The sequence below is a fragment of the Rhamphochromis sp. 'chilingali' genome, assembly GCF_963969265.1.
Source record: "Rhamphochromis sp. 'chilingali' genome assembly, chromosome: 20".
In the NCBI taxonomy this organism is placed as follows: Eukaryota; Metazoa; Chordata; class Actinopteri; order Cichliformes; family Cichlidae; genus Rhamphochromis; species Rhamphochromis sp. 'chilingali'.
This window is the reverse complement of record NC_137947.1, coordinates 25,592,400-25,836,192: the sequence shown is the minus strand read 5'-3', so window position 1 is coordinate 25,836,192 and position 243,793 is coordinate 25,592,400. Positions and strand designations below refer to the sequence as shown.

Here is a 243,793-nt window from a genome sequence, read left to right as displayed (position 1 = left end):
GAGCAGAGAGGATGTGATTCAACCTGGCAGCACAAACCTTCATAACATTGTTTATATGAACTGCAATACTCCAACTACAAAAAGACTAAACTCTGAATAAGACTTGGCTGCTTCTAATCATGCTATCAAGGTGAACTGAAGAAAACTTTCAGACTTATATTCACTGAAAAAAATTGTTTAAAATTTCTTAACAACATAAAATATTTTTGATAAGATCATCAGCGATTACATTTGCTTGGGTGTTCGACACTCATAGTTCAGCTAATCTGCTTTCTGAGGGCATTACGGGTGTTTGGTCAGATCTGGCTGATGGTGGCTTGGCAACACAGACAAACAACACAACAAATGTAGTGATTTGACTGCAAAAAACTCAATTGCAACACGTACGATTTGCGCAACCACTTCTTGTCGTTCCCTCAAAATGAAAAAAAAAAAGAGATAAACTGGCTTATCGAGATTAACTGAGAAAACACATTTTCAGAATAGGGAAATCGGACATTTCAAGGACACAAGCAGCCGTTACTCTCCGCAGGGTACACCACAAAGCTGCGCAGGCTGCAGTAAGGCATAGCAGTAGTTCAGCTAAATGCTGAAATTAATAACAAAGCAATGAAAAATGCAGATCTCTTGGTGGCGCAGAACTAAAGGTCAGTGAATGTTGTGCTGCATCCATCTTGTCTAAAATACTTAACCTTTTCATGCATGAATTATGACAACCTCAATCAGGATTATATCTTTTAGCATTTTTAGTAATCTTTAGGCATGAAAGGATGAATAAAAATACTTGAGAAAAAATTCTGATTGAGGTTGTCATAATTCATGCATGACAGGGTTTAATAACAATAATTACAATGAAACACGTCATACATCTATAGTAACATTGAACAACCAGTGGGTGGCAGGGTATGGAGTGACACATCAGTGTCCAATGCAGAGGTTTATGTGCAAGTATACCACCAACATGACACAAATACAAGAAAACAGCCTTTGAATAGCTGTCCACTGTAGTGACCACTATGCGTGAAAGGGTTAATTTGATATGCTTGTTCTTGTGGTGTCGTTAGTATTATAGAACCAATACAGGAGAATCCCCATAGCTCATTTAAATCAGAATCTTTAGTTGGATCATTGCAGTTCATGTAAATCATAAGATGCAAAGACATGCAGGCTTTTGCTCAGATGTTTGCGTTTACATATTATTTAGCTGTAGGTACTGGAGTGTGGGAAAGTAAATGTAAGTAGTGAACACAAGATTATGACTCAGTAATCGATTCAAAGCACTTTTGAACAAAAATCAGAAATTTTACACAGATCAAACTGAGTTTTTGGCAACAATATATCAGCTTTCCAAGAACAAACAAAACAAAACAAAAGCATTTTCACAGAATCAGCAACAGTTTTACACGAGCTGTACCAATTTTACCACCACTTTAACATGATTTTATATAGAGACACATTATCGTGTGATGAAAGTCAACTGAGGCACAGAGGTAAGAATATGAACAGAGCTACAGTATATCCTCACAGTCCATTTAGAAATCCTCTGAACATAATAGAAAGCTGTTTAATTAAGATGAATACGTCAACGCTCCCCTATTTCTACCAATCAAGAACACAATGTCCCATAAAATGTGCGACAGGAACACTGATGAATGCACAGCAGAGCAGCAAGAGCAGATTTACAGTGCAAGAAAATCTCAGTACACAGCATGGTGTATGCACATCATCATTAAGCCATAATGTAAGCCAACACAAAGCAAGCAGAGGGACTTACAATCATTTAGATTCATTATTTATCTTGTTAAAGGACATATTAATGATATAACTGCCATTACCAGCACTGTTGCATCATGGGTAAAAAACCAACCAACATTATGCATCAGTATGTGTTTTTAGATCAACAGGATGGAAACAAAAACTGGGTAAAAAGTAAAATCTGATTTATTAAACATTAATGAATGTAAACATTTCGAAATCTTAGACTGGCACGACATGTAATGCTGGTTTGGTGCTTTTGCAGCACTGTGGGTCTCTCAAAGGTTTTTACATTTAAAGAAACACGTTGATATTTTGAGAAAATAGATAAAATGATTTTTACCAATGTCACTTCTTAAAAAGCTCTTGAACAGCAAAAAAATACTTGTGGTTGAATAGGTCCTTATTTTTATTTTAGTTCAGTCATTTAGTTATATTTTTTTGATGAACCAAAACATGTATTAACCTTTAAATATTTTTGTGTTTTTTTTAAATTGGGCAGGTTGTTTTACCCTTTCCTGTATTAGCGTTAAGCTAAGCCAACGGTTTACATCTTCCCCTATTATTAGGCCACCAGAAAGTCAAACTATTCCTCTGAAGACATGATGCTATGGGTAAAGGCAGACAGCTCACTGGTTTACACTTAAGTTATTCTTCTGCAGTGAATCTATGCAGACACTACGATGTAGCGTACACAAGTGGCCCACATGGTTTTCCAGCATTTACACTTGCCCTTGCATTAGTGTGACATATAATTACATTGTTGGGGAGGTGCACATCAGGTTATTGTGCATGGTTTCTGGTTATGATGCACCTATGATGTAGATTTAAGACAGAAAAATAAACAACCTGTGAGATATAGGCATGTCTTGTTTTAAAATTGTTTTTCTCATTGTTTATTCTAACCTCTAATTGGAAACACACCCTCCAAAACAAAGAGTGGTATCTGTTGTAGGATGTCAAAGCACCCCCAAAGTCAAAATTAAAATTTCTTCATTACAGTTTACTCCTACATAAAAAAGGAAGGAAAACCAAGCTTTCTGACTATAAACACCTTATTTCTGCATTTTCATTTGATTTTTCTTCCCTTTTTTTTCCTCCCTAATTTCCATAGCATGTTTAATTCAAAGCAGAATTACTCCTGTGTGCTTTTAATCTGTATTATTCTTAAAGAAAGATTAATAAAAAGTCTGAGCAAATAAAAAGTCTGTGTAAAAAATAGAGTTGTATGGATTAGGACAGCTATATACCAGCGAAAGGGAATCTGTCCAAGAACCTCCACTCTGTCCAGCAAAGTAGAGAGAAATAATAATTAAAAAACAGATACAGTACCAATACTTTCCCCATCACCAATCTCCTCCTAAAAGAGAAGCAGGCACACAAAAAAAGAGGAAACCTTCAGGCTGAATAATGCACCTCTACGTGACGATTTTTCAGCACCTGGTAACACGGTGAGATGAAACCACTTCCTGTCAAGTCATAACCAGACAGGACAAAAAGCTGAACGCAAACATCAAAAGCGAGCAAATAGAGAAGATGGTGTTTCTGTGGGTGAGAACCTTCTGAGCAACATGATGCAATCAGCACTTTAAAACTAGTCCCACGACATTATGCAACAATCCTCCACTCAGGTTCTCTGCTTGAAAAACATTTTCACATTTTCTTGTGGACAAAAAGCTTCTGTTGTGCTAAGATTCTTCTTTTTTATATAAACTTGAACAGATTTGTCTGTTTAATGCAAATATACACAGGATAGACAGTATATACTGCAAGGACAAAAAACAGTTACATTCACTCCCCCCCCCCCCAAAAAATGGGCTGCTCCACTTGATGTAATATAAAGTGTATTACAGAAAAATCTTTAGTAGCATTAAAGACTAAGGCCAAACAAAAATAATAACACGTGACCCTGAGCTGGTGCATGGCCGTTCAGATGGTGTTGAGTTAAAGAAGCTACGGATAGAATTGAAACAAACTAAAGGACCACACACGATACTTAAATAACATATTGTGCATGTAGATTTTCTACCTTGTGTATTTCTGTGTGCAGCATCCTAAATTCACACTTGCGTTTAAACAGGCCAAAGGCAACTGCTGCAGGTTCAGGCAGCTGGATAAGGGACCCCAGGAGTCTATGTTTGTAAGTGTGTGTGAGAGAGACATAATTTGGAGGAGAGCGACTGATGCATTCAACCCATCAAACTATTAAACCACAGTGAACCCCTCTCCTCCCTTTTCCCTCTTGCTGTTGCCCCAGTCCATCCACATGCAGGAGGCCCTGGTGAGTCGTTGACTTCAGGACTTCCCCTGACAGCTCCACCCCCCCATTCTGAGGGAGGCTCTGTGGGGTGAGGCTGTCACGTCCGCAGCTTCAGGATGACTGTCGCCAGGATGAGGAAGAAAGTGTTCCAGCCCAGGGTAACAGCGAAGCCTCGCCACACCATCATCCGAGACAAACCCCAGCCTGATGGGAAGATTTATATCTACAATTACTACATAGATTAAGAAAACAAAAGACAAAACAAGCAAAGAGTGGACACAGAAAAAGACAAGGTCGACGATTTCAGCACCAGATTTATGCAAACTGTGATCAAAAAGTTCTGAGACTGCACCTACAAGAAAGCAGAAACTCTACCCCCTCACTTCAAGGTTGTCTCTATATGCACTTATGTGTATTTCCCTGAGCTCGTGCCAATTTAAGATTTCTTTCTAACCACCCTTTTATTTGTGATTTGTGCAGAGAGCAAGCATCAGCTTCTGTACCCATTTGACTCTTCATGTTGAGGACCATCAATGGGAGCTGGGCTGCAACTCAGAGACGTGTCAGGCATGTCAGATCAATTGTGCAAAAAAGGAGCATGCTTTTACATTTTTTGTTAGATATATTTACAGTGTTGTGCACTGTGACACTGTCCAATGGGTCAGACTGCCAGTGGGAAGCTCTAATGTAACCTGTGTGTGACCTTTGATGAAATTCCCCCAAACTGTGGTATGCATCACCCACCCGGCTTAACAGATTGATCCCTGCAACTTCTTCCGACAAAATAAATACAAGTTGAAGGTTGTTGTTTTGCAAACGCACACCTGCAAGTGGTCAGAGTGGGCACGGAGAGATCAAAGACAGGGCAAGGCTGCTGAAAATCAGGGACAATTTTTGCTTTTTTTTTTTAATAGCCGACAGTCTTTGAAGAATTTTATAGTTTTCCAAGACTTTAGTAAACTAACCCTTTATATCAATAAGAATAAGAAAGGGTTTACAAAAAGTGGACACAACGTGATGTGATTTAGAAATTTGTAACTTGTGTCTCTTTTTTTTCTGTCTATTAAAAAATTATCAATCAAAAAAAAAGAACTAAAGTGACTCACAGATGTAGCTTCAACTCATTTAAAGCTGACCTACTGTTAAATTTTCATGTCTGCTGGACTCTGTTAGAGTTGCTATGCATGTTTTAAAATAGACCTCAGAGCGCCCCTTAGTTTATCCTCGATTTGAAATAAGCTGTTGTAGCTCATTTTGCTTCATGCCAGTTTTCTTATAATGGGCTCCCCTTTGAAGGTGGGGGAAACCAAGTGTTTCGAGCAGACTCAAATTTTATCTCACAGGGATCTCTCATATATAAGCTGACCTCAGTATCTCAAAAAGGTTTTAGTACAAGCTTCGACCCCTGGAAAAAAAATAAAATAAAACAAAGCATAATAGATTGATCTTAAATCTGGGTCTGCATTTATAGACAGGAACATCTTGTATGAGATTAAACAGTCATCAAGTCCAGTTAGCAAATGTGGCAGGATGAAGCTGCATTTTCCATGGTAAAAGAAAAGAAAGGTGGCAGTTCATTTCCTAAATTGAACTCTGACATTGTGGACTTGTCCCTGTGAGATTTTTTCCACCACATCTATACGATAAGGCCTTCAAACAGGAAATGGCTCCTCCGACTTCCTCTGTATCAAATAGCACAAGGGGAGCTTGTGCTGTCATCAAGTCTTATTGTTCAGAGGTCAACAGGAGGAGAAAAGATTGGAAGACAGATGAAACCACTACACCTCCTGAGAGATGAGTTACACTGGACCCAGAGCTGATTAATGATTTAGTCAACTGGCTCCGTTGTTCATAACGTAATCATCTGAGCCGTGCACACGCTGCTAACTCTTACACGCTACCAATATGCCATATGGTGCGCAGCAACAACACATGACGTTAAACTGTTGTTGTGTGTGATGTGTTCTGTGCATGAGCGTTACCTCTGTACATGATACAGCGAAGGGCTTCTGAGGCGTAGGTCTGAGGAAGGACCAGGCTAAGGTAGCGGAGAGGATACGGGATACATTCCACGGGCCAGATGATACCTACATGACAGGACAGAGAGGACAATGTGTCAGATGTGGGTAAGATATCATTTACACCTCCAGCAGGAATGCTTTGTGTCTAGATTCTGATAACAAGCAGGCTGTGAAGCATTAAAATAATCTGCCCTTTCTCTTGTTTTTTTTCCAGTTTTTTTTCACATTCCAAATCAGGTTCAAAGTTCAGTCTGAGCAGCTGAAAAACTAATCTCACTTCACGGTGCATTTAGCAGCTCTTCTGCAGCAATCACTTCATAAGCACACAAATTTTGCTTTGAATTGCAGATGTTCAGAATTCCATCTTTTTCTAAGGAAGTCTGGACTCGGAGTTCAAAGATGGAAATATTGTGATATGGCTGGAAGATCCAGAGCAGAACAGCAACAGGATGAACACTGCAGTGGAGAGATTTTATTCACTGCTGTTTCCGTCCTTTTAGGCCACAGCATCAAAATAAGAAAAAGCCTTTAAAGAATTTCTTATTATTCTGTGTGGTCTGACATCACAGATGTATGCAGAGTAACTATTACATCCTCCAAAAATATCTTCAAAAATATCAGTTTCTTTACTCATGAATCATTAACTGGGACTTAATCAAAGGAATAACAAGCATGTCAAAATTATATCACAAATCTGATATGCCTCACACTGATATAAGAGCATTTTACACTTCATTGTATATTTCAGGCATGTTTTTCTTGTCTGCATGTTTTTTCACTGGATTTTGTTGTTGTTGTTTTACGTGGCCCTTGGGAAGACTAGCAACCAGTTTGTGCAACTGCAGGGCTGCTAACAAGAAGTCTGATATGATATGAAAACACTGGATGACTTAGTGTGCATAAGAAAAACCAAAATTAAAGAAAATCTGCTACAAATGATTAAACATCAGTGAGTTAGGCAGTGGGCTTTAGTCTTTGTAAGCTTATTTGCACATCAGTGTCAGCAAAGGATAAACACATTTCCCATAATGTATATATACAAAATATTACACATCCTCCTACAGCTTCTAAAGTTTTGAGCTTTTAATCCAAATAAAACCACCATTTATTTGCACTACCTACACAAATGCTTACACCCAGTTCACAACATCAAAGATGATTTAATCAGATTCTAATTCCCTGATTCAGTGATGCTCAGACTCACACCTACTGTGCTTTTTAAGGCTTTTTACACTCACAACAGTAAATCTCACTGCTTACCACTAAGGATGAGATTGGGGTAGAAGATACCCAGAGCGGCCTGGTTGGCGCTCTGCTCGTCGTCGATTGCAGATGAGATTACGAGGCCAAATGAGATGCCTGTGACACCCTGCAGGACTATCAGAATTATGACGAGCACCAAGGACCCTTCGTTAGGGTTCTGCAAAGACAGAGAGAGAGAGAAAGAGATGAAGAGCAGGGGTAAGAAAAAGATAAGCTTGATTAAGTTGTGGGCATTTTAAATGCAAAGCTGCAGCAGACCTAACAGTTAAGAAAAATAGAGGGGAAGCTAGAACAAAGCAGTACTTCCAGCATCATAAACATGGGTAAGGGCCTTCCATCGAATTATTACTAAGACAGTGATGGAATTACTAAAAATCATATGGTTGGAAAAGAAAAATCTTCAACGACTAAGTGAGATAATTTTCTGCACAGTGTGAAGAAAACCTCTTTGCTAGGGTGCATAAAGATTGAACTCTGGATCAATGGGAAAAGGGAATAATCTCATATTTACGCTGTTCCGGACTGACTGGTGTATCAGCGTAAAAACAGAGGTGGATAAAGTGATGCACCTATTACGTCTACTTCCTGTGAGCCTCTCGGGGGCTGTGCTATGATCTGGGGTTGCTTCATTTTGTCAGGTCTAATTCAGCAACATTATGTACCCCAAAAATGAGGTGAGCTGACTGTCTGCATCTCATCATCAGTTCTGCTCTGCTTGGAAATAAATGTTGTAACATTGCATAAGGTCATCAAAATGATGCCACAGCTAATGTGCTGTGATTAAAGCTAAAGATGGTCAAGTATTCAATATTGTTTTAGCGAGCACAGTATTTCTTATCACAAGTAGAAAAAGCTGAATAAACACAGAGAAACTGCAGCATTACAACCAGATTTTTAAAACTTAGAAACAATGTAAGCTTTTCTTGTAAAATATATTACAATTGTCTGTCTGCTGGGAGTTTCTAAAACTATTTGAAGATGATAGTAGTTTTTTTTTAAAATGTTTGTGATGGTTTATGTTTGTGTCACAGAATTATTGATGAAGCTAAAGCCATGGAAAACCATGATATGATACATTTTAAAAAAGGAGCTGTGAAAGACGTTTGATGGACATGAAATTACACCAGCGCTTGCTGCATGCTCACTCCCGACATGATGTACAATCATCTTGTGTGGCTGTTAAAGGGGAATTCCACTATTTTATCATATCTGCATGGTCTGTGGGGAAAGAGAAGTCTGAAGATGAATAAATAAATAGAGGTGAGGAGTTAGAAAGAAATGAGATTGCAGGGCTGATCCTAATCTCTGTCTTAATCAGTTGAAAACTCTTTCCTAATGTGTAATAATTACGTTTTTAAGTTATGGTTGTTTTTTCCATCCCTGGACATTCAAGGCCATTTTAAGGAGTTTTAACATTTAGTTTCACCACAGATAACAAGGACAAATAGTTCTTACCCTGACTATACACCAGTGAAATGGTCCTGTGATGTTAATATGGGAAGTTATCATGCATTAAAGAGTGGTGTACAAAATCAGACACTGCAGAGAGGAGTTTAAGTGTCCACCACATGTAACATATCAGAGTGCAATACTAAATCACCTGGGGCAACTTTGAATCAGTGGAATTTTTTTTAAATAACACAGGAAAAGACAAGAAGATGAGATGAAAAGAAAGCGGGGAAAAGATAAAAAAACAAAACAAAAAAAAACGTAGAAGCACTTTGATTTTCTGGACTTATCTTCAGCCAAAAATACCACAAGAAATGGAAAGAAATATCACTGATACTGAACTTTGGTCTGTGATGTAAATGAGATATGAAACTTTTCAAAGTCACATAAAAGCAGTAAAACAGAGACTGGAAGTCTCGCCTCACAAGATTCCAGGTGATAAGCTCCCTCGCTAAACTGTGTGTGTGTGTGTGTCTGTGCCCTCCTTGGAGTGTTAAGACACTTCCCGTCTCCCCTGACAACGTGCAAAAATAAACCTGCACCAAGAGACCACATGACCACTCGGTTGCCACAGCAATCAAGGCCTGTTGTTGTGGTGATCCTGCAGTGATCCTTGGATACGGCCGGAGCGGGAAGTGATTTATGGAGCGGTGGGTTCTGTGGACTTGAGCACCTTAATTAAAACACACACACACACACACACACACACACACACACACACACACACACACACACACACACACACACACACACACACACACACACACACACACTAACATAGAGGAGCGTACGCATAAAAGCAGGTCCCTGCATGAACTAAACGCACACTCACATTTATACTCTGTTCTTTCTTCTCTCTATTGATTTCATATGGATGTCTATCAATAATCAGTAGTGAAGGAAATCCCGATGTTCCCACTGGTTTGGTCATTAAAGCCAAGGATATTAAAGTTAATCGAACTTGGGACATTTAAGTTAATGGTAATAAAAATTAAAAGTAGACTTTAAAAAAAGTACAACAAAAATAAATAAAATACCAAAAATGTCTTTAGCAGCAACAACATAACAACAGCATAAACTAATGAAAAACAGAAAACCATAAAACTCTGGGTTTAACAGTTCAGATACTTTTCTCACTGGATGTCAGAAGGATTCATATTCTTTAAATAAAGAAGAAGCTACTTTCCCTTATATATTCTTCCTGGCCCAATTCCAAAGGGATTTGTATCTCCTTTTAGGATTTTTTTTGCTTGTTAGTCAGTTAGTGTAAACCAATACACAACTGAGCCACTGTTTAAAGTCTTTAAATGTGAAGACAAGTTTTCATGTCCTCATAGTCAAGTCATAAAACAGCAAATAGCCAATGAAAACTGGCAAGATTTGTCACATGTTTCATGACATCAGCGATTCTACATTAAATCTCGAGTCATAATATAGTGAAAAGCAGCACTGTTTGATAAGTCCATGTGTATATAGAGTAGCTGAACTTTGTCTTGCCACATAAGTGATGTTATGAAACTGTTTTGGACCAATAGAAGAAAGTGGAAAGTGGCCTTTATGTGATATATTTCCTCTTGACTGCACTGTACCTAAATTTTTATGAGGGAAAAAAGGTATATGCTTGAAAAAAAATAGAGGTTAATAAAATTATCATAAAATTATGACTTGAATCCACTGCAGGTAAAGTCTGATTTTGATGATGTAGGAAAAATGCAAATGAAGATGGTAAAAGGTCGGCGAGGGATTAACCTTCAGTATGTCAGAGCTGTTCCCTGCATGTTGAACGAAACCATATCAGAGGCCGTTTTAAAAAGCAAAGAAAATCTCCCTCACACAATGAGTTTGCAAAGAGCACAGGAAATACCACGTTTCAACCTAAAGTGTTTAACATTAAGTGACCGTGTTGTGGTCTCAGCAAAGGTTAAACAGGACTGACCCTGTGGTCTGGCTTTGCAAACACTTATTGGCATTACACTGACTGAAAGCAAACACAGAAAATCAATTAAAGAAGCAAACAGTGAGGTGACATCTGTTATACTGTGAGGTAAAAATAACAGTCAGCCTTGTTTATATAACCAAACCGTTCTTAAGGCTTCTATTTTTATCATTCATTTCCCCTGCTGACACTTTCTTCTCTGTGGACTTCATTTTTTACTGCTGCAAAGGTTCATCTGACTACGTCTGTATTTTGAGTTTCTGTGTTATTTTTCGGTTTTATTACTTCTACCTTGAAGACGAGCAGCATCATAAGAAGCAGCAGGATGATCTGAACGCTGATGACGAACAGCTGAGAGAAGAGGTGAGCCAGCATCGTCTCCAGAGAGCTCACACCTGATAGAAACACAGAGAGACAAAATTCAATAAACTCACTAAAAGATCTTTACACATTTTACATTCACATCAATTATTTAATCAATTACGTAATGTTGCAGTCAATTTATGGGTTCCCAGTATCTATCAAATCATAATCATAACAGAGGATAAACATAAACTGCTTCATAAACATAAACTTTTTAACTGCTCAGCTATATTATACTTTTTTTTATTACAAACTAAGTCACATGTGATACCTGCAACTATAACACATTTTTGATATAATTACAAATACTCAATAAGAGATTACTATTAACTCATAATCCAGTTCAATGCTAAAAACAGCAGTTTATAAGAAGATCAAAACAAAAGGTTCTCAGTGTGTCTGCTTGCTCAAGGACATCTGCTGAACCCTACTGTGATCTTCTTACTCCCTCTAGTGGTCAAGTCATGAATTACACTTGAAACAATCCATTGATTGGATTCTTATCACCACTATATGGTTAATACTGAACACAGACTCAGTTTATTTGATGGTTTTTCCCATTTATGTGATTCACACCAGTTCTGCAAACAATCCAAAATTGGACTTTTAGATCAGACTGTCAAATCTTGACAAGAGAAATTAAAAACATGCTTCTTATAGGTACAGCTAACATTCAGATTTAGTTGAAGCTGTTTGGCAATAAGCCACAGTTATATATATATATATATATATATTTTTATCAGGGTGAATAATTTCTTTTCCTTTTCCCACTTGAGTGTAGGAGTGTTTTAAAACTAGAAACCATACAGAAAGATTTGTCATTCTTCATCGTGGAAATGCACTTGCACACTCAAAACCTGCATAGCATTAATATGTACAGGTGCAACATGTGTACCACTACAGTGGTTTCTGTATTCGCGTGTGAGTGTGGGAGCAATGTTAGCTTTGACGGCTCACCTGCGACCCAGCATCTATCCAAAAGCCCCTCTTTCCTCTCCAGGACAAAGGAGAGTGCTGTCAGACCCACGGCCAGGTAGAAGGTGATACTGGAGGGATCAACGGAAGAAGAGAAGGTAGAAGTGAAATGATAAGGTGGTATGTTGTTATTATGAGCTGATGCCAAAAATTTCACAAAAGTAACCAAAAGGAAATAAACACAGATGGTAAAAGGCCTGTATTTGTATTTACTAGTCCCTTCACGCACACATTCACACACTGGTGATGGCAAGCTACATTGTAGCCACAGCCACCCTGGGGCGCACTGACAGAGGCGAGGCTGCCGGACACTGGCGCCACCGGGCCCTCTGACCACCACCAGTAGGGAACGAGTGAAGTGTCTTGCCCAAGGACACAACGGCCGAGACTGTCCAAGCCGGGGCTCAAATCGGCAACCTTCCGATTACAAGGCGAACTCCCAACTCTTGAGCCACAATCACCCCGACACAGGTATAGTAAGGTGTCTACTACCCTATACTTTAACCAGCACACAGTGTACTGACCTGAGCACAGCTCCAGGGGTCACAAATGTAGTAAAGTCTGTGTTTTGGCTGCCGTAGATTGGCTCCTCAAACTAGCAGAAGAAATCAAGAGTGTTTATTTTACTTTATTATGCAGCATGTATAAATTCATATACATTTAAGTATTTACAGTATTTAATTACATTCAGTTGCTTTTTTCCATAAACTCTCTTACCTTTATTGGTAAGGCAACCATATATGCCATGCCACCCAGCTTATAATCCACAAATGCCTGCAGACAGAGGGCAAAACATAAGTGATGCATCTGTTTTTTTAAGAAAAAATCAGGGCTACTCTTTATCATCTTTAAGTATTTTCATTAAATATTCAAATCAGTTTAATGTTGTTTACATAATTCTAGTTCACAACGGCTCTCGTCCACAGACCGCTTAAAAAAGATGGGAGGTGTTTGAAAAGTTGGGTTATTTTCCAATGGCCAGCAGTAAACGCTGTCCTGATAACTTTATGGGCTCAATCAACAACCAGGCTTCTTAAGCTGTGGCTAAAAGCTCAGTGATGGCTCTTGTTCACTGAAACATGGATATTTTATGTATACAGCATAGACTTCACATCATATTTGTACCTGGAAGGCCTGGTGTAGTTTCTTCTGCACCATGAGGGCAATTTGCCGATCTAAGAATGAAAAAAAGGGAAAACATGAGCATCTTCGTCTTGTCAGAGTGATTTTTTAATGTTCACCATTCAAAATTTAAAGGGAGCATGTAAATCACACATCAGATCTTGATGAATGAAATATTCAGGTTGAAAATCTTTGCTGACATAGAGTAGAAACCAAACTCTACACATCCGACTGCTCCCCTACCCATCTCTCAAACACCATCATAAAGTTCGCGGATGACACCACAGTGGTTGGACTCATCTCAAGGGGGGATGAGTCGGACTACAGAGATGAGGTCAACAGACTGACTGAGTGGTGTTCAGTTAACAACCTCCAACTGAACACCACGAAAACTAAAGAACTTATCTTGGACTTCAGGAAGGGCAGAGCAGACCCGGCCCCACTTTACATTCACGGGAGCTGTGTGGAGAGGGTACACTCCATGAGGTTTCTGGGCGTGCAGATATCTGATGACCTCTCCTGGACTGCAAATACTACAGCGGTGGTTAAAAAGGCCCAGCAGCGTCTCCACTTTCTGAGAGTGCTCAGGAGGAACAACCTGGAGGAGAGGCTGCTGGTGACATTTTACAGAGCCACCATAGAGAGCATCCTAACGTACGGCATAACAACATGGTATGCAGGGTGCTCAGCTGCAGACAGGAAAGTACTGCAGAGGGTCATCAACACAGCCCAGAAGATCACTGGCTGCTCTCTGCCCAGCCTGGAGGTCACTGCAAACTCTCGGTACCTCAGCAGAGCTGGCAATATCATCAAGGACCACTCTCACCCCAGCAACCAACTGTTTGAACTATTACCGTCAGGCCGACGGTACAGGTCACATAAAACCAGGACAAACAGATTCAGGGACAGCTTCTTTCCCAGAGCTATCACCGTAGTAAATAAGCACAAAAACAATTGAACCTATTCCATACCGTCACTGTCATTATATTATGCTGCTATTCATACTGTCATTATATTAATGCTGCTATCCTGTATATATTGTACATACTATTGTTTGAGTACTTACGATTGTTTTTTTTGTACTTTTTATATTTTACATTTATATTTATTATTGAAACTTGCACCAAGGGAGTGGCACTCCAATTTCGTTGTACTCTGTACAATGACAATAAAGGCTATTCTATTCTATTCTATTCTATTCTAAACTTATTGACCTTTTAAGGGCTGGATTTAAAATTATACCAGAAATCAGAAATTGAAATCACAGATTGAGGCCAGCTTGTGTTATCTGTCTTAGAAGTATACATGGCCCCCACATGACATCTGGGCATACTCCTGATTAGAAGGTCTACGGTGTCCTATGACGATCTCCTCTCTGACCTGGAGTATCAGTGAGCTCCTGGACAGTCTATGGCTGCACTGGAATGCACCAATATGTGAGGTCGCATTTAGGAATTACTTGTACACTTTGGCCACATGTGTCACGGTTTGTGGAGACAGACCGTGCGGAGATGTGTGTGGTGGACCCAGGTGCGAACACAAGTGAGGATAAGGGAGTGAACTTAAACAAAAACGAGCCTTTTATTGTGGCTGATGATCACGAAAGAAACAAACGAGAATGAGGGCAGCAGAAGAGCATTAACTAAACAGAAACCTAAACTGGGAACAAACTATGAAAGCTAACTATGGCTGTGACTCTGGCTATGGCGAGAAAAACAGACGACCTGATGACAAACAAAGGAAGAGTGAGGACTTAAATACACACATGAGGTGATCAGGGGAAGTGGAGACACATGAGAACACAGCTGACTAGAATGAAACATAATGACAATACAGGGGAGAGTAACACTAACTACAATGAACAAAGAACACCAGACTCTTCCAAAACAAAACAGGAAACATGTGAAGAAGACATGACAATACAAACTTGATAACATAAGACATGCAGTCAAAACAGCCTCACAGACAAAGGGTGAGGGAAACGTAAATGAGCTTAGGTAATCTAATGAACTTGAAAATAAACCATAAACATCAAACATTACCTAAAACTTAAAACGCTGGGTCAAAGACCCAGGATCATGACAATATGAGGCTCAGCATTGTCCTCCACCAGGATGAACCTACTGCACCAGTTTATGGTCTGACAGTAAACTACCTAACAGCAGACATGGTACTAATATCTAATACAAAGAGGTCTACTTGTGCAGGCCGAATGATCTGCAGGTACCATTTCATACTACCACCAGTGACAAGCAGTAGTTTGATGTAATGCCGGAATTTGATGTATGTGAGAATCCTATATGTACAATATACATTAGTATAACATAAATAAAGCACACAGTATGTTTCATTCAACAACAATTATCCAAAAATGGTTTGTATCTTACTTGTCTGGTCCAGCCAGACGTGTATTGATCCTCCATCGATTATCTCCTGAGAGACCTGCCGCTGGAGCATCCTGTGCAATAAGGAACCAGAATTATGATCAGAAAAAAGTAGAACCTCAGTCTATCTAACAAAACACTAGAATGTAAATATCGCAATGACAAGCTGAAAAGTGAGTGATAATCTGCTGAATCTGCAGGTTTTCTAAATTTGTCTGGCAGGACAAGTTTAAATGATAGACAGCATACGAGAGAGACAGATAGAGACAGATAAAGCACTACTGAACTATGTGATAGTGAAATCTAATCTCAGTGACCCAGGTTGAAGAATTTGGCCATTAGGACACTACAAACCCGGTGAACCTGAGGAAGGTGCATAGGAACATAAATATTCATTTTTTTCCTAAGGAATCTGGTTATTGATATGGAACCTTATGAAAGGAGTGTATGACCTTATAAACTAAGCAGCCAAGTGAATTAATAAACAGAGTCATGCATGCATGTGACTGCAGGCTGGTAGCACTATTTAAAACTCAGAAGGTCAGCAGGCTAATTATTATTTCTCTGACACAATTAAAGCAATGCCTCAAGTCTAGCTGAGCCACTGAGAGCATTGAACCACGTGTAATTTACTATTACTAAATTGTAACTTTGTTCTTGAATACCAGTGAACTGAATAATGCGTGTCAGATATGTGTAGCCTGGAATTCCTTAAAGTATTTATTTCAGATGGTCTCACTTGGACAAACTTACTGTCTGCGTAAGTGCATAGATTAAAATTTTGATTAAGGGTGTTGCACTTTAACATAGTTCCATTACAAAGTATGAAACTGGTGTGCTGCACAGAGAGTTTGTAGCTACAGGAAATTTTCTGCCTTGTCCCTAGTTAGGCTTTTACAAAAATCTACTGGTAGTTGTTGTATTTAATCCTTTCAGGAGATGATGATGCCAATACATGGCTGAACATCTAAAAGCTTCAAATTGAGGGTATTTTATCATTTTAGATTTTTTATTATGTTATATGTTAGATATATGTATATGTAGTAATATATATGTTTTATTTTTACAACAGTGATCCCCAAAGCGGGCTATGAAGATACTGCACGGGTGCTAAGAAGAGATTTTGTTAAGAAAAAATTTTGTATTAAGGTTTAAATCCCAATAAAATGAAAATGACAGAATACAATTTATTTTATATTTTAAAAAAGCAAAGCAAACTATTAAAAAAAAGCATGGAAAGTATGCGTTCATTTTTTTGTTAAGACTTACTGACATGCATTTTTCTGACATAATGTTAACGTTCATGACAGCACAATCACAAAATGACTGAATAAGAATGGCTTGTTTGGAAAGGTTGCCAAGAGAGCCTCTTCCCTCTAAATGAACGTAAGAGCAGAGCTTAGGTTTGTAAAGTTGGATCTGAACAAACCAGGAGGTTGTGGAAGAATGTGAGTGCATGTGAGTCCATCTGTGCCACAAAGCTTGGTTGAAATGAAACACAACAATGATCCCGAGAACACCAGCAGGTGTTCCAGTGGTCCAGTCAAAGTCCAGATCAGACCTCAGCCTGTGCTGTTGAGGGTTCATAAAAGAGCTGTGCATAAATGACTGTGTGCGAACCTCGATGAGCTGAAGTGATAACTGGGCCAAAATCCCTTCACAACAACGTCAAAGACTGATAAAGTCTGATAAAGGTTATTGTGATTGTTGTAAAAATCTATTTATCAGTCTTTGTAATGTATCACAAGTTGTTCATCTGAGGTTATATCTAAATTATCGTAGATCCTGATAAAGGCCTGGTGAATTTTTTTTTATTATTTCCTGGCACGGTGATTAGCACTGTTGCCTCACAGCAAGAAGGTCCTGAGTTCAACTCCACCATCTGGCTGCGGCCTTTCAGTGCGGACTTTACGTGTTTGCGTGGGTTCTCCGACTTCCTCCCACAGTCCAAAGACATGCAATTATTTGGGTTAGGGTAATTAATGATTCAAAATTGCCCATAGGTGTGAATGTGAGTGTGATTCTCTGTTAGTCCTGTGATAAACAGGCCACCTGTACCCTGCCTCTCGCCCCATGTCATGTCCAGCTCCTCACAACTGAAAGAGGATGTACTTTCAATTTCAAATGACTGTATCTTAGATTTTTCATCTATATATGTGCCACCATATTAAGGCAGTGGAAAGGTAGGAGTTAAAATATAGCCACCAACTGCCATAAACAAAAGCTGTTTTTGAAGGATAAACCTCAGTAGGGAATTTATCACAGCTTTGAAATGAATCCAGAAAAAAGATGAAAAAAACGTCATAATGGTGGGTCAGATTGTGATAGGTGTGAATATCTTCATTCTCATAAGATATTAAAACGTGCATACCAAAAATACATTTGCATGAACTCCTTATCCATCCTGCCTTATCCATATGATTCCTAACAGGAAACAAAAATCTGCTTCATGCTTATGTGATAACATTAAGATCTGCTTGAGAATCAGCCAGAGTACCACTCTGCCAGAAGACATGGGAGAAGAAGCTTTTTGTTTTTCTTAGGCAGGTCTGTCACATAAGAAGCACATGATTCGGTAAGAATAAGCATCTTATTGGTCGGTGCTAAGATTTTGGATTTGATTTGATTTTATTGATTAGCATTCAAATTCAAATCTCAGTGAAAACAGTGAGAAAAAAAAAACAAAAAACAGTGAAAACAGAACAAAAATCTACCATAAAGAAAGAAAGCATGAGACAAGGCTAATCAAAAGGTATTGGCTGAAGCATTTGCTTATTATGCCAACCCTTTTCACAAAATATCTTTTTGTATGCAGCTCCTGTACACAGGGCTTGAAGAAAATAATAAAACAAAGCAAAAACCAAACAAAACAAACAAACAAACAAACAAAACAAAGAAAAAAAAAACTTTCCACCTTAGATAAGTAACTACATCAAAGTAAAGAATCAAGAGGTTGTTGTTTTTTTTCTCCTTTTTGTTCTTTTCATTCTTGATTTATATATTTTTCTAATACTCTATTTTTAAACATGTTTTTAAACAAGGAAAATGAACTACACCTTTTTAAATCACTGTCATAACTATTCCACAGGTTAACTCCTCTAACAGAAACACATCTCTGCTTTATATTTGTCCTCATCTTGTTTTTCTTAAAGAAATCTGTTCCCCTTAAGTCATATTGACTCTCTCTGACTTTGAACAGCTTCTGAGTACTGGGGCAAAGCAAGTTATTTTGTGCTTTATACATTATCTGTGCCATTTTATATTCAACTAAATCATAAAATTTCAGGGTATTCAGATTAATAAACAAAATGTTAGTTGGTTCTATATAGTTTGATTGGTTTATAATTCTTATAGCTCTTTTTTGTAACTTGAAAATATGAAGAGTGTTCGTTTTATATGCATTACCCCATATCTCCAGACAGTAAGTCATATATGGAAGCAACAGAGTACAATAAAGTGTGTATAATGATTTTTTGTTCAGGACATGCTTTGTTTTATAGAGAATAGCAATTGTTTTTGACATTTTTGTTTTCACGTGGTTTATATGAGACTTCCAACTCAGCTTATCATCAATTATCACTCCAAGAAATTTATTTTCGTACACTCTTTCAATTTCAATTCCATTAACCCTTATTTTAGATACATTTTTCACTTGTCTAGTGCCAAAAATAATCAATTTTGTTTTCTTTATATTTAATGATAACTTATTTACATCAAACCAGTTTTTTAATATATTTAACTCCTTTTCCGCTGTAGTCAGAAGCTGTTCTAAGTTTTTACCTGAGCAGTACAGAGTCGTATCATCAGCAAACAATACACATTTTAACAGTTTGGAAACACTACATATGTCATTTATATATAATATAAATAATTTAGGGCCCAGCACAGAGCCCTGAGGAACACCACAAGTTACCTTCAACTGCTTAGATTTTACATTATTGAATTCGACATATTGATATCTTTCATCCAGGTAACTTTTCATCCACTTGTATGCTATCCCTCTTATGCCATATCTCTCTAGTTTATTTATTAATATAGAATGATCAATTGTATCAAACGCCTTTTTTAAGTCTATAAAAACACCAACAGTATATTCCTTATTATCTATTGCATTAGATATCCCTTCAACAAGTTCCATCACTGCCATTGAAGTGGACCTTTTCACTCTAAAGCCATATTGGTTATCACTTAGGAGATTATGCTTCTCAATATATTTATCAAGTCTATTAACAAATAACTTTTCTAAAATTTTTGAGAACTGTGGTAGTAGTGATATTGGCCTATAATTGGTAAACTGACATCTCTCTCCGTTTTTATGGATTGGAATAACTTTTGCTATTTTCATTTGTGAGGGAAACACACCAGTTTGAAAGGACAGATTACAAATGTATGCGAAAGGTTGCACTATATATTCTATAATACTTTTAACTAATATCATGTCAATACCAAAACAGTCAGTGGACTTTTTATTTTTAAATGTCTTCACAATGTTAATTATTTCTCTATGAGTTACAGCACCAATAAACATGGAGGACACATTCTGAGTAATATGTTTATTTAGGTCGTTATTATTTCTTGACTCTGGAATTTCTTTTGCTAAATTAAAGCCAACATTTACAAAGAAATCATTAAATTCATTTGCAATGTCTTTAGTTTTATCAAGCACAATATCTTTATCTTTTTTAAAATAATCTGGATAATTCTTATTTTTTGAGCCCTTTTTGATTAGACTGTTTAATATCCTCCATGTTTCTTGTGTGTTACTTCTACTTTGCTCCAATAATTTGTGGTAATATTCTTTCTTACTTGTTCTTATAATATTTACTAATCTATTTTTATATAACTTGTACTTTATTTCAGCATCTTTTGTCCTCTGTTTTATGAATCTCTTATATAGATTATTTTTATTTTTACATGCATCTTCTATCCCCTTTGTGATCCATGGCTTATTTGATCTGTGATGCTTTCTAGTGATTTTCATTAAAGGACAATGTTTTTCATATAGTGAAATTACAGTTGATAAGAATGCATCATATGCACTATTTGAATCTTCATTTGCAAAAACCTCATTCCAATTGTGTTCCTTTAAGTCCACCTGGAGGGCAGCAATGGCTCTTGTTGTTCTATGTCGTATCATATCAAATATTTGATTCTTTTGTTTAGTTTTAATCCCAAAATAATTTTGAAAAATTGCAAAAACAGGAAGATGATCGCTTATATCAGTTATAAGAAGTCCACCTACTATTTCATGGTCAATTTTATTTGTGAATATATTATCTATCAATGTAGCTGTATCAATTGTTATTCTACTTGGTTTTATAATTACAGGGAAAAGGGAGTTACTATACATTGTATTTATGAAATCTGTTGTTTTCTGATGTCCATTTGGGTTTAGCAAATCTATATTAAAATCACCACAAATTATTTGCACTTTTTTATCATTTAGGTTGCTAAACATAGCAGCAAGTTTTTCATTGAATATCTCAAGGCATGATCCTGGTGTCCTATAGATGCAACTTATAATTATATTGTTAGCTTTTTCAACATGAATTTCAATAGTGACACATTCCAATATGTTATCTATGGTGCTTGACATGCATTCAATCAGACTACATTTCAAAACTTTATCTACATATAAAGCAACACCACCTCCTTTTTTATTCACCCTGTTCATTGTAAATAATTCGTATCCTTCCAGTCCCATTTCACTAACTTTCTCATTATCGAGCCATGTTTCTGATATTGCAATTATATTAAACTTTTTTAACTTACTTAAACATTCTGTAATTTTAGAAAAATTTTTATACAGGCTTCTACTATTGAAATGTATGACCGACAATGCATTTGCCATTTTAATATTCACATTGAATTGGTCATCTGTATAGTACTCACAAGTATTATTGGTGTTATTGTAGAAGTGGGTATCTGGGTCAATGCTACTTTCAGGGTCATTCATGTTGTGCTCTGCATAGTTAAACGTTTTGAAGTTCGTTTTCTCAGCGTGTGTGGCAAAATAACCACCTTGACAGTCCTTTTCATAATCAAAGTCTTCCTCTTCAATATCTCCGAATGGAAACCTATAATCTGTGTCCAAACTTGTCATTTATGTGTTTTTGTTGTTGTTGTTTCCATTGTTTTTGAGCCATAAGGCCAGAAATACTTTCCATACCCATTGTTCATTATCCAATCGTCACTTTTCCAATAGATTCCATAGCAGATTCCTGATTATTTATATTGCTCTAAGTCTTTGAGTTCTCTTATCATCACAACTTTCGCTTCTTCGGGATTGCCATTTAGTCTTATCATTACTTTGCAGTTCCTCGTCCATGTCGCTTGTATCTTATTTTGTTTTCTCAGGATGCGTGCCTGTCTTGCAATTTCAGCAGTCTTTTTCATTAAATGTTCATTTAAATACACACCAGTCCCTTTTAGCTTCTTACCCTGTTTCAGTAACTCAATCTTTGTTTTGCGACTCACAAACCGAAGAATGATTGCTGGCTTTGTTTTACTGTCTTTTCTGGGGAGCGTGTGGCATGCTGCAATATGATGGCTCTGAATACTTACATTCTTCGTTTGAAGGAATTTTATCACTTGCTGTTCAAGCGTTTGCTGCTCCTCTACCGGGGCATCTTCACCGTCTTTACCTCCGCCAGCTGTTACTCTGGCGTAGGTTCGGTGTTGCGTCTCCAGACCACTTATGATTAAATCATCCATTCTTGTGTATTGTTCAAGGTCCTCGATTCGCCGTTCCAAGTCGTCTATTTTCTTGTCCTTGTCCTTTATGAGGTTTTTTAGTTGTTTTATTTCATCCATTAGGTCATGTAGCATACCTTGTTGTTTAGCCACTTTGCTCAGTTCATCAGACATGAAATTAAGCGATTTCCTAATCTCCTCCAACTCCTCTTCAACTCCTGGGTTTGCTTTTTTAGGTGGCATTTTGAAAATGATGAGATTGGTATTTCCTTGTGATGGCCCGTTGAAGTCACTGTTGATTTATTTGTTGGTGCCTTGCTAGAGGAGCCTGGGCCTGGTGGCTGCTGGAAGATCCTGGGCCTGGTGGCTGCTGCAGGATCCTGGGCCTGGTGGCTGCTGGAGGATCCTGGGCCTGGTGGCTGCTGGAAGAGCCTGGGCCTGTGGCTGCTGGAGGATCCTGGGCCTGGTGGCTGCTGGAAGAGCCTGGGCAAGATGCAACCTGCTCAGGTGTGTTACGGACAGGAAGGACCAGACTGTCCACCCTGCAGTCTCACGCTGTGACTGACGACTGAACAACAACCCTGCTGCAATGACTCACCTTCACATGATTTTGAGGTGTGAGTTGGTGTGGTGTGGCCTCTGTGAGCTTTTATGTGTATCAAAACAACAGAGAGTGCATGTGGAAAAAAATTTACTTTCAGATTAATTCACCATCAGAAGAACATATTAAACATTTTAATAAAAACAGTTTTAAAGCCACTTAGAAAAGCAAGATATTAAGCTGATTTATGTGGTCCTTTTAAGTAGAAGCAGATAAGTAAATGATATATTATTTGCTGTAATGCTCATTAAAACAAATATAAAAACATTTATTGGGATATTTTTGGGAAGCTGTGTACTGGGACTGAAAACATTTTAATTCAGTATTTCAGATCCATAAGAATCTGGTACTTTCCTCCGGATGATTGCACAAATACCTTTATGCATAATACATCAGGGCTGATGTGTTTGATCACGTCAGTCATGCTGTTTGTTTTCACTGGCAACAAGAAAGCTGCACTGATTTACCTGAGGTCATAATTTCTCTTAATGCAAACCACACGCTGGATTTTCTGGATTTTATGCACTATCACCAGGGGAAATATTAGTTGGATATATTGTGAAGATTTTTATAATTATAATGGAGGCTGGTGCAAATCTTCCAGTCAAAGTTTCCAAAGAGTCTACAACCATCCTCCAATCCGAATTTCTAAGTAAGTAAATCACCAACTTGTGAAATTATTGTTAAGGTATATAATAGGTGCATGGTGTTCCCTGAGGTGTGGACTGTTCGTGTCGGTGTTTAGCGTGTTTGTGATATGCAGCTGGAATGCTGCCATGCATTACAAAGACTCGTCTTCAAAATCTGTCTGCTTTGCCTGACTACTGAGAATCCCCACTGACAAACACAAACGTCTGTACACAGCCTGTTCTGCCCACGTGTAGGTGCATGACATCAGCATGTGCTGCTTGAAAGGGAACTATCAAAAGTAGGGCAATGAGGAAGAAAAAGGCAGCAAGTTGTTTGTTTGCAAAGGTACATGAAAACAAGCAACATCCTCAAGCTGACACTTGTCATAAACAGGTCAAATATAACATGTACATGAAATGTTGGCTAATCTAACCAAGAAAAATGTCAAACATTTAGGTCACACAATGCAGTTTTATTCAACTCATCTGCTCTGACGCCTCCAATGCCAGTGCGGCTATTTATCCCACGTCTTTGTATTTCAAAGGTATGTCAATCATTTTTTTCTAAAGTAACATGAGGGCAATGAACATTGAGTGCAGACATGTTTTGCAGTCATAACATCAGTTACAGATGCTGATCCAGCACATCAGCTCGGCCCATGACGCTCTGTCCCTTACCGTTTAGTCAGGTAGCTGGTGAAGTTCTTGCCAAAGCCGATTACACTCCAGTACTCTCCATTATAGATTCCCTCAAAAGCTTCTTTGTGGGACAAGTTCACCTGCAGATAAAAAAAAAAGAAGCAGGTTCAATTCATTCTATGTCCTAAGTTTCATTTTCAAATGCAGATGGACCATATGCTACACCATGTTTCCTCAACCAGTCTGAACTTCACCATCTGCCGCACAAGGTCAGACTAAATCAATTAAAGTTTCTGCACATTATGTATGTTACAGTTTGTTGAACAGCTATGGTTCTGTTACAGAGAGAAACAATCTTTCCTCTTCAATGATTTCCCAGAAATGGGAAGTCCTGGTGTTTGTTCCTTTGTGAAACTCATTTGCTTAGAGTGAAAATAGATTTTAACAGCTGAGAAAGAAGTCTGCTACTTTGAAAATTGTACTTACTCACTTTCTCATGTGCAACCTACCAGCAGATTTACAGTAACAAAGGAAAAGTCAACAAATTCAGAATCCAAAGGTCATCACAGCTGATAAGGATTCATATCTCTTAGGGCCAAAACAAATACCTGCTGCACACTCGAGTTGTCCAGGAAGGAGAGGAATGATTGGCTGAAAGCAGAGGGGGAGGTCTCATTGTTCACTATAGCAACCTGGATGCCCTTTGGATCTCCTCCGACACACAGACAGATGAGGGAGACCTGGATGACGGGCAGCAGGAACTGGAAACACAAAGAGCTGCCAACACAGAGTAGAAAATAAAGTGTAATGAACTGGTTACTTATAGACAGTGACAAATAACCTCTGTTAACTGCATCATACCCCGGCATTCTCTTCATCCGCACCAATGTTTTGATCATCAGGGCTGCGATGTTCCTCCACTTTGGCAGCACATGTCTGGCTCGCACCTTCCAGTCCACTGAACACAAAAATGCAATATAAGTGACTGCAACTTATATTTTTTAAAACAGCAGCGGTTAAAATGTTTACCTTAATCTGTGCCTCCTCTTTAAAAAGCTTTAGTGAGTTTCAACTCATTGTTTATCAACCTGACCTGCAATTATATTATTATTATCATCCACTCCTCGTACCTTTACTTTTTGATGTCAGAAGCAGCTGATTTTAAAGAAGCGCTATAAAACTCCTGGCCCATTGTTAAATGATATGCACAGGTAGAAAAAGAAAAAATGCTAGATGTCGGTACCTGAACATTTGAGGCTTTCCTCTGCAGGTGGAGATCTGACTCCAAGAATTGGCTGACTCTCATCCTTCCCATTCTCAAATGACTGGCTTTTGTCTAACGTTCCATCTGGAGAACTGGAATCGCGTTTAGAGTCGACCTGGTCTGACGTCTCACACAGCTGCAGGAAGGCATGCTCCAGGGTCTGAAGGACGGATAATATGGGCTAAAATTCACAAGCCTTTTTTAGCCTCCTGTGTATTTGGAGGGTTTACTACGAAAGCGTGCCACAGCCATAGTTTTAATTGCAAGAGGAAAAAAAGTTCACTGTTAACTTTTATTCATATCAACATAAGATGTAAAGCAAAAAGCAAACTAAACAACCTCCATGCCTTGACTATCACCACCCCTGGGCACCCACACAGTCTGTACTGGGATTTGAGAGTACTCACTGTTGCACAGTGCTGCTTCATGACGGCATCTGGGGGACCTTCAGCCAGCAACCGGCCATGTCGCATGAGACCGACCTATACAACGGGAAAAAGAAAGAAGAGAGAGGTTCTCTTTTTAAAACGAGTGACTTAATTTTTTTTCTTGGCAATTATTTATTTAGTTATAAAGTAAAAGGGTACTAATAAATAATCATATATTTATAATTAGATGATTTATTTTGTTATAGACACACACACACACACACACACTGAATGTTGCTGAATGAATGTTAAATGTATGTTTTTTTATCTTCTGCAAAAGAAATGCTAATTCTTATCTTAATAGAAATCCAAAGTGTATCGCATATAGCTGTTGTCAGGGAGCCAAAACACACAGTTGTCTGAATAAGCTTCTAAAGTTGTATAAGAGCGGTAAATCAGGATAAGCCAAACAGTGGATTTGTTAGCCATCTACAAAATAGCAAACTACTTCTTATTCTGTTGTGTGTGAATGGTACTCTTATCCTATTAGTCTTTTTTAGTGGGTCAAACATGGATAAACAAAGGCTGCAGCTGCTATGTGATCAGAGTTTATTTATTATACCAGAAAGCAAAAGATTTGCGCATGCAAGAAGCATGTTGACATGGTAAAAGCTCATTCCTCAGCTGTGGAGTGATGCATTGCTCCACTGGGTGCTCCGTCAGTTGACATACGTCTGTCAAAGTATCACGAAGACAGGAACAAATAAGCCCATTTGTCTCAGTCCTTCACACAGATATCGTTTTAAGTGAAAATGGAGACATGCCTGATAGGACTGAGTGGGCAGACTGGTTTTAGTGGAGACGTTCTGGATCCAGGTTATAATGATTGTGACACAGATAAAGTGCTTGAACTTTGTGAGTCCTGTGTGAAGCCACCATCACCACTTCTGACTGTGGAATTTCTGTGGAATTCCTACCATCACAAAACTTTTACCTGACCTTTCAATGCCCTTGCCTCGGTGGTGAATTTGCAGTCATGTGAAAATGAAAGACAGTAAACTTTGGAAAAACAAAGGAATTAAGAGAGTAAGTAGCAGCCAAGTGCAGACATAAACTTGATTAACTGATTAGTAAATGTGACCACTTCTATGACAGGTGACACCTCAGCACTGCATTAACAAATGGCCACAAAATAAGCGCCTTGAGGCGACTGTTGTTGTGATTTGGTGCTATACAAATAAAATTGAAGTGAAATTGAAATTGAATATTCTTGAGTGGGTATCCCAGCAATTCTGCCCAAAGGTAAGACAGTGATCAAAGAAACGCAAGAAGTACATCTCATACTCTACAAGCTCAGCGCGTTAAATGTTAGTCCATGACAGTCCAGTTACAAAAAGACTTAACAAGTATGGCTTGTTTGGAAGGGTTGCCTGGAGAAATTCTCTCCAAGAATAACATGGCAGCACAACTTTTCAACGGTTTTCAATGTTGCATCTGAACAAACCACAAAACCTCTGGAACAATGACCTTTGCACAGATGAGACCAAAGTGGAGATGTTCAGCTATAATGCACAACACCACATTCAACACACGAGCACAAATACAGCATACATACTGTCAATGCAGTGGTGGAGGGGCAATGATTTAGGCTTGTTTTGTAGCCAAAAGTCCTGTGAACCCTGCAGTCACTGAGTATACCATGAACTCCTCTGCATAAGTATTCTAGAGTCAAACATGAGGCCGTTTGTCTGCTAGCTAAAATTCGCTGATACCATGGGACAGTGATCCCAAGAACACCAGCCAATCTATGACAGAATGGCTGAAAAAGAAAAGAAGAAAGATGTTGCAATGGCCCAGTCAAACTCCAGACCTCAACCCGACTGTGGCAGGACATAAAGAGAGCTATGCATAAATGAATTCCCGCAAAACCTCAAAAAACTGTAAATGATGCCATAAAGAAGACTGTGCCAATGTTGCGAGAGACTGATAGAGTTATTCTAAAATCTTATAAAAAGTAAGATTTCTACATGTTTACCTGATACTTAGAGAAGAGACCTTACATGTTACGTTCAACTAATAGAAAACCAATCAATAAATCAATCGGTTGTTTTGTACTGTTGTCTAGAGCTATTAGCAGTGCAATAGTGGTACAAGTGTAGGTTTAAGTATGAGCCATTGTCTAATGTTTGACTCTTCATTTGACACTTGTGGTTACACGAGCTACTGTGTAAATCTCTTCAGCTCTTCAGCAATTTATTGATTAGCTCATTATAACACTAAGGTAGAGACAGTGAAAACAGCACATATTCTCAAAACTGCTCTTTGTGTTGCACATTTCCTTGCCAGCAGCTTCAGCTTTAGAAAACTGTCCCTATACAGTTTGTCCCCAATCTGCTTCCAGTCTTCAAGTTAAATTTAAACTAAATGGCATCAATATTTTTCATTGCACAAATTTATGCATTTGCAAACAAAATTTCATAGGCTATGCACAAGCAAATATGATGCTTCTGCCAAAATTGAGAGTATAAACATGCTGAGAAAATGTGGTTTTACAGACTATATATTCAAAGGAGATTACTGGTGAAACAATGAATGAACTCAGTGAATGAATGGATTTGTGCTGAGCCAAGCATTAGTTTCACCATGAGTGAAATATGTTGTAAATATGAGGAGCTAAAGTCTGGAAAGCTCTGCTGACCTTTAGAGCGACTCTATTCTATAAGGTTTACAAAGAGATGATGACTGTGTGTGCCTGCCTGGCTTTCAGTTCTCTGTGTTTTCTTTATAGCACCTGGATTTGTTTGTTGACAGGGTGGAGTTCAGAGTATGCAAAGTCTTAAGCACACATTTCATTCTTCTGTTGCAAAGGTTCAACTTCAAGGCCAACCAGCCATTTAATCTTAACTTTAAAATAAAATGTTTTTCCTACAGACAGGAGAACCTACAAGTGAACCTTTACTGAGCTTTGGATTCAAGAAAATCCAAAAAGTACAAACGATTTATAGAGTAAAAACAAAACAGGAATCAACACACACATTCATAGACACAACTGATTTTCTATTGAATAAGTCCCATTTCCCCTTAATTTATGTGTTTAACATATTCACATTTATTCAGCAACCTTTTAACTCACCACATTGGCTTGCCTGGCCTCTTCTATGTAGTGTGTGGTGATAATAACAGAGACTTTTCCCGTCTTCACAATCTCTACCAGGTGATGCCAGATCCTAGAAAGAAGACAGAAAAAAATCCTTGAAACACTTGACCCACTCAGTAATGGAGTTTGCTTCAAAATCGCAGCTGTGCCAGCAACAGCTTTGCTGCCAGCCGTCTGATCTTAAGAGGCTTTGTGATTACACAATGACACTGGAGTAACACATTTGGGGGGTACAGTATGCTTTCACCAGTGTTTGCTTATCGATGCATGAATATGGGTGTAGCCTTTATCACATTTTTATCAAAACTTTATTAAATATTAGCCATCTTGTTGAGTAAATAAGAGAGAGAATGATAAATCCATGCAGAGATCTTAGTGGAAATGTAATTTTACTGTAGTGTTAACTTTTGTCTATATAGAAAAATATAAAGATGCCAGTGGGCTCTCAAAAGAGAGGAAACTGGATAAAAAAGATATTTAATTATGCCGTAATATAGGAAAACACAACTGTCCATTTAAGTAATCTTCATCTGATGGGCTGCCCCTTGAAAACAAAAGTTAGGAACTTCTTCATCTTCTTGCGTTCTATTGGCTTCTCTTTCCCAGGGTGGGTGTGTGTCTGGTCAAGCGGCTTCCTTTTGGCCCTTTTGGCCCTGCATCTTTGCAACAGGTGCAAATGCAGCATTTGCACCTGTTGCAAATGAGCTCAGGCTTGTCCTCTCACTTGTTGCCTGACTGCTCTGTCTACTGGTATGTTAGTATTGCTCAGGCTTCCCGTTCTCTTGTTAGGTTCATGTTTTTCACTAGTCTTACCTTGGTTTGTCGCCCTGTGCAAAAGATTGCACATCACCTCAGCTTCTCGGATTCTCTGCCTGTCTACTCACCGCCACTCACAGACATGCCCCGTGCTCCCTGGACTTGCCCACCAGCTCACTTGCCAAGCCTCTAGCACCACTGCATCTGCGCCTTCCACCTCAGGATTCCCCATTTCCTTCCTTGCAATATTCTCTGACTTTTGTAGTGAAATCTGCAAACCTTTACTGAGTGGTGTCCTGCATTAGAGTCCTCAGCTTGGTTAAAGATAACATTTATAGTTTTATTTATTGTACAAATGTTAAAAAAAAATCACAAATACGTTTTTGTAAGGACTTTTGAAGGGATTGGAACTGGTGCACATGCCATAGACTTAAAAATGATTTTTAAAATGATACATTCTTATAAATCTCTTAATTTGATGTCTTTTTTTAGTTTATGATTTTTTGCTAGCTGTGCTTGACAGCAGGGTTTCTATTTTGCCCTTTAGGATCAACTACTTTTTCTTTTATTTCTCATTATGTGTGAATGAAAAGATCTATTATACATGAATTATGAAAATCTCTCATTAACAAAAGTGGCAAAAATAACTATATTACACTGGTAGTAATCTTCCTTCAGTTCTGGCGCCTCAAAAACATTTCTCTATGCAGGAAAATATTTGGTGACATCACCTGGAAAACAACGGTGCACGTGTGCTGCATGATACAGGAGAAGACAGACGGTATACATACTTGGATCTGAGCACAGGGTCTACTCCCACTGTTGGTTCATCCAGGATGAGCAGCTCTGGATTCTGGAGCAGAGCCGCCCCGAGAGACACCCTTCGCCGCTGACCTCCACTGTAACACAAAAGCAATCAAAGGGCAACAGAGTGAATCTTCTCCCACGATGGGGGAAGAACAAGCTGAGGCATCAGCCTGTTGCAAAATCTTTACCAACTTTACCATGAATATTAAATGAGCCTCTAATGAAAACTGGTGTTAGGGCCTCCTGGACAACAGAAGGCTCTTTGTATTGAACCAGGGTTGTGAATCCGGAGATGGTGATTACTCTTATAAAAGGGCCATAAAGTAATCTGCCACTTGCATTGATCTGCTGGAGCTTTAGCAATTATATCTCTTATAGTTAGAATAATTAGTAACATTTCTAAAAATAATAATAATAATAGATTGGATTTATATAGCGCTTTTCAAGGCACCCAAAGCGCTTTACAATGCCACTATTCATTCACACACTGGTGGAGGCAAGCTACGGTTGTAGCCACAGCTGCCCTGGGGCAGACTGACAGAAGCGAGGCTGCCATATCGCGCCATCGGCCCCTCTGGCCAACACCAGTAGGCAAGTAGGGTAAAGTGTCTTGCCCAAGGACACAACGACCAGGACAGAGAGCCCCGGGATCGAACCGGCGACCTTCCGGTTACAGATACGCTTCCCAACCCCCTGAGCCACGGTCGCCCCTAAAATAAATTAAATCAAAGAGTTCGCTCAATAATTTCCAGAGGTTTTACAGCTTATGCAGACTAAGCTTCTGAGCGTAAAAAGGAGGATACTATTCTTTTATTTTTTGGTTGAAAAAGCATAAAAAAACAAGAACAGGCCTCAAGGAGTTATTACCATAGATTGGAAAACAGGAACTCAGAAAGGCAAATGTCATCTCAAGAATGAGGCTTTTTGCTCTCACTTTTTTGATGTGCAAAGGATGACACTGTGATTAGATAACAACAAGCAAACAGAGCTGCAGCTGGCTTCATACTAGTCATAAAGACTCTGCAGATATGATCAGTTGTTCACAAAAAAATATCATGCTGCATGTTTCAAAGTGAGCTGCCAATGTAGTGGTGCTCAAACTTTTGGTCTGGATGGTGACGCAAGTGGGAGTGATGTTGAATGCAGAGCGACAACTTCTGAATAATCAGAAATTCTTTCTTGCTTATGAGAAGCTCTTTACTTTGGGGCACATATTGTATATTAAGCACATAAGATTGAAAAAGACAAACTTTGATGTCTGTACAGTGAAAATAGGGACTTTGCTGCAGCCTATGAACAGCAGGGGAGACTGGAATATGCAGGCAATTTCACATAATATCCCTAGGACTCTAGGGACCTTTGCTTTGATGGCTACACAAAAAGCATGCAAACCAGTGTTGCCAGATTGTCTACTTTTGGTTTGAATTTGTGAGTAAAAATAGTTTGGGAGGCTTGTGGAACTTTCCCTTGATGAAAAACACAGTAGAAAAATGCTAATGTTTATACAATAGCTGCAAAATGCTCCAAAGTACATTACTAAACTAAATTCTCATTGCTTTAACTGTGGTTCTGAATTTGAGTAATCTATCAAGTCTACTTCATTATATACTTAAACTAGAAAATTGTTGACAGATTTGATTTGACCTTTATTAAAAAGAACCATCTGGAAAGTCATCTGTGCATACTATTTTGAAGTATACGGCACATTTAAAAAACCTTGGCATGTGATTGAATGACCCATTTCTCTATCAGTGTCTATCTACTATCGGTTACGCAACCAATCCTATCAGCAAAACACTACAGAAAGCACAAATTAGGGAAAACAAGCAGCAGTCTGACAGACTTTAAAAACTAACAAGCAGTCAGTGTAGCTAGCTATATAGTTAGCATGTCAGTAGACAGTTCTTTATGTTGTTGTGAGAAAATCTCTGCATAAAAGACTTCCAAACCAGGGCCACCTTTCAAAACAGGAATTTGGAGCTGCTTGAAAAATATTAAAAAATAGCAGTCAGGATAGCTTGCTAGTATAGTTAGCACGTTGACAGATGATCCATTTATCTTCGATTACATTGAAGATTAAGCCATAGCTGTGGAGCAACCGGCCAACAGTTCCTCAAACAACACAAACTGAATGTTTTTAAGGCCTACTTCAAAAAATTATTGGATTTGGACAAATATATCTAACTATTGAGGTTTTGTAGACACTTTACAAGTAATCAGGCAACATTAACTTTTACACCATTTTGGATGTGTGGCAATCATGGTGTCAATGTAGGGTGAAGTGAATAAGGCCCTGGCCACGCATGAGACTGATCTGTGACCAGTTGGCAATGACATTTGTATGGGGGAAATATGAGTATTTCAACTGGTTGCTGAATGTTGATGATAGTTGCTTGGAAAATGATTGCTAAAGCCCAGTCACAAAGGCCGACAGACTGGTCAGTGACCCACTGACAACAATGAGTATTTCCTGACCAGTTGGCAAAAGATTCCATGTCATTGCTTATAACTGGTTGTATTTTAGGTGAAAGTGATGAATTTATCTACAAACACTGTCCAGCAACTCTCACACTGTAGTGAAACTGAAAAGTGTGATACATTTTTTACTTTTTTCCTTCAAAGTAAAAGTTGCACCTTGAAACATGTTGGCAATGGCATGGAGGCGCTACTTTTACTTTGAAGACAAATCTTCTCCATTTCCTGTTTGCGTTGTACATTTTCAAGTTTTATTAATACTTGGCTAGATGATAGTGAGTATATCCGGACAAACTTAAAAATTACAGGCAACGAGGCAATCTGCTAGCAACCAAAGCAATTTTGTACAGCACCTTCTTTGCAACCGATTTCATCCAGTGACAGCCAGCAACCTCCAGGAACCACTGCCAACCAGTCAGGGATAAACATTTTTCCCTATCAACCAGTATGCCAAATTACTTTTGAGCAATGTGAGCATTATGTCATGGAGATACTGCAATATGCTAACTGCATCCAGTAAAATCAATAGCACAAGGAGGATAGAAAGTGCCTAAGAAGAAAAACAAGCTGCAATCTATGGCACTTAAAAACCTAGCAGTTCCTTAGTCTACCAAACCATCTAGTTGGTGTCAGTGGCTGATTATTGCTCCATCTGTCCAACTGTCTTCTGTCACAGCTAAACTGTGTCTATGGCTGCTACCTTACTGGCCAGGAGCTCCTTAAACAACTACAGTTACATTTGTGGATCTGGTATAAGAGTACAGCGTTAAACATGGCAAGATAAGATTATCGCATGACTGTGATCAAGAACCCAGCTGCCTTGCAAGGTAAGATTTGATTGGGTATCTTGGCATCAGTCAAACCTCACACCACTAATGGAAAGTGATAATCAAGGGAATATAATGTACTGTACAACTGCCCCTGAGTTTCACCTGGTGCTTTATCAGAAAAGTCATAATGTTTTACTGAGCCTGGGTTTACAGCCTGTGGTATAAATACAGATTTTAGATTAAGGGTTTAAAGTCTTCACACAGACATCTGCAAAAGCACAGTGCTACCCTTCATAAATTGGCTGTATCTAGGGAAATAATGCATGAGTTCACATCTCCGTGCATCAAATCTAACATCCATGAACCACATCACTGTTTGCAGAAAAAACACTTTCAATATTAGTATACGCTTTTATGATGATCACTCTTACAACTTTAACCTTACAGGGTAAGATCAGCTTTTACTCATTGGATTTTGAAATCGTTCTATCTGTAAGGTCAACTGCTGCATCATATGTGGTTTTTACCTAAGATTTCGGACCAGACTGGTCTTCTGAGGTAGATCCAGGAAGTCAATGAGAAAGTTCATGCGTGCCTGGGTTTCCTTAGATGTCAGGCCGTGAATTCGGCCAAAGAAGGTCAGGGTGTCGCTAATGGTGAACTCATTGTACAACGCCAATTCCTGTGCAGCACAAAAGCAGAAAATGAAACTCATATCTGATGCTCTGATTGAGTCACAAACACCAACATTTCCAGCACACCTCAGGACAAATACAACTGCACCAGTGGATGTAAATCTATTACATGTACAAAGTTAGCATCTGTTTTACTCTTACTGCTTTTACTTTATTTTCTTGCTTCCTGGGAAGGATTAAAGCTGGTACTTTTTGTTGAAGGATTAAAGTCTTACATAACAGCAGATATACATTTTTTATGCAACAGCAATTTCAAGAAAGCAGTATATATCGCTAGTTTAAAGATGCATCTGTCCGCATTGCTGTAACAGAAAACATTCAAGGTGTCACATTCCTCCCACTCTGGGTTGCAGATTACTTCCTGCATGGATGAATGCAATGGTCAGGGTTACACACAAGACGACAAATACTATGCTGTGTTATCTACTTCATCAGATACCTAATGACAGTAATGGGGCTCACTCAGGTACAGGTGGCTCATTGCAGCAAAGGCCAAATTACAGAAGCCCCAGAGCAAGGCTTCATACAATCTTTATGGCTTTAAAGCAGCTGATGTGGATGTTGGGGTGATAATTTTCTGGACAGAACACACTTGCTTAAACCTTCTGTGGACAAATGGCTGCAAGGACTTTGATTGTAAGTTCACAGGCTTTTTAAGAACAACCAAATAATAGAGAATAAATAAAACCAGGTAGGGCTGCCTTTGTGTCACTTCAACAAATTTGCTGCTTTATTCAAATATGTTAAGGATCTTTGGGCACATGAGTATTTCAAAAAAATTAAAACAAGAGCAAAGGTACGCATTTTAATGTGAATATATACTATGTGGTGTTTACCTGTGGCATGTATCCGACTTTCTTCCCCGGAATATCGTGGCCAGGAAACGCAGGCGGCTTCCCTAGCACAGTGATGTGACCTCGTGAGATTTTCAAAGTTCCCACAATGCATTTGAGAAGTGTGGTCTTCCCACATCCACTGGGCCCCAAAAGGCCATAACTGAAAAACACAATCACAAAAATTTCAGATAGAACTTAAAGCGTGATCCTGCAGAGGGAAACACTGGGACAGTACAAAAGTATGTGACTAGGGAATGCTGCTCTTTCTGGTTATTGAGTTAACTGAAAGGAAACTAGTTCACCATTCTAGAAAAAAGGTGTTCCTGGAATCTAATCTGAGACAGATATTTCCTTTTAGACGTTTCAGTCTAATACCAGCCTCTGAAGACGCTGAGATGCTAATGCTGCTAAGTGTTAAAAAAATCAAATTGCAATGGCTTTGTGACTATTTTCATACATAATGTCAACTTACAACTAACGTCTGCTGAATGTAAAGTGGTTTTCATGTAGAGCCATTTTTGGATACATCAAAAATTGTATTTTTTCATATCTAGGCTACAAACGGTCTCAGATACATCACACAGAGTTTGCACTGCACTCTGTTATCACATGCACTTTTATCAGGTATGTCTAGAAATACTGATGGCTTAAATAGCTGGACGGGAGACAGGCCAATGACAGTTCAACACATTTTTAAGTTTAAGTTTGAAAAACTTGATAAAAGACTATATTATTTATATTATTTTGAAAGTTAAAGTGCCTATACTTATTCTACAATCAATGAGATAATTATCCTCAGGTTTAAAACAATGAACAATAACATAATGGAACAATATAAGTTATATTCCAAGAGCACAGTGGGGTTTTGTAACACTCGTTCTGTCTGCATGTTTTACTGGTTTTTCACATTCATGTTTTACATATTTCCAGCTAGCAAGAAACATGAGAAACCTTCAAGAATTTGCCAGGTTGTTCATTTGACTTTATTTTCTCTTACATACTTTGTGTGCACATGAAAGCATTGTTACATGCTTTCATGTGCACACAAAGTATAGGTCAACGTTTTTGGTGGCCCCATTCTTTGTTGTCATACTTGTCACTTCAAGAATGCAGATTCATATTAGAGAAAAATGAATGTAGATCATCTATAAGAAACTGACAACGGAACAAACTAAGAGACAGCGACACCAGAAGCAAAATGTGTGCACTTAGAGCTGAACTGTCACCGACACATCAGGTTGAAAATTTCTTTGCAGTGTCATGCTAAGCTCTCCTTCCCCTGTGGGATAGTGGAATTTTCCCATTAAGGCCTTATTGAGAAACAATGTAGATGTTTATAAAGATAACCCTGAATATCCTGCAGGAAATTAAGCTTTCAACAGCTAATCAGTCAATAGATGCTTGACAAAAGTGAAGGCAAGATGAGCAGCTTGAATTGGGTCCCGACACCTAACCCAGAAATGTCAGCATTGTTTGCAGGTTAAGCATTTATCTGCTCACCAAGAAGAAAAGAAAGAGTCAAATATTTGTTGCTGTTAGTGATACAGGAAGTAAAACACCTTCAGCTTTTCACTATTTCACTCAGTATTTACATTTTGATTTTTACACTTGACTTTTGTTATGAACATTTATAATCTTGTCCAGTTAAAACGCTCTAAATTAACAGGCTGTGTTGGTATTATCTACTCACATTTGTCCCTGTGGCACAGCCAGGTTCAGGTTGTTGAGGACCTTCAGTTTGCCATACGATCGGCACACATCTCGACACCGGATCGCAAAGTCTTCCTGTCCAGCCGGCAGAGGCGCCTCCAGATCAGCCTTCATTTTTTCCTCCTTCAGCTGGAAGAGAGAACATTTTGTTAAACACCAACATTCCTGATGCAAGTCTAAAAGCATGCTCAGTATTGGCAGACTTAACGTTACAACAATGATTTCTCGTGCTGTAGTCTATATAGATATTGTCACCTGCATAAACCTTCCAAATATCTTTAAATAATATTTTCTTTAGTGGAGAATATGTACCTCGCTGCTTTTGTATTCCTCCAATAAGGAAGGATTTATAGCAGGAAATATGACAGTGAAATAATGTCAAATATGCTGCAGATAATCTGTAGTTATAGTCAACCTTTCGCAACGTTTATGCAATGACACACAAAGTCTTGTATTGTGTTAAACACAGAGCATCCATGTACTGAACCTAAAGTAAATGTTTTAACTTTGTGCATTTCGTTTCTGTACATGAAGTGAAGGTTTTGTTGTGGTGAAGGCTTTTACTGAAATACAAAGAGGAAGTAGGATAACTGTCTAGTCTTCCTCTTTCTACAAATAATTGATTAGAAGATGCCGCAAAAAAAAGTTTCCTACAACAAATTTCTGTGGCCACATTTTAATTTCTAACATGTTTTCCTATTTGTTGATTAAGTGCTTGAAATGAAGTGCATCCATCATTAAATATTCCCACCAGGAAGAGCCGACCACTTAATTTGCCACAATTTTTACATGTGCTTCACTTAAACACGTTTGCCTGTCACAGCGGTTAGGCTCAATCACAAGTTTGAAAAATATTTAAGTGGCCACTTACAGAGACGAATCTTCCCACTGAACTGGCCAGTTATGTTTACAAATGCAAGGAATTTGAAAGTAGGAAGTTTCCATTCCTTATAGTTACAAAATACCTGTTAGTTTATATGGGGAACCCACCCTTGACATAAGTGTGTCTTTTTTATAGCCATAACATGTTGATGTAATTCTCTCCAGAACCTCAGTTAACCAATGCTTACACATATTTAACACTTATAGACCCACAAATAAATTGAGTTTAGATGATGTTCCCATACTGTACCGTGCTATTTTCTGCTTTTCAAAAATGGAAATTTCAACTTGTTAAAAATAAAAGCATAATTTTGTGTAGCCTAGCCATCTCTACAAATAAAATATCCATCATTACTGTTTAAGTAACAACATTTGACTCCTGAATGAGTTTTAGTCCCCTGGAGAAGGTTGCAGCTCCTTCAGCAGGAGAAACAAGGCTGGATTTGAAAGACTTCAGTGCAAGAAGCTGAAAATACAAACTGTTATTTTTCATAAGCCAATCACCAAACAATTGAACAGGCAGAAAGAGAAAGTTGTTTGCCCTTTCATCCAAAAGCCAAATACAAATCTCACTTCTGACCAAACAACACACAGAAACAGCCAAGCATACTCTCATGTTCCTGTTAATTTCTCTGCATCACTACAAAGCTGCATCAGACAAAGTATGTGGGTCGTAAAACAATCCTGAGTCCAGTAATCTCTAATAACGGCGTTCTTTCACGGGTTTCCACCAAACTCCCTCCTTTAATCCAGAATCTCTCATTTTCCAGCAAGGAGATTAGGGAGACTGCAGTGAATAATCTGCTGCATTTGGTTAGCCTCACCTTTGGCACTTTAGCCTACATTTGCAGACATGTCACCCTGATTCTGTGTGGCAACTGTAACCACTTCAGATGACACATTGATTTAAAATGCAAACAAACGCTGACTATCCATCACTGAATATGAGAAAGGCCTGGAAAAAAGACAAGGCTAACCTCATCTAGAGGAGACCAAACCGATTGAAGGAGCACAAACTCACCATTGGACACGATGTAAAGAAAAAGGGAGATGTGGAAGGGATGAAGAGCACTTGAGAAGTGAGGCCAAAGACTGAAGTCAACAGGTAAAGAGCATTTGAACATTAGCTGACACAAACATCTCGTCCGCATGAATGCAAAGTGGAAGAACAGGTTGAGTTTGAGAGCCAGCAACTGAAGAAGGCATGAAGAACAGACGCCAATAGCACGCACGCACACACACACACACACACACACACACACACACACACACACACACACACACACACACACACACACACACACTTTAACAGGTGCTATAACCTCAGTAGCGCTCCATAATCATCAATATGTTTTCTGATGTCCCCAAAATAATACTTGGGAATAAAATTTTAAAAAACTAATGACATATTTTAAGAGCGTGATTTTTTTTCTCCTAACACATTTTTTTTTGTAGCAATCCCACCCTTCCACCCATCTGACCAGATGGACAGACCTATACTTGATGAAAACACCACATTGCCTCTTTTGCTTGTACACTGCGATAATGACCTCGATCAGCCCAGCAGAGGCTCGCTTTTCATTCATAACAGGCTCTGCTCTGTTGATCAGGAAGAATTTCCTACCTTGCCTGCCAAGTTGTTGCCAATTTGCGTCACTACCAAGTGGAAGAAAACAGGCTTGACGGCCGTATTTAAATCTCTCCGAATTCAGGAAGACACATTTGCCGAATAAAAATTGTGAAAGAGAAGTCAACGAAGGGCTATTTATAAGCCGAGCCCTCTGCAGCCGACCAGCTGCTGCGCTTTCACTTCTCCCTTTCACGCAGGACGTGAGCGCTGCAGCAGCGCTGCGATGCTCAGCGGTCGCTCTCTGCCCCCCCTCTGAAAGATAACCCTCATCCACCCTCCCTGCTTTACGGGAAAAAATGGAGCTCTGGCCTGAAATGTGACACAAAATGAAAAAATAAATCCCAACTCCATCTCTGCAGCGGCGCACAAAGGCCTGCTGTCGAGGGACCACCTCGATCCTGGAGGCTTCCCGCGAAAAGACAGCGACCCAAACTACCTGAAAAGCATCTTACCCGCACCTCCATCTCTGTGCTGTTTGCAGGTCCACGCGTGGCATCATTCCTACCGGCAGCCTCCGCGGCCATGGCAGCAGGGAGGACAGCCGGACCGGCTGGGTCTCTGTAGGAGAGAGAGAATGAGGGAGAGAGGGGGAGAAGGAGAGAGTTAGATAGATGATGAGCTCTGGGAATTTTTAGGTTTAAGTCAGGCGAGCTGTTTGATCTGCTTTCAGCGATTCCACAGATGCACAGAAATGCAGTTTGCAATTTTCTGATCTATTTGGCCAGAATTTGGTGCCAGCTTTAGCTGATGCGGAGCTGCACTAGCCTGTAAGCAGCTGCAGCGGCTCGATTAATAATATATTTTTTAAGAAATAAAAGAATTCACCAGGTTGCTAATATCATTTCATTTGGCATTTCTAACATTAACTGCTGCTGCAAAAGCAACGGAAGTGAAACTAACCGATGGATTCTTGTAATGATGTCGTTCCAAAAATAACCGCTAGGTGGAAGCACAAAAACAAGAGACTTTTAGATGAAACGAGGTCAAGCAGGCGTTTGATCACTGATTGATGAAACTGAATGTGACACAGACACATAAATGACTGTTACGGAATGAAAGAAGGGAAATTTCCCCTGGCTCCTATGTTTGTGTTTCTGGTAGTAGCACAAACTTTGTGTTTTATACAGTTTAGTTTATAATTCCAGTTTTTATTTTCATTATTTTTCACATGTATCTATGATATAGTGACAGACAACCTTAAACACTTTATAAGTTATGGGTGGACACACAGAAGCCCACAAACGGTGCTTTGAACATTAATATCATCAATCAGGATTTTGGACCAGAAGCGTTTATCCCGTATTCTACAGAGAACTGCACAAATTATCAAGGAGGAGGATAACCACTGCACATTCAGACTCATATGAAATGCTTGTGATCATGGTTATGATTTTTCTTCACTGCATCTTCATTAAAATACATGCAAAAATCGAATGTAAATAAAAACCCGTTTGAAACACAAAATTTTCTCACTGATTGCACATTAGAGAAGGAATCAATGACCATGCAATGTCATCGCCCACATAGCTGTTTCCACAAATAATGATTTTTTTTAAAACACTTCAGTTTTTTCCTACATTTCAAGGAACCATGAACAAAATGCTTCTCAGCGCTGACAGCACTGCAAGGCTGGATGTTGGCGCAGCGGGCCCCTTTGTGCAGAAAATTACATGTTCTTCTTTCACTATGTCTTTGACTGAGGCACTGGTTTATATTTGGAGTTGATCACTGGGTGCTACACAGTGGCTGCCTGCTACTCCTAATACATATGATGGGTTTAATGCAATGGAGACAACTTTATCCTTCTCTAAAGAAAGACCTCAGCATTGAAATCATTAAAAATGAGATTTAGATTCAGCTCCTCCTCCATATTAGTGTCTAATATAAAGAAATGCTTAATGACAGCTAAGAAAAAATGTTGTGGCTTATTTAAAAAGAGTGTGTGTGTGTGTGGGGGGGGGGGGGGGGGGGCAACTACGAGTTCAGGACATGAAACCAGACGGCTGATACTATGTACAGATTGTGAAGCGTGCTGTTCTACACTTCGACACCACTGGTTTAAATACACTGCTAAAAAAGGGAACACTTGATCATCGCAGTGTAACACAAAGTCAGTTAAACTTCTATGCTATCACCAGTGTTCTCTTCACACTGAGCCTCTGTGAGTCTGGACAGTTTACGGAGGCTGTGCCAAATGTTAAGATGCCTGTAACTTCATCTGTCATGAGAACAGGGCAAAAGTGGCAGACCTACCAGTTCTGTTTTTTCTCTGGCAAATGCCAGTCAAGCTGGAAGGCACTGGTCTTTGAGCACAGGTCCCACTAAAGGGCATTCAGCCCTCACATGGCCCTCCTGGATTCTGTTTGGCCAGACACGTGTACATTAATAGCCTAGGTCATAGGTCATTTTGCAGGATTCTGGCAGTGCTCTTCTTGTTCTTCTTTGCTGGGTAGACACTGTCCATCTCTTCATGTAACAGCCCACCTCCTGGTTTATTCTCCACACTCTTGTACTGTGCTGGGAGACACAGCAAATCTTTTTTGTGATGGCAGGCCTGGATGTGTTTAATTTAGGAAAAACTGAATAAGCTGCTGACATTTGTCTTGTTTTTGCCTCTCCAGTGTATGCATTGTCATTTTCTTTTGCACCAAAGCAGGTGTAAAGGATTCAAAATGGTATGTGCTTCCTAACTGGACAGACTATGTAAACACATCCTGATTTAAATGTGAATAAATGGGATTCTTGAGTTATGTTTTTATGTAATGTAAAATTTTCAGCATAACTTGAAACCATGTTTTGTTTCATATGTCACCATGCAAGTGTCATCAATGTGTGACGTTTCATAAGGCAGGAAGGCCCTCTGGAAAACATGTTGCCCAACCCTGGACTAGAGGCACGAGTAATGCATTGAATAGAGATATATGTAGGATATTTGAGTGTTATTACTGCAGCAATAATAAGAACTAATAACTTGTTAAGGGGTGTTTCAATAGTGCAGGGGTTTATGTACTTGGCTAACAAACAAAAAGTCTCCAGTTTGATCCTGGGAGGAGACACAAATCCTTTGGAAGATATGATGGGACCTGATTATTCAAGACTTTGTATGTAAGGAGAAGGACTTTAAATTCAATGATAGATTCAACAGTGAACCACTAAAGATAAACTAATCTTCGTCTTTCGGATGCTTCCGCTAGGGGTCGTCAAAGCTCCATCTCTACCTAAGCCTAGCATCCTCTTCTGTCGCGCAAGACCTTCTGGAGGCCCTGCTTCCCTACATCCATGAATCTTCTCTGTGATCTTTTTCATTTCTTCGTGCCTTCTGGGTCCATCTTCAAAATCCCTTTTTCAAAATATCCACCATTGCTCCTGTACACATGTCCAAGCTATCTCAGCCTTGCCTATCTAACTTTGTCTCCAAAATGCTCAACCTGAACTGTTCCTCTGATATACTCATTTCTAATTTTGTCTCTCTGTCAAGAAATAAGAAAATCTAGTATAGAAGAAACATGATCTATCTTTCTTAACCCTGTCAGTACTCTCGCTGCAGCGTTTTGGATTAAGGGGAACATCAGTGCATCACTGAAGTCACAGTGCATTGATTTGCTTAGCGTGTAATGCCTTTAAATATCCACAAAGGGGCAGAGTGGACCAGTTTAACTAAACAACAGCCGGGCTAACGATTAGAGATGGGGGTTGAATATATAGAGAGCATACAGAAAGGACGGAGAGGGTTGCAAAAGTCAATGAAGAGACAGTGGGATTGTCCACTTCATTCGGTGAAAAGCAATTATGTCCCAGGCTCACAAGTGAGCAGAAACAGGTCCATTTGTAGCTATTTTTAACTCCCTGACGCCTCTGAGCCCTACAGTATTGTTTAATCATTCCAAAGTATTGAGTGTGCCCACTTTGGCCAATTAGGCCAAAACCCCCCAGTCTGTGTCACAGTCAAACTGGATAAATGACACGCGAGCGCAGTCTCATAAAGTAACCGCTTATTTAAACCAGCTAAAAGTCGTGTCCTGGATTGTTATCCCAACCTAGAAACCCCCTAAAGAATCCAAACAATGCGTTGTCTAATTGGGTGAAGGGTTGAGGGAAATCTGTCTGATTAGCCTTCTCCAACAGACGGGGATTAAGCTTTTGGTCTGTAATTATTATAAAGCATACGTCAGCAGACATCCACCCATTTCAGTGCAGCAGAGGGATCCTGCGAGGTGACTGTGCTCTCTCTCAGGCCAAGTCAGACGCGAGGACCCAAGAATAGGAGCAGTACTGGAGCAGGAACAGGAATATCCTCCTGAGTCAGTGCCACGACGCTGACAAACCACGCTCCCCGGCAGAGCTGCCTCTGCTCCGATAATCAGCATCCTATGCTATTCTGCTCAAGATGGCGGTGCAGGCAGCGGAGAAGGACGGAGTAGTGAGTATTTTGAAGGTTTTCGGGGAACCGATCCGGGGTTACGTGTGTTGGTATTTATTTTCTGTGCATGGGGGGCCTGTTAGTTGCGATTTAAGCGCACCGTTAGGTCGATTATCCGGCGCTTATTGTAAATGCGGAGCGCCGGGCGCAGCGCATTCAGAGCGTAGGGCGACTCCTCTTTCATCTGTGGCCGGGGAGGAAATTGGGAAATCCAATACGCTGTGGTGAAATGCACCGGCGGTGTGTGCTCTTCTAGGCCACCCAGCCGGTGCGCATTTCCATCGTAGTGCAAGATGGTGCCAAATGTGGGGCTCATTTATAATAACTCATGGCTCCCGGCAGGAACGCTGATAACAACATGACAGGTCTGCTGCCACCTCGTCATTGTTGTTGCACGCCGCGTACGAGGCCACACTCTTGTGCATATATTGAATGATAGGCCTGTAGCCTCTTGTTGTGCCTTTAACCTCAGCCATGCAAGTTGTATATCCTACCTGACAGAGCGATAAATGATACTTTGCATCCTGTGTCTTTTGTCACTGGTGTTGAAGAATGTGGAAGAAGACCACCTGAATGACTCGCTGGGGAACCCCGGCCTCATCTCACCTGACAAGGAGGATTTATCACGCCTCCTGGTATGAAATATTTAAACGATTTCCCGAGTGTCCTTGTTTGATGCTCGCTCCTGGCTGTGCGTAATAAATTCAATGTGTGCAATGCGTAGACGGTGCCATTCAGCGGGCGCATCCGGGGGGGCATGCGGCCGGGGAAGAAGATAATAGTGATGGGCATCGTGGACCTGGAGCCAGACAGGTAACATAACACCTCACAAAGGCATGCATGCACACACTCTTTATCTGGAGCCATGTTTTTATCTCTGCATATTTAAAACATTCTGATTTACGTCTGCACAGTACACATTCTTTGCTAAAGGATGTTAGAGATGGGATGTGTTTTTTTTTTTTTTTGGTTTTTTTTTTGGTTTTTTTTTTTGTTTTTGTTCTTAGGCTAGTCAGACTTGCACGGCCACTCGAGGACACACTGAGTAATGCGTAGGCAGCCAGAAAGAACAGTGGCTCCTTAAGTATGCAGAGACAGGGCGTTCCCTCACCAGCAGGGAGAAAAAGGGGGGGGGATTTTCTTTTTTTTTTAAATTTTTTAAAAAAAGAGAGAGATCCAGTGAAGCAGATTTGTTTGGGTGTGTCCTTACCCTACATGGAAACTTGTGTCAAACTTGGAAGAAACCTCTCGATGACCTCATCTTGTTTAGTGCCTGCTGCTGGGAGGGTTTTCCATGCCAAAGTTCATGTGAATGTCCCAACAGACAGAACAGCTCCAAGGCCTAAACACACAGTCTTTCTTTGTTGCGTCTCATTACTTAGAAACTTGATGCCTGTAACTGTGACCATAAACTTACACCAAGACGCATAACTGTGCAGCAGCAGCAGGGGAGGGTGGATAAACAGAACTAGCAGCAGGGATTATGCATAATTAACTCACAATTGGTGAGAATTGTTCTTACGCAGCAGAATTATGCATCTCATTTATCCCAGATTATCTGATGTGTGCTTTACCACTGCATCCTGCCTGAATACCCGATACCCCGGTTTTGGTTTTTTTTTTTTTTTTTCATACCCTCAGCTTTGATGTCAGCCTGACCTGCGGACGTGATTCAGAGAAAGGGGAGCCTCCATTTGATGTGGCCCTGAAACTCACGGCTCGTTTCACTGACCGTCAGTTCCTTCGCAGCGCTCGGGTTTCTGGGAAATGGACAGAGGAGGAGGCGTCCACTGTGTATTTTCCCTTCATCCCTGATCAGCCTTTTAGGGTAAAAAAATCCCTTTTCTCACATCAAATAATTCTGGGTAATCCCCAGCAGTCGACTGTAGCAGAGATATTTTCAGAATTAGTTATGTGAGATTATCTGCGCAGCATGATAATGGAACACAAACAGGAAATGTTGTCCATGCTTCATCATATTGTAATGTAAATACAGCCTGTACCCCATATAGTGGCCTGTTTACTGCGTTAGGACCACATCAGCTGTTGTGGTGTGCTGAATGAGTTGGAGTTGGAGGGTGGAGGGGGTTGAGCAGCAGGGCATATGCATGATGAGTAATCTCATAACACCCGAGGACTTGTTAGCTCTTTAATGTCATATTCTGCTCCAATAAGTCTGCACATGAATAACACACATGGTGTACAGCTAAAAATATACAATAGTGGCAATGGAGCGAAGAACAAAGCATGAAGTTTCTCGAGATGTTTTCAGGACACTGAATGAAGTTGTTCTTTCTCCAGTGTAGCCGAAGGTCTGTTTAAAGTGCCAAGTTCACGACACCCACACGTTATGGTGCATTTCACGGTGACATTTGCTGCAGTGTTGGCAGCTCTGTGAAATCCATATAGAGGTTATACTTGAGGAGCTGGAGGCTAAAAGAAGGCAAATGCCCAAAGCAACTGGGTCGGTAATTTGTGTACTTGTAACCATCTCTATTGCGTAATGTCTCGAAATGTTCAGGACTCTAGTGCATGTGTACAAATTTAGTAAAAATTTATTTTGGCACTGATTGCTGGAGCTATTTTTATTTATCTTGCATAGTGATTGTGACGTGATCTGCTTGAGAAGGAGGTCCAAAGTCTCTTACAGGTGCGCACTGCAGCTGAGTTTGGTTCACTGTCAAAACCAGTGCATATGATTAATCTCCTTTGCAAACTTAAACAATTCAGTAACCCCTTGCTATCCTTTTGATGGGGTACATTATAGTCCTGGAAGAGACCACTCCACCATAAGTTTATGGATTTACAGTGATCCTTACTTCTAAGGAGACACACACAATGTGAGCAAAACTATTCCAACATCATAACAGAGCCACTGGATCCCCTAATTGCTGGGGTCAAAGTAAAGTAAAGTGTGCGTGTTAGTCCCCATAGGGAAATAGTTCCTCTGCATTTAACCCATTCACCCAGTGAAGCAGTGGGCAGCCGCCAGTGCAGCGCCCGGGGAGCAGTGTGTAGGGACGGTACCTTGCTCAGGGGTACCTCAGGGTAGCCGTTCAGTGGAGTCGAACCCCCGACCTTCCGATCATGGGGCTACCACTCTACCTACTGAGCTATCCCTGCCCCAGTCAAGGGTTTTTGCTTAGTGTGTTTTCCAGTCTGATATCTTTAAAACTCAGCTGTGGATGCATGAGAATTTTTACAAAGAGAAACTCTTTCTGTTTTTTAAGAATGCGAAATATGCAGACACAACAACTTAAGTTATTTTTAGAGGTGAACCCTGCATCTGGTTGTTGAATGTCAGCTCTCTGATAAAGTGTCATTGTTTGTGGTTGCAGCGTGACTGAGCAGGTCGGCACAGTCATGACTCTGTCGAAAGCTGGAGGCTGGAGATTAAGTCTGCCATGCAGAATGTTTAAAACAAACTCCCTCCTGAATCCAGGGGCATGTGGAGAGACACATGATGTGCTGTGGTCTCAGAGCAGGATGGTTTGTTTCTGCTGCTTCATCTAAAACATTCTGCCTTGAGTTGTTTGACGGTTTCTTTTTTTTTTTTAAATTCCCCCCCACTGGCATAAACCACGCGGAGGTGTTTATGCAGTTACATTTTTGTTGTCGGTTTGTTAGGATTCAGTGTGTACACGTACAAACAAGAGAAGAAAATGAGAGCGAGGCTTAGCTCTAGCCTACTTATTCAATAACGTTTTGGGAGCTTTAAATGTTTTAACATCAACTAAAATAGCTGATAGTCATCCTCAGTGTAAGGGGTCATTTGGTCTTTCTCTTTACAAGCGGTTGTCTTTATCATGCACCCTAACCAAGGAAGAAAAAATGACAGATTAGCTTGGGTAAAAGACCGAAAGTTGAGGCACACAACGATGTGTGCCGCTGGTAAAGTTTCTGAGCTGCCTTTCCTCATAACAAGCATCCGTCAACGTTTTCTCCATTTAAAGCAATGCAATATCAGGGATTGTAACATCTAGTCCTTTACTGAATCTATTTTGTAATTGTTTACTCAAATTGAAACTGCACAAATAATATTTTTATATTAACGAGCAGAGAAAGAAATGGTTGTATAAAGTGAGATGCGTCCCTTCAGCTCATGAGGTGATTGTGTGTAACTCTGACACAGCTTTTTCCACCCACCCAATTTCTTCTGCTTATTGTGACTGTATGGAATGAGTGTGTTCAGTCTCTACTTGTCATGAAGTCAAAAGCGGTTAAAGTGCGGTATTTTCTTTCCACCTTTTGCCTAACTGTCTTTTTCTCCATGTCTTTCTTCCTTCTGCAGATTGAGATCCACTGCGAGCACCAGAGGTTCCGGATATTCGTGGATGGACACCAGCTCTTTGACTTTTATCACAAAGTAAAATCTTTGCCCTCTATCGACACAGTACGAATACAAGGAGACCTACAGATTACCAAGCTTGGTTAACTTGCCCTCTGACCAATTCCCGCTCCGCAAGTCGTGTGTGAAGCAAGGACTTGATCACACATGACCACACACACATGTGCGCCTGTTACATCATCATCCATAGCCCATCGTACAGCACTGCATCAGCATAGTAACTGGATCAAAGTTTTTCTGCTTTGCTGTTTCTTCTTCTTCCTCTTCTTTATGTTGAACCGGGATCTGATGTGATGGTGCTTTGTGGGTGAATGTGTTTGATCCATTTTTCAGGTATTTTTCCCTTGTAGCCCCAGTTTTTAGATCAGCGAACTTGTAGCTTATTTATAGGACATTCCACTTTTATGTCGAATCCTTTAGGGAATTTGAGATGGAGGCAGGTGTGGAGGTTTGGAAAAAACCAGTTAGATAAAAATATCTGACAATTAGCAGCTAAAGTGAAAGTTAAGTGTTGCTCATGGATAGAACAAAATCAAAAACTTAAACTCAATTCAACTCACTTTGTTTAAACATACAAGCGTCCTCTTAAATCTTTTGCTGACCAAGCAACGTGAACAAATGTGCAGTAAAACTCACAGGCCAGAGCAGTGTTCCCAAATCAGGCGGATACATGATGTTATGCGAGATGCAACTGGTTTCAATTCAAATATACCTGGACATATATGTATATTTGATATGCTTTAGTTAGATTGAGCTCAGCACAGCTGGATGTGTAACTATTTCAAAAACTCATCTGAGCACAACACAAGACAGCATAGCGGCCTGTTTTCTCTCTGCTGATGTATATCCAACTCTGCTGGCACTCCTCTGCATCCCTTGGGTTTATTCCAGTTGTCATGGTAACACGTTGCAGCCTCATTGACCTAAATACTCAAAAATGAGGATTATATCATGACAAGATGTAGCATCCCATGCTTAACACAGCGTGTCTGGGTAGTTTGCACTTTTCTTTTTTTTTTCTTCTTTTTTTTAACTACAGCCACTCTCCTGTCAGTAGATTGCGCTATAGAGGCAGTAGAGCTGCAGAGAAATGTTATTTAAAATTTGACTTCTGCTCCTTTTTTCTTTTGCAAGCCTCATCAGAGTTGAACACTAAAATAAGATAGAAGTTTTACTCCTTATATGAAGAAGAAACCGTGCTGTCATCGAGGTCACAGGTTCAGCCGGGTGCAGGTTCAGTCACACATTTTGGAGTCAGGGGTCAGATCCTGGGGGTACTTTGAATGTATAGGGTTGATGTTTTTTTTTTTTGTTTCTTTTTTTTTTTTTTCTTTAATAGTAGCATAGAAGATATAGTGATGCACAGATTAATTTCTCAATGTCACAGTTTTTGGTGGTATGGCTGGTGCTGTTTTAGTCCATTATAGGTCTTGTGTGTCTCATGGCTTTTTAAAAAAAGAAAAAGGTTTTCCTGAATCATTCCTCATCGGCATCTTGCCCACACTGATGCAGTCTCATCCTTTCCTAGCGCTGCAGGCTGTGTTTTAGAAGTGTAACTAACACAAATGTCTGGTCTCTTATGCGTTGTTTTCTTTATGACAGTTTCCTTCACTGGGGCAGGGAGCAAGTTCTAAAAAATATAGAGAAGAGATCTTCAAGTTAAACCCACAAGTATTGTGTGTATGAAATCTTAAGGTGCTCTGTTTACACTCTTCCAGTATCAACGTTGATTATGCGTTATCAGGTTTTTGGGTTTTTTTTTTTCCATACTCTAGAAAGATGTAAAAACTCACTGCAGACATTAAAAGGTACTTTTTTTTTTCTGTTTATGCATTTGTGTTTTTTGGCACAACTTCACCTACTTCTAATATGCAGGTAGGAGAAGGAAAAGTCTGAGGAAGACAAAGCTCTTGCAAAAAGCTGGCCAGATTTGTTCTAGACAAATGGCTTAGGGCAGCAATAAAGTTTCTTTGTTGCTGAAGCCTTGACCTCTTTAAAGGGTTTTATAAGAAAAATGATTTAAGTTTAAGTTATGTTCATGGGTCAGTTATTAGCCTGAATATATTTGCCAAGTTGTGAAAAATCCCTTTTGTGTGTAATTAAAATTGTATTTATTAAAAGTTGGTAAACGGTTATTACCAGTCCCACTTTTAGAAATGTTAATAAATCATTAAAGTTTCCTGGGTTTCTAAAGATGCATTAAAGCTGAAATTATAAACGTTGATAAGCTGTTCATGAATAATAGATACACTCTGGTGCAGATGCCCTGCAGCTGTTTCCCAGACACTTAAAAGAACAAGGCACATGTCATTTCACATGAAGGGTTAGCCAAGGGGGTTTTTCACAACTGAAACGTTTCCTGAAACTGCTCATAAATGTGATTTGTTACACATTTATAACACGTTAGGGGGTGTAACAGAAACCAAAGTCATGATACAAATAGTACATTTTGAAGGTCATTCAGGTACAGAAGTATCATGCATCACAATAATGGAAAAATGGAATGGCGTACGCTGTTTTTCTAGAATTATTACATTGTTAGAAATCATTAAACTATTCAATAGAAATTCACAGAATAAATGATCGCAACTTGTAAATGTTGGAAAGCGGCGCTGCTGGTTCTGTTTATGACAGTAAAACCTAAACCAGGTTTCATGAGCCTGTTTGATCCCTTTTGAGGACTTTTTTTTAGCAGTTTGACACTGAAGAAGTGAACAGCAGTTGCCTGCACAAAACTGCTCAGACATTTTGACATTTTCACCCTCACATATTCTGTGTTTATCATAAGCCAATGATGGTTTTTGGATCGAATTTTTGCTGCTGTAAAATTGGAGTAAGCCATGAATGAGGCTTCCTTTGTGGGCAAACTCTAAGGAAACTTCTTCATTACCTGTGGGCAGCGTTTGTCAAAATGCAGAAAGGCTGCTTTCTATACATGCATGAGTATTTGCTAGTTCCTTTGATATAGCAATAACATCGCTGCTCCTAGAGCTGACTCTAAGCTTCTTTTTGCCTGGTTGGTCAGACAGCGTCTTCCTGAGTTCCTCGTTTTACCCAAATTTATTCTGGACACAAACGAGCGTGGTACTGAGAATTGCAGTGTAACGGATAGGTGTGTGTGAATCATTCTTACTTTAGTATTACAAGGGCAAATGTGTCCAAATAACATGTAATTATGCTGATTGGGCATGTTGTTGGATGCTATTGGTATTCTGGTGACCATATTTAGTAACAGTTTACTGTAATAATGTTGATATAGTCCATGGAAGTATGTTTGAGTGATGTAAAAACAAGATGTGTGTTGAAGGGTGATGCAGGTTCATGTTTTGGGTCTTCAGTTTACTGTGTTGACAGCAGCAGGAGGTACGGGGGAGGGAGAGGAACAATTCAAGGCTTCCTGTGCTCATTCCAGGGAGCTCTTTATATGTGTGCAGAGCTGAGCTGGGAGTCTGTTTGGCTCAGCATAGTGTACACTTGAACTCTGCCATTAGCAAATTGTTTCTGGAACTGCTGTGTTTTTTTCCAGCTGAGCGCAGTTTGTTTTCCTCTAGGTTTTTAGATGTGGTGCAGGTACAGGATAAGCTTGTGGGGTACTTACCTATTTTGTACTGTTGCACTTTAAAAAAATTGCAAAACTCACAGCGAGAAGAAAACAGTTAAAGCATTTTTACTGTTAAATATGCAGGCCTCTTTTTCTGATCTCCTAATGATCCCACATCTTTTGAAGAACAACCTTGGGAAATCATAATTTATTGCTCTTTGTAACTCTTATTTTATTTTCTCTGCAACACTTTAAAAATGTAACTGAAAAGCTGAATGTCATTTTCTGGCTGATTGTAATCTAATGGTAACCCAGGTGAAATTACTGTCCACAATCACCCCAGTTATTTAGGACCTGCCCTTTTATACCCATTCAGTGAAGTAAATCTTTACACTCTTCCTACCCTTAAAATCCAGCAAGTCTGATGTAAGAGAAGGAGTGTTTGTTTTTGTTTTTTACCCATGTCTGTCTGTTTGTTACCCTCCTTTCGGACTTTGGATGTACGTGGACTCAGGGTTTTTATTTTTGAAGAAAACACATGAAAGCATTTGTTGTGCATGTAAGCTAGTACCTGGCAATTTGGAAAGACGACAGATTGACGTACCAACTATGTATTGCCAGTTTCTGTTTCAGTCAAGCATGCGGTTTTATTTCTTTTTGCCATCTATCCACTGTCTGTTCTTTTGGGCTGTATTTTTTTATGGCCTAATGTGGACTCGAGCATTGAATTAAAATCATTTCCCCATGAGTTTCACCAGGTTAAAGAGCGGTTTTCTAAAAGGTGCTAAAATGACTTCATGGTGTTCATTGAGTAGAAGTAGGCTGATGTGTTGCTGATGTGTTTGTGCGGTTGATCATGTTATCATTTGTATTTATTACACCATAACCAGCAGCTTTGTGTGTGGTAAAGATATCCTGACTGTATAGCTAACGTTTTGCTGTTTATATGAAGGCGCGTTGAAAAGCTGAGTCTTTTATAATAATGAAAGTGTTTTCTTTGGCTCTGGGTTCTGATGTGTACAAATATTACAAATGATATGGAAAAAGAGTATTGTCTTAAACTGCAACCTTTCCCATTTCCAGATGCTTTTCTTTTAACTGCACAACAGTTTCCTGTCATTGTTTTCAAGGATGTACTGAGTCGGAGGATCACTCGTGTGCCGGCTGCAGTAACTTTGATCTCCCTGATACTCTTTCATCTCACGCATCATGTTGGCTGTTTGATCTGCTGAAAACAGGAGCACTTGTAATTACCACATGATGTCACATTCCCGAAATAAATAGAGTTGACTGTAAACTTTGTGAGAATGTGCACACGGCCAGTGTTTAGATGAACACAATACATGCTCCAAATGTTTTCCCCCCTCTATGCTTTTGTAAAAACAGCTCCTTTGCAAACCAATAAACTTCTTACGTTGAGTTTTTTCTTCTGATCACTTTTTGTGTTAAATAATTTTGAAGGTTATAGATGCATATCGATGAGGAGATTGATGATATATATTAGTCTCCTGTGTTTGTGTTTAGACCTGTCTTTCTCTTTCCCCTCACTCCAAAACCTGTTATGGCAGATAGATGTCTTCCTCTGGTTTTGCTTGAGGTATCTTTCTGTTAAAAGGGAATTCTTCCTCCCTGCTCCTCCTCTAAAACATTCTGAGTTTGGTGATTTCAAGGAGAACGGTACTTGTCTGACTGCATTGTGCCTAGTGTAAAGTTTGGTGGAGGGGGGATTATGGTGTGGGGTTGTTTCTCAGGCGATGGGCCCCTTCGATCCAGTGAAAGGAACTCTTAATGCTTCAGCATACCAAATCATTTTGGACAATTTCATGATCCCAACTTTGTGGGAACAGTTGGGTGAAGACCCCTTCCTGTTTCAATATGACTGCGTACCAGTCATGGATGAGCAAGTTTGGTGTGGAAAAATCTGACCGGCCGGCACGGAGTCCTGACCTCAATCTGACCGAATGCTTTTGGGATGAATCAGAGTGGAGACTGTGAGCCAGGCCTTATCATCCAACATCAGTGTCTGACCTCACAAATTCTGATACACTTGTAAACTTTGTGGAAAGCCTTCCCATAAGAGTTGAAGCTGTTATAGCTACAGTTCATATATGTGTGAAGTGAATACGTGGTCATCTTGGCCACGTCTACATGTCAAGATGCATCCACTGCAGTTTCACTTCATATTTCTCACATCGTATATTTTAAATTTCCACTAGGATATGTATGTTCATAATGGAATTCTCCCAATGAGTCAGAAATGCAAGGACAAAAACAGACAATCAACAGATAATTTGGTATATTTCTATTCCTGATCCCTAATAAATAAAAAAAAAGAGGTTCTTTCATGTTTAAGAGAAGCACCTGAATTCTCAGAAGAAATGATTCTTCCTCTTTCATCTTTCAGCTCACAGCCGGAGAAGAGTCCCAACTCAGAGGCTCAGCAGAGGCAAGATCAGTTATTTCTGCACATGAAAGAGGGAGAAGAGGAGCTCACATTAATGCTGGGTCCTTTCCCTCCAGCACAAAATCTTTATACTGAAACAGAAGGACTTACCATCTGTCAGGCCCCTTCATCAGACTGCTCTGCTTCTGCACATGTAAATAAAGAATAAGAAGATGAAGGCATGCCATGGAGCCTCCAGTCAGGTCGCTGCTGTCTCTGAAGAGTACTTGGCAGCATGTGCAACATCCATGAAAAATATCTAATCATTTACAATCTCACACTGAGATAAACTTCTGCTGTGTTTGCTGTGCTTGTTTTAAAGAGGATGTTGACCTCATAATACATGCGAACATGACAAATCATTCAGGCAGACATAACAAGTGTTTGATCCGAGTGTGCCCCTGTGTGTTCATCAAAGAATCCATACAGGAGAGAAACTGCACTGTTGCCTCACTTGATGCAGAACAGCAGCAATTCAAGATATTACCTGAGATATTGTAGAGATAAAAAAGTAAACAGCTCATTTACGGTCCACTGTGCAAAGGTCAAAGAGAGATCATGTCTTCAGCTCGGTGTGCCAGGGAGCCAAGAGTGCCTGCTTCTTCTGACAACCGACCTTATTGTGCTCAGTTTTTTAATTAATGCTAATGGAGAATATTTCTTCCTAGCTACTGCATGTTTTTCAGTTATGATAAAACAGCTCAACAGTTCAGATTATTTCCTTTGCGACTATCTACAGTGACCAGCAGAGGTTTAGCAGTCTTTCAGTCACTAAGTCCCCAGGGCTGAGGGCACAAATTAAAAAAGGTCTGGACCACCACCATGGTTCAGCGCCTCAGTAATGTATGGAGGGGAAAAGAGCTCCACCTAGAAAGAACCATTTGTGGTTGTTCACTCAGAATCTATTCCTGAAGCCTGCAGAGCTCAGCATTTTTCTGAATCCTGTTTTCTGCCTCACACATCCATCGCCTCCCTCCTTTTCTGCACCTTGCACATTTTTTTAGCAGTTTTGCTCAGAGCTGAGGGTGAAGTTGCACTGTGATGATAACTGCCCCAAGTTAGAGGAAGAGACAACAGTGTTTCTAGATTGCAGCACCCTTAGCTAGCAGACTTTGTGATATTCATATCACTGATGCACAACTGGTGCATTTTTTCCATTAATGATTAAAAACTTTTCACCCACTTTTCAGTGAAGCACTTTTGATGTAGTTGGATATTTTTAGGCTGCTTTGCAGAAGATGCAGCATTTTTAATATCCACCTGCAGAGTTTTCAAGTCAGGTCACTCCAAAATATCCTGCTTGTGTTCCTTAAAGTAGATCATGGTGCTTTTTTTTTAAATTTGCAAAATCATACACAACGTACTCAATTGAAAACTGATACAGTTTTGTGTTTCGTTTAAATCACAGATGCTACATTAGACATGGTTATTTTGTCTCTTAACCATTTAAAAAATTATGGGACATATTTTTCCAACAGAATTGAGAAGATGGCATTGTGAATTTTGATTCCTTTGCATGTAGCAGCTGTCTTTGGAGAAACTGTTAATTCACTTCACTGGATTGTGTTGATATGGTTTTAAGGAAATGCTTGAGACTTGAGATAAAAATGGATGCATATATTTAAGAGATGCTGTTCATGTTTTTAAGACCTAAAGTGCACTGGTTAAACTATTTTTTCATGTTACTTCATGACACAACTATGTCAAAAGGACATCTACTCATCCATCTATCCATATCTTGCTACTTATCTGGGTTTGGGTTGCAGGGACAGAAGGTCCAAGCAGAAACATAAAGACCTTACTCGCATCTCCTTCTTCCAGCTGTGTGTAAATGAAGTGGAAAATATAATTACCCAGAGGAGATGGAGAGATTCACCCACAGGTTACAGAGAAGCAGGTGGATCAAAACATCTGTCCATACATGGGAGCCTGTACTTTAAACAGTGTTGAAAGGAAAAATCTCAAATTACATCACTGACAACACGGCTGATGTATTGAAGTGATGCTTCTTTTTCTTCATTATAACACTGAAGCCTTTGTGAAGCTGAAACAGTAACCGGAGTGAGAAAAGTCTCGTTTGTGTAAAAATTTAAAAATGAACTCTTTACAAAAGCTCAAACAAGTTATTTCATTACATGTGCCTTAGCATGTCTGACACTCAGCACTGCATAACTGAACTGTATTGAAAGTGAACATTCCCACAAGATTTAACATGTTTTGCATAAAATACAAGCTGCATCAGAAAAACAATGCAATTTTAAATGTATCCAGTTTAAATTTCAATAATTTTCCGCTTCATTGCCAGGACATAAAATATCCCAAATGACCTCACCTAATGACATTACTCACCCACTCCATCCTCCCCTCTTTTTTCTCTCAATTACCTCCTATAAGGTCTGTGTGTAAGGAAAATAAGTAATACTGTCGCAGTGAAGTTGTAATATGCACTCATGCCAGTAGCAGTTTATGAAGAAATAAAATTAATACTGATTAGAACTGAGTTCAGCTTAGTAGTTTGAGCCTCCACACCAGTCTCAGTTTTTCATGTGACCCACTGGGAAAATGAATAGTCCACCCTGGTATGGTTTGCAGACAGTGAATATTTGTTATTAATCTCGTACACCGTATAAATGCCTCACATTTTAATCAGGCTTCTTGTAGAAACAAGATGCTGCTGCGTCTCTGCTCACATTGAGAGGCAGAGGTTGAGGTTGTGTGTGAGAAATATATTACTATGAATTACTAGGCTAACAATTACACCAAACTGCATTGCCTCTGTGCTGACCGATGGTGCTCAGTGGCTTTTGCTCCTTGCTTTTAAATCAGATGTCACTCTCAAGATAAACACAAGCTACAGCAGCAAGCAGTCTTAGCTGAGGAAACAAAGATACATTTCCTCATTTAATATAAAATATTGTGGTGATGTTATGTTATATTAGGCAGGCAGCTGCCCAAATTACACTGTGACAATCAAAAGTATATCTATTTTGAACGCCTCAGCTGGAAAAAATTCAAAATGGTTTATAAAGTTGGCCACAGGTCTGTATGTAAATGGGAGTTAAAACATTACTTCATATTTGGATATGTATGATGTTAGTGTTTCTAAAATACTTAAAAATGTCTTTATTAATAAAGTAAACTAAAAAATAGACATTATTAAATTTTATACTTTTAACTACTGACTTGAACATAATATGAAATAATGTGTTTCCACTGTGGGAATGATGGATCCAATGACAAATAACTTCCAGATTAGTAAAGTTATATTTTTATTTTTTCTAGTTTTCCATTTCTATTTAGATGATTTATATTCATATTTAAAATGAACAGGATCATAAAAAATAAACCCACTGCAAGTGTAACAAAAATATGTTGAAATCAAATGGTATGTTATGTGAAATCAATATGAAACAATGACACATGCATTTTATCCAATTTTTTTATTTTATTTAATTTTTCCCAATTGTCCAAATTAGTCTTTGATTGACTTATCAGCGGTTGGTTTTAAAAAAATAAAAGCCCCAAAAATCCCCTATGAGCAAGCACTTGGCGACGGTGGGGAGGAAAAACTCCCTTTTAACGGGGAGAAACCTCCGACAGAACCAGGCTCAGGAAGGGGTGGCCATCTGTCGCTGCCGAGTGGGCTTAAAATGTTCACTGTCCATCTTCCTTCTGACAGGAACTTCCTACAGACCAGGTATGAATGATGCCTGAGTGGACATACAAAACTCACAAGTTCCTGGTTCTCACGGCTCCTATGCAGAGGGTTAGTCGAAGAAGGAGGGGCATCGCGAGGGGCGTCGGGGGACGGGGGACTGTGCCTCACTGCCCTCCCCCTCTCCAAGAAACCCGTCTTCAACCGAGTCGAGAGAGCCGGGAACTTGTGAGGTGTGCATGTCCTGGTGAGCCTCCACCTGTTGTAGGTGGGTGCAGCCTCGACTGTACAGAGACAGACCAGACCAGCTGCACCACACAGACACTTCAAACCTCATCTGAGGACAAAAAACACACACATACATACATACATACATACATACATACATACATCTTACTTTTAAAAAAATAATAAAGTTAGGGTTCCTTTACAATGTCAGAAGGAGGGAGGCACTAAGGCACCGCCTTCCGCCCCTCGACGCCCTCGCGGTGCCCCCTCCTTCTGACAGGAACTTAGGAACTTCCTACAGACAAGGTATGAATGATGCCTGAGTGGACATACAAAACTCACAAGTTCCTGGCTCTCACGGCTCCTATGCAGAGGGTTAGTCGAAGAAGGAGGGGCATCGCGAGGGGCGTCGGGGGACGGGGGACTGTGCCTCACTGCCCTCCCCCTCTCCAAGAAACCCGTCTTCAACCGAGTCAGAGAGCCGGGAACTTGTGAGGTGTGCATGTTCTGGTGAGCCTCCACCTGTTGTAGGTGGGTGCAGCCTCGACTGTACAGAGACAGACCAGACCAGCTGCACCACACAGACACTTCAAACCTCATCTGAGGACAAAAAACACATACATACATACATACATACATACATACATACATACATCTTACTTTTAAAAGAATAATAAAGTTAGGGTTCCTTTACAATGTCAGAAGGAGGGAGGCACTAAGGCACCGCCTTCCGCCCCTCGACGCCCTCGCGGTGCCCCCTCCTTCTGACAGGAACTTCCTACAGACCAGGTATGAATGATGCCTGAGTGGACATACAAAACTCACAAGTTCCTGGCTCTCACGGCTCCTATGCAGAGGGTTAGTCGAAGAAGGAGGGGCATCGCGAGGGGCGTCGGGGGACGGGGGACTGTGCCTCACTGCCCTCCCCCTCTCCAAGAAACCCGTCTTCAACCGAGTCGAGAGAGCCGGGAACTTGTGAGGTGTGCATGTCCTGGTGAGCCTCCACCTGTTGTAGGTGGGTGCAGCCTCGACTGTACAGAGACAGACCAGACCAGCTGCACCACACAGACACTTCAAACCTCATCTGAGGACAAAAAACACATACATACATACATACATCTTACTTTTAAAAAAATAATAAAGTTAGGGTTCCTTTACAATGTCAGAAGGAGGGAGGCACTAAGGCACCGCCTTCCGCCCCTCGACGCCCTCGCGGTGCCCCCTCCTTCTGACAGGAACTTCCTACAGACAAGGTATGAATGATGCCTGAGTGGACATACAAAACTCACAAGTTCCTGGCTCTCACGGCTCCTATGCAGAGGGTTAGTCGAAGAAGGAGGGGCATCGCGAGGGGCGTCGGGGGACGGGGGACTGTGCCTTAATGCCCTCCCCCTCTCCAAGAAACCCGTCTTCAACCGAGTCGAGAGAGCCGGGAACTTGTGAGGTGTGCATGTCCTGGTGAGCCTCCACCTGTTGTAGGTGGGTGCAGCCTCGACTGTACAGAGACAGACCAGACCAGCTGCACCACACAGACACTTCAAACCTCATCTGAGGACAAAAAACACACACATACATACATACATACATACATACATACATACATACATACATACATCCATCTTACTTTTAAAAAAATAATAAAGTTAGGGTTCCTTTACAATGTCAGAAGGAGGGAGGCACTAAGGCACCGCCTTCCGCCCCTCGACGCCCTCGCGGTGCCCCTTCCTTCTGACAGGAACTTAGGAACTTCCTACAGACCAGGTATGAATGATGCCTGAGTGGACATACAAAACTCACAAGTTCCTGGCTCTCACGGCTCCTATGTAGAGGGTTAGTCGAAGAAGGAGGGGCATCGCGAGGGGCGTTGGGGGACGGGGGACTGTGCCTCACTGCCCTCCCCCTCTCCAAGAAACCCGTCTTCAACCGAGTTGAGAGAGCCGGGAACTTGTGAGGTGTGCATGTCCTGGTGAGCCTCCACCTGTTGTAGGTGGGTGCAGCCTCGACTGTACAGAGACAGACCAGACCAGCTGCACCACACAGACACTTCAAACCTCATCTGAGGACAAAAAACACATACATACATACATCTCACTTTTAAAAAAATAATAAAGTTAGGGTTCCTTTACAATGTCAGAAGGAGGGAGGCACTAAGGCACCGCCTTCCGCCCCTCGACGCCCTCGCGGTGCCCCCTCCTTCTGACAGGAACTTCCTACAGACCAGGTATGAATGATGCCTGAGTGGACATACAAAACTCACAAGTTCCTGGCTCTCACGGCTCCTATGCAGAGGGTTAGTCGAAGAAGGAGGGGCATCGCGAGGGGCGTCGGGGGACGGGGGACTGTGCCTTAATGCCCTCCCCCTCTCCAAGAAACCCGTCTTCAACCGAGTCGAGAGAGCCGGGAACTTGTGAGGTGTGCATGTCCTGGTGAGCCTCCACCTGTTGTAGGTGGGTGCAGCCTCGACTGTACAGAGACAGACCAGACCAGCTGCACCACACAGACACTTCAAACCTCATCTGAGGACAAAAAACACATACATACATACATACATACATACATACATCTTACTTTTAAAAAAATAATAAAGTTAGGGTTCCTTTACAATGTCAGAAGGAGGGAGGCACTAAGGCACCGCCTTCCGCCCCTCGACGCCCTCGCGGTGCCCCCTCCTTCTGACAGGAACTTCCTACAGACCAGGTATGAATGATGCCTGAGTGGACATACAAAACTCACAAGTTCCTGGCTCTCACGGCTCCTATGCAGAGGGTTAGTCGAAGAAGGAGGGGCATCGCGAGGGGCGTCGGGGGACGGGGGACTGTGCCTTAATGCCCTCCCCCTCTCCAAGAAACCCGTCTTCAACCGAGTCGAGAGAGCCGGGAACTTGTGAGGTGTGCATGTCCTGGTGAGCCTCCACCTGTTGTAGGTGGGTGCAGCCTCAACTGTACAGAGACAGACCAGACCAGCTGCACCACACAGACACTTCAAACCTCATCTGAGGACAAAAAACACATACATACATACATACATACATACATACATCTTACTTTTAAAAGAATAATAAAGTTAGGGTTCCTTTACAATGTCAGAAGGAGGGAGGCACTAAGGCACCGCCTTCCGCCCCTCGACGCCCTCGCGGTGCCCCCTCCTTCTGACAGGAACTTAGGAACTTCCTACAGACCAGGTATGAATGATGCCTGAGTGGACATACAAAACTCACAAGTTCCTGGCTCTCACGGCTCCTATGCAGAGGGTTAGTCGAAGAAGGAGGGGCATCGCGAGGGGCGTCGGGGGACGGGGGACTGTGCCTTAATGCCCTCCCCCTCTCCAAGAAACCCGTCTTCAACCGAGTCGAGAGAGCCGGGAACTTGTGAGGTGCGCATGTCCTGGTGAGCCTCCACCTGTTGTAGGTGGGTGCAGCCTCGACTGTACAGAGACAGACCAGACCAGCTGCACCACACAGACACTTCAAACCTCATCTGAGGACAAAAAACACATACATACATACATCTCACTTTTAAAAAAATAATAAAGTTAGGGTTCCTTTACAATGTCAGAAGGAGGGAGGCACTAAGGCACCGCCTTCCGCCCCTCGACGCCCTCGCGGTGCCCCCTCCTTCTGACAGGAACTTCCTACAGACCAGGTATGAATGATGCCTGAGTGGACATACAAAACTCACAAGTTCCTGGCTCTCACGGCTCCTATGCAGAGGGTTAGTCGAAGAAGGAGGGGCATCGCGAGGGGCGTCGGGGGACGGGGGACTGTGCCTCACTGCCCTCCCCCTCTCCAAGAAACCCGTCTTCAACCGAGTCGAGAGAGCCGGGAACTTGTGAGGTGTGCATGTCCTGGTGAGCCTCCACCTGTTGTAGGTGGGTGCAGCCTCGACTGTACAGAGACAGACCAGACCAGCTGCACCACACAGACACTTCAAACCTCATCTGAGGACAAAAAACACATACATACATACATACATCTTACTTTTAAAAAAATAATAAAGTTAGGGTTCCTTTACAATGTCAGAAGGAGGGAGGCACTAAGGCACCGCCTTCCGCCCCTCGACGCCCTCGCGGTGCCCCCTCCTTCTGACAGGAACTTCCTACAGACAAGGTATGAATGATGCCTGAGTGGACATACAAAACTCACAAGTTCCTGGCTCTCACGGCTCCTATGCAGAGGGTTAGTCGAAGAAGGAGGGGCATCGCGAGGGGCGTCGGGGGACGGGGGACTGTGCCTTAATGCCCTCCCCCTCTCCAAGAAACCCGTCTTCAACCGAGTCGAGAGAGCCGGGAACTTGTGAGGTGTGCATGTCCTGGTGAGCCTCCACCTGTTGTAGGTGGGTGCAGCCTCGACTGTACAGAGACAGACCAGACCAGCTGCACCACACAGACACTTCAAACCTCATCTGAGGACAAAAAACACACACATACATACATACATACATACATACATCTTACTTTTAAAAAAATAATAAAGTTAGGGTTCCTTTACAATGTCAGAAGGAGGGAGGCACTAAGGCACCGCCTTCCGCCCCTCGACGCCCTCGCGGTGCCCCCTCCTTCTGACAGGAACTTCCTACAGACCAGGTATGAATGATCCCTGAGTGGACATACAAAACTCACAAGTTCCTGGCTCTCACGGCTCCTATGCAGAGGGTTAGTCGAAGAAGGAGGGGCATCGCGAGGGGCGTCGGGGGACGGGGGACTGTGCCTCACTGCCCTCCCCCTCTCCAAGAAACCCGTCTTCAACCGAGTCGAGAGAGCCGGGAACTTGTGAGGTGTGCATGTCCTGGTGAGCCTCCACCTGTTGTAGGTGGGTGCAGCCTCGACTGTACAGAGACAGACCAGACCAGCTGCACCACACAGACACTTCAAACCTCATCTGAGGACAAAAAACACATACATACATACATACATACATACATACATACATACATACATACATACATCTTACTTTTAAAAAAATAATAAAGTTAGGGTTCCTTTACAATGTCAGAAGGAGGGAGGCACTAAGGCACCGCCTTCCGCCCCTCGACGCCCTCGCGGTGCCCCCTCCTTCTGACAGGAACTTAGGAACTTCCTACAGACAAGGTATGAATGATGCCTGAGTGGACATACAAAACTCACAAGTTCCTGGCTCTCACGGCTCCTATGCAGAGGGTTAGTCGAAGAAGGAGGGGCATCGCGAGGGGCGTCGGGGGACGGGGGACTGTGCCTCACTGCCCTCCCCCTCTCCAAGAAACCCGTCTTCAACCGAGTCAGAGAGCCGGGAACTTGTGAGGTGTGCATGTCCTGGTGAGCCTCCACCTGTTGTAGGTGGGTGCAGCCTCGACTGTACAGAGACAGACCAGACCAGCTGCACCACACAGACACTTCAAACCTCATCTGAGGACAAAAAACACATACATACATACATACATACATACATACATACATACATCTTACTTTTAAAAGAATAATAAAGTTAGGGTTCCTTTACAATGTCAGAAGGAGGGAGGCACTAAGGCACCGCCTTCCGCCCCTCGACGCCCTCGCGGTGACCCCTCCTTCTGACAGGAACTTCCTACAGACCAGGTATGAATGATGCCTGAGTGGACATACAAAACTCACAAGTTCCTGGCTCTCACGGCTCCTATGCAGAGGGTTAGTCGAAGAAGGAGGGGCATCGCGAGGGGCGTCGGGGGACGGGGGACTGTGCCTCACTGCCCTCCCCCTCTCCAAGAAACCCGTCTTCAACCGAGTCGAGAGAGCCGGGAACTTGTGAGGTGTGCATGTCCTGGTGAGCCTCCACCTGTTGTAGGTGGGTGCAGCCTCGACTGTACAGAGACAGACCAGACCAGCTGCACCACACAGACACTTCAAACCTCATCTGAGGACAAAAAACACATACATACATACATACATCTTACTTTTAAAAAAATAATAAAGTTAGGGTTCCTTTACAATGTCAGAAGGAGGGAGGCACTAAGGCACCGCCTTCCGCCCCTCGACGCCCTCGCGGTGCCCCCTCCTTCTGACAGGAACTTCCTACAGACCAGGTATGAATGATGCCTGAGTGGACATACAAAACTCACAAGTTCCTGGCTCTCACGGCTCCTATGCAGAGGGTTAGTCGAAGAAGGAGGGGCATCGCGAGGGGCGTCGGGGGACGGGGGACTGTGCCTTAATGCCCTCCCCCTCTCCAAGAAACCCGTCTTCAACCGAGTCGAGAGAGCCGGGAACTTGTGAGGTGTGCATGTCCTGGTGAGCCTCCACCTGTTGTAGGTGGGTGCAGCCTCGACTGTACAGAGACAGACCAGACCAGCTGCACCACACAGACACTTCAAACCTCATCTGAGGACAAAAAACACACACATACATACATACATACATACATACATACATACATCTTACTTTTAAAAAAATAATAAAGTTAGGGTTCCTTTACAATGTCAGAAGGAGGGAGGCACTAAGGCACCGCCTTCCGCCCCTCGACGCCCTCGCGGTGCCCCCTCCTTCTGACAGGAACTTCCTACAGACCAGGTATGAATGATCCCTGAGTGGACATACAAAACTCACAAGTTCCTGGCTCTCACGGCTCCTATGCAGAGGGTTAGTCGAAGAAGGAGGGGCATCGCGAGGGGCGTCGGGGGACGGGGGACTGTGCCTCACTGCCCTCCCCCTCTCCAAGAAACCCGTCTTCAACCGAGTCGAGAGAGCCGGGAACTTGTGAGGTGTGCATGTCCTGGTGAGCCTCCACCTGTTGTAGGTGGGTGCAGCCTCGACTGTACAGAGACAGACCAGACCAGCTGCACCACACAGACACTTCAAACCTCATCTGAGGACAAAAAACACATACATACATACATACATACATACATACATCTTACTTTTAAAAAAATAATAAAGTTAGGGTTCCTTTACAATGTCAGAAGGAGGGAGGCACTAAGGCACCGCCTTCCGCCCCTCGACGCCCTCGCGGTGCCCCCTCCTTCTGACAGGAACTTAGGAACTTCCTACAGACAAGGTATGAATGATGCCTGAGTGGACATACAAAACTCACAAGTTCCTGGCTCTCACGGCTCCTATGCAGAGGGTTAGTCGAAGAAGGAGGGGCATCGCGAGGGGCATCGGGGGACGGGGGACTGTGCCTCACTGCCCTCCCCCTCTCCAAGAAACCCGTCTTCAACCGAGTCAGAGAGCCGGGAACTTGTGAGGTGTGCATGTCCTGGTGAGCCTCCACCTGTTGTAGGTGGGTGCAGCCTCGACTGTACAGAGACAGACCAGACCAGCTGCACCACACAGACACTTCAAACCTCATCTGAGGACAAAAAACACATACATACATACATACATACATACATACATACATACATCTTACTTTTAAAAAAATAATAAAGTTAGGGTTCCTTTACAATGTCAGAAGGAGGGAGGCACTAAGGCACCGCCTTCCGCCCCTCGACGCCCTCGCGGTGCCCCCTCCTTCTGACAGGAACTTCCTACAGACCAGGTATGAATGATTCCTGAGTGGACATACAAAACTCACAAGTTCCTGGCTCTCACGGCTCCTATGTAGAGGGTTAGTCGAAGAAGGAGGGGCATCGCGAGGGGCGTCGGGGGACGGGGGACTGTGCCTCACTGCCCTCCCCCTCTCCAAGAAACCCGTCTTCAACCGAGTCGAGAGAGCCGGGAACTTGTGAGGCGTGCATGTCCTGGTGAGCCTCCACCTTTTATAGGTGGGTGGCAGACCAGGCTGCACCACACAGACATTTCACACCTCATCTGAGGACAAAAACTACAAGAATATCGTAAAAAGCAAACCTTGGAAACGTGCAGGGTTACAAGAGACGGCAGCGCTGCAGACGTGAACCAGTTCAGGCTGTGCGAATGTCAGTTTCACTCCTATATATGACCTCCTATCGCAGAATGCGTTACTGTGACAACACAGGCTTTGTGCTTTGAAGTGTGGTGTTTGGTGACGGCATTGGAACGGCCTGTGATCTGACGTCACACGAGCCCGGATAAATTTGAAAAAGGCGTTTTCATCTGTAAACGCTCCGTGTCCAGACTACCGTTTTCACAGAGTTGTGCGTCCACATTGAAACGGCCGAAACCGCTTACCTTCCATTACTGCGCATGCGTGAAACGCAAGGTGATTCGACCTGCCTCATTTCCGTCTGCCGTTAATCCGGTTGTTCAGTGATTACGCGACGAATCGTACTTCTGGGTCTAAAGTAGTCTGCGTTTAATATGGCTTTTGTGTTGTTAACATGTTTAATGTTATGTATTTTCTTCTATTTGATCTCAAAAAGCTCCTAAAACAGTCAGTGATCACTGTTGACCTCCCTCGGCTTTTATTACCGCTAATCATTTATTTAAGCTCAGTTTTTACCTTAGGCTGTAACTACAGCCCAGCCCATACAGCAGTATATGAATGACTAACCTCGTATTGTGGATGGATTATCTCAGTTGTTCTCCTGGCTGAAGTTTGGTCCTTTTACAGCATCCTGCCGTGCGATTACATTTGTTCCTGACCACCGAGAACACTCACGGTAACTTTTATCGAGTGGGAAAAAAGTTAGCTTGTTTATATTATGCTAACATGCTGTGTTGCTAGCGATCACGTAGCACATCATTATATACCAGCTAGCCCAACTTCAGTAACCCTACAAACGTCACTGCTGTTTAGTTTTCTGTCTTCATTTATGCTGGAAGTGATAAGAGTTGTACGTTTTAATTTGTTTCCAAAACCCCGCAGTCAGGACATGCTATATTGTATTTAGATAGAAGCTAGCGAGCTAACTCCCTGCTAACTTCTAATTCTGTTAAATGTCATAAATTCTGTTTTCATGGATGCCTGGATGTTAAACTCAATTGTTACACCTGGTAGAGCAGAACGCTGATCATTTTATTAAAGATGAAAGACTTTAGACAGTTTTTCAACTCTCAGTAATGCCATAGTGATCGTTTGATATATGGACCTGCAGCGGAGTTTAGACCCAGACACGGCTAGTGACGTCAGACTGAACAACCGGATTTACTTTCTGGCTCTTGTCTCTGCAAAATGTCGAGCAAAAGCAACGAGTTTTTTTTTTTTTTTAAATGGACTAACAATTAGGTGGAGTTGTTGCTGCAAGTAATACAAAAGTACAAAGTTGGAAAAGCGATTGAGAATTGAAGAAAAGCTATCTGGACCATGTACAAACTGATATTAATCTTTAACGGTGCTGTCTCAATTTGTCACATGATTGCATCACTTGACTAGGCTATGTTCACATGTATGGGTATTTTTGAAAACGTAGATTTTTCTATGCGTTTGTACCTTTGGTCCACACGTAAATGGCGTTTCCGGCCACTGAAAACGGAGAGTTTTAAAAATTCCTGCCTGGGTGGAGATTTTCAAGAACTCAGTTTTTGCGTTTACTATGGACAAGAAAAACGGAGAAAACGCAGGGTCATAGGTGCGCCAAGTTATTGTTTCGGTGAAATCAATTTCTACAATGGCGGACTTAAACAAAATACTGTTAATTTTACTCTCTGTAGTGTTTAAATGCTTACATACACAGACAGTAACTGTCCCTCCACGCATAGGACTCAGGTCTGCTTCTTTGCGCCATCTTTGTTTACTCGTTCCCGCCCAGGCGTCTAGACATCTGATTGGCCAACATTTCTACACGGTTAGGAATATAGCGCCACCTGTTGCTTTGGCATGCTCCTTTCAGCATTTTCCTTCGTTTTTGTTGTTGAGGCGTGGATGGGATTTTTAAAAAAAACGAAAAATCTGTTTTCAGAAATACCCGTGTACGTGTGGACGTAGTCTACAATGTATCATTGTTCTCAAAAAGGCTCCAGTTCGCTTTCCACAATGCTACTCGAAAACGTCGTTTTTCAAATGTATACGCTTTGGAGAGCGTTTTCAAAACGCTGCGCTTTCCTTGACCGAAAACACCGTCTCAGTGTGGACGGAAGGCCAAAACGGAGAGAAAAAGTGATGAGTCATGATAGCATTACAGGCTGTTCATTTTTAAGTGTGGTAATTAGAAATATTGCAAAATAAAATATCCACAAGAAAAGGCTTTTTAGTATATGCTGAATTATCAGTTTCAAAGCTACTCTACCAGAGTTTCACTAAAAAATGAAACAAAGGATAAGTTTTAACCCTTTCATGCATGAATTATGACAACCTCAATTGGGATTTTTTTGCTTAAGTATTTTTATTAAGCTTTGGGCATGAAAAAAACTTTTTTGAACCTTTTAAACATCTACCTTTCAAAGAGTTTTTTTTGCATGTCCACTTGCCTCAGAATTTGAAATTGTTATTAAATTTGTAAGGTGTCCTTGAGTGTTTTCAAAGGTGCCTATAAAAATCTGTATTAGTGATGAATGTTTGCATTTTTTCAAAATACACATCTTTTATGAATGATGTGTACAGATACACCCTTAGTTAGGGGAAAAATGATGTGAAAATCATCAGTGGAACCGCTGTGTAATAATATTCAGATCATACACAGATCAGATGTAACATTACTGCAGTTACATGTGTTAGCACATGCTGCACCCAACAATGGGAGGCAGAGGCAAGTTAAATAAACAAGAGCTAAGCCTTTAATGCAAAAGCCTTTAATCCAAAAAGAACTAATGTTACACTAAGTCCAGTAGGCAAAACAAATAGAAACTCCCACTCAAAAACAAGCGAGAAGGAACTCAGGGAAGAAGAGGTGGGGAAACAGATGAGCTTACTTGGGGAGAATCAAGACACTTCCACACATGACAGATTGAAGAGAGTTGGAATCAAATAGAGGTAATACTCACGATGGCAGACTAACTGCAAAGAGGAAAAGAAATACTGAAACATGAAGGCAAAGGGAGGGGGAAATGGAGAAACGAGATAAACAGGAAGGCACAACAAAACAAACAGGAAGAAAAGACCGTAACAACATCCAACTAAAAATCTCAAACCAATCACTTAAAGAAAATCCTGAAACTATGTGGCCTGTAAAGCCTGACACTTTCTTTTATTCTGCCATACAAACAGCTATGCTGAAGCAGAAAAAGTCAGCCCAGTCTTCACACAGTTCGACCCAGTTTTATTTTTTATTTTCTGATATTTTATGTGTTTGCTTTGAATGTTTGCACAGTAAAAAAGAATAATTATAGACAGTGATAAAGCACACATTTCCATAAATGATCTAAGCCTTTGTACTGTAGGATATGAGATAAGGGCAACTCCTATGGACAGATAACCTGATACAGGTGAAAAAACATGATAAACACCAGGAAGAATATATTTCCCACAGTTGCAAACCTGAGGATGCTAACTTAGATCCATGAAACATAGTTTGTTCATTCGTTTGTTTACAGTGACAGTAACAAAGTGGAGGTTAAAAAAAGGCAATTTAGGAATAAATTTCCTCCAGTAGGAGGCGATATTCTTCAACGAAGATCGTCTATTTGAAGAGGCATCCCTTTCCCCATCTGTGACGCTGACCTTGAGTTACTCCCTTCACTGTGGATGGAGCAGAGTGTGACATCTTAGTACTTTTAGCATCCCAGGTGACGCCTACGGAGACCGCGAGAGGATGGAGAAGGGCTGCACCGTTGACAGACAGGCGAAGTGAACGAGAGGTGATAAATAAAGAGCTGGGATTGCTCGTTAAACGGCCTGTCACTGTCTGGCTGATTCTGACGGACAGCTAGCATCAGACAGCGGCTACATGAGCTAGCCGCTGGCCATGTCAGCTAATCAGCTTCTGTGTCGGTAACAGGACAGCGGAATGCCGTTTGGGAACTACCTTATTTTAACCCCATTATTTATTGGTGAGTAAGCTCTCTTTGCATCAGTGCTACCTAATTAGCGAGTTTCGTGAACAGTTTGCGTTTACATGACTCTACATTCAGCTGTTCACGTCATGCCACGATGACACCTGTCTGTCTGTCCAGGATGAAGAGGCTGGAGAAAATGGCAGGACGGCGGTGCTTGTTTTCGCCCACAAAAGGCGTGCGTTAACTTGTTCAATACAGAAACACGCACAGAGTTCACATGATCACATTTGTTAAATAGAATGAACCAGAATAGACTCCAGTTCATTTGTTTTTTGCGTTAAGAGCTTATCTGTGACCCTGTAGGGCTAAGACTTCGGGTTTGTGCTGTTCATCTAAGTAGCACAAAGCTGCGGATATTGTTTCCCGTATCGGCTTACTGTCCGGGGCAGCGCTGGCCTCTCTTGCGTCTTAGGATCAGAACCAGGTGGAGAGTCATGCAGGTGGTTTTATAGATCAAATGAAAGAAGGTGATATTTGAAATGAGGAAATCAGATTGCTCATTGTGTACATTATGTGCAAGTTCCTCATTATTTAACTCTGCAGAATGCCAGCAGTCCCATGTACACAAGTGTGGAAATCAACGATCACAGGGCTGTGCCAAATTTATTTCAGTTGGTCTTTTGTTCCACCTGCCTGCTATTTTGATCTCAGGTGAGCCAGGCTAATAAAATAAAAATAAAACTTTTTTTTTAAAAGGTAAAAAAAAATTCATATTTAAAGGGGACGTGGCCTGCTTATTTCCAGCACATTTTTATTATTGGAATATTTAATCGGTGAGAGACACTACAGTATTACAAAGAAAAGCCCAACAATCGGAAAACCCCCTATGAGCAAGTACTTGGTGACTGTGGGAATGAAAAAGTCCCTCTTAACAGGAAAAAACCTCTGGTAGAAAAAGGCACAGGGAGGAAGAGCGATCTGCCGTGACCAGCAAAGGAAGAGAGCAGAGATGGGAGAAAAGAGAGTATGGTAGAAGGAGCCAGAGTTTAATAACTACTAGTGATTGAATGCAGTAAAGAGTGAAAAGAAATGATTAAGGAAGAAATGCTCAGTGCATCATGGAAAGGCCCCCCCCCCCCCCCTCCCCCCAACAAGGGTTCAGGGTCATTTGATCCAGACGAAAATATAAGCTTTATCCAAAAAGAACCTTTAAGTATAAATTATTAAGCAAATAACTTTAACACTGAAATTATTCCCAGAAGCTGTTGTTTTGTTTTTTTTATCCTTCTTTTCTGATTGTGTGCACTTTCTTCTACCAGGTGCATGAGTCCTTTGGGTCCTGCAAGGAGAACCCATGGAACCCAACATCATACCCTTGCACTCCTCTTCCTTGCCTCTGATGGATGATGATGGTGATGGGGAGGTGGCATCAGAGGAGGATGAGTTTAAGGACTTTTCTGTCGGGATGTCCTGCTCCTCTCTTAATTTTGCTGATGCAACTGAGTCACCTTCTAGTTTCAGACCTCCTTCTCCAACCTCAGAACCAGCCACCCATCAACCCAGTTGCAGCTCTAATTGCGCAGGTGAACAATCCCAGCCTACATCCGAAGTGAAGCTGGAGTCTGGTAAGGCTCAGATGGATGTAGGACAGGAGGATTATAATGCTGAACCTTCTTTGCACCTCACAAATGGATTTGCTGAAAGTGAACATAACTCTGGGGCCCATACTTCTTCTGTAGGTGGTCGGTCTCCTGTGGAGGAAACGGGGTTTGCTGATTTCACTGTGTTTACAAAGCAGACGGGACACCCCTGGTGTTGTGGCTTCTCTCCACTGGCTAACACAGAGCAGGAGGATGCGAGAGTAAAAGGGACAAACAGCACCTTTAGTGAACAAATACATGAATCAGGAGAGGATTTTATTATGGAATCTGAGCCCAGATATCACTGTGCACACAAAGAAAAACAAAACATCTGCACTGAGATCAGGGAGAAAAGAGATGCAGCACTTGTGCAACCATCTCAGGTCCATCATCAGCCTCAGGAAGCTACAGGAAATTGGAGTTTTCCTTCTGAAGAGGAGGAGCTAGATAAGCCTTGGGATAGTCAGAGGGAAAGGAGGAATAGCTTTAATTCTCTTCAAACCTCTGAGGTACAGGACGATGGAGATGCAGAAGAAATCTTTCAAACATGTAGTATGCATGAGCCTATGTCAGAGGACTTGGCATCCTTCAGTGATGATTTGTCATTTGAGGTTGCTTCTGCAGATTTGGAACCAAATGTTTCATCCCTTGCTTCTCAAGATGATCAAACTGATTGGGACCAGTTTGATGAAGATGAAGACCTGGGAAACTGCAGACATTCTGACTCTTTTGGAAACAGTAATGTGACAAACCTCAACCAGACTGAGTCAGACAGGGACATTCATCACTACGAATATCCGACTCAGGAAAATTCTGCTACCTCCAAACAGTCACAATCTGGAACAAATTTGCAAGACAGATTTGCTGACTTTACTGACAGCAGTTTTGAGCATCACAGACCTCAAGAAGATCTTCAAACAGCTGATGCAGGGGTGCAGATTCTGGGAAATCTCCCACTGAGTGACAGCTTTGCAGATTTCTGCTCGGCGCCCACGCAGGAGGATGAAGAGGGGTCGTGGGCGGAATTCAATGACCAGAGTGCAGAGGATGGAAGAAGTTGGAGACAGTTCAGAGCACCAGTCAGCAGCCTGCAGACTGATGTAGACGATGAGGAAAAGAATAAGCAGGACAGAGTGGAAGGAACAAGAAGAAACAGCTCTCAGGTAGAAGTTAATTTTATTTAAAAACCTAAACTTCTGCTTACATTATCGGTTGTCTGTTTTTATTATTAAATGTTACCAATTTTTAAAAAGAATTTAAGCTATTTAAAGGCATATTAATGTTTTAAAAAGATAAATAGATATTTCTGAAATTCTAGTTTAAAAATGAACCATCTTATATTCCTATCTGACCAGGATTCACTGCCCTGTCGTGTCCAGGAAATCCTTCAAGCCAGTTTCCCAAAGGTAGTGGTTCCAGCTGTGGAAGATGAGAAGGAGCTGGTTGGCCTCAGTGCTTTGCTTCAAGCTGAGCATCTCTCTGAGAGTGGGGAGGAGGTACCAGTCCCCAGCAGTGCTCAGCGGTGAGGAGAAACTCCTGAATTATGGCTTAACCAATCTGGAAAGCCATCAGCTAGTCTGTCAACTTCCCCTCAGGCTTAGGATTGGTTAATTTTCTGTGATTTCTTGGTTTTTTTTTTATGTGCACATAAACCACTACATTGGACACTGATGTGTCACTCCATACCCTGCCACCCACTCCAAAGGTGATGTTTGTGGACATGTCAAAAACTATTTGAAAAATAGTTTAAAAATAAAGTTCAAAAATCTTTTTTGCCTAAAGATGAATAAAAATATTTAAGAAAAAAATCCTGATTGAGGTTGTCATAATTCATGCATGAATGGGTTAATAGAAATCTGGTCTGAAGATGTACCCTATACGATTAGTTTGCACTAATCACATTAGTGCATAAATTTTTCAATTTGTAGTGGTATCCTTAACATTTTAGAATTTCATTCCTTGATATAGCAGATAAAGTAATAACTTCTCAAAATCTTAGCTGCTTTTAAATTTTCTTCTGACCTTCCAGGATTCAGCAGGAGATATTGAGGCCACATCAGGATGTCCACAATGCAGTTGGGCTCCAGTTTCAATGGGGGGGCTCCCATACTAACAGGACTCTGCTCAGTTGTCTTGGCGTGGACACAAGAAACGTTGTGAGTTAGGCATCAGTAGCATTTTCCATTACATGGCTTAAACTGCTGCTAAAATGGACCAAAAATTCTCTTGGTATCTTCCAATGCTATAGTGTTCCTAACACTTGCTCATTCCCAATTCCAAGGTGTTCACTGGGAGGAATAAGCAGTCTGTGACTGTGCCTGCTTTTGCATCCAGTCTGGTGAGTCTTGCTGCAGTAAATGTGATTAAACTTCACTGGTGTGTGTGGTAGGAGATCAGACAAACTGTGTCTTGTCTGATTGTCTGTGAATTGAGGACAGATTCAGTAGTACTAAAGCATACTGGGCTTTGTCGCTTCCCTGTGGGACCGGTTGCTCTTTATGTATCTTTATTCAGTGTTTCCCAGCTGGAATATCAGTTTCTGTCACTTTCAGGGAATGCTTGAGCCAACCAAAGATGCCGTGCCAGCTGCCTGCTCTTCAGGAAGCACAGCTGTTACAGCACAAGCACCTCCAGGGCCCCGGGATATACCGGGCCCCTCAACACATTCAGCGCAGGTAAACTTGTCTGTTTGATTTGACTCATTAAACAAAATCACAAAGCATTACACTTGAATGGAATAACTTAAAATGCCACTAAAGAAGGTCAATTTTGTGTCGTGGCAGGAGGAGCTCCCTTCCAGCCAGCTGGACTGGAGCGGTCGTGGCCTTAGCAGCTCTCAGGACGGTACGTCCCCTCGCCGAGCCCCACATTTCTGGGGTCGGAAGTAGACTACCAGTCATGGCTTCTATTATCAAACCAAACCTTTTGTTAAGATTTAACTCTGGGCTTCTCACTATCTTCACAGCATGTGCTTTTTCTCTTTGAATTTACTGTGTTTCCCCTTAAGGCACTTTGCAGTAATACGGGATCACAACATGTCATCAAAATATAATATTTTCCTTTAATAATAATTTCCTCTCAAGAATAACAATCATCCAGTATTTTGAAATCATGACCAAAAACAGGGGAAACACTGTGCTGATCTCCCTTTTTGCTCTTTTTCTTCACCTGTTGTATTTACCTGTTGTCCTGTTGAGGAAAAAAATGATCTTAGTCTAATTTATTTATGGAAAATTTCTAATGAACTCACACCTGATGTGTAAGAAGCCTATTGAAGACATGATGTGCATACTAACCTGTTTCATTTCTGTTTTGTGGTTTACTCACTGAGCATGAAAATAACGTGCACTCTGAATAATCAACAGATTTGTTCTTCTAAAGGATCTTTTTTTTTTTTTTTTTTTTTGGGTCTCTTTTAATTTTTGGCTATTGTGGGGGTCAAACTCCCAGGTCCTTAGTACTAATATCGTCAACCTGTTGCCAGAATTACTGTAAGTCAGCCATTAGACATTTCTAGTAAAGACAAATTAAAAAAGAATAATCTATACCAGTATACTTATTTATTTATTTTTTTGCTCAGGAATGTTTTATCAAGTCAATGAGAATCATAACTTATTGTACTGTTCAGTTTTATGTTTTTGCAGTTTTCAAATGAACGTTTGTATTCATCCTAAATTCCAAAAATCGTGAGTTATAAATTAAAAATTATTAAATATTCTCTTTGATCAAAAAGTATGATTTAAAAAAAAAAAGGTTCCAAGAGTCCACAGAAAAACGCAAATTAGATTAAAATATGGCCAATCTCCCCTTCAGTGTAATCTCCCTGTGCACATCTGGATCACTTCAAGCATGACTGCCTAATTTCATAATGAACATCAAACTTTTTGAAAGCAAAGATTAAGGAGATGATCTTGAAGGGGACTTCAGCCAAGTATTGCTGGGGTGCAGTTTTTTGGGTTTTTTTGTTGTTGTATTTTTTTGTTTGTTTGTTTGTTTTTAGTTCTTTGTTTTTTGTTAATTTGAATTTGTCAATTGAATTGCAGAACTTTTTGATGAGACCACAAACAAAAAAAACAAAAGGGCAGGTAGGAAAATCCCATCTGGTTCTTTCATAACTTAATGCGACATGGATTCAAACCAACACACTAAAAAAGATATAGCTCTGTCATTGCTGTAAAACAGCTGTGAACAGTCATACACAAACTTTGCCATGCAAATCATTTTGCTGCTGCAAATGTTTAAGAGGGTAAAGGTAAAATAAAGTGTGCTAAATAATTCTAACAAAGAGTTTGTTTTCCATGTATGACATGCAGCGTGGCTGAAAGCATAGCTTACTAACCTAAAAATGTGAATTGTGACTACTAACTAAAATATAAAATCCATTTCTAATTTGTAGCATGAAACATAGCATCTTTTTTGATGGTTTTTATTGATATATACATGTATATAACTAAGGATGGCACTGAGCAGCTACTACATCCATTTCCTGGACTTGAGCAGTAATGTTCTTGCTCAAATCTGGATGATTTCAGTCTGCAGGTCCTCAGGCAACTGTACGAAAAGAGATTTTACGTCTCCCGATCATCTGAGTTCAGTTTTGTTTGTTTTCATTTATTTGTAATTTTTTATTTTATTTTATTTTTAGATCGGCAACACATAGAAGACTAAACATAGGGCAGAACAAAGATTAAAGTTGTAATAATGAAGCTTGCACAGCAGAGGGCAGTGTGCAGGGTGTAAGTGGTGCTGAGTGCAGAAAGAAAGTCAAAACACATTACTAGTTTGCAAGAACAAATCTATTAATACAAGAAGATGCAGGATGCAATCTTATTATTGTACATCATTTTATGTAACTGTGTGTCGTCTGTTCTGTAATTTATTATTTATTTATTTCTGTTAGATATGAAGCCAATTTTGGGATAAATTTAATTTGTGGGATTACTGTCCTAATAGAAAGCAGGCTTTCATAATTAAAATTGCAAAGGAGGAGTCACAGTTAAAGCTTGCAGGTGTGATTTTTATGTCGTCAGTTAATACTTAATTCTTTGTTTTTCTTTTAGTTTTTTTGCACTTGATTCTAGATCTGATCGTTCTGTGTGGCAGTGTTTGATTCCAATTTGCTTTATTTTGAGAAAACGGGTTTTGAGTGCTTTTCAGTGTTTCATTATCAATCAAACATGTTTCTGCACTATTCCTGTAAACACGCACTTTTTTTTTCTTTTCTTTTTTTAAAATAATGAGTTGTGCCTTTTGCTAAGCATTTTCTAATGAGTGCTTTTTTTTCTCCCAAATAGTGAAATAATGTTTGGACCTACAGTGACAAAAAACTTTTTTTCCTCTTAATTTATTCAGATTTACTGCTCAAATTGAGAATTAATGCACTGCTATCAGAGTAGAGGGAAATAGTTGTAAATACTGAAATAAATCGGTTGATCCTTTCTGCTTGGTTTGTCTTCTCTTCTCTTCATGTTTTCACTCTTTTATCACTTTGTGATAAAACCACTCTTCTCAGTGGTTGACTAGAGTTACATTACTCAAAGCTTAACCATTTGCATGGCTTTTCTATTTATTTATTGATTTTTTTTTTTTTGCAAGACAAATGTAAAAGTCCAAAAAGCAGAGACTTTTTTTAACCTCAATCTAATTTACATTTTGTCATTTTTGTGTTCCAAACTGTCAGATAGTCAAACAAGATTTTACATAAAAACATTCAGTTAGCACTAAATGATTGTGTTGAGCCTTTTGAGGAATGATTCTGTAATTCTGTAATGTGATTCAGAGACGCGATTACTTTATAAGTAATAAGAAATCGCGTCTCTGAATTTAATAGCCAATTGTGCCACCTTTAGAACACGTACAACCAAATGCTTTGTGCTTTGGTGCAGCCACATTTAGGGGGCTGGTTTTGAGGCCTAATGGTTCTTTTCAGATCTTCCCACAGCATCTCAGTGGGGTTCAAGTCCAACCTCAAACTAGCTCACACTAAAATGGAATTTTATTCAATTCATGAGCCATTTAGAAGTGAACTTCTTGGAAGTGTTTTGTTTACTGTTATGTTTAGATCATTGTCTCACCAGGGTTGCCCTTGCACTCGAAACTGAGTTCTGGGATTTTTGGCAAGAGCCCCCAGACATGCTAGCGTAATCATCGATCTGGTTTCAAGCCCAGATAAATGGGAGGGGTGCGTTAGGAGAATCCAAGCTGTTACACCCCGGCCTAGGCAACCGGGGTGCAACGTAGAAAAACAGAAATAAGGAAAATAAAACCACGAAGGCTCTCCACCAAAATCCCAAAACGAAAATATCCCATAACGAAAGCATTGACAAACCCATTCACAACTATTTATAACAAACTATTTATTTACAACACGGGGGGGAGATCGCAACCATGACATCCTGAAACACAAGGCTTAAATACATAGAAGGAGCAATCAGGGAATGGACCACAGGAGGGAAACACAGCTGGGGCAAATTAGACCTGACGAGACAAGGAAAAGTAAACTGAACACACTAAGATAACACAGACTTTCAAAGTAAAACAGGAAATACATGACAGTCACGCAAAAAACAAAACACTGACAACACCGAAACGTAACAAAGCAGATCCACCTGTTGTGGTGACCCTTCAGGAGCAGCCGCAACTACTTTTTGCTCTACAAGATTTTTGGTCAATATCAAGTTTCTCTCTGCCAACTGGCACCAACAGCATTCACAACACTAACACTTCCACGCTTGACTCTTTGTAAAGCATCCAATTTGTTGAATTCTGAGTCTGGTTTATACCAGGTGTGACACTTTTTCTCTTACAAAAAGTTCATCCTAATCATTCTTTAAAACATTGACCCAAAATGTCTGAGTCCAGTAGAGTATGTCTTAGCAGAGTCTGTATAAGCCTTAGTTTTCTTCAAAAGATGCTATAACGTCTACACTCTTCCATGGGTCTCATTTTTGCCCACTGTGCACAGTTTCTTACATCTTTCTCTTTAGATGTGTTTCTGCTGACTTCTATTTTTTTTTATTTTTATGACTTCCCGGATGAGCCGTCCTGGAAAGTCTTTATTTATTGATAATGTGTCGTTGTGGATCTGGAGGCCATGTGTCTGCAAGGGTTTACATGAACTGGCCTCAAAAATAGCTTTGTAACCCATCCCAGACTGATGTATTTATCACTTTCTTCTTAAGTTCTTCAGAATTTCTTTGGATTTAGGATTATTGTGTTGCTGAAAGGTCATTTAACTGACTCTGCGCTTCTGAAAATCTCTAAGTTATTTTTAGTTAGGACTGGTAGTAATCAGGTGTGGTTGTCTAGTCAGACTGTGTGTGTGTGTTTGTGTGTGTTTACACAAGGTTAGTTGGTATTAATTGACCTTTAAGACTACTTCAGTTGCACACAAAAATGGAAAAAAATCAGAACTTGGGGTCATTTTTTAACTACAAATGACAAGGTTTTATTTCATGACCTTATAAGGACAAATCCACCAGTCTGCAGGAGGAGGCAATCCTCATCAATTAGTACAAAAGACTACTAATTTGATTCGATTATTCTATTTCATCTTTAAGCTAGAACCTTTTAGCATTACCATTCACTAGTATTACACACAATAATCACATATAAAACTTAAAAGGGAAACGGACTAAAATAAACCCAACTTTAGCGGTGTGTTTCTGCTGACCTCTACTGTTTTACCTTCTTCATTGCAGTGAAGTGGCAGCCTCCTGGTTGTGACTGGTTTTGTCAGTACAGTTTTACTTTAACATTAACAGGCATTACAAATGACAACATGACTGAACAACAATGCCTCAATTTGAGTCTAAAGTCAAATTTTCACTGCTGGTTATATTTATTCTTCATCTGGTAACATGGCTCTAACATATAACTTAGTGTGCCCAAAAAAACCTCTGCTCTTTATTTACACAAAAAATATCATGGACACATTAAGTATAAAGTATAAAGTTAGAGGATTTCTTGTGGCACATGATTTGATGTGACTTATGGTAACTAAGCCCTTGTTACATTCCTGTTGTGACAAGTCACAGTATGTCTTCTGTGAAAAAGGTTTCACTACAGTACACAACACCACTGGGTGTTCTCAGTGAAACACACTTAAAGACTTCCACCACAGCAGGCTCCAAAACACTGATTTAAACTTAAACTAACATACCAATATACATATACTTGCCTTCCAAGTGTACACTCCAAGTCATGGAGAGTACATGTAGATAACTTCTAACAAACAAAACTGCTGACACCACATGCCATTGAGGTTCTTTTATTTACCTTAATGATTGTACCCATTTCCTTTGACTGTCCTGATAAAAAGACAAAGCTTCAGACCTCTTCTTCTTTCTCCCTTATGCTAGCACAGACTGTTCTGCTCTCAGTCTGGATTACTTTGGTCCTGAGGATGAGAGCAGGTCCAGCAGTAGCACCCAAAGCCAGAGTCCCCCTCCAGGTAAATAACTACACCTTTCAATTGTGATACTTAGAGCAATACAGAAATGAGCCTAGATCAGGGGTGGACAAATACTTTTCTCAAGAGGCCACATTAGAAACTGGGACTGTTGTGGAAGGCCAGACCATTAAGCTGAACTCAATTCTGCTCAATATTAATCTTATGTATTTAATTCAATGTTATTTATATAATGCCAAATCACAACAACAGTCTTCTCAATGTTATAAGGTAAAGATCCTACAATAATACAGAGAAACCCCAACAATTAGACACCCTATCAGCAAGCACTTTACTGACAGTGGGAAGGAAAAACTTAATTTTAACAGGAAGAAACCTTCAGCAGAACCAGACACAAAGAGGGGCAGCCATCTGCCACGACTGGTTGGGAGTGGGCTCATCTCTTTATAAGCTTTTTAATGCATCCACCCACAACAATCCCAATTTCATTTGGGAACTTGGGAAAATTATTTGCCCACCCCTGCCTTCAATGCTGCTTGTGGTGTATGTCTTGTTATAACGAAACACTTTTGTGTAAAGGAATTGATCCAGAGCTGTATGAGTTGACCATCAGCAAGCTGGAAATCAACACTAACAGCAGCCACCTAGAGGACACTTTGAATCGCCTGATGTCCTCCGCAGAGAAGACGAGCATTTCAGTGAGGTCAGTGAATCTGATATATGATCTGTTTTTTGTTTTAAATTGAAATAATTCAAAGCCAGTTTAACTGTTACTGTTTGGTTGCGTGTGCTCTCTGACAGAAAATTCCTGCCGAGTGAAGAGCTGAGTGAAGAGGCTTCCAGGGTGATCGCTGTGCTTCCTAACTTGTCTTTCATGCAGGCCAAGGTCCTCATGTTCCCAAGCGTGCTCCTACCCAAAGCATGCACTTCTCCAAAATGACAACACATTATTTATATTTACAACAAACTGGATTGTGAAAATTTGAGATATTTTTGTTAAACACACACAGATAGAAGAGTTCAGAACATTTGATAACACAACTGATCATTTTAAACACATTGTGATATGGTTGCTTGTGTGCAGAGTTCTCTTTCCACTGTTTATTCCAGCTGTCTGCAAAACTCTTTTATACACTGCAAGTGAAACACTTCAGTGCATAAAAGAGGACAAAGGACATACCTGTGCATCCTCGATTGTAGCTTCTTGTAGCAAGACCTGCAGATGCATTTTAGGAACTGAGACAGGAGGAAGAACAGGGGACATGAGAAGGCATAAATTAGAGAAATGAGAAAACCCTTTAATCTTTCACTTGGCCTTGGCCTGCTTTCCCATGTATGTAGCTGATTCAACACGGGCTGTTTGAAGAGGTATAGAATAGGTATACTACTACATGTGAGGTCACATGAAATCATAGAGACTTATTGGGAAACGAGAGGTTGATTTTCCTGCTTTAGTAAAAATACTCCACCTGCTGGCTATCCTCTGCTTTTAGGGTGAAAGTTGTGAGTAAAAAAATATCCTCACATATGAGGATATTCAAATTTCAAAGCATACTAAACTGCAAACTGCAAACTGCACTGCGGAAGATCAGCAGCAACAGTACAGTGTGTGAAAGTATTATTCTCCTCAATGTGCAGTGTTGTGATTTAGTTTGGTTTAACGTCCCTTTTACCCAGATTTATTTAGTCTGTTACAGGAAACATGTCAGTCGAAATGGATATTTTTATATGTATGTTGTTATTTTTACCTAAAAACGACTCACGGTTATTTTAATGTAAGGCTATAACAGACAAATCATATAAAAGACAGAAAGAATGTGATTATGTAATGTGGCCTTTTTAAAGAAATATACATTTCAAACAATTTTTTTGTTTCTTTAATTTCAGCTTTAGCAAGGTCACTTTTGTTTTCACTTTTTCATTTTTCTTCCTCTATTACAAAGTTTTGCTTCATGCCAGTTACAGTATTCTGTTATGTCTGTTTTAGTATTAGGATGCCATACATGTGTTTCCATATTCAAGTCACGAAAGTATTTGAGATTTCTTTGATGAGGCGATCGTGGCTCAAGAGTTGGGAGGTCGCCTTGTAATCGGAAGGTTGCCGGTTCGAGCCCCGGCTTGGACAGTCTCGGTCGTTGTATCCTTGGGCAAGACACTTCACCCGTTGCCTACTGGTGGTGGTCAGAGGGCCCGGTGGCGCCAGTGTCAGGCAGCCTCGCCTCTGTCAGTGCGCCCCAGGGTGGCTGTGGCTACAATGTAGCTTGCCATCACCAGTGTGTGAATGTGTGTGTGAATGGGTGGATGACTGGATATGTAAAGCGCTTTGGGGTCCTTAGGGACTAGTAAAGCGCTATATAAATACAGGCCATTTACCATGATGATAATATTTTTTTTCCTGTTTCCTGCTCCTGGCTGATTTTTTGTTTTTATGTTTTATGATGTCCACAAACTAATAGGCTACATGTTCCTGACTATTTTAGAAAATATTTAGCATTATTGTTGTTCATTTGTTTGTTTCCAGTGATTTTATGTTACTGAGGTGCTTTGGAGTATAAAAACATTGTCCTGAAATACTGCCGTGACAAGCTTGTTGTCCACTTGCGCACATTCCTGTGAAACAAACAGCTGCTTCCTATAGTCATTTTACAATAAAACGAAGGGTTTATGTACAGTCATGACAGTCAAAGTAAGAACACCTTCTTTGAATCTGAAATGGGCCTGCCTGATCTCACAAGCAGCCTTCTGTCAAACAGGAAGTCACTAATCCCAGTGTAGGTGGGAGCAGGTGCATTCAGCCTGGAGAGACGTAGAGCTGGGATGATGGTGTTGAAAGCATAACTTTAGTGCAAGGGATCCAGGAGGGGGTCAATGATGGGTTTGAAATGTGACAACACAACATCCTCAAACATTTTCATTACTAATGAGGTCAAAGCAACAGGACTGTAGTCATCAAGGCGAATTTTAATTGTTTTTGGGAAACAGAAAAATGGTGGAGGCCTTAAAGCAGGCTGGCACATTTCTCCAGCGAGGTATTGAAGATATCAGCTGAAGTACTCAGTACTTCGGAAGTCTGCACAAGCTGTTTTGCAAAGGTTCTGTCTAATGAAGAGTCTATTTACATCTCTTTCAGAAGCAGTTTATGAAAAATTAAGTACACCCCATAAATTAATAGTTTATGGAGCCTCCTTTAGCAACAACAACTTAAAGTAATCGTTTTCTGTATGACTTGTCTCTTGCAGAGGAATTTTACCCTACTCTCTGTTACAGTGTTGCTTCAGCCCATTGAGGTTCAGGTTATATTAAGGTCCTGTCCTGTTGTATGAACCAGTTTTGACCAAGCTTTATCTATGAGACAGATGGCCTTACATTTGATTCTTGAATAATTTGGTATGCAGAGGAGTTCATGGTCGAGTCAGTAACCGCAAGAAGCCCAGGGCCCGTGGCTGCAAAGCAAATCCAAATCTTAACACCTACACACACTGCACATTGTAATATGTGTCATTTAGCAAAATGTGTCATATCTGTCATTTAGTTGATTGTCAGAGGTTTAATTTTCCTAATTTTGAGGCCTGCTAAGGATCAGATTATTTTTATTATGTCCTGATTTGTAAAACCTGTGAATTGAAAGATGGTGTACTTTCTTTTTGCCATGATTATAATGTGAAAAGAGGGATTGTAAGTGTTATCAGAAACTAATCAAATAAGCTAAAAGGAATTTGTTCTCTCCTTTTTCCTATACTAAATAAAAATATGTCTGGAAGCGTGGGAGGGTAATTCTAAATTAATACATTTGTATACGATACATGGATTGTGTGCAGCCATTTATAAATATAGTTGTGGTCAGAAGTGGAACGCTCATCATGGGCCTGAATTTCTTAGTAATTTTGAACTGTTCATTTCCCAGGATGGAACGATTGTAAATGGTAAATGGCCTGTATTTGTATAGCGCTTTTCTAGTCCCTAAGGACCCCAAAGCGCTTTACACAACCTGTCATCCACCCATTCACACACTGGTGATGGCAAGCTACATTGTAGCCACAGCCACCCTGGGGCGCACTGACAGAGGCGAGGCTGCCGGACACTGGCGCCACCGGGCCCTCTGACCACCACCAGTAGGCAACGGGTGAAGTGTCTTGCCCAAGGATACAACGACCAAGACTGTCCAAGCCGGGGCTCGAACCGGCAACCTTCCGATTACAAGGCGAACTCCCAACTCTTGAGCCACGATCGCCCACAGATTGTACAGCATACATCTTTCTTTGTTCAAAAAACACTAATCTGAATTTATTTTGGATTTTCTCTAATCCACACAAGATCACAAGTGCACATGCAGGCTCAAATATATATATACACTCAAATATTTTAAAAGTTAAGGTTCTGCAGTTTCATTTCATTACTAACTTCGCATTGGTGATTATGATTGACTATAACTGTAGTTTGTCTTTGGCAGCATAAAAAGAATTTGTTTGACAGCACTCACTGGCCAACACTCAGAACAATGAGAAATTCCAAGGAACTGGAAACTGCTGGAAGACCAGTGTCAGAAACTGAGCTACTTGGTCACAATAACAGAGGGTATGTGTGGAGGGGCAAAGATGATGCTTTCAAATCTAAGAACACTGTACCAGCTCTTAAGCATGGTGATGCTAGCATCATTCTCTGGCGCTATTTTGCTGTCAGTAATTGTGGTACATTGCAGAAAGTGGATGGAATAATAAAGGAGTAGGACCACCTCCACATTCTTGCAAAGATAGTAGTAGTTAGACAGAAGCTAGATAGTTAAAGCCAGAACACAGCTGGGTACTCCAGGTTAGGTTCATGACAATGACCTAAAACACACATCAAAACTGGACCGAATAAATAACTGCATCTAATTATTGTTTTTTTTTTAAAGTCATTAAAGAAGTATGCTATGCAGTACGTAAACTTCTAACCACAACTTCATGCGTGCACAATATGTAGATGGTTTGTGACACAGTAATTATTTGTGTGATTGTGTTTTTCCTTCCTTCTTTAACTGTATGTAGGTTGATGATATGAAATTAAAAAAAATAAAATAAAAGTTGAAATAAATAAATAAAACGGGTTTTATGGGACGAATTCAAAGATGAAGAAGAGAATGTATGTCATTTGAACACACCGGATGAGCACCCTTCCCTTCCTCCTTTCGGCCGGGTTGGTGTGTCTTCCTTCCGGCTTTGCCGAAGAAAGTTGAGGGAGGTTCAGCAGCAACTGGGCTTTTACATAATGGACAGCCAGGGAAGGAAAGTGGTGGTCTGCGACAATGGGACCGGGGTAAGCTTACCGTTTTAGCTCGGCGTGTTACCAGCTCGAGTCTTGCTCTAAAAGGAGCCGTTATGTCGACTGATTTGCTGAAACAGGAAGTGGGTCTGTCACCGTCCAAGCTAGCTAGCGTTAACTGGGTGTGTAGCTAGCCAGTTAGCCTGCTAATTTTCATTCATCCAGTCCTGATGCGGAAACGGCCCGCGGACTGGATGGAAATGCACGGATAAAATTTAATTAAAATCTCTAGTTGTATTGCTCCCTCCTGCATAACTCCCTTAATTAATAGTTAACGTCCTAGGTGCAACCACCGGTTAGTAAGCTAACCGAGCTAGCCTTTCTAGTTAGCTTTTAACAGCTGGCTGTCTGGTTTCTGCTGTCTGGCAGCTACGTCAGTCATTTCAGCGATTTGTTCGGCAAACCACACGGAATTTGCAGATTCATTCTTTCCATGCTGTAGTCGGGGTTTGCTTTCCAAGGACCGGAGCTACATGTTTTTTCACTCAGTGTCGGCTAGGTGTAATGCTAGCTAGGCCGTGTCAGGTGAATTGAGGAACCACCTTTACGTTTTCTCATTCCGCAGCTTACACTAACTTCGCTCATTAAAAATTTAACCCAAGCATCCATTAGTAAGGAGTCCGGAAAGACCTCAGCAGGTGTATTTCTGCACGTATCTTTGGATCTGCACGTCGGCTGTGTGTTTACATGTACTTATTGATTAAAATTGGGGGCTAAACACTCGGAAGTTATGGGTGTGTAAAATGAAACATTGCGAAAGAGCCCCCACCACAAAGGAAAGTAACCACCATCCAAAAAGCTGCTCATATTTGCACTACATCAGATACATTTTTGTGGTCTTTTCGTCCCCAATAGTAATTATCAACATGAATGATATACTGCTGTATTTCCTTATAGCTGTACTCGCTCTTAATAAAATACTCAGCTTGTGCGCCATCAAGCATTTAATATAAACTTTACTGAGCTTTGTTTATGCTTCTAAATTGCTTCTTGCACACACACAGGTAGCACTGTTTCTTTTGGGGTGTGCAGGCTTCCTTGTCTAAACGTCAGCAGTCAAAGAGGATGTTGGCTCAGCATGTTACTGACTAATAAGGCTCTTTTGAGTTGTGAGTCTTTCAAGAGCTTTCTGTGAAACAGAGGGAAAAAACAGCCCTGTGTCAGAGTTGAACTGAGAAGTCAAGAGGAAGTGAGACGAGTCTGAACCACAGCCGTATATGTCACGAGCAGATTTGTTAAGAGCGTTGTTGCATGCTTTTTCACAGTCCAATGCAAATGCGTTTTCTTTTCTTTTCTTTTTCCCATGCAGAAAAAAGTTTAGACTGTTTATTGTTTAGTTTACTCTTGATAGTCTTTCAATGAATTTTACCATAACGGTTTCCAAATTGCATGTTTGCAGTCTGCATCCCTTGTTACTTGGTTACATTTTGTGCTGTGTATTGATGCAAAAAATGTTTTTATACTTGGTTCAAAGCAAATTAAACTGGTGCAAAAAAGGGTGTGTAGAATCAGAAAACAGCCAAATATTTTAATTAGAGCTAAAACAACTTCCTGTAACGGTATTTGCGGCTGATATTTTAGAGGTAATCGTACACCAGTGCACCCCTGATGCTATCTTTTCCTGGTCTTTGGTTATCTGAGCTCGTGCAACTATTCTAGCTGAGCGCAAAGAACAGCAAATTGTCTATATCTCCATTTGGTGTAAATGATAGTCTTTGTAGCTCTCACAAAATTGATTTTTACAAATGGTTCTAATAATATTTTATTTGTTGGTAATAACACAGAGGGGTTTTCATTGTATAAATGTGAAAATCACAGATGCAGAATATTAATGTTAAATATCTTTGTTTGTTTTTTGCATTAAAAAGGAAATTAGTTTTAGTTAAATTAGTTTTTTTTTTTAGTTAATTAATGCAGGAACTGACCACATTTAGACATGCAGTACATGAAACGTGCATCGTCATCAAACATGCTCATTCTGAATGGTAATTGGGGTCTTTGTTATCAATAGGATGATAGTAATGTTTTCAAGCTCTGTTCTAGAATTGATCTTATCAGTATTTTCTAATCACTTCCTCTGTGCTCTGGTTTTCTTTCCTTTTTGTCTCTCTATTGTAGTTTGTCAAGTGCGGCTATGCAGGCTCCAACTTCCCAGAGCACATCTTCCCTGCACTTGTTGGGAGACCCATCATTCGCTCTACAGCCAAAGTGGGAAACATTGAGATCAAGGTACAGACTGTTCCTGCTTATGCATTTTTTCCCCCTCAAGGAAATGGGTCATCGGACAAAAATATAAGTTGAAAACGGGAGAGAAAAAAAATCAAGATGTGAAATATACATTACAGAATAAAGTCAGTCTCTTATATAAGCACAGTGTCAAAGTAATAGACAGTCAAGATAGACTGTTGTAAGAGTTGGCACCCTAATGAATCTCTGAAAAATGCTTTGAACACCAGCCCACATCAAAACTAGCAGGTCCTTTTATTTTAGCAGGCAAGACAGCAGCGGTGTAAATGTCTTGACAGCTTCACATTATTTTGGCATGGTGCCTATCTCTACCTTTCTCCTTGTCCTTTCCACTTTTGTTTGTTCATTTTTTTTATATATATCTGCCTCCTCTTCCTCCATGTTTTGTTCCTCTCCTGGTGAAGTAGAATGTCCAGAAAATGGTAAGTTTAGGTTGGTGTGTGCTTCTGATTCTTGCTTGCTATAGAGAGCTGAGTCATATAATGAAATTAAAAATTAAGCCTCTTGTTTGATTGAGTTTTTCTTTTGTTTTGTCCAGTGTGTTTCATGAATTTTTTTTCATCACTCATTCTGATCCCATTTTTGTACATCCTCATTACCTTTTGATTTTGGGTCCTAAGCTGGGTATTGCTGGCTGGTAAGGCCAATCCACAGCAGTTTTTTTTTTCTCCAGGCTGAGCGTGTTAGCAGAAATAGCTGCAGTGAATCATAGGCCGGCTGTTATCGATGGAGTGCTAAAAGAGATTTTGGACCGGTTCCACTGTCAAAGTCTCTGATCTCCTGCTGCATCCTGACAGCTACCCTCCCACCAATCCTGAAGCACTTTTCAGTTGAAAACAACTTAAAATGTCACCCAGAGCAATGTGTGCCAAAGATCAGATTTTTCTGTATCTGTATGTATCATATGTATCTATTTTCCCAGCCATTTTGAAGCAGTCAGCATATTTTAATTGATTAATGTCCAATATGAAAAATAATTATTCTTTATTCTAAGTATAGAGGAAGTGCCCATACTTGAGGATGCATGGCAGACAGCTGTGGTGGAGATGGAAACACATCTGTTTTTCTTTCCTTTTTTCCCCCCTTCTTTCTTTCTTTTTTCTTTAATGACACCACATGGAGGCGATGCCTGTGACTGGTACTCATTAATGCCAAAGAGCACAGGATGAACCCATAAAATGGCTGCCTTCAGTAGGCTTTTGATGTCTCCAAGTGGAACGTGAGATGCTTGACTGTGTGGCTAACACTGAGCTCTAACCCAACAGTTGTTTACATTTTGCCGGGGTGCCTTGCATGCAGATAGTTGAATGTGGCTTAAACGAGTGGTGTACTGTAGCTAAAGGAAAGTGTTTCCAGGTGTATATGCATGGAAAATGATGCCTTGTTGTGCATGGTGGGTAATTGCGTTTTAAGTCAAAGTGCTACATGAATGCTTTTGTTGTCACATGACAGAAGTTTTCAGGTGGCAAGTAGGCAAATGAGATGACTGAGTTTAATTTCCAGACCGAGGCTATATACTCATCCTTTTGCTCAGTGACTCTGATTGTTCCACAGTGGGCTCCACAATCCTGAGGGCTCTGCTGCACTATTTTTAAATATTTATCTCTGTTAAATTTCCTGCAGGACCTGATGGTGGGGGATGAGGCTAGTGAGCTGCGCTCCATGCTCGAGGTCAATTATCCAATGGAGAACGGCATTGTCAGGAACTGGGATGACATGAAGCACTTGTGGGACTACACCTTTGGCCCAGAGAAGCTCAACATCGACTCCCGCAACTGCAAGATTCTGCTGACCGAGCCCCCCATGAACCCCACTAAGAACCGTGAGAAAATCATCGAGGTAACATTAAAATTGTCATTATCAGAGGCAGCATCTTGCAGTCTTTCGGGGGGAAATTGATTTTTAAAGCATAGCAGAAGTTGCAGTTTGGTTAATCCTCCGTGAAATGACTTCATTGTGTGCTACTTCTGCATTACGCTACAGAAATAATTTTGCACCCACGTTGCCTGCTGTAGTGTGTCAAGTTTCTCAACAGTTGTACTTCCTGTCCTCTACCACAGGTGATGTTTGAGACCTACCAGTTTGCAGGAGTCTACATTGCTATTCAGGCTGTGCTGACACTGTATGCCCAAGGTAGAGGCCTTTACATACATGTTTAGTCAAAACGGACACTAACCTTTTTCTGTTGCATAACACAGCTTTCATGTCACAGACATTTTAGACTTGTTCTTCTGCTTCCTTAAACTGCCTCATCTAGAAATTAATTTTAGCCCTAAAGTGCAATTATAGGCCCTTCAAGCGGACAGTTATAAAACGTATTGTACTATTTTCTTGATTACTATTTACGTCATTAAACTTAGAAACAAGACCGCTGTTAAAGTTAGTTGTGGAAGTTTTTGTGTAGCAGTATTTAGCTACCACACAAACACTTCTTGGTCAAAATGTTTGTTCTTACAGACTAACACAATCATATTTGTGCCAAAACATTTATCAGTACTTCTGACATCAGCTGATATGTTGTGCAAACACAGCTTTGCGTGAGGTCTGTCTAGTATTCTACTATTTTTATCAGATTTTTTTTTTTAAAAATAAGCAATTACCTACTTATAACTGCTCAGTAGCAGTTATAAGTAGGTAACTGTTACATTAGCTGTGTTATTGCAGCAGTTTTTGTGTGTGTGTGTTTACCCAGCCAGCAGTAATCAGCAGCTGCAAGCACACTCTGGATAAAATTCTCCTTGCTTGATAGAATTGCAGGTTATTAACTGTAGAGTGTGTTTGTGTTTCAGGCCTTCTCACTGGTGTGGTGGTGGACTCAGGTGATGGTGTCACGCACATTTGTCCTGTGTATGAGGGCTTCAGTCTGCCCCACCTGACAAGACGTCTGGACATCGCAGGCAGGGACATCACCCGCTACCTCATCAAGGTATCCAGTTTGAATAATGTCATCAAAGTGTTTCTACGTGAGGTGGAGATTTGGCAAAATATTCTTAGATTAATCTTTAAATAGCAGGTTCTGTGAGAACTCCATTCTAACATCCGACTTCCAAAATGTGCTGCTGAATGCACAAGTTTGAATATGTTTTGCAGCGTATAAAAATATGTCACAGTTTAGTCTTTTTTGTGTGTGAAGTCTTGCATATGTCATCAGATTCTTTGTTTGCAACTTAATGGGAAGATCTTAATTTAGAAAAGCTCCTCCAGTGCAACTTGATATATTAGGAGATTACATTAAGTGAGCCAAAGAGTCTCATTTTATTCTGCTTTTCCTTCCCTATTCCCTGACCTCTTTCTCATTCTCCATGTGCAGTTGTTACTGTTGAGGGGTTATGCCTTCAACCACTCTGCAGACTTTGAGACGGTGCGCATGATGAAGGAGAAGCTGTGCTATGTAGGCTACAACATCGAACAGGAGCAGAAGTTGGCGCTCGAGACCACCGTGCTGGTGGAATCATACACGGTAGACACTCGCATGTTTATTCTTAACAGTAATAAGTCACTGACAAATGCAGTTACATTTGGTGTGACATTGTGAGAGAACTGATCCACATGTTTGATGTTAATCCCAAGCTGGTCGGTACAGTTGCCTTATGAACGCCAATAAAAGATTTTAGGGTGTGCCGTTTTGGAAAGTGTTATCAAAACACTGCAGCTTGCATAAAAAGGGCGTTAAAAATGATTGGTGCCCTCACATGGGCATTGTGTGCATTAGTCACTCAAGAAGCCGAGCTTTATATAACAAAAATGCAGTAAAATAACAATAACAAAAATCTACATACATTAATAGTCATTAACTCAAGTATACGAGTCAGCAGCTCTGTGCATTGAATCTTTTTAAATTTTTATTCCAATTTTGGCTCTCAGTGAGTCATATCACTTTCATTTATCCAGCAAATTTAAACAACAAGACTTCGACTCCACTCCCAAAAACACACAACCCGTGAAAACAAACACTAAAATTACAAATTGCAATGATGATAATAAACAAATGAATAAAATCTGGTTCTGTTTTGTAGTGGTTAACACATTTGTCTAACGCACAAAAGGTCTCCAGTTCAAGACTCAGAAGAGGCAAAAATTGCTGGGAGAGTGTCCGGGGTAAAAGTCTGTGCCAAATCAAATATGCAGATATATCCTGTCATGACACCTTGTGAATAAGGGAGCAGTCAAAAGAAGCTTTAAATAAAAACTAAATATTAAAAAAATTTGTAATTTTTTTTTTTCATCAAAAAACAAGTTTAAATCCATAATTTTTCCAAACCTTGAGTATTATATTTATTAAATAATTGTCACGGTAACCAAGCAGCCCTACCCATCACAGGTACCAATGTGCAAAAACCGACTGAAATTCTGAAATGTATATTTTTGGCATATTAAACATCTATTTTATTTAGGTTGAATGTTTTTACAAGTCAGCAAATTTCCAGCCCTGAGGGGTTGCACGTTTTTTTTGTTTTGTTTGTTTTGTTTCCTTTTTTCCTTTAAAATGAGTTCTTTTTACGCACTCCACATGTGCACAAGTTTCATATTTCTGCCTAAAATAGCACCGGTGCAGACAGAATCCCTCCCAAAGGATTTGTTATTCAAAAGTGGCAGTATTTTGAAATAATCAAAACTAATGGGGTAACTAAATCTGTTTCAGCACTGAGCTAAGTAGACTACCACATGCCCACTGTTGGTGCAGTTGGCAGCTTTGGTACAGGACCATGCTACTGACTAACAGTTTTCTCTGAGACTCAGACATATGGGGGTGCAGTGCTCCTCCGTCAGGCTTGCTTTTCTTTCCGAGGTCCATTTCCCTGCAGAGAGAACCACAGAATCCAAACGTTAGTCCTGGTGTCTGTGTTACTGCACGCCTTTCCGAGCACATGTTGTGTCTCAGTGCGCTCTGACCATGTGTGTTTGGGTTAGTGTAGGCGACTGTGTGCGTGTAGGTGAATAGGTGCGTGAACATGTATGTGTAAGTATGGTTTTGTGTGCCGAAACAAGGAGGGCAATGTACCTGTGGCCGAAAGGTCCTGAATTGCGCGTTACATCATTTCCTGTGCAGCCACTTTGCGGCAGTGGCTAGGCTCTGTTTCCTCCCACTGCCCTTGGCTGAATGAAGCCTTTTTATAGTCACATGCATTCACTATAGTCAGTTTGAGGCCAGCACTCTCCGTGCTCTAACTTGCTGTACAGTGTCACCAGTCTGGTAGGATTTTCTTTTCTTTTGAGAAGTTAAACCTTCCTTTCAGTTTAAATCATGATTCTCACTGTAGAGTTTCACACCCTTGGGCACTCTTGTACATTAAATCTTACCTCTTCATTAGTGTCATGTTTTGTTTTGTTTTTCTCCCCCTCTTTGCTTTTTTTTTTTTTCTCATCCTCCCACACAACTCCAGCTGCCAGATGGCCGTGTGATCAAGGTGGGAGGAGAGCGGTTTGAGGCCCCTGAGGCTCTGTTCCAGCCCCACCTCATCAACGTGGAGGGCGTTGGAGTGGCCGAGCTACTCTTCAACACCATCCAAGCAGCTGACATAGACACCAGGTGAGGCCAACAAAAGGGCACATGTATACTCCACTATCAATAAAAAGCTTTCCTGAGGGTGACTCAGTGTTTCCACAGCATTAGGAAGTTTCAGCAGAGGCAGACGTTTTGGCAAGCAATAGATAGATGGATGTCAAATGGCAATGTCAGCTGATCACAGCTTTCGCTTAAGCAATGGAGGCTTTTAGACTTAAAACTAAATATTTTGTGAAGTCTAGAGTTCAGTATGGAAAGTTTGAAAATTGATCATGAGTCTTTAAAAGAATGGAACAAGGGGAAAAAATGTAAACACTTGCAAGTCAACTAAGTATGACTGATCCTTTGCTGCTTAAGTTCAATAATTTATTTTTACTCTCTTGAAGTCACTGAAGATCTGTTTGGAAAGTACATTTTCCAGCATTTGCTGACTTAAAATGAGAAAATGTGCCTTTTCCTGCTTTCACCCTTTTCTGTCTTCCTGTCATCAGGCCTGAGTTCTACAAACACATCGTTCTCTCAGGCGGATCTACCATGTACCCCGGCCTGCCATCTCGGCTGGAGAGGGAGCTCAAGCAGCTGTACCTGGAGCGTGTGCTCAAGGGAGATGTGGACAAGCTTTCGGTGAGAAACCAGCCCTCTCCTATAAAGTGACATGTAGTACTGACTGTGAGCAAAAACTGCTCAAATATGATTCACAGTATGATTGTCACTTTGAAAAACTGGGACATTGATTTTAGCTCATTAGATCTATCCAGTGTGATTTTTAAAGAGTGCTCTAGTTATAGAAAGGAACATAGAAGTCTGCATCTGGCCTCTGGTTTGAAGTAAAACATTTCCCCTGATTCTCACATTTTGTTAAAGATCTTCAGTACGGCTTTTCCCACATGTTAGAGAGCATTGAAGTGCCAGAATGAAGCACAGGGAACATGTTTCTCAAGGATGTAAATGACATCTCGCTGTGTTTTCACACACCTTGAACTTAAACCGCATGCAGCTATCATGTCTGAACCTTGCCCGTTTCAAGCACAAGACTGGCTTTATGAATTTTTTAGTGCAGTGTAGACAAACTACCACAAGGTAGTGCCAGAGGCCAGACACTCCTTTAATTTAAACAAGCGTGCAGTTAACTTCATAGTGACAAATATTTGTTTTGGTAAAATATTTCTACCTTTTCATGTCGGTATCCCAAAGACACAGATGATTTTAAACAGAAGTATTTTATAAACAAAGCTCAGCAGATGACTCATAGGTTTAAAGAACACATCATTATGTGCTTTACTTTTCTGCCTGCAACTGCAATCGACCCCAATTTTCCCAGATTGTCTCATTTTTTTTTTTTTTTTTTTGGAATTGAAGTCTGCAAAGTTAGTGTGGGAATCCAATGATAGGTTTTTTTTCCCTTTATGAAAACTCTTCAGAACTAAAAAGATGCTGATGAGTTTTTGCTAGAAAGAAACTGCTTTGTTGAATGTCAGTTTTAACTCTAGCGTTAACTAAACCACAGTCAGTCTTGCTAGCACTTGTTTTCCTGCTAGAATATGGCAAATACACCACCTCCTTGTGTAGCTTGCACCTTTACAAGTTTGTTAGTACGTTTAGACAGCCAGTCACGTGAGCAACAAACAGAAGCAGCATCCTTTGCCCTATTTGGTGAAAATATGAGTGTTTAAACATGCCACACAGAAGTAGATTGTGCTGAAGGAGATGTTTGTGTTATCATTTTTCTGTGCTGAAAACACAAATTGGACTGCCTGTGAATCTGACCACAGCTGTCATGAGGTCGCTTTAAAGCAGCATTGGTCTGTGTTTTTGATTATCAATTGATCAGATGACTCTGTAATTTGCAAGGTCTCAGTTGTCGTGATAAAACCACAGAGTTATCAGCTCACGCTGTGATTCCTGCTGGGTCTTAAAGCAGCATTTTACTGCCTGTCACCTGATTGTTTTGGTCTTATGATAGAAAGTTTATTCTTTTCGCGTCTGTCTCTGAGCTCTCAGTCGCATCGATTCCATGCAGGCAGCTTTCTTCCTATATTTCCCTCAGGAGCTGGAAAACTCCTGAGACAAATGCAGATTCTCACACAATCGTGATCATAACAGGATCCATTTTATTAGACTAAAAGCTTAGCATTTGTTGGTCGGACCAGTCAGCTTCTTGTGGCAGCTGTGTGTTTTAGCTGCAGTAAAAGTCTACGTGTTGTAGTGGTGTACAGTCTCCAGGTTATTCTTTGTTTGTGCTCTCTCTGTAGCCATGTAGCCTTGTTTTGAATTCTTTAATCCATATACCAAATAAGAAATGTAAAAACACGAACAAGGTAGTAAAATGTTTCTATAATTAATAATGGTGTTGTTTAATGTCTTTCTACAGTTTCACACTAACATTTCCATGACAACAGTGACCTCCTTCAGTCATAGATGTTGCCGTTTCAGTTATTCACTACTTCTTTATTTTTGTTAAAACAAGGTTGATATGTTGTAGATTTGTGGTTGGTGCAGGAGTAGAAACCATCATTTCACAGTGTAGCTCATAGTAAATCTACTTTAGATGATTATAACATTATGGCTCATAATCAAATCCCTATGGAGAATATAAATGGGATTTTCAGTTCCTGAACCTCACTGTCGTGTTCTGTTAATACCCACATTAGCCTGTGATAGACAGAGGCCTCATCCAGTCACCTGTCAAGAGCCTTTAAATGAAGAGCCTCCCAGTTACAGGCACTGTAAATTTGACTGGTCACATACTGGCTCCAAATGTTTCCTAATGTCTCATAGGTCATAACAGTTTTTGCTCATTTAAAAAAAAAAATCGACCTCAGTTATTAATCACATGTATGTATGTGATGGACTACAGAGGTGCCCTGCAAGCTAGCGCTTCAAATTCACGTTACTGTTATTTGTTAACAGTAAACTTGCGAGTGAACACGGGTTGATTTTCCAATTTTCAATTTATTCTTGTGGTTTTTTGCAAGCGGAAGCTCCTCGGAAGGTTTAAACACACTTAAATGTGTTTTATATTTTAAATGTCACAAAAAAAACATGTTAGTTACACCTGGCTAAACCAAGCTGTCCAATCCTACTATGGCGCAGTTCTCAAGTTTGCTGTTGGTTTAGACTGTAAAAAATTGAATTCAGCATGTTTTCGATAGAAGCTCCTTCAAACATTTGGTGTTTGTTTTGTTTTTGTTTTGTTTTTTTTAATTTATTTGAAAAAATCCCGCTAGGTCTTGAGGAAAGTCTTGGCCTGTTTAACACTTTTCTGGCCGAGGTGCATGTGAGAGTGCAGTTATCCACCACCATGCTGGTCATGTATTAGCTGGTCCTTATCCTGCCAGTTGTCCAGTACAGAGGCCCTGTCAGATATCAGATCACGCCAGTGTGCAAAAAGCTCAACTAATATTTAAGTGCATTTAATGCTAGCAAGAGGACATCGTGTGTCCTGCCTCCTGTAGTCTCTAACTTAAGCAGCTCCTGTTGTCTGAACCACATGAAATATTTTCAGTAGCTCAACTCCAGTTGTTCTTTCTCAATGTTAAAAAGTGGACAACTGTGGAAATCAGCAAAAAATGCTTGTATTTCTTTTCTTTTCTTTTCTTTTCGTTCTTTCTTTTTTTTTTTTTTTTTTTTTTTGCTTGCTTGCCTTGCCGGCTGTCTGGAGGCGGTGTATGTGTATAAACTTAACATGAGGCTGCTTCGACAGCGGACTGTGGTTAAACTATTTTTATTAAGAGAGCTCACGCCATCTGAAGCCAAGGAGCTCATTGTGTCAAGAGTTGGGTAGCCATGAATTCATAGGAAGAACTGATAGTTAAGTAAAAAGTATTATCATAATTATACCTAATTATCTTCTGATCTTAAGCTTGTATCAAGTTAGTTTCTATCTGATTTAGACCACTCGAATTTTGATATAAATCTCCTTGACATTGATTAGAAAAACATGTAGACTTTTGGGAACTTTGAGCAGTATTGGCAACTCATCATTCTCCTCTGTGTTTCTTTTCCTGTAGAAATTTAAGATCCGGATTGAGGATCCTCCCAGGCGAAAGCACATGGTGTTCCTGGGTGGAGCCGTGCTGGCCGACATCATGAAGGACAAGGACAACTTCTGGCTGACCCGGGAGGAGTACCAGGAGAAAGGAGTCCGTGTGCTGGAAAAACTTGGAGTGACCGTCAGATAAAGCACTGGACGGACAGAACACCCACACGACACACACACACACACACATGAATATACACACAAACACACACATACACGACATGCACACACATTTCCACCCCTTGCCCACATCGCAGAGTATATATCTATTTATCCCTGTTCCTCTCTGTTTCGGCCGTTGATTCCCTTCAAACACCGCAGGGAATCCAGCCATCACCTTCCCGCTCTCTCCTCTCTCTCTCCACTCTGCCTCTCTGCCTCTCTCTCTTCTCTCCTGGTTTGGGATTGGTTCACACTTTTCCTCGCAAGCCCCAAGAAACCAATTCCATCTTTGCAGATTTCCACTGATTCTTGCTGAGTGCTGGTGGGAGAAGGTTAAGAGCTGTCAATGCAGCATATTTACCTGCAGATTAGGCTTGTTGTGAATTAACACTTGTCGGGTAAACCGACCAGCCTCAGCAGAAAGCTTAGTTTCCTCCCTTGTTAAACCTGTAGAGGAGATAAAATGATGCAAAGTTTCTAAGCAACTCGTAAGCGTCTGTAACGTCACAATCAGGGTCCACCACAAACAGCCACGGGCCGCTTTGAGCATCTTTTCCGGGTGAGCAAGAACTGATCACATTTTTATGTCGGTTTTTATAAATGATATCATGACTTTTCTTTTCTGGGAGAGGGATTACTTTTGTTTTTGCTTTTTTTCCTTTTTTGTTGGATGTATGAGTTTGATTTCCATCTTTAAATTTGACTCTTTTCTTTTTCATTGACTTTTGTTGCTGTGCACTGCTACCATTGTAAATGGAGTGTATTGTAGTAACAGAAGGTCCTCCATGTGTTTTGTTTTCTTATTTTATGAAGAATTAATGGTTGATTTATAAAGGGACAAATACACAAACTAAAAGCCCCTGAGCTTGACATCGAGTGTGTGACGGTACTTTAGGGGTTCGTTGGTGGTGACACAGTGATGGGGTGTGGGGAGGGTTAGTATTTTTTTTTTTTTCCTCGTCAGACAGCTTGGCCTCTGCCTCCTCTCTGGTTATAAATCAGAAGTTGAACGAATGGGTGTGAGCAGTTATAGCAATATTTCAAACTGTATCGACGCTATAGTACCTCACTCATCGTGTTCCTCCAGATCCACCAAAGCACGGAGGCAGTGGCAGGTTTTAGGATGAGATCTGTTTAAATTTGGACACCTGGAGCATCGCAAAGCTGGGAAATTAAAACAGTATATTATACGGCTTATTTAAGTTCTCCAGACTTTCATTCCCAACGGTCGACTTAATGATTACTGGAGGCACTTCTATTTTGATTACGATAAATGTGTATATTTTTTTTCTCCTCTTTCCATGAACGTCTATCCAGTGCCAAGTGCAGTTAATGTTAACTGGATCTCATGTTTTAATGTCTTTCTTTTTGTCACAGTTTTTTGTTTTTACTTTCCTGTGTTGTTCATAGCATAACTGCCTAACGCTGATTTAAATAAAGAAAAGTGATTTATAAGGATGTTTGTGTGACAGGTTCCTTCTTTTTTTTTCTTTTTTTGGCACATGAAGCTTCTGTTTCACAAATTTATGGCTCGGAATAAGAAATCCTGACCATTGATTTGTAAATATTTATCTTTTGAAGTCTATATTTGCGAGTAGGGGGCAGATTAAATGGGTTGATTAAGTACAATGACAGGAGAAGGGTGTAGGTGGCCGAGGCTCATCCACAGAAGAGGACGAGACCTCTGCTCACAGACCCGAAGGAGGAAGAGGAAATGGAACAGCGGCAGAGGACTGGCGCCACCAGAGGAAGAGGCTCTCTTTCCGTGCCTGAAATAAAGATCGCACCCAGACTCTTCCGGCCTTGTTCCATTTTAATCCCTCGACTCTTGCCACTTCCCTCTTAACCCTGAACTATTACCTCAGGAGCGCCGTTTGAAATTTCCTCCCCATCAGAGCACAAAGGGCATCACGTAAGGATGTTTGCAAAAGTAGTGGAGCATTTCATTGTGGTTTTTTTTTTTTTTTTTTTTTTTTAATTTATTTTCTGTCACTTCAGAATATGTATTCGCTATGAAATGAGTTAAAAATCCGCCACATGAAAACATGAACTTTACACATTTTAAATGGTGCACTCAAGTTCCCCCAAACAGCTTCTGAATAAACTTTGTTTAGCAGTTATAAAATAATTCTTCTTTAATACTTGTTTTCCTATAGTTTTGCTGCCCAAACATTCTCTCTAAACTCTCTCTTCAAAGCATTATCCACAGGGTGGGAGTAGAGAGACATTTCCTCTCAGCAGCCTTTATCTCATGTTCAGGCAATCAAAAAAGTATGCTGAAGCAACTATCTCTTCGAACTTTACATCTGTAACGTCTCTGTTCAGTTTGAGTGAATCAAGCAGTTTTCGACCTGATGCAAAAACAGAACAGGTTAAAATGCTACAAAGGTAATACTCCCCGAGTTAACTGTTGAACGAAATCTTTGTGGTAAGGAAGGAAAAACGTTAAATCCTGCCTATTTTTGGGCATGGGACCACGGCCACCCATTCCTGTAAACTGCACTGGGAAGTGAGCGCCGGTGCTCATGCACCCAGAGAGGGGCCATGCTGACCCCATTACACGAGCAGATATCTTAAATGCTTGCACATGTGGACGGCGATGCTGTTTGCAGCCGTTGAGCTGCTTAGCAGGCCCCCAAAAGCCCTCAGGGACCTTCTTTCTCTTCTCTTTTCTCTTTCCCTCCCCCTCCCCTCACTTGCTCCATCATTATCGCCCACATGCTTTTCCAGAGACATCCTGAGTGAAACAGCTCGACGTCCTCGATGGCTATCACATGTTCCTCCTGTGGAGGGAGGCAGCTCCCCTGGAAGACATGTTGAGGAGAATAAGACAGGCTGTACTAGCCTCAGTTTTTCTTTGTGCTTTCTTTCATCAAATATGTTGCAAAACTTTTTAGAAGTTTCAAAGTCATAGGGAAAAACTTGTGGCTTTGACATTTTTTTGAATCCTCTGGGTCTCCTCGTGAAATCACCCTTTCTCTTTTCATGAAAAGTGATTTATAACGATGTTTGTGTGTTAGGTTCCTTACATCAAACTTCTTCTGTTAGCTATTACCTCACTAAGTTCTACCACGATTTAAAACTGTTTAGGGACTTCATATAACCCTATATTGAATTTTTCAGTATATTTGATCTACATTTAAGCAATTTCTTTCAGATGCTGGAAGATGGACCTAATAATATAAATCATTGTTCTCTAAATCTTTATCTTCTTGGACTTGCACTGCAGCAGGAATTGAGGCCAGTTTTTTTACACAAACCCCACCCACCTCAAAAAAGAAACAGAAATACAGGTCTTATTTTTGAAGGGTTCACCAGAGGATAAATCCTACTGACTTTGGAGATTTCTTGTATTATTATTGGAATTGGTGGCTGTGGTCCCATGCCCAAAGATAGGCAGGATTTAACTTTTTTCTCCTTACCACAAATATTTTGTTCAACAGTTACCTTTGCAGCATGTTAACACGTCCTGTTTCTGCATCAGGTCTAAAACTGAACAGAGATGTTACGGATTTAAAAGTTGAAGATACAGTTGCTTCAGCATACTTTTTTGATTGCCTGAAGTAGGGTCATTGTAGTGTCACTGTTGTTTTGGAGCACACTGGGGAGACCACGGCCATTGGGGAGGGCTGTTGCAATGAGGGGCTGTGCTTCATGTGCAATGATTCCTAGGTGGGTGGTACATGTCAAAGTAAAAACCACATGGATAAACTTTTAAGCATACCACTGAATTCTAAACCTCCAGGTGATTTTAACACTGCTGATTTCTGTATGAACAAATGAAAAAAATATATAACTTAATTTTATTTCAGCTTTACAAACTTATCAGTAATGGCATAACTGATGTGTGCTTACAGTTACAATAACGTATCTCCTACTTTTACTGATGGGTTGAGTATAACAGTTTGTATAGTCAGTATATTGTAATTAGCTAACTGTTTCAGTTGTTCATAGCTAATCGTTTCATGAGTAAAAACAGGACGTCAACCACCTTGCCACTAGGAAAAAATCAATGGCTGCCCAGTGACTGAATTATTTTGCTGTCTGAGACTGTTTTAGAAGTAGTTTCCATGAAGATCTGGTTGCTCAGAGGTTGACTGTGCAACATCCTTATCCTTTGGGGGACCACTTCTGATTGCGAGTGCAGTTGCTTGCTTGCCTGTCTCGAAACAACTGGAGTCTGTCCCAGAGTTAGCACTCTCAGACAGATCGGTCAATGATCGATCTTTTTTTTATAAATGTAGACAGACTGCCAGCATATTGCAATCGGTGAGTTAGTCTGCACTGCAATAGGACACTTGACTCAACTGGTTATGAGCTGGTTACATTCCAATATCAACAGAAGATTGTTGTGGGATCGTCAAGGAAAGACTAAAATAAAGCTGTAGACTTCTTTTTTAAAAATCGTTTTCTCTCATTTTATTGGAGGCGGAAGGTAAGACACACATTTCACTTTTCTCACAAACCTGGCCACCCTTCAGTATCTACAAAGTACTTCCTGTTCCTTCTTGAAAAGCAAGAACTACATCCATTGTACATGTTAGAAACAGTTATTTAAAAAAAATAGAAATAAAAATGTACAACATACACTTGATATATATAATATAATTTTTTGCTCTTTTTTACAGAGGTAAAAATACTAAGCATAAAAAATGGGTCTAATTCAATACAGGGAGTTGTTTCTTAAATTTTTCAATTTAAATACACAAGGAGATAATGAGGATGCGTTCAGGCACTTGTAAATGGCTCTGCATGTGAGAACACCAAACAAGATGGAGGTAAAAGATGACACACATACGCACACTCTTTCCAATCTGATTGGCCCCTGCCCCTGATCGATCAATTACAGCATCTGAATCTACTCAGAAGGTGTCCATATGTCATAGCATATTCAGCTGATCCCAGTAGCTTTGGATCAAGGAGCAGAAAAGGATGAGCAGATCTGGAATATACGCCAACACGCAAACACACACACCAACAACATACAAACTGGTACACAGGACAGGATGTATGACAAAGATACCACTGGGGAAGGAAAAAGGACATCCTCAGGCATTCTGTAGTTCGACTACAGTAAGTGACATTTCCTTGGCAAAACAATCAGGGATGGATGTTTGTTTCCAGAATTTCACGTTTTTCAGACTCCTGATCTTTTCCGATGGGATCCTGCTGATGTCCTGCGTCTCTTTATTTTTAAAAATCTCATTGTGTTTGCGTTCTGATCCTCAATGCTGCCATCACCCAGGCTTAGATGAATCATCTAGCACCGGAGTGGTTGTACTTTTAGTGTTGCACTCTTATTGTGAGGGCGTGATGGGCCAGCTGCAGCATCACAAACCACGACAACTGAACTGACTATAACGTTTTTTGTTCTTTTTGAAATGTAGTCATGCCATATTCAAGCATGACTTTACTCTCTTTGTGCTTAGGATGATACAACAGATCTGGGATTGAAGGGAACGAGTGCTGCTGTAGGACTGAGAAGAACAGCACATACATGTGTCACATGTGGTTTCAGCAAGTTAATCTCTGGATTAAAACACCACATTCTGCGCTTAAGGGAATAGTTTGACATTATGGATTCAACTTAGACCCTCTGATGGATGGTTTCTGGTGCCTTCTAAGACAGCCAGACAGGCCATTTCTACTGCTTCCAGTGTTTACGCAAAGCTAAGCTAACCACATCCCGCATCTAGGTTACATTTTTATTTATCACACAGACGCTATTGCACGTCTTATCTGTGTGTGCTTCCTAAAATGTCAAACTTTTCTTTACAATTTTATAAATCAGACTCGTCACATTGCTGAACTGACATACATAGTGGAAAAAACACAAACCCAAAAACCCACAAGTCCCATGTTTTAAAAAGTCAGCATTAATGTTTTACCTTTATTCATTTTTTTTTGGGAGTGATTTTGGATGTTTTCAATAGAGTTGTACGAGTTTTGGCATTTGCTTTTGCACATAAATGACAGGCGGGGGAGAGGTGATTGTACTTCGCTGGCAAACTAAAATCCATAGTTTACATGCTCTTTTTTTAAAAGAGTTTCTTTTTTATTACAAAAATAGATTAAATGGAGTTTCAAAGAACATGTGGTGAGACTTGATTGAGCCATAACCAAGCTCACACTTTTCGCTATAGCAGACATCTTAAAAGAGACGAGTGAGACTCCACATTTTAAGGCATATGGGCACCAATTTAAACGGTATCGGATTGATTTTTCAGTCCTTGATGTAACACAGACCGCTGGCTAAGGTTCTGCAAAGAACAAGGAAAAAAAAAAAAAAAAAAATCACACTACTCCAAGTGCACTGTAAGTAAAAATGAGCCAAAATCTGACTGGAATAAGACTCAGTGGGTTCCCGGTTCAGGCGATTTTAGGCACTGTTTGAAATAATGTTTGAAAGGAGCAGGGGCGGATGCTAGCGTGACTTGAGGCACCGTCTCATTCAGTGAATGAATCATAGCCCAGCACCCTTTTGATGGTGGATCAATTTAAGAGAGAAAAATAAATAGGATGAAAGCTTGAATCTTTGGGATATTAGACGAAGATTAAGATGAGTACCACGTTTGCCTCGGTGAACAAAGAAGACGTTGATGGTGGAGAGCTATGTAGACTATATACATGAGCTTTACTATAAGCTGCAGTACAGACAACAAAAGGCCTAGGCGCACAAGCATGCACATATACCATCAACGCACACACACGCGCACACTAACACACATGCGCAAAGAGATGTAGTGTTTGATGTCTCGTGTTGCTGGAGTTGAGCTGAGCGGGCCTGATATTGGAATAGAGTATAAACAAAATGGCCACGCGTACATCAAAGGAGAGAATGAAAAACAGGACAAAGAAACAATTCAAGTTCTTTGACGCCGAGTCAGTGTACAAATATAACAATATAAAGTACCTGCATATGTGATACATGACATATAGGTCAGCTATAAAAAAAAAAAAAAAAAGGCCCCCTGAAAAAGAGTGCTCTCTCACTAGAAACAGAGCAAATGGCCACGTGGAGAGCTGAGAGAACTGTCTGCCGTAAGGGGGAGCTTATCTTCCCAGGCCGTTCAGAAAATGCACCAGCAGTTTTTTTCTTTTTTGGCTTATTTCAGTGTCTGGAATTTGTAGAGAAACCCAGAGAAAACAAGGCAAGAGAGTAAGCAGCCATGACCACTTGTCCCTTCTGTTCGTTTCCCCATCCTTCCCTTTCCCTGTCCTTGCATTGGGTTTAGGTTTGAGTCGTGTCCCTCTGAGGTTTCAAAGCACGGCCGCTCAGCTCAGGGCCTTGTGTCGACCTCCGCAGCAGCCGCATGCAAGCCCTACCTGGTGGCAAGCGTGGAGAGGTGGGTAGAGGCAGAGGCAGGGCGCCACCAAAGACAAACCAAACAGGGCTAACCAGCGCGTGCCCAGACAGCCTCCCCCGCTACCCTCGCCCCCGTCACAGGAGCAGGCGTCTGAGTAGTCCCCCTCTGGGTCAGACATGCAGTGGTAGAGCATGGTGTCTGCCAGCCACATGCAGCTGACCCGTCGGATGCACATGCGCACCGGGTCTGGAGCATCCTGGCACCTACCTCTCCGGTTGCTGGAGAGGTAAAAAGCCTCACCGCAGTGCTCACACTGAGCACGCTCCATTCTGTCATCCTTCTGCCCCTTCCCACCATTGGTGGATGAAGAGGAGCTCGGGAGTAGGGAGCGAGGCTGACTGGACACCACAGACGGGAACTGCTGGCGATACGAGACGTTTTGGCCCTTACTGTTTAAGGGTCCAAGGGAGGGATCAGAGTCTGAGGGCGACAGGGCCGGTGCCAGCGGGTACGTGTAGTCGTGCTTCTGCGCCTCTGTCTTGTCAAAGTGGACATTGGGCTCAGGGTCGTCCATGTTGATGAATTTGTCACGCACTGTTGTGTGGCGGTAGTCCTCGTAGCCGGTGAGCCAGGAGCGATCTGAGTGGCGTCCACGATGACGCTCGGCGGGCCGCTCCCAGCTGCGCTCCCGAGGGTTGATGCGGACGATTTCCTCGTCCTCGAAGGTGACATGGCGGGGAATCCGAGACAATGGCTAAACAACAGAGAGAGTATATAACATAAACAACACTGGCAGTAATTCACTCATAAAATATATGTATAAAATATGTATGGATACAGCTTAGCCGTGTTTGTCTTACCTGGTCCAAGTAGTAGTGGTCTGAGAGCCGATAGGGATCGTGGCGAAATCCCAGCGGGCACTTGTGTCTCTGGGGAAGGGGCGAGGACTCGAGCGGCTGCAGAGAGGTCTCCAGTTTCTGGGAGGAGTTGGATGAGCTGTCTGTGGTATTCTGAGGTGACAAACAAACACAGGATGCAGGCTGAAAAGCTGATTTCTGATTGCACACGTCAAACAAATAGTGAGAGAGGACACCCTGATTGGACAAACAAAAACAGGAAGCCTCCATGCAGCACTGATTGGAAAAACAGGAAGTGTGAGCTCTGTTTTCCAATCCACTTTTGGACTGCTATATGCGAGTTAAGCTTTTACTAACAACACCTGCCACAAAGAATCACTTACGAAAACATTGCAGGAACCATCACACCTAAAATCACAATTAAATTAACCACTTTGATTTAATTTATTTTTTTAACATATTTTCACAGCAAAAACTCTTATCTGACTCAGTATGAATATATTGTCTTGTATATTCATATGAACTGGGTATTTGACAATAAAAGTAAAAGGGAATCAATTAAATTAACATTTTTTTAAAATGACTGAAAACAAGAAACCTAAGCATTCATGAAGATCAAGTGACTGATACAAAATATTCCTAAATCCAAAAAAGTGGAAACAGAAGCATCCTTTAAAATGTTTTTTTAAAGTCTGCAGAAAAACTGTACACACACCATATCCACAGGCTCACCTTTTAAGCCTCTACACATCATCTCCTTCTCCCCAGTCAACCTGTCCTCCTTTCCTCAATCGCACTTTCTCCACATTCCACCTTTCCTTCTCCCTTTTCCACCTCTCCACGCATGTGTGTGCACATGTGAACAGTATCCCGTCTCCTTTCCGCTAAAGTCTATCAGGGCTCCAGTCCAACTCAAACACTGGCCAGACACAAGACAGTCAGACCGCTGCCGATTTCAGACATGCACAATGGGGGTCAGCCTCTGTTAGCCACCAGCTGATAGGCAAGGACTCCTTTTGTCTAATCATATCAGCATTGTAATATGAGTGCATGTATTGTAGATGTGTTTAGCCGCGGGGCAAAGGGTGCAGGTGTTTCTGTTTGAGAAGCTGTGCTTGAAATGTATCCTCTGCATTTTGTCTTGCTTTGGGGAAGACTGGTCACAAGAAGTCAATGGCAAGAACGATTTTTTGCATGTCTTACTTTTTCTTGACCATCTTCTCTTAGCTATCTGCAACAGCTGTGAGATTTCCAACATGTTTTCCCAGAAATGTTATTTCACAAATTAGATTCGATTTTTTTTTTTTTAATTCAAACTATCCAACTTCTCTTCAACTATTACTGGACAGATATACAAAAAGCTAGATCTGCCTTAGAGAGGGGTGGCTGTAGATGCAAGGAATTTTCTATTAATGGCAACTACTTTTGTCATTTTGGAGATATAATAAAGTGTCCTTGAGCAAAGCAATGAACCCAGAATTGCTACCGTTGGAGGCGACATTATGTGTATAGGCAATGGTCATGCCTTTGAGCTTACATGCTTACACTAACATGCCAACATGCTAATGATAATATTTCTAACATGTAAAACTCTATGCTTACCACTCCAGCTGTTAGCATGCTGTCCTTACATAATACAGCTAATTGTGCAATTCAATATATTAAAATTTCTGAATTGCTTACAAACAAATCACAGAAAACAAACACAAAAAGAAACCACACGAACAAACACCAATCAAGGCATGATTGGTGAATGAACTTCTAGAAGGCAAGATAAAGAGAAGTTCACACCTCATTCAATAACAGAAGTTATGCATTTAATCATCATTAACACTGAATATCAGAGAAATCTCTGAATGAAAGAAACAAGGTCAAGACCAAAAATAATCGGCTGTGATCTTTGAGTCTAAAGTGGAAATCACTTCACAGGCTCAGGAACACTTCAGGTAACATCAGGGAGGTGATTTAAAACCGTCCTGTGCAAAGACATTTTGCACATACTGGGATTTTGGAGGATGCAGAGTAGGAGTAGCTCATTTGGACACCATATCCTCCGGGCTAAGAGGGGGCAGCCTGTTCAGCTTGTTATCAGATCTCAGGACCTGTGATATTGTGACATTATAAAACTGAGCAACTGAAATTCTGTGGTGACCAAGAATGTGAAAACATTATGCTTTCAAAACTACAGCAAGTAATCCGGGAAAGATGTCTCATCCTGTACTTTGGGAAATATCTTAATGGATTTCTGTACCAACACCTGATAGTTTGTTTTTAAATGAAATGCGAAGTTTTAAGGATTTGCAAATTCCACTTTTATTTGGAAGCTACTGACATCATTTAGAATTTCTAAAACTATTCCTAAACTATTCTCCCCCCCCCCCACCACCAAAAAAATATAAATATTTGGCACTCCAATAAGCCTAAATCCAATGCTGCAAACTATTCTGCAGAACTATATGACCCAGATCTGATATTTGTGTATGTGTGTGTGTGTGTCTGTCTTGCTGAAGCTATCCCCATTATATCCTACTCCCCACATGGATACTGCCATGCTGAGAATTTCCCCTTAGCTTTCTTACAAAGCCCTCAGAGCAGCCTGCCAAAAATAACATAACATGCTGCCTCAGCTTTGGGCTCCGCCCCCTGGCGAAGCCATTATTGGGGGAGGAGTTGGTATGGTTGAAACCAGTCTGACTCTGGCCTCCATGGCTGCATCTAATTCAAAACACAGACCAGACTTTCAGCTGCAAGCTCAGACTGCACAAGAGGACAGGGAGACAAAGGGAGGAGTTGAGGGGGAGAGTTTGTATTTCTGGACATCCTCTCTCTCTATATATTCTGGTCCAAGGCTGGACAGAGGGCATTTCAAGTTATTTTCTGACACAAAACATGCCCCGACTCAAAGCTCGGGAGGATTCATCCTTCAACAGGCCTGTCTCGCTCTCCTGGGATGAGCCCAGAATTGCATCTATAGCTTTCACTCCCCCTGTTGTGAATGAGCCAAAATAGAGACAGAGAGGGGAGATGTGCTGAAGGGAGGGACAGAGGAAGGGTTAGGTTGAGTTTAGGTTTGGCGAACGAGGAATCATTTAGGGAAGTATGTCCATCCTATCCCCCAAGCCCATCCAACCATCCTCCCCCATCCCTCCAAAGGCTGTAAATTTGCTCCAGCATTTCCCTCTGTCTACGACCGCCTGCCTCACTAACTGCCACCGCCGCCGCTGCTAACTTTAGGAAAGGTCATTAGCACAGAAGAACACAAGCAGCACTAAACCCCTCATGTTCCACCTGTGATTTTACAGTCATGACACTTTGCAACGTTTCATTAGAAGAGGAGTAACTTTTTGACATGTTCTATAAGGCTGTTGTTGTTATATTCATGTTTAGGGGTTTTATATTCCAATATGCTATGCAGCAGTCGTCAGGTAGAAAAATACAGAGATGTTGAGAGAGAAACCCTAAAAATGGGCAGGGAAGACACAAATCGAGGCAGTAATTGTTTCCCCCTGGTTTCATTCATGAGTCCAGTTGGATCCTGACAATACTCGAGTGTCTTTCTGAATGTCTGTGGGGAAATATTCCCCGTAACTTTTATTTTTTTAATATCTGGCACAAGCATAAGATTCAGAATCAGACCCAACATGTAGCCTATTTTTGTTTTTAATTCCACTATGTTTTTTAGATCACAAATACAGACTGTGTCCTAGTATTTCCTCTTATGCAGTCGCATGCTATGTGTAGGTCTGCTGGCTGTTTGCTGTAATCTTGTGGCATTTTTCAGCACAAGTTTTAAAAGCAGACGTGAGGCAATGCATAATATTTCCTCAGGCAGGCTTTGTTGGTTGCTAGCACGACTCATGCACCAAACAGGGTGAGCCTTGTGCTAAAAAATAGTTTATATTAGGCCACAAGGGAAATGGAAAAATCGAGGCTATCACACTGTTTTGTTTTATAAGTCAGTGGGGATTTAACTGAAATGGATGTGGGCTTTCTGGGTCTTCATTTGTGGAGAAAAAAAGGTCAATTTTATGGAACAATACCCATGAATTGCCGTGGATTTGTTGCACTTTTAGCCTCTCTGTTAGCGAAAACCTGCTGCTCCATTTCAGGGGATTGCTCCGCCCTCCGACAGTGCTGTAGTCCCCCCACTCCTCAAGTGTTTGTATGCATCTCTGTGGTGGCTGTGTGCTCCCAGCACAGCACCTATTAGTCTTGGCCCGTACAGACAGCTCGAGTCAAAGATGAACCACGAGGCACTTCCTCTCGTAAATCACCGGCCCTGCGCTAAGCTGGGAAACAGCTGCTAACTGCTAGTTTGGTAGTGTTTCTCTGTTTCAAATGGGAGAGGGATGGCGCGGGTGGGGGAGGGGGGTGGGGTCACCAGGAGAGTGGGAGCTTTTGGGACACAGGAAGTGACCTTGTGACCCTGCCTGCTGGCCCTTGTGTCAGATTACGGGAGGGTGTGTGTGTGTATGTGTGCATACATTTCCTGTACTGTGGCAGGTATAGATGACCGGCAGCGAATACTCTGTGAACTCCTGAGCAGACCTAATTTTTGAACGATGGATGAAATAAATTTGATCAGTGTGCGCTCCAGACCAGATCCTAATTTTGCTGCCTCCTTCTCCAGTTATGAAGAGTGGAACTTCTAAGATAGGACTAGTGCAGTCAAGGTAACACACATGGAGGTCTACACCTAAAAAGCCATTCAGACTAACATCCGACCTGCATTAAAACAAGGCTTGTAGCGGTGCTGGAAAAGGCGTGTTGTTTAAAGTACTGGATAGACATGAAATGTGATCCAGGAAGTCCAGTTTCAGCGTTTTAACCCCTAATGAACGGCACAGCACTGTGCAACAGCTTATAATGTTCACAACAGCGTTTTATAACTCTAGAAAGTTATCACAGCAGCAATTATTTTCTGTTTTGTTGCACTGATAGTTAGGTAAACACAGTGTGTACAAAGTAATCCAGGAATGTGTTCCTTTCCAGATGACATTGTGAGAAATGATGCTGTGTTGACAAAAACCTGGCTCAGCTTTTGCCTTTGAGTAATACCACACAGACCACTGAGGCACACTACTTCTGTTTACCTCATGATGGTAGTGAGAGATTAATTTTCAGAGCAGTGAAGTTCTCACACACAACATTAAAAAGGTTTTGCAGTGGTTTGATGTCTGAAAAGCTCCAACTCTGTCTAATCTGTAGTACAGAGCAGCTGGCTGAGTCTACGGCCAGTTGTTTTTATTTAGAGCCTTTTACTGCATGATTTCTATCACTGCCAGGGTGTTGGTTTAGTTTGTTTGTGTTAGCAGGATGACTCAAACGGATACGAGATTTGCATGAACATTTTACCAGAGATCGGGCCTTAAGCATTTGATTTGGATCTTTCCATTCAGAGTTGATGTGTACTTTGCCAGCAGAGAGCCTACAGAGCACATGGATGACGCCGTGAACTGGGATGAATAATTTTGATGATCTTTTGGATCTAGCAGTTCAATTGTAGTGGTGACTAGAGCCACTAGGTGTTGGCTTCTTCTTTTCTGTGGTGGAGACTAAAGCTGAGAGTTGTATACAGACATCACAGAGACTTTTATTATGTATGACCAGCGATTATGGTGCTGTGAAGACCTGACATTGTATAGATGATATTATCCGTGTGATCCTGAAGCCCATTTTAGGTAAGCTAGCCGTATTTTGTTGCAAAATCTTTACGCACACAACCACACATTCAATCTACTGTGTCCACAACAAACTGAAACTTAGTAATGCCGCCTGCTGTGAGTCAAAAGTTGTGACCATCATAGTTATTAATGCAAAATAAAGTGCTTACAGTAAAGACGTCATCGTCACCCAGCTCCCCCTCATTCTGGAGTGCCGTAGAGGAGGTCGTGGAGCCTACAGACAGGAGAAGGGAATAAACTTTATTTCAGGTTGTTTAATTTTTACATACAACAAAGAATCTTTTGACGTCCTTTGATAACGTCATGGCAATCAAATAGCTCCTGACTTCCTCATCCTGTCCCTTACCAAAATTTTTTAACTTGACAAAAAACAAACTTTACTTTCTGGTACACGTTCCTCCACATACTTAACCTTCATTCATGTCCTTGCCAAGACTAACTGGTTATACCGGTGGATTGTGTTATGCTTTAAAACTTCAAACCTTGAACCAGCTAGTGAGTGACTTATTCATTAAGTAGTGTGGTTTCCTTTTCTTTATGTAGTCGGAAAGACGCAAACAATGGTTTAGTCATAACTAGAACGTGGAATTCCTGGAGAAATAGTAGCAAGCTGCTGCAGCTTTTAAAGTTCAGGAGGAGCATGGGATTGAAACAAGAAGTCTGCCTTTAGTGGACTATGGTGGGCACACATACAGCTGTGGTCAGAAGGCTACATACACCAATTATGTACATAAATGTGACGGTAATTTTCGGCTTTGATGATTTCTTTGAACTGTCCTTTTTCCAATGATTAGCATACATCTTTAATGACTTTAAAGCAGATATGATAAGTGTATCTAAACTTCTGACCACAGCTGTAGACTGTATATAAAAGATGGACTTAGCCACCCATCACCCATGACCTAGTAAGGTTTGTTGTAAAGACTTGAGACGAGCATTTGCTGTCTTACGTTTCTGAAACCAGACCTCGAGAAAACAAAGCAGTGAAGTCTACAAAGACCGTATGCCCACTAAGCATATCTTGCTTTATCTTTCCCAGATAAGTACCATCATCTATAAAACAAATGTCCTGTTTTATACAGTAAGACTTGAAACTAACAAATGAGCCCATTAACCCAACAGGAGACTGTTTACTGACGTCGATTGACAATAAAGCTTTTCAGCTTCGGTTTGGGTGTGTTTAATTAGAGACTGGGCATATTTTAGCTCTGGAAGCTTTATAGGTGCTAGGACAGGTCTCTCTCTGTCTTGTCAAAACATTTGAATAGTTATATTGCAGCACAGTTTACCTTCAGCCAGGTCATCAATTGCCTTTCGAACTCCCCTGTCGAAAGCTCTGGCATCAGCTGGACTCTGGAAGGATAGGCCGCACCTTCTGTCTTCCACCTTCCAATGGTGAAACGTGGGCGTCGCTATGGTGTACACTAGATCCTTCCTCAGCGGGCAATCCAGGATCACCTGTTGATACGACACGCACCAACCATTTACAACATGGATCCATTTCTGATCTTTAACAGACACGTTGTTGCTCACATTCATGTATGCGTGTGTGTATTTTACCTGGTTGTCCCGCATTCGTTCACCACGGATGAAGAACTGGGAGCTGGTGGAGCCCAACACAGGTGCCAACTCTGTCGGCAGCAGGCGGCACACCCCTACCCTGCTCAGAGCTCCCCCGTCCTGATTCAGCCACCCACCGCTCGAGTCGTCCCGCGTCATCACCACCGCTTTTACACGTACGATGTAGCTGTCACTGCACAGAAAGGAAGAGAGAAGATATTAGCACAAAGATGACTGCAACGTAAATGTGTTTATATTATACCAGACAGTAGAGTGGTGATTCCAATAGATGATAAGCTCAGGATCTAATCATTTTTAACCCTTGTATTATGCTCATTAAACTTAAAACATGCTTTAAAATAAAAGCATCATCCATTATGTGAGTAGTGTGATTTTGGAGAATGTTGAGGCAGAAAAAAAATTCTCCGCAGCTATAAAGTTACACAACTTAATGCTTTAGGTTACTGGGAAACCCCCTCAAAACCTTCACTGCTGTTTATAGACTTTTTGTAGCTGCAGTCATAGAGGAACCTTAATCATATCAAAGCCGAAGCCGGCAAACTATTCTGTATTTAACAATACAAGCCTAAAATTAGTTTGTCCACAGTCAAACTGAGCTAAGCAAATTAGTGTGTACGCTAATATACTGTGAAGCGTAACTGTTTCTAAAATAGCATCAGTAAAATTTATAGCCGTATCTATCTAATCTCTTCATCAGATTCTGGTTTTGCTGCAGTGCAGTCCAGTTTGCTTGAAATGTGGCAACATGTCGAATGACAATCATTTCCTTCCACAGGAAAACCAAAGAAATGTATGAATACAAGATAACGCAAGGTCAAAGCAAAATTCACATGATTGCAAACCGAAAAATAACAGTAATATTTTCCACGCGACACAATAACTCTTTGGATAAGAAAATAACATCTTATTCCATCTTGTGAAAATTGACAATGCTTTTCTTAATGTGCATTAAGAGTTTATTCTAGAGCAGGAATCACACCCTGGCAGACTGTTTGAGGGCGTTGCAAGTCACGACTTTGCCTGGTCCTCGCTGTGCTCAAGTAGGAGGTGTTGTACCAGGACAAGTCAGTTGAATGCACACACACAAACAACCCCAAAGTTTAATGTAAATTTAATATGGTGCTATGTTGTTTTAAAACTTGTTTAAAAGTTAAACTGCTGCCATTTTAACATAAAACAGTCCACGTATTTAATAAAATGCTGTTTCAGCCCATCATCTCCTCACTAACCTCATCATATAGCTCATCACTTCTGCTCCATATTTTCCTGGAGTAACCCTCTGATTATTAGTGAAAACATCCCTTATCTTGTCGCTTTAGTGGTTGTAAACAATAAGAACTTCCCTATTTTCATATTACATGTCATATCACTTTATTTCTCTACCATCACTATAAATTAAAATAAAATTGCCTACAACAGTGGGGAGATTTGAGTGGATGTGAAGTTTTTGCAAGTCATCAAACAACAGAAAATTTAGGTTCATTATTTGATGTTCATTCACAAATTGCCTTTCCTCTTCCGTGAAGGTTAGATCCACTCATAAAATGTACATATTCCTCTTTTGTTTTTGAGAAATACTTCTGGACACATGTGAATACAAAGAAAATGATGCAAAGTGCTGTGAAAAGCATGCTAAAGCAACAGGTGGTAATAGAACCCTAACCCTGTAGAAATGTTGTGTATTTAGAAGCCTACAAACAGTAATGCAGCCCACAGTCTGACCTGAAAAAAGGGAATGAACGTGCACATTTCTGACGTTGGAGACATCTGGAAAGTCTTAACTCTGGAAGGAATTTTTCAAACGTTCAGTTTTCAGTGACTTAAAATGCATAGAAGTAAGACTAAAATACTTAGAAAAAAACAGTATGTTTTCTAAAATACCCATGTACATGTGGCAGGGCGTTAGTATGACTGTAAACTGAATTCCTTTTTTAACAAAGGGAAATTTTAGAAATAGTGTATACTTAAAAATTGCTCTCAACTGCCTGACTGATAAATCCACTAGGCACATATATTGTGTGCTCACTTAAAATACAGGACTTTTTTTTAAATCGTACTGTTGGCGAGTTTTTGCAGACACGTCAGCATCTTGCATGCAAACTGCAGCAATTAGTGGTAATAAAATAAGTCTTGAAATCGCATTTTCTGCAATTTTTTTTAAAAATTCTTGTTAATAAACGGGAATAAAAAAAAAAACAATTTACTAATTACTCGTACAAAATGGCTGCAGCCTAGTTAGAAGTCCCACGTTATCCATGTTATGTCTTTTTGTTCTTTGTGCCTAAATCGGAAATGGAGTCGTCTGCACCATTTAGATGAGACAACATTGGATTGGAGCCACAAGTTATACAAGCTGACAGATAATACAGTTTATTCTATAAGAAGTACAAAGCAGATGACAAAAACTGAAACCGGAGACAATACACCGGAGGCTGATAGTAAAATACATGGTATTCTTATGTGTAAGCATGACAGTCACCACTATACGTGTACACAATGGACATGGTTGCAATCCACATGCATGTACCCATGTATGAACTATTGATGCTGTGCTGCGTGTGCGTTCATGTGTGTTTGTGTACGCGTGTGGGGGAGAAGCATGAAGAGATAACGACAAACATAAAAAGAGAGTGATGAAGTGAGGGAGGGAGGATGAGTGGGAGTGAATGAGAAAAGCGTTGTTATATAATTAGCTAACAGTACTAAGGACTCAATGCACACACACACACACACAGGTGGCAAAACTGGTTCACCAGCTCCCACCCACACACATTCATAAAATTGAGTGAATGACAGACTGACTAGGTGACAGCAGTCAAACTGCACAAACAGAAAGGCAACCAGAGATTCACCCACAACTCCTGAGCTTTTGTTTCCATTCAGAAATTTAAAGTTACTTGAATTAGAAACTCAAAGACACTACCCAAAATCTACTTGGCAAGAAATATTACTCAGTGTGAAGCATTAAAGATTTAGTGTTGTTATTGGCCGTGTGATGGACTGGCGATCTGTCCAGTATGTATGGCCTCTTTCTGTCAGCTGGGATATGATCCAGCCCCACTGCAATACTAATTAGGTATGTGGTTAGAAAGTAGACAGATGCACATGTGTTGTTTCTGGCTATAGCAATACACTCTGTAGGCAGATATTATTCATCTGCTATGTCAAGCCACAACAGGCGTAGGTAAAAATTATTATATGAGCTCTACTTTACCGTGTGGAAAAATTAAGTAGCAACAAAGGAAATAAAAATGAAATCTAAAAATAGAAATGGTGGTGTACTAATTTAAGAAAAGAAGCTTACTATTAATCATGGACAAAAAACAAGACAAGATTAATTTCAAAAGGTCAGACAGGCGGTAATATAGTTTTACATCTATATGGTTGACGATACAATACAGTTAACAAGCAGATTATGGTATGTTTGTAGTGTCAAATGTGTCTGCAAAAGGGAAACAACTAAGGATACAGAGCAGAACCACCTGACAACCACTGCTCATAAGACAAAAATATATATGTATGTATTTTCTTCCAATTAAATTGCTTTTCAATTGCTTATCTGTTTTAAACATTTATCTATAATTATCTGAGTACAAAGTATCTACTGCTTACCCATTATTTTTAGTTAATATTTCTAACCTATTCAGGTGCACTCAATCTTATAATTACATCATAATATCTGTTTTTTTCACCACCGGCACTTGAGGTCATTTTTACCCATTTAACCACTGGCTACTACAGAAGTAACCCTGGAGCATTTGCACCCCTGTTTAGGAACGACTAAGCTATTTCGGTTCATTGACATAATTTCTGCTCTTAAACTGAAAAATGTTTTTAAAAAAAATCCACGCTCTGCTTTTATATGAAAGTACCACAGTGGTTCAACATGACTCAAACACATGTATGACATATTTCCATACAGAACCACACATCCAGGCCACCCACATACAGAAATAACACTAAATTCTGTGCTATATAAGCACATGTGCTTTAAGACACACGATACCAGCTATCAGCTCTCTGAGATGAACTTGTCACATTTTGGGCTGTCTTGTGACCCATGTTTAGAGCCCCGTCTGCCGACAGGCCCTATAATCTGTGGCGGGGACACACAGACAACCACAACCAGCAGCTACACACTAATTTAATACACTTGGAATGGTCACACATTCTTACAGACACATACATTTGGGAACTGTGAATCTAATTCTGTCCACACGAATGTTGCAAGAGGTACTGATGCTGAAAAAGGACTGCAACGCCCATTTTGAGAAAAGGTACAGTACCGTGCAAAAGTCTTGTGCCATCCTTCATTTCTTTAGGAGCCTGAGGTCCATGTATTTTTTTAAAGTGGTCTTAAGCAATAGTTCCCCAGGCTTCCTGAAAGTCAAAGGCTTTCTTTGGACATTCACTACTTTTTCTCTTATTTTCACTGCAGTACTCATACCTGACCATTTTCAAAGGAATATTCTTTTGTTAATCATTCAAGCACCTAACTCTAGGAATGAATGTTGAATAATTTAGTTTCTACACATATAGAAAGCTTAGCAAGGCACCAAGTTTTAAAATGTACATTTAAGCTTTTTGTTACTAGCAGCCTGCACAAAAATACATTATTTGCTCCTGTTTTTTTTGTTAGCTGAATCTATGAAAATTGCCCAGTATAACACAGTTTGACAGGCATAAAGTAATACTTTTGCACCAACAATGTGCTGCAGAAAAACCTTTTGGATGACATATCTGGACATGGTGCGTCGTGTGTCCCTAAAAAACAAATTTGAACTTTTTTTGTTCAAATTACCAGGAGAGTGGAATAACAGCGAGTGTCTACAGACATCTGTAAAATACGGCTGAGGCTGTGACTCTTGAGAACTTTGTACAGTACTATAGTTTGTAGACTATTTATAATCACCAATTAAAGAGGAATTCACATACGGTACACAGCATCTCTAACTGTACATGGACCATTCTAAAATATGATTGTCTAATATTTGGTGGGTTTGTGATCTCAAGCTTTAAGTTGAGACTGCAAACACTTTTCAAAGTCTCTTTGGGCGGGATAAGGGTACAGTTTGTTGCATCAGAAAATGACTTGGTTAAGAAGAAAGACTTGCTGAGCTTACCTACCTGCTGATAAGGAAATCATGCATCACATCCATTTCTAATTTAATATGAGACTTCAGGTCAAAGGTTCAAGGTGTGTCTGGCTTCCATTTCTTAAGAAAAACAGCACTGCAGTTGCCAGCCAATTGCTTTTGTTTGCTTTGCAGTACAGCCTGACAATACCTCACAGCACCAGATTCAGCAGCTTGGCATGCAATCATACCAACAAGTTCATTGAGCTCATGGTAGCCATTACCTTAATAGAAATAAAAAAAAATCTAGGCTGGAGCACAGTTCTGTTTCAAAAAAGCTGGGATGTTGTGTAAAATATAAATAAAACATTTAATGTAATATAATCAAATTGTTAAAAGTGAAGATTTTTAGATAGTTTTTAGTAAAATGTGAGAGATTTATATAATCTGAAGAGAAACAAGATTGTGTTTCCCAATTCTTTACCAAAATGTTACATCACCTCTTCATTTACGAACACTTAACTAACATTCTCGCCTGTTAAAAGCTCAAGAGTTTTGGGTCTTTGTCATTTTTTAAGTGTATAATAAAATCCACTAAATGTTTTAAATGGCTTATAAATTTGGAGTCCAGACAGGCCAGTACTTTGCACTCTATCTATGGAGCCATGCTGTTGTTAGATGTGCAGAATGTAGTTTGGCATTAATGGACTTCCTGGGCAAAGTCGACTTTCAGCATGAATGGTGCTCTCACGTGTGCTCATTACCAACGCAGTGCACCCTAATGCAAGCTCCACACCAATATCTTGGAATTTGTAATCTGTGCTGATAACATGCAGCATGGTCTCTCACCTCTTTACCCTGGAGGTAAAGATTTTACGCCTAATATTTTCATAAAGAAATTAACACTTAACATTTTGACTGTACCAGACCACAGGACAGTTTTGGCCTCACCCAAGCTGCTATCAGAAGGCACAACTACTTGCATATTTTTCTGCTTCAAAAGGGACTCCCTACTGGTGTTAGTAGAATTTATTATTGTACATTATTAACTGTAAATTCTGTACTTGTTAAATTTACATCAGCTCATCTTTTTCCACTTGAAGGCAAGTGAAGCAAGCTGTAAACACAAAACTGACTCGTTCAGATTCACTTTCAGTTTAGCTACGTTTTTGGTCTCCACCTTCTGTGATGACAACTAAAACAAGTGTCAAGTTGCTACTGGAAACCAAAGCAATCAGCTGGCATAAGGCTCCGTAACAGTTAGTAGTGTAAATATAAAGATATGAAAATGCAAATGTCTCCCTATCCAATGGCACTGTGTACACGTGGTTCAGATATTACTGCCAAATCTTTAGAAACGATGTAAACAAACAAACAAACAGAAAACCAGAATCCTTACAGAAACATCTTTTCATTTAAATTAACACGCATTTGTTGCATTAGCTAGAACTCCATGTCCACTCTAAAAGTCTAAACAATTCAGTGTAACATGAACTTGTAAGAACAGTCTCTCCGGTTCAAGTGGTTCATTGCAGTAATCATTCTGTTCTTTTTATTTTTATGCCTGCTCCACACCTTATAAGAGAGTCATCCTAATAAGGAAATGTGATGTGGGTGGAGTACACACCTGTTGAGTGAAAACTATTTATTGCACTGTCATTGTTATTTGCCTTTATGTCTCAACTGTTTTAAATTCCCCATTTTGCTTACACTTGCTGTTGAACCACAAAAACACTGAATACACTCTTTTAGATTATACACTGTTAAAAGTGCTCCACAGATAGCCAAACCCCGACAATACTTGATGTCGTCTGTGTGTAACAATATTGCAATAAAACAGTGAAAGGGGGTCGGAAGTGCACTGGTTATCAGGCCTGGAATCCAACTCATCTTTGACAGATAAAAAAAAAAGGCCAGTGAGGGCAGCCCAACCATGTGTGATAACAGTGGCTATACTTCCTCTGATAAGGAATAGCTGGCCGCGCCTCTGCCTGATCAACAGAACACATACACACACCCACGTCTCTATGTACATCTGAACACAACACACATGCTCCCTGTGTCAGGAAGTGACAAAAAGGTCCATCAGAATAAGGGTTGTTTTATTGTACTGAATGCTTACAGTGTTTCACACTTCCGCCTCAGTAACTGCTGTGAGTAAGGCCACATGTAGAGCAGAGCTGATTAAATATTTCTTAAATGTTTCGACTTGATGTTTTTTGTTTCACATCACTGTAACTTTGAAATTTGTGAGTTCCTTCACTCATGTTCAGACCAAACATGTGTGAATATGTGTTAGTTTACTTCAGAGTGACCAGAAATGAAGTTGTAAGAGTGGTTAGAGATCAGCTTTAGAGATCAGTAAAATGTTATTAAGTCATATAGTTGTTCCTATATGTACAAAAATGACTGAACTGAACAAAGGTGAACATTGTGTCATTTAGATGCATTATTTAAGCTAACCGTTCTGGTTCACAAGAACGTAGAGCTTAGGGCACAAGGGTTGTGGTGGCAACCCTGAACTCCCCTATCTTCAACTCACAAGCCTCACGTCCACTGTGCACTCTTTCACCAACAAAAATTCACGCAATGAAACAAAAAGACAAAAGTAGACCCTCTAAGTTCTAAGCAAAAAAAAAATTAAAAATCTAACCAGAAAACAGCAATGCCCCTCTGTCTGCTTTCTCTCATTTTGTGATAAGGTTGCAGGCTATCAGTGTAGCTAGTCTTCATGTGCATGATAATTTCTGTGCAAAGGTGCAAGCATGGACGTCATGTGTGTGGCAATTAGACCTGGAAATGCTGACATGAAGCTATAGCAAAAAAAAGTAATATGTGGAGCATGAGGTGGACTGTTAGATTGGCAGGGCGTCAGTGGTAATGTGAGCTTTGTACCAGACTGTTGTAGTGAGGACAGAGCACACCCACAGTCTTGAGATTTGAGTAATGACTGAAAGAGAAGGTTGGAAATACAAGTAGTCAACATGCTGGGCCTTACAGACGGGGTAAGGAGCTCAGAGCTAACCAGGATGTGTGACAAACAGCTTCTGTGGAGTGGTGTGTATTTCTGATCAAATGTGTGGGCAAAAATGTGTGCTGCTATCAAAGTCTTGGTAAGACAACTCCTCGTGTCTTACAAGGCAGCTTGCTACAATTGGTGAGTAGCGTGTACATTAATTAGAGGCACGCTATAAAGCACACTGCGTAAAAACAATATGAAAATAGATTTATGAATCTCAGTAGTATGGGGAATTATCTTACAATGTTGTTCTTTCCTGTTCTGGCTTTCATTCAGAGGGCAATAGAGTGGGGGTTGGGTGAAGAGAGTTCATTCACAATTATTGACACCGGAGGCTCCTCGGGGGAAGTTTGATCAGCTTTCTGTCAATCAGCTGTTGTTATATGGAACGGTCACATGTTTGGGCAGCACAAGCTGCCAGTGTGAATGAGTGCGAATGGGTCAACTGACATCAGAGAGGTCAACAATATTCAGAGAAGTGTTAAAGGAAAACATCCCATTTCCAAATGACCAGTTAGAACATGAGCGCTGAGCTATTCAGTGTTTCCGGCATTGTGTTTGTACACCAAGAGAAAGCCATCGGTGCGAAGGTGACTCTGCAGCAGCACCTCCATCTAAACATGAACTTTACTGAAATAAAGCTGATTCTAAACCTCTTAAAGGCGACTAAACCAACTTAAGACTCTTTACCAGATATCCGCTTAGGTTCCGTTAAAACCTGACACTTTGGCCACCCGTTAAGTGATCGGTGAAAGGAGGGGGGGAAACTATTTTAATCGTCTTTACATCTGTAATCTACATCTGTGCCAACTTTGGTCTTTTAATCAGGTAGATGCTCACATCTAAACTGTCAGATGTCAATGGTTTATCTTGTGATTGGTCTACCCGTGTTGCTACTCCAGGGTATTAAAGAAACGGAAAGTTATTTGCATAATAAACAGCAGGACATCTGTTCTATTTAGGCTTCGTTTAAATATACTTATTTTTACCGCTACACATGAGCGGCTGAAATCTTTCAAGATGCTGTTTGGGATTAACCAACCTCAGCTTTTCTCTTTTCATGGGTGTGGGAATACTTTTCATTTTATCCTGAAACATCTGGTTTGAAACTATGTGAAATGAAAGTGAATCTCACAAAGTGTGGTGGAACTTATTTCACAATTAAAAATCAGTTTGCTCAGCTAAGGTTAGCAAAGGTGAATAAACAAGAGATTGTTTTGTACATGACGTGAATAATAGGATCTATTGTTCTGATTTTGAATTAAATGTTTTTATTTGATTGTAACTCTACTACTAGAGTAACACTTCAATACAATCCTTATTCAGTCAGAAAACTCATGTTTGAAATGGTTTATTGCAGCAGAATAACAAAGTCCGAACTTGGGCTCCAGGCTTCTCATTCCCTGCACACACACGGAAATTAGTGAGCGATGAGTAAACATCCCCCTGGATCCCACAGGTGGATGCTGGGGTGGTGGAGGGGTTGAAAAAGCAGGCAGAAATGCACCGACATGTCTGCAGGAGAAGTGGGAAATACTTCAACTCAAATAGACCACCACATTGGGGTAGTTGTGTTTGGTGCATGATGTAAGGAGAGAGAGGTGGGTTGCACTGCCTCATGCACACTCGAACTGCGTGCATGAGGCAGTACAGCTCAAGTTTCCTGTCTGAACTAGCTCCCAGGCTTCGCTTCATTTATCGTATACCGGGCTTTGGCACAGCCCCTCAGTCCATCTATTGAAACTACCTGTTTTAGCCAACTTTATTTTAACTGGGTGCTGCTCGCAAACAAAAGATTTCAAGAGTGAGTGGGTGGCGCTCGTGCTCACAGCCTCATATGACTAACTTGACATAATACGTAGCCAAGGGCAGAAAAAACTGTCTGAAACCTAGAGTTTCACAATTACTTGTACATACGATGATCTCATTATTTGAAAAACTGAGTATGTTTAATTTGCATGGGCAACATTAAGGAAAAGTAGAGTAGGTTCCCTTTAAACTTGCAAAATAAAGTCTTAGGTCGTGTTATCAGCAAGTGTAAAAAAGTAATCAAAGTACACTCTCATTTTATCTAACACACTTGTATTATTTTAGCCATCATACAAGAAGAAAATATGGCACTGGTAGACGAAAAGCTAAATTATAAATGCCAACAGGTTTGAGATTAATAATCAGCCAGGATAACAGAAAACCCACAGTACAGTTTTATTTATCTACAAAATAACCGACTGCATGCATGCAAACTGCACTGTTTGTGTTGATTTAAGTAAATTATTAGGGTAATGAAATACCAAACCAAACTAAGCACGAACGTAAAGTGGTTATTGACGAAATGGGAGTTCACAGGGTTCACACACTGAGAAGAAGTGTTTTCAGTAACCAGCCCAATGGATTGTTCTACATGTGGTGTGACAAGCGAAAAACACAGAGTGGAGTGAATGAAAACTTGAGCTATTATAATCTTGGTCATCTAGTCAGCTGATGAGCAGAGATTAGTAAAAAAACAGACAAACAATCCGGCTCCATTGTTTAGTCTCTCGATATAAACAGCTCGGGCCATTATATAAAGGCTCCGGATAGCAACCAGTGATGAGCTGCCCTGTAAAACACAGGAAACACTGTGAAAAGGGATCTGTTCCACATGATGTGTGCATATGTGTGTGCGTGCAGAGGGAGTACAGACTGAAAGAAGAAATGCAAAAGGTCTGTAAAGGAAGTTATTATGTTAATTATGTGTATCCACATATGTGGACTTGATATTTACCCAGATATGAACCTAAATAAACTGCCGCTGTACTAACAATGATACTCAAAGTACTGCATCTGTCTTGCAGGTTGGTTAATACAAAGAGTATTTCTTATTTTAGGATATTATCGTGTTTCTGCTGTTCTAACATAGCATTAAAGAGAAGCTGCTAATCAAGCCCATCTGAGTTTCTTTCCCACCACTGAGTTGGTCGGTCTATGCATGCTTCCCAGACTGTTTTGTTATATTTATGTACTCTTGTTACAGTATATGAAAACACTGTATACATGAAAGACCAGTTAGCCATCTACAATGCAAGTTTGACAGTAGAATGCGTCCAAGCATGCTAAAATACCAACAGAAAAATTTCCAAATGAAACAAACAAACAAACAAACAAACAAACAAAGCCTTGCTAGGCAATGCAAAGTGACTCCCAACACATGGAGGCAAAGTCTCCTGTTTGAGTTTTGCCCTCGCTGCAATAAATCCTGCAACACATTCGGAGAACTTTTTGATGTTTAGTGATCTTACTGGTAAATGACGGATACAGTGTGAAACAACCCTTGCAAGCATTCCTAAAGCGACATACATGAGCTTTTCCACTTAAAAGAGCAGAAAAAGTTCATATTAGGTGGCAGGTAGGGTGAATGGCACAAACACATTAAAGTTAAGTCTGAACTAGGAGCATTTTATGGTTGAAATTACAAAAAGATCCTACTTTGTGTAAAATATACCCTTTCACTGTGTTCATCATGTTAGAATTCATTGGCAACCTCTGAGGGTAAAAATATGAAAGTCTGTTTCCAATACTAAAAAAAGAAAAGAAATAAAAAGTCTAAATTTTCAGTTATGTCTCAAAATTTCAACTTATTTTTTACTTTTTTTTAGTGGCAGAAACAACTTTCCATGAATAATAACAATCATATAGCATCCTTAGAGAAACCCAAGGTCAATTTACACACAAAAGACAAAGGCCTCAATAAATACATTACATTTCAACTTCCATAAAAAACAAACAAACAGCCCAAATAAACATGCCAAAACAGCCCTGTAGTTCCCTGAAAGGCCACAGGGCAAACTAACTAAAAATGCGAGTCAATCGAGGTGTTAAAATGTTGAACTTTACAGCAGGACTTTAAAGCTAGAGCTTTCTTAAAAAGCTTGCACTAACTACCTATCTGAGAGTGTTCTCGTTTATTGAATTACAAAACAAGAGACAAGGCCAGCTGAGGTAACATGTACAGCCAACAAAATAGGTTTCATAACAGTGTAAGCAGTATTTCTTTAACATAACGTGCACTTGTTACAAAAGTGCAGCTCCAACATGACTAATTACGGTTCATGCACTAATGAAACGTGCTAGTGGGGACACCTCTTATGGTTTATCTTAACCTTAGCTCTACTCTGTTTTTGGCGATGAGCTTTGCCCTAAAACTCCTGTCAGGTTAATTATACTCTGTTATGTCGAATGCTGCTAATGGAGAAAAGCATTATGTGCGAGGAACAGAACAATCCTGCTGGGGGAACGTGCAGGCCTGCTAACGCCTGGGTTGGTCAATTGATGAGTGCTTTTATTCAGGGATTATATTTCGATGCTACGTTGACCTTCTCTGAATGTCACTGGACATCTCCTGTCTAATACTGACTGTGCACATGCTGACCCTGCAGCAGCTCACATTAGATCAATACGTCCTCGGCTCGTGTTGTGACTCTCGGTGCAGGGGAGAGCTTCTACTTCTATAAAAGGTAATAAATGTCCCCAGAAGGACGGTGCAAAAGAGGGACATCCTCCAAAGAGGATAGTGACATTATAGTTTAAGGTATGCAGTCAACAAAAGATCCTCTCAAAAACTATGTGTGTGCGCTACTAAACACAATGCCTGCTGATAGTAGGCTGACACATGGGCATGTGACCATGTCCATAGCATGGATCAACAAAGACAAGCTAAAGACGCACAATAAAACTGAAGCTGTAAAAGAAGCAGTGACAATGCTGCACAACATGACATAAAAAGGTGTGTCTTACTTCCTGACACACCTGTAATCCCACAAAAGGTGTAATTTCTGATAAGAAAGCCACAACACGCAAAGTTGCAGATAACAACAGCCGATCACTTCCTTCCAGTAACTGGACAATAAAAACCTTTATGAGGCCACATAGCCGAGTGGTTCACATTAAAAAAAACAATACAAAAAAGGAGATTTTGTACCGTGCAGAATAAAGTTATTACTGCAACAAAAAGCCAATTAGAGAAAGATGTGGATTAAAAAACCTTGGCCTGTTACTGGTGATTTTATTTGACTATATTCCTATTTAGATACAAACATATGGACTGCGATGGCAAATCTGCAGCTGTCAGACGTTTTGAGACAGTCTAATTCAGTCCAAAAGAAAAAATAAAATAAAACCAAAAGATAAATTAAAATCTGGCAGCCAAAGGTTCATACATTAAAACCACCTGATGTTTATTGTGAAATACTGTGGCTCTTTGAGTGTTCCCCTAACCGATCCTGAGCAGTTTTTTTGCCATGCGGTGGCGTCTATTTTCACTTTTGTAAAGTCTTTGCCACTAAAAAAAATCTACTGTTATTGCATTTAGAAGCTTATATAGGCCGGTTTTAATGACTGCAAGAACTTTAACTGATCTTTTTGCCCATTTTAGTGTAAAATAATGAATCATAAAAACATAAAAAGGCCTCTTTTGCCAATTGATGGTCAATCAGCCACGGTTCTTTTGAGTGCTTTTTCCCATCACACCATGAGAACGCTGTTTATCAGAAACACATGACTCAGAACAAGGCCATAAAGATACAGTTAGCACAGATGTTAATACAGGAAATGCAGAGTTTCAGAAGACAGGCAAGACAGCAAAGCGTGGTTTGATTTCTTGGTTGCATCTAACACCCCACCACCACCCCAAATGTGTGTCTGGCAACATATGACAAGCAGAGACAAAGGCTTGGTCGCAGTCCCTGCTTCTTTCAAACCCTGGGACCGGGAACAGACACACATACGCTGGCTTCGTAGAGCAGAGTACGGCCGGCAGGCATGAATGGGGACGCGCTGAAGGTTGGAAGGCTTTTATGAATGAGCCGGCGTCACGCCACCGCAGCGCAAACATCCCCTCCGGTGCCCTTCGCCCTTCCACCCCCCTCAACAGATTTGCAAGGCAGGCATTCCCATCGAGCACAGCCCCGTGTAGACTGACAGAGACAGACGCTGACGATACAGCTAGGCTAACAGAGCTGTAAAAATGCAAACAGGAGCCAGTAAATTAAATAGTTTGGCAGGCCTGCTCGTATGTCTGTACATATGTTTTTTTTCCTGACAAGGCTGCAGGATTGAAAAAGGAACAGGCTATATAATCTATATTTGTTTTGGCGCTCTGCAGCCTACACAGTGTAAAGGTAGCACAATGCATATTAATCTGCTGTTAAGCAAATTCTAAGCGTTAACCGCTTGAGTACAGGCCCATCGGTTCGCACACGAACGTATCTGTGGGCCTAGGCAGTGAACAGCTTTGTAGAAGCTATAGTTCGCAGAAGAAAAAGCACGATCCCCGCGTGTGCATGTCAAACACAACTTCGCCAGTTTCCAGTTTAGGAAAAACGGACCAGTCTCTCTTCTTTCTTTTTCTTTTTTTAAGGCTGAGTCGACGTTTACGATCGCTATTTTTTATGAATGGAGCGTGGTAGGCTATGCAAATGAGGGCGATTGAGAAAGAGATGGCGGATGAGGCATATCGGATATCTCACATCCTGTGAGACTTCCCCTTCGGTTAGAGACAAACACACAGATGTGACTAAAAACAAAGCGAAAATGTCCTTGCAATCGCCGCTCAGTGTTTTTTTTTTTTTTTGCTTGTTTGTTTCTTCTGAGCTACGCACAAACAAAGGATTCGCGAGCTGGCCGCCGAGCGTGTATTTATAAAAGGTGTAACTTCTGGGCGTGCTGGAGTTTCTAAGTTACGCTGCAACAGGGGCCTGCTCTCTCGCTTCAGATCCTTTCAGAAAATGTTTCCGACCCACCCACGCTTATTCCCCTCCTCCTCCTCCCACTCCCCTCTCCTTTCTCTCTTGCCTTCCCAAGCCTGGAGTCTACACCGAGGTGGGGGCCCTAAAAACCCTCTTCGACAGCACTGTCAATGCATTACTTCACAGCACCATCAAACAGCAAATCCAACCAATTGAGCGTAATAATAATAATAATAATAATAATAATAATAAGAATATTAATAAAAAGCATACACCATGAACTGATCTGCACAGAATGCACATTCCATCAAGTTGCTCCAATCACCTCTAACTTGTAGTCACGGAGGGAAGCAAGGGGGAAAAGACAGAAAAGAGAGAGCAGTAAACATATAGAGAAATCTTCTGAGTCCCAGTACTTACTCGTTTGGGTGTGTTTCTTCTATCATTTTCTCGTTTCACCTCAGGTAATGTACCACGGCGGTTGCATACTTTTCGCTTGTCATTCTTTCACCGTGGCTCCTCCGATTCTGTCTCCAATTCCGCATAAATCCCCCTGCGCCTTTGTGCGAGTGTCGGCTCTTTGCTTGCCTTCGACTGGCTGCGCCTCCGTCTTCTTTACCCCTAAAATTTTCCTCTTTTACCCCCGGAGCCACCCTCTTTCTTCTGGATCGCGAATGCCCGCTTTACTATAACTTTAACACACCATCACCTAGCATGAACGGACAATTTTGTAGCTTAATCCAGCTCCGGTCTTCTATTACACCCCCCTCCCTGCCCAAACACACTCACTCACTCACTCACTCACACTCGCACGCACTCTCTCTCTCACACACACACGGGCGCACAGGGCACACACTCCGTTTTTAAGTCCTAAGGCGCATGTTTTCACCGACGACTCCGGTTCCAGTTGTGCGTAAAAAGCGCGTCGTCGCTGCTGTTACCGAGGGGTGGCCCCGCTAGAGCCCCATCTCTCTCTACTCCATGTTGGATTGCAGGCGGCCGAGAAGCTCCAACGACGCCGGGGCAGGGAGGCGGGAGAGGAGAGGGGGAGGGATAGCAGGAGGAGGGGGCGGAAGCGGTGACGTAGTTTACATTTTAACGGAGGGCCCACGACGGCTGCAAGCCAAAGGGTCTCTTGACAAACGCACTCTCTCGTCTTTATTTCTCGAAAATCCTTCATTTTAAACCTCAATTGTCACCTTTGTGCGCATATGAAATCCTTCACTGGGCACAGTGCAGATAGTTCACAGAAAGGAACCCCCCCCCAACTACATTCCAGTGTTAACACCCTTCAACGCAATAAATCAGCCTTTATTATCATCATGATATTACTTATTTAATATTTATTCATAAGATCTAAAAGTATAGATCTCGTTATTAAGCAATATAATAGCACCGAGTTGCTCACAAAAACCCCCAATTTTCGGGGGGGGGGGGGGGGGGGGGGGGGGGGAAGAGGCAAAGTTCAGACTTCAGAAACTAACATAATGCCTGATGAATCAAAAAAGATTAAAAGCGATTGCTGGCTAATCGTGTTAACTTTTTAGCACCATATCAGCGAGAGACTATCTGCTAATCTCTTATTGCCTTTGTGCCGTGAACTACTCTGGGGATTGAGGTCTTTAATACCTATTGATTTGCTAAGGTGTGTGTAAGTTAGATGATTAGCCTGTTTTGTTTGCTCTGAGTGCTGCCAGATTTGTGTTCCTGCCCCCAAACAGTTGCCAGTATTGTTTTCAGGTTCATGCCTAGACAAAAAAAAAAAAACAAGAAAAAAACAAGAAAAAAACAGAGAGACAGAAAAGAAAAAAAAGTCTTGTTTATTACTGTGGTCGAGTAGCGCCCTCAACTGGTATTTCCTACAGCTTACACATTTGGACTTACTGGTTTTGACCAGTAATAATAATAATGTCATTCTGAGAGTTCACAGGGGACAATGTCAGACCTTGAAGTAAAGCCAAGACATTCCCTCTAAGTTTTCACAGTCTGTGTTCATGCAGTTGATGAAAATATATGTTTCCAAGGATACATTAAGACAAATTTTTCATAATATTTATTTATTAATTTATTTGTTTATGTTTACAGAGGGTAACTCAGTGAGCATTTGCCCTCATATCAGTAATCACGACATACTTTTACAGTAGGTTGCACATGTACTTAGTGTTGTCTTTAGAAACATACTTCTTGATGATGTATTCACGAGGGGTTGTGGGGATATGTGGACTTTTCTCTTAAAAAAAATAAAAGAAGCACAGAAATACTATAATAGCTATACCAGTATTCTCCAACACAGTGACGTCTCTGCCAGGGCCAATTTAGCAGAAGCAAGTTTTATTGTATGTAGTAAAACTATGACATGTGCAGCAAGCGTACTGACATTTGTGCAAAACAAAGAATGTATGAATGGTTGCATGCGCCAAATATAAACAGTCCATGTGTTCAACACTGACACGGTGTGGTTTGAACGTGTAACTTCAGAATGTAGTCATCCTCCACAGCCCACTGGATGGCTTTGGAAAATGTGAAGGATATACATTTTCAACATTTAACTGTATTTTCACAACTTTTACAACATTTTCTGTTGACAAAGACCTCCCCATTGGCATTCACGCAACACCAAAGTAATTAAATGGTAGATTTCTGTCATTTCAAACATTTACTTCTTGCAATTTAAGCCCATAGAGTCACGCTGACAGATATTTTTAATTTATTACAGCAGCATTTTATTATCATGTAGAAAAACGGAGACATACTTTTGAAATTGGGCTTCTTTTTCTGATATTAGATGTTTAATTGATTATAAGTGTAGTTACATTTCTGTACACTGTGGCCCGCAATATAAAATAAGTTTGACATCCCTAGCTATACAGCTAATAACATTTAACGGGACCCAAAAAGATTAATATGCATATTTGTCAAATTGTCAGTTGCTGTAATGAAATATTATTTACTGTATTAAAAAAAGTCAAGATTTTCCTATAATAGAATGTAAAATGTTATTGAATTATCCAAGACCATGTCCCCATGTTGCAGTTGTAATTAAGAATTGTCTTTGATCCCCTTAAAAGTACAGCCAGTGGGTATAGTGTTTTATACTATGTCTGGTTTCTGTCAGAAGTTATGTTGTTTTTGTGTGCTTGTGCTGTCCTAATATTTGCTTTATATTCCGTATGTACTTCATGCAACAGAAATTTCCCCTTAGGGTGTTAAGGGGTCATTCATCAACAGCTCTCCAGTGTATATAAACAGTAAATGAGTTCTCTCACTCACTCACACACACACACACACACACACACACACACACACACACACACACACACACACACACACACACACACACACACACACACACAGCATACCATTTATTTCAGTGGAGTAAACACTATGATTTTAGTCTCAGCTTTCCATTTCTCAGCTCTGGGAAATGTATTATAGTATCATTTTACAATAATTAACATACTTTTGAATGGCTGCATTCAACAGTTACTCCATTTAATAAAACTAGTCACATTTAATGAATCAGGTTGTATAGTCTTGTAGTTTGTAAGGTGCTATTTGATCAACTGGGACCTCCTAATGTGTAATTTCACTCATTGTATTAATCCCAGTAGTGATACAATGTAGCCACACATTTTTATTTTTTAATTTTTTTTGTGCACTAAAAGTCTGTTTTTTCACAGATGATCTGTGCCTGAGTTTGGCACTTGTCCATCTGATCACGATTTGTGTGACATGTGATTGAGTCATGAGTTATTTGGAAACCACTTGTGGTCTCAAATCAAACTTACACAAGTATGTTGTGAAAACTTGAAAACTTTCCAGTTCAATAAAATACTTTTCACACATAATTTTACTTCTTACTTCAGTTTAATTAACTATTATGACTTTACCGCAAAGTATCCAGGTATACAGTAAAAGATGTAAAAGCAAGGATTAGAAAAAAATCTACAGTATCAGCATCAGAAAACTTGTACTTGTAGTACTCATTATTCATATTAGTGGTTAATGTAAATGAGAAAGGGTGATTTTGATTGAGTCACAAGATGTCTGGAAACCATTTGTGGTTCCATTTCCAACTTTCACAAGTATTGTGTAAAAACTCCAAAAAAAAGGTCCATATACACAAAAACAGTCACTTTAGAAAAGGAGGAGACATGCTGTGTATTACACTTAAATCAGTTTCTTTCATTTGAACAGTATTATACTGTGACACCTACAGTAAGAGAATGTAATAAGTCTATACAGTCTATTACTCTTAATCGCAGATGAAGATGGAAAAAACATTAGGTAATTATGATAATTCTTCACCACTGTTCACAACAGACAACCTACTGAGGAAAAACTGACCAACTTAATGGACTTTACAATCGTGGAGGTGTCTTATATCCTTTTGGGGTGGTTGACATTTTAAAATTTAAACAAAATGAACTGGTGAGCGTAAATGCAGGAGTTACATTGGTTTTATTTATAAATATCTAAAGTCCAGTCCAGTTTACTGTGCCTGTGTGGTGAATGGTAAATGGACTGCGTCTTATATAGCACTTTTGTACTCTAGCTGAGCATTGAAATGTGCTTAGATAGAGCACTACTGTGATAGAGATCTACTGCATGCTGCTGTTTGATGCTCCAGGTGTGTAATAAATTCACAAGACAACCTTGTAGGAAGAGCAGGAAGCGGCAAACCAATAGCAGCTGTGTGAAACTATAGTGAGAGGTGTAAAATTTGTCATACATGAGAGGAATGCAGGTCTCTATCGAAGTTGGCATCAGTCCAGCTGATGGGGTTTCTGTATTGTAAAACAAAAAATTGTCTATAATTGATATTAATAATCGTTTAATTTGAGTTATGATTATTGACCAATTTTTCTAATTTTAATTCTTTATTGTTGCGTGTTATCCTGTGAAGTACTTTGCAACTGTGATGGCATGCCACACATGGTAAGCTCCACACCTCACCACCCGTTGATTCATCCATCCATCCATCCATTCGCTTCCGCTTATCCCTTTCAGGGTCGCGGGACCCGTTGATTCACTTTAGTTTAATTTACAGTCACTACTTTAATATATTCTACTTATTGTTCAATATTGTTTCTTTATTAAATGTATGTATTTTTCGATCACGCCTTCCAATGTTTATATGGCGTGCACACATATTAACCTTGCAAGGTCAAAGTTCTGTTTTATGTTATATTAATGCATCTTTCTTTGTTTGACTTACCTGGGGTTTGGCTTCTCCTCCTGTCTGGCAAAAGGTGTTTATCACTGACAGCCTAATTGGATAGAACCACATGCTTCATTGCCTGGGGGGTGGAGGGGGGGTGGGGTTTCATGTTTGTTTAATTGTTTTGTATTAGTTGGTTATATGGCAGCCAGTTTGTTTTCCCCCGTGTGTGTCATTTGGTTTAGCTAAACCAGCAGGTTAGTTTATCTTATGTTTGTTTGAGGTTTTGTTAATTATTATCTTGAGTTTAGTCTATTGAGTTGACCTCTTTTATTGCTCTGCCTGTTTAAGTTTTGGCTTTGTTAAATATATCTTCATGTTTTTGGGTCAATAAAACCCCCTTTTTGAATTAAAACACCTGTGTCCTTTATGCTTTACTGCTTGGTCCCTGACAGTAACATTGTTTTGAAAGGTGCTATATATATATATAAAATTATTATAGTACTTAAACTCTAATATAAATGGGAACACATACCGAAATATATTAGTTTAGTAGGAACAAGGGAAACATGCAAACTCTATAAACTGTTATAAAAATGTTACTTTGCCACAAAAAAAAAAAAAAAAACACCAAGCAAAACCACTTGTGATCATAATTACATGCAACTGTTTTGGTTCTTCCTTGGGTTCATATGGATGGGTCCTCTTGTGTCTGTGGTGCAGAAAGGATGGCAAAGGGATACTGAACTCATAATGTTGTTTCCTCTTTATTTTGGTACAAAAATCATCATCATCTACAGTGTTTAATGCAACTGCAACATTCAGGACTCCAGCTTAGGATTAGTTAATGAAAGACTAATGTAACATAGGTTCTTACATCACAATGTTTTCAAACTCTTCCTTTATAAATTCTACTTCAAACCAATTGTGTGATCATATAGTGGCAGTAATATTTCATACAATACCTGACAAATAAGAGATGCTGCTTTTACTTTCTTTGACTAGCAACAACAAACCAATGTCTTTAATTTTGCTCGTATACAACACATGTATTGCCATTCTTTGTTATATGTAATGCAAATATTATTGCTGTTCTACAAAAACCTCATATCAGCATTTCGAGAACTAAGACCATTATTTTCACTTTATACTTGTGACCATACACTTCAAAATGGTTATCAGGCTGTAAATAGCGGTCCATAAGAACCAACATAGCCTTCTTTCCATGCAAATCCTTTTGTAAGAGCTAGAGCAAGTTTTTGTACAACATCAAATACAGCTTTTATTTAACAATGCCCACTTACTATACAAATCACATTACACAGCTGTCATCAGTAACGTGTTACGCAACGGCAACTTTCAGGTCTGTAAACAAGCATACAAGAAACCTTTAGTTTCTCCAGCTCCAGAATCCAAAATTAACCCTGTCAGGGCAATGGCTGCCCTCCATGGGGTTTTTTGTTTCCACAATTCATTGTATAAATGAAAACATATGGAAAGATAGCTGTAAATAACTCCATCCATTTTCTGCAACTCATCATGATTCGGGTTGTGTTTGCAGCAGTCTGAGCTGAGAAGCCCAGCCACCTCCTCCAGCTCATCCAGGGACACCAAGATGTGGGGAGATCTGGGTCTACCCCTGGGGTTCCGCTGAATAGGACTGCAATACCTGACTTAGCTGACTCAGCAGCATACTGTAAATAACAAATATGTGAAATCTTTACATCCAGTACAATACTGTGTATTGAGACTTTTTTAATTTACTTTTTTATTTTTTTATTTGTTTACAGCGCAGAAAATTATCAGAACATTTGTGGCAAAAATTCTTGGTTAATAAAATCAGCACTGATAGGCAGAAGGAGAACATGCAAATGCCATAAATTTATATAAAGATGTTGTTGTTCAACAAAAAGCAAGAAAAACTATGTGTGATTTAAGCAGCTATTGCAGAATTATATGCAACTGTTACAGTCCTTCTGAGGGTTTATGGTACATTATGGTGCCGAAAGGATGGTACAGTGACACTGGACTTTCTCTTACTTCCTTTTTATTCTTCTTCCTTCTTTATTATTCTAGCTATTTCTTCCTTTGTAGAAAGCAGAAATGAAATCCACACATGCAAAAAATGTTGTTGTTTTATAAAACGCAAGCAAAAGCAATTGTGATCATAGTCATAAGTATCTGTTTTTATTAGATCAGTGTATTACAGCGTATAATGGAAAAAATGTATCCCCTTGTTTTTAAATGTTCTTGGGGACTAGGGATCACAGTGTTGAAGCCTTGGTTACGGCCCTGCTGAAGTAGGCTACTTAGTTGGAAGTGGCTACAAGAAACGCGTTTACGTTTCTCCCCTTATTGTTGCCATGGAATCAAAGATAGAGTTCTCTGACATCAGAGCTTTTGGTTGTCATATGATCTGATTCAGTTCCACTTTCTGCTTTGATGTCTCACCAGCAGGGTTAGTTGTCTCACAGCCTCATACAAATTTACGCAAAACACAACAAAACAAAAAACTTTTAGTAGCCTAACTAGAAAGAAACGTTTTAGAACCTAACATTAACATTAAGAGAGAATATAATAATAGGAGACACAGCGTTGGAAAACACAGAGAAGTTTAACAACCTGAAAAAGCTCAAGGACTCAAGCATTATGGAACTGCCACAGTCATCGGCAGCTAACACGTCTAAATCCTGCTGTGAAGCCATAGCCTGGGCAGACGGGAACCAGCACCCACAGGAAAATAAATTGTCGGGAGCTACCTCGTTGGAAGATGCAGCAGAGTTGATCATCACGGAGAGGCACAAGGACTCTGCTGTTATGGAGCCACTGCAGGCACTTGATGCTGATGAGCCAAAGCCCAACTGTGAAGCTGCACCCGGGGCAGGCGGGGACCAGCAGCTGTCAGAGACCATAACACGTCCCGAAGGTTTGTTACAAGAAAAAGTAGGTCCGAAAAACAGAGCAGAGTCTGAAGTTCATGAATCGGTTACAGACGCACCTGCTGTGGAACTGACATCATAATCAGCTGCGGCTGATAAATGTGCCTCCACCACATCAGACCAGAGCAAGCAGCACCTGGCGTTTGTCTGCGATGTGACCTTCATGGTGCTCAAAGACTGTGGAGCTATAGGTCCCCACACCGATACCAAGCAGGAGTGGGAAGCTCCCGTTGGATGCCTGGCGGCCCAGACGATGAACGGACTCCGCATCTCGTCGAAATTCTGTCCTGACAAGAAACTCGTTAAAAAAGTCTCCAAAGCGGTTTTAAAAGACCTAAAGAAGACATTCAGTCGTGAACAGCTTGAGTCTGTGCTAGTAATGCAGGATCCAGCCATGGAAATCGCAATCGTCAAGTCAATAAAATCCCACATGATAGAGATAGCTCCTCGCCATCAGAAAAGGAAAAAGTACCTGGGGATGCTTAAAAGCACACTGAAAGTCTTCATCTTCTTGTCATCCTTCTCGGTGGCTCTTGTCGTAATCGCGATCGTTTTTTTCTGATGTCCATCTGCAGGAGAAGAAGGCCAACAGCAAGAGTCTATAAAAGGTCCGCATACTTATGGGCTACCTTTAAGGGTCTGGTTTGGAGTGTCACCCTCCTCATGCCAATCATTAAATATAAAAACTATTCCAGATGAGTTTTCAAATTTGCCAGTTATATATTTTTCATAAATCATGCCTGTTCATTATTTTATATTTTTATACTTCTGTTGAATATTGTAATATTGTATTAACATGGTATTCATCTATTATATTAATTATAGTTGTATCTATAGTAGAAGTCCCTGCTTGATCAGTTAAAAAAACAAAACAGAGAATTCTAAAAAGCTTGAAAGTTTGGTATGACCACCTTTATTCTTCAACACAGTCTGGAGAGCATTCTGGAATTATCTTAAGTAGTCATCAGGAATAATCCTTCAGTTTCCCAAAAGACATTTAAAGATCTTCTTTGGATGTGGGCTGCCTTTAGTAAGATTCTTTGTCTGCATGATCTCACACTGCTTCAGTATTGCGGGGTCTGGGCTCTGGGGAGGCCAGTCCATAACTAATGGTGCTCTGTTGTGTGTTTTTGCATCCAGGTATGTTTTTACTGTGTTTGGGATCATTGTCATCTAGAAAAATTAAGCTGTCGTGTATTATATGACTTCCAGATGGTATTGCTTGGTGGATAAAATTTTGATGATACTTTTCAGTGTTCATAATTTCATGAAATGCAGCCCCAAACCATGACAGAGCCTCCACTGTGCTTTAAGGTTGGCTGTACAACACTCACTGCTGTATCTCTCACTTGACTTTCTTTGTACATAGCCCTCACAAGTTGACCAAAAATTTTAAATTTGCTTTGATCACTTCATCAGACCTGGATTTTCAGCCCAGTTCCTGTGTAATTTGGCATACATTAGCTTTTTCTCACTGTTTTGCTCCCTAAGAACTGTCTCTTGACAGGCACCCTGCCACTAAGAGCATTTCTGTGAGGCTTCAGTTAACAGTACCTAGATCAACTCAAAGGCCAGATGTGTATTTCAGGTCTTTTTTCTGGCCTTTATAAATATTTTTTTTCCTATTTCTTAAGTACATACGTTTAGATACTGTTCATCTGCTGTAGACAGTTTTTAGAGGCCTGACATTCCAGTTTTCTTAATTCTTTACTGCACACCTTGCTGAGATATGCCTTTTTTGGCCAATATCTTTTTGTGAATTCCTTTTTGTTAGTTCAAAGATACTATTTTATGCCTGTGAGACCGGTTATCTTTGGAAGATTCAACTAAACAAATGGGAACAAACTGCCTAAATATAACACTTAAAATAGATTCTTTGCTAAGTTTCCTGTTACATAACATAACACTGATTGATCCCTTAGGTTTGGAGCTGTTTTTTTTTTTTTTATCCTTGAGTGATTCATTGGTCAGTGATTAGTCAGTAAACAAAAAAGTTCCTCTGAAAATAGTCAGACACAAGTACTGGACTGAGAATGATTGCAAAAGCAGCCAATGTTCAAAGAAAATTGAAAAATCTTCAGAAAGCCTCAAGAACTGTTGCTCAAGACCACCAGAACAAAACAATATCTGGCTTTTCATAAATATAATAATATCTGCTTCTGCACAGTACTGCATGTCCTTTACTTTATGGGGTGTCCATTGTGAATTGAAACAACTAAATGATGGGGTATCAAATCTTTAACTAAAAGCAAATTTAAACTTCCGGTCAGTGGAAGTATCAAAATAAAAGCTTCCTGCAATGCTCGGCTCCTATGCAAAGTGTCAGTCAGGAACGCCGGGATCTGTACCCCTGAGACTGTGCCATTATGTGCAAAGATCCATTAAAAACACTGGAAAGAGTTACAACAACGTCTGCAACACGACAACACGACCATAACTCCACAACATTACTCGGTAGGTTTTTTTCACTGAGCAATTTGGAGAGACTATTGTCAGTGTTAGCTAACATTTACCGAGCATAGGTGAGCTTTTCTAAGTTGGGTACCTTGATTAACATGCATACGACGTAACTACAAGACCCATGCTTTTCTTCTGTGGTGGACGTTAGTCTTAGACCTCTTCATAAAGCACAATTTATTAATTTATTAACTATTTGAGTTCTACTGTACTAGGTCCTCCTGGGCTTTATAGTGATATCACATTTGTGGAGGTTTGACTACTAGCATCATGGAGTTTACTTTTAAAAGGAGGACATTAGTAGTTTCAAAAATAATTATGGCATCAATAAGGAAGTGATATTTGTGTACACATACACACATGTATATGTATATATGTATGTATGTGTGTATATATATATATATATATATATATATTAGGGGTGCAACGATGCTCGTATCGATATTGAACCGTTCGATACGGTGCTTTCGGTTCGGGACGCATATGTATGGAACAATACAAAATTTGTAATTTATTTTATCAACTTTCCTTCTGACGATGCTGTCTGTGTTGAGCGCTCAGTGAATCTACGTTCGACTACTCCGCCTAGGCGCAAATCCACTGAGCGTTCAACACAGACAGCATCGTCAGAAGGAAGAGCGCAGGGCAAGCTAGCGAGACAGAAGTTAAGCTCTCCTTGCAACATGGCAAATTGAACCTCCCCACCCTCATTCAGATCTGGCGTTTGGAATTATTTTGGTTTTCATGTGACGTATGACCCTGAAGGTAAGCGAGTCATAGACTAGAGTAAAACAGTATGTTGGATGTGCCACGCAATGAGGGCGTCACCCGTCACTATGGCAACATAAACAAAACATAACTGTACAAACAGAACCCCGAACAGCCCCGACCCGCTACATAGCCCCCACCTAAGGGGTCAGTCGTCCCCGACGACCCCATTGCCCCACACAAAGTCCTGCAAATGTCCAGGTGCCTTCTTTTGGCGCACCGGCCGGTCACGACCGGTGGGGGAAAAGTCACTCGGGTCAGAACATGGGGTGCCACCATCATCCCACTTCTGACACCAATGTGGCGAGCTCAGACAAGGAGGAGACGGAGGTGTCGTTTGGTCTTGCTTCCCGTGAGCTAGCCAGGGAGCACAGCCGTTTATTGACATCTGCAGAAGAACACTGCCGCTAGCTAACTGCTCAGCGCGGCAACCGCACAGCAACAACAACAACACACAGGGCGCCCCCTGACCCCAGAAGGACACACCGTCACAGCGAGAGGGCGTCACCCGTCACTATGGCAACATAAACAAAACATAACTGTATAAACAGAAGCCCGAACAGCCCTGACCCGCCACAATATGCTGCTGAGAATATAGCCCAGAAGAAGCGTATAGTATAGCTTTTATTTTGGAAAGAGCCATTTCTCTGTAATAAACTCTCTTTTCCCAAGATGAGTGATTCCTCAATCAGATACAGGGCTTGCAAAATCGCTAGCTCGACGTCCCGGCGCACCAATTCCTCTGACATCGTCTTATCAATCGTTAGCTTACTATGCAAACATGACAAGTGAAATCTCCCGCAGCAAGCTTAAACATGTGAGAGGTTGATCGCGCAGAGAATCGCTGACCGTTATGTGTGTGTGTGTAAAAGCAGCAGGATATATATTTTAGTTCTGCTGAGCCAAATAAGACAGGTCAGGGTGAAGAAGTGACAGCCAAAGAAAAGCTTACCACAAAACGGAAAAGTTATGACAAATCAGATAAGGCAAAAAGAAAGTGCAGCTTTATGGTTTCATGGACAAAAGAATTTCTGTGGCTGCAATATGACGAGCTATATAACCGGGGCTGCACATAAGTGGTCCGCAGGTGCGCATTCGCTGTCAAAAAAACCCCCCAAAACGCGCACAAGATATGAAGTTGCAACGCATGTTTGCATACATAAGATTTTCTGGAGGAGGACAGACATTTGTTTAAAACTCTTAAAGATGTCGAAGAAGCTCCTTTAAGCAATTACTTTGGTGTTCCTCCACCTCCAAAGAAATGTCAGAAGGAGTCCGAACCACAAAATAAGCACGTATTCTCGGGAAAGTGGTTGCAGGAGGTGAGCTGGCTTCAAACAAATGACAGAGATGTGGTGCGGAATGTGCCGTGAAAATCCCACTCTAGCGGACAAAAACAGTGCTTTTTATATGGACGCAAACGCGCGTTGCAACTTCTTATCTGGTGCGCGTCTTTTATTCTGACAGCGAATGCGCACATGCAGACCACTTATGTGCACCCTTGTAAATAACATAATGTTCTGCCGGGTGTGTTGTTGGTTTTCTCTCGATTTCTGAGTCGACAAGCGCCTTTGTTACTGGAACCAGTCATTTTAAGAAAGGCCCCCATTAGAACCCATGAGAAATGCAAGAAATGCATTATTGCTCAGTCTGCAATATCTTTCCCAGAACAAACACCAATTGCAAATAACATACTAAAAATAAACCTGAAAAATCTGTTTAGAACAGTGTACTATGTTGCAAAGAGTGAACTACCACTGGCAAAATTTAGCAGTCTTTGCAAACTTCAAAAAGCAAATGGCCTAGATTTTGGTTCCACTTGTCTCTTACCCGTGACTTCAGTGGAAATTTCAAATTCAGGATCTGACACAGACTGATTCATGTCCTACACAGTTCTTACAAGTTCATAGAAATTTCTGTTCAATTAGAACCAAGTATTTGAGTTGATGATTGTAATTTTTATACAATGTTGTAATTTGTTTTTCAACAATTTTTTGATTAATGTTTTGTTTCCTTTACAATATTATACTTTAATGTATAATATTGTAAAGGAAACAAAACAGGAAACAAAACATCAATCAAAAAATTGCTTTCTTTTTTATTCGGGCTACTTACATTTATTTTGGGCTACCAAAAACTGAAGTGTTCCTGCCTGAAGGGCGACCAGGGATTTTGAAATTTTGAGAGCCCTGAGATATATTTATTTTTTTAATTACTTTTGTTTCAGCAACATTAAATTTAAAAACTGTACTTTTGAGTTAAAATATATATTTATAATTTTAATAAATGACAAATTAAAAAGGTCATGACACCAAAGTATCGAACCGAACCGTGAATTTTGTGTATCGTTGCACCCCTAATATATATATATATATATTTTGTGTATCGTTTCACCCCTAAGATATATATATATAACACCCAGCACGCCCCTGCGGGCGGTTTATCCTTCAAGCTCGGGTCCTCTACCAGAGGCCTGGGAGCTTGAGGGTCCTGCGCAGTATCTTAGCTGTTCCCAGGACTGCGCTCTTCTGGACAGAGATCTCCGATGTTGTTCCCGGGATCTACTGGAGCCACTCGCCTAGCTTGGGAGTCACCGCACCTAGCGCTCCGATTACCACGGGGACCACCGTTACCTTCACCCTCCACATCCTCTCGAGCTCTTCTCTGAGCCCTTGGTATTTCTCCAGCTTCTCGTGTTCCTCCTTCCTGATATTGCTGTCATTCGGAACCGCTACATCAATCACTACGGCCGTCTGCTTCTGTTTGTCTACCACCACTATGTCCGGTTGGTTAGCCACCACCATTTTGTCCGTCTGTATCTGGAAGTCCCACAGGATCTTAGCTCGGTCATTCTCCACCACCCTTGGGGGCATCTCCCATTTTGACCTCGGGACTTCCAGGTTATACTCGGCACAGATGTTCCTGTACACTATGCCGGCCACTTGGTTATGGCGTTCCATGTATGCCTTGCCTGCTAGCATCTTGCACCCTGCTGTTATGTGCTGGATTGTCTCTGGGGCATCTTTACACAGCCTGCACCTGGGGTCTTGCCTGGTGTGATAGACCCCAGCCTCTATGGATCTTGTGCTCAGAGCTTGTTCTTGTGCTGCCATGATTAGTGCCTCTGTGCTGTCTTTCAGTCCAGCTTTGTCCAGCCACTGGTAGGATTTCTGGATATCAGCCACCTCCTCTATCTGCCGGTGGTACATACCGTGCAGGGGCCTGTCCTTCCATGATGGTTCCTCGTCTCCCTCCTCTTTCTTGGGTTTCTGCTGCCTGAGGTATTCACTGAGCACTCGGTCAGTTGGGGCCATCTTCCCAATGTATTCTTGGATGTTCGTTGTCTCATCCTTGACTGTGGTGCTGACACTCACCAGTCCCCAGCCCCCTTCCTTCCGCTTAGCGTACAGCCTCAGGGTGCTGGACTTGGGGTGAAACCCTCCATGCATGGTAAGGAGCTTTCTTGTCTTTATGTCAGTGGCTTCTATCTCCGCCTTTGGCCAGCCTATTACCTCAGCAGGGTACCTGATCACGGGCAGGGCGTACGTGTTGATGGCCCGGATCTTGTTCTTACCATTCAGCTGACTCCTCAGGACTTGCCTGACCCTCTGCAGGTACTTGGTGGTTGCAGCCTTTCTAGCGGCCTCTTCATGGTTCCCATTTGCCTGCGGGATCCCCAGGTACTTGTAACTGTCCTCTATCTCTGCAATGTTGCCTTCTGGTAGTTCAATCCCCTCAGTTCTGACTACCTTCCCTCTCTTTGTTACCATCCGACTACACTTCTCCAGTCCGAACAACATTCCAATGTCATTGCTGTATAGCCTGGTAGTGTGGATCAGTGAATCGATGTCTCGTTCACTCTTGGCATACAGCTTGATGTCATCCATGTACAGGAGGTGGCTGACAACTGCTCCGTTCCGTAGTCGGTATCCGTAGCCAGTCTTGTTAATGATCTCACTGAGGGGGTTCAGGCCTATGCAGAACAGCAGTGGGGACAGAGCATCTCCTTGGTAGATCCCGCACTTGATGGTGACTTGTGCTATGGGCTTGGAGTTGGCCTCTAGTGTTGTACGCCACATCCCCATTGAGTTCCTGATGAAGGCTCTTAGGGTCCCATTGATCTTGTACAATTCTAGGCATTCCAGTATCCAGCTGTGGGGCATTGAGTCATAGGCCTTCTTGTAATCAATCCAGGCAGTGCACAGGTTGGTCAGTCTGGTCTTGCAGTCTCGGCTGACTGTTCTGTCTACCAGTAGCTGGTGTTTTGCGCCTCTGGTATTCTTGCCAATTCCTTTCTGTGTCCCGCTCATGTATTGACCCATGTGCCTGTTCATCTTAGCCGATATGATGCCTGACAGGAGCTTCCATGTAGTACTGAGGCAGGTTATTGGTCGGTAGTTGGATCCCTTCTTGGGGTCCTTGGGGATCAGGACCGTCCGACCTTCGGTTAGCCATTCCGGGTGTCTCTCGTTAACTAGCAGCTGGTTCATTTGTGCTGCCAGACGCTCGTGGAGTGCAGTCAGCTTCTTCAGCCAGTAGGCGTGAACCATGTCGGGCCCTGGTGCTGTCCAACTCTTCATACTGGAGACCCTTTCTTGGATATCTGCCACTGTGATGGTTACTGGACCCTGTTCAGGGAGGTCGCTATGGTCTGCCCTCAGATCCACTAGCCACTGAGCATTGCCGTTATGGGTTGTGTCCTTCTCCCATATGCTCTTCCAGTATTGCTCCGTCTCCAGCCTTGGTGGTGCTGTTCTCTTATTATTATTGTTCCCTTGCCACTGAGAGTACACCTTTGCTGGTTCTGTGGAGAACAGCTGGTTTATTCTCCTGCCTTCTATCTCTCTGGTGTACCTCCTCAAGCGGCTGGCCAAGGCTGTGAGTCTTTGCTTGGCAGTTTCCAAGGCCTCAGGTATGGACAGCTTGCTGTATTTCTTATGCACCTTCTTTGTCGCACCTTTCTGCAACTCCGTTAGTTGGCTAACCTCCCTCCATGTATATGTATATATATATGTGTATATACACACACACACACACACACACATATATATATATATATATATATATATATATATATATATATATATATATATATATATATATATATATATATATATATATATGTATATAGAGGCTGGGGTCTATCACACCAGGCAAGACCCCAGGTGTAGGCTGTGTAAAGATGCCCCAGAGACAATCCAGCACATAACAGCAGGGTGCAAGATGCTAGCAGGCAAGGCATACATGGAACGCCATAACCAAGTGGCCGGCATAGTGTACAGGAACATCTGTGCCGAGTATAACCTGGAAGTCCCGAGGTCAAAATGGGAGATGCCCCCAAGGGTGGTGGAGAATGACCGAGCTAAGATCCTGTGGGACTTCCAGATACAGACGGACAAAATGGTGGTGGCTAACCAACCGGACATAGTGGTGGTAGACAAACAGAAGAAGACGGCCGTAGTGATCGATGTAGCGGTTCCGAATGACAGCAATATCAGGAAGAAGGAACACGAGAAGCTGGAGAAATACCAAGGGCTCAGAGAAGAGCTCGAGAGGATGTGGAGGGTGAAGGTAATGGTGGTCCCCGTGGTAATCGGAGCACTAGGTGCGGTGACTCCCAAGCTAGGCGAGTGGCTCCAGTAGATCCCGGGAACAACATCGGAGATCTCTGTCCAGAAGAGCGCAGTCCTGGGAACAGCTAAGATACTGCGCAGGACCCTCAAGCTCCCAGGCCTCTGGTAGAGGACCCGAGCTTGAAGGATAAACCGCCCGCAGGGGCGTGCTGGGTTTTTTTTTTTTTATATGTATATGTATATGTATATGTATATATATATATATATATATATATATATATATATATATATAGCAGATATTGTGTTTCATTAGCTTAAAGTCAACTTGTTTCTTAACTATGAAATTCTTTAGTTCAGTAGGACTTCAGAAATGTACAGTAGATTTAAACCTTTCAAAACAGAAACTTTTATTCATTGTTACTTGCAGTGGACAGCAGGAGTTACTTAACATATTTCCACACTTGAAGCAGAGTGAGGCAGAAGGGATTTTACTTAGAATTATAGTTCTGGTAGTCAGACTGTCAGGGGACGAGGTAGAGGAGGGCCTGACATTAGAGTAGGAAGGTTAAAGTTCATGGAAAGACTTGGCAACTTTTGAGGAGCCTGAGCAGGGACACAGGACCTCTTACATCCATTATTGCTAAGAAGCAATGTGCAACCATTGCTTCTGAAGTCTTTTTGTCTTGTAGCCATTTTCAGTCAAATTCACACATACATAAATATAGAGTTATATAATCAGGTTGATAGCTATTTATTTAGTTTATTTATATAATTAATATTATATTTGCTGTATTTTTGAAGTGCATTTCTCTGCACCTCTTCTTTATGAATTTATTTTGAAGCCTACTGAAATTGGGTTGAAACTGTTTTTAGTAAGAAAATGAAAACAAGACTACGCTAACCACAAACACCTGTGATTGCCTAACAGTAAATAACCATGTTTATAACAAAAATCTAGACCTTGCAAGCCAGAGGCAGGTGCTGTCTGAAGGCAGCTAAAACCACTGTAGAGCTAAAAACATTGTTCAGCATATCGATGGTCACAGCATGACTCAGATGCTCAAAGATCTTGATATATTGGGTCCTAGTTTTGAAAAGAATAAAGCCTTCAGGCTAGTGCCTGAAGAGCCCTTTTATTTTTAACAGAGAGCAACAAGGCTGCCTCAATCTACCAAGACCATGGAAGGCCTGTATAGAATGGCAGATGATTTCCTTTGCAAGTCATTGCCCTGTACTCCAGTTTGTACCAGGGAAACCAAACCACACAACCTCAGAGCCCTAGTAGTGTATTTTGGATGTTGTTGATTTGCCTCAACTAAGTCTCCTCAAAACCAGAGCTTTCATCTCCCTGAAAGTCTGTCTGGTTGTCCTCCACCTCATCTCCTAACAGCACTAAGGATGACCCCATCCTTCCACAATTCTGAATAAATCCCTTCTGCTTGACTCACATCTCTGTCATATCATGAGTGATGTGACCTAACAACCCAGCTTGAGTTAACTATAAGGTGTGCAGCATGCAGTTTAATCAGAGAGCTTGAGTATGTTTGATGGGATGAGTATGTTTTAATATTTATAAAATGAATTTTACCACAAACCCACACCAAAGTCATTAGAATATCATTACACTACATTGTTTCATGATCCACAATGATCCACATTGCTACAGATCTGATGGCCACTACAAGGCACAGACAATAAAAGATACTCTTCTTCTTGAATTTATTACAAAATGTAACTTCTTACAAGTGTCTGATTTAAAAGAAATGACCACTTCCTTGCTAAAAGGAAAATGAAATTCCAGCCATTGACCATTTCCTTGTTTTGGATTTTAGAATTTGATGCATTTACCTTAAAAAAGTAATCATTAAATCAAAAGGTAAATGAGATAAAAGAAAAATGCATATAATTTCAAGACAATTTGATCTCAGGTTAAAATAACATTTTTAGTTTCCTATAGCTTGCTAATGTTTGGGTTCATACAGGGAGTGCAGAATTATTAGGCAAATGAGTATTTTGTCCACATCATCCTCTTCATGCATGTTGTCTTACTCCAAGCTGTATAGGCTCGAAAGCCTACTACCAATTAAGCATATTAGGTGATGTGCAACTCTGTAATGAGAAGGGGTGTGGTCTAATGACATCAACACCCTATATCAGGTGTGCATAATTATTAGGCAACGTCCTTTCCTTTGGCAAAATGGGTCAAAAGAAGGACTTGACTCAGAAAAGTCAAAAATAGTGAGATATCTTGCAGAGGGATGCAGCAGTCTCAAAATTGCAAAGCTTCTGAAGCGTGATCATCGAACAATCAATCATTCAAAATAGTCAACAGGGTCGCAAGAAGCGTGTGGAAAAACCAAGGCGCAAAATAACTGCCCATGAACTGAGAAAAGTCAAGCGTGCAGCTGCCAAGATGCCACTTGCCACCAGTTTGGCCATATTTCAGAGCTGCAACATCACTGGAGTGCCCAAAAGCACAAGGTGTGCAATACTCAGAGATATGGCCAAGGTAAGAAAGGCTGAAAGACGACCACCACTGAACAAGACACACAAGCTGAAACGTCAAGACTGGGCCAAGAAATATCTCAAGACTGGTTTTTCTAAGGTTTTATGGACTGATGAAATGAGAGTGAGTCTTGATGGGCCAGATGGATGGGCCCGTGGCTGGATTGGTAAAGGGCAGAGAGCTCCAGTCCGACTCAGACGTCAGCAAGGTGGAGGTGGAGTACTGGTTTGGGCTGGTATCATCAAAGATGAGCTTGTGGGGCCTTTTCGGGTTGAGGATGGAGTCAAGCTCAACTCCCAGTCCTACTGCCAGTTTCTGGAAGACACCTTCTTCAAGCAGTGGTACAGGAAGAAGTCTGCATCCTTCAAGAAAAACATGATTTTCATGCAGGACAATGCTACATCGCACGCGTCCAAGTACTCCACAGCGTGGCTGGCAAGAAAGGGTATAAAAGAAGAAAAACTAATGACATGGCCACCTTGTTCACCTGATCTGAACCCCATTGAGAACCTGTGGTCCATCATCAAATGTGAGATTTACAAGGAGGGAAAACAGTACATCTCTCTGAACAGTGTCTGGGAGGCTGTGGTTGCTGCTGCACGCAATGTTGATGGTGAACAGATCAAAACACTGACAGAATCCATGGATGGCAGGCTTTTGAGTGTCCTTGCAAAGAAAGGTGGCTATATTGGTCGCTGATTTGCTTTTGTTTTGTTTTTGAATGTCAGAAATGTATATTTGTGAATGTGGAGATGTTATATTGGTTTCACTGGTAAAAATAAATAATTGAAATGGGTATATATTTGGTTTTTGTTAAGTTGCCTAATAATTATGCACAGTAATAGTCACCTGCACACACAGATATCCCCCTAAAATAGCTAAAACTAAAAACAAACTAAAAACTACTTCCAGAAACATTCAGCTTTGATATTAATGAGTTTTTTGGGTTCATTGAGAACATGGTTGTTGTTCAATAATAAAATTATTCCTCAAAAATACAACTTGCCTAATAATTCTGCACTCCCTGTATTATTAGACATGTTTTCTTTTCTGGCTTGGTGCTACTATTGAATGTAGCTGTCATTAATGTGGAAAGTAGTCTTTTAACAGGCCTGCATAGTGTGAGGAATATATGCCACGCGTCATAACATCCATTACTGTCACAAGCGATGGCGGGACTCAAGCACAGAGCAGGGTTCAGTTCCAAACACAAAGTTTATTTACATAATAAGAAAACTTCACTGAGGCTAGAGTGGCTCACTAACGTGTCTCACACAATCATCCAGCGATGAGACTGTCTGCGTTCCGGCCTTAAATGGCAAACACATAATGGCAGCGTGATGGCCAACAGGTGTGTGGGCCAAGGGCGGGAGCCCGCAGTGAGCTCCGCCCAGGTGGAGTGGCGAGAGAAAGAGGGAGAGAGTAAACAAAAACACAAGTAACCTTGCGGGGCCGGCCGGGCAGACATGGGGACCATGACAAGTATGGTGATGACATATATTTCTGTTTTCATTTAAAAAGCTACTGTTGTTGTGATTTAGTGCTATATGATTAAAATTAGTGTCCCAACCCTAAAATAGGCCTCACACATTTCTTTTTTTAAAATAATATTCCAAAACAAAAAATAAATTGCACTCACTTGACACTTTGAACTGCCTTTTCCTTTCAGAACTTTCTTAATTTGTGGCATAGATTCAACAAGGTGCTGGAAGTTCCTTAGAGATTTTGGTCCATATTGACATGATGGCATCATACAAATGCTGCACATCTCAACCTGACTGAAATCCTGTGGTGGGACTGTAAGACCAGGCTGCACATGAATAAGATAAGACAAGATAAGATGAACCTTTATTAATCATACACGTGTGAAATTTTGGTGGTCACAGCAGAAAGTGCAAGTTAAGAACAGTAAAAATTAAGGGAAAAAAACCCCCAATAAAATAAGATAAGATAGAATAACATGCTATACAAAACAGAATAAAATAAAATACTATGTACAATACAATAAGTACTATACACATAGAATAAAATACTGTACAAAATAGAATAAAATACTTTGTTATATTGCATGATGTGTATCTTCCACTCCACCACTTCTAGTTTTATTGGATTGAGAGCTGGTAACTGTGGAGGCCAATTGAGTATGTTGTCCTTATTGTCATGTTCATGAAGCTATAAGATTTGATTGGGGCTTCGTGATAGGGTGAGGTACCCTGCTGGAAGCGGCCAACAGAAGCATAGCCTCATTGGTATGCTGTAGTCATAAAGAAATGGACATGGATATTCAGGTGGGCTGTGACGTGTAAATGATGCTCAGCTGGTACTAAGGTGCCCAAAGTATACAAAGAAAATATCATTCACCCTATTACACCAGCACCAGCCTGAACTATTGCTTCATGGTAGGATGGATCCATGCTTCATATTGTTATGGTCAAATAAAAACCCCAGTGTTGTGGCAGAAATTGAGACTCATCTGACCAAGCAAGATTTTTCCGATCTTCTGTTGAAAAATTTTGGTTAGCCTATGCAATTGGCAGCCTCAGTTTCCTGTTCTTAGCTGACAGGAGTGCTGCTGGAAAGTCCGATTACATCAGCAGTTACTGAAATACTCAGATTATTCCGTCTGTAAACAACAGCCATTCTTCCCCATTCTGATGCTCAGCTTGAACTTCAGCAGGTTGTCTTGATCATGTCTACTTTCCTAAATGCATCGAGTTGTTGCAGTGTGGCTGGCTGATGAAATATTTGCATTAACAAACGGTTGACTAGATGCACCTAACAAAGTGGCCAGTGAGTGTATTTCATGATTTTATTGGACATGTTGAAATACTGACATGAGTCACTTACATTTCTTATTCATTACCTTTCACACAGTGGTTTGAAATGCTTTAGTTCTATCACAGTGATAATGATTATTTATTGGTCAGCACTAATCTTTGTTCTTCAATAGTTCTGTGATAGTGACTTGCATGATGTGTGTTCATGCTGTTATCCTCTTGTGTTATTTGATTTTAAACAATACTCCAGTTTCTCTGTCCTCTATCCATGAACTTAGTGTTGGCATGCTACAGATAAGATTGGTCAGTTTCCTTTATTTATTTATTCATTTTTATTAGTGAACCTATAGGAACTGGTTGTCATGAATGTTTAGTTTGGAAAGATACCCTCAAATAAGTATTGCACTGGCATTTGCTTTGTGACCTGGCTTGGCTTGAGTTGGAGTGTGTTCAGGCTATTTTCAGAGCAGGCGTTTTGACCTGTCACACCTTTCCTAACTTGCCATGACTATGAAAAACTCATCCAGGCATTTATGCATTCTTCTCTTGAAAACTGAATTACTGCAGTGCTCTTTTCGCTAGACTCCTTAAAATAACTTTCAGTAGGCTGCAGCTTATTCAGAATTATTTTGCAAGGTTATTAATGAAAACCAATAATAGAGAATACATCAGTCTAGTCTTAGTAGAGCTACACTGGCTCCCACTATCCTATTCCTATTATTCAGTATTCTAGTGATCTTGAGCAATAATTCTCCAGTAGTAATTCTGAAGGTCTTTTGCATTTTTTATTGAACATTGACATTTTCAGAGGAATGCTTCTTCATGTTTGTCAACCCACTTAACACTTTGCCACTTACGACTTGCTTGCTACTACCATCCTGTTGCAAAAGCACATTAGTTGTTCTCATTTCTTTAGTTGAATCTACAAACATTGCCAAAGTGATTCCCAATTAGCTTTTTGCTTAAATCTTGGCATAGTATATTTAAAATCTTGAAAAAATTGAACAAGTGGAGGACACAAGAAATGACAGGCCTAAAAAGATACCTACAGCAGATGAACAGTGTCTGAAACTTCCGACAAATCCAGCAAAGACCTGACATGAGAGCTGACAAATGCATCTGGCATTTCAGTTCATTCATTGCAGTTCACTGAAGCTTCATCAGAAATGGTCTCAGTAGATGGGTGGCTGTAGAGAACCCATTTTTAAGAATGGGAAATAGGGAGAAAAGGCTGAGGTATACCAAATTACACAAGAAGTGGACAAAAGTGGCAACAGGTTTTATCGAGTGATGAATCCAATTTTTTTTTTGGTTGAAATCGTCATCATTATGTCAGGAGAAAGATACAATAGTGTGTATCTACAGCTATCTGTAAACATGGTGGGAGGTTCTGTCATGGTTTGGGCTTGTGTTTCAGTCAGTGCTGTTGGGAATCTTATCAAAAATGAAGGCAGAAAAAATGTTAAAGCTTGAGCTTTTGATTATTTACAAAGTGTCTGCCAACAGCTTCATTGTTCACCACGATTATGATCCCAAAACAGATTGCCAGTGTCCTTGAACAGAAAAAAATCGATGAAATCGTTTTTGCCTTATGTTTGCTGATATTTCAATGACTGACTGAGTCTATTTCTCTTTTTCCAACAAAAGGAATGAGAGGTGATCCAAGACAAAGTACTGTATTAGGGATACAAACTGTACTGATAAGTGGAAAATACTCTGACAAACAAATTTTTAATCTGGAATTTAATTCACTTTTTCACTTAATCAGAATCAGAAAGGGTTTTATTGCCAAATGTTGAGCAGGTTTACAACATTAGGAAATTGCTGCGGTACTTAGTGCAAGTAATACCATTGTACAGACATACCAACTAGGAAATTCAACCACATTGAATCTGGCAGATAGAGAGCATAGTTTTCTTCTTTAGTATCCTATTGGCCTACTGCTTTCAAATTTAATTAATTTAAAAACATATCTCTGGTTGTTTTACAGAATTTTCTGTTCTTTATTTTCATCTATGGTTTACTTACTGGATTATAATTTGTATGATTATCTGTTTTTAATGTGTAGTTTCATGCAGAGGTGCCAGGTTCAAACAACCTTTACCTCCCACAGGCACCCATGTTTCCCAAACATCAACTTCTGTCATAAACTAGAAAGCCATTATTTATTTTTGATGAGTCAACAAGTTGTGGGGATAGGTTAATTGGATAATCCAAATTGTCACTAGGTGTGAATGTGCGAATGAATGTGAGTGTGAATGGTTGTTTGTCCCTGTGTGTTGGCCCTGCGACAGACTGGCGACCTGTCCACGGTGTACCCCGCCTCTCGCCCTATGACAGCTGGGATAGGCTCCAGCGTCCCCCGCGACCCTGAAAAGGATAAGCGGAAGCGAATGGATGGATGCTTGTTGTTTTGGCAGTAGGAAAATATTTCTAACAGCCACTTGCTGTTTGTTGGCTTTTTTCCACTTTGACAGTCGACTGGCTTTGTTTTTTCAGTTAACTGTAATAATGGCCGCTCAAGGATATTTGTCTGTGTTGTTTCTTTTTTTAATGTTTTTTTTAATGATTAAATATTTGTAAGTAACCACCAGTAAGGTAAAATACTTTTCTGGCACTGGAAACTTAGTTTTTATACATTTTTATAGCTACTCAGGATCAGAGTAAAGATAAAGATGAAGAACCTGAAGGGTTATGCATCCTTACGCCACCTGGTTAAAACTCTCTTTACCAATATTAGGAAAACGTTCTCTCTGAAGACCTCTTTGTGCTTGTTGTTAATGAAACAATCATGTGCAGGATCAACTACAAGCTCCTTACTGTTAAAATGTTGACATGTTGATAATGCGATTGCTCTTTCATGGTGGGAGGCCATCAAAAGATGTATCAGTAGCTAGAGATCAACACATGAGAGATACAGCTGACATTGACGAGTTAAAACAACTTGCAGTGTATGTGGTTGAACATTTAAGAGCAGGAACCCAATTACCCTTAGGGTGTAGTCTTTGGCACAGCAGACACAAGGTGATCAGTACACTGCCCGAGCATGTTGAACCCCCCAAACTCCAGTTCATTTGACTAGTGTGATATGCATGCCATGCTCAGGCACAAGTAGGCAAACTATGGTCCAGTTGGACTTGAGTATGGGATGCATACAGTTTGATCGCTATCTGCACTCAAATATGAAATGTCAACACTTCCTCAGTGACAGCTGCCTCTGCGAAACTGTGCGAGAGCGCTTTTCAGGAGAGTGTATGCATGTGAAATAAAGAGAACATGTACAAGAGAAACTGAGGCGCTGAGACAAATGGATGCATACTTGGACCCGGCTCATTACGTGCAGTGTGAGTGCAGGTCAGAGGGTGAGTGGGGAGGGAGGATAATCATGCTCAGGCAGAGTATGAGGCAACTGTGTCTAGTGTAAGTATGCTCTATTCTGCCTCCAGGTAATTCAAATAACTGTGAAGATTACACATCATCATTACAACCTATAACTTCATTTCAATGGGACTATATGTGCTGTGTTCCAAATGTAATAATGTTCCCCATTACAACCGCAATTCATCTTTTAAAATGATTTCAGTGGCCTTTCTTTTGATTTCAGTGCAGTTGAGGTAAAACTGAGATTGTGAAAATTTGTTTATAAAAAAAAAGAAAAAGCAGATAGATCAAATATCCTTTTATTTTTCAGTGTTTGGAAACGTCCACATTTAATCTATTCTAGGAGCAGTGGGCAGTCAACCCTGGGAATCAACTTCAGGTGTAATCTAGTTCTTTGGTCAAAGGTGTAATTTTTATACTTAAGTAGTAGCTTAATCACATTTTTTTTTCTAAAAAAGCAACACTTTATTTTACATTTTGCTATAGAGTTGTGCCTTAAAATTCCTCACATACAGACAATTTTGAAATATATGCCAAGTCTTTTAAGCACAGCTTCACTTCAGCTAGTGCGTGGTTGTCAAAAATATCAAAGATTTTACTGCATAGGGAACTAGCTATATTTTGAAAAAGTTAACAGCTGTCAAAAATAAATGGGAATAAAAATGAAAACTTTTCCTGTTCTTATCTCCAAAAGTTTTTTTATGAACCTTCTCTACTGATTTAAGTTATACTAGTAATTACAGAGTATGTTTAAAGGGGTTCAGCTTGTCACTAATTCAAACCACACTACGCTCCCCCTCTCATACAGACCCCCCCTGAGTATCACAAAACATTCATCAGGCCTGACTCCATGACCCCTCTGCATCCCCGGCCTCCCCGGCCAATCAGAATCAAACCAGACAGCGTCTCTCTGTCTGTAACTTTTGTACACACACATAAAAGCCTTCTTTCCCTTCAAGACTGTTTATACCCCCAAAGCCACGTCCCCCTTTAAAAAAGAAAAAGAAAAAGAAAAAAAAAAGAATCAACATTGGCACTGCCCTGCACATTAATGACCCCCAAACACCCATACACCCCTCCAACCACCCCGCTCTTCCCTCCACCCCCTTATCACAACACTCCATATCCAGGTGACAAATGAGGTTGCTCCAGTATGTGGTATAAGGTCAAAGGTCGACCTAACAGTTTTTGAGGTTTAGGGGCAAATAGGAGTCATTGGGACTGGGGTTCCTATTGTGGTCACAGTGCTGCAATGCTTCCCACCATAACACTACATCTCTCTTCCAGCAGAGGGAGACAGGCCTTCACATTCTGGCTCAGTGCTCTCAAATTCCATAACTGGTTGTCATAGACTGTACGGAAAATGGTTTAAAGTGGGTCACTATAATTTTCTAAAATGTATTAATTAAAAATTATATGTTTAATATTATATGTGCTCTCACTGTATTTAATAGAAAAACAGTAACACCATTTGCACTTTTAAATGGTGTAAATGGTGGAGCTCTTCTTCAGGAAAAAAGGCTGCTAAATGCAAATGTCTAACGAAAAAAGTGCCAATGCACCAATCCCAGAAATATTGGCTAACCCATTCAAATTACTGAATTCAGGTGTTCCAGCACTTCCATGACCACAGGTTTATAAAATCAAACACCTAGCCATCAGACTTCTTCAACAAAAATTTGTGAAAGAAAAGGTTGTTATCTGGACTTCAGTGAATTCCAGTGTGGTACTGTGACATGATGCCACCTTTGCAAGAAGTCCAATTGTGAAATTTCCTCACTACTAAATATTCCACTGTCAACCGTTGGTGGTATTAAAACAAAGTGAAAGTGGTTGGGAATGACAGAAACTCATCCACGAAGTAGTAGGCCATTTAAAATCCCAGAGTGGGGTCAGTGGATGGTGAGGCGCATAGTGCGCACAGGTCTTCAGCCTTGCAGAGTTCATCACTACAGGCCTCCAAACTTCCTGTGGTCTTCAGATTAGCTCAAGAACAGTTCATAGAGAGCTTCATTGAATTGGTTTCCATGGCCGAGCAGCTACTTCCAAGCCTTATATCACCAAGTTTAATGCAAAGTTTCAGATGCAGTGGTGTAAAGCATGCCAACAGTGCATTCGGAGGAACAATGGAGTGACAAATCACTACCTGGCAGGCCAATGATTGTCTGTCTCTGTGTGTTAGCCCTGCCTGGAAAATTGCTAAAGGCAACTTAAAAACGGCACTCAGCAACCTTGCTTTTATATAGGAATATAATCAGAATACAACCAGTTGAATCGACTCCCCTATTGCAAAGAGGCACATTTTAGGTGTGCTGGACTCGTCAGTGCAGACTGAATTGAAAATCTGCCAGTCTATAGATTAGATGACGGTTTGCAATTTGCTTTGTCAGCCTGTCTGAGAATGATTGCAGTCGCGATTGTCTGGAGACATGTTGCTTCCCAGCAGGCAACCTATGCAGTCGCCTTGCAATCAACAATGGTGACCCAGTGGTTGACCATGCAGCACACTCAACCTATGGATGACCTGCTGCAACTTCTTGCAGTCGGTCGCTAAATACAAAAAAAGAAATAAATGCAATCACCTGGAAACCAACGATTTTTAACTAGTCACAATGACATTGGCATCAAGGGTTTTGGACAAGTGTTACTAAGATCTCATTGACTAAAACTGTTCACTGTTCATTTCAACAAATTTTGCGAACATTTGTAGGCTCTGGCTGCTGAGATGTACAGATTTTATGCTTTTACTTGCCTTGCAAAATGTAAATTTTGAACTGTACAGCAAACTTGCAACAATTTTGAGGACAGTCATGGGTTTCAGGGACAATGAGAACTTTTTATTCCTCTGAGCAAGTAACAGATGTCTGTTCTCATGAACTAGATATCCGAAGAAAGAATATTTTTCAATTTAGGCACAAACTGTTGCCTGAACTCATGAATGAACAGATTAGCGATGTCAAAGTTCAAGGTCACGTTGACCTCACAACATATGCTTTTGGCTCTAACTCAGAATTCAGATGTTTTTTATTAAAATACATTTCTAATAGGACTTTTCACAGCAGAAATACTTTTCTGACCATTTTTACATTTGGTCAGCTTTTTGATGAAACTAATCCTTTGTACCCACTGATTTCTTCAAAGTTGTAGCTTGATTTTTATGCGAGTCTTTCCTTGTTTCTGTTTATTTGTACAGGAACAAGTATGTAACATGAACTAAATCCACAGCATTTGTAGCCTAAGGTAATTTGGCATACCCATCCTTTGGTAGGTTCTTAAATCATGAGCCAGTAAGAAACACAATCTGCTGTATTCAACAAATGCAAACATTAAGCCGGGAGAAACATGACTACTTGGCTCATTTGAGGTCATAATTTGAGGTTCTGGAGGTAAAAAATGATCAAGGATTTCAAAAATAATTGGCAGATTTATTGATTATAAAAACTTTATTTTTTCTTAATTTTATTTATTTTTTCCCCCCAATACTGACCAAATTGTTCAGTTTTTGCTCTTGGACCAGGAGGTTAGAAAAATGCTATATATCATTTTGGTGTGTGTGTGTGTACTTCTAAGGTCACCATTGGGGTCATCGTTGTTTAGTCTGTGGGTTCTCTGGAGTGGCGACTACAAATTTCTGTTTGGACTGCTAATTTATTGGTAACTTCTCAACTTTGGACCTTTTGTAGTGATATCTAAACATACTCATATAATATAATATAATATCACAATATAGACACAGACACTCCATAAGGTATATGAAAAGGTCACCAATATAATTGTGAGATTGTTTTGCCTTGGTGTAATTATAACTTTAAAGAACTAAGATTTTGTTGGAATAAACTGGCATTATCACTCAACAACAGCTTTAAGAAAAGCAACACTTTTGATTAGACTTAACAAAGAAAGCTGAATTAGGTACAGACACCATTGTAGTCATACACATATTTTGTCAAGCTTGGGCTCAAAAAACCTTGCGGCACTATCAAAACACACATTGACTCACACAGCTTGGCCTCCGTGGCTCCAGCAGGCGCAGTAATGGTTCTGGGAGCCAGACTTTGTCTCTGTCGCCAGGCCTCGGCTCCAGCCCCTACGTGTGCGACAGCAATTTCCTAAAGAATCCACAGTAAGCACAACACTTCTCCCTTTTATTTTAACAAAAACACCACTGAACCCCCACCACACAAACATGCACAGGCACACACACACACAGAACACAGCTACTTCTGAGAAACACAGAGCAGTCACTTGCAATTATAGCTCATCTAATAGTATGATCTACAGTCCTGTCAAATAGCCAGCAGGCCTACAGGGGAAGCAAAGGGTCATTTAAAAAAAAAAAAAATTGTTTGTTTGATCACACTAGACCAGCCTGTCTATCTCTGCCTGTGTAGCCATATGGACTCTTAGAAAGAAATGCACCATTACTAAATGCTCCTCTAAATTAAGACTTTTGCAGATTCGTTAATAGACACAAGTTGTCTGCAGTAATGTTAAACCATTTAACTGTTACTGATTGTTCATTTTAAAGGTCTAAATAATAGTTTTGAAAAATTATATACAGTTGTTGATTGCTTATCTACACCAATGCTACCGCAAAGGATATCATGCTACACACATCAGAAGGCCCAGACATTTCCAATTATTCATGACAGATCTGACATAAACAGCTTATCATCTCTGTCTAAAGCCAGCTGTAAACAAATCCACTGGTGATCAACCAACCTGACTTAATCTCCCACTTAGATTTCCAAACAGGCCTTGTGCGACACACGGCGCTGCAGATGAAGACACACACGTAAATGCTTCACAGATCCTAAATCTGAGTCCGTCACCAGAGAACAAGCAGACGTTTATGAGATCAGACATTTGACATCAGCAGCGAGCAACAGCAGAAACAGTGTTCCTTAAAAGGGATCTGTATGTTTCTCTGCACGTGTGTGTATGTTGTGTGTTTAAGGCTGGGGCGTGTGTGTGTGTGTGTGTGGCCCCCATCTAAACAAGCCCCAACAGCCCCTTTGTTGGCGAGTTGCTCCAGGAGAGCGTGTTGATGGAACTGCATTGATGTTCGGATTAGGGCACGCCTCCGTGATCAAGTGCTCAAACACTAGATAAGAGCGTCAGAAACACCCTTTAATCCTGGCTAACCCTTTTCTAAATAGGATGGGATCCTACCATGCTCACTGGAGGGGAGGAGGGGGTGAAGGAACAGCTCAAAGTTGAGCTTTAATCTGGTATGGACACTATGTTTCATTCTAAATCCAAGAAGTCATCTTGTGTACATAATTGGAGATAACAGTCCACTAAAATCAATTCACAACATCCTTAAAAGAAAGACCAGGAATGGAAATTAGGTTGGAAAAATTCATCTTGAAGATTATAGAATTATTGGTTGTTTGGAGTCGTCTTGTTGCCAGGCTAGTGAGTGTTTTCAAACCCTTTTTAGATTTAGTCGGCCCTAAAAGTGTTTTGTTACCTCAGGAGTCTCTGGTGACTTATGTAATGTGTTTTGATGCCATGGAAGGAATAAATTCACAGCAGCCGAAAACGACTTAATGCGTCACCCAATATCATTAATACAGAAATGAACCTGGGAGAAAATTTGTCAAAACAGACAGGAATTACAGCTGCCACAGATGATGAGCTCACTAAAGAATGCCAGCTGTCAGAGAAAATGGTTTTGACCGCTTCAGGATTCTGGCAGGAGAAAGTGTAAACATGTGACTGATGGACAAGATGCACAAATGCGGGTTTTATGGATGTCCATATTTCATGTTTCACTTATGCGATAGTAAAGGTTTCAGTGGTTAAGACTCTGTTCTCCTTGTATTAATGGTATCTCAGCAACGCTTTCCAAACAAATTCAGGGCAGAAATGTTAAAATCTGTAGGAAATTGCGAAATCCAATATATTTATTTTAATAATTTGTGAAAGATGCTTAGTAGTTTTCTTGCCAAGAGTTGAATTTGAAGATTGATATGTTTACCACTGTTATGTTTGGTTCCTCTGCCAACCGGTTTGTGAGAAGTTTCTGTTTTTGGTTGTCTATCCATCCATGTCCTGGAGCTTGTCTCACTTGATGGACTTGTTCTTGGAATATCAACTGTAAAAGTGAGGATATAATGCCAACTACAGAGAATACTGAAGTTCTAATGTATAAAGAGCTATAGTGAAACTTGTTGTTAAAAACAACCTGTGCCAACTGTCCATTGCACCTACTTTCTATGCTTTTGATGCTGCTTTTAAAAAAAAAAACCCTATTTTATTTATTTATTTTTCATCCTGCTTCTTCCTCTTTGTAGTAAACTGCTGTCACACCCTTTCTTGCATAGTGTTATCCATGTTATATGTTATTGGCATAATCTTTATCTAATGTAGCCAGTGCTATTGTGACATGTAAATTGAGATACTTTATTATTTTAAAAACAAAAACAAACTATGTTCACCCATGTAATCATCTGTGACCCTGGAGTAGCCCGAGAGGCTGACCTTCTAGCCTGTAGCTGAGTCCTTGCTGGTAAATAGTTGTGGATTTCCAGTGTAAATGATATTGTGACTACAGACCAAAATCAGTCCTGCTTTATAACGATGCAAAAAGCTGTGATTGCAGGGAATAACACCAGGAACCATTGAGATAAATGCAGGGTCTACTTGGAGCAACATTAACGCTTTAATGCCTTAAACTGGCATTGTTACTAATGCCCAGTGTGATGGTGGGCGGGGGCAACTCCTGGTTTTAAAAAGTATTCCAACTGCATAGAAGTCAATGAATACCTCATTCAATACATGTTTGCTTTTTGTGTTTGATGTTTTTTTTGGCAATTATTGCCCCATGTAGGGTAAATAGAGGATATCATGCTTCAAAGCTTTATAGTGGGAGTGCACAAACCAATGGATAAAGTCAATACTTTTCTAATTAATTTACAGCCTGATGTATTATTACATTATTATTATTTTTAAATTATTAATTTTTGCTGACCTTCTGCTCCACAAATGTACTTGCTCCTTTTAATTGTTATTTTGAAATAACAAGGTTCATAATGTATTTTTTCAAACCATGGCAGTTTTCAAGGTGCTTTAGATAAATGCATCAGCGAAACACTCTGTGTGTGAGATATCAATACATCTATATATGTATAGATATCTACAAATGTAGGCATATATGAGAGAGATAGGTGGAGAGTTATTTTTTTTTTGTGATAGTGAGAAATGGGGGTAGTGACAGACTCCGTTAAAGTGTTTTTATTTTCTTTAGGGGACAAAAAAAAAAAAAAAAAGACAGTTGACAAAGAAAAGAAACCTATATCCATTCCCAAGTTAAGATCCCTCTTTGTCTCTCCTCGATTTTTATTTTCACCCTAGTCTGTCAGGATTCTGCCACAAAACTGTTGAAATTGGATGTTAAAATACCTTTGCTTTAGCAACCTGTCAGCTTCAAGCTGACGTGTGAAAAGGTAATACAAGCTAGGCTTTTACTCTCACTGAGGAGCCTTCACCTGCTTTCCCCATGCCTGGTTGCTACACTACAATAACTGCACCAAATTCACACCATCCCTGTCCAAACCATCCTAATCCAAAGACGAGCAGAACCCAAGTCAAGTGATTTTGCACTTCATTAAAGAAGAAAAAATGCTAGCAATTTTCATTGATAACACTTAAATGAGGTGACTTGACATATGTGTTGAGTTCTCACGATGACAGAAAATCCACAGAACAGGGAATTAAAAATAATAAATGTGATAAATTTATTTCCCACTGGCATCACATCTGTTGATCTGCAGGGGTTTAGGAAGAATAATAGTTTACCGTGTTACTTGGTACAGTAATCCTACAGTAGACATTTATAACATTAAATATTTTAAAGGTTGAATTATTGGTGGGCAGTTTAATTAACTGGCACCTATTCTGATAAAGGGTTAATTCTTAAGGTATCAATTGCTAAACCTTTTCTTGGTTCAGCATCTTTGTTGTTTCAGCTTCTTTCAGATGGATCTTCTGCTTAGATCTGCCAGGATACTTGAGTACTTTGGGACCTAATTGAACATTTAGTCTAGTCACACAGGTCTATACACTAGTTGGCAACCATTTTGCAACCAGTAGTTTGGGAATAACATGTATTCGCACACAACTTTGAAAGTGGTTGCTCGTGAAACTGGTTGCAAAGAGGCTGCTGTACTCCACGTGATTGCTTTGGTTGCTAGTAGATTGCCAAAGTTGCCCATAGTTTGCACGGAAGATGCTGACTTGTCCGTCAACTCTCACTAATTACTTTGAGCTGTAGTAAAACTGTGAAATGTGTGACACAAACTGGAATCCGAGGATGTTTGCCTTCAGAGTAAGAGTTTGTACTTTTTGAAATTTGTGTTGTAGTTACCGAGTGTTTGCAGACAAGTCAACGTGTTGTATGGTCACTACTGGTGACTATGGCAGTCTGATTGCAACCAAAGCAATCACTGTGATTGCTTTGGATTGGTGCAGCACGCTTTGCAACAGATTTCACCTAGAAACTGCCAGCAACCACTTGCTAACCATTTGGAGAATAAAGTTCTTGCCAGATGGTTACTGACCAGATATAGACCTGTGTACTCGACTTTAAATGAGTGGGTCAGTTGATGGTTACTAGTTGAGCTCCTATGTTTTTTCTGACTCTTTAAATTTTTCATTAGCAGTTTTGTATAATGGATATCATCATTTGGTCTTCAAGAACACTTGAGGAGTTAAATATGCATGACCACTACCACAAAATAATCTGAGTTACATTTAGTTGGGTGAGGGGTTTGGGTTTTTTTTTGGTGGGGGTCAGCAGTGACTTTATGCTTACACAACTAGGGTTGTCACTGTTGCCTCTTTTAAAAACTGACCAAAGAAACACAGATGGGGAATTTGAGACATCTCTCTTGTTACCAAAAGAGATTGGCTGCAGTAGCCGTCATATGAGATCCTTCACTTGTGTCTGGGTGATACAATTTTTTTTTTCGCTGAGGAAATGGGGCATAAAGCATAATGGTTTTTGTAATCCTGTTTCCTAACATTTATCAACATAATTTGATCAAAGGATGTTCAGTGGATGGGTTTCCACTAGAAAACCAACTGACAGAGCGTTTTTAAATAAAAATCTTTTGTTTTGTAAACTTGACTTGACTTGAAATGCTCAATTAGATTGACACGAGCTGCTGATAAGTAAACGACGAGCCATTACGTCTTAAACATGGCAACCCCTGAGCGCCCTTACAAACAAGGACTGTTAATTCCTGTGTCTAGATTAAAAACACCTGTTGGTAAACAAGACAATTATTCTGTTCAGTCCGATGGGGGAGCAGTGCGTTAATCATACATGCATCCTCCTGTGTTAAAAGGCAACCCGATATCCCCCCAATGAATTCTCACTGATTAACTTGATACTCCTGACTGTTTAAAATTCATCCCACCGATGAACAAGAAACCGATCTCCTCTGTGTGTGCGTGTCTACACGTTTGTGTTATTTCCCCAAGATCTTGGAAAGTGTTTGCATAAAATATCCCAGTCCCTGGCGTCAGCACAATTAGCCGTTAAATAAAATGCCTTCTCCTCGATGCTTTAGCAACATTTTAATTAGACGAACCAGTTGAATTGAGGGCCCCTTTTTAGTAAAATAAACAGCTCTGTTTGCCAAGAAAAAGCTCCCTGGAGGGAAAGGCACTAAGTGAGGTTGCTTGGGGCAGGAAATTGAGAGATAGCAGCAGTTTATCCAAGAAACTAAAAGATATTTGTTTCTTTGAAAAACTGGAAAGATCTGCACACTTCCTCAAGGCATTAGCACTTTTAAGTACATGTGCCATATTTGTACTTCTGTGTATCTGTAGCTTCTTTACATATCTGCCTCAGTGCAAATAATGCAAATGTGTTGATTGAAGTTTTAAGGTTCCTCTGTACTTATAGACACAAAGATTATATTGCAGGTTTGTGAGGAATAATGAAGTGTCAACATTAACCAAAAAAAGAATCTAACAAATTTGATATATTTAACATCAACAGCAGTAATAAAGTTTTACAGAAAGCTCTGAAAAAGTGATTTGTTTTTCTTGGATGTGATGTTCTAAGTTACTGTTTTTTTTATCTTTACTTTTTTTTTTTAACCATTTGAGTACAAAGACACTCTTGACTTTGATGCTTTAATTGCCAAAGTTACTTATAGGAGCAATTTGTAATCGTCACCTTAACAGAATAACTTTTGTGTATTATTGAATTTTCTTGAATAATTTAGAGATTGAGAGACCATACTATTCTGGAGTTAAGTATACAATAAAAATGTTCTCACTCAGCCACTCACAGGTATGATGCTAAACAGTTCCTCTTCTCAGTGGCAAATCAGTAAATAACAATGTGAGGACATCCATCCATCCATCCATCCATCCTTTTTTTTCTTTTTGCTTTTACTTAAGAGGAATACATCCAGTCTTAAACCTGTATAAATCAAAAAGTTTTTTATTTCAAAACGTGTGATATGCCAGAAACTGTCCACCTTTTCTGGTTACACTTACAAAAAACCAGGGTCTTTCCTTCTCTTTGCATCACATTGTGTAATAGCTTTCTTGTATATAAGGAACCAAGGAAAATAATACAAAAAGATGATCTTTGATTGTGCATTCTGGTAGAAAGAGACGGTTGAAAGGTAGCCCATATTCCCCTTTGTCTTCCTTGTCCCTTAATCTCATTGCCAAACTTTCCTCCCGGTCTGTATTTTAGCCAGAATATTATCAAAAGGTTTTCCTTTTGTCCTCTGTCCACTTCAGTACTCTTTCTTCGACATAAACATTTCACATCACTGTTCTCCATCTCCTTTCAACTCTTCTCCCTCCTCTGCTCCACAGAGACCATCATAAGCCACATATTCGCCTGATGACTTGCAGTCTCCCTCTCTTGCATTCCCATGTCTCCCTTTTCCTTGAAGTGACGACCGGCATGCTGTCATACATGTTTTCACGTTGTCAGTCCATTTTCAAACACTGTCAATCGTTTTGTTCCACAGAGGATGTAAAGTTGGAAATACTCTATATTCGAGCTCAACAATCAAACAGTGCATAAATGGAATGACTGACAGTGTTACAGGCTTTTCCTGGGCGATATACCATCATCTGTGGGTGCTGAAAAGTTGCAGAAATACGGTGTATTTGTTTAAGTAATTGTTTTTGCCATTTATTGATCAGATGTCATGAGAGTGTGACTGTTTGCACACGTATGTTTACATCCAGTTAAAATGAATAGCAAAATAGGCAATTTGGGCATTTTCATCTACAGCCTGAACTAATAAATGTTCTACTACACACGCAGATCAAATTTGTTTTGGAAAATACTCTACCACAGCATATTGTGTAAATGAGAGCTAATTTGGGCTCAGCTGGCATTTAAAATTTACACTATGAACCTAATCTTAGTTTCTACATATTTGCCAACACCCGTATGGTTATGTGTCTTTAGATCAGCACACCAACTAGCTCTGAGGACCTAACTTTCAGCTTCATTCTGAACGTTTTATAAAATTTGATTGCCTTCTGCTCGTCAATGCAGAAATGTAAGCTTTTACTTTGTGCCACTGGGGGGCAGTGTAATCCTAGCAGTCAGCCACTGTTGAACCAATAAGAACTCCCCCTGGTTGTCCTCAATTTTAATTTTGCCTTCTGAGGAATAAAGTGCAGTGGGGTAAAGTCATTCCTAATCACCTTTGTTATTTGTGAAATAAATGTTTGTCACCTTTTGTGGAGGATGTATTCAATGCAAATCAGTTAGCGGAGAATTGTAAGTAGCATTAATTCTGCAAAATAAGAGTTATCGCAGTTGTTGAAGCTCTGTTGAGTTCATGGAACTGATAAAATCACTTTCACTGTGTAATAGCTAAAGTTCATTTTCTCTTTTTTTTTTTTGTTCCATAAGATGCTTCTTGCGATGTTTTGATTCTTAAGTGTCAAGAAAGTAGAAAATTTGAAAAAAGACTAATGTTGCTACAAAACGCAAAAAAACTAAACTGAATACTTAAAATGAGTTGCAAAGTTAATATTTGTATCTCTGTGTATAATAAATAAATAAAATCTATATATTTTTCTGTTGTTTGTATTTTGTATTCACTGTTTTGAGGCTCCTGATTAAGCCAGTGTGATAAGACTTTTCCCTTTACTTTGCCTACTTTTCTCCCTCTTGTTCCACTTCTGCTTTCTTAGTTCTCAGTGCTCACTGTGTGTCGTGTTGCTGCAGCTATTTACAGTCACATAATACTAGCTAGATAAACTCTTTTGATGTGCCGCAATCTCAGATCTCCCTGTCTTTGATGGGAGTAGGTTTAGACATGGCAATCAAGACGTATTCACGTGGTGGGCATTGATTGATTCTTAGATTATCTTTCAATGCAAAGTCTAAATTTCTTTCCTTAAAAAGGTTAGCCCGGAACATGGTTCCAATCAGCCAAAATACTTTCCGTGATGGGGATTAGCTACACAGATGGAGACGAAGGAAAGTGAGATAAGTTAAGGGCTGCCCAGAGAAATAATTTTGGCCATTTAGGGGCTTTTAAAGTGTCAGAGGATATTCTATCATCTTTTTTTTCTTTTTATTCCAGTTAATTCAACTTAATATTCTTTGAGCGATTTACTGACCACAGACAATAATGGTGCAGTCATCTGCTTTGGTGGCAGCCATGCTACACTCATGCTTACCATATTGATGATTCTGGAATACAAACAGAGGCCAAGACAATACCAAAGACATATCGCGCCGCAAGTGAAGGTTCAGCATCCAGTGACAGATATTGTTTTTCAATACTGTGTTCTTGTGAGAGAGTGAGTGAGAGATAGCGGCGGTGTGTGATAGTTCGTCAGTCCAAACAGAGTCATAAAGCGCTGCATGGTTAAGCCTGATGAATTAATAACAGGGAGGCAGATGGGTCCCAGGGGCACTGTGGGAGCAGAGCAGCATGGAGAGCAGAGAGAACACACGTTGATATCACACTAGTGCACACGTACACACATGCACTTTTCTATGCCTGCGTGCATCCAGATAAACAGCCTGAAAATCATTTGCATCCATATAAAGACACGTGCATGTGCTGAATGCCGACAGATTTATGGATATATGAGAAGGTTAAAGTAAATCTAACATTTAACTCAAAACTTGATTGGCTGCTTGAGTGAATTTGTGCACAAGTAGAACAACGGCCCTTCTTCAGGAAGTGTTGATAATTAGTTGTTGCACATTAATGGTTAGCACTTCTGCAGACCTAATGAAGGCCAGCTAAGGTCACAACTTTGATGAATGAACCCACCAATGAGCACTAGTGTAATAGGCAGGTGTGTATTTCCCCTTAATTGTTTTGTGTTTTGCATCAAGCTCAGTTTTGGGTACTTATGAGCTTCTGTTACTGCGCTTGCGAGCCCTGTTTGTTTGGGAATGAATGAATGAAGCTGGTAAACTGAGGTAATGATTAGCATCTGAATCTTTTATCCCAGTTCTATTTAAGCTGGGTGGGAGTATGAGATATTGTTTAAGATGCACATATCTTATTAGACTTAATTAAGAAACTGGAGCTCTTGTTTTCCTTTTGCTGGTTATCTGAGCACTGAACCTGGTATGGTGAAGCATTTTAACTCCTGATCACTAGCAATGAGTCAAAAACATGCTTAAATTACTAAGTTAAAGAAAAATATACCGAGTGCTGCAGTGATAGTGGGACAGGCATCTCGAATGCAAAAGCAGAGACAAGCAACAAGTGAAAACAAGTTGAAGACAAAGACCTGGCAAACTCTGAGGAGACAGACATATCAAATGCACACAAGAGCATAAAAAGGTACAGGTGAACGTAATTGGACACTAACAAGGGTGGGGAAGAGAACAAAGAGAGAAGTAAGAGCACAAAAAAACACGAGGAGCTAACCTTCATAATAAAACGGGAAGTAAACTGAAAGCATGAGTAAGACCAAACTCATACAGACAAAAGTGAAGTGGAATTACTGGCATCACATTTGTTTCTGTTAAAAATAAAGTATGAACAACAAGCTCAGACAGTGGCTGCACGGGGGAGTTTATATTCACTTTAACACAACAAAGTTTCACTGTGCTAGAACAACGTTCTGTGTGTGCGTCTTATGACTTTGTTGTCTTTGGCAAGGATGGCAAGCACAGATACAAACACGTGGAAGCTTGTTTCAGCCACTGAAAACCAAACCAAACAAAAAAAAATATATTTTTCCACATCTGTAAGTCAAACTTTCAAGTTATTAAATCACAATTTTGACTTTAAATTTTCTGAGAAAATAACTCGAAATCTTAGGATAATACCCTGAAATTTTTGTTTTTGTGGTGGAAACAAGCTTCCACCCAAACAAGAGTACCTCAAGGACTGGTTGTTCCACATATTGTTGAGACCACCCAAGGTGACAATTCATTCACAGCATGTAGATGATGTAGATCGATGTATGATTGATGTCTTGTTGATGTCTTCAAAAGCAGATAGGGGGGACATTAAAAAAAAAAAAAAAAAACCCCAACCCAAACCCTCCACCAGATATGGCTGTACATAAAAGAAATAAACCCATATAAAAATGTCTGTAATTCTTGAACTATGCATGGTAAATATTTATAAAACCCCTTGAATGAAAGCTAAAAGTCTGTATTTCAAGCACTTTGATTCTAATTTTATCAGTCTGCTGTGGTAGAGTACAGAGGCATAACTACAAAAATTTTCATTGTTCCTAACAGCAGCATTTGGGGATGATCACATCATCAAAAGTACCGCCATAGAACTCAACAGCAACTCACTTGGAACATTCCAAAATATGATGTAACATGTACAATAGACTCCTTATTTTGTTTTAAGTCATCAGTGCACTGATGTGACGTAATGGCGGTTGTAGAGCACAAGCTGATGACGCAACAGAATGAGGTGTCAGTGGAGACTGTGTTGAAATGTACGATCAGCAGACTGGTCAAGGTTGCCATGTAATCTTCTGTCTGATGGAGAGCAATAAGTGCGTCAGATGTGCTGTAAGAAGGGAGTATTTTTTTAATATTATATACGTGCATGTGAACGTACTGGAGAAAGAAATGAACTTTTTTATTTTTTGAAATTTTCAGGCGAATTGCAATAAAATCTAAGCTATTTTTATGTTAGTGGTTTGTGTTAGCCTGTGCTCTTCTATACTAAAAAACTGAAAAAGTACCTATTGCTTCAGGCTGTGCAATCTCTCAGATTCTGATTAAACTTTACATTCTTAAAACACAATACTTGGGTTTTGACTGCAGTATTTGTTTGTATAATTCGTGGAACAGTATGGTTGAAATCTTCAAGACTGCGACATTGACTCTTTAATCATGATACTGTCACTATATTCACAATCTGTGGAGTAAGGTTTAAACATGACCCTGCTTTCGTTGTGATACATACTGCAGTACCGTAAATCCTGCCAGTGCAGATGCTCAAGCTGAGGAGCAAAACTAGCAAGGTTCTCACTGAGTTTAAGACCTGTCTTACAATTTATAAGCAAGATCTGAGAAAAAGAAAAATTCACAAGAACACAACCAGCGGAAAGAATTATAATGCAATAAAATATAATCATTAAAAACCAATGCAAGACTTATTAATTGTATAGTTGTGTATAGAACCTGAAATCATATCTATAAAGATGAGTTTCTAATGAATTGTAGTTAGAAGATTTAATGAGAGGAGAAATGTCAGTGCATGACATGGTTGTTGGGATCATCTGATTATTTCTGTAACTGCTCATCTACTGGGATTTTCCCCATACAATCATCTCTAGGGTTTATAGAGAATGGTCCAAAACAGTGATCTGTTATGCCAGTATGGCATTCTGAGGAAACTTTCCAGGACCTTGTTGAATCTATTCCATGTAGAATTGAGGCAGTTCTGAAGGTAAAAGTGCAGCCTGGCCCTAGTGAGGTATGTCCAGTGAGTGTGAAGTCAACATTGTATTCTTAACAGTTATTAAACCCCTTGTTTACCACTGATTAGTAGTCGTTGGGGATGATTTTGATTGCGTCTGTATTGTTGTTTATGCTTTATAAGAGGATAATATTTTACTCAAAGTCCTGTCACTTTATAGTTTGTAAAGCCTTCTATGAAAACTTGCTTTTTTAACTCAAGTTTAACACCGAAAAACTTTAATTTAACCTCTTTCTTCCAAAGACCTTTTCATGTCCCGTTATAATAGCTATAGAATTTTTGAGGCTTCAAAAAAATCCAGACATACTGTTATAGACATTAAAAACCCATATCAGTCAATACCCTGAGTAATATGTGCCCTTTCTTCCATAGTTCCTGGTAGATCAGATCATATCGAAATTTGTCCTTCACTTTTAAGTGCTTTTCACTGTACTTAATCTCAGTTTTCACTCGCTGTTTAAGAAAAGCAGATCTCAGCTCTGACAAAAGCAACAAAGTAGTAATGACAAATACGCTTCAAAACAAAACAAATTATCTACATTTCATTGAGCAGCAGTGAGTCACAACATTCTCACAAGTTACAAGTTAAAAGGCCAGTTGCTCTGTCTTTGGCTTCTTGGTCCGCCAAGTTGAATAATTGAAGTTATTTTCACTGACTGTCAGGCCAGGAGATGTGGAGCCGAGGTTCCATCACTGATTCTCTCAGCTTCATGTCTCTTGTTTTCTTAAGCTCTGACATGACATTGCTGCATGTGTCTGAATTTGTGTGTGTGTGAGTGATTTCTCAGATGAGTTATGAGTGTGGGAATGTCTCCACATATTCTTGGATAAATATAGGTAGGCAGTGAAACGCATAGAGATGAACAGTAGGCAAAGCAGCAAATAAGCTCTGGCAAACAGACAGTTGGATGTACAGAGCAACCTGCCAGATGCATACACATCTGCAGGCACTCACACAAGCAGTGAAACTCTGCTGCACAAAGCCTGCATGTTTATGAGTATGTATTTGGGCAGTCAGGCCAATGGCAATCATGCATGTAGGCATTTGTGTGTATTGTTTACGTGCATGTGCCAGTTTCTATGTGTGTATGTGTGTGTATGTGTGTTGGCTCCAAAACAAGGAGAGCAGGAAGAGGAAGAGGCTAGATGGTTGGAGGGGGTGTTTATTTATTCATCACCCAGCGGCCTTGGCGGTTTCAAGGGGACATGGCAACACTTGTCCTGGGCCCTTTAGCGCTGCTCTGTTTGTGGCCTGCTTTGGCCCTGCCAAAGCCTTCAGCTCTCACCTCCTCTGCTCTCTGCTCAACTCTGTTTGTACCACTTTTTTATTCTTTAGATCCTTAGGCTTCCACTTTTGTTTATCTTATAATGTTCTGTGTTCTTGCTTTTGTGCTGCAACCTCTCTTTCTTTGGGCATTTGGATACTTTTCTGTTGTGCAGCTTTCAATGTGCTGATGATGAGCTGTACAGGTCCTGATTGGCAGGTTTTAAATCTTAGAGCTAGGCAGCTAAGTTAAGGGGGCTACTGGCTATTGTCTAAGATTAAACAAATGGATATAGAATGAATAGATTTTTAAATTCTCAGTAGCATAAAAGTAGTGGGATAAATGTCCTCTAAAATCCATACTTGGTGTGGCTGAAATGTTCATGATGGTCTACAACTGGTTTGAAACTGTTGAAAGGCAAATAAATGGTGTGAGGTACAACTAGATATTCAAACAGCAACCAGTAAGCTTTTGTCCCACAGGACATTGAACTCACCAGTTTTTATTTCTCTATGGTTCTGTAAATTTACAGCAGTTTCAGCCAGTTAGTTTCTTGTGCTTCCAAGTTTCATTTTTTCCCCCTTATCATTACCCTGCTCCGATTTAGAGAAGTCAACATGTAATTTTTGTAATTCAACTTAAAAGTGATGTTAACAGGAGAAAAAGACACCTCAGATAAGAAACTGATTCAAAGCATTAAGGAACAAACGCATGCTTGTTCTTTGCACAGACTAAAAGTGTTTTTGCAGGGACGCGTGCTCATTAGATGTCAGGCTCGATCACACTTATGCACTCAGACTTGTTTTTCTGTAAACAGTGTCATTGTGTGAACTTCTAGTTTGAGGTAAATTTCATAGACATATTTTTATTTTGCCGTAAGACAAATGTGTATTTGTGCCTCCTGATAGTGTCAACTTCCAGCAAAGCCAATGACTTACTGCCTGAGATGCACACTTTTTTCAGATCTGGTCACTTGGCAAAGCAAGAACACATAAGTTAGATTGCAATAAATGATAAAGTAAAAGAGATCCGCGTGAACACTGAATGAGGCAGAAATATTGCCATCAGACACAGTGTACAAACTCATAACAAAACGTAACTCGAGCTGTGCTCCTTACGCAACCTGAGTGGGCTAATCTCCATTGTGGGGGACCATCGATTCTCGTAACAAAACAACTGAGCTGAGCGCACATTTTTGCATCTGACCCTTCCCTCTGTGCTTGGCCTGAGCGCGTGTTCAAATCCCAACCCAATCAATGGCTATACTGAGGGATCAATTTCCTAAGCTTTTGGGGTGTCAAATGTGATATGGTGTCACTTTAGCCGGGTGGCGTAAAGGAGTCCAGCCGAACTGATGTTGTAGAGGTTTTATGTCTCTTTATTAGCTGAACTATTCAAATCAAGATTCAGATTAGTGTAAGGTCGTAGGAAAGAAAGGCATGGGAAGGGATTTGATCTCTAATCGTTGTGTATTTGGAATTTGTTTGTTAGCTTAAAAATAAAATGGCATTGTTCGATGTTGGTGTTGGATGTTGTGCTGTTGTGCTGCCTTCGTTTTGTACTGGCTGAATGTATTGTTAGTTGGTAAGATGTCAGTTTATTGTATAAATCATTATATGCAAAATGGCAAAAATTTAGATAATTTATCAAGCATATTTACCATGAAATTACTCATTTTTTTAAAAAAAAGTATTGTGATAGGATCGTGCCATTGTAAAAACATCCCTGAAGAGTTGTACATTCAGCATTATATGGTGAATTACAGTACAGTCTTTATACAACTCCTAGTGTGCTGGGCCATCACGTCCATCATGATGTACATTGCTTAATGCCGTCCATTATTTATTTACTGGGGCTAATGTCTTATATAGACTATATAAATGTCCCTTTATACAAGGTAATGTTTGTCAACCAGTTTTCACTCTTTCTTTTAGACGTGGAGTGATTTACTCTATGAACTGTGTGGAGTAATCATGTAAATCCTGCTGAATTTTTGCAATAATTTTCTTGCCTTAGGAATGTAGTTTGAGGTAAACACATTCTGAAAGTGGAGATCGTTTTCTTTAGTAAGAGTTGCACCTGAAATGTGTTGGTTGCAGTGGTAAGACACAACTTTTACTTTGGCCAGTGTTCTCTTTTTTTTTTTTTTTTTTTTTACTTTTTTTTTTTTATAGCTTAGAGAGTAAATGACAAGAGACTGTAGACAGGTTGGCAGTGGCACATCTTCCACTGAAGCAAAATTAGCATAGTTAGTTTTTTGTAAAAGGACAGATACAAAAACTCTTTCAAAACTCTAATCTACAGCTCGTATTTCTCAAAAATGTTGAAAAATATATCGCAGATCATTTCTTCAAGACAAAGGAGACAGAGAGAAGAAAAACAGCACAGGATGGAAAAATAGCCACTCTTAAAAGAAGAAATGGGCGAAAACACAAAGGTATAAAAATTTAATTGAAAAATAAAAACCATGTTATATCATAAAAACATTCTAAATGGGCTTAGTAGGGCTGTGTATGGTGGGAAGCCGCACAATGTACCTAAGGCACTGCAAAGTGTTAACATGAAAAACACATCAGAAAGGGGGGAGGGGGGATGCCAGGCGGCCTGAAGTGTGTGTGTGTGTGTGTGTGTGTGTGTGCATGCATAGAAATGCAGACATGTGGCTGATATGTCCCACTTTGCAATTAGTCTGCATGCTATTGCTGCACGCTCATGAGGTCGGTCACAAGTTTGCATTTAAAGTATTAAGAATTGATTTCGAGATGAAGTGAGATCATTTCAAAGAGCTTACACATGTGGTAACACCATAAAAAGAATTAAATTAGCATCTTCTGAACATTTTTAACTTATAGCTGTACTGTTCTCACCTCTAGTTATGGTGGAGGGTGCGGTCCAAGCTATCTGTGGAGCATTAAAGGTTTGAAGTGAGGTGTTGTTGTTTAACAGGAAAGATATATTATGTGTCAATAATCCTGCAAGCCTTGTTTAAAAATCAGATTAGGATCAAAGGGTGGTTGTCATTTCAAGCTGGTCTGCATTACTTTTATTTCATGGGGTCTTGAAAAGAAAATCAGACTTGGGTGCAGACATAATTGCAAATAATTTATTGTATTAAGTTGATTATAGGATCAGTATCATACAAATGGAACTGATATTAATAATTAAAAGGGTGAAGCAGTGGTTTGGTGATTGTCTCAAAACAAGAATTTCCTGGGTTTGAACCCACTGGCCAGCTGAGGCCTTACTGTATGGAGAATGGGTGCTTGCCCTTCATGGGTTCTCTTCAGGCTTCCTTCAAAGACAGTCCAAAGACATCCACGGTAGGTTAACTGGTGATTCTAAATTGGCCATAGGCTTGAATGGTTGTGTGCCTCCCTGCATTAGCCCTTCAGTAGACTGATGATTTGTCTAAGGTTTACTCTGCTTCCTGCCCTATGACAGCTGGGATGGGCTCCAGCCTCACTGCGACCCTGAATTGGAAACCTGGAAAAAAAATGGATAGATGGATGATGATTAATGTTTGAAAGACTGAAGGTTAGATTACTATACTGCAGAAAAATCTATTTCTTTTTTTTTTGTTTAATGCATGACTGAATTTTCCACTATACTTTCTGATTGAATCCGATTAAATGCAATGTTTCTGTGCCAAACAACAGTTGTGCTGATGTGCTTCCCTTTTTGGTTAAGTTGGAAGAAAACTGTTTCAGATGCAATTTTTAATTTCCTGCCTGGTAGAGCGAACAAAGTTGAGACTTGTCAGGCCCATGACAAGTTTAATTGGAGAAAAAAATGCCTCAAGCAAAGTTTTAACATAAAGGTTTGTTTGTGAGGTGTGTGTGTATGTGTGTGTCTTTTATTTTTTTAATAATGAAGGAACAGGGCGTGTTTGTTTTTTGCATATCCTGGATTCCCAGATTCTTCCGCCACAGTGGAATGACTGAAGCAAAGTAAAGACGGAGCAAAACACAGCAAAGAGAAAGGGGAAAACAGTGGAGGAATTAGTGAGTTAAATATCTCAGGGACTTTCCCATCTTTGTCTCCTTAGAGTGTTTACATCAAAACCAGCTAAGCATTAAAGAGTGCAGGAAGCCACAGAGGACTTGCAATCATACAGCAACACTGACAGGAATGCCCTAAAACTATTAGCTCTTCTCTCTCACACCATCACACTTGCGTGCACACACACACACACACGCACACACATCCCTACACACTCTCTAACTCTGTTTGTTTCCCTCTTCTGTGTCTGTCTCACACATACATTTAAACTGCATAATAGAATGCTGGTAACCACAGGCAGATGTGTGCAGGACACATACTGTAGTGCAAGTATGCAGATGCGCTCTCTAAAAGTCCTGAAAGGAAACAGTCTGTGGCCTTTTGAGAGTAACTAATGGGCTGTTCAACATTCACTACTGTCAATGCATTTAAGTAAAATATGTCAAACCAATATGAACTCCCGTGACCTCTCATTAAAAGCTTTGACCACAGCTGTTTGGTCACTACTGAGGTCAAATGAAACCTCAACCCTGCATCTAAGCTCACATTACACTGCATCTCATTCAACCCATCACTGTTACAAGACCAAATAGTATCTGAGGATCTGATCCACAACCTGTAGCTAATAGCCACCTCAGCCCGCTCGGCTCCAAGACTCCTAATGGAATGAATAGAGCTGTGGGCTTACTGCCTTTTTGGCCTGAGGCTGTAATCAATTTCCCCCTGTGAGAGGCTAGGCCATGGAGATCTCTGTTTGCAGGGTTAGATAAGAGGAAGCTGAGCAGAGACCTTTAGTTTGGCCTAATGTCAGGTTCACCATCAGATAAACACACTGATTTGATCTTGGTGCTGCAGGGAGGAGATGACTGCTGCTGCACTCAGTGGAATTCTTACTGTGAGAGTGTGTTTTGTCTCTCTGGGGTTTGTGTGTGAGAGTGCACAAATGTGCCGGTGTGATAAAGTGAGCTAGTGTAAAAATGTGTGTGCGATATTTATGAACCAACGTCACTAAAAGCACTGCTGACACTATTATCTAATTCAGTGTTTAGCCAATTAGTATCAACATGAATCACTAATCCTTTGATAATGATCAGAAATCAAGTGTTAATGCTGCACATTTATGGGTCAGTGCTTCTCCACTATCAGTTTGGTGACTTTCTTGACTTTTTAACTATCGATTGTCCAAACATGCAGTTTAACTAAAATTAAGAAAACTGCTACAAGAGCTTGCTAGTGGGACTTTGATGTCAGGTTTCAAAGCAACAAGAGTTAAAGGGGCTTTTTTGCATCCAAAGTGGGGTTGTCTAAGTCAAAATTATGCCAACATATAAACTGTAAATTTTCCATCCATCCTTTCTCTTCCATTTATCTTTATCAGGGTTTTTTGTGATAATTATGCAGATAAGTTAAGTTTATCTAGACTTTTTTTTACATGTTCAATCATAATTTATACACAGTATAAAGTGAGTGCTTTGGTTAAATCTGAATCCTTTCACATATATTATATCAGTTTTATTACGTACACAGGAATTCTGTTTAAGCATAGACTGTATATAAACATGAAGATAGCTATGTAGCTGTGACCTATTGAACTGCAAAAGTTCACTCAAAGTGAACCTTTTGATTTCTATTTTACCCATTGCCATCTTGTCTTTTGAGACAGACCTTATGGTATGAAAATGATCAGCTAATGCTAACAAGCTAGGTTCATAAAATCTATGAATGCTCTGAAACCATAAACACCAGGTGCATTTCAGCACACCGATCAATACTGTACTTCCGTTTTTGCTGGCTTTCTCCCGTCTGCTTCTCGTTTTGCCATTTCTCCTGGAAAACTTCTGCAATTTGCAAGACCCTTAAACGTTATTTTAAATAACAAAATTAATATGTTTTTTTTCCAACTCAGTGAAGTTGCCAGACTCTTTATGTGACACAGTCTTGTATTTAATGTGTGGATTCTTGACAAGAGATTTGTGCGGCTGATCTTTGCTCTTACACATAAGTAATTACCCCCTCTCTCTGCTGCTCATTTCAGCTGTCCTTAATGCAAAGAACGAGACTTTAAATAGACACAAGATTAAAAAACAGCAACTTGAGTCATGCTAAACAGGGACTATCAAAACTAGCCTTTTGGCTAATTCTGGCATATGTAGATATTTACATTTAAACGTGTTTTCAAAACTATCAATTCAGGATTCTGCAATCAATAACTCATAATTTAAAAGTCGACACACAATGACACAATGGATTCATCCAACACGATGAGTTGCATTGTAAGGTTAATTAGTGATTCTAAATTGGACATAGATGTGAGGAAAGTGTTTTGATCTGGACAAAATAATCTTAAAGAGCTTTGTGTAGGTCAGTAAGACTAGAAAAGTGAAATTAAATTATACTGTCCAATTGAAATGACATCACACATCAATGATATGATGCATAACAATGAATGAAAACCTCGTGGAATTTTATAATTTCACTGACTTAAATTAGCTGAAGCGAAGAATAATAAGGAGCTTCTAGTAATCTGTTAATACAAAATAATTTATGACAAGAAAAATCCGCTTTTAATTGATTTTTTTTTTCTTGGTCAGGCTATAAAGATGTTGTGTGGACTTTTTTTTCTTTTCCTGTAAATGGACATTTTAACATGATAATCTAAGGACTGACTCACCAACCTAAAGTGGCTATGGAAACAATAGCACTTTTTGGCACTTTTTCTCTGTAGGTTGCCATTTTTCACATGAACAACTAGCAACTCTCACTCATTTATTTATAATTTATGACTTGATAACTTTGATAGTGCAAATAAAATATGTTTTCAGGTGTTTTTACTGTGCAGCTTTTCACAAGTGCTACTAATTGTAAATCTTTTACTGAAGTTTCACGAGTGTCTTAAAGTGTAAACCATGGGTCATGCAAACTGGTAGTCTTTTCTTTTAATACCCTTATCCATCTATCCCAGCATCACCTTCCTGTTTAATTGCCAAAAACACTACAACCACTAAACCCTCAACCTGTTCACATTAGGTGATCTCTGTTTGTACTCGGATAACTCCTCTCTGGTGGCTTCTCAAAAGGAAGGCTGATGAGAGGGTATATTACGGCTGTTAAACAGTTGAGGAGGGCTGGGGGCTTCTGGGAGCCCAAAGAGACAAGAACCTTTATTGGAAATGTAATTTTTGTTTGTCTCCAATTACCTCCCTGCTCATTTGTTTTACAGACACTGTTGTTATAGTGAGGAGAGAGCTCACAGGATTCTCCCTAGGATTGCTCTTTTGAGAGGCTGCAGTTTATTACAAATGGGAAAGCTTTCATTGCAGATTGCACCCGCGCTGCGTATAGATACGTGACCCATCTCAGGCGCACTGGGCTCGGCTTTATAGGGTTGAATTTACTCTCAAAGTGCTCAGACATAAAGTTGGTTATGTGTGTGTGTGGTTTGTGTAGGTTTGTGAGTGTACACACTTGAATTATATGAGTATTGTGTTTATAAATGAGTAACTATAGCAAGAGAGGAAATGTGGGTTTGCTGGCATGAAATTAAAGCAAGAAATGTCTGTTTTTATAGAACACCATGAAATATGTGTGTATAGGCATCCATATGATGTAACAGTCAACTATTATGTTCACTGCACTGGCTTAAATTAAGTTTGCTTGAATTTCCATTCAAAGTCAATATAATATTTTCATGTTAGCCACGATATTTACAACTCCACATCAATGACTCATGCACCATTTCCAAAAAGGTATCAGAAGAACTGATGGTCTTGATTTCAAAATGTTAGATGTCCTATGTGTATATGCACTTGATGTCCACTGCAACATGTTAAAAGAGTAGTTTATGATAACAATAATTTCTCTCATATTTACAGCGGATGTTTGATAAAGGAAAGTGTACTGTACAGTTAAGCACGCTAAGCCAAATTCATGGCAAATACTTGCTATACTGTCCTAGATAAATATAACTGACCCTAGTTAGTTAAAGTGATAATCTTCACTTGTGGTATCCTTCTTTATTATTCCTTTAATAAAGGATTTGTGTTAATATCAGAGAGTGGATCAAAAGAAGTTAGACATAGTGACAGCCATTCACAATGTCTGTCTTTTTTTCTTTTTTAAACCGGACAACAAACAAGCCATATGGTGAGACATGGCTTGTTGTTAGTATTCAGTTCAAAGGTCTGCATCACTGATATAGGCCTGTGTGTGTCCGTGGAACTGGCAGCTAGAAAGGCACTGTCAATGCTGAAAGGTTTGTACAGGTTTTTAGATCAGCATATGCTCCCATGCAGACATCTTTTTCAGGGAAGGTCTTGCATATTTCAGCAAGACAATGCTAACCTGCATATATCTATTACAACCGCATTACTCTGTAGTAGAAGACTGAAGTGGCCTGCAAGCAGTGCAGAGCTTTCTTCAATTGAAATAATCTGGCACATCCTGAAATTAAAAATATGACAAATAAGATCTAGGACTGTTGAGCAGCTAGAATCCTATATCAGATGAGAATAGGACAAAATTCCTATCTCAAAAGATTAGCAACTGGTTGCCTCATTTCCCAGATGTTTACAGACTGTTGTTAAAAGAAGAGGCGATGCTACACAGTGGTAAACATTGCCCTGTTTTAAATAAACTGTCTGCCATCAATATGCCAGTGACTTAAAACATTTTTTACTTAAAAAAAAAGCAGACATAAGCACCAGTTAAAATGAGCGGAATAATTCAAATACAGCATGTTAATATAAATCATTGAATTATTTGTAACTTAAATATTCCAAAAAACAATTTTTTTAAACATTTAAGAATGTAAAGACAAAGGGGCAAAAAGCTTCAAAACTTGTTAAAGAAATCTGATGTAGGAGGTAAAGTAAAAACTAAAATCACCTCTTGTCTCTTCTTTCTTTTCAATAGTAGAAAGCAATTTCTGTTGTCACACTTTTGCATCCCTAACTACATGTTGTTCAGCTAGTAATTACTAACCACTTTGTTATTAGTCGACATCCTTTAATAAGGTTACTGCCCCCTGACCTCCGCCCTTATGAAAGAACTGAGTAGTTGTAGCTACTTGTCTGCGCCGCACTGGGAGATGCCGTTATTGCTCATAGGATGACGATGGGCTGAGGGGGCTGGAGAGGGGCGGGTGGGGCCTGGGGAATAGGTAATTTGATTGGTGCAAAATTAGGGACTTCTCTGTGAAGGCATTATGGGAGAGTTCCTTGTGGGTCATTTTAGCTTCACTTCCTCCATATTTCTCAGCTTGATTAAAAATTGATCGGCAATGGCAATGTGAATATATTATTGGGGCCATTATTCACCCCTGACAGATAATTGGATGGTACACACCACTCTATTTTCTTTGGGGGCAATGCCATCGTTTGTGTGGCTCTGGTCTGTGTGCGTGTGTGTTAATATGCGCGTGTGTGTGTGTGAGCCAGGAAAAGAAGATGGAAGGAAAGAGTGAAGACTGGGTGGCTAGATGGTTTAACTGAAGCCTTTTTTCTTCTTTATTATAAGTCAATATATCACTCTCTCTCTCCTCTCTTCTTTCAAGCCATCACTCCATCCCATTCCAGCTCTCCTGTCACCGTCTATGGCCATATGTGATGGATATGTTATTGAAACATCATGCAAAGCATATAATCGTTTTTCTGGTAATGATTCACAACCTATTCTCATAAAAGTTTGGAATGTGGCCATGAAATACGTTGTTCGATAAAACTAACATGGATTTGGATTTGCTTTTTAGTTTGTGCTTATGCTCCATCTCAAATTCACTTATTACCAAAGATTGAATTTTGCTTTAAAAAGCACTAGAGCTGTGGAAAATATCTGTGAATAAGCCAGTCTGATAGCAGTTAGCTAGCATAGCCGTAGGCACAGATGGATATTGGAATGAGTAAAATGCAGTGTCTGCTCAGTGGCTAATGCTATTTGCTATTCGCCCAAGGCTTAGCTTGCTGCCATTTTCACGCCTTCTTAATGTCTTAAACTGCATGAAGACGAGATGGCATGCACAACATGGTATGGACCCATGCACAGTCTTCTGCCGGGGTATGCTGTCAGCAGAGTGGTCCTTTTTTTATTTTGCAAGCCAAACTTAGATTTGGAAAAAAGTTCCGTGGACACGTAGGTGATATATTTTCTCTTTGCTTTTCTATCACCGAGTTTTTTAATTGTCTGCTCTGTCTTCATAGCTGTCAGTTTCTAATTACCTATCACTCTCCACCTACTATCTTCTTCTGTGTGGAAGCACATTTCCAAGGAATATTTTTCCTTAATACTGAGAACTACAAGAACTACTTGTGAGCTCAGAAACTTGTACCACATCTTAGCGACATGGAAAAAAGCCACATTGGCAGATATCATATTTAATGTGACCTTTTCCTTGTGTTGAATGTTAAAGATGTTTTAGTGATGCTGAACGCTGTTCTCCAGGAAAATAATGTATTAGACTAGATCTTAGTGTCTCGCTTTAGGAGCAAGGAAATTTTTGCTATTTTTCATGCTATTTAGGAATTGCAGTCTGGCTTATCTCTAAAAGAAAATTAGCAGCAGAGCAATTTGGAGTGAGATTGAAAGAAAGACTCTTGTCGCTACATTGACACTTTTGCTTGTTCGATGTATCCGATGTCGCAGTCGTTACTGGCAGCTATTGCCATTTAACCTAAGTAAATCTTTTTCTACAGCGGCAGTTGAACAACCCCTTTCTCATGTACAAATCAAATTAGCCGCTATGATCTCACTGATGGAAAAGGCCTCTCAGGAAATGGCATGTTTCTGTAACTGTATTTGCTGCCTTGCTTTAGTTAACTTCCCATTCTGTCTTTTCCTACTCTTCCTCTTGTTCCCTTTTAGCATCGAGTCTTTATTGCTCTCTCCCTCTTTTCCTCCACATGGTTCGTTCACTTTTCCTCCCCTCTCCTCTCATAACTTTAAAGTAATGGCACTTTTTCAGAATCACTCCCTAATTCTCTTTCTCTCTCCATCGTTACCACTCCCTCTTTCCTTCCTTGTGGGGGGAAAAACATTGCTCTCCCCTAACAAAGACGCTTCTCCTGAGTGGAAATTACTGGTGGAGATTAATAACGACATTAGGCAGTAATGATGCTGCATCGAATGAAATATTTATTAAAGATCCCTCTGCTAGCAATTAGCATGGCATGTAATCGTTCAGCACAAGAAATCAAGATGATTGTGCCGCAGTCCCCCATCCCCTTATCGCCCTCTTCTCAGACAACCCCCTGTGCAACCTCTCTTCGTGCAAACCCCCCCATCTACCCACCCATCCCCTGCTGCCATCACCGCAAACATTTGCAGCCTCTTCCCCTGACATCTTCTCTCCATGACAACACTAGCTCTGGGAGGTGGTGGAGTGCGTATGTGTGTGATGAGAGGTGGTGGTTGTGGTCTTGGGCATCCAAGTCTTAATTACAGGCACTCTGCCTTAAGCTGGGGAGAATACTCCACCAGGAAATTACATTGTCAAGGATGTACACTTCAGGAATGGCTGTTGATCAGCTCAGGAGGACTCTGAAGTCAGACCGCAGGCGCGTCAAAGTGAGCCGGTGTTTCGTCTTCGTTCCAAATTTCTGCCAAGTTGTCCAAGGCGGGAATAAAGTGAGAGAAAACCTCTTTAATGGATGCTTGTCTTGTGTCTTGGAGTCCATTTACTTCCACTGCCTAAAGGGACAGGTTATCACAACTTGCACAGAAGTTTTTTTGTTTTGTTGTGTGTGTGTGTGTTTTTTTTAACCAGAGCTTTCACTTGGTATAACTTTTTGAAAAACAATGTACTTTGTTTATGCGGCATTCAAATCCTCAGCCCTTTTTGAAGACGATGTGCCATGTAATCAGTTACATTAAAACCATTCCTGCTTCATCTTGTGGTTCCCAGAGGTGATAAAATCACACACTGAATCTTTTCAAGGGTGCTCTGCCCTTGAGGATGCACACCCTTGTTTGTGTTCACACAAGCATGCCTTCATTTTCAAGTCGTCACCAGAGAAGGTCAATGGAGAGAAGGAGGCGTGAAGTGGACGCAGAGGAAAAGCTGGAGGTTGGGTGAATGTGGGTGGGAGGGTGTTTGTTGTTGTTACAGAGGAGGTCAGGGGTCAGATAATCAAAAGTGTCCGTTTATTGGCTACATCATCAAACCTCAAGGAGCTCATCAGTGCAGTCAGTCAGGCGTGTTGCTCTGTTAATCAGCTCTCAAACCAGTGTTTAGCCATGCCGATGCCATCCTCAGAATGACAAGAAAGAGACAGAATCAGTGAAAGACCCCGAGGGGCGGAAGAGGAGGAGGAGGGTGGGGGCAAGAATCGGAGAGTGGGCTAATGTAATAGTAGCTCACTTCACAAACCCTGACAAAGGGTGGCGGAGAGAGACGGATCAATTTGCAATATCGTGAGCTGCGGCCCTCGCAACAAAGGCAGGACATGAAAGCAAGCACATTAAGTGATGCTCTTGTATGAACTTTGGCAATCAATAAGCATCAGGGGCAGAGGGGGGAGGCTGATTGTGTGTGAGGGGGAGAGAGGGAAGAGAGGCGGAACAGAAGGAACGAAAGAGGGTGAAAGAGAGGGATGAGAGAGAACAATGGATGGGAGAGAAAAGGAGTGATGGCTAAAGATAACACTGATATCTAAAGACAGAGTTCTTTGTTTCACAAACTTTGTTACTTTTCCTTACTCATATTGTTAATTAGATGGTTATCTTTAGCCCTTTGATAGATTAGATAAGCCGTTAATTAATCTTTGAATCTAATTAACTGTCTTGCTATTAATAGGTTTGGTCATATTATTGTACCTTTGACTGTCAAAGCATTGAAATGAGGATTTGTAGCCACAGTTCAGGCACAAGGCGCAAAGTGTCTGGGTTCCCTTAACTCTTATACCTTTCTAAAGTTTTTTGACAACAGTCCAAATCCTGTCATTCATAAATAAGTATTCAAAAAATCAGCTCAAACAAGTAGCGATGTACTGATATTTCCTGCTGTGCAATCTTAACATGTTATTTTGCTATAGTCACGTTAATTTGGCTGATGCTCCAATTACAAGTCACGATTTCTTAATATTAACTGTATTCCTTTATTTGTTTTGTACTCTATAACAATACATTCACAGAGAGTACGCAGCAGCGAATTACCATAGTGATACAGTATTTAAGAGCACGTAGAACCTCATCAACAGGATAACCATAAAAGAAGGTACAATGAGAATCTTCCTTCCAGCATAATTTACTCTGTTTCAGCTGAATGCACATCTCTGTCTGGAAACAGCCAGTGCGTATATTTCCTTTGTCCTTTGTATTGACTTAGCTTGTACCCACAAGGATATATTTTTAGTTGCCATGTGGAGACAGAGTTTCCTATAACCTCACTACAAAAGTAATTTCCCTTTGGGACAATAAAATCTACCTTGACCTTGATCTTAAGAATGTGGATGATTGGGGAGGGGGGTTGCTGAAGGAGAGGAAGACAAGGTGGAGGTGAGCGAGGAAGAAAAATGTGAAGCATTTTTAGTCTTTAAAGGAAAAGCAGCGTCCTCAGTCTTCATCAGTGGGAATCGTGCTGAAATCAGGGGTCAGGTAGCAAGGACACCTTGAAAGCTTTATTAATAGAGACGTCCGACTTTCATTCTTAATCTTGCCTGATTTAGAAAATCATGGTAAATTGTCTTTAAAAAGTGACTTTTTTTAAAGCTGGAAGTGAGATGAGTGTAATGTGTGCATGTGTCAGTGTCCTTACATTTACAGCACAGCACCATATATTTAGGGAAATGGGTGTCATTTGCTTAATTGTTCTGCAGTTCACTTTATGGGCCTTGACTAACAAATCGTAATGTTATTTAATGTCATTTATCCAAACTGTCTTTAGCTTAAAAGATCCTCTATGCTGAAATGTACTGCACAGTAGGAACAGAAAGACTTGTGTTGTGTTCAAAAGACATAGATGACAAAAATTTGTGTTGAATATATATATATATATATATATATATATATATATATATATATATATATATATATATATATATATATATATATATATATATATATATATAATGATAAAAAAGGTAAAAATAAATAAATAGATAAAAATACCAGATTTGCAATTTGAGAGCTGATGGTGGAAAATGAAGTTTTGTCAACTACCTTTGCAGAGCTGTTTAAGGAAATACAGGGTCACTGTCATTTCCCACCTCACATGTGTGGTGTCGTATCTCAGCCTGCTCAATGGACCTGCGTGTGTGTGTGTCTGCGTGTGTGTGTATGTGTAACTGGACCTGGTCCTGAGCCATTGTGTTAGTGTGACAGAAGCCTTTGCCCACTCTTTGATGCCCCCTCTTGAGCTTTCCAGCATCCTCTATCAAGTGCCTGACTATTTGACAACACACACACACACACACACACACACACACACACACACACACACACACACACACACACACACACACACACACACACACACACACACACACACAAATGTGTGAGCATTTCCCTGCTGGGACCAGGGAGCTTCATTTGCATTACGATGGCAGGCAGATTAAGTACATTCCAGTGCACACTAAAGGGACTCAGAACAAAACACACACACACACACACACACACACACACACACACACACACACACACACACACACACACACACACACACACACACACACACACACACGTCTTTGGGCCAGCAAGGCAGCCTTCGAATAAAACTGGTGCCCAGTACAGGGTACCAATCCCATTACTTGCCCCATCCTCTGTTGTCCCCTCCCTCTCGAGAACAAAGAACAGCGACATCGAATGGATCTAAACCTTACCGATTCAGGGCGGGAGGAGGAAGAGAAGAGCTAAGGCATGGGTGGAGAGAGGAAAAAGATGAAAAGAAAGGAGGGTGTCAGGATGGGGCTGGTGTTGGAGAGGGAGAAATAACTCTGACAGGCAGCTAGAGGGACTAAGCTCATTTAGATAAATTGACATCCCCAGCTGAGATAAAACCAATGATGATTTGTACTGTATCTTCAGGGGATAAAAGCCATTCTGTTGGATTTCATAGGGCCCTGGCATCCAGGGATTTCACAGGCCCCGGTGCAGAGCGTTTGTGTGAGTCTCAGCATGGCGAGACAGGCCGCTGGAGAGGGGGAGAAAAGCGACTCCTGCTAGGAGAGGGAAGAAAATTCCCACCATTACTGGGAAATGTCAAACTAATCAAACATGAGGAGGTAAAGAAGGAACCACGAGCAGTGATGCCAAGCTCTCTCTGTTGCTTTCACTGTATTGTCTCTTCATTTTAATGCCAGCCTTCTTTCATGGCAAGAAAACTCAGGCTGGGTAATCTGCTGTAGAAGTGGTGTTAAGGGCTTAAGATTAAGCCATCCCATCTTGGTAGATGGAGGCTCATGATCCACTGTGGTAACCCCTGAAGACAGCGGTCCCACAGACCGGTTTATGTCCGACAATATTTTCACTTTCCTTTCAGGTGTCGTGGATAAATACAACAAAATAAAACCAGTACCTGTACCAAAAAAAGAAGATTTATTCATAACACACGTGAAAAGACCCAGGGAAAAAGAGTTAACGATAAAAACGATAAAAAAGATAACGATAAAAACCCTGAAAACCATGAATTTCACACCTGAGCCTCAACTCTCGTGGCCCAGTACCAAACGACACACGGCTGGTACTGGTCCGTGGCCCAGGTGTTGGGGCTTGCTTCCTAAAGAAACCAGTGAAGGAAAAAACAGGATAATTTTGCTAAATATTAACTTTAAGATTGAAAGAAGGTTCCCCCTTTTCACCAAATATTACCTAAAATCTTTTGTGCATGTATGTAAGTTGCAAAATGTAACTGTAACATATGAGGTACTTTGGTAGTTACCCTTGTTCTGTTGCAAAGTAGCTGCATTGTGAAACAAGAGATTCATGACTAAATAACCAACAACAAAACTAATATTACTATTTTATACTTAAGAGCAGCGGTCCCCCACCCCCGGGCCTCGGACAGGTACCGGTCCGTGAGTCGTTTGGTACTGGGCCGCGAGAGTTGAGGCTCAGGTGTGAAATGTATGGTTTTCAGGGTTTTTATCGGTTTTCAGCGTTATTTTGTTATCGTTTTCATCGTTAACTCTGTTTCCTGGGTCTTTTCACGTGTGTTATGAATAAATCTTATTTTTTTCGGTACCGGTACTGGTTTTATTTTGTTGTATTTATCCACGACACCTTAAAGGCCGGTCCGTGAAAATAATGTCGGGCATAAATCGGTCCGTGGCGCAAAAAAGGTTGGGGACCGCTGTTTAAGAGCATAGGTCAATGCTAAAATTTATTGAGTGCTAATAAGAGATTAAGATGTATTTCAAATCAAACAGTTATGGGAAATATGAAGACAGGCAGGTAGTTTTGGCCTGATTTTAAAAAAATGTGGTGTTACAGTTCAATAACAACAGCTGCTGAATTTGGTGTAAAATTCAGTAGCAACAAAGTTCTGATACAAGTCCTAATACATTAAATAAAAAGTAAATCATAATATCAATAACAAGATTTTCCCCTTTATTCAAAGTCCTCTTACATCCTTTACTTTGAAAAGGTCCTCGGGGTGTATTTGGTTTTGATGGCAATAGTGCTTTACTCATTAATAATAAATACAGTGCGATCCTTCTCTACATTAAAAACTTCTACATTTAGATTTAGATCCCCTCCACTCCCTCGCCATTCGTAGTTTCAGGTAAAGAGCCCTGGGCCTGAAAAATTAAAGAGATGGTAAAACCTCCCCTACAAATTAAAATGTAATTAATGTTGCTACCTTGGATGTACAGTATGAACCTCACTCAAAATATGGGTACACTATAAAGTGGTCCCTTCACAAACCTGCAAGTTAAGTAGAGGTCTGAAACCAGCACACTCCACCTTGCTTGGGGGAAAAAAAAATCAACTCCATTGCATTAGAGCAATTAGACCATCTTGGCCTAAATAATAAACTTAAAACCCCACAGTCTGTGTTCAATATTTCATCTTTTATTCAGGTACTAGGAGTGCTTCTATACTGAATACACTTTCTCCACAGCAAGGCTCTGTAATGCAGGTATTTTTCCTGGGAGGCTTTTAGGGGGGACTTAGGTAAAAGCTATTGGAAAGGCCCTTCCCTGCCCGTTCCTGGGGCTGAATAATGAATCTTTTACCTGCAGCCAGCGTATCCGGCTGGTCAAATGTGAAGGTGAGGTAATGGTAAACGTCAGTTTTTAAGCAAAGAAAACCCCATCCTGTGAGTAAATGCTCATTTGCACAGAAGTTAAATAAACCCAGAATGATTCATTCTTAAGCAGGGAAAGACACAGTGACTTTTGAAAGAAACTGTATGGCCTCATACATGTTACCTCATGGTTTCATCAACTGTTTGCAAAACCAGTCTTGATAAATGACAGAACTGAATTGACAGGCTAGACAAAAGGAAGGCGGTGAAAAACAAGTGATAGGGTTGAACTTACTTTAGACCTACAAGACTATGATCTGTATGCTGTTGCTCGCAGTTAATATGGTAGCCGATTGCAATATTTTGATTGTCTGAAGGTTTCTGTCACAATGTGGGGGACTGCTGTAACCACTGGAATTGTTCAGGTTTAGGCTATGTCCACAGTTCTCAGTTTTTTGTAAACTGAGATTTTCCGGTTTCTTTAAAAAAAAAAAAAATCCTGTCCACACGTGCAATTTTGAAAAAAATATCTCCGTCCACACGTAAATGCAAAAAACGCAACCTCATTTCGGTTGTTAGGTCTTCGATGTGCGGACGAAGTAGCTAACAAAGAGCCAAAAATGAAGTCCTCAACATGCGAAAATTCTCTTGCCATTGTTCCGGAAGAACTGCCTCACTTTCGGCAGTTGTCCCACCCGATCTCATTGTGAGAGCATCTGTGTTGAATGTAGAAGCCATGTCCGAAGTTCACTCTGACACCTCTGTCTAACTGCATGTGTAAATGTAAGCGTGTAAAAACTACACATAGTAAGATTAACAGGAACAGTATTTTGTCTACATCTGCCATTGTAGAAATTAATCTAATGTTAACAATAACATGGCGGACAGCGTGATGTCAATAAAGGCGCACACCCTTGACGTCGCGTGACTAAATCTCTGTTTTCCTCGGCCACACGCAAAAACTGAATTTTCAACAATCTCCACCCTGGCAGAAGTTTTAAAAAATCCCTGTTTTCAGTGATCCAAAATGTTTACATGTGGCCCAAACGCATAGAAAAAGCTGTTTTCAAAAATACCCGTGTACGTGTGGATGTAGCCTTGTAGGTACAGATGAGGTTTCTGGAAGATGACCAGCCATTCAGCAGTGTCATTAAGGATTTAGGATAGAAATCAGCTTTGTGAAATTAGTTATAGAGTAAACCTCAAACTAGCATCCAACAAAAGAAAATCAACAAGCATTCCAAAAGGTGAAGGAAAATGAATCTAACAAAGACATCTTTTCACAGGAACAGTGACCAAGCTAACATGAAACAGTATCTGGGGTTAGCGGTAATTAGCACTGGTGGGTGCCCCGTTAAATTGAATTTAACGACAACACAGCAGTCTTAGTGAGTGTGAACTAATCCAGGACTCTGGAGCATTATGGTTAATGGGCCTGAAAGAAAATGATGGGCTTTCAGAAGCAAAACCAATTAACACAGAGGGGAGATGTCTAGTGCTGAGCTTTCCAAATCTCATAAGAACTTCTGCCCTCGTATTATATAACTGGATTTCTGTTCATTTTGAATAATGAAGGAGGTAGGGAAGCATGACATAATATAGCTATCATAACTCTGAGTCCAATGAAAGAAAAGTGGAATATGTTTCACAGAACAGCGGCAGTGGAAGGCAGACAGTAATGCTTTACTTCTGCAGACTTGAGACCGAGTTTTTATCTAGAAAATTACTTAAAGAGAACCAGGGACCACACAGAGATATTACTTGAAATAATTTTTGACAAATTCTCACTCATGTGTTACAGATTGAAGATGACTAGAAGCCATGGATAACCAAGGACTGGTGCTTATGACCAATGTAATGTATTAAAGTTAAGAACACATGTTCTGTTTAGAAATAGAAAAATTAGGTGAGCATACCTTTTAAGTATTATTTAAAGTATAACCTACTGGGAACCCTAAGCAGACCTGGTATTATTTCCTTTTGGTTTGACTCTAAATCTGATGTTTCACTTATTTTGAAACCTCTCACGGGCCTTTTTCTAGAAGTCCTTCTGTTCTACTCAGTTGGGGAATAGATTTTGAAGTTAACTCATGAATAGTAATGAATCACAACAGTACCTTTTTCAAGTCTGTTGTCTCTCTCATTCAAGTTTCTTTTCCGATTGCCCCAAGACTTGGCCTCAATTCCCTATCTGTCCTGAGGTTCTCTCTCCCACCTGCTGTGCAGAGAAGCAGGCTGGGATTGAAAACACTATCCACACTGTCAGCAGAGTTGTGGCGTCTAACTATGCTCTAAATGGTGTTTTAGAGGTGTCTTTACCCTGACAAGAAGAAAGTCTGGTACAAATCTAAAATTCTTGTTGAGTTTTGGTGTTAAAATGCTGTCAAATCTATGAGGAGCATGTTGGAAATGTAAGTGGAAGAGTTGCAGAGCATATTGGCTGTCAACAGTTTCAGTAAAAAAAGAGCTATTGAATATGTTTCTGAGAGTGAACTACACTGAGGAAATAAGCTTATGTGTGTGATAGAGTGTAGGAGGCTGAAGTCCGGTAAGACTTGGTGAATTTCCGTGGTATTAAGGCCTGTCTAAGCTATATATCAACGTAATTAAAGGCTGGTGTAATGACGCAGGGCCTCGGCAGCATGATTTCTGTCTGATCGCCACGCTGCTTCATTAAGACCACTCAAGCTAACGAGCTGTGGCTGTAATAAAGTCCTCCCCCCGGTCTGCTGGATTGATGAAGGAGCTACCTAAAGTGAGCTGAGCCAAGGCGCTAGATAGAATTAGTAAAGGAAAGGCTTCAGCTAAACTTACTTTGTGACTGTTACTATCCTGGTGATAGGGTCATGGTTCTTTTTGCATTAGACTGTTCAGTTTTTTTATTTAAATGTAAGTGAACTAAGCCACACCCATTCAAAACAGTTTCATAATTCAGGGTGTGACAGAGGGGGTTCAAGTGAGGCATCTAGCACATTTGGCAGTGACCTACTTTAAAAGGGTGCTAACAGGATCACTTGATGTTTTCTGGTCTGTAACACATGACACAGGGTAGAGCTGCGCATCCTCACTAGCTGTCCTTTTGTCTATGTGTTGCACAGCTTGAATTGGTGTGAATTACAATTAATGCACCACATGAATAAGTGAAATGATCATTATTGTATGAAGCTTATTGCGCACTTAAAGATAATTCTGTTACTATTAGAGGATTATTCGTTACTTCATTAGTCTTTACTGTAAACCACCTTGGGTTAACGGTAATCTTACAGTCCTTATGTTTCTCAGTCCAATAAATCCACCTGTCCATCACTTTTTCAATGCTTCTACACTGTGGTTTGTGGTGGCAGCGTATTTAACACAATAGCCCAGGCCTACATTTTCTCAGCCATGTCCATCTGCTCCTGGAGGATCCAGAGGTGTTCCCACACTGGTCAGAACGTGTCATCATCCCCTTCAGCCTCTTCTGGAACTGCTCTAGAAACATAATAATTACAAACATTATAGTCCAGCAGCATAAAGCCGGGATTATATTTTCTGTGTCTGTGAGTCCGCTAGGGTGTTTGAGTGATGAAAATTTTGTAATCAAATGGCAAGAATGAGGGTCTGTCCATGAGTCTTTGTGCCTGCCTGTTTTTTGTGGACTCATCCGTGGAGAATTTACATCCTAATGTGTCAACTGTGCATGTGAATTGGGCAGGGGATTTCAGAAAAAGTACCCAGAAATAAGGTTTCCTGCCGTCTGCAATGTATATAATGGGTATTATGCCTTAGCCTAAACATCTGGATATATTCAGACAACAATATTTTATAAACCAAAATAAATGTTTAATTAAAAAAGGCACATGTTAGCAATACCTATGTGTGACATAAAGGTCTAAACTTTAACATCTGAACCAAATTTAAGTTGGTTTAGCCTAGTAATGTATCAATTAGACGTCTTTTAGCACTTTAAGCTGGACTCAGGTCTTTTATAGTAGCTTCATAAAGCTAACCTTTCACCTTTCACTTTTCATCAATGTTTAAAATAAAGTGGAAGTTTCAGCAGACCAGATTAATTCCAGAAATTGTCCGTGGATGTGTGGTACTTGTTGGGTAACCAAAACAGAAGTAGTGTGTTACGTCTGGTTTGATTAAAGGGGGTTATTAGATGAAAGCAGAAGACAGCTTGTATTGGGTTATTATATCAGATCATATGTCGGAATTCTTCAGTTATGTTAGCCTAATAAAAATGTCTAATTTCACACGGCGATTTAGCTTCCTGTATTTAATTTTTAATTCCTTGCTGACTCTCAGACTTGCATATTGAATTGTGAAGGATATTTTGTCATATATTTTCAGTAAAGGACAGGCCATTATATATGTATAGTCATTCATGTTATATGGTTTATTTAAAATTATTCCTTCAACAACTCTGGGTTTTGTGTTGTTTATATATCTGTGTGCAGGTGAAAGTCAGACTCCTGTGGAGATAAACCTGTTTTACTTCATTTACAACTGCACCAAATCTTTTCCTTGTAGCTGCCAAAACAGAATTTTTTTTTTCTCTGACTTTGCCTTTTGAGCCTGTTGTATTAGGCTTTGAGTGAATTAAGATCCTCTGTGAACACTGAAATAATTTATGCTTTACTTAACACACTGTATTTCCATCAGGAATGACTACACATAGTATTTCCATTTGGTTGCAGCAGCCTCAGATTCCCCTGGTTTTCCACTGGCTCATTGAAACGGTTGCCTATGATTAGTCACACAATAAGACATTAACCTGTAAATTAAAATTCCTCCATGCAATTTGATGGGTGATTTAATTCCAGCATTGTGCCACCCCTCCCTTCCCTGCATCCTTCCACCCACCCTCCCTCTGCCCATTTCTCCCTGTCCTCATCCTGCAGACATCTACCCCCACACTCTCTTGTTTCTCTCTCTCCTTCTCCATTCGCCGTGGGCTAATCCCATTATGAATTCTTTATATAGCCTTTTCCCTTAATGATCAGTGGGGCCTGCTCCAATCCTGATTACTATTGTACACTTAGCACTACATAAAGCAGGGGATTAATATGCCCCGCTAGGATCGTTGCTATGGATCCACTCGTTGCCTTCCGAGAGATGTTGCTGCTGCTTCAATTGGCCATAAATCGCTCTCCCCAGTGGTTTCCCACGTACCAGACAGGGCACAGAAGAATAGGGGGTGAATCTCTCTCTCTTGTGGTTTCTCTCTCTCTCCCTGGACCTAGACGAAAGTGATCCGCTCTATAATTCATGACCCAGCATTTTCTCTTTCTTCTTCTCTCAAATTTTTTCTCTCTTTCCCAAAGATGCTGCAGTGACGCTCTCCCTGAGTAGCCTTTGCCCAGTAGAACGGTACCGAAGTGCGGGTGGGCATCATACATGAACATGAAAGAGGGGTTTTGAAGATGTAATGTATTCATAAAAGTTCTGTGTGATGTTTAACATGCACGCGGAGGGAGGATGGTGGGTATTAATTGGCTTGGCTGTGTTTCTTTGTTTCATTGAGGAGGTCTGTGCGCACTAACAAGCAACTGCAGTAATAAAGTCCAATAATAACTTTTTTTCCAATGAGAAAAATGGAAATGCCTGTAAAAGATGTGTAGACGGCTTTAATCACAAAAAGCCTGTTTAAAATGTATGATGTAGTGTTTCGAAAAGGCAGATGGTTCGATCTCCAGACATGTGTTCGTTAGATAAAGGTTGCAAATGTTGACTCATATTCCTGAGAGTTTTACTTTCGTGTTGGCAGTTACAGTATTTTGTAAACCTATTTTTAGCCCCCACAGATGAAGTCATCCTGGAGTTAAACTCTTTGTAGGGGAGGAAACAGAGAAACCTGTGAAAGAAGGCAAACTACAAATGGGGAAAACTGAGCAAACTCTTCAAGCTTTTATGGTGTCCTGTTGGCTCCTGTAGTGTTTGAGGAAGACTTCTCTTTTTCATTTGGTTCTAACATATCCCTCCTCTTTCTTCTTTGAAAGTGAGCACTGAAACAAGAATGTAGTTTCAGGCAAGGCTTGGTGAGCTCAGGGGACACCTGCAGAGAAACAGCGAGAAAAACCTCCTTTTGATTCTTGTATCTTCTTAGTTACAGTCTACCCTGTGAGTGTCTTCAGCACAGATCAACAGCATCCTGAGGTTTTCCTTCTCCTGTACTTCGCTGTGAACCTGAGTGGTAAAAATTTGCAAAGCCCCTATGGCATTGGACTGATCTTTATTGTTTTGTGAGAAAACAAATTGCATAATCTGGTTCCATTGTGTTCTTCCTCTAGTTATGTACTTGTACTCATGGCTAAATGATGAAGTACATAATAATATAGAAATGTTGCAAAAACTGTAGTGTGCTTTTTAAAATATTAAAAAAAGATAAAAGGGTAAACAACCCTAAACTTTCACGTTTGAGCTTTACACATATTCTCAAGTGCCTTACTACGTGTTTCTAAAATACTGTAAAGCTAGTTTTTTTACTTAAAGGGTTCACACATGCTCCATATTTCTATTCTTGGTTCTTGGATTATACTAGTGATGAGCTGAAAAAGTTGAAACCTGCCTGAAAATAAAACAGTACTACATATTTAAATGATAGTATGGATTGAAATCTTTGTGACTGTGGAGGCAATTTAAGTACAGTAAACAAATTTTTATCTTTAAGAAACCAGTTAGAGATTATCAGTGTTCCCATCGGTACATTGTGCAGTAATACTTAGGTAGACTGTGGCATTTAAATGATGCTAAATCTGTTCAAAGTTGCTCAAGTATTAGGAGAAAATGACCCCCGAGCTATTACACCAACACCAGTAGCCTGAACTGTTGATACAAGTTAGGATGGATCCATGCTTTCATGTTCTTTACACCAAATTACCATCAGAATGTTGCAGCAGAAATCACGACTGATCAGACCAGGCGATGTTTTTCCAATCTTCTATTGTCCAATTTTGATGAGCAGAATTGTAGCCTCAGTTTCTAGTCCTTAACCAACAGGAGTCTGGTCTTCTGCTGCTGTAGCCCATCTTGTTCCAGGTTAATTGTGTTGTGCATTCAGAGAAGCTTCCTGCATACCTTGGCTGTATTATATATGTTTGGCCTGGTCTGTCTTGGAAAAGACATTTTAATGTAAATGAGACTTTTTACCTAAAAAATAAATGAAGGATAATGAAAATAAGTGGTAATTTGAGTTACTGTTGCCTTCCTGTCTGGGAAACTATATACCATTGGCAAACTAGAATAATTCTGTACAGCTTTGCACAGATTTTTATTCTTTGTGATATAGTATGGAAGGCAAACATCTTGCTTTTTTGCTCAGGTTTCAACTATAAGCCCTCTCTACCAAGACCACAATTCTCAGCATATCAGAATCTAAGTGGTCTAGAGGGAGCTCCTCTTAGAAAGTCTGTAGAAACTCTATGATGGAAAACTTTACAGGTCATGTGTTTTGCACCATGTGTGTGAGTAGTCATCCCCCCCCCCCCCCTCTATTTTACCATTTCTTTTCAATCTTAACATTATGTTCGCAAATTTGATATACCCTGTATTTTATGTGTCTTTCATATCTTTATTTCAGCCATGGGTTTACCTTTGCTGGCAACTTCAGCTTCCCTGTCTTCCTCAAACTCTTGTTTTCCGTCTCTCACTGGTAAGATTGGCTTCCATGGTGCGGTGGAGTCACGGTGTGGGGGAATCATTGTAAGGTACATTAGCTTTTGAGCAATAGCCAAAGCAGCAGCTGTGTGTGAGACAGTCTGCCTGCGTGGCTCTGACATGCTGCACAACTTCACATGTTTGAACAAGATAGATGCCAAAGATACAGTAAAAGAGGATGAATATTACTGTAACTATGTGAAAATATAAAGTGATGTAAGAGATTTTGTGACAGCTTTGGATTGCTTTGGCCTTTTGGAATCTCTCCATCCAGAATTTGCTTGTCAGCCAGCAGCATGTGGATAGATTATTTTGTAGCTCTCCCTGTTTAGTTTTGTGTGAAGTGCACATTTCTTTTTTTTCATTTTGAAAGAACTTTTTTGGATGTTTGGATCATTACAGCATGTGCTGGGTTTGTGATTAGCTGATATAAGATGTTGTAATCTTTGAATGATTACTGTTGTTCCTGATCAGCCTTTTCCCTTAAGAAATTGAAAGGACTTATATAACAGATATAATAACAGAATTTAGTTCCAGCTAGTGTGAGATTTGCCATCAAATGGCTTGATATGTCAGATTTCAGGCACCTTGTTCACTTAAAGGAAATAAAAGCCCGGTATAGCTCCTTCTGCTTGCTCCTCATCACTGCAGAGTTGGTCTGAACAGTAAAGGTTATCTGCTAACGAGCTGAGCTAGCCTAGAGACAGCAACAGTTTGAAGTTTTGAAGAGTCTTAATAAGTTAAATTCAAACTCTGTGAGCAAGAACTAGTTCATTATTTAACAACGTGGCTTGAAAAGGGTATGTTGCATAGATTTGAGCATCAGTAAATTCAAAGTGGGCAATACTATTACTTTAATGTTATTGCTTAAGTTGTTTAAGCGTGTATTTTCAATTTTCCACAATATCATATGGTATTCAAGCATTATATGTTAGGAAAATAAACATAGTAAATGGCCTGTTTGTGGGGAAGCTTCAATTTGGCAAAGCACAAGAACTCAACATGAAGCTGATTTGGTTTCCTCTCCCATCCTTTCAGTCTCCTTGCATCCTTATTCCTCGCACCCTCAAAGAATCTCCATGATATTAAACTTCGTTGTCATCTGTGTGTGACAGTGTTGTAACTCCAGTGCTAGAGTGTTACACCTAGAGTTGTGGTTATACAGAATGTATAACACCTCCTATCACGCATACAAATACACACTTACACATATATGCCATTCGGGCCAGGTTTACCACCTGTCCTGGCTATAGCTGCCTTTTCCCAGCCAAGGAAGCTCATGTCTGGGCATTCTGGGCAGCAGCCCAGCCTTTCACATCCAGGTCCAGGGCCAAGAGATGGGGGCCAACAGCTGGCGGTGTGCAGAAGGAGCCTGGAGGCTTCCACAGCAGATGAATCACCACGGATTAATATTTAACTCCAGACTCTTGCTTCCCTCTAGCATCTCTCCTTCCTCCCCCTTCTCCCCATACCACCTTCCTTCTCCCTCTATGCATCAGTCCATCCCACAGTCCTGCAGGTAAGTTGGCATACGCTCAACAGACGCCTTCTATAAATATGTGATGGGATACTCTTTTTCTAAGATAAAAGTATTTTTGTTGCAAAATTTTCCCAGCACTAGCAACTTATTTCACAAAGATAAAGATGATGATAATTTTTTGTGATCTTATAAGACTTATAGTAGCTTATGTGCAGCAATGGTATAAAAACAAATTTTAAATGGAAAAACAAAAGGGAACAACATGATATAATATAAATAAATAAATCAAGTTTAAAAGTAGAGAACAGTTCATAAGAACTGTGAAAATCGTGCAGCACTTTTCAGTTCTGACCTGCATGAGGTTTGTGTTTTATTGGTGACTTTTTTTGTTCAGAGCAAACTGAAAAGTTTGTGTTTCAGTATTTTTATGGGGTTTTCTTTGGCTTTTTTTTTTTTACCTGAATGAAAATGTTTAAAGGTCTCCTGAGGTGAGCACAAGGCCAGATTTCTCACCTGTTTGCAGGCAGCAGTTTTATTTGCACTACCACACCATCACCAGCCTGGGGATCGTTGAATGCTTTGATATTAAGCAGGCACAGTTTTTCAGCAGGTATTAAAGGCAGGTCGTGGCTGAAAGGGAATGCTTCTGTGCTGGTGTTGTAAGCCCGGTAGCCTTAGCTACAGCCAGAGCCAGGACTGTAATAGCATTCTCAGATGGGATCCGTTATGATGACTGCATGCCTGCCTCGCTCCTTCAGTTCTGATTTTATGATTAAATCACCAGACTGCTTTTCTTCCAGTTTTTTCTTTTTCTTTTACTTCAGACTCACTCTCTTTCCTCCTGTCTTACTCTTTCCATCATCCCCTTCTTTTCCATCTCTCCATCTTCCTTTACCATCTTGTCTACCTTCTTGTTTCTATTTATTTCTGTCTTTATATCTTTTCCTCTTCTCCCTTTCTCTACCTTCTTCTCTATGTGCATATATATATTTGTAAAGATATATCGGTCCCCTGCGGTTCCCCCTCATTCACATGCATGTACTGTGAGCCTCAGCCATTGGAGTGTACATAAAACCCTGCTCTTTATGGCCAGACATAAAAGAGAAAGGAGGGAAAGAGAAAAGAGAGAGATTTTCTTCTGTTCCTTAAAGACGGGACGCTCTGATCTCACTTGTAACGGATTAACCTTTGAAGCACCCCCTTTTCATTTGGCTTTTTGTTTCTCTTTCGCTCTTGTAACTTCCGACACAAAGGCAATTTTGTCCTGACTAAAAAGGGCAATCTACTGTTATCTAGGGCATGTTGCGACGGTGAATGAAAAATTATTTTTTTCCATCTCTTTCTGTCGCACTCTTTGCCTCTCTCTTGTCCCTTTATGACTGGGTTCAAGGGGAGCACAGTGGTGCTTTGCTGAATAAGTAACCAACCAACGGGCCAGTGGAATTGTGGGAATTCATGGGAATCGCTATAGGGACGGGGGTTCTTGTAGCACGACTTCCTGTCTGTCTAATTCAGGAACACTCAGGGGTGCTTGAGCTTCCTCCGTGCTTTCCCTGACTAGGCTGCAGCGGAAAATTTTTGTCTTTGTATAGGATGGGGTTGAATACACCCACAGGGGCCAGTAAACTTCGGAGTCTTCATTGTCTTTTATGGTGACCAGGGTCCAAATATGAATATGCATATTCATAAGCAAGGGTTCAGTTTTCATGGTCCCCCTAAAACTCCTCCCTACCACTCTTTATTCATCTTTTCAGAATGGCTGTCTGTCTCATTTTCAATTCCAAATGAGGCCTTCGGCATATGAAAGGTCACTGTGTTACACCGTTAAAGATTTTACACTTGTAGAAAAAGGGGAAAAAAAAATCAACGTATAATTACATAGTTTGCCTATGTGATTGTGTGATTAGTATTGGATGATTATTTCTGGAGACTGAAAATGTGTGGGCTGATGCCAAGAGGTGAGTCTCAGTGGGCTTTGCGAAGACAAAAGTACTTAACTGCTCTTTTCTTTTACAAGGTCAGTATATTATTATTTCCTCTGAACTTGCTTCTGTAGTTAAATTGTGAGAGACCAAATCCCACGCTGTCTGGCACAGGGAGCCCTCACTTTCTTGTCAGCATTCATATTCAGTGCAATCACGAACACCCTAATAGATCTTGATGTTGCTCACTGAATGTGGAATTGAACGGTGAGGATCGGTGCAAGCCTACGCTGTTCAGTGAAAATCAGAGGCAGTATTATTTATGGTAGTGAGCATATTCTCTGTCAAGTGATGAGACGTTGCTAAGTTGACCCTGCTTGCTTGAAGGGGTACAGTTACATGTGAAGACAAGATGTGTCAAGCTTACACAGTGCAGGCAAGCAAGGAGCTACTGGATGATACAGGGCATGTAGGAGGCTGCTGCTTGATATCATTTAAACACTGGAAGCCACTTCCATGAATGCTTCCTTAAACATTTCATTTTAATAATAATACTAATAACAATACTAATAATAATGGATTGCATTTATATAGCGCTTTTTGAGACCCTCAAAGTGCTTTACAATTCCACTATTCCACTCTCACACACAGGTGGAGGCAGCTACAGTTGTAGCCACAGCTGCCCTGGGGCAGACTGGCAGAAGCGAGGCTGCCATATCGCGCCATCGGCCCCTCTGGCCATCACCAGTAGGTGGCAGGTGAAGTGTGTTGCCCAAGGACACAACGACCGAGGCTGTCCGAGCCGGGGCTCGAACCGGCAACCTCCCGATTACAAGACGAACTGCCAACTCTTGAGCCACGATCGCCCATTTTAAGGTGCTCCTACTCCTTTGTCTATGCACGGCAATTTTCTGGTGTGCCATAAATACATGGTTTGATCTGCTTATAGTTGCAGAATGCATTCATAGATGTGGCGCTGTTCCTAACCTTTTGCAGTTTTTAAAAACGTTTTGTTATTAATCAAACACAATATTTAAGCAATATTGGCATTTTTTTTAAAGTTCCTGTCACATATATAGTTATGAATGAATATTTCAGTGGCAAAAGAAATTCAGATTACCAGTTTTTGATCTATAGAAACGTATTTATGGAATTGCAGCCCAGAAGAACCACCGTAGCTCTGAGTACTGAAAGCTGAAAGGTCATGTACCGCTCGGGTATTTTTGGAGCAGTCTTTTTCAAACTGAAGTTTCTTGTGATAGTTACTTGTTCTGATACTGCACATATTTATTTACTTTTTTCCACTTGACACCAAAATGGAGTGGAAAATCTTTGAAAGCAGCATTGTGACTGCCATGTTGTACCATAGCCATTGGTGTTGAAATACAGGTTGCTCTTCTCTGCTTGTTTTTGATAGTTTGGTATTTCCCTTTAATGGGACCCAGGCCACAGCTTGCTACCTTTTCACTCCAGGACTTTTGTGGTATGCCTCATGTAGTCACTAAAGGCAGTTTCACACCTATAGTTTGTTTTATATGATCGGAATGAGTTGATGAGTTGTAATCTCTTAGCTTTTTGCCATGGTTTGGTTTCTTTTCACACAGGATAAAATTAAAGCAATGTCCATGAGGCCCAAAATGTGTTACAACAATATGCATGAGAACATTCAGTCAGCTTATTGGCCAGATTTGTCTGGGGTGGGAACAACAAAAGTAACAGGAAGAAGGTGCTGTGTTCTAGACTAGTGGAAAACGTGGAAAATTTAGCATTGGGATTTATCAGCACTTTTGGGAAACTGGGGCTCTGCATGTCCATGATTCTCTGCTACATGCTAGAAAGTATACCTGACTACAGGAATGTGCTCAGCTCTGGTCTGGAGTTTGTTTGCAACCTGTATTTTTTTCCCCTACTACTGCAGTTTTGGAAGTCAGAGAGGTCTTACCCACTTTGCTGTGTCTGATCCCAGTAAAGTGACAACAACCTGCCTTTGTGGGCGGGGTCTAACATCATAGTGCGAGACTGGAAATCTGGACATGATCATTACAAAGGCTGAGAGTCAAGGCCATTATCTCCACTCCCCCTCTGGTGAGTTATGGGTCGTCTGTCACGGGGGCCCAGTGTCCGAGACCTGTCACTGTGAAAGATGAAGGGGTCCTTGCACTCTCCAATGAGCCGTCCGTGGAGATGCCCGCGACAAACGACCCATGAGCAGAGACACACCTTTCATCAGTGAGAGCGATGAGAGCAATGGGATAACTCTGGTGTGTGTGTGTTGTGCAGTGTGTGCATTAGAATTGACCCTTTAAATACCCTTCCCCCTTTTCCTACAATCCATTTTTCTTTTTTTCCTTAACACAGAAAAGCCTTGGGAATGCTCAGTGCTGTTTCTTACTCCCTGCTGACAAAAATGTAATCAGGCAACCTCTGTCTAGTTTAACAGTGTAGTATCATTGATTCATAGAGCCCGGGTACTCATTAAATCGTTTCTATACTCTAGGAACAAAAGAACAAGAATGATGTAGATAATTAAGTGTAATTTCATGGGACTTGCTTGACTCTGTGGGCGAAGAATGCTCATTATAAATGCGTGGACAAAATAAGCAACACGTTTGATGTTAGACTATCTCAAGGAAGCACACCTATATCGGATGATTCCACACATCACATTTGCCCTTGGTCACAGGAATCAGGCAAAAAGAGGCAAGTTTATTTATATAGCATCGTCAAAACACCACATTGATTCAAAGTGCTCTACATGATAAAATTAAAACAGATGTGATCAAAAATGTATGAATTAAGAGTAGATAAAAAAATGGTAATAAAACGAGCTGTTTTAGTAGTAGAAGTGGAGTTAAAGAATGTAAAGGTGCTGACGGACGTGGGTTACTGACCTGGTAGCCTGGCTGCCCCTGGGTGGGTCCGGGATGGGCGTGAGGTTCTGGGGGCGCTCCGTCTCTGGGCTGGGGCCCTGGCCGGGCCTCGGGGCCTTGGGTCCTGGTTTGTGTGTTGCCGGGGTTGTGGGCGGGTGGGTGCATGGGGGCCCATCCCTGGCGCGGGGTGCCACCGGTGCGTCGAGCCACCTGGGGGGCTCTTCAACTGGTGGGGGAGATTGTCACACCTTGCAGGAGCTTTCCTCTCCTCAGGAACTCTCTGCACGAGGGGGAGATACACGAGGGGAAGATCTCAGCCTGGGCGTCTATTGTCTCATGTAGTCTGGAAGATGAGTGGATGGTGGGGTGGGTGCAGTTTTCTCTGTGGTGGGGTTGGGTGGACTGTCCCGGGCTCTGTGGGGCCGGGGGGCGCTGCTGCGCTGGGCCTGGCGTCGTTGCCCACCTCTCAATTTTAAATACACGTAGACATTGAGGGCTAGCAGGAGGGACCATGCGCTTACCTGCTGCTCTCTGGCAGGTAGCTCCAAGCCCTCCTGGGTTTTAATTGCACCTTAGAACACACATGCATCAACACTACAATGAGCGGGTGGAGGGAGGTTTGGAGTCTTCTCTCACCCCCATTCTCTGCAGCCTGTTGGAGTGGGGGGTGATAGGTTTGTAGCTTGAACCCATCCGCTGGAACGTTGAAGGCAATATAATTACACTGCAAAGCAAGACACAAGTAGGCAAGCTTCTTCATGTTTCTCGTGCACGGGAGAGAACCGGACAGGCACCGTTCCTTCGCTTGACCCCAGTTGCTCTCTTCTCTGATACTGTTTGTCCACATTGCTGCTGCTTTGCTGGGACTCTTTGCTCAGGACTTGCTGCTGTCTCTTTATCATGTTATTGCTTTGGAGCTGCATTCCTTGTCTTCAGGGAGGGGTGAGAGCTTGCTTGCTTGTGAGGTTGAGAGACACATGGCGCTGTAAATAAGTCAGCCAGAAACTTGGCCTGCATGTTTCCAATGATGTTAAACTATAACTTTCTTCCGACTGCTGCATGTGGAAAATTGATTCAGGTCTGCTTTTCACCTGAAAGTGACAAACTAAGACATTTCATTATTATCATCACTGCTTAATCAACACACATCTCTCTCTCTGTGTGTGTTTTTGTGAACAGTCTTTTCTTAAAAGCAGAAAATGAAATTGTAGTTGTTTTTGGCTGATCAACACAAAACCTTTTTCCTATGATTTTTCTTTTTCACTCTTTTTTTTCCCTTTTTTTTCGTTACAATAGCTGGTGACCTGCAGAATCACCGCTCTCACTCACAATCAAAGGCAATTACTTTTACACAGCGCACAAAAACACTGTGACGTCAGACACATTCACACTCACTTTGTCATCTGCAAAAATAAATCACATGGCTGATGATATGTGCCATGGTGATCCGTAAATATGATCACCAGTTTATTTAACTATTTTTCAACCCAACAAACAAATAAACAAAAACATGATGCTGATGTTATGAACACTCTACACACAAGTCAAGATGCAGGAAAACTGCTCATGGAAACGCTGCACACTCCAGTTATCACAGTTATCCTAGCTCTGTTTCCCTCTCTTTGAGTAGTTCTCAGACAGCTCTTGATCTGATAATGTGTAGCTTGCTCATCAGCTCAGAAGAAAAAGAAAAAAACGCAACGCAACATCACACAGTAGTTGCATGCTCTTCCCACAGCGGCAAAGTCTTACACTTTCATATTCAATACAGCTTCTCCATCACGTACTTTTAGATGTTTCATATAGGGTTCAGCATATTAGTTGTTTTCACAGGTGTGCTGTATATCTCAACAATGGCTCATAATAAGACGACAGTCTTTCACACAGGTCAAGTGCCTCTATGCACTTCATTAGCTTAAATATTTATCTATAACACTTCACCTCATATGTCATTGTACTGAATTTGAGCAACCACAAGCTTAATGTAGATTACTTTTAACAACTATCCACCTAAATTAAATCTATGGTCTGGCACACAGGCTGTTGTCGATCAGGGCAAGCTAAAGAATAAACATTGTGTCAGCAAGGGGTGGGGGGAAAGCCATTCACCAGAGCATATCTTAAGTGCTGTGGACTGGCCTTCTCCACACGCTCTTCAAGGCTGGTGTGTTTTCTGAAAACTTCTAACATTTGAATCTCTTCCATTTATAAGCCTGCGATTAACCGCACGGCTCAGGTCCGCGTGACCGCGCTCGCGTGAACCCGCGCAGCTAAGGAGCCATCGCTCTCTCTCTTTTTTACATAAATACTTTGTGCTGCCAGGAGCAAAGTCCAGCACAAACGTCTGTCTCCCTCCGACCCACTCTTGGTTGCTTAGAAACCCATGATAACAACAGCAGTCGGTGTCACAGACCACATGTTCTGCTCCGCACACACTCACACAACAACAACAACAACAACGACGACGACAATGACAACAACACAAAATAGGCCTACTGTCCAGCACAATCTGGACCCCGCGGAACCTCTCAACGCCTCACAAAGTGGCGGAGAACTCACCTCTCGCTGCACAAAGTAGCGAGGAACCTCTTACCCCACAAAGCGGTAAGGAACCTCTTGCTGCACACAGTAGCAAGGAACCCGGGTTTCGCTCCACAAAGCAGCGAACTTCTCAACGCCTCACAAAGTGGCGGAGACTGCACAACGACACGGTTATAGAGTCGGCCTCTGTAAACTTACTTGGTGTTGCTTAGCGTGTAATATCAGCATCGAATCCCGCCGATCGCCATTCATCGAGGAGAAAAGACAGACAGCGAATCCACAGGAACTTCCTGGCTGACGTCAGTCTTTCAGCGTGTCCCTCCTCCCCTCGGTGAATGCGATTCCAGGGCTCCGGCTCTCGAAGGACCAATTAATGATAGGTTTGTAGCTTGAACCCATCCGCTGGAACGTTGAAGGCAATATAATTACACTGCAAAGCAAGACACAAGTAGGCAAGCTTCTTCATGTTTCTCGTGCACGGGAGAGAACCGGACAGGCACCGTTCCTTCGCTTGACCCCAGTTGCTCTCGTCCGTTCTCCCGTACCACTGTTCTTTTATTGAGGTTACATGAATATGCATAAGTTCATTAACATATGACGTCTACATACACACAAAGAGTACCTTGCCTGTGTGTGTGTGTGTGTGTGTGTGTGTGTGTGTGTGTGTGTGTGTGTGTGTGTGTGTGTGTGTGTGTGTGTGTGTGTGTGGACTGCTGATCAAAGGGTCAAACATCCTTGGTCAGGAAGAGGGTAGCCTCCCCCTCCCCCTAGATGGTTCATCCTAGATAACACGGTGAGGAAGTCCTGCAGTTCATCTAAACAAAGAGCACTTAGACTAGAACAGACGCAACTACGTTAATCCTACCATAAAACAATAAGACACGGTATGACCTCTCATGCTCCCAAAGTGCTGTCTAATACACACAAAGTTTGCAGACTATCAAGGATCAAAACCTCTACCAATCTACAACTAATTACAAAACTCTAAGCATATATAAGTAAATATTTCTAAGCATAAATGACAATCAACAATACAAATCTAACAGGGGGGCTAGGAGGAGTTGGCCGTCCGACTGCGGTCTGGAGTGTGGGGCCTCCCTGCTGCTGCGGAGTCGGGGCGGTCTGCCTCTCCCCACCGCAGGGAAAAGGGTAACACTACCTGGGTCTGGGTGCAGTTCCCTCCTCCAGGAGCAAGGGTACCTAGACCCGGTTCGTAGAGTACGCTTGGGGAGTGTGATCGTGTGTACAGCGTCTCTTTATGTCTGTCTCCACGTTGGTTGAGTGTGGAGTGAGTGCATATGAGAGCATGAGGGTGGGAATGGATGTTTGTCTGTGTGTGCCTGTATGTCTGTGTCTATATGTCAGGTTGGGTATCAGACGCCACCTCTCTGGGGACATCTCAGGCCCTCCAAGGTTTGGAGGCCTATCTCCACCCACCACCACTTCCCCTGCCAGTGGCGGACTCCCTCAGGTGTCGGTGCGTTGGTGGTTCTTTGTGTCTGGGGGTGGGCGTCCGGGTACACACCGGCTCACTTCTTGGCGGCCGCTTATCGGGGCCTGGAGCCTGGGGCTCGCTCGGGCCACTTCGGAGGTGGGGTGACCCCGGCCTCTCGGCCTGGGGCTCGGTCACTCAGGCACAGCTGGCTGCCGGCGGAGCTCACGGGCGCGTCACTGCAACTCCCCCTGGCTTCTGCTCCGCGGCTGCTGAGTGAGCCCTCATCTGGGACTCTCCTCAGCTCTTACTGGGACAGTGGCGCGGCTGCCCCTCTGTTGGTCTTCCTTGGTCTCTTGTGTTCTGGGGGCCTCTGGATGTCTGGAGTTTTGATCTCCTCCATACCTGCTTCATACCCTGGAGGACGGGGCTGTGGCTCCCCCACACTCCCTAGCAGATAGTTACATGGAGAAACCTTTGGAATGCAAGCATGCTGATCCACACAGGTATGCACACAGGTGTACACACGGGTATTCACAGATGCGGACTACAGCTTTCTTGGCTGCTGCCTCAAAGCACATTGTGCGCTGTCTATCTTGCGTGCTGCACAATATCGTTTATTATTTAGTATCTACTGATATCTACTGCTAGCTAGTTTATTGTGATGGTGCTGTTTTTTTTATTATGTTGCTCTTTGTTGTTTGCTTTCTCTTTTTTTTTTTCTCCATACAGGTGACCCAGGTGTTTTTTTTTTTTCTTTCTTCCCCCCTTCTCACCGTCTCTTCTCCCCTTTGGTTTTCTTTCTCTCCCTCTCTTTCTTTCATTCTTTCTCCCTGTCCTATCCCCCAGTCATGTCTGTCCCGTTTGTAGCAACTGAAAATAAAATATCATAATTATAATAAAGGTCAATCAAATGGACCAATATGGCAAGGCCATGATGATCCACTTGGTAAAATAAATCCGCTTGGCATCTTTCTTGGCCTTAAGACAACAATTCTGATGGCTAAAGATCCAAACGGGACACAAAAAAAAAAAAAAAAAAAAAAAAGAATGTAAAGGTGCAAGTGTAAAGGTACATTGAGCTGATTAATTAACGGTGATGTGGAATAATGCATTTTTTTTTAGCTTCTTTTTGAAAATGATGAAGTTGAAGTAGAACTAAACTACTGGGCAGTTGGTTCCAGTAGTGAGCAGGATAGTGGTCATTTGACCTTGTTCAGTTTTAGATCTAGGCTCCAACTGGTGACTAGGGCCCGAAGGACTGCAAACGATTTCATTTTATGTCTTTATCTTGCATGGAGATAAATTTGTGAGTTTGGAGTGATGTGACCCCTATTCTTAGTTTTTGTGATTTTGGGCTCCATTCTGAACCAATTTTGAGTGTTTAATAGTCTTTTTAGGAAGGAGGAGAGCAGTGCAGTGTAGTTAACCCTACAGCAGATAAAGTTATAATCTGCTGTAGATCTTGCCTTGACATATAAAATCTGTTTCTAAAATGTCCAAAAGCTGATGTGTTAAAGGCTTGATATAGCAAAGCTGAGGTTCTCATCCATACTTGCACCAAGATTTTTCATGCATTTAAAAAAAAAAAATAGGGGCCCAAGAATTGATCCTTGCAGGGTTTCTGTACAGCATGGAAGTTTGCCACACTATACTGTGTGTCATTCAAGGAATGTGGAGGTCACTGGTGGAGACTTGAGCCTTGATTATACAGTGCTGTGGACACAGCTGGATAGAAGAGTCAAGGAGTCCTTCTTGTTATACTTTCAAGTCTGCTTGAAGTCCGTGCAGTTGGTACATTGTCCAAGGAGTCACGAAAAATTGTGCAGTGGACCCAAGCAAACTCGCTCAAGACCTAAGGGCAGAGCACAGATTTGTATCCATGTCTACTTTTTTTTTATTAAGTCTTTCCATCAACTCAGCTCTGTGTGGTTGCAATTTTTTAACAATAGATTAGTTGCTGTTCTTTAGTCTGAAAACTCAGGTTTAAAATTAATTTATTATTTTATAAGAATAGTTTAGTTGGGAATCTAGACTCCAGTCTCATCAATCTCTGCAAAGATGCTACATGTAGAAATTGCTGACAAGTAAACATCCCCATCAAGAATACAGGTAGGGCTGTTGGAGGAGTTAAAACAGCAGGCAGCTGTGGGATTGACAAATTGACAAATTTGCACCTTGAATAAAGCGCCAACTGGGGAGTGTGTTTGGTACATTAGGTAAGGAGAATGAGAAGACTTACACGTGTGCTATTTTGCGATGGAGCTTGGTTTATTTACAAAAATCTTTCTCAAGCCGTAACCACACCGCGATTGACAACATTGTTACCATTTAAGACAATATCACTTTAGTGCTGTAAAACTTTTGAAAATTTATTTTATGAAGTTTAAATTTTATTCATCCTCTGCATGCATGACAGCCTTCAAAGTAGAAGTTTCTCCTTTTGAAACATGTTGCAGTACCAAAATGTGGAATTACAAAATCTGAAAAACTTTTACGCCGTTTTTAAAAAAATTGCATACCAGAACTTTTAACTGTTGTTTTGCACCTTAGTCCCATTTTCCTTCAATACAAACAAAGAAATAATTTGGTCAATAATTTGTCATTTGGAATTTTGATGATGAAGAGTAGGGAGTGCTGTCCAATGTGCTAATCCAAACCCTTCGATGGCCCATCAGAACAGAGTAGTCTGAAGTCATCAATAAGAACAATTTTTACTGATTTTTAGTGACCCCCAGGTTTTCAGTTTGTCACCAGCCTGTTGGTCTTTTGCTTGCCCAGTTTTATTTGGTAGATGTTTTTTAATCGATTACCAGCTACTTTAGGTCATTTGTTATGTTTTTTCTTCAGAATAAATGCGCGGCATTTAAAGTGACACTTTAAATAATTTACCTTTGTTGTCTTCTGCCTGTTTATCTTTTCTCTAGACAATTGCGATACTAGATAAATGATGACTGTGTTTCACAACAAATCCTTGTTTATAAAAAACATTTTAATCATTGCAAGGGATAATATGCTGCTTTCCATGGCAACCTTTGCATGCAGGAAACAGAAGACCGCAGATGTATAGGAACATGATTCATAAAACGATTTTGTGCAGACTGTGGGTACACACAGCAATTATACCTTGACTGAAAGCAAACAGAATTTGCGGCACATGTAACCCCTGAAGGTCTCCACCGCACATGAATCACCAGAATGTCTGAATATAGAAATGATCCTGATTATTTACATACAACATAGTGTAGCCGCATGTGTATAAATAAACATGCAGTTTCTTATTTCCTGTCTTAATACATGTTTTGAAGTAAGTAATAGCTATGTGTGTGCTCATGGGGGATGTGTGTGATGTAATAATTTATTTACATATTCCAGGTATAATTTTTCATTCTGTCAATGGGAGCAAAGTAAAAAAATCTTCCCCTGTGTGGTTTGAGGCTTCTTAGCATATGCAGCAGGAACTCCCAGCAAGAGGAAGTCTCTCTAACTAATGCGCTTATTTAGAAAAGATCAGCCAGTCCCCCCCCCCCTTCTACTTTGGCAGGAGAATCTGCAGTTGCACTGGTTTCTATTAGGATTCACAGACTCTCTCCAAACCCGTTTCAGTGGGTCTCTCTCAAGTCTAGTCAACTCCATCTCCTCCCTCAGTTTTTCTTTCTTTTCACATTGGCATACAACCTGATTTAAATCATTCTCGCATCCCTCCCTTTCTTGTACCTTCTGTCATTATCTCATCTTCTTTAATTGCCGCCCCAAAATTGGGACTACAAGTCCTCCCTTCCCATTCATCCTTTTCCTTTCCACCACTCTTTCCAGTTTCCAACCACACTGTCCATCTTCTTTCAACCGTCATCCTCGCTCTGATTTACCCTGAATCACTTCTCATTCTTCATCCACCCCTCCTGTACCTCCTCTCCTTCCTCTGTAGTAGTACTGTTTGTAGCTGGTCCTGGAGTACGCTTCGGGCAGAAAAGTAGGCCAGGATTACTCTTGCTGGCTTGTCCCCAGTGAAGCATGTGCTGCATGTGTGCCTGCGTCTGTCTGTGAATTTGTATGTGTGTTTAGGCCTGAGAGAGAGTGGGCATACAGGCTGGTCAGCCAGCAGTTGGGGTAGAGCTGGGCATATGGAGCCTCGGTATTGGGCCAGCAGGTATTTTTCAGCGTCTGCTCTCTCCTTCTTTGTTTAATATTTCCTGGCTTCTTGGCATCCTGGCCGCAAAATCCTGTTTGTGCTGCCAGCACAGAACTATAATCTCAGATGGAATATCATTTCTGTCGGATGAACTTAATGTATGTTTAGAACATCAATTTTTAAAGAGGTCATGTGAAAAAATGGCCATCTTTTCTGAATGGATTTACAAGAAGTCAGAATAATTCTGACAGGGCCCTGAACTAGGCTCAGGAAAGGTAGCTAAATCTACAAACTGCAAACTTTCAATTTGAGAAACTGAATGTAAAAAACACAACAAAACCTCAAGAATATTTCCTTTATTTACTTTATGGTGTCAGTATAGATACAGTAAAAAAGATTTTACTGTCTGTGCATTTTGGAGCTCTTTACACAGGTGGGTTTAAAAAAGAAGAAGAATAGTGTTAAGGATATAAAATAGTTTTTATTTAAATTGCAAACTGATTTAAGTTTTGTTTTCAAACAGTTTCAGTACACCTCATATCTAAGGTAATGAGACGACTGCCTCATGTTTTGGCAACAGGCTGTATTCTATTACTACCCTATTTGGTTTCAACACAGACACACACATACACACACACACACACGCGCGCAGGTGCACACATATCCACACAGAACGAACCTCATTTTCAATCCCCATCGCCTTGAACTTAATTGTTCTCTTAATTAGGTTGCAGAGCAGTGCTTATGGCTGGAGGGAACACAAGCATGTACAGTAATTGTGTAAGCGTGTATATGCATACGTGTGTGTGTGAGAGAGCTAGTGTGTATCCATTATGCATACATGGAATGTGTGTATAGGTTTGTGCACATGAATTTCTTTCGCCTCTGTGTATTGCACGGCGTGCCTGGAAGAAGTGGAGCTCTGATCTGTGAGCACTGGTAGCTCCACAGAGAGGAATACATGCCAAAACCCAAATTCCCCAGTATACTCTGACACTCACCACTTTCCCTCTCCTGAATATTATCTCTACTGTACATAGTATCCACTCCACACTCTTTCTTTCAAATTGTGATTTTGTGTGATTTTCCCCCTTATTTTGTCCACTCGGTAATAAAATGTGTTGTATTTTAATTGTTTTCATTGACAAAAATATTGTGACCACCTCATTATTTTTTCCTTTTTCCATTAGATTTGTTCAGATGTTTTTTTTTAATTATAGATTTTTTTATAAGTAGAAAGGTTAGAAGATCATCATGAGAATTGATAGCCGTTTGAGCCTGGTGGCTTTAAACAGCTTACCCTTGGTAAGCTGTTTAAAGGCCTTGGTGAAAACTGTGTGTGTGGAAAAGACGGACTTGTAAGGTGAGCTTATAGGAGCACTACCTGGCTTGTTCCAAATAAAGTAATGTGAGATTGTTGTCCTGCGGGCTGACCACCTGTCAGGATTGGCACAGTGGTCAGGACTGGATGGAAGGCAAAGGTGCAGTCTTGGGATGTGTACCGACATTTCACAGATGAACAAAAAGCCAAAGCAACTTGAACTCCTTACACAGCACCATACCTCCAACCAAGCAACTGAATATGGATTAGGCCCTTTTCTTTGCATGAGAAAAGGGAAGAGGGAAACCCTGCAAAGGGGAGCGTAGATGCTGGAAAGGTAGATACCAACCTTAGCATACTGTCACCATGACCCCAACTCAAATAAGAAGCAGAAAATGGATGAATAGATAAATGCCACATATGAGGATGTGTGACTGGTCTCTGTGCAGAAGCCAATTTAGAGAGAAGTTGGCACATCTTGAGTAATGGTTAGAAATTTAACAACTTTCATCTGGTATTCAGTGTTGCTGGAGACAGTGTAAAATATCTATTAGGGTGTAATGAAGCATGAGTTAGTGTTGTATCTTTTAGAGATATAATGATGTGATACTCATAGTCCATAGCAGTTGAATCCCCGTAATGACACTGATGTTTTTAGGCCTGTATTTACCCTTCACATTGTTTCTCTTGTGGCTTTATATGCCGTGCAATAGGTCATAGAGAATGAAATATACTTTCCTGTTTGTTTTGACCCTTAATTAGTAGGCCAAACTTTCCACTTTTACTTTCCAAATGAAAAAGCAAAAATCACCAATAAATACACCAAAAACAAATAATCTGTTAGAAGCAGTCCTTTGTATTTTTGCTTTATTGCCACATTGCAGGCAGTATTTTCACCAGTGTAACTGAAAGGTTATTACTACAGATAGTTGTTGCTTGAAGGACACTATGTTAGAAAATGGGCCAAGTGCATGCAAATATCATTCTACTGCTCTGCAGCTGCAAGCAGTGAAGCCTGATTTTTTTTTTTTTAAAGTATACGTGGTACATCCTACCCTGCTTTGAAACTTGCAACATTTTTCAAAGATGCACCAGGATTGCTGCTTTTGTTAAGCAGGGCAAGTTTAGTTTGTTACTCTATCATAATTGCTTCTCAATAGTGCTCCTGCCTAACATCTATGTGGCCATATAAGCCTAGTACAAAGTCATTTCAGCACAGTAATTCAGCTCCCTGATGGAAATATGATTAAAACTCAAAAACATGGCTCTGTCCAAGTGAAAGTGTTTAATGTTTAGTGGAGTAGCTGCGCAGGTGAAAGTGTTTAGTGCTGGATAATGCAACCTCTCTTGGCCCCCCGCTTTTCCAGCTGTTCATGATTATAGTTTCTCTCGTTCTCCTTTTCTCTTTGATTGCTTCCCTATGTATGTGAAGATTAGCCAGGAAAAGGACATTTTATATGGTATAAAGCACAATGTGCTCTATTAATCTGTTCACTCAAAAAAAACCTTACGACGGTCATTGTTTTCTTTTTGTAATGGCTAATCAAAGAATACCCATTATTATACATCATTATTAAGTGTTTTAACTGTTTATATCAGTAGTTATTCAAGCATGATGCTCCTAATCAGTAGTGCAGAAAATCAAAGTAATAAAAACCAGTGTGTGTTCTGAAAATTCAGATAATTTTAGAAAACAACAGTTAGTTATAAAATTTTACTCTTTTTGACTCGTTCTTTAGTCTTCACATTGCTTTTGGTTCCACGGTATCCACAAAGGGCGGAAGGTTGAGATGGGGGTGTTTCTGTAAGCATCCAGTCTATATCTTTCTGCTGGCTAATTAACTGGTATTTTATCCAGGGCCTGAGCTGCACTGATGGGGGATAAGCTAGCCTTTGACAGGGTAAGGCAAGCGTAGCGGCTCCTAATCAGGGGGTCTGCAAGTGGGGCGGAAAACACCTGTTCTGGGTACAGGTGTACACCCAGCACATGGCTGCACTCTTTTGCCCTGAGTCCCATTCCCTCCCTCCAGCCCTCTCACTCTCCTTCTCCTTTTACATCGTTGCTGACTCACATTCCTGCACTGTGTTTGACTCGGTTTTCTGTGTACAAATTTTTCTTCCACACACATCAGCTAACCCTGTTATTGCCTCGAAATTGTGCACAATGTGTCCTTTTGTGTCTTCAGCATGACCCACCAGATTTACAGCAATAGTGAGATGGGTCTGTCATGCCCGACTTGTAAATAGGGGCATTTTAATGCGCTGAGTAAACATAATTTTGAGTGTGTGTTTTTAGGGGCTAGACCTAACAAAGCAACAAAACCAAGCAAAGCTCCAAAAACATCTCATGAAAAGCTGTCTCCAGTAGCTCTTCTGCTCTTTTGGGATTTCATTTGGAGCAATGGTTCACTGGGTGACGGCACAGACACCAAAGGAAAGTGTGCGTCTTACCTTAAATCAGCAGTATCTGTCTGACATCCTTATATGAGAAGCCCCTCCCCCCAACACACACACACACACACACACACACACACACACACACACACACACACACACACACACACACACACACACACACACACACACACACACACACACACACACACACATGTCTGACTTTGATTGAAAACAACATGTTCATGACCCTCATTGAAGTTGTGATGGAAAGGGAGAAAATGACTGAGGTGCAAAGTTAATAAGGTAATAAGTAAAACAAGGTTCCAAGTAAGGTTACTGTTGCCTTATTTGGTGATTTATGATATCTCAGATTGTACAAACGATAGTCTTTTTTTTTTCTACAGAGAGCAGAAACAAAACTCATAATTAGAGCAGAGTCAGTATAATAATCTCTGTAGGTCAAAGATTCTTGATTGTTGAAAGTAAACAGTATTTCAAATGTTACTATCCAGAACCGGTTAAACTGACTGAAATGATAAAAATCATGACAAATAATACAATTATGATATTATTTACAGAGCACTCTAAATGTGCAGGCTTAAAGGTTTTCTTGTGGAAGACATAATGCAAGATGCATTAAAAACAGATAAATGCAGAGAAAATTGATTAAATAAATACCACAACAAATCAGGCTTTTAATTTTGGTCAGAAATGGTTCTCTTTCAAGCTGATGTGTAATATATTAAGTTAAAAAAATAGGAATTTGTACTTTGTTTTACAAGCTCTGTATTATTTTATTATTATTGTTCTGATGTTGAGACATATTTTCTTATTGAAGGTGTACACTTGCACGTCTACATCATCTCTTCCACCCCGAATTTCCTTCCTCTTTTCTTTTGTCTTCATTGGAAACAGCCTGCATCTTGCTTTTCACTGAAGGAAGCAGTGCATGGATAATATGGTTACGCCGTTACTGATGCATAAAGCTGCGTGTCTGGTTCTTGTCAAGACCTTGCCACCAAAGTCAATTTGCCCGTACCCTGGCAGAATGTAATATTTCTTTAATCAGATCAACACGGAAATTACGTCCGTAGACTGTATTGATACGAGAGGAAATAATTAAACTCGGGGCTCCAGGAATAATTTCACCCTCTGAGCATTACTGTAAACCCCATAAAAAACAAATCCACCCTCTCCTCCCTCCTTTGCAGGATGAGATAAAGAGGAAACCAGGAGCGTAGATAGACGGATGAGATTTCATTGACTCAGCCTCTGTTTTCCTTCCAGCCTTTCAGCAGGTTCCTCACCCAGTCATCCACTTCTGCAACACTGTCCAGTATGGTGTCCAGAACTAAACATCGTGCACATAAGACACTGTCGCCTTACCAGAACGTCTGGTCATTTTTTTGTGCCAAAAGGTGCAGAAAGGTCAGTGAGATTTTCCGTACCATCCTTCTAGGGGTGCCACGATAACTGAACACTGATTATAGCAATAAGATCCAAAATGAAATATCAGTGTTGTCAATAATGCACATGTGATTCAGCAGTGTAAATAACTGCATAACTTTTTTTTGTCTGCTTTTTGTACAGTTGGCTTTCAGACTCGCTGACTTCCAACAAAAAGTCAAACAAAAAGCATGACAATCAAATCTATATGTAAATTTCATAGATAACATTGCTGATATATATATATATATATATATATATATATATATATATATATATATATATATATATATATGTAAAGGTATGTATGCGAGAGAAAGAGAGAGAGAGAGATTCAGTTTTCTGTAGATAATATGATTTTGACACGACTGTGAAAAAATAATGTAAAATAAAATAATAATAATATCTTCACAGTCCTATGTCCAACTGTGTGTCGCTCAAATAAACTATAATAACTATTACAGAGCACAGAAGATGAGTGTGAAATGCAAAATCCAAATCGTTATGCAAATACATACGTCACACAGACCTGCAGTCAGTGTAGCAATCAAACCAGGAGCAGCCAAAGGTTTTGTCTGACAAAACAGAATGAAAATACAATTTATTGAAGTATTTCTCATTCATGGGTCAAAATAAAACAAGCATTTTCTTATAATTATTATTAAAAATCATATAAAAATTTTATTTCTATCTCACTTGAAGACAAAATCGGTCCCACTTAACATACTAGCACAGTATACCTGCTTAATACAAAGAAGCGTTAGGCAACACTAAGGACATAAAACGCGGTGTATTTATTTATAAAAATGTCTGACATGAAAATAAATCAACAGATGACTAATATCCTGTTTCTTGTTAAGACAAATGATAACAGTGTAAATTCAGATTGGAATTGGAATACTATCCACTCTGCCATAGCTCCGCTACAGACTCAGCACCCGAGTGCCTTTATTGTGATCTCGGGTGACTTCAACCATGTATCACTGGACAATACACTACCAACATTCAAACAATATGTGGACTGTCCCACCAGGGGAGAGAAAACTTTAGACTTACTGTATGCTAACGTCAAGGATGCATACAGCTCCTCCTCCCTCCCCCCACTTGGTAGGTCAGATCATAACCTGATTCACCTCACCCCCCGCTATGTGCCAATTGTGAGGAGGGAACCTGTGACCACCAGGACTGTTAGGAGGTGGTCAGAGGAGGCAATAGCGGAACTACAGGGCTGTTTCGAGGTGACCGACTGGGAAACACTCTGTGAGCCTCACGCCGAGGACATCAATGGGCTTACTGAGTGTATCACAGACTACATAACTTTCTGCACCGACTCCATTGTTCCAGCTCAGACTGTTCATTGTTACCCAAATAACAAGCCGTGGGTGACTAAGGACATCAAAGCCCTCCTCAACAACAAGAAGAGGGCTTTCAGAGGGGGCAACAAAGAGGAGGTGAGGAAGATCCAGGTGTTACTAAAGGACAAGATCAGAGAGGCTAAGGACAATTACAGGAGGAAGCTGGAGTGGAAACTCCAGCAGAACAGCATGAGAGAGGTGTGGAGGGGCATGAAGACCATCACTGGATTCAGGCCAACCAACAGCAGGGGAACTGAGGGAGGTGAGAATAGAGCCGACGAGTTGAATCTGTTTTTCAATAGATTCGACACCACAGTGTCTGCTCCCACCCCCACAACCTCACCTGCAGTCAGCCTGGAATCCAGAACCACACCACTGTGCCAGCCTCTCTCTTCACATGTTGCCTCCTGTGAGATTCCTGACACCCCTCCCGCACCCATCACCTTCACTCAATACCAGGTTGAGATGCAAATGAGGAGACTTCACTCAGGCAAGTCTGCTGGACCAGACGGAGTGAGTCCCCTTGTCCTCAAGACCTGTGCCCCCCAGCTGTGTGGAGTCTTTCATAAACTGTTTATGCTGAGTCTGAGTCTGCAGAGGGTCCCGGTGATGTGGAAGACATCATGCCTCGTCCCTGTACCAAAGACGCCTCGTCCCAGTGGCCCCCAGGATTATAGGCCCGTGGCACTGACCTCCCACATCATGAAGACCCTGGAAAGGCTCATCCTGGACCAGCTGCGACCCATAGTAAGACCACATCTGGATCCCCTTCAGTTCGCTTATCAGCCTCGTCTCGGAACAGAGGACGCCATCATCTACCTGCTCAATCGTGTCTATACCCATCTGGACCAGCCGGCGAGCACTGTGAGGGTCATGTTTTTTGACTTTTCCAGTGCTTTCAACACCATCAGGCCGACCCTCCTGGGTGATAAGTTAGCAGCGATGCAGGTGGATGCTTCTCTGGTGTCCTGGATTGTTGATTACCTGACAGGAAGACCACAATATGTACGTCTCCCACAGTAAGGTAAGGTAAGGTAAGGTAAGGTAAGGTAAGGTAAGGTAAGGTAAGGTAAGGTAAGGTAACTTTATTTATACCTAAAGGCAAGGTAAATTTGCTTTACAGAAAAATGACAGCATTTGACATCCCTTTAAAAACACACATACCTAGTAAATATATAAAACTCACTGTGACACATACTTTAATATTTCGAATCAAAAACAGTTCTTATTTAATTCAGTGACAGCAACGGGGACAAAGCTATTTTTATAACGCTTTGTCCTGCATCTCGGAAATAGAAACCTCCGTCCTGAGGGAAGAAGCTGAAATTCACCCCTTAGAGGATGGGAACCATTATTAAGGATTGATAAAGCCATCCTCTGTACCTGCTTAGAGTACAGGGAGGCTAAACAAGACTGTGGCTCACCTATCAGACGACTGGACCATCTCACTATCTGATTTAGAGAGTTTTTCTCTGTGACAGAGGTCTGACCAAACCATGCCACCAAACAAAAGGATAAAACAGACTCAATAAAAGAACGATAAAACAAAGTTAAAATTTTTTGGTCAATGTGGAAATGAACAGTGTGTGTCTGACAAGGTGATTAGCAACACAGGGGCACCACAGGGGACTGTCCTCTCCCCCTTCCTCTTCACCCTCTACACCACAGACTTCAGCCACTGCACAGAGACCTGCCATCTTCAGAAGTTTTCTGATGACTCTGCGGTGGTTGGATGCATCAGCAGGGATGATGAGACAGAGTACCGGGCTGTGGTCGACTCCTTTGTCACGTGGTGTGAGCAGAATCATCTGCAGCTCAACGTGGCAAAGACCAAGGAACTGATCGTGGACTTCAGGAAGACCAGGAAACACTTGACCCCTGTTTCAATCCAGGGGGTCAGTGTTGACATTGTGGAGGACTATAAATACCTTGGAGTACACATTGACAATAAACTGGACTGGGCTAAAAACACCACAGCACTTTACAGGAAGGGCCAGAGTCGTCTCTATTTTTTGAGGCGACTGAGGTCCTTCAACATCTGCCAGAAAATGCTGAGGATTTTCTATGAGTCTGTTGTGGCCAGTGCGATCCTCTATGCTGTTGCATGCTGGGGGAGCAGGCTGAGGGTCGCAGATGCCAACAGACTTAATAAACTGATCCGTAAGGCCAGCAATGTTGTGGGGATGGAGCTGGACTCCCTCAAGGTGGTGTCGGAGAGGCGGATGCTGTCCAAGATAAAGACAATGTTGGATAACACCTCCCACCCACTCCATGACATGTTGGTCAGTCACAGGAGCACGTTCAGTGAGAGACTGAGATTACCGAAAAGCACCACTGAACGACACAGGAAATCATTCCTGCCTGTGGCCATCTCCCTGTACAACGCATCCACTTAACACACTGTTTGCTGCTACAACTACACATGTTTCTTTTCCAAATATTTATTTATAAGTGACTTATGTATGTATGTATGTATATATATGTATATATTGTACTATTCTTAGTTAGCGTATTGTCTGTCTTGTCTTAATGTTGGTTTAAAATGGAGCACTGTAACAAAAAATAATTTCCCCCAGGGATCAATAAAGTATTCTGATTCTGATTCTGATTCTGAATGACTTAATCTGTAAATTTGAGCGTTAATTGTTGTCTATTGAATAGAAATTCAAAATGCAGGCTTTTTTTTTCTTCTGTGATGATTTGGGTTTTGTTTTTTTAAAGTAAAGCTGATTTTTCTTCTCTTGCTGCAGCACCATTTATACCTTAACGTAAGAAAGACATGAATTAATTTAAAATGAATTGTTTTTAGTCAAGCTCTGCATTGGTTACCTGTTAAGGGTGCACCAACCCTTCTGTCCTCCTCACCCTCTGTCACTTCTCATAGGTCCCAGCTCCGTGTCACAACCCTGAATTGGATGAATTTTCTTCTTTCCCCTGAATTCATTAGCACATCCGTGGCTCAATTGTCATTTGTCTTCAAGCATGATTTTGCTCTTGATAAAACAGGCCGAGAGCCAGTTTTCTGGTATGTTGCGCAAGTGACATTGTGTATGTGTAGGCACAGTTTAATGCAGTGGGCATATTTCATGCCACATGAGATTGATGTCTACAAACTGTATATCATATCTTCCTATGCTTTCCCCCCCATTTTCTTCAATGATGTTAAAGCACAAAAAAAAAAAAGTGTTAAAGAGGAACTAAAGTTGTGTTTTTGTTTTTTGTATGTTTATTTTAAGCCAACCATGGTCTTTTTCAAAACCCAACTAATTAGTTTGGGTCTCACCGCCGAAACAAACAGTGAGTAAATGCAAAAGTAACCAAACAAAATAGAATCTCCCATTAACACACATGCTGTCGGCACATTGTTCATGGTGCGGTCCAAAGTTAGAGCAGGTTGTTGACCGATCACAAGGTTGATGGTTTGACAAATTTTGTTTGTCAAATACAGAATCCGTGTCTCGGTGTCATGATCAGGCTGTGTGCAGGCAGGAGAGGACCCAAATGCAAACTCACGGGAAAAGAGGACTGAACTCAAAATACAGCTTTATTGCTGACAAAAGATAACAGCGATACAAAATAACATGAAACTAAACTGGGAAGTACTAAGAACTGACTTACGAGGAAACACATGGAGGGGCACACAATCATGAGGGAGAACGCGACACTGAACTGAGGGAGACGCAGACATAAATACACAGAGGGTTAACGAGGGAAGTGGGAACACACGGGGAACACAGGTGACACTGATAATCATAACAAGACACGGCAGGAGTAAATGCAACACTGACGGGAGACTGTCAAAGTAAAACAGGAAGTACACAGAGGTTCAGACAGGAGGGGAGAGACCACGGGGAGAACACAGACATAACGGGCTGGGGAAAACATGGAATAAAACACAAGGAGAGACGAGGGCTCACAAATACACAGAGGGGCACACACAGGGGGTAAGAGTCACAAGGGGAAAAACACATAAGGAACAACGTAACAGGGCAACCCAGGAAGCATGGCCTAAATAAGGAACAAAATACAAAAATACATGAAAACTAAGAATACTGGGCCAACATGGCCCAGGATCATGACACTCGGTGAATGAATGTGATTTATAGTTAGCAGTTTGAGTGCTTCAATAAAAGAAAAGTGCCACATAACTACGAGTGTTATCTGCCACTACCAGCTGCCTCCTTATACGAACTCCTTTTGTCTGCTTTCATTTAAGACTGTTTCCTCTTGGTTATTATTACCATATAACAATTTGGTGACCCAAGTGGCAGGTACAACAGGTACAACAAATCAGACTTCTTCTGTATTTTTCACATTGATACAGTGCAGAATAAACAAGCAGAGAGGGCATTAAAGAACTAACGGCATCACAATTTAAGGAAACTGTTACTAGGAACTGCATGATCATGGTTTCTGAACACCCCCCACCCCCCCTTTACATACAGACACACACAGGCACACACAGGTCATTAAAACTTCTTTAACCTTATTCACACGGTACTTGATGGTATTCTTTTAAACAGGAAAAAAAAGCTTTACCCGTTCACTGTCCCCACAGCATCTAATTGGTTTGGTTACGACCTGTTTGCGCTGTGTCAAGGTGACTGTGGCTACATTGGCGCTCAGCTGCATTTGATACAGCTTGTTAGTAAATGAAGATTAAGTGCTAGCAGGAATAAAACACAATACACCTTGATCACGCTCTCAAGTGGAGGATTAATTTACCGTTCTCTTGAATGAGCAATCCTCACAGTCCATAATTATTTAAGTTCCATTTTGGGTTAATTATAGTCATTAGCATTATGTGTTCATAGTGAGGGGCTAATTTTGAGAGAAGTGGCTTGAGATTTAACAAAAAAAGAAAGGAGGGGGAAAAAAAGACCCACACGAGTCTCGGAAATGAACAGATCATTTGGTTTTGAGGGGCAGAAATTGATAGACAACAGCAGGGAAACAGCTGAGGAGGGAACAATTATTCTAATGATGTGACAAACGCAGATGCTGCAAATTAGATTTAGTTTAGCTTAGATGCTCGCGTACTAGTTAATATTGGGAGGCTGAAATTTGTAATGGTGGAATAATGTGAGCATTTCTCTGTCTGTACAAAGCTACTGCACAGTAAAGGATTTACACTGTTCCTAAAAGTCAGAGTTTGAAGAGTAAGACGCATTCGTTTGAATTATTTGAAGACGTATAAAACTGCATTGATCAGAGACTCATATCGTGATGTGATTATAATTCCAGTTACGCAACTTTTTATACCAAAGAACACATTCATTGTTTGGGGTCGCCTGGAAAATGTTTGGCAAACTTCCTGCCAGAAGATGAAATAGAGCATGTGCAGTGCAGTGACAGAAAGGTTGCAAGGGACAGGATGATGAAGGCTTGTTTGGCTCTCCTCGCTTCTCCTCAGTAGAGCAGCCCAGCGTGAGGAAAAGCTTGTTAAAACCCTAATAGTAGCTATCAAAGGCTATTGATTATCTTTCCCGCCCTGTTTGGGTGACAAAGTGAGCATTAGCTGAAGCCATACAGAGCTTCTTACAGCATGTTTCCTTAGTGGCCGCCCAGTCCCATTGGGTTGTCCTCTGCAGAGATCACATGCGTGTACATGCATGACATACATGCGCATACACACAACACACTCGTGTCTCCTTTTTCAAAGCCAACGCAGCGCTATACTTTCACTCTCCTGCCACCAGATAATCCATTTTACAGCCCGGGATCAAACACTGAGCCCTCTGGCTGTGTGCTACGGTGACTACTGTAAACCATGCATGTGAGCACACACACGCGCACACATGCACTATATCAACTTTAGAGACACAGTAGTAAGCTGTCATAAAGCTTCATAAGGAAGGAAATTTCTTGCAGTGCATTTCGTGGTGTTTAGTTGTTCTTTTTCGATTTTTGCTCTGTGCATTAGGAATGCTGTCCTAAGACGACACACAATGAGCACTTGACTAATACAGTGAACAATGAACACACTCTTCCTGGCCAGTAATGTACCGACCAGATGCATTGCTAATGAGTTCCTACTCCCGTTCTTCCTATTTAAGTGCATTTCTCCTCCAGTGCTTTCAGAATACTTAAAATAAAAATGCAGTTAAGAATGGTACAAACATCGGGAGATGTTACATAAGGCAAGTTATACATAAAGCATTATAACAACCAAATTAATGGATGTCTGTTGAAATATTCACATGATTAACCTCCAGATTTAAGGAGGACTACATGAAAATTCAGAAATTCCAAAATGGTATGTTTGTGTCTTTTTCGCTTGGCTGATCGGAATCTAGTTTGCCAACTTGAAGATGCCAGCCTGCTTTGAAAACACTTTCTGTTTCTGACTTTGTGCATGAAGTACAATCAAAAACAGGCAAAAGCTTTAATGTAGCATATAGTGAAGTGTGGAGATTTTATCACAAGGCTCCATTTACTGCAATATAGGAAAGCTGTTTGGGATTAGACTCTGTTGGCTAATAATTACTGGTAAGCTTCCTGTGCATTCAGAGATGCTCTTCTACATACCTTATTTGTAATTATTGGTTATTTGAGATACTGTTGCCTTCCTGTAAGCTCAAAGGAGTCTATCCATTCTTTTTTGTTATGCTCTCTAGCATCAACACAGATAATAATTACTGGTGTTGATCTTTTAACCTGAATGCCAGATGGGACCATTTATTTTGACAGGTATTCAGGTGTGTTGTCAGTTAGAAAAAAGTTCTGCTTAACTGACTTCCATAAGTCTAAAATTTAGCCGTAATACAACCACTTACAGCTGAGGACACACCCATCCATTTTCTTCCACTTATCCAGTACAGGAGCCAAGCCATCCTGGACAGGTTGCCAGTCTGTCACAGGGGTAATACGTACTCACGTTAATACTTAAGGCCAATATAGACGTTAACTGAAGTCCACTGACTACATGTCTTTGCACTGTGGGAGGAAGTCCACACAGAAAGGCCCTGACCAGATGGTGGATTCGAACCCAGGACCTTCTTGCTGTGGGGCAACATTGTGTCACCCTGCTGAGACACTAACATTAATCATCTTATTATAGAAAAACTGAAAAAAAAAAAGAACAGCTTGAGAACTGACAGCCCAAGGTGTTAAACTAGCATTCAAAGTCTCCAGACTCCAGTGAAATTGAACATATATGTGTACAGTAATAAGGTTTTAAAAAAGCCCTCTCTGCATAAGTCTTGTTAGGGAGGTCTGTGGCTTTCAGTTTAAAACTGTACGCAAATAATCCATTTAATCACTGAATTCACTGAAGGAAAAATTAACTGCAGGCTTCTTATACTCAAAACTGTGTTTTTGAACATGCAGTATTCTTTTTATGAGTTGCAAATTTTCCATGTTTCTGGTGTGTGTGTTTGAGCGTGTGTGTAAACAGTTGGCTATGTGTGTTTTTAATCATTACTCAAAATGGCACATATTTGCTTCTATGCAGACCAGAGGTCTGTTTTTGATTGACCACAAATTTTGCCACATTTCTCTAATGTCTCAGCTTAAAATTGCACAATTCAAGCAGGCATTAGGTCACTTCAGTTACCACATCCAAATGTCGCATTTATAAAGCCAACCAAATATATGCAGCAAGTACTTTTCACTCCCTAAAATCTTGGTGTGACTGTAACAGATTTTGTTTTGTTTTGTTTCTTGTTCTGGCTGCGTGTTTCCTTGGTACAAATCAGCTGAAAAAATAAAAAACTAACAAAAAACCCTCATCTTCAATCTTCAGCCCATAAATCCTGTGCATCTTGGTAACATAATATGACCTAAATGTTTATGTTCTTACTGTACATATGTGTTGGTAAGACGCCATGATCTGTATAGAATGTGCATCACCCAACTCATTCTAGCGTGACACTGCAGATGTATTTAGGAGCTTGGTAAGAGGATATTCAATTTATTCATGATGCAAACCACAGGGTTGATGTGTATGTAGTGTGTATGAATGTGTGCAAGCGCATAGAGAATGTGGAGTGAACCATGACATGAAAACACCCTATAACCATTTCCCTGCATCTCTCAATTAGGACATCATCTATGCAGAGGAAGCATTCAAAAGTGGCTTCTTCTTTATTTAAAATTACACAGCGCATTGCAGACAAATGGGGTGCTGAGGGGGAAAAACTTGTGTGAGCCACTCTGCAAAAGATCTAAGGAATAGACAGGCAGACATGTGCTGTATAACTTGGTGTAAAATCATATGCAACTTGAGGGTTTGAGACTTGTCATGCTTAATAGTTAATACCAACTGCTAGAGGTGTGCACAGCCTGTATACACAGCACAATTCCAAAAGCAGACCCTCTGAAACTTTGTCAGCTCATCGGAGTCCATGCAGAATCACTCTGGGATTCATGCCTTATTGAACACTAGCCTTTCCTATGCCCACCATCCATTTCGGTCCCTGGCCACTATATTTTTGTCCCTGGCAATTTTCTGCAGATGGTGGTTTCAGGAAAACTTAATTCTGTACTTGTGACTTAGTTTTGATTATATTTTGAATATCAGCTTGAAATCTCAGCTGTACTCCTGACTCCTGATACGCTTACTAGTAATTTGATTAGGTACAACCTACTAGTACTGAAATGGACCTTCCAAACTACCTTGATTCTTCTTCGTGGCGTAGTTTTAAGAAGGTTCTGAAAACATTCTTCAGAGAGATACGTCAATCTCCCATACCATCGTATCACAAAGGTGCTCTATTGGATTGAGATCTGTGACTGTGAAGACTATATGAGTACGATGAACTAATTGTAATGTTAAAAAAACTGGTTTTGATTTGATTCGGTCTTTGTGATATTGTGTATCCAGCTGGAAGCAACCACCAGATGATTGATACACCGTGGTCATAAAAAGATGGACATGGGCAGGGATACAACCGATCAAAGGCAGGATGTCTCCGTGCTTTCATGTTGTTTATAGCCTACCATCTGAACCTAGCAGTAAATAAAACTCATCAGACGTGAATTTTTTTTTGTCCATCTTCTATTGTTGAACTCTGGTGAGCTGTGTGAATTGTAGCCTCAGTTTCCTATATTTAGCTAATATGGGTGGCACCCAGTGTGGTCTTCTACCTCTGTAGCTAATCTGCTTCAAGGTTCAACATGTTGTGTATTCAGAGATGCTCTCCTGTATACCTTTTTTTGTAATGAGTAGTTACTGGAGTTACTGTTGGCTTACTATTGGCTCTAAACAGTCTGGCTAATCTTCTCTAAGCTCTGGCATCAACAAGGCTTTGTTACCAAGAGAACTCCCGCTCACTGGATATTTTTTCTTTTCTTTTTCTCTTTAAACTCTAGAGATGGTTGTGTGGGAAAATCCAAACAGATCAGCAAGCTCAAATGCTTAAACCAGCAACCATGCAACATTCAACGTCAATTAATCACCTTCGTTCCTCATTGTGATGCTCAGTTTAGACTTGGCCATATCTGCATGGCTAAATGCACTGAGTTGCTGCCATGCTATTGGCATAAAAGATGTTTGCATAAACATAGTGGTGAAACGCATGTACCTAAAAAAGTGAATTGTGAGTGAAAAATAATCAGATGGATCAAAGTTTAAAATGGTTTTACTCATAAGTACCATTCTAGAAAATACGTGCTTATAGGAGTTTGGCCAATAGTCATTACTGAGGAAAAAGGGTAAACAGCATAGTTGACACCAAACTTTCAAGTATATTATCCTTAAAGTAAGGTTAGCACTCAAACAATAGTTGATTTAACTGTTTGCAATCTTCTTTCATTGATTTTTTTGGCATAAGATATGGTTGAAAAATTCAGCAAACGCATAAGCAGACAGACTCCCAAAAGACAGTTTCAGAACTATCCAGGGATTAACAAAAGAACAGGCCCATGCTGGCCCTTCATCATCCATTAGGCAGTGTGGGAGTGGCGCTGTAAACATCGGCAAGTCCAGGTGTTGACGCGCTCCATAAATTCCTCCTAAGAATGTAGTAGTGCATTCAGGCCTTGTTAGAAATGCAGGGCCACTCTATTCCTCTGATATTTTATACATGAAGCGAGCCATTTACAGTCTGATGAGCAAGTCTGGCTTATTAATGATATGGCCGTGCTCTTAGGGTGTTGGGCGCCAAGCAAATACTCATGTAAAATTAAACACGATTTGTTTACATAGCCGTGCAAATCGGACCACTCTGGGGCTTTGTTGCAAAGCCAGATCAGGGCTGCAAGCAGCGATTTCAATTAGTTGCGAGACACTTTCTAGAGCTCACGCGTGGTTTTGGGAAATGCTTGAAACCCCTTTTTAAAAACATTAAATGTTCTAGAAATCAGATACCTGTTTGAGTATTTTTTTTGGCTCATACATCTGCTAAGGGATATTCAGCTTGAATGATGTCATAAGTCTAGTAAAGTCAAGACAAGACTAGAAGGCTGAATTATTTAATGATGGCTCCACTTTTGTGGAATTATTTTAAGTATTATAATTGCAGCTGGGTTAGCCTTGGCCTGCTAGAGAAGAGCATGGGGCCCTGTGGGGAGCGATCAGCATCAGTCAGTGGTATCAGGTTACCATGAGCACAGTAAAATACTCCCCTAATGATGGCCAAATTGAAGGAAAAGCATTGACCTGAGCTGAGACCAAACCTAACAGCGCATTTCTGTGCATATTGTAGCTTGTATGGTCCTCACGTGGCAACGCAAGGTGCAGATAGAAAACACACCTTAGTCACTGATAATATGATAACATAATGGTATAGTCTTTCCTAATTATAGTTGGATGTTAAGTGTGACCGTGTATGTTTGTGCACTCTGACTTTGTGTTGAAAGCAGGCATGCGTGTTTTCATTGAAAATTTCAAAATAGATATTTGTCTGTTTTTTATATCTGATGTGGGTCCAGCAAAGCGTCAGAGTGACAACATGCTGCATTAAGTTTCTTACTGAGATGAGCTTGACAAGAGATTATTTTGTCATCAGGTGCAATAAAGAGCATTTGTTGGCATGAGCTTAAAAGTCCAACATTACAGCTGCATTCCAGTCTCATGCTGCTACATGTGAATAGCAAACACCGAATGTTAGGCCAAAGAGCTCAAATGTCACTGCAGCACTTGATTAACCAAGTCTGGCCTTGAATCAAGACAAAAATTTTCAGTGTTGTTGAAACCATGGCTGAAACCACCATGTTTATTCTGCAGAAGTCATTAAGTCTCCTCTTCATTGCCCAAATAAGAAAGCCTTTTTCTTCCCCAGCAGTCAAGCTTTATTAGAGACATGGAGAGGTGATGGTTTGAGACAAATGAGAAGGGCTACAAAGAAAGCATCCATGTTTGTGTCAAGCAGCTTAATTTCTTAGTGTTTTTTCACAATTTTCACTTTATTTTAAGGTCATTTCCCCTCACCCTCCCATTTTCTGGGATTTTCTGGAAAACTGCTAACTTTATTGTGAATAAATTAAATTTGAAATCACATTTATTTTATTTTGTCAGATGTTACCCAATTTAGCATAAATTCTGTTGAACTATGCACTGAATTTCTACACATCTGGCCACTGAATACCTGACTCGAGGGCTGTGGGTATACCTACTATTTGATCGATTGCAAGGAAGTATAAGATCCTGGACTGAAAACCTCCTTGTGATTGGCTTTGTCATCTGCAGTATACACAGAAGAGGCTGACTCCTCTACAAACACTTGCCAACTACTCTGTGAGCGGTAGTGAAACTGTGAAAAATGGGAAATGGATCGCCTTCATCTTCACAGTAAAGGTTGGTCTATTTGTGAGGCACAACTTACACTCTCAAGGTGAACGCTCCCCATCTCCAGTTTGCATTGTACTTTTTTACTACTACATCTACGCTACGGGCAACTGTGATAAGCTGCTTGGGACCAGAGCGATCAAAGGCAGTGCAGCACACTCTGTGCAGCTGAGTTCACCTAGCGACTGCCAGCAACCTCCATCACCCACCCGCAGACCTGAACTGGATGTTGCCTATGTTCAAAACTGGTCTCTAGGCTGTGTGACTGAGGCCTTAGTGGACATAAAAACAGAAACAATGTGTCGTTCAACTGTAATAAAATGGACCACAGGATCCAAACCTGCTGCCCTGTGCAGGTTATACTGTGAAACCTTATTTAAAAGAAACAAAACAATAAAAAACATGCTTACTTTCATTCTTGGTGGCAGATCAACAGTTGTTGGGTGAAATGTGCTTTTGCAGATACTTGACCAATTTCCTCTTTAGTTAACAATTTTCAACACTTTATCCTTGTGTTTATGGAGTTTTTTGCAATAGTGATTTCAATTTGGTCAGTTTAATTCTGAGCCATAATTTAGATAAGTAAATTTTATATAAACCTTTGTATGTATTTCAACCTTTTATCCATTATGTTTAGCTAACAGTTTAATTTGTTTCTCCATATTAGTAAAAGTTGTATTTACTATGTAGTTAAAATAGCTGAAATGGTTGGTTAGCTGGCTATGTTAGCAATCTATCGCTTTCAATAATTATAGAATAATAATTTCATTTTAACCAATGATTTCTTTTTTTTCTGCTGCTTATCAGTTATTAAAAGTAATTGATAAGCAGAAATAAATAATTACTGTTTTCCTGCTTAAACCTGTTCAGCTCCAGTCATATTTTTATTATATTTTTATTTCTGATTTTTTTTCACTTAGTTGAGATAATATTTCCTTGTATCCTCTCATTACTGGAGAAGTACCGCCTGCTGTAGGTCAGCAAGTACAGCTTATTGGGCATCCCTGACATGGACGACTGTACTCTCACAAACTTTAAAATTTTAAAGAGTTACTCCCAGAGGCTCCATTTGTAAATAAGAAACTGACCTACCTGATTACAAATGGGTTAAAAATACATTCATCTAGATCCAGTAGCAGAACAACTGCTTATTTCTCAAACTTCTGTGATGAGTTTGTCATCTTACTCAAGGACAATTATGCAGTCTGGGGAAATTATGCCTACGTTGTGCTCTTGAGAAGATAATTGCTAAGCTGAAGCCTATGTATCACATGAGGATGGAGCCTCATTCCACAAATTAAATGCACGAAGCTCCCTAACAGCCTATGTATGTTTTCTGTACAGCATGTAAGTTCCTGTTTTACTGCATATTTCCCTTGATGATAACAAACGAAAAACAAAATTATTGTGTTAATTGAGCTCTTGTCAGGAGATGAATAATTATACATGCCAATTCCTTATGGGAAAACAACTGTGAAAATTAACTTTAAGAGAAAATGTCATTTTCGTAATTTTTCTATTTTGCTTTCCCCCCCCCCCCCCCTTCATTGTAATGTACATTTCCTTGAATTTTAAACCTGATAATTATAGGAATAGACTTGTTAGATATATAAATAAGCTCCTCAACCCTAATGAATTTCTCAAGTATGAAATCACACTCCCGTTGCAGGTGTGAAAGCAGGTTGTGATTTAGGTTGATGGACGACTAATCAGGAAATCAATTAGGCCTTGACCCAGAAACTGAGACAAAAGGAGTGAATTATTCTCTTCATTTCTTTCCTCTGGCTCTTGGACCCTCTGGTGTCTTTGATTGGACAAGAAAAATCCTCTGGGCTTGTCTTAACAGGCTACGTGATGGGAAGGTGGGTAGTAGATGGCTAACAGATTGCTTCTTATGAGTTAAAGAAGAAAATCATTCAGTTTTACTCTGAAAGCATATTATCTTTGGTCACAAGGGTCTCTCAGTTCTTACCAAACATATTTGCTTTCCCAAGAGGAGCACCGTAGACCAGCGGTCCCCAACCTTTTTTGCGCCACAGACCGGTTTATGCCCGACAATATTTTCATGGACCGGCCTTTAAGGTGTCGCGGATAAATACAACAAAATAAAACTAGTACTGGTACCGAAAAAAAGAAGATTTATTCATAACACACGTGAAAAGACCCAGGAAAACCAAATTAACGATAAAAACGATAACAAAATAATGCTGAAAACCGATAAAAACCCTGAAAACCATACATTTCACACCTGAGCCTCAACTCTTGCGGCCCGGTACCAAACGACTACGGTACCGGTCCGAGGCCCGGGGGTCTGGGACCGCTGCCGTAGACCCTCTGTAGGCTCCTCTTGTTAATGTTTTTATTCTATTTGTTTATTTACTTTATTTTATTATTCATATTATTGTCTTGTGGATGTTATGCTGGAGCAGATAGGGGGGTAATGGCCAGATAGAAAAAAGATAAGAGAAGAAAGCAGAGAAATGGAAAAAAGAAAAGGGGGAGGAAAAAGGGAAGGGGGGGGGGTTGAGAGAGAGAGAGGATGCGATTGTCTGTCATTCTGTTTGTCATTGAACGTACTTTTAAAATGATGGTGAGAAACTGAAATAACGCAAACCCCTGAGAGCCAGAGGTGGACAGGGGAACACCTGGCGGTCAATGGCACCCAAGAGAGCTACAAGTCCCGATGACAACCATGTATCCACCCCAGCTGAGGGATAGGGGAAGCCCCAAACGGAGCCCTCAGACGGAGTTCCAACAGCCAAGGGTGGGAGTGTCAGGGGACCACAGTCAGTGGGCAGGCCCCCCCAGCATGAGACACACAGACCCCCAAGAACCGCCCGAACCCCGGTGGAGCCCCCAGCACATGAAGAAGAGGCCCAAGCAGAACCCGTAACACAACCCCCAAAGGAGCAGGCCAGCAATCATGACAAAATGCCTAGTCATGCACCCCAGAGCCAGTGGGGAGCAGCAGTGAGGGGAACCCTTAGCAACAATGTCCCAAATGTTACCTGTCAGGGGTCAGACATAAAGGCATGCCTTTTCAGCAGCATCCAAAGGGATCAAGGCCCAGCAAGACCCAGACCCAGGCCATACATACATTCATCAAACTTTTGATGATAGTGTAAATCGCTTCACATAAGCAGTTAATGCTTAAGTTTTCCTGGGTTATCTGTCCGAGCAAACCAGAAGATAAATGCTGACTTCTCTGCCAGATACCTTTGGCTGAGTGTGTGTTGGGGGGAGTGTCCAAAAAAACAACTGGATGGGCTACAATACACACATATGTGCAACACATACACGCACATACTCATCTATCAGTCTTACCTCTCAGGGGTCAGACATAAAGGCATGGCTTTTCAGCAGCATCCACTTAGCTCAGAGAGGCAAGGCTGACTTATTATCCGTGTACCTTTGTCCATCATATTCACTTTGTATTAGAGTCAAACAGAACAACTGTGTCTTTATGTAGGCAGAGTTAAGTCTTGCAGAGGGTTCTGTGAGACTGATAAAAGAGAGAAGAGGGGAAGAGTGTTTCAGACCAGCATCAACAATAACTTGTTTTAAACAAACAGTTCATTGGCTGATACAAACATCTATATTTGAAAACAGATTTTTTCACAATATATTAATTTTTATAAATTCTAGCCATGTCAAGCAGGTTAAATGGTTTGGAGACAAATTTAGAGAGGTAAGGCTGAGCTGGCTCTGACATGTGCAGAGGAAGGATGGCTAATATATTGGACAAAGTAGCTGCCAGGCAGCAGGAAAAGACGAAGACCACAGAGAAGTTTCATTGATGTAGTGAAGGAGGACTTGCAGAGTGTTTGTGTGATGGAGAAGGATGTTAGGGATAGAGTGAGATAGAGGCAGATGAACTGCTGTGACAACCTCTGAAATAAGGTTGCTTTAATACTATTGGTCAGTATTAAAGTGATAACTGATATAGTTGTGGGAATTTTTCTGGGATTTTGGCTTTGCTGCCAGGTGTTTCATTTATATGGCCATAACTGGCTCAACAATGAATCCACTTGATTGGTTTGCAAAGTTTGAAAGATAATGAGAGCACAGTTTCTCTACTTTTTACCATATTTTGCACCAAGAAACATCGTCCTGCAAGTCGAATGAAATAAATAGATCACGTCATTAAAATAGTCTGAAGTGAAAGAACTGAGCCAAATATATAGCATTTTTTCTGACATTGGCATTACTGATTGCTGTTTTAACACATTTGTCTGACTTGTAGCAGTAATGTTTTTCGCTGTAGCGATAGTACACTGAGTGAATATGAAAAAGTTGGACACATTTGTGAAATTGCCCTAATGTTTCTTAAGGCATCCCAGGCCGTATAAATGTGTCCAAATTATATATACAATATTTTATAATAAAATGAAAAATGATGATGTTTCTTTTAGAATTTTAATGATAGCAGTGGTTTTACTGGGCTGGTCCACTTGAGATGAAATCGCAGTGATGTCCAGGTACTGCATACATGTTATATGTGAGCTATATACTAAAATGATAGAGATTGCCTGCGACTACTTTCCAAATAAGAGAGACATTTTCTTTTATAACCTCCTAGTTAGCAGGACAATTTTCACTTTGTCATCTCTTCTAAAATCATGTTAAGTGCCTTGCAGCATTTTTCAGATTCAGGCCTTAGTCACCCAGGCCCAGACTTGGCGAACACTGGCAACCTGTGGTCACTAGGGGAAAATTCTTCTTCCCCAACCAGTTGGCTGGTGGTTGCTGGAGGTTGTCATCACCAGGTGAAATCAGTCACAAAGATGGTGCTGCACCAAAAATCTCCTTGTGATTAGTTTGGTTGGTAGCAGGTTGCCGCGGTCACCTGCAGTTTGCACGGAAAACGCCAACTTCTTAGCAAGCACTTGCTATTTAGTCCTCAACCTGGAAACGGAGAGCATTTACTACCAAAGTAAAAGCTGCATATTGTTTCAGCGATAAACTCATTTCAAAAGGCACAAACTGCTTTTAACGTGAATGTTGTTCTTTTCTGGTTTGGTTCATACAGTTTCACTACAGCTCAGAGAGTAAATGGTGTGTGTTTTCAGACAAGTTGGCGTAGGGTTAGATGGGCACTAATCGGTATCTTGACCTTGTAAATTTTTTCAGTTATTGTATGATTGTGTATCAGACAGGTTTTTAATTTTGTGAACACCTCATGCCAACATTTTAATACACAATGTGGGTGTCTTACTGGCTTAGTCACATAAGATTTGTCCAATGTAAATACAGCAGTTTTTGGCTCTATGCCCTTTTCCCCCCCCAAAGTCATTTCTGTCTGTCTCTTCACTGCGAACATGTGGTGGATGTGCCAGAAACTTGTTTTGTCATCAATGGATTTCACTTCTTTGGAACAGAGTTAATCCCTCTACCTGGAATAATTGATTTTTGTTTTCTTTGGTAAATAGACTCTTAATGTATCTGAAGAAGAAACTGGATAAAGTGCTCATTAAAGTTCAAGTATGTTTAAGTGATGACTCACCATTAACTTTTGGAAAAGGGAATTTTGTTCTGTCACATTTGTGCGTCACTTCGTGTGGGTGTGTTCTCTATAAGTGCTGATATAAGTGCACATCTACTTGGTGAAGAAATGCAGTGAACAGAACACAAGAAATGTGCTAAGTTGCTCAAACCACTATGCATTTGATTAGATTTATCAAAACTTGTTACGCTGTTGAAGGGGTCTTTGGCTTGCACCTGAAAAACAACACATTCATCACACATTGCACTTGTCAGTGACACTTCAGATATATTATCGCTTCTGAACGAGAATTCCCCTGGCCCCTGTAAGTAAACCTTCCAAATCCACAGGTCTCATCCCTATTTTCCACCCAAAAACGAGCATTAGAAGGATTGCTCTGCTATTGTTGCTTCCCTTGGGAGCAAATCTATTTCTGCAGAGATGGAAATTGTCGGTCCCCACAAAGCTGCTGACACACTCTCAATGGAGGTGTCAATTCTCGAGGCCTCGCCATTGTGGACTGGATAATTTAATTGGAGAGGCACGACGGTGTGTCCCCGGTCGGGGTATTCAAATGTTATATCACCGCCTGTCCCAATGCTGGCTCCTTTCCTGGTGAGGAGATTCAAGATTTGATCCTCCACCCCTCCTCCTGCTCCTCCAGATCCCTCCCTCTCTTCTCCGAGCAGGTGGGGGCAGTGTAATGCAGGCCCAGGCTCCTGAGAGGATCCTTTGTTTGGGGGGAAACACAGCCTTGTGGCCTCAAAGTCTCAGAGCGACTGATGTGGAGAGGTGCAGAGGAGGAGGGTGAACCTGTACAGCGATTACCTGGGAGTCGTTTTGGGGCAGGCACAAAATTAGTCAGCAGATAATGAAGCTGTCTTTGATTGCAAGCGAGAGTGAAGGTTGGAGGGGGTTGAGCGTGGGGTCTCCTGTACAGGAGGCCTCCACAGGGCATGAGAAGCATGTCTTTGGAGGAACGCCTGCTGTCAACGAATGCTCTGTTTCTCTGAGATCCTGGCATAGTTTAGGGTTGAAAGATGCACAAAGGTTGGAGAGGAGCACATGCAAACACATTCCTTTGTACTTCGGCTCCAGGTGAATGAGATTAAGAGACAAGTGTGTGTTTTCCCAAATATTTCCAAAGTCCAACATCGATACACACGTTTGCTTTTACTTTTCTCTGCTTAGCAAATAGGCATTTTTGATAACCTCCTTAATGAGTTTGATCTGTTTTTAGCATTTTCTTTTCTCTGACATATGGCAGCACATGATCCATCCCAAACATGGCGCAAACAAACATATAACATCTTTTTCTTTTTTTTTCTTTTTTTTGTGCAAACTGTCTACCAATTTCCATCTTCATCCTTTTTTGCGTGTATGTGTCTGTTTGTTGCACTGCAGAGTTGTCACGACAACCTGCACAGTTGGCTCATGGCTGCCCTCCAAGCGCAGACAAAGCTGTCGTCGAATGAACCAGGCGTGTGTCCACGGGACCTGAGGGGTGCCGCCACCGCTAACAAAACACACAAAGCCCCTCGCCCCTGGCACTGGCCCTCACCCCGTCTACCCGCTATCCTGCCCCTCCCACACACCGCCGCCTGCTGCTTTGTGCCTGCTCCAAGCAGAGGAAGTTCCTCTCATCCCCTTTTAGAGGTAGTCCTGCCACCCATGCCCCTCTCTCACAAAGGCAGAGCTGAATGCACACACACATGCACACACACACATACACACACACACACACATTCTTCGAGGTACCACAGTTTATGTTTTTCAGTCTTTACCATATTAGAGCCCACCTTTTGTTTTTGTGCATAAACATAAAACGCTCTTATAGACTCACACGTCTTCGACCGGCCAGACAATATTCCATGTGGAACTTTGTGGTAGATATGTAAGTTATTTTTGCATTGCAAATGAGAAATACAAATCTTTCACTGTTGTGTGAGGTCTCATTTATATTAAAGGGACTTTTTATCCCATGTCAGATTTACATATTTTCTCTGGTCAGTAGTCTGGTTTGTTTATCCATCAAGATTGTTATGATGCAAGTTGTCCAGTTTAGGAAACATCTGCTTAATGCTTTACATTAATTATAACTAAATGGCACACATCTTTTGGTATCAAATTACCAAAATGCATTTGAAAAAGTCATCAGCAATATCGCTTTCCAGAAATCAGAGTTTGGCACAAACGTTTGTGTAGGATGATTTTTTTCTTTTTTACTCTCTAATGCACGCAGATGCCTAATATTAGATTATCTGAGTGGCCGTTAATGTTTATATACAGCCTTGTTGTCACTAGCACAAGCCTCTTGTCATGGATAGATGTATGATGTCATCTGCAGCATGATACACCTCTGAAGTGTAATGGTTCCTACTCCAAACTATTCACATTAAAGTTTGTGGATTCTATAAGAAATGGCATTAGTTAAATTAAATTCAAGAGAAGGCAGAAATCTCTACAGTTGATATCTGTAAAACTGGGAAACTCGCACTAAAACAATGAAGATGAAATAAAAAGCACTAAAAACATTTGTAAAATATCGAGGGGTGAACTGCCCCAAAAAAGGATTTGTCAAAATTCCAGCAGTATAGAGTCAGAGGCCCTAAATTTTAATCTTTGTTGTCCTCACAACTCATAAACAGATTTTTTATTGCCTATAAGTGGGGCGATCGTGGCTCAAGAGTTAGGAGTTCGCCTTGTAATCGGAAGGTTGCCGGTTCGAGCCCTGGCTTGGACAGTCTCGGTCGTTGTGTCCTTGGGCAAGACACTTCATCCGTTGCCTACTGGTGGTGGTCAGAGGGCCCGGTGGCGCCAGTGTCCGGCAGCCTCGCCTCTGTCAGTGCGCCCCAGGGTGGCTGTGGCTACAATGTAGCTTGCCATCACCAGTGTGTGAATGGGTGGATGACTGATATGTAAAGCGCTTTGGGGTCCTTAGGGACTAGAAAAGCGCTATATAAATACAGGCCATTTATAATACAAGTAGTTTTATTTTTGTGCCATCCTGATTTTGTAAATGTAGCCAGTTTGTAACATAAGCTTTCTGTTAATAACGGTCTCTTTGCACAGGATAACCTCAATGATATCATTAGACATTTTTTTAGGCCTGTCAGATCCCTCTTCTAGTCCCGCAGAAAGCTTTTTTACAGCTGTCGTTGCAGTCTTAGCAGTACTCATGACTAGTAAACTGATCTTGATGTGTAAAATCTGAGGAGTTTTCCTTTAATCTTCAGTGAGTGCAGATCCCTTACTCACATCAGCGGGACTTACAAGTGAGGAAACTGTTCCACATCCAAGGACACATTACATCTGTCAAGTCAGCTGCATTTAAAATGTAAAGAGTGTAGACAGGCTGTGTCAAGTGGTGAGTATACATTCTTTGGTATGTCAGTCACTCTATAGTACGCGATGTGACACTGAGCTCACACATTTGTCACAACAGTGCCCCGTCAACCCATAAGCATACCTGTATTTAACTCAGAATGACAGATCATTCAGGACTCTGTGTTAGGCCAACTTTGGTTGTTACCACTCAGAGAAAGCAAAACCAGTTTCCTTAAAGGCTGGTTTGGACTTTTGGAGTGAATCTTTGTAGTGCCTACTATGTAACCTATGTAAATGGCTGACACCGTTACCAGCATTCATGCTTTTGTGTGGTGTTTCATGTGTTAAATGTGTTGTGGTCATGTCCTGGTGTCTTATATGTGGTGCCAGCCACGATAGAAACAAATACAATGCCTGGACTTTGTTTCCCTACTGGATCCCCACTCTTTGTTATGGTTAGTTCCCCTCACTCCCAGCGGGAGACATATTTGTCCCTCAAGTTTTTCCACTTCTTTGTACATTACCTCACATCCTTTCCGATAGTTTTGGCAATCTCCCTCCAGGAATTTGCTGATATCTGTGAGTCCTTATATTGATGCTGTTTATTTATTGCTTACCTATATAACCCAAAACTGTGGACATGAAGTAGCCAGGAATGCACAGGAGTAACTGACAGTACTAAAACACCCCAGTGACAGTAGTTGTAGTCTTTGTTGACATGGGAGGTGCACGTCAGGTTATGTCGTACGATTTCAGACGGTTTTGAAGTTATGAAGTTATGTAGTTAGTTACCTTCAGTGTAGCACAGAAGCGTAAATCCCCTGGAAGAATCCTGTTATGTTGTTGATTTACTTCGTGATTAGGGTGTGAATACAAAACTTCAAACCTTAAGTATCTTAGAAGAGCATTTAGCTGATCTTAAAGAAAAAAACAAGTTTGATTGATAGAATTGAGTCTCGTTGTCAGTCAGTTTATTATTTGAATTTTGCAAGTGAAATCCACACAACAACAAAAAAATAATTTACGCATGTTTTTGTGGCATTAAAAAAATCAAGTGAATTTAGTTTTATTTGGGCTTTAGTTTAAGGAAAAGTCCCTACACTATTACAGAGAAAATCCCAACAGTCAGACAGTATTGACGCTTCAAAACGCGACTTCATAAAGCAGTGGTGACATCATGGTAGCGGTGTCCCTTGTTTATCTACAGTCTATTTTCTGTCTTATCAAACTGCAACCACATAGTCATATTGAAACATTAATTTAGTTTTTTAATAATTAAATTGAGGAACACTTTTGGAATAAATTCAGCTGTGACCTTCACTGAAGTGTTTTAAAGTTGCGCTGAAGTTTACGCAGTATCAGCAGCATGAGGCGACTTCGTCTTAAAACTCCATCTCTTTAATGAAGGTTATCCAATAATTATCTCACCAGTGATGTCATGAAGCTGGATGAAAAGGAGTGAAATACAGTTTGGACTCAGAACAGGGTCTCCAACCTCTTAATGAATATGACCTCTGAGTCCTTCCTGCAAATCCCTGAGCTCTCATCCCCCCTCTCCAAAAAAACGACCTACAGTGTTTAATGATTCCAAGGACTCTGGAGTGAACTCCAAGTCTAATCAATGAACCCCATCTATGGGGAGCCAGTATCCCCGAGACACTGTTGCAAAGACAGTCATGCTTGGCAACCCAGGTTCACCATGGTGATGAAACCCTATTAGAACACCCCCCCCCCCCCCCCCCCCATTGTGGAGTGTCTGGTTGAACTGGCAACAGAGTCATTATGTAACCTCTGCTCATGCTTGTTCTCTCTGGAGAGAACAGTGGAGATCAAATATATAGTCTGTTTTGATAATTCATATCTCGTGGATTGCTTTAATGATAAGTGCCAGTGAAGTGACAACTGGAAAACTGAGAGACAGAGTTGGGAGTGATAAAGAATAGAGTGTTAAATATAGTGAGGTGAATTGCCCAAAAAGGAAACTAGTCTTAATTTAGCATAAGGAGGAACTTTTATACTTATTTCCAGCTTCATATTATCTATTCTTGGACTCTTTTAGTGCAGCTTTGCGTGATTCATAGTTGAGGTTGCAGCTTTGAATTGAAGGTCACTGGGGTTTCGTAGCTTATTGACAGAGCTGTGTGCCGGAGATGAATATATCAACGATATCCACTCTCACAAGGGATTCCTCGTGTATACATTCACTGTAGTATTTAAAACTTTTGACATGTTTGGTTGTGCTGAAACACTGAGGTAAGGATGGTTTGACTATAGAGGTGCCTGTCTGAGTAATTGTGACATTTCAGTTTAGGGAAAACATGCAACTGAATTCTGGTTGCTTTTGTCTCACACTGCTTTCTTTGTGCTCCTTGATAATCTCTCAAAAGGCCCCAATATTTTTGATAACTTTGTTGCAAGAAATGTGCTATTAAAAAACTGTTTTATGTACCTCCTGCTTGCCTCTTCCCGTGGAGTTCCCCCTTTTACTTTTCTGTTTTTTGTTGTTGTTGTTTTTTTTTTAATCCAAAACATCTGAAAGTCTTCTAAGTAAGGTTTAAAAAAAGGAGGGAAGAACATTTTCCAGTGCTCCTCTCATTGATGAAATGTTTCCTCTTCCTCTTCAATTATTCAAGCCGTTTTCATTGGAGAACTCCCAGTGGCACCCGGTGAGATTTGCATCCTGATTTATTTGTCATATATCCTTTATATCTCTAAATTCTTTATACCTCTCCAGTGGCTCCATGCATCTTTCATGGGCTCCTCGGCAGTGTTTGCAGGCTAGATCCAAACACATTTTACACGTCACGCTGCAGCTGCAGCTGCAGATCACATATTTCACCTTGGGAGTGTAGTGTGAATGAAAAATTTATTGTCTAGGGTCGTTAATTTTTTTCCCTCCGCTCACACCACCAAGTTCTTGGCATTGTCAGTGTCACAAGTTGCCACCTCACAAGCTGCGTTCGCTATTTTCTCTGTCCCTTATTCTTCTGTTTCCCACTGAACTCTGAAACTTGCAAGAGAAGCATCTCTCTGACCTGGAAAGGCTGTTTTGGTGAGAATGAGTGACTGACACAATTAGGTGAATATGGAAATGATGTGTTTATGCGACCCACGGGGCAAGTTAAGTCGAGACAAATTTATTTATGAAATGCTTTTAACAAAACAAGATCACCGTCGAGGAGTTCTGAGAAACTAAAAACTTGATCCACAAAAATTAAGCAATTGTGACAATATCAGTCACACTGGCAGCTGTTTGACTTGTCACCTCTTTTACTTTTTCTTAAGAAGGGAATAAAACTATATATATAGACAAGAGAGCTTACCAGCTAGACTTTTTTTGGCCAGAAAATATCCCCGTTTTATTTTATGCCATTGACAAAATAATGGCTAAAAAAAGTCCCTGAGGGGGGCTAAGTTTGTGATACAGTTTAATACGACAATGCTTTGAACTGGCGTCACACAGGCTTTACCCCCACACCACAGAGCACAGGGATAAAGATAAACATGTTTGTAATGGTGTAGATTTAATTCTGTCTTTGGCCTGCATTGCAATTACTCTCACCCACGCAGGATGGTATAAGGAAAAAGCATTCCCAACTGATTAATTCCCCGACAATTATTCCCCTGTCTCTGTTGACATGCTGCCACTCCAAGCCGTTCCACTAATTTTTATTTCCCTAACGCAGACACAATCTAAAGCACTGCATATGTGGTGCGCAGGGTGGGGAAATACTCCGGCTTTTTCCTCTGGAACGGAGTGCCGCTCACAGAGACAGATTGTCATACTGGAATGGGCCACCTAGCCTTACAATCTCCATCTGCTTGGGCAAACCGTGGATGAGCGGGGGAATGAAAGAGGGATAGAGAAACGGGGGGAGAGAGAGGAAAGGAGGCAGAATGATGGAGTGGCTATTAAATATACAGCAGGCAGTGAAGAGCATGTGGGATGTTGTTGGGAGACGTCTGAATCGTAGAAGCTTCTGTGCGCTTGTTTTCTTTCATTTTTGGTACGGTTTTGTTGTTTTCTTCCATTTCTTCCATTACTTATTTTTTTGTTGGCTCTTTCCTTTACTAGTACCAGGTTTCTTTGTTTTTTGTCATCTTTTGCCCTCATTTGCGATTTTACTTCTATTTTCATGCTGTTGCTCTTCCTGTTCATTATCGTTTCTTGTTACCTTTTTTCCTTTCATTCATCTGTTCCTCGTCTCCAGTTATTTATAATTATGCTATCACATTCTTTATCATATGTTTATATATTTATCATTTTTTTCACTTTATATTTGAATAATAATACTATTCTTCTCCTGCCTTTGTGTTGGCTTTACCTCAGTTCCTTTCCCCCTTCTCTTTTATGGTCTTTTTTTTTTTTGCATTTCCCATCTACTCTTTCTCCTTTACTCTCCTGGCATGCTCATTGGGATGTATGGCCACCTTTGTAACATAAATCAGTGATGAATCCCGCCACAGGGTTTAAATGGAGATGTTTTATTAGAATAAGTCCTTGAGTCCTTGGCGGCAGGAGCCAGTTCATGCGAATTGAGTTGAGTTGAGGCTGACCTCGATGTTAATTCAACCTTTTATGAAACGGCTCTCGCGGTGGTTGGTTTGGGTGCCGTCTTGGGCTTCGTGACAGCTCACTAACGCAGCTCCGCTGAGGTGTCTCTGCCACATTTTCTTCCCGTTTGCCATCTAATTCACACTTCCCTGAGGTACACTCCACAAAAATTGGATGGTAAAACATTGTGAAAACATCCTTAAATGACAGTCGAACCATGGCAGCGGATGGGTGGGGCAAGTGAAAGGGTATGTGGGTCATGTATCTGTGTCCAGATCACTTGGCAGATTTTTTTTCTTCCCCCTCTTTGTCTTTCATTCCAGCAGATTTCTTCATCAGGTTGTAAGGAGGCCAGCCTTCTGCCTTGAAACACAATATGTGCTGTGTAGTGCGGGTGGGTTTGGGGAGGATGTGGGTGGGTTTGGGGACGGCAGTGAAGCAGCCTGACTGGAAAACCATGTTCAGATATTTTTAATTCATGGGATACCACCTGGCTAATGGTGTTCTTGGATCCGCCAGTTCCCCGCAAGCCCAGAACAGAACTTGTTTCAAATAATCTGGTCTCCACCAAATGCACCGAAATTATTCATGCAGCCTGCATTATGAGCCGTTGATCATATTATTGGAATAAAAAAACAGTTCAGAAATGTCAGATAGCATTAGAATGCACTGATGGCAACCCAAACAGCTCATGTAAATTACATGGGAGAAGATGGACAGATATTCCTCTCTTAAGATTTTATAAAATAAGATATGCTATGCATACAGAAATTTAGTCAATTAAAGGCACACAAATGGTATGTATATTTTACATTGTATTTTTATTAATAATAATAATAATATTATTATTATTATTATTATTACCTCAAGATTATTCGAATAGGACATTTTAAAAAACAAAAATAATTTTCTTCTGTCAAACATTAAGAGATTCTGTAGTCTCATAGTTACCGTTAAAAAACATATTGCTTTATCTTAAATCCTCCCTCAGTGGGTCATAACAACATTGTGATGTCAACATTACAGGAAACGTTAACATAGTCATACTGAACTTACAGTAACCAGCAGGCCACTGATTGTTATCCTGCCCATTGATTTCCTCTGTGGCCCTAAGTACTGACGGCTTCAGCTTAAGATAGCATGAGACCATAAAAGAGAGACTGACCAAACACAACATCATATGATTTTATGAAATATTGATAAGAGTGGTCTCCACTCCCATCAGGCCTTATGGACAAATAAATGGACAACTGACCAGCGCTGGCTGGACTTGAGCAGCTTGTATAATGAACCGAGGAGCATAAGAGCTAAACAAAGTACAGGAAAACAGCAACTGAAAGCTTTTCTGGAGCAGATTTTCAGATATCTTTCATCTTTTGGCATTATTATTTAGGTATTATTGTCTTTTATGGTTGTTTATTGTGTCATACTAGTTTTTTTATGGCTTTCCAGTTTATTAGTGTAATGGATAAAAAATACAATATAATAAGTCCCATATGTCTATCTCACAATAAATAATGCATACAGTACATGGTATAGTAATTCGATTTTCTTCTTTTCTTTTGAATCAGTCAGTTAATTTAATAAAAATAATTATAAATACGTGTAGAAGGAAAATGATAAACTAGTACTTGTCCTATATTAATTAATGAAATTCTAATGTTTGATCTGGGATGTTTTAAATTGATATTCTGCAGAATGCTGGGAGCAAACTCAGGATAGCAGCATGAAGGAGATATTGTGGTTTGATGTTACTGCAGGGAAGTTTCATAGATTTGAGTTGCCCATATGTAAACACATGAAGTCTTGGACACTGTTGACATTTTGTCCATATTGATATTTTGCCCACAACTTCTTTTAATATTTTTTATTTTAGAGACACTGATGCACACTACTCGTCTTATCAGAGATCTTTATCTTGATCTGTGCTGCAGAGTGTAAAATCTCAGTAATGAAAGCTAGACTTATCAGTCTAAACAATGTTATGTCTGTCAAAGAGATTATCGTAGCTGTTATCTGCATTTTATCTAAAGATATAACAGTTGCGTTAAAAGTACAGTACATTTTTTATATATTCTTATTTTATTTTATTTTTTTTTGGGGGGGGGGGGGCTGCAGTAATTCTGTAATTTTGATAAATTTATATTGCATTATTTGGAAAGATTTTGAATATGTTTCAAAAACCCAGAGGATATGAGATCTACACATGCTAAAAAATGACTGTCAGTCAAAGTGAAAACAACTATTTTATTTCTTCAACATCAAAACAGAGATTTTTTTTGTTTTTCGAGCTTTTCAAAGAACGTGATTCATTAGTTGCACATATTCTTTTTTTCCCGACAGATAGGGAAAAGCAGTTTTTAACAAGCCTTTAGTTGTTGAGGGGAATAAGTGTAAGCAGTCTTCCATCAACTGCACACATTCCTCTGATGAGACGATAGTGGCTAAGATGTTTATGCAAAGATGCAACCTCACGCTTTCAACTCTCCCAGTCACATGGACGACAACTTGGATGCCATATTAGACGTGAGGCAACAAACTTGATACGGGTATTTACCAACAAAGCTCTGTTCTCACTTGTCGTGGTGCAGAGTAAGAGGATTAGTTTCCTGTTTTCTTTTTTCTTCTTTTGCTGTCAGGATTTAAGAAACTACAACTTTTGAATTTAATTGTAGTTCTGTTGTTTTAAACACACAAGACTCTGGCTTTATGCTATAATAAAAGGGGTGAATTTGATAGCATAAATATATTGTATTTGTACATAAATACTTATTTTAGGCATTTAGTGATGGCTGACATTTTCCTTATGTGAAAGCTCTGTTTTTCTCAGGGTAGAAAAATACACATAAATGAGGCAAAAGTTGTTCGATTGATCAAGGA

General features: G+C 40.6%; 5 protein-coding genes and 2 long non-coding RNA genes across 18 annotated transcripts; 3 read left to right on the top strand and 4 right to left on the bottom strand.

Annotated features, from left to right (window-relative positions):
- Window positions 1-1,098: 1,098 nt before the first annotated feature.
- On the bottom strand, window positions 1,099-44,461 carry abch1 (ATP-binding cassette, sub-family H, member 1; the record flags this gene model as incomplete). Of its 3 annotated transcripts, XM_080868754.1 has the most annotated exons (21): window positions 1,099-4,219; window positions 5,998-6,102; window positions 7,297-7,456; window positions 10,976-11,079; window positions 12,005-12,093; window positions 12,547-12,617; window positions 12,740-12,796; window positions 13,148-13,197; window positions 15,532-15,602; window positions 24,130-24,230; window positions 24,699-24,867; window positions 24,952-25,048; window positions 25,334-25,514; window positions 25,762-25,836; window positions 28,856-28,949; window positions 30,427-30,534; window positions 34,215-34,369; window positions 35,219-35,378; window positions 36,909-37,057; window positions 39,893-39,998; window positions 44,355-44,461. In XM_080868754.1, the coding sequence occupies 21 exons, from the start codon at window positions 44,459-44,461 to the stop codon at window positions 4,113-4,115; spliced, it is 2,316 nt and encodes a 771-aa protein (XP_080724880.1). In that variant the 3' UTR covers window positions 1,099-4,112. The 3 variants fall into 3 exon arrangements, with proteins under 3 accessions (XP_080724880.1, XP_080724882.1, XP_080724881.1); XM_080868756.1 differs by lacking the exons at window positions 39,893-39,998; window positions 44,355-44,461 and adding an exon at window positions 39,435-39,635; XM_080868755.1 differs by lacking the exons at window positions 39,893-39,998; window positions 44,355-44,461 and adding an exon at window positions 38,832-38,958.
- Window positions 43,453-53,168, top strand: lgalslb (lectin, galactoside-binding-like b). Its single transcript, XM_080868757.1, has 5 exons — window positions 43,453-43,860; window positions 44,412-44,495; window positions 44,585-44,673; window positions 45,502-45,688; window positions 48,152-53,168. The coding sequence occupies exons 1-5, from the start codon at window positions 43,828-43,830 to the stop codon at window positions 48,293-48,295; spliced, it is 537 nt and encodes a 178-aa protein (XP_080724883.1). The 5' UTR covers window positions 43,453-43,827; the 3' UTR covers window positions 48,296-53,168.
- A 13,093-nt stretch (window positions 53,169-66,261) lies between these two features.
- Window positions 66,262-83,774, top strand: aftphb (aftiphilin b). 9 transcript variants are annotated; one of them, XM_080869025.1, is made up of 11 exons: window positions 66,262-66,600; window positions 69,594-70,046; window positions 71,131-72,614; window positions 72,807-72,973; window positions 73,481-73,607; window positions 73,733-73,789; window positions 74,004-74,126; window positions 74,235-74,295; window positions 79,817-79,903; window positions 80,441-80,564; window positions 80,663-83,774. In XM_080869025.1, the coding sequence occupies exons 3-11, from the start codon at window positions 71,166-71,168 to the stop codon at window positions 80,799-80,801; spliced, it is 2,334 nt and encodes a 777-aa protein (XP_080725151.1). In that variant the 5' UTR covers window positions 66,262-66,600; window positions 69,594-70,046; window positions 71,131-71,165; the 3' UTR covers window positions 80,802-83,774. The 9 variants fall into 9 exon arrangements, 8 of the variants coding, with proteins under 8 accessions (XP_080725151.1, XP_080725150.1, XP_080725149.1 ...); XM_080869024.1 differs by having other exon boundaries at window positions 69,469-70,046; XM_080869023.1 differs by having other exon boundaries at window positions 69,466-70,046.
- A 1,249-nt stretch (window positions 83,775-85,023) lies between these two features.
- Window positions 85,024-98,574, top strand: actr2b (actin related protein 2b). The gene is made up of 9 exons (XM_080868109.1): window positions 85,024-85,156; window positions 87,281-87,391; window positions 89,033-89,248; window positions 89,470-89,542; window positions 90,199-90,335; window positions 90,720-90,869; window positions 92,794-92,939; window positions 93,407-93,539; window positions 96,926-98,574. Exons 1-9 carry the CDS (start codon window positions 85,109-85,111, stop codon window positions 97,094-97,096), a joined length of 1,185 nt encoding a protein of 394 aa, XP_080724235.1. The 5' UTR covers window positions 85,024-85,108; the 3' UTR covers window positions 97,097-98,574.
- A 2,988-nt stretch (window positions 98,575-101,562) lies between these two features.
- On the bottom strand, window positions 101,563-128,389 carry LOC308388421 (sprouty-related, EVH1 domain-containing protein 2-like). Its single transcript, XM_080869170.1, has 6 exons — window positions 127,782-128,389; window positions 112,525-112,717; window positions 112,254-112,422; window positions 111,114-111,178; window positions 105,284-105,433; window positions 101,563-105,177 (listed from the first exon to the last, which is right to left on the bottom strand). The coding sequence occupies exons 1-6, from the start codon at window positions 127,805-127,807 to the stop codon at window positions 104,392-104,394; spliced, it is 1,389 nt and encodes a 462-aa protein (XP_080725296.1). The 5' UTR covers window positions 127,808-128,389; the 3' UTR covers window positions 101,563-104,391.
- A 19,611-nt stretch (window positions 128,390-148,000) lies between these two features.
- On the bottom strand, window positions 148,001-157,828 carry LOC308387814. Of its 2 annotated transcripts, none has more exons than XR_013969992.1 (3): window positions 157,646-157,828; window positions 156,924-157,032; window positions 148,001-148,575 (listed from the first exon to the last, which is right to left on the bottom strand). It is a non-coding gene; the product is annotated as an uncharacterized lncRNA (long non-coding RNA). The 2 variants fall into 2 exon arrangements; XR_013969993.1 differs by having other exon boundaries at window positions 156,924-157,010.
- A 15,464-nt stretch (window positions 157,829-173,292) lies between these two features.
- On the bottom strand, window positions 173,293-204,795 carry LOC308387937. Its single transcript, XR_013970014.1, has 3 exons — window positions 201,219-204,795; window positions 190,657-190,755; window positions 173,293-173,594 (listed from the first exon to the last, which is right to left on the bottom strand). It is a non-coding gene; the product is annotated as an uncharacterized lncRNA (long non-coding RNA).
- Between the last annotated feature and the right edge of the window lie 38,998 nt (window positions 204,796-243,793).

Coding starts and splice junctions, on each gene's coding strand:
- lgalslb (XM_080868757.1), top strand. CDS start 43,828: ATGGCGGTGCAGGCAGCGGAGAAGGACGGAGTA. Junction 43,861..44,411: donor CAGCGGAGAAGGACGGAGTA/GTGAGTATTTTG, acceptor CTGGTGTTGAAG/AATGTGGAAGAAGACCACCT. Junction 44,674..45,501: donor GTGGACCTGGAGCCAGACAG/GTAACATAACAC, acceptor TCATACCCTCAG/CTTTGATGTCAGCCTGACCT.
- aftphb (XM_080869025.1), top strand. CDS start 71,166: ATGGAACCCAACATCATACCCTTGCACTCCTCTTCCTTGCCTCTGATG. Junction 74,127..74,234: donor CCTCAACACATTCAGCGCAG/GTAAACTTGTCT, acceptor GTGTCGTGGCAG/GAGGAGCTCCCTTCCAGCCA. Junction 80,565..80,662: donor AAGACGAGCATTTCAGTGAG/GTCAGTGAATCT, acceptor GCTCTCTGACAG/AAAATTCCTGCCGAGTGAAG.
- actr2b (XM_080868109.1), top strand. CDS start 85,109: ATGGACAGCCAGGGAAGGAAAGTGGTGGTCTGCGACAATGGGACCGGG. Junction 89,249..89,469: donor ACCGTGAGAAAATCATCGAG/GTAACATTAAAA, acceptor CCTCTACCACAG/GTGATGTTTGAGACCTACCA. Junction 90,870..92,793: donor TGCTGGTGGAATCATACACG/GTAGACACTCGC, acceptor ACACAACTCCAG/CTGCCAGATGGCCGTGTGAT.
- LOC308388421 (XM_080869170.1), bottom strand. CDS start 127,807: ATGATAGAAGAAACACACCCAAACGA. Junction 111,179..112,253: donor AATTGATGACCTGGCTGAAG/GTAAACTGTGCT, acceptor TCCTGTCTGTAG/GCTCCACGACCTCCTCTACG. Junction 105,178..105,283: donor ACCACTACTACTTGGACCAG/GTAAGACAAACA, acceptor TCTGTTGTTTAG/CCATTGTCTCGGATTCCCCG.